At 36.6% G+C, this 259,290-nt stretch overlaps 1 protein-coding gene and 1 pseudogene across 3 annotated transcripts; one reads left to right on the top strand and one right to left on the bottom strand.

The window, feature by feature from the left end:
• Positions 1-27,474: 27,474 nt before the first annotated feature.
• HS3ST5 (heparan sulfate-glucosamine 3-sulfotransferase 5) lies at positions 27,475-209,789 on the bottom strand. Of its 3 annotated transcripts, none has more exons than XM_090136699.1 (4): positions 209,574-209,789; positions 115,821-116,024; positions 33,362-33,500; positions 27,475-29,128 (listed from the first exon to the last, which is right to left on the bottom strand). In XM_090136699.1, the coding sequence occupies exons 3-4, from the start codon at positions 33,466-33,468 to the stop codon at positions 28,198-28,200; spliced, it is 1,038 nt and encodes a 345-aa protein (XP_089992825.1). In that variant the 5' UTR covers positions 33,469-33,500; positions 115,821-116,024; positions 209,574-209,789; the 3' UTR covers positions 27,475-28,197. The 3 variants fall into 3 exon arrangements, with proteins under 3 accessions (XP_089992825.1, XP_031466960.1, XP_089992826.1); XM_031611100.2 differs by lacking the exon at positions 209,574-209,789 and adding an exon at positions 208,676-208,867; XM_090136700.1 differs by lacking the exon at positions 209,574-209,789 and adding an exon at positions 208,367-208,542.
• A 36,419-nt stretch (positions 209,790-246,208) lies between these two features.
• On the top strand, positions 246,209-246,596 carry LOC116240425 (mitochondrial import inner membrane translocase subunit TIM14 pseudogene; annotated as a pseudogene).
• Positions 246,597-259,290: the final 12,694 nt, after the last annotated feature.

Genomic DNA, 259,290 nt, shown 5'->3' with positions numbered 1-259,290 from the left:
TTAAATCACTTTTGTTAAGAAATAGTGAAAACTACAGAGGAAATTCCTGGTCAAAGTAGTGCTCTGAGAGCTAAAGGATGGAGTGTAAAATAGGTTAAAAATGATAGAGGGAGGTTTTGTCCACTGAAGCTCTTTTGTCCCCAGAATGTCCCTGGCCTGAATTCGGAAGATGAAGGAAATGAGAAATATCCTGAGTGTAGGACTCTTCGTTTACCTGGATGCTAGAACAGGAGATGAAATTCACTGAATTGAGATAATATATTAACCATATTTGTGCTGGTTTGACTAATTCTCATGTCCAACAGCCAGATTCTGAGTTCAGCCATGAAAAGGGCAGGGCTGCAACACTAAGCTGTAGGTCCACAGATCTAGCAGGACCCCCTGAACTGACTAATCAGGGGACTTTGAGTGTCAGGCGCTGGGTATCACTTGAAGCTATGGAAAAGCCAGGTTGCTGCACTGGGACCATGTGAAGTGCAAGCACTGCAGCTGCAGTGGGGATTTCATGGTGAAAATGAACAGCACAGCAATGAGCTCTGAGAAGTCATGGTGTCACAATAGCCATTATAGGATCATAGAATATTCTGAGTTAGAAGGGCTACAACCATCTCCATGCAGGACCACCCCAAAACAAAACACTATGTCTGAGATCATTGTCCAAACACTCCTTGAACTCCCTCAGCTTGGGGCTGTAACCACTACCGTGGGGAGCCTGTTCCATGCCTGACCGCTGTCTGGTGAAGAAGCTTTTGCTAAACTCCGTCCTGACTCTCCATGGGGTCAGGACAGAGCTTCATGCTTGGGCCCTGTTGCTGTCACCAGAGGGGAGAGCTCAGTCCTGCCCTTCACTCCCTGTGAGGAGCTGTAGGCTGCCGTGAGGCCTCTCAGTAGCCTCCCAGCCCAGTGTCTCTTGCATCTGCTGAGACCACTCCAGGATGGCTCAGACCAGCACAGACTGCAGTGAGAAAGTGTGCTGGTTCTCAATAGACCAATGGCCACTGGAGTGCTGTGATTGCTGCAATCACACTCCCTCAGTTCCCATTTCCTGCACCATGGACATAAAAATTCAGACTACCCCAGGCCTCTGAGTACCTGCTTGTAAAGTACACACTCAGACAAAAGCTCTTGGCCATTACTGTTATGTTCTCCTCTCTTTCCATTCTTATCCATTTCTGGTCTGACACACAAACCAAAGTCTGAGAACTCTTTCTGTATTGTTCACTTTTTGTTTCTTTCCTTTCTGACACTGCCCAGAATTCCAGTCTCTTTAAGTAGATGGACAGGAGTACACTGGCTCACTCAGGCTGCAAAGGCAATGAAAAAAAATGATTTTTATTACTAAAAAGAGGAACATGTTTCTCTTCACTAGCATTTTACATTGTTGTTGCACTCTAAACTACATACGGTTTTCTATACTTATTGTCTGTATTTAATTTCTTCTTTGCTGCGGCTCAGAAACACGAACACTTGCTGGAGAGATCATCATTTACTCAAGAAAATAATAAAATACTTTATCACATTTTATTTTGAAATAATTATGCTGAAGAAATGGTGCTTTAGTCTGGAGGTGATAGCAGATCATAAAGCATGAATTATTTTATGTACTAGTTAATGCAGGAAAATATTTATCTTTGAAGTTTCCAGAATGAATGAGGGATCATTTTCTGGTTTTATAATAGGATATCAATCAATGGGGGAGAAAAAAAAAATAATTGACAAGCAATTACTTAGTAGGTCTTTGACTAAAATGCAAAAAAGAATTCCTGGGTGAATGAGAAGAGGTAACACAGAATTTCTTTACCATAAAAGCTTATATTAATTAAAAAATTACAGGCAAGATAAAGCAGATTGGACTGGCATACACAAGATGCTAAGCTAGATCTTCCTATTGTGGGAATAGCAATCCTGGTCCAGGAAAACTAACCAGCAGTACTGAATTACATACTGAACAGGGCCAAAGGCTTTTTTAAGTACTGTGTATTTACTTCAACCACGAGTTGTTCAGGTGGAATTAAACAAAAGGACATTTATAGAAAAGCTTTGCTGATGTTACATATTCCTATACCTGCATACATTGCTCAATCTATAAACTTAGTTGGAATGAATCATTTCACAGTAATCAGTCACTCTCAACTGAGAATAAATCACTGGCTACGTATTTACTGCTACTGATATAGTTTATCTTGGATTGTAGATAATACAGGCACTCAGGTACAGTAATGCTTCCGCCTTGATAAAAGCAAGGACCTCTTCACTGCGTTCAATATTCACAAGAGCAAAGTCTTCCTTTTCTGGAAAATTCACTTGCAGTGTAGAAAAAGACTGATGGTTGCTCTCACTGCATGGCACTATCTTAAGTAGGGGGCAATCTCTGAAGCTAGGAGGAGATTGTTTTAAAAGCAATTTAAAAAAATTATACCAGATAGAAAAAAAAGTATTAGAGAAATGCTGATACATTAGAGAAAGGAGGGGGAAATAAGAGAAATTCCAATCAGAAAAATATTTCTCACAGTGGGAGTGGTTAAGTCCATGAATATGTTGCCTCCAGAAGTGGCATAATCTCCATCCTTGGAGATCTCCAAAGCTCAGTTAGACAAGAGCCCTGGAGCATGCCCAAAAAAAGGGCAATGGAGATGAGGAAGGTTGGGAGCACAGGTCTTATGGAGAGTGGCTAAGGGAACTGAGGTTGGTAGATCTGGATAAGAGGAGGCCCAGGGGAGATCTTGTAGATCTCTACAGCTCCCTGAAAGAAGATTGGAACAATGTGTTATTGGCCTCTTCTCCCAGGTAACTGCAACAGGACTAGTGAGAATGGCTTTAAGTTGCTCCAGGGGAGGTTCAGTTTAGATATTAGGAAAATTTATTCTCTGAGGAATGTGAGGCATTGGAACAGACTGTTCAGGGGGGTGCTGAAATCACCATTCTTGCAAGTATTCAAGAAAACCTATGTGGCACTGAGGGACATGGTTTAGTGGGAATGGTGGTGATGGGCTTATGGTTGGACTAGATGAACTTTAGGGTCAATTCCAAACTTAACAATTCTAAATAAAATAAAATTTTAAAATCTCTGTAAGTATATTTCAGCATACATTTATTAAGAAAATACTGAAAGCAAATGCTTTCAGTACGCTTTCAGGATGCTTGTAGCACAGGTCTTTTGGGAGTTGCTCCTTAAGGGCAAAAGGGTCCAAGAAGCCTGGACGCCCCTCAAGATGGAAATCTTAAAGGTGCAAGAACAGGCTGTCCCTGAATGCCATAAGGCGAGTCGTAGGGGAAGAAGGCCAGTGTGGATGAGCCAAGAACTATTGTAGAGACTCTGGAAGAAAAAGAGAGTGTATGTCCTCTGGAAGAAGGGACAAGCTACTTGCGGAAATTACAAGGAAGTTGCTAAGGTATGCAGGGAGGAAGTTAGGAGGGCAAAAGACCAACATGAACTCAAATTGGTCACTGTAGTAAAAGAAAATAAGAAATCCTTTTATAAATATATCAACAGTAAGAGAAAAACCAGGGAGAATTTCTATCCTTTACTTGATGCAGCAGGGAATGTGAGCACTGAGGATAAGGAGAAGGCTGAGGTCCTCAACGCCACCTTTACATCTGCCTTTAATAGGCAGATCAGTTATCCTCAGGGCAATTTACACCCTTATCTGGAAACCTGGAATGCTACTCAGAATTCCCGGTGATTCAAATGGAGACAGTTAGAGAGCTCCTCCTCCATCTGGACCATCACAAGTCCATGGGACCGGACAGGTTTCATCCTAGGGTGCTGAGGAAGCTGACGGGGGTGATTGCCTTCAGAGGGATCTAGATAAGCTGGATCACTGGGCTGAGGTGAATGGGATGAGGTTCAACAAGGCCAAGTGTCGGGTCCTGCACTTCGGCCACAGCAACCCCATGCAGCACTACAGGATTGGGGATGAGTGGCTGGATGACTGTGAAGAGGAGAGGGACCTGGGGGTATTGGTGACACCCAGCTGAACATGAGCCAACAGTGTGCCCAGGTGGCCAAGAGGGCCAACGGCATCCTGGCCTGCATTAGAAATAGTATGGCCAGCAGGAGCAGGGAGGTGATCATCCCCCTGTACTCAGCTCTGGTGAGGCCACACCTCGAGCTGGGATTGTTTAGTCTGGAGAAGAGGAGGCTCAGGGGAGACCTCATTGCACTCTACAACTTCCTGAAGGGAGCTTGTGATGAGGAGATGTTTGGCCTCTTCTCCCAGGCAACAAACAGGACCCGAGGAAATGGCCCCAAGTTGCACCAGAAGAGGTTTAGGTTAGACTTAAGGAAGAACTTTTTCTCTCAGAGAGTGGTCAGGCACTGGAATGGCTGTCCAGGGAGGTGGTGGAGTCACTGTCCCTGGAGATACTATCCCCTATAAGATATGGTTTAGTGGCTTGTGGTAGCAAAAATAATGGGAGGACAGTTGGACTAGATGATCTTGCAGGTCGTTTCCAACCTTGCAATTCTATGATTCTATGATTCTTATGAAACTTCTGTGTGAGTCAAGCTGAGAGCTATTCAGCAGGCCCCAAAGTGATCTTCCTAAGTGGTATTCTTTGTTAAGGTGGGATCTGAAGCCTGCCATTTTTAAGTGTTCTTTCATTCCCAGGTTCCTCTTAGATTGCAGTGGATACTGAAGTTTTCTAAGCTGTGAGAGCCTCCTGGAATTTCTTCTACACAATCACAGCAATTTAGAGCAGTCCCATCTGTCTATGACATAATGATTTGCGCATTATTTCTTATCGAAGTAGAAAGTCATCAGTCTGGGAATTTACAATCCCCCTTGGCCATCCACTATGCCAGACCCATGACAACAGCTTTCATTATTGTGCTCTAGTCTAAATGGATTATCCTTTTTATTGCTGGCTGCATTTGCAGTTCTCAGAAATAAACCAAAAATTATTCATTATATTAAAAAATTCTCCAGTCTTCATTAATGTTGGTCTCTTTAGTGTTATTTATTGAATGATTAAATTGCCATTAGCAGATGGTAACTGAAGTATATAAAATGCAAATGCCTGCAATATCAAGCAAGCATATTTTACTGACAAAATACAAGTGCACATAATGATTGCTCTTTTTTTGTGCACAGAGTGGAGGATAATGGAGATGTGTACCATGTCTCACTTAGATTAATTAATCTATTTGTTCAACAAATCAAGTTGATGCCAGTATTTTAGTTAACAATGTGGAAAGATAGGTAATGTTGGAACATATGTTCTGGAGTTAAAGTGAACTTTGTTGCTCTATAGTGGAACTTTTTCCTTGTACTTCTTAATTTTAATAATACACCATTGGAAGCTTAAGGCATATTAGAGAGCAAGGCTGTAAATTGTTTCTCAGTTTTATTCTGAAGTCTAGATAATCTTTTATAGAGGAGATTAAAAGCATTCAGATGTAGACTCTAACTACTTAATTTATACAGAGAATGTTCTTTTTCCTGTCACCAGGGTTTTCCACATTCCTTGTGCAGTTCACTTGATCTTGCTCCCCAAACTCCCATTGACTGCTGAGGGAATTAAACAAATCATATATATTTGAAGAGGTAGACTTTGCAGACTATAACATAAAGGCAGTGGAAGTAACACAGAACATCCCCACTGATTTGTTTCCTGGTTCAACAGGATTAACTCTTCCTTTGTGAATTTAATTCAGCAGGAGACATCTAAAGAGTCTTGAAAAATTAGGATAACCACACCATGGGGCCACCCCATGCACACATTCTTTCTTAATATACCTGGGACTCAGAAGGCATCTCTGATTACAAGAGACAAATGAGAAGTTCTCACTTCATTGGGTGTAGCAGTAGCGAAAACAATCACACTTCTGCATTTTTCCTTTCTTCTTTAGCCAGCCTGAGATATTAAAGCCTTTGCAAACAACAAAGCCAGTTTACTAGTGCACAGGGCACAGAATTATTCCTCCTTGCATGGGCAGAAATTTGTGATGCAGACTGGATGTTACAAGTTTGCATTTTCTTAGTTGTACATTGTTTGTGGCAAATCAAACAGAAGAGGCAGTAATGAGGAGAATGAATATATGTGAATATGTTAATATAACTGAACTATTTGCAAGGGCTCTTTATGGCATATCTATGAGAATAATGTTATAGGTAATTGAAAGATTTTAACTAATTAAAAAGAAGACAGCAAGAAGAAACAGCACATATTCTCTAGAAAGGCTATCTACATAACGTTGCTGTATATAGTATATTCCTACAGTCTTAAGGGAGGATGCAGGTCCCTTTAGTTCAGGGAACTCATTTACATTAAAAAACATCCTACTGTAATTGCACTGTTTGCAAAGTATGAAGAATGGCTTCATGTGGCTTGAGGTAGAAACTTGTCTGGCTGCTGAACATTCCCTCCAGCTATACTTACTTGTGTAGGTTGAAACAGTAGTACTTCTCAAGTCGTGTCCAAGAGGCTTGAGGAAAGCAGAGCAACTCTCAGAAAAGTGTGGGTGGGCAGAAAAAGTCTATCAGCCTTTGGAGAGGTATAGCTTCTGCTATCCCCTCAAAGGCTATTTGAATTTCAGCTGGAAGCCTGAGGGTCCATCCATACCACTGCAAGGAAGAACCGCTGAAGAACCAGGAAGGATAATCCTGGGTAGTGGTAGAAAAGAAGTAACTGAAAGAAGAGCTGAAAAACAGACTGAGACCTTGACTTCAGTGAAGAGTCATATTAAACATTAATTATTGGAGGAGTTGGGAAATATAACTAATTACTTTAAATTCTAAATAGTTTATTGTAGCAAGATAGAGCAATAGCTTTGTCTGTAGCAGCTGAACAATAATTTACTAAATTTGACATAATTAAGTCAATTACAGCCCTTCTGCCCATTTAAATGCAGCTTATTTCATTTTCAAACACTGGCTACTCAAGATTTTTTGAACTATAAAAAAGCAACTTGTCTGTCTCTGCAGAGCTCTACATTTGCATCATACTTACAGGTCCTCTCAGTTGCTTTAGTTAGAGAACATATAGAATTAGTTATAGAATAACTAAGCATAATTTAGAAAAATTAACTATCAGATCTAGGGGAATCCAGCTCTTGAATGACTGAACATTCACTCTGGCTGCTGAGAAAACAGAAGAGACAAAATCCTACAGTAGAGGTTCAGTATTTAGCAGTCAGGGTAGGAGGCTGACAGTTATCTCTCTCTGTGATTTGACTCTATGTCCAGTGTCTGCTTTAGGCTACAGCAAAACAGTGAGGGTCTGTACAATATGAAGTCTAATTATTGTGCAAAAAAAATAGAGGGGAGCTGAAGAGTTTAAAGGGTTTGTACTGGGGCTGATAACGTGGTGTTTTGCTTTCTGTCTGCTGAAGAACATTAAAAAAAAGTGATAGATACTGTGTCAAATTCAGTTTCGTGACTTTATCCATGTTCTGAAAGAAGTGTTGTTAAACACATTCTGGAACATCTGATCATTCCATGCTGAGCTGTACCACAGGGGGCTAAGGGTAGGACCAGGTCTCTGAAGAACCTGAAAAACTGTATTTCAAAAAAGTGTCATTGCATGCAGATAAAGCTCTAATGCCACCAAAACTATTATAGAGGCTATCTTGTTCAAATCTTAAGAGGTATTACATCTTCCCTTCTGTGAAGTCTTTATACAGGTATGTGGCTGGTCAGTGGTTTGTGAACTTATGACAAATCAAAATAAGGGCATGCTTGAGACACTGGAAGCACTGAGAAGGAAGTTAAGTCCTATTCCTGACGATCTTCTCCCCCATACTAATCTGTTTAGCGCTAAAGACACAGTAGCTGTTACTGGGTATTCATTCTTCTCTTCCTATGCTCTTTCTGTTCAGTTCTCGTCACACTGTATAGTGATGCTGCAGTCATGAATTCAGACAAGTGACTAACATTTTTTATATATGATTCATATACTTTCGCTACCATGAAAATATATGTGATGTAATTTGTTTGATTTATACTGTTATGTGTTGTTTTGATAGGATTTGAATTATTTTTCTATGTACACCACAAAATATCAGAGAAGTCAAGACTGAAGAAAGGGATTACAACTTAAGTCTGTAAGATTTATGAGGGCCCTTGTGACTTGAGATGTGTTCATTTCAAAGTTTTGGCTAAACATAGTAGATATTTCCACTATAGCCTAGGGCTCCCTGCCATAGTATGGTACCAGCTTTCTGTTGCTTTCATTTTTTTTCTAGTGGAAATGTTCTTCTTCTTCATTTTTTCCATATACTGACTCAGTGGACAGTGAACAGGGAGGCTACTGGAGTGATGTTTTGCCAAAGCTCAGTGCAGTGACGCACCTAGCAGGTGTCATTTAGGATTTGCTGAAGTGTGAGGGACAGGACAGAGCCCAAATATAGGCCTGTACTGGAGCAGAGTGTGGATATGAGCTTTTTTATGGTACAAGAATTTTACGATGCCAGTAGTGAAAGTAATGCCTCCAATTTTATTAAATTGATCTACAATATCAGAGGTGATGTTGGTGCTATGGTAGCAGAGGTCAAACCTTCCCTCCAACGTTCTGTTACATTTTGTTGCCCTGTGACAGATGGTAGCAGAGGGGCAGTCTGACAAAATGGTATCTGACATGGAAGAGTTTACGAATGGAAAATCCTCCATGTGGAAAAATTGGCACCCATTGACATTCATCAATGTTTACTGAATATTTATGGAGACCAAACAGTGGACATGAACACAGTGAGGTTCGGGGTGGTGCGTTTCAGCAGTGACAACATTGGGTCACCTCCACTAGTGCAGAATTCTACAAATGTGGTAGGCAGGCTTTTCTTCATCATTGACAAAAAAATGTGTAGCTAATGGTAGTGACTATGTTGAAAAAGAGTGTTTTGTAACTGAGAATAGTGTTATTGTTCTCTTTGTGTCTCTGGTGGTTTCCATGGAAATAAGTAGTAGGCATTACTTTCAGAGCAACATTTGTAGTTTGAGTAAAATCATACTTAAATCCCCATAATATCTTGGATCAGCGTTCTAATCTTTTCTTGTTTAGGTTTCTTTATATAAGAACGGTCTTGCTTCTACATTAAACTGCTCAGCAAACTGAATATTAGTGATAAGTTAATGAATGCCCTGAAGAAAATCTCTCAGAATTTGTAGATTAGAATATAAAGATTGTTTTAGTCAAAATGAGAAATCTGTCTGTTATTGCAAAACTAGTTCCCCACTGTATTCCTTGAGGGGGAGCTCCAGTTAATGAAAAGAAGATAGAATGAAAAACATGGAAGGAAAAAATCACAAAGTGAAGGAATACTTTCTGAAGTTGCTAATAAACCAACTGATGAAACGAATCTCTCACCCATATGTAACAAGCTTAATTTTCAAGCTGATACACTGCTTTTCCAGCTGTCCTCCTCCAGTTAGTACGCTGTAAAGTTCTGTAACATCAATTTCAATATCATCTTCAGGGGAGCACAGTCATGCAATCAGCTCCTGTTCTCTCAGCTTGGCTCTGTGTACACTGACTTTCTGAGACTCCCCCAATTCAGAGTGAATATATTATTTTTATGTTAGTTTCTGGCTTCCCTCCTGGGAATAAAAGTTTCCATGAATTTATATTAAAAAAGAAAAAAATGTATTATTTGATGACACAGAAAAATAAATCAGTTGAATCTTTCTTATTTTAAGGAATATTATTCTTTTTAGACTTCAAGAAAAAGATGCAAAATTGCCAGAGTACTAATCCAATTCTTTGTGAGGTAGTATTTTAAGCTGAAGATTCAGATGTTATCATAGCAAGGTAGACTCCTTGACTTTCTCTTTTACCAAGAGACATTTTTCTTTTGGTTCTGTGCATACTTGTCTTCTACTTGAAGGTTCATTTTAATGATACAGTAATTGCATTCTAGGAGTTAACTGCTACTGAATTCCCTGAAACCAAGATTTTTATTAAAAAACAAACAAAATTATTGCTTTAGGTTTTGTTTGTGTCTCAGTGAAGTGCTGAGGCTCAGGAACTGGAATAAAGAGCCTACGAACATTTCTGGCATTGAATAAATATAGCCTTACTGTAATTTAGACCAATTTTTAATCACAAGTTATCTCCACAAATAAAAAACTTTACATCCACTCTCAGTCTCTGAAATTGCTTCTTCAAGAAGCTCTGCCTTTTATTTTATGTTGAACTACTCTTAATTACAAAAAGGCTTCATGTGTTCCCTTTGGGCATGGCCAACACACTCTGGTGACTAGAGTGTGGGAGAAGGGTGACATCTCTCCACTTTGCTATTATGGAAAGTAAAGTGGTGAATTTCCACTTAGCAAATGTCAAGGGAAATAAAAGGCCAATGAGGAGTGTCTTTACTACTGTATGTGACATATGTCATAGAAAAACTAGAACAAGTTTAATTTCTTTGTGTCATAGCCTGGTATCACAGATTAGATATATATCAATAAATAAAATGTCTGGAGAGTGCTTGACACTTCAGGTTATTGCCTTGCCATGGAGAATGCTAGCAATATGGACAGTGGTGAAACAACACTTTAGATCAAGATTTGATCCACTTTAGGTTATTGATAGAGATGTAGTGATTCAAAGGTTGATTTCCTTTTGATAAATTCCTGATTCATCTGGTATTGTATCAACAAATCTGTTTAAATTAGGTATTTTAGTTTCCCAGTCTTATTTTTTTTTCAGGTATTTTGAAGAATGAAGTATAAATTTGTAGTGATTTATAATTTCCTTAAGTCTATTTAAAGTAGACTTAACTTTTTTTAAAGTGTAACTTTAAATAAAGTAACTTAACTGTATTTAAAGTGTATTTAAAATGTATTTACTATATTATTTTTTTCACCTTTTCCTATATGACTTTTTCTTACCTTTGTTTTTTACTATATACAGAGGAAGGATATTACCGATAAAGGAAGTGTCTTACTGCACTTACTTTTGCGAGCGTTTCCGGGCATCAACAGCCAACAACTCAGAAATGATAAATTGCTTGTCTAGCTTGCTCAGTAACTATAAACTTAAGTATGTGGTGTGACTTGTGACTCCACTCTTCATGCCTTTATTATCAATACCCTAAAACTCATGTTCCTCACGTATGAAGTTTTCTGAGACTTTTCATTTTCTTGTTAGGCTCTAAAAAATGGCAAATTAGTCTTCTCTTAAACTTCAAAATCTGGTGTCTTTTGTGTTGGTTACTGAAAAAAATAACATGAGCTCCTTTGAAAGTATTCAATTTTAATGACAGAACATGACAAGCATACCACTGCTGCAGTTATGCACGGAATACATTTTGTAGGCCTAGGAAATTTCATTCCACAACTGTAGGAGAACAGAAAAGATGCCTGACAATTCCCTACAAAAAAAAGCATAAAAAGTTTCTGTGATAACAACATTACAGTTCCTGCATTGTAAAGCCTGATCACTCATCCAACCCTTCTATGGTGGAAACTGGAGCACAGAGATGGTATTTTATACTGCCTAGATTGTCACATAGGAGTAGAGCCATCTGCAGCATTAAGAAATTTGTGGAATTTTATTCCAAGGGCACACATGCAGCAAAGCCAGGATTTCAGCTTCATATCTGTGATTCTGTGTAATTCCACCTTGATAATTCCACCTTTCAGCACCACCAGTCCAGGAGGACTAGGCATATGCAGGATCTGGCCCTAACTCTTTGATATTCCTCTTCAATGAAAAATGTCCCTGTGTGCAGTTCAAACTGTACAGTTAGTGAAACTGTGTAGACCATGAATTCTGACTTTCCTGATGTATGCAAAACCCAATAACAGCAGAAATCAATAAGCAATGAAACTACCAGCTGGATATCTAGCATCACTGACAAATAAACATAAATCAAACAGAAATAAAAGCAGCAAACATAGCTGAAGTGTTCCTTTGCAATTATAAAGTTCATTAGACATAGTGTACAAATTAGATTTAAATGTTCAAAAATGTAAAGCTTGGAGCATTCTTTTGCTTTTACTCACAGTGTAAACAAAGATTCCTCCTATGGATTACTACTATCCTCCTTGAAATAAGCACTGGTCATATTTCAAAAGACTTCTGAAAATATTTGAGCTATTTTTCCCTGTTATGATTGCTGCCAGTCTTTAGGTTTAGCTATTAGCACACTGTTAAAATATGAGCAGAAACATCTGTTAGCATAATGGCACACAGAATAGACTGAAACCATATAGTTTGGTTTACATAATAATTCTGGATATGTTGTAGTTCAGGTAGGGGATGTCAGTATATTCAAATAGGACAAATAGAATTAAAAAAAAACCCAAAACACTTGTTTTTCAGAACATACATGTAACGTGCTTGATAGCATACGTTAATCCTTCACAGGCTCATTTTGCAGAGACAGTTATAGCTCAAGCTAGAACACTTTCAATATAGATTTCTGTAGATATTGTTTGTTTTAATGAAGATCTGTTTGTTACAAAACCAGTTTTGATAAGTTCTGCTATTGGTCTCTATCAACATTTAACTTTGATATCATTTTTATAGAGACATTCTTAAATATATGCTTATATTTTCCACAGATTGGCCTAAAGAATGTTTTCCAGATATTTCCCTTGTGTCTCTCATTAAGAAAGGCACTGTAAGGACAGATCCCACAACAGTTAAAATGTTATTGCTAAAAATAGAGCAATATTTGCATTCTATATATTTTCCAGTGAATAATTATATTCTGTTCTTCAGATTTCCAATCATTCCTTTTATTGTTATTATTCATTTTATATTTTATTATACATACATATATATATACACACCCCACCCACCACTGGTTTGAATCAAGTTATCTGCTTTAAATAGTACAATGATGAAAAAATATTCTTTGTTTCGGAAGAACCACAGTGTGTTTGTATCCTAAAGAATTTTCAGGTTCTTAGTTGCAAACATGAAATATTTATATTCTCATTCATGTTCCTCAATTAGTGATGTGATGGTAGAGTTACTATACTCTAGCATAGTAAACGCTCTTGCATTTGCAATTACACACAGAAAAGGAACCTGGTAGGCAGGAGTCTCTGAAAAACCAGTGGATTCTCTCTAGACCCTGGTACTCTTCAAATCTGATTCTTTGAAAACATTGAACACTGTGACTACATTACTAAATTCTTAATGTAGAATCACCTGTCGTGGTGCCATTCCACTAATGTGGTTTATGGGTACTACCTTGAGGAACCAGATGTTTGATAGACAAATGATTAAAAAGTTGTCTGTAAAACCTACCGATAAGAGGGAAAGTTGAGATTAATACATGTCAGCAGGGGTATTTAGATCTTTAGCCAAAATAGAAAAGTGTTTCCATCTCCTTTCTTAAGTAGGATTTGTCCTGGTCAGTAATGCCCACTAATTAAATCAGTGCTATTGACTAAAGCCAATTGTAAGACGGGACCTGTAAGGGCAGAAAGCAGAAGGTATTTGGATTTTTATCTCAGTAATGGACAGTTATTGCCCTCTTATCCCTTTTGCAAAGTAGCAGAAATACTCCTGTGTATTTTTTATTGCAGTGACTTTCTGGCCTAATGTAACATTTTGGCCTTTCAACCATATGTCCATCTGACCTTATGAACTTTTCAGTTTATAATATTTCACCATCTGGCTCCAATCCATTTACATAAACATGAACTTTCCATTACCATTTTATCCACCGGTTTCTTTTTGGATGTCAGGGGGAAATTCTTTACAGAGAGAGTGGTGAGGTACTGGAACAGGCTGCCCAGAAAGGTTGTGGATGCCCCATCCCTGGAGGTGTTCAAGGCCAGGTTTGATGGGGCACTGGGCAGCCTGGTCTAGCATTAAATGAGGAGATTGGTGGCCCTGCATGTGGCAGAGGGGTTGGAGATTCATGATTCTTCCAGCCCTGGTCTCTTCCAGCCCTGGCCATTCTGTGATTCTGTGATTCTGTGATTCTGTGATTCTTTAAAAAAATGTACCTATGAATCTACAGATTCACACAGAAACATCTGCACATGCAGATACCTCACTGAAGAGGAATAATTAATTGTAAGTCCATTCAGTGTGCTCTCACCACCTCCGTAAGTAGATCAAAATCTGTATAGAGGTAATGGTTTGACTTTTAATGACTGTGTGTCCGGGTTGTCTTGCACGTAATTGTGCAATAATGGAGCAAAGGTGCAGAGCAAGTGCCTTCTCTTATGTAGCACCTACTACTTTATCAGGCTGAAGCTAAACTACTGGAACTTGAAGACATTCAAAGGTCCAGCAAACCTAAATGTCAAGGGAAAAAAAATCACACACCTTTTCTTTTTGTGAAGAATGTTTTTGTTTTCCTGTCATAGAAACACAGATTTTTGCAGCCTCTCATTTCTCCAATACATGTCTAATTCATTTGCTCCTTACTGTTGTGGATTCTCAGGCACAGATGCTACTGGATTTACCTGATATAACCTCTGCACAGTGCAGAAACATGATTCCCACTTTGTTGAGAAGAAACTGACACACAAGTGATCTGCTAAAGGTCACATGGGGAGAGTGAAACAGAGCCAGAAATTCAGTCCATACCTTAAGCATCTTCATGCAGTCTTAACAGTTGGTTGAGCCTTTTTATCAGATCATATATGTTTCTTATAGCCTAGATGGAATGCTTAAGGTTAGAAACATAAATCTATATTTGTTTGCATTTTCATAGATATCTTGCTTTTCATCTGCTTCTTCAGGCCAACTTACTGCTTTTTCTTAGATTTTGTTGTTGTTTGCTCTGAATTGTAACATACATTCTGTGTGTGGGAAAGGTATTTGTAAAACTTGTCTTTCTGTATTTTTATTTGCAGTTTAGAAACTGGCACTAATACTAATCCTGTGGAACAGTTTGTTTTCTATATTTAAACAGGCAAATGCATACAGATATTCTCAGAAATATCATTGTTGCAAAAAGCTTATACTGCATTAATTCCAGTCAAACTTGTTAATTTTTTCTCTCAACTCAAAGTCCTTTACAAACACTGTGAAACTTCTTTATGCTCTATCAAAATTTTAATTTGCTGCCTGTATCCTTTTGATCTGCTCAAGACTAATGGGACACAATTGCTTCTTACCACTTTTCTAAGTGAAACATGATCACACCCCTCTTCAAGAAGGCTGCCTACACTTAAATCAAGACAATTTCTTTTCTTTATTTAAAGGGCTCCCATCTGATTTCTAAAAAATGGTACCTAATCCTTCTAAAAAAGAAGTTAAACTAACTATGATCTCTGAAATACCTGTAGAATTTTGTCTCAATTATAACATTAAACTGGTCCATTTTCAGTATTCCCAGATTTCTGTTGAGCTTCTCCTCTATTCATTGGTCTTTTTTTTAAAAAAATTTCCCATTAACATCTTTGCCAGTTTACATCTACCGTTATCTTATGAAACATTGGCTATGACAGTTTATGTTCTTCTGCCAGGCTCACTTTACTGGAAAAAAGAGTGTTTGAGAATTTACTGTCTTAATATCTATGGACAGGGACACTGTCAGGCAAATCAACTTTAAAGCAAAAGGTTGAAATGCATGTGAAGGCTAGATTTGTCTCTCTCTCCTCTTGTCTTACCTTGTCCTGCTCCTATGGACAATTATAGAGAAATTCACATTACACTTGGCTATTTAGTAGCATTCACAGCAGCTTTTGGTCAGTGGCGTTATTAAACAAATCTCTGTCATGTGCTGTAGGGAATACATTCTGAGGCTTCCTAATGAAAAAAAAAAAAATATGAATATGCTGCTCTTCTAGAGTATATGTATTTCTTTAGCCTGGAAATATTAAACCAGTGCAAGCTATTTTGACCCAGTCATGATTTAAGGATCCTTGCCATAAGTTTGAGGTGTCTGGATGTCCAACATTAAGCATGTGACGTGGACCTGTTGTTTGTACTCTAAGTAAGCTTCCAAATGTTTGGAAATCCTAGCCTTGTCAGCATAACAGCTGCCCAACAGAGATATATCAAGTGCTGAAGACATTTGCAAAAGAACAGAAATACTGTAATCCCTAGACAGGTATGAAAATGTCATGCTTTTATGATTTATTTTTAGTGGTATATCACATCACAACATCACATTGTGCACCGGGAGTTAAAGAGTTAATGCTCCAGTTCTGTGGACCGTGGACAGCTCTGGGTACCTGGTTCTCAGAAGAGAAGAAGAACTACATACTACATTCCCCAGGGGACTTTGTGTTGTTCTGTTTCTGTTTTCAGAAACAGAGGGAAAGATAAAACTGTTCACAGATGGCTCTTTGGCCTCTGTTCTGGCTAGACATCTCGCCCTTAGCATTAGAGTAAGGCCTCTGGTTTTTGGACACTTTCTTTCATTGTATTTGATTTATTAGCTTTCATTCTGATTAAATTGTATTATATTGTATTCTCTTGTGTTATCTTGCATTCCTATATCTTTTTTAGCAAATTAGTTTTCCTTTGCAGATTGTTGCCACTGTTTTGTTTTTAGGTCCATCTCCCCTACTCTTTTCCCCCTTTTCCTGCTTCCTTATTCCTGGGGTGTGGGTCCGTGTGTACCTCTACCCCATTAGTCATGGAACTTGGCCAAACCAGCCTGTAAACAGTTGACAGAAAACTACCTTGCATCCTGATAACTGATTTGGCAGATAGCACAAAAGGGGGGTGTGCACGATCAGATAACAAAAATGGAAGGAGATCTTCTGATAGTGAAGGACACATAATGTAAATGATCTTGACACTGATGGATTAATTCTGAATAGAAACTGAGCTTGAATTTTTTTTAGGTTCAGTGAACCAGTGAAATATTTTTTGTCAAAATGACAATAGAGTACAATCATTCTGTATCAGTAACTGACCTTCTGATTACTTATTCTCTCACCAACTATTATTGTCTGTCAATGGATAATGAAAAAAAATTATGCTCTTCAATATTGGTAGAATATTAAATAGCTATTGAAATTCATGTTTTAATATATAATTATTAAATAATCGTGCATTTAAAATATCATATTAAAAAGATGCTCCAGTGAAGTTTCATTCAGTTTGATGATTTTTCCAGAAGAAATATCCTCACAGACCATCATTATCTTGATGCAGCTTCGTCTACCTACATTTTTTTTTGACATTTTTTTAAGGAGACATCCATTCAATTCTCTATGCTGATATGGTGCTTTGAAACAGTCAAATCAGTGCTTTATTACAGCTACTGTTCATATTGCTAACTTAAATTCTAACTTTCAAAACATTCAAGTTCATGCAATCCAGAATGATCTCAAGTTCTGTGATAGGTAATCATAAAAATAGGTAATTTTCTGTCTATCTTAAAGCATTACAGCACATTTCTGCAATGAAGTTTGAAGATAAGATCCTAGTTTGAAGTCTCAGTGGCTTTTATTTTTCAGTCTGTGTGTTATGCTCTCTCTCCTTAGCTTGTCCTTTTGTATAGGGATTTTCATCTTGCGCACCCAAGTGTGTGTTTCTTCAAGGTTAAGATTACTTGCCTTTGTAACAACCTAAAGTCACCTAATTATGAACAAATTTTGGCAGTTGCTTTATGGACAGAGAAATAAAAAGCAGCTGCTATGCCAAAGAGATTGGTGTGAAGCATTGCCACACTCACCTTCTTTACAAAACCCATATATTAAGAGTAGTAGACAGAGAATGAAACTTTAGATTCCACCAGCTGAGGAAATTCAAGCTTTCTGGAAGATGCCTTTCAGACCTTCTGCTAGAGAGGGGCAGGAAGTGCTGGGAGATTTCTGGAAGCAGAGGAGGAAGCCTGGCTCTTAAAGCTAAGCTGGAGTACTCAATTGAGCAGGTAGATCTCTAGAAATGTTTGGCTCATAGAATGAGAGAAGAAAAAATATCTAGTATCAAGCTGAACATTAATATTTTAGCTTAGAAATACTTAAAAGAATTCAGACTTAGTGACTAAATTCTTTTCTAGGCTTTTGTGCTCTTAACTGGAAAAGCAGGGTAGTTAATGCTCAGATCTGAGCCTCTGCCCTCATTCACACAAACCTGAGAATGCAGAATCAGCCATTGTCATCTGTCAGCAGAAACCTGACACAGCCAGGAATTATATAGGGCTGTATGACCCGCATTACAAAAACAGGTACTTGGAGAAAAAGAAGAAATCTGAAATTACAAACTATGAGTCTTTAGTTTACCTTAGCTCTTATTTTTTCTTGTTAAGTTTAATGTCCAAATCTTTCTTTGTAATTTTTCCTTTCAATGAGGAAAACGTCCTTGTTTATTTATCAGCTTATTTTCTGTTGTATTTTCTTTTTCCAGTATATTTCTAAAATCTGTTCTCAGTATTCTTAAATACTTTGAAAGGCATTAAAATATTTTGCTTATTTCTCTTACACATTGTCTTTACATTTGGTAACTGATTTATTATTTTTTCTTTTTTTCTTTTTTTTCTTTCAATATAATGTTTGTGATAATTAAATCAACAAGTTTTTGTATCTATTCCTTGTTAAATCATGTCTGTTCTTTCTCCTATGTAATTTTCCTTTCAAAAAAATGTAACTGACGTATTTTGCCTATCGTGTACTTTCTCACATTTTTCCTTTTGTTCCCCCTTCCGTTTTTGTGGCACATATTATGATATGCAGAAGATGTTTATCATTCCAAAATGTGAGCTGCAAGGTTATGGCAATGATTCATTTGGACAACTCAAGTTGGCTATCTTAGTGTATGAAATTTCTCATCCACAGATTTTACAGCCTAACAGATTTTTGCAGCCTAACATCCTTCAGCCTAGCAGAGCTCCCTGTCTTGGTGAAATAACATAATCCTTGCCTAAAAGCTGTTCACGAACTGTCCCTGAGTTAAAATTATGTGGGTTAGGAGTCATAGCTTTAGAACAGCTCAAAATAAGTACAGGCATCTCCCTTGTTTTGAAACATTAAGCTAGCAAATGGTATTAGCCCCTTTTCAATTCTCCTTTATTTCAAGATGCATTTCAAGATTACATCCCTTTATTGAGTGATGGGCCAAGGCACATACCTATTTTGAAGTGATGGGAAGGCAGGGCAGATTTGGGTTCTCACAGAAAAGCCAAGCATCTGCCCCATGTGGGTGAGGCCACTCATGAGCTCAGGAGCTTCTCTGTTTTCATCTCTTTCGTACATGTCTGCAAACACTCATGTGGGAGTCACTGGATTAGTCATTATTTTTGATTTGCATTTGTTTTTAATAGAGACCCTATATAGGATTCAGGGTGGAATGGTAATGGGGTTGGTAAGGCAAAGGAGGAAGAGAGTTAATTTATGCTTGCTCCTAGGGAAGCTGTGTCAGTCTCCTAGAGACCTTGCTAATAATTTCCTGACCATACTCGGGGCATAGAAGCATAGCACCAATGGTGTTGTCCCAGTCTGGATGCAAGCAGAAAACCTGTGGATACTTAGAAGAGCCAAAGCCCAAATGGAACTCAATTTGGCAAGTGTAGTAAAAGAAATGCTTTTGTAAATACATCAACATAAAAAGGGGAATTAGGAAGACTCTCCATTCTTAATTAGATGGCAGGGAGACTGGAACTAGATGATCTTTAAGGTGCCTTCTAACCAAAGCCATTCTATGTTTCTCATAGATGACCTCATCACTCTCTATTGCTATCTGAAAAGAGGTTACATTGAGAAAGGTTTAAGTTAGATTAGTTTTCTCAGATGACAAGTTTTAGGATGCAGGGAACGTTTAGACTGGACGTTAAGAAGACTTCATGGAGAGTGCTGTTAGGAATTGGAACAGGTTACTCAGGAAAGTGATGGAGTTGCTGTCTCTGGAGATATGGAGATGTATGCAGATATGGAGATGTATGGATGTGGTACTAGAGATATTTTTTAGTGGTGGGTCTCACAGACATATAGAATGGCTGATGTTGCAGAGGGCTTGTAGCGATGATCTGGTTCACCTCTCCACTCAAGAAGGGTTGTCTAGAGAACATTGCATGGCATTGTGTTAAGGAGGGTTTTGTATATCTCCAGAGGAGACTCCACAACATTTCTAGCCAACTTATTCTATTGCTCTGTCATCCTCAGAGTAAAGAAGTATTTTCTCACATTCAGATGTAATTTCCTGTGTTTCAACTTGCATCCATTATATCCTGTTACTGAGAACCATTGAAAAGAGTTGGCTCCATCCTCCCATAGGATATTTGTATACATTGGTAAGATTTCTTTTTGGCCTTCTCCACAGTCTTGGCCTGCTTTGAGAATACATTATTTTGAACAATGTATCCAACAGCTGAAGGCACCCTCTTGTTCACATCCAAATTTTACTTCTCTCTGCAGGGATATAAAATTAGGTTTCACAGAGCTATCTCCATCTGAATTTACTGTAGGTTGACAGGCAACATTCTTAAGTTAAAGACATTTGTATGTCATTCCTGTGGGCTCTGCTTGTATTTGACTTTTTTTTCTGAGGGAGAAAATGAGCTCCTTCTAGATTCTCTAAATGTATTTCCAAAAAGCTGCAACAGAATAACTGGAGTTAATTGAGCATAAAGTGCTATGGAAACTTCAGTTGATTACATGAAAATGAGCTCTAATTTTTTTTTATATATTTTTTTATTTTTTTTTCATAATTTGTTACTAGATTTGAAGATTTCTTGGTGGATAACAGAGCAGTTTTACATCTTGACCACTTGACCAAACTAGTCAGAGTACTTGGCTTCCCCGTAACATGTGTACACACATAATGCCAGCTCTATAGTTCATTAGTCAGAAATACAATATTGTAGAGTACCTGGTCTAATCTCTCTTCTGGAAATAGTGATAACATTGTGCTGACTGCTATTGCTTCAACAGTCCTTCTCGAACTGCTAACTTGCAGACTGAGGTCTTGGTTTTATAACAGGAAGTTTTTTTAGGTCAAGACTGTCATTGCAAGATGTTTGGGGTAACTGCAGTTCATTCTTACAACATCTGAGCTTTATGAACACCTTGTAGAATTTTTAAGCCAGAAGTATGTATTTGGGTTACCCTTGGCATATAAGATGGTTGTGTCTTCTAATGTTTTATCAACTAATATAGTCCACACAATAAATATTCTTGCAGCGTCTTACCTCTCCAAAACTTCCTGGCACCCATCAGTGAGGCTTACCTGAGGAGGCAGTACAAGACCAGGAAGCCTAGCAAACACTGATAGCATATAGGAGTGCTACACCAGCACTTCTGTTTACATTTGGCCAAATTCATGACTGCCATACATTCCTGAGTTTCTGTACCTGGGCAAAATTTGAATATTTGTCTCATATATTCACAGATTATCCTAACCATGGCACAAGTAGAGACAACCTCAGAACCTCAGTACACTCTTAGGATGAACAACAGCACTGTCAAGAAATGCCTTGCAGGCTAATTCTTAGGAGTAACGAGGAATAGAAGGTCTCCACCATTTTATCCTATTCCTGTGGTTATGTCTAATCTTTTACACAATATAAAAACATGCTTCTGCTTTTTTTATTTCTCAGATAACACAGCATTTTTTGTGATCTCTATCCTAATCCATAATACAGAAAGAAAGAAAGAAAGAAAGAAAGAAAGAAAGAAAGAAAGAAAGAAAGAAAGAAAGAAAGAAAGAAAGAAAGAAAGAAAAAAAGAGGAAGAAAGAAAGAAAGAAAGAGAGGTAACATTAGGAATCTAGACTATTTAGGTAGTTTCAAGACTTGATAAGGTGCTTGAATTGCTATATTCTAGATTTCTTGTAATACCTAGGAGTCAGAACTAGAAGTGAACATGGTAGCTGTGAAATATTTAACAGAAATTTGCAGCAGTTTAAAGTAGAGCCCTTATGGCAAAAGTAAAATTCACTGGATCTCAACTATAAAAGAATCTGTATGAGCTGTTGTACTTGTCCACTTTTTTAATCAACAAATTGGCAGGCCACCAGGACAGACCACACGCATGTGGGTGGCAGTTTTGGATTCCAGGATGAAATAGAGTTAGACTTATTTTCCCTAATCAGCACTAAGTGCAAGTTTTTCCTTCAGTTAATCCTGTGGGCCTTCAAAGCAAACTGATTTAAATGAGCCTGAAGGTGTAACACTAACTGCCCTGGTAACGGTACTGGATATGCATTGCTAATTGCTACTGATGACAATGATAATTACATGTAGCTACTTCTTAGAAGACTATCCTAACCAAAAAAAGACTATTATTTCCTTTATCTCACTGATGCAGGCTGGCCCTTTCAATGCATACCAAACATGTCACTTTTCCTTTTTCAAGACGGATGATGGTTTCACTTCATCAACCCTGTAGTCCAAGCTACTCTTTTACAAAGCACTATGATACATCACAGCCATGCAAAATTGCAAAATAATTTTTTTCTTTCTGTTTTTAAAACTTCATTACTAGCAGAGATACTCTGAGGAGCTTGGAACAGTTGGAGTGATATTTTTGAAGATGAAGTTAGTAATAGTGCTGCTGTTCATTCCACCTCTCATGAAAGGCCTATCACTTTTTTCATGTAGTAGGGAATTGTAAATTAATTCTTCTCTGTCTCCATGGGTTTGGAATAGAAACGATGCCTTCACAGTTCAACGAAGTGGAAAGTCTTTCATCATTAGAAAATCAGCCAAGGAATTGGATGGCAAAGGCCTCATACATTACAAAACAGTTGTTTGCAATTAAGGCCAGGAGTAAGATGTGCAGGAGTGTGTCATGCTTCTTTTTGTTTATTTAATCAGCCTGAGGCATAATATTAGATGATTTGAATTGGCATTGTTTCCTTATCACATCCTATGATTTGCTGTGCTTATTTGTACAGTGTATGTAACGTATCAAAGGATGGCAATCTGCTCAAAGTATAGACATTTTATATTTTGCTTGAATCTCGATCAATAACCAGGACATTTTCACAGAAGCATTAACCTTCTAAAGCACTGACCACTGCTGGTGGTAGAAGATTACTTTAAAAATTGCTAGAGGGAATCAGCTAAGCACAAAGCCATCAACAAGATGAAATGTTGCATGCCAGAGTCTTTCTCTGCAATCAGTAGCAAAGACTGTGCCTCTCTGTAACAACCTCTGCTGATGTTTCTTTTCTGTCTCACCAGACTTACATTTCAGTGAGAGCTGTGAATCATGCTTTGATGTAGCTGATACAGAAGTGAATAGAGACAAAGCTGAAAAGAAAGAAAGCGGAGTATAATCTAAAAAGAGTCAGGTAGCTTGGTCCACATCATCTCCTCAAGTCACATCACTGCTTGTTGTAATGGGGATCTCAGAACAGCAGGTAACCTTATATACCATATGTTGAGCAAGGTGCAGCAGATGGATGATAGTGTTCTAGTCTTTTCTGTGTTTTTTTTTTGCACTTGTCAATTCAAGCCTTAGGAAAAAGGCTGGTATCCAGATTGATAACACACGGATGTTCTCTAAGGGCTTGACTCTTTCATCAGTGCACTATTGCAGAAAGAAGTGTAATTTCTTTCTCTATAAATGTAAATTAAGATAGTGATAACTGGTAGTTCTGAATGTAGATTTATTTTGTCTATCATAAGGTTGTCAGAATGTAAATCAGGCTTTAAAGAGCAGATTAGCCAGAGCTGATCAGTTGGTAGAAGTGTGCTAAGAAATATTGCACACACAGCATCTTCACAGAGAAACTTGTAAGCAGAAGAAAAATCTACTCATAGATAGTGATTGTAGTTAGCCGAGGCACATCTCTTTTTCAGTAACATGTATAAGTCTAAAGTAACAAAATCAAGTCCTTATGGCAATCTGAGATTTATAGCTCTATGTTGCCAAGTTTTTTAAAACATTTTTTCTCCTCTGTGAAGTAAATCTTACATAGCAGATTCTAAATGGTGACACTGAAATGGAAGATTAACAGCACTTTAACCTGGTAGCCAGTTAGTTCCTTTGGAGTTGAAAAGTACAGTAAGAAAGGGGAAGGTCAGAGTGAGAGTTAGGGAAAGGTTCTTCACCAGAGGGTAGTCAGCATGGAACAGACTCCCTCAGGCAGTAGTTCTTACCTTCTCTAATTAGAGGGCTCCCAGTTTTGGGAGCATGGACTTCCAACATGAGTTAGGTCAATAGCAATTCCCCAGCTTGGGTTTGATCAATGATCGGACTGACCTTGTGATTTTGGGCTTGCACCTTTTCTGTGGTCTGTGTGACACTGATGCCTAAAGAACACTAACAGGGAAGGCAGACCTTGGACTACTCTCATGGAATATCTTGCTGTAAACCTTGTCTCTGTTGTATTCTTAGTCATCAGGAAAAAAAGAATGCCACTATAATGTGGCAAATACATTTTCATCTTGCTTTTTCTGCTTTCCTTAAGAAAGCACAGCATAATAGGTTAATGTTAAATGAATCACTGATCTCTAAATGCCAGTCCTTCAGCTATCTATATACTGATTTCTGAAAATACAATCTTAAATTTATCTTTCATTTTCTTTTATGCTGCAAATTGTTGTTCTATAGAGTTTAAATAGCAGCTGGGACAATCTGATAAAAATGCGCAGAAATATTACAAGTTTTAATCCAAACATTTATCAGAGCTATGAAGCCTGCAATTTTACAGTACAGAAAATACAAATGGTGCAATGTATTTAGAGAACTTGAATGACATATGTTAACAGCTGCAACTTCATATAACTGTGCATCACTGCAATCATACATTCAAGCTCTGAGCATTTTTCTCAGACTGAACACTCGTGATCTGTCTGAATAGAAATGATTCATACAGGATTTTGGAAGCAAAGCAAAGAGGCTGAAGTGAGTTATTCACAAATTGTTCCTGAAGAGGTAAATAACATGAGGTCAAAACTTTTCAAACCAGTTATGAATACCACAACAAAATGCCCATTAATCTACAAGTGTGCTTTGGGTGGTGTGTTGGATTGGTGTATTAAGAATCAGGTCTCAAATTTTCTTATTGCTAGGTAGTGTCAAAAAGACTCAAGGACACTGCACTGAAGTCTCAGTGAAAGTTAATCAGCATCCTACTCTTCTAGGCTTAACACATTGCAGTGCCTCTGATCTCTCTTTCTTCCCCTGCTATTCCTGAATATTTCTCTGTGCTTTTTTTTTTTTTTTTTTTTGCACCAGATCTGCCAAAGATATCGCCTACATTTCTTCATGTATCTCCAAGAATGCAAATGAGAAGCTAGAGATCAATCCAGCTGACTCTCATGAGTGATCTTTACCTTTTAAACCAGTTGCTGTGATTTTTTTTCTGGACTATGCAGGGAAATGTTCATTTCAGATGTGGATGTTAAGGTCTGAAATACTTTTGGCCTAACTCATCGCTTTCATTGCAAATATGTCTCAGCCCTTTACTGGAGCTTGTAGACAAGGCTACATTAAGCCAATAAGTATCACAAAAACCATCTGGAATCTGACTTTTCAACTGACAGTTGTGGAAATTTTAAAATATATAAAGTCTTCTCTTTGAGTGCTATTAAGCGAGTCAAGTTAAATGCCTCAGACTCTATGTATGGACGTGGGCATGATAAAAGGCTGTCGTGCAGGAAAACAGTGTGTAGTATTGTAGCTGCTGAGGAAAATTCCACATATGCTCTACCGTGTTGTGTTGGCAAGACTCTGAATCAGCATGAAGAAAGGGCACGTTGCTCACTGTGCAAGCACATATGATTAAAGAAACAGCAAGACAAGAAGCAATCTCTCACTGGAGATTTAAAAATCACTTATTTAGAAAACTGATGCTTCCAAACTGCTGAGCAAGTTAAACAGCCCACAGGGAAAACTTGATCTTATTATAATCTGTATTACTAACTACTCTGCTATTGTAGCTCATAATCTTCAGATATTCTGGATACCTTCCATAATTTGTGTCCCTACTGATAATTAGAGGCTGGTTTTCTTTTTCTCTCTCTTTTTTTCCTTCTTAATTTAAAAAGTATTTTATCCTGGTTTATCCTGGGCTCCATCAGAAGAGGGGTGGCCAGCAGGGACAGGGACCTGATCCAGGTCTATAAATATCTAAGGTGTGGGAGGCAGAGTGGCGAGGTCAGACTCTTTTCAGCAGTGTGTGGAGACAGGACAAGGAGAAACAGCCAGAAACTGCAGCATAGGAAGTTCCACACAAATGTGCACAAGAACTTCTTTACGGTGAGAGTGATGGAGCACTGGAACAGGCTGCCCAGGGAGGTTGTGGAGTCCCCTTCTCTGGAGATATTCAAGACCTGCCTGGATGCCTACTTGTGCAACCTGGTGTAGGGAACCTTTGGCAGGGGGTTGGACTCGATGATCTCTGGAGGTCCCTTCCAACCCCTATGATTCTGTGATTCTGTGATTGTCCCCCCTCTACTCTGCTCTTGTGAGGCCCCATCTGGAGTACTGTGTCCAGGTCTAGAGCCCTCAGTACAAGAAAGACAGAGAGCTGTTGGAGCGGGTCTAGAGGAGAGCCACAAAGATGATCAGGGGTCTGGAACACCTCCCTTATGAAGACAAGCTGAGGGAGCTGGGCTTGTTCAGCCTGGAGAAAAGAAGGCTGCGGAGTGACCTCATTGCAGCCTTTCAGTACCTAAAGGGAGCCTACAAACAGGAAGGGAATCAACTCTTTGAAAGGGTAGATAACTGCAGGACAAGGGGAAATGGTTTTAAGTTGAGGGAGGGAAGATTTAGGTTAGATGTCAGGGGGAAGTTCTTTACAGAGAGAGTGGTGAGTTGCTGGAAAAGGCTGCCCAGAGAGGTTGTGGATGCCCCATCCCTGGAAGTGTTCAAGGCCAGGTTCGATGGGGCCCTGGGCAGCCTGGTCTAGCATTAAATGTGAAGGCTGGTGGCCCTGCATGTGGCAGGGGGGGTTGGAGATTCATGGTCCTTGAGGTCCCTTCCAATCCTGGCCATTCTGTGATTCCATGATTCTGTGAAATATTCCTACTGTTTTTCACATTAATCCTTAAGAGTCATACAGTGCATAAAGCATTAAAACGCTCACTTTCTGTATCAATTTCTTGTCACTTACTGAATGAAAACATGAGCTAAGCTACATGTTTATGCCAATACTAACAATGGTGTGGTTGTTTCTGAGCAGATGCATGGGTTGTCAGTTAAAAGCACAGGTATCAAAACAGTTAAACAGTTTTCCCTGACTTCTGAAACATTACTGGCTTCCTATGATGAAATCTCTGTAGCTCTTCTAATCTACTTTGTCTGTCTGTTGTTTTGGTTTTAATGGCTGCTCTGCTTTTCTGATATACTTGGTTACAGTAATCTTTTAGAGTCGTTCTTTAGCCTCATGGATTACTGAAATGGAATTAATTATTGCAAAGTGCTGTAACAGAACAGCAGTAATGTTCTTTGAGCTGTGTATAACACCATATCCCCAGATGGTTGAGTTTTTTAATAAACTCATCTTCACCTCATATATCAGTTATCTCAGATGTTCATAAACCAAGTTTCCATATGCAACTCTTGCGCAAACATGATTTGTCCAGATTTGTCCAGTCTAAGGAACTGTGTTTATATACATCAAAGAAAGGTGAATAACGGTTGTGCATATAGGTAATTTTAATCCATTCCATTTTTAAATACCACAATAAATTTAATTTTCACAATAAATTAAATAGCCATATTCAGTTTACAAAATAGAATTACTTAGTGTGAAACCAGTATTTACAAACATTGTACACTATGTACATGATGTTTGTCTTTGTCAATATTCAATCAGAGAAGAAAAAGTTATTTGACTTTTTTTTGACACATGATTGACATGCTACAAGTGACACTATGGTCCATACAATAAAACAATAGTGCAAACTCACCACAGGAATCCCGAACCAATGTCGTTTAATGAAATATTAATTTCAAATAATAAGAAAATAGTACTATCCACTCTCATTGTAAAAATTCAGTATGGTATTTAAAGTGTCAGTATTCCTTCAGCAATACACATACCAAATATAGCCTGAATATTATGCTTTCTCACAGCTTCACAGACTTTTGACATGAATTTGTATGACATAAACTAACATTCTGCTTAGATCAATAAGTATGTCACATAAACACTTCAAGCAAGAGGAACACTGACCCTTTTAATGCTCTCTGACTTTATTTCCCTAAGTACCTCTTTGTCCTTTATTAGTATATCTCAAAAGATGCAACTATGCTGACGGTAAATTAATGTTACTATTCCGTAGAAAAAATTGATCCCACTGTATATTTGGTCACACACTGCATATGTACACGTATGCATGAAAAATGTTACTTTGATACTATGTCTGTGAAAAGTGCATATTTTAGCAGAGACATTACTACATGTCTCAGATGCATCCAAAAATGTTGTATGAAGTTTAGGTCAGGGCCAGTTAAATGTCCTCCCAGTGATCTGGTAAAATTTTTGATTAAAAGGATGAAAGAACTTGCGCAATTTGGTAATGACAGAGGTGTCCACCTCTGGATGAATGCGTCCCTTGCTACCTGCCAGGCACTTATTAAAGACAATGTTAAATCGCAAGCAATAAAACCCTCTGGTGGCATTGAAGTATAAATTGTACTGACTTATCCTTGGAGGAAGATTTAGGAACTTCTCAACCAGCTGGAGTTCCGGCAGTGGTTCTGTGATGAGCCGGTCTCCATCTACGATATGAAACTGCTCAATTGGGAAATATTTTAACCATCTCTCCAGGTGTTTTGTGTAGATGCTGGTTCTTACTGCCTTATACTTAGTGTTCACTTCACAGGTATTAGGATCAATAGCCAGCTTTTCAAATTTGTAGTAAGTTTTGTTCTTTCTTTCCTTGCCTTCCAGCACCTGAGTGTAATCAGAAATAGCTCTTGTGGTGGGTTCCCTGACAATGATCAATAATTTGATAGACGAGTTCATTTTGTAAATCCTTTCAGGTACTTCCTCAGTGATAAAATATGCGGGGCTTTTCTCAATTGTTATTTGATGAGGGTAAGAAAAAGGCATTTTTTTCCGGTACCACTCAATCCCCTTGGCATAGTTCTCATCATTGTCAAAGAAATGAATCTCTTGAGAAGCTTTGACCACTGCAGGGTGAAGATTCAGCATCTCTAACAGTGCACGCGTGCCTCCTTTCCGCACCCCAATGATGATGGCCTTGGGAAGCTGCTGAACCAGATTGTGCAGTCGTATTTGCTCCTTTGTGGCATTGCCCTTACGGAACTCGTGGAGTAGCCCTCGCTTGAACTGCAGAGCTCGCAGCGGGATTTCATCCTGGCTGCGGGGTCCAAATCGACCATCGATGGGGCAGAGGGGCTGCAGTCTGCAATCAATGGAAAAGATATTTGTAAACAGAGGGCAGCTCTTAAGGTAAGCTCACAGTGCTCACAGAAACCTTTTGCAACATGATGTCTTTTAACTTGTATTTTATTCTGTCAGATATTAGTAATTAATGTAAACTGTTAGTTTATTTATTCTGTTGTTTCACTGTGTTCTGGCTGAGTACCCCCTTCCTCTACTGTTCTGCTCAAAGGAACTCTTATTACAGTTCTTTGAGCTTCTTGAACCTTACCCCACCTTTCACATTACTGATTGCTTTGAGATTGCTTCAGCAGCTTTTAAAGCATTCTAAGATGAGTTTTATTTGGCCATTTTGATCTGAAAATCTAGTTCATCTAACTCCTATCTTTCCAACGCTTGCTCTATTCTCTCTTGAGTTATTTCCTGTTACTTCCCATTGTGTTGATTTTAGTAACTGCTGATCCAGGGTTAGCTCTTTTGGTGAAGAGGAGCAAAAAGGATTAAAAATAGTTTTTGAGGCATCACGCCTCAATATTTTCCTTCCTGTTTAGAGTATACCCAGTATAATTCCTGGGGCAGAATCAGAAGGACCAGGGTTCTGACACAGACATGATCAGCAGAGGCACAGAAAGGACAGTAAGACAAATGTTCAAAAATACATTTATTGCCTCATTACAGCTATAGTTTTCTTATCATCACTTGTATTTCTTCTCACTGAACCATTCTTTGTGCTTTAATCTGTTTTTATATTGCTCCTGCGATGCATGATTGCATTATTCTTTTGTATTCACCTTCAATTATTTCATATATTTTCTACTATTTCAATTCTTCCTTCGCATATTTCATGTCAGTGAATGTAAAAAGTGATTCAGTAAGAGAAGCGTTTAAATTTTGCTACAAGAGAGCCTTTAATAAGCCCTCACTTTCACTCCCAAACAGTTCTTTGGTCATTAAACAAGCCAGTGTTACTCTGAAGATGAAACAGGTATGTAGAGAGAGCTTCCAAAGCTCAACAGAAAAAAATATCAATAAATTTGCAGAGCCATGATCTCCAAAATTAAAGATATGTAAGAACAAAGGTTGCCTTGGCAATTTTAATATGAGCTTGCTGTGCATATATATTATGATACTGTTTTTAAATTACATGACCACATGCTATTATTTTTCACAGGACCCCTGCCTCAGCCGGCATACCAGATGGGCAATGCTCATTAATAGCTGTTTAGGTATTCAGTATTTATTCTGTTTCCTCAGTATGTGGCCCCTCATTCATTTACTGTATATTATTCAAACCTGCTTTCAGGACAGAATCATTTATTTCTTTTTGGCTCTTCCATCCATCACTGCCTGTTGGAGTCTCTAATTTGACACTGATGCTAGGACAATGGATAGCTGGGACCAAGTAAAAAGGTTAGCCCCGGGCTGACCCAATAACTGTTTCCTTCACTGTCTAAATGCTGGATACGCTGTATCCAGACAGATCTGAAGAAACATTTCACATGAGTTTACTGGGTTCAAATGAGCTTTATTTAAGTCCTACACACCTATGACAAAGTGTGAGGGGAAGTGAGTCCCTGTTGTCATTTCTTTTCTCTTTGCTTTTTGCTGTCTACCAAGCAAGAGTCTGATTTGGTCACAAAAATTGTATTATTGCAACATTGACTCAAACTTGGCAATAAAAAGAGAACCAAATCAACCAACCAACACAACAAACAAAACATCTGAAAACAGTATCTTAACTTGACAGTGGTACAACATAGTCAGGCTATGGTGGGACTGTTAAGAGTCATTCTGCAGTAAGGAGGTGACAGTTACAAGTATAAAAAACAGAAGCTACAATCCATCTCTCTGTTCTTCTCTTCCCTCTCCTTCTGTGTATTTGTGATTTGTTTTCAAGCAAAAATGTTCCACAACAGCAGTTCCAGACGCATCTCAACTAATTTTATCTTTTTTCCTCAAAAAGATAGCACTGCCTTCAGTATAACACAACAGCTTGTCAAACAGGGTTGTTTCCTTTAAAAGTAAACAAATACTCAAGATATCCTCTAGCCTAAGAGAAGGATTGGATGTTCTTAAAAGTCCTTCCTCAACACTTTACATTCCATTACCCTTTCCCCTTTCTTCTCCTCTCCAAACAATAAACGTGTCCTATAAAAGATCTTGACTGTCTTAAGATTAAACAGGCTGTCACATCTTGGTAGCTGAATCCTGAGATGCAGCTATTTACTATGTTAACATTTTCACTTTTCTGAGTCTTCTTCTTGAAAAAATCCAGTGTAGAGCAGTTCATCTCAGAAAAATATGTTTCTGCCAAGTAGCTAAACAGCTAAAAGAAGGCTGGGCAATCTTAACAGCAAGTCGTGATGCTGCATGCACTTTCTCTCCTGATCCAGAATAGATGCTAATTTGCTTCCAAAGCAGATGTCATAGATAAAATGTTACAAGCTGGTTCCAGGAGTTCAAAACATCAGAATTGGGTATGGAGGCTCCACATAATTCCAATGAGAATGTTAAATATCTTGAAGACTCACACAAATTTTCTCAGAATTTTTATGGACAAACTTAGGTTGAGCTTCTACACATGAAGTAGCTCTGTTCATTTGTGATCTGAAGGACAAGGGCCTTCTCTGGAGGGAGGTACTCAGCTTATCAGACTTTAAGACTCAGTGAATCAGATAAGCTATTGCTAATTTCCTAAGGGAACTCAATTCCTGAGACATCCCTGCAATGAGAAATTGCAGCTCTCTTTTTCAAGTTTAGCTTGGGTCATAGTGTGGCAGAATATTTCCAGTCAGTTCATCTGTCTCAGGCTTTCTATGCATTCTTTCTCTCTTTTTTTTCATAATGAGTCCAAATAAAGGGCTTCTTTTTGGCAGTGTGGTATTCTACACATTGGATAATGGAAGAAAATGAAACAGGGTTTTACTTCCAGTGGCAACATTATATATGAAAACAGTGCAATTCGGTGCCTCAGGAGGTCAATGAGTCAAATATTGTGGCAAGATAATTTTATGGCCATCAGTAAATTCTGAAGATGTGCAAGCATAGATAATAGCATAAGGTTAATTAGATTTTATGCCTCCATTTATAAAACATGCTGTTTCAGGGACTAATAAGGAATTCTGTGTCTATTTCCAGAATCTCTGTAGTCACAGTGAAGTTTTCACCTCTGAAGCATCTGAGATGCTTTGACCATTGGGGAAGAAAATTATAAATCTTGGGGCCTAATTTGCAATCCATTTAGTCCCAGTTGACAACGTGGTCTCCCTCTTCTTCTGAAATTGGGTTATACAATTGAAGAAGGCTGCCATTGACCTGAGATGTAGTACAGTGGATGCTAGATATTGTAGTGTCATAGTTTTGAACTCAACTAATATTTTCCAAAAGAAGACAACTAAAGCAACATTAGCACTCAAAAGCTATTTACCAGCTTCTGGAAATCCTGAGGTCTTCATTCATTCTTTCAAAACAATCTTTTCTATCCTGTCTTTATATAGTGCCTATTAGAACAGTCCTAGACCACTGTGATGGCAGAAAAAGCATGGTCATTATGAGTAGCACCACTGTCACACTGTCAATAACCAGTCAAAAAACAATCTTACCAAAAGTGCCAAATACTTTTTGATTTCCTCTCTTGTATTTTCTACTGCTCCCCAGGAAATCACTTGCAGAGACAACCTTTTTATTTGGCACTTTCAACTCCAGAAAATACCAGCTAATTAATGTAGTTAAAAAATTTTCAAGCCCTGAAGCAATCTTTCAAATGAAATAGTATTTAAAACTTGACGAGCTACTCTGCAGACTCATACTTAATTTTAACTGCCACTGTAGCACTTTAATTGCTTGCTCATAAATTTAGGAAGATGATGTATAAATATATCAAAACTGTTCTGCTGAAAGTAGAGGTCAACACACAGATGCGCAGAGACAAAAAAAAAAAAAAAAAAAAAAAAAAAGAGCTATTCTAATGATATTTTTACTGGATGTTTTTTTTTTATTTCTTCTCTGAAAATAAGTGTCAGTCTGCTTAGAATACAAATGGACAGACAGTACTTTGACAGGGATGACCTGCAACTTTGTTTTCCTATTCTGCAGAAGGAAGGAAATAATAATGAAAATCAGTAGTAGAGTGGTTGGTCTTTCATGAATACATGAATAGAAGCTAAAAAATGAAAAAAGAAATAGATCCTCTAAAGAAAAGCTTATACAATCTGCATTCATTTGCAATTAAGAGAGTGGCTAGTGAACAACTTACCTATCCAAGCTCCCAACTCTGGCAACTAGATATAGGAGACTTCCAATAGCAAGGCTGCCTAGCACAAAGAGCTTCTGTCTCAGCAACACCTGCTGTTTGAATAGCATGGCCCTCCATCAATCTTCAGGACTTCTTCAGTCTGCAGAGAGAAGAACATATAGAGCTCTCATCAATAAGCAATATGCAGTGTTTGCAATTTTCCATCAGTTGCAAATGGCTGAGTCACATTGCCAAAAATCTTTTCAAACTACAAAATTAGTAGTTAAAGCTTTGTTTACTACTCTTTCCCACATAGCAACACCAGACAGTGTATCTGGGCTAGAGAGATAATTCAGAAAGTGATGGTTCAGCTCCATACATTACGGCTGTCTAAAAGCTGCAATACAGGGCTTGGCTTTATAGACTTGTAATAGGATCAGACCTTGGGCTTGTAGGTCTTGTGCCCACAGTGTGTGGGACCTGCTCACTGTGTTTCTATTATATTATTAGGGAGTGAGCTGAACAGAAATCAGTTTATTTCCCAATCTGTGCCAGCAAGCTTCTGGTGGCAGATCTGTGAAGCGTGCAGCTGGGATGGACACAAGGACATTTTTTTAACAGTAGTACAAAGGTAAATGTAGGATGTGTCTTATCAGGTCTCTTTGTGTGTCAATTTAGGCTGTTCTGAGGCGAATTCCTTAAACACCACATCTCACTGACGCCAGCATTGGCTTTTACTTCAAGGCCTGATGCAAACTTGAGCTGAGCATACAAATTGCAGCAACAAGCATAGACTTACATTTCCTTTTATGATATGTGCCAGAGACCACTAAATCGATATGGTTTGCTTGAGAGAGTAAATTTTCTTCGTAATATCTCATAGAGTGATATGTTTTGAATTTTTGATGAAAACAATCGTGTTAATACACTGATGTTTTGACTGTTGCAGAGCATTGCTTACACTAAGGACTTTCCAGCTTCTTGTTACAGCAGAGAAACACCTCAGTATGAAGCTGCAGTCAGTTTCATTCCTGAAAAAGGGAGGCTATACCTTTTATAAACAAAAGACATGAATTTTTGAGTTGTGAGGAAGAGTTCAGATGGTGGGTCATGGTAGATCTGCAGCTCACCAATCTTTCCTTCCCAGCACTGATCTTTCCACATTAGAGTAGTTGTCATTATTCCCCACTGAATTTATATTTTCTCTTTCATCCCTAAACCTGCTATTTTCCCAGCCCTTTACCATGGTCAAGGCTGCCACCCCCCATCTCATGCTGTCCAGGGCCCTGTTAAACCTGGGCTTGAGTGCCTCCAGGGCTGGGGCACCACAGCTTCTCTTGGCAGACTGTGCCAGGGCCTTGCCACCCTCTGAGTAGAGTTTCTTCCTGAATACCAACCTAAATCGATCCTCTTTTTGTTTAAAGCCATTCCCCTTTGTCCCATCACCCGCTATCTGCTCATGTAGAAAAGTTGATCCTCCTTTTGTTTATATGCCACCTTCATGTACTAGAAGGTTGCAAAGAGGTCTCACTGGAACCTTCTCTTCTCCAAGATAAACAAGACCAACTCCCTCAGCCTTCCTAACAGAGATTCTCCAGCCCTCTGAGTGCCTCTGTGGCCCTCCTCTCCCACTCAAACAGCTCTACATCTTTAAAGGTGATATAAAGCCTCATGTCCTATCAGTCAGATTAATACCAAATTGATTTTCTTGATATATAAAACCATAATATACTCATTCATATTCTCACTGCCTGGACCAGGGAATATTTAATGTATTGTGAAGCAATTTATGTTGAAACTGTTTTTTGTTGTCTGTTTTAATTTAGTTTTGTTTTTCCTTCTGAATTTTAACGGTATTTGTTTTGAGTAATTTTTTTTTCTCTTTTTTTATGACAAGTCTCTAATGTTTTAATACTAGTAAAGCTCACTTTCTCTTTTTCCCCAAACCTGGGACTTACATCAAGTCGAAGAGATTATTACAAGCACACATCTGTATATAGAAGCAGGGTGGTTAGTATTCAGACAAGGTGTGACAGGTATGGTTGTCCAGTGATAAATAGAGCCTGCATATGTTTCTTTGCCCTGCCCATGCTGTTAAATTTTGGCCCAGGAAAATCTCACAAGACTCTACTATTTTTGGGAACCAGTGCAAACCCCAAACTGTACAGCCCCAGAAGTATACCGACAGTATACCTGCAGCCTTCCTGTCTTAGTGCTAGGTGAGATGAATGGTATGGATATAGGCCACTCCATAATGATTGTCATCAGGATGGTAGAACAGTCAGTCCTGAGCACATTTTATTTACTGCTACAGAGAAAGCCTTTGTAAGTCCAGCCCATCATCTCTACCTTGCAGCACTGAAGTCTTGAGTCTGGCTGAGTCTGTGACATTTCTGGTGTGCTAGTAGCAAAAGTAACTCTTTATATAGCCAGGTCATGGCCGTATACATACAGAACAATCTGCTTTTCACATAGATATACGAAGCGCTGTCATAAGAATTTTTAGATAAGATACTTATTGCAACAAGAATCATATAAAACAGAGTAAAAGGAATTTGCAATGTAAATATTAAGAAAGAATAAGTATCATACTTTAAAAATAAATGAATAAATGAATAACAAAGGCAGAGAGAGATTAAGTGATTTGTTCAAGGCCACAGAGAAAATCTACGGGACTAGTGGAATTCAATTTGAGATGTCTATCTTCCTGTCTAGTGCCCTAATTATGTGATAAACTTTTATCTTCTTTTTTTTTTTTTTTTTTTTTTGTATGTTTTTAGCTGAATCTTATTGCTTAAGAAAAATGCACATATACTGTTTCTCTGTGCTAACACACAACTGCTGTTTATTATCTTAATTAATTAATTAAAAAAGGTGGGAAAGAAAGCTTAATGACAATTCATAGTTTTCCAGGTTAAAATCCTTCAGTGCTGCTCTTTCTAAATAATAGTGTCATGTCAGTGTTACAATTATTGGTTCTGAACTTCCTTTCTCACAAAACATATACAGACCTCTCTACATGAAACTAAAGTGTTGGGAGCATGTCCTCCCTCATGCATACTCTCATAATCCTGTTAATTCCTGCCTGCAGGTCTCCTTGAAGCTGTGAAGGTCATCAGGCCACAAAGAAATCAAATTAAAGACAAAATCAAAGACAAACTATTTTAGAAAGTGGATTCCACAAGATCTTAGTCCATCCATCTTCAGGTGTGCAGTAAAATTCAGTGCAAGAAGAGAAAAAAATAGACAATTACGTTTGCACTGTGTATGTACTTGAGTGTATTTCCACATACTGAAAACTTTTTGACAGAATAATGGGTATCGAACACTCACTAGAAATGCATATGCAACATTATTTGTTTGCTTATGTAATTTTTGTTATCACTTTAGCATCTAATTTAAAGTCCATGGAGGAAATATTATTCTTGTGAGGTTCTAGCTAATATAACACTTTCCTCAGATTTTAGTTGTTTTCATAAAACTAAATTTAGAAAAAATTGTATTTCAGCTTCAGAAATGTCTACATCTTGCCATAGATGTACAGAGACAGAGGAGAGGACAGAACTGTTTAGGCCATGGGGTTAATGCAACCAGAATGTGATTAAGGTGAAGGCCCCAAAGGCAAAAATGTTGCTGAAGACTAACACATCAACACTTCAGGATGGAAGAAATGAAAATTCTGGGACACATTATAGGCTGCACAAAGTTTACCATAGGGAATATGCACTTTTAAACTTAATAAGAAGCTGGAAGGCAAGATAAAATGTAATCCAAAGTGACACGATTTTAGCAGTTATTTGAGGCAAATAAGGATTTTCGTTTTAGAATTTTACTCTCTGTTATGGACCATGACTGAACTGATGCACCAGCATTTGAGCAGCAGGACAAGGCATGGGGAAGCACCAGGCAGAACTGATGCTGAATGTGGAAACTTCTACCAAAGGAAATAACAGTATACTGCTGCACAGTCCAGTGGGCAGTGGACAAATACTTGTCTTGAGCAAGTTAATTAAACATGCAAATACAGGAGGAAAGTCACTTCCTGGATATTCAAGAGATAATCTACAATGAATAAGAACAGCATAATTCACAATGTAGAACTTGTAATTTCTAGAAATGCAACTGTATACAATATCATTTACAGAAAAGAATACGTAAGCTACTTTGTGAATTGCAGATTAACAGCTGATCTAACTTGTTAGATTAATATAGTTATCTTAAATAAATAAGCTTCATTTAGAGTATTGATATGAATTCTTCATCCAACCCCATTTGCCATGGAGAAATACAGGTGAGAAGAAGGTGTTAGTTGAATGAAATGAGAGCAAAATGAGTCTCATCACAACAGAAGCCAATTAGATTGTAGAAGATTAATGGCTTAAATGTGATTTTAAGAAGCAAAGATCCCATGTTACTTCTAAAAATGAAATCCAGTACCTTCAGAATTTTTTAAGTACCAAGACAGAAACTCAGTGGCAGTGAAAATGATGGACATCTGTGAGAAGGAAGCAATTATGCCCCTGTATGATACTACAACACATCATTGAACTAAATGAACTAAAATTTCAGCAATTAAATCAAAATCTTATTTCATTGGCTAAATTAAATGGGAGAAGATGGAAAAACAAACAAACAACAAACAAAAAACCAAGTAAAGTAATATAATTGATAATGATACCACCACTGGCAGAAGTTTGAATTTGATAACATAACAAATTTTCCAGAAGAACTGAATCCAGAAGCTGTTGCTATACTCACCTATCCCAAATAAACTGACAGGGAGACAGAAAAACCACCAGGATGTTGTTTGAAAATGATCAGAAGGAAATTTTTGGACACAGATAGCAAAGAAGAGAAGATCTTATTGATAAATGAATGAAGTGTGGCTGAGTATGGAGAGAAGTATAAGAAAGCAATATTTAAACCTTTGATAAACAGATTGTTGAGAGACAGTGCTGACGGAGTGATGTGGTAATCAAAGTGAAGTACAAATCATAGGAAACTATGGACAAAGAAGACTGAAGTAATAAGAAATGGCTTTTTTTTTTTTTTTAATTGACTTTATCAATGAGTTGACTTAGATTATTTTTGTTTTACACACCAGCAGGGGTCATCTGCTGAACAACAAATATTTGTTTTCATGCACTGCATAAATATTTTTCAATTTATGTGGGATTCAAATATAGTAAAATATAGTAAAATATAGAGAAAACAAGTCATCACTTGGCACTTTTCTGTTTCACTTACTTTTGTGTTATGTCTCTTAAATGTTAACTACAGTTTCTTGCATTTGTCACTGTGAGTAAAACTCACATAAATCAAGCATGCAGACTTCATCTGGGAAAGGAAAAAAAGGTGCTTGGGAAAGGAGGGAATATATCCCTCAAAATCTGTGCATTAGCTCATCAGCCTATGATTTTCATACTACAGCAAGAAAAGCACCATACTCCTGATCTTCCTTTAGCCTCCTCCAGCTTCTCCTTTCCCATGTGCTAGCTTGCCATTAAAAAGTGTCAAGAGGTAAGGATAAGATATACATCCTCTGCATTTTTTTCCTGGTACCTTCTCATACATTTTAATTCCAAAATAACTACCTTTATAGAGGGAGAGTATTAAAAAGTTGCAAAAATTGTGATAAAGCAGAATATGACTTTTTATTAAAGAGAGTATTTTTCATTCCCACAATCATTGAATAGCCTAAGAACTGGTAGAATTTATCCTCCTTTTTTTTTTTTGACCAAGCAATGTGAAATGGAGAATGGAAATCTTTGAATATACCAGTTTTAACTAGGAAGGACAAATGCTGAACCTGTAGAAAGGAAATTTCAATTTCAGCTTTTCAGAAATCTTCCTTATTGATTCATACTTTCAATAGCAAAAACAAATTTAATTCGGATGATTAATCATCACAGTGTTTCATTTTTTTTTTTCTCTCTAGCATAAGTAGTACTGAGTGAGATGGGATGAAATAGCATTAGAACACATTTCAAGGCCTGAAGGAAGAGAAGATAGAAACCCTTTCACTACAGGGAACAAGTTCACAGATTCACATAAATGCCTCCGCCTTCTAAGCATGTCCTTTTCTTCTTGTAACACATACTGACTGAAACAGTGGAGCAGAAAATGTCAGCAAAGATGACAAAAAAAAGTAGTGGTTACAGATAAACTCTAACATGAAGATTTCCTATAATCTTATGCCACTGCTGTGACAATAATTTAAAAATACCTTTTCCTATCTGCTATTGAAGAGTTTTGACATTTACAACTGCCTTTAAGCTGCCCTCAAAGCCAGTTCTCTGTATAATGAAGTGGTAATATATGCTTTCTCTAGAAAGGCTGCTTTATTCTGAGAGACCATGCACAGAATCAACACTTATATGCATAAATTAGATAAGGAAACACATGCTCCTTTGGCAAAAGTTAGCACACTGTCAGTGCTGAAGGAAAGCATTTGTGATTTGTATCCCAAGCCCCTTGGTTGACTTGGGTGTTACACCTGGATATCTGATCCCTATAGAGAATGGTAATGGCTGTTTGTTCAGTACACTATCATTTAACTCTAGGCATCTAAATACTCATCTACATATAGTTTTACTATACCTAGATAAACAGTGTGCCAGATGACAACAGTACAGAAGCCTGTAAAGAGCTCTTAATCTCCCTTATTTCTCAGTCTGTCCTTTTTTCTTTATTATTTTCATTTTTTAGTCTTAATGAAGGATATCAAGCTAAGTGGTGATAGGAGGAAAGAAACAAATCCAAAGCTGGCTATTGCCTTTGCACAGCCCTTTGCCAAACAGATTTGCTGCCAGATTGTCTGGGTAGTTAGGAATCTCAGACACTCTGATGCCCTTGAGGTCTCAGACACAGCTGCTTAGGAAAACTGCTTTATTGCATCTGAACTGGTGAGGCAGGCGGTTGCATTCTGCTGAATGATGACTAGGCTACCATGTTCCATGCTTAGCTACATTGCTCCAGGAACGCTTCCAAGAGCATAGATCTTAATAGGATTTCATTAGTTCAAAATACATGTGCCTGTCTTCTTGCCAGCTTTTTGACTATATTATCCTGCACTGCTCTTCATGGAGTACAAGATTAATCTGATAGGGTTAGCCCTTTTCTTCAAATTAATGGTGTTTCCCCAGCAACTCTCCTCTCTTTCTTCTGAAATGATAACCTTTCTTGTCTGCTTCATTTCTCAGGAATGTTGGAGCTGATGACAATGAGTTAGGAAACCTGTGGAATTGGATTGCTGACTGTGGACAGTTTATAATAGATACTAATTTTACACTCCTCAAAAGAGAACACCAGCCTCATCTCTTCCAGCTGGCATTATGGCAGCTGAAACCAAAAATAGCCATCAAAAGGAAAAATTACGCTTGAGGAGCAAAAGACAGTGAAATGGAAGAGAGAGGAGTAATGACTGCAAAAGTTGAGAAAGAAATCATAAAAGGAGGCCAATAGCACTGTCACAATAACAGTAAACAGTTTTTTGTTGTTGTCACTGCTTTTTGTTTGCTTGTTTGTTTTTTTTTAATTCTGCCTGGGAAAGAGTAAAGCAAGATTATGAGTCCTCAGTTAGAAAGTTCAAAAGGAAGGTATCCAGAGCTATCTTCTGACTTTCCTTTAGAGTACAACATTTGTCATGAACAGTTTTGGTGCACTGAATAGGATGTAAAAAGGCAGAGTGGTATTGCTTAGTATGACTCAGGGTGGAATAAAATTACAACTTTTCACACACTTGTATTCTTAAAAAGTTCTTTTCCACTACTTTGAGTCATGCTTGTGGTCTATTACACTTTTTTTCCCCCCACACTGGAAAAATTGCCCTTTCCCAAATAATTTTGAAATTAAACATGTAAAAGACTCTTTGAAGATTCTCTCATTAACTGCAACCTGGTAGAAAATTTTAGTTAACTCTCCTCTTAGCTAATACAGTAGCAAAATCCAGATGGTCTCCTGCAGCTCCACAGCAACATTTTCTGTGATTTTCCTTTAAAAAAGCAAAACTGAATTGCATGTAAAACATTACTAGGAATGAAAAGCATCGATGGGGAAACTAACAGCAAAAACTTATCCAAGCTGCAAATATATTTTGCTGGTACACTGCATTTTCAGTAAAAAAAAAAAAAAAACAAAAAAAACCCACCTATGTAGGGTTTTCCCTATAGCTTTTACTCGCCAGTGAAAATACAATTCCAGTGTATGAGGTAATACACACAGACATGCATGCATGTCTATAGGAACATGTTATCAAAAATGATTTATGCATTTCTTTGCAGCCTAATTTTTGTCCTTGCGTTCCATGGATAGATGCATTGGCCTAGCTACAGCATTGCCAATCCCCATGCTGTGTGCAGTGGATAATAACTATTGCATGCACATCAGTGTCTTGCTCTGGCTCCTATATTGAAGAAATCAGCAGTGAGGAAGGTCCTTTTTTTCTACAAGAGATGCAAATATCCAGGTGCAGTGAGATGTTACTGCAAAATACCACAGGCCAACTGAACTTAATTTTCTTTCCTTGTGGTCCTGTTCTTTCACTTCAGTGCTGCTGATAGCATTCCTACAGCCTTTTGTCTCTGGCTACACCTCTGTGATCATACTTTTATTCCTTTCCCTTTTCTCTCCATACATTTCTGTATATGTCTATGTCTTGGCATTCCATGGGATTTCTGTTAGGGAAACAGAATTTTGAATAATTGAACCCAAAGGTCATTAGGTTAATTTTCAAAATGTAAAATCAAAGCGCTTCTTCCCCTGTAAGTCTTGAGCATAACACTTTTCTAAGAAGTGCCACTTATTTTAATGAGGAAATCCAAGTGAAAATATCAATGCCAGTTTAACCAGGGACTTGTTATAACACCTCTGTGAGAAAGGGAGACCTATTAACAGTTTTCTCAGAAAATGAAAGAGCTGTGATTTTCTACTGTGCATGTGTTTTAAAGGCCAATAATACACTGCTACACTGCCCGAATGACAGCTTACAGCCTCTGTCTGGGAGGAAAAGAAAGGGGAAAAGGAGAGACAGCTCATATCTGTGCAACCAGGTGTAACAGAGCTGCTTGGTGCTGGAGAGCTTCTTATAAACAAGCTCTCTGCTCACTGAGCAGTCCTGCTTCCTACACACAGATCATTCATCTTCCTCCTGTTGGGCAGTGTGAGCTGCAGAAGTAACTGCTGTCTTGGGGTGGTATACATGTATCCAGCTTGGCTCCATGAATTTAAATATATACATATAAATATATATAGAAAGTCAACCAAAACCTCTTTGTGCATCCTTTATTGGTGGATCTCTGAGGCAAGAAAGATGTTGGCAGAAAGAGGTATATGTTTCTGATCTTCACCAATAGTCACTTGAAAAATTATAGACAGGCTGCTCCTTTGCTTGCATGAAACACCCTCTCTGCCCAAGACTAACTTGAACACTTTAGTGTATTTTCTTGGTCCTTCTCTTATCCTGATTTCACATTAAAGCAGCTGAATTGGCCTGTTAGACTTTATGTAACTATCCACTTCATGGAACAGAGAATCTAATCCTTTCTCCATGAGTGCTTTTGACTTAGCATTACTTTCTTAGAGAGGTATTTACTTATTTATTTTAATTTCTTTTTTTTTTTTTTTTTTATCCTGACCTGCACAGCGTTAGACATTACATGGACTATCTATATTTTTAGATGCTGACAAATTTTAGTTGCATGATAAGATATGCTAGAGAGGATACTACAATGAAGGGCCATCATTTGCATGCCAGATAAGTTAGCTGTGAATCAGTGAAAGAAAAGAGAGAAGCAATGGATTTAGCAAGATTTAAAGCTCTGATGATTTATCCAAGAACTTGAAATGAACATTGGCCTGAGCCACATCTTTCCTATACTACATCTTTAGTGGCCATTGTTCAAGGTATCTGTCTGGTTTAGCTGTGTTTGACCCTGACACTTATTTGCAGAACCTATATTATTTTGAGATCATGGGCTGGTTGCAGCCTCTGCACTGACTATTTCATACAGATGTAGAAAGCTGTTAAATAGTCTGTACAATTAAAAAAAAATATTGGTTGGCTGAGAATTAACTGTAAAATATCTCAATATTTTGTTTAATTGGCTTTGAGATGTAAAAAAACACATCCACATGTAAACTTGTATTCAAAAGCAAAAAGGATACAAGAAAGCTAAACTAATTCTGATTCCCTGTGAAAATATGGATTCTATTTACAATTTGTGTAGACATCTTAAAAATGCCTTAACAGAAGGAAGAGTTGGTCTAATGATGAAAAAAATATATTCAAAAATAATTTATTTGTCTATTGGTGGGAAAAAAGTAGAGTTAATAATTTATTTGGCCAATATTATTCAATCGTCAATAGAACTGATAGAATAATTTATAAATTTACTGATGAATAATTTATTCATCAGTTGATGGTAGGAGGAAATTGATGAAGTAAACAATATTCAAATAACACTCGATAGGCTCTCAGGCCTAGGTAGGGCAGACCTGGAAGGTTGGAAGGATTTCATTCTTCACCCTATGACAAGCTCTGCATCAGTGCAGTGCATTACTGAAGTGCAACTGTCCTGAAGCTGTTTCTGTAGCTTGCTGATAGCAATCATCCTCATGCTCTTCCACCTACAAGGCCAACAAATCTGCACATGTGCCCTCACAGCACTGGGCAGTTTCTCTGTGTGCCTTTGGTGACTGTGGGTAGCTGTTTGGAAATTCCTTGTGACTTTAATTATTGCTGCAGTCAGACTGTTTGCTTGCAACACATGGCAGCAAGGGCTGCAGGTGCCATTGCAGACATTCAGCAGGTTGAAACCTGTTACATAGCTGAGAAGTGTTCTGTGCCATGCTTGTGTACACAAAGTAGGAAGCTGAGAGCTTCTCGCAGAAAACCACGGGACACTGCCCTCTGTTTCCAGGCAGACTGAAAAAAAAAATAAAAAAAAAATTAAATCTCCAAGACAATCTTGGAAAAAAAAAACTTTTTCATTGAAAGGGAAATCACCAAACCCATGAGATCCACTGCAGACTCTAAAAAAGTCTGTATGTATAACTGCTGTGCATGAACTCAAACAACAAAGTGCTGACATGCAAATAGTTAAAAACAACTCCCTTGACACCTCATCTTTTCAAAATGTGATTTCACAGGCTTGGTACTATGATTGTTAAAATGATTTCAAAGCAAATCTTATTTGAAGGTAATTCTTAGATTTTTATGATTTAATAATTTCTTTCCAATATAGCTGTTTGAGGAGGAAGCATTGAGGTGTAGCATTTAGAAACATCCCATTGCCTTCAGACAGAATCCTCTGGTTTGTTCTGAGTCTGCCTTGTTGCCATTGAATGGATACATAACAAATCCAGTTTGAACATTAACTGTGAGCTGCAGCAGAATACCATTAATAAAAATTTCAAAATGGCTTCTGTAGTGTTATAAACTCACATTGTAATTGCTAACATAGAAACACAAATATAAACATGATTATGTGAGCAGGTTTTTTTTTTTCTGTTTTCAATGCACTGTGTTTAATGGCAGATATACGTGCAGTTTGGGATGAAAACAGATGCCCTTTATGAATAGACTACATGGAGGAATCAGCTGGCTTATATCCTCCTCTCAATTGCTAACAGGGTTTTTCCACTCTTTGTTCCTTTGTTAACAATAATCTGCAAGCCTGAAAAAAAAAAAAAAAAGAGTGAAAGTTTATGAATTATACACGGTCACAGAGTTTATTAGTGCTCCATGCTCAGACTCCTGGGAGTCACTGGAGGAAGAGCTTTGAGCAATATCCAAATTTTCAAATGGGTTCTCCATTTCTTTATCTCATTCAGCTTTTGATATCATGCATAAATTATTTAGCAGGCCTACCATTATTTCGTTAGCTTGCATTGTCCTCTGGCACCATGTCTACAGAATTACATTCATTTTGCATTTGCAATTGCTAGACTTAAAAGAAATCAGTCAATTCTTACTTTCTTCAGCCCTCTCATTTAGTTTAATGATATGTGATAAACTGGAATGGAAAAAAGAATTCCACTTTGGCCTTGAACTCTGAATATTCTTCTTGCTGCCATTTCACCATATGTAACTGAAGTTTATATGGGAAATTTTTCTATTATTTTCATTTTTATTCCCCAGGTCTTCTCCAAAAATAATGCTTCCTGTTTTACTAAGTTGGACCAAAATCTCAAATGTGTTAGAGGTTGAACTTTCCCACCAGTATTCCATTATGTTTTGCTGCCCTGTGACAGATGGCAGTAGAGGGACAGATTGACAAAATGGCATAGAATCATAGAATCGTATAACCATAGAATCCTAAGAGTTGGAAGACACATCTGAAGACCATCCAGTCCAGCTGCCCTGCAATGAACAGGGACACCGCAGCTAGATCAGATTGTTCAGGGTCTTATCCATCCTCATTTTGAAAGTCTCCAGGGGTGAGGCATCAACCACATCAGTAGGCAACCTGTTCCAGTTCTTCACCATCCTCACTGTAAAATATTTGTTCCTTATATCTAACTTAAATCTATCCTCCCCGAGTTTGGAGACATTTCTCCTTCTTCTATTGCCATAGAGTCTGTCCCCTTCTTTTCTGTAGCCCCCCTTTAGATACTAAAAGGCTGCTATCAGGTCACCTTGGAGCCTTCTCTTCTCCAGGCTGAACAACCCCAGATCTCTCAGTCTGTCCTCATAGGTGATGTGTTCCATTCCATGGATCATTTTTGTGGCCCTTCTCTGGATGCACTCCAACAGGTTTATGCCTCTCAAACAGACATCTGACATGGAAGTACAGATGAAGCAGAGGTGGGGAATTGAATTCCTCCATGTTGAAAGAATGGCATGCATTGAAAATCATTGGCATTTGCTGGATGTTTATGGAAACCAAACAGTGGATGTGAGCATAGTGAAGTGGTAGGTGATGTGTTTCAGCAGTGACAACAGCAGCAGTATGTCATCTTCCATTGATACAGATTTCTATGAGCAGATCATGCAGGCTCTTTTTCATCATTGTCAAAAATGCATAGATAATGGTGGTAATTATGTTGAAAAACAGCGTCTATCAAATGGTGTTACTGTGTTCTTTGCATCTGCAATAGTTTCCATGGAAATAAATAGGAGGCATTACTTTTGGAGTGACCAATATACATTTCTCCATATTATAGAAAATTTTACCATGAAAGCCTTTGTGAATTATGTGCTACACTGGTTAAGTTCAGAGAAGGAAACTCTTTTATGTACTTCAAGTTCCTAAAGTTTAATTTTGAAGTAGTTCATCTCTTAGCCTCTCTGCTGCAATTGAAGAAAGTAAAGGTGGCTCTAGTTTTTTTCCCCACCAGGACATGCAATTTCTTCTTAAACATTTGTTCTAATTGGCATCCTCTTGTTTTACACTGATAACATGCTCATGTCTCTTCTTTCCAACCCTTAGCCTGCTCTGCTGATGCCATTTTGAGGTAGTAAGCTACCAGGCAAATTTCAACATATATGGAAACCATATATGTTGATTACAACATATATATGGATAGTTTTGCACCTCAAGTAATGTGCTGGTGGACTGGAGCTGTATCACAGTTTAGCCTGGAGGAAGACTTTATCCTCATCTTTTTGGTGCAAGAGAAGACTCAGTTACGTTGATACAATATAATTTCCATTCTGCTGAAAACCACAAATGTAGGCCTTCTATTGCAAAGATCTGTTACATTTATATTTAACATTTTTACTTTCCTTTCTCTTTGCATTATTTGGTTATTATATTTTATTTTATTATTTTTTTGGCCCTGAAGTTTACAGGTTCAGAGCCCTTACCAGGTAAATATACCCACAGAAGAGATGTCACATTGGCCTCAGTAGATTTCTCAAACTACCCCATGCCAGAGGAACCACTCCATGTCTGAGACTCACATCTTTAGGGACTCCCAGAACAAAGCTTTTCCCCTGCAAACAGAAGCACACAGAGTTTCCCTGCTGTGAGGCCCCTGCTGCCCCTGCTCTCTCCTTCTCCCCAGCTTCCTGTTGATGGGAAGCCTCTGCCAGGAAAAAGCTGCTGAGCTCCTGTCCAACATGCCCACTCTCCCAGGTAGCTCAACTTCAGGCTTAGTTTACACTGCTATGTGGAGGGCAGGGATGATTAAAAAGAAACAAGCACTCCACATTCACTCTTGTTGTCTTAAACCTGCACAGCTTTATCAGTGTATGCCAGAGAAACCAGCCATAGAACTATGAACATGTTTGTTCACTTTGATGCACTAAGAAAGAAAGAAAAAAGAAATCTGCCTTTTATCTCCTAGAACACAAACAGCTTCATTCCATCTATGAAAATAACAAATACTTGCTTTGAAATGAAGTCTGCCAGCTGAATATTAATGGGAAGCACTTCTGCAGACTAGTATCTTGTATCTAATCTGCACCGTAAAAAAACAAAAAAGAAAGAAAGGCAGCCATCCAATTGTCTCCTGTCATAGACGGATTGCTCTGCACAGCACTGTGCAGCCTGCTACTTCCAAGTTTACTGAATGGGCTGGCCCTAATGCTTCCAGCATCCTTTGATATTGCGGCCTCTGTAAAGATATAAATGTTACACAACAGCAGCAGCTGCTAGGCTTATCCCTTGAACAAACAGTAGATAATATAATTGAGTTTGCTTTTGGCCAAGGAAGGTCTGTTCAGAAATGCATCTAATACTTCAGATAAAAATGTGGATCAGATTGTTTAGAACCAATTTAATACTTGGGATTCTACAGCAGTCTCTTGCTGCTGCATTGATGTCATCCCTTTACCTTTCCCAACTCTGTCCCAAACCTTGATGGCAGCATCACTGTGCTAAGGGGACAACACTTCCTGTCTACAGTTGTCCTTCAGGTTGCAGATTGGAAAACATTCTCTCATTCCACTGATTACTTCTTCCTCTGCTCAGGGTTACCATCTTTCCACCAGAGCCTTCCCTTGCTGGCTCATGGAAGTAATCGATCAGAGACCTCTGCTGTGACTGGCAGTGCATTAAGATGTACCAACCATCTGCCTTATAGGAAGAGAGAGCTCTTTGAAATTCCTGTAGAAGAACAATACTATTGTTGCTGATAATTAATAGTCAGCATGGATGCAAAACCATTCAAAATTGAATTAAGTCTCAATCAAAATAGTTGTGTGGTTTATAATTGATGTCATTTTAAATTCAATCAAGTTGTGTATCTTTTTTCACTAGATAACAGCTTAGTGATGTCTGTCTTTCCAAAGAGACTGAGACAGAAGTGGTTTTTTTTTGTTTTGTTTTGTTCTTGGGGGGAGGGGGAGGAAGGGGGAATGGAGATTTGATAGTTGTTTTCTTTCATTTTCTTTAAACGTAATCATTTTTTTAAAGGAAGATCTATTTTAATTAGAATTGTACAGAGAGTTCTGTCAAGCTTATGCTCCTCTGGAAGTTTATCATAAAGTTGTGCAGAATGAAAGATACTCTATGTGTTTACTTTTTCCCAAAGGTCCAAATGAAGTTAAAATGAGCCTTTGTGCCTGCTAGCACATACAGACCCCATGAGTCTCATAAATTCCTGCTCTGCAAAGGCTGCTGCATACTGAGAAAAGGAAATATCATTGCTTTTCTTCAGAACGGCAGATTAAGTTTTCCCTGGTTCCTCCTTTCTGAGGATCAGACTCTAACATAACATATATGGATGCTAAAAGCCCAGATGGCTGGTTCAGCTTTAAGTTAATAACATCAGCATTCTAGTTGGATAGGGAATGATACAGTTGTTAAGTCTGTTCATCCCTATCCTTTCTGTGTGTTGAACTAATAGTTTAATTTAGTGCTGCTGGTTTTCCTCTTGCTCAAGCTTTGGGAAACTGTTGAATAACAGTTGTATTAGAAGGAGGGACAATGTACACTGTGGCACTTAAGATCTTGGAAAATTGTAATAATATAACTAATGAGTTAACTCTTGATGCTACAGGGAAGACCTTAATAAAAAGTTTGAGTTTCCAACTGTCCGTGCTCTCTGTAGCTCATGACTGCATTACAAAGGGATATTACTTAAGAAAAAAACTCAGCATATGCTCTGTATTATGCAAGATGAAGGGAGGAAATAAGAATGAGCATGGATCACTGGAAATTGATGCAACAGGATTTGTAACAGTGATGCAGGAAATTCTGTAGCTCTGTAAGTGAATCCTTGGAAAAACAAATCAGTATTGTCTGTCACTCATTTAAGAATGACCACCAAAATGATGGGGTTTCAGCATCAGAATCTAAAAAGTGGCTAAAGAGATATTGTATTAACACATTAAAAAACAAATTACATTTCACTGTGTCTGAACAATCTAACTTCTGTCTTGGACAGAACCAACATTAAACCTTAGAGACTGACCTAAAGAAAAGAGTTACTTATACTTTTAACTACAGTAGCAGAGAGGTCTTCCTACTTCATACCTGGTGCCCTGGTCAGTTCTCCCTCTTTACAATAAAAATTACTTTTTTCTCCCACTGTTTCCTTATTTTCCTGAGTGGCAGTTAAAGTTGCCAGGGCACAAATATGTATCTTTTCCTTGCTATTTCCTTCAAAATATGAAGAAAGGCAAAAACTGGCTCTGATATGTATGTTCCAGTTTTCCCAACAAGGTGACATCTTTCTGTTGTGAGTTTAAAACTGTGATTCTGAAGGACAGTACTGTCACTTCAGCAGAGGTCCAGAGCATGCTGTTCCTCTCTGAAGAGGATTCCTGTCAGTCAATAACTGCACTTCTCAATCCCTTTGAAAAAAAGGTAGAAAACTCATTACATTCTTCTTGCACTGTTTTCCTGAACTGAATTATATTTGCCACTGTAAAAGACCTATTGATTAATTTATTAGATATTTTGTTCTTTCCACAGATTAGTATCTTACTTTTTTTTTTTTTTTTTAATCTTGCCTTCTTGTACAATTTTCAGTCTGTTTAAGTATTCTGAAAGCTTTGTAGCATTTTTTTTAAACTTTTCACTTTTTTTGTCCCTTATGTATCACCCTGAGCAGGGGTGAAATCACACAAGCACTCAGCAGCTGCCATCCACAAGTAAGTCCTTCCTCTGTAGGGCGATGTCTGGTGCAAAGATGACAAGTGTCAAAAGGATTTGTCACTCAGAAAGCTGATATCAGGAACAGTGGGCCAAAAGTTTACTCCAATCTTCAACAAGGCTGGGTTAGAATATATGTGATTTTTTTTTTTTTTTAATTTTTTTTTTTTTTTTTTATCTTTAGCAAAAAATATTCTGACAGTACTTCTTGATTCTCATCTCTTCTCTGGCTGGAGCCTTGGGAAGGCAGTCTGGGTGTGAAGCTGCAATAAATCCTGAGGATCACAACAGAGGCAACAAGAAGACAATTAATATACCAGTGTGATTATGTGGTGGGTAACATGATGGAGTAGAGGGAGCAGGATGCAATGTTCAATTATACAAATTCTCCTTGGTCAGTGCCCTAAATGTCAAAAGTCTAACCAGGTGATTTAATAGAGACAGCAATTGACTTCAGAGCCACATACTGAATAGTCACATTCCTGCGGATGGTAGTCTTAAATCACTATTTCAGACTTCACTGTTCACACTGCACTGAGCATCTAGGCTTTTTGCAATCTTTCCAACTGCGTGCAGCAGTTTTCTTGTCGATGTTTACATGATTGACATAATTCAACAATCAGGCTTATTAGTTTGTTTTGTAACTATGTAAAACTCTGACAATGATTATCCCAGTTGACTGAGAACACGCCTCCTGTGACACAATAAACAAATGTAGCAAAGGAGGCTCTTTCCAAGTGATTACTTCAATACTCTGATGCAAATGTAAACTTATTTCAGCAGCTCTGAGCTACATCAAAAGTCTTAATGAATCCTGAAGTCCTGAATCCCCGGCTCCATTCAGCATGGACTACAGTAGCTAGAATTTTATGGCTGTAGCCTTTTCTCCCATCTCCCATTATAAAGCATGTTGCATTATAATGAAAGCACTTATTAAACTGCCTGCTAAAGAAAAATATTCCTGAAATTTGGTTCCAAAACCTACGAAACTCCTTAGAAGAGTGCTTTTCTCAATAAATCAGTGGGAAGAATCTTTGTGGGAAAAATAGGTAACAAAGGTAAAAAAATAAATCAACTTGCTCATTAACCTGCTTGCAGAGTAAATTCACTGTGCTCTGTGAATCTAAGACTCTGTGATCTAAGACAGTTCCTCAAATCAAATGATTTTTCTTTATGAATGCCGTTGTCCTGTTCTCTTCTGTAAGCTATATTTGGGTAGTCTATGGACATATGTAGGGGATGTTTTTCGGTTGACCGCAAACATCAGCTCTGATTTATATGGAGAAAATAACACATGGTATTCCCTGGGGAAAATATCATTACCTTAGTTTTTGGAGCATCTAATTACGATAAGCCTCTATCACACTCACCATCTACACTAATTATCCAGGGAATTGGCAGTGTTTAACAATGAAGGAAAGAGAGCTCCAGTGTCCAATTAAGGTTTTCTTTGAGGATTAATAAATCATGTCTCATCAGCACCACTGACCCAGAGGTGTTAATCTTCACCTTATCATTCTAATCTTGAAGCAAAATTCTGCAGATCAAGAGCTGCAGAATTGTTGAGTTAATTGTTTCATTAGGTTGATGAAGTCTTTATTCCCATGTTCGATTATACACTATTCCCTGAGCATCTATCCATGCAGATAAACAGAGCAGAAAGCAAAATAATATGAAGAGTGCCATGGATATTTGTTGCAGGTGACTGGTGGCTTGGACTCTGCTCTGTATCTGGCTGTTTTGCCATAACTGCTGGTGCTAAATTTATGCACGGCAACAAAGCACTGTGATAGACGATAAACAGTCAAGAGAGGTTTTAGCACATCTAAATGCAGTTGCAAAAGGAAGTAAATCATGTAGTCAATAATGGAAAGAAGTCTTAACAGTTATCTGCCCTGTAAACAATATCCTTGATTAGAAGGCATAAACAATATTGTTTTACTTAATAGTAAGAATCCAGATATTTCACTGATAAGAGATTTTTTTTCATTTACAAGCCTACAGCAATCATGGAGAGCATGGTAAATTGAGTTAAAATATGTTCCTAACCACTACAATAAAGGAGAAATCAAATTTCAACTGCGTTCTCAGTGTATTTGCATTCTTTGTCTTTCTATGTAATCAGACACATTAGATTCTTTTGTCATGAACATTTGCAAAAAGTACTGAGCTCACAATGAAAAAAAAACATTTCATAAGCATTTATTTTCAAACAGTTCCTCTTCATCATTTGAGCTGAGCAGGAGAGGAAATAGAAATTAATACCTTTCAGGACATGGGTCACATAGCTGTGTCACTGAACAAAGAGAGAGGGCAAAAGACATGATTAAAGCCAGAATAATTTCATGGGGTGAGTACAGGAGAGAAAGGAGGTTGGGCTGGACTGGTGGAAGACTTTTGAATTTTTAATCTTTTTTCTTCTTAACTTCATTCTTCCTTCCCCTTGTTTGCCTCTTTTTCTTCTAAACAAAACACAAATCTCTGCTTTCCCTCTTGTCATTCAGTCACAGCTCCAAAGCAGAGGGAAAGTAAACTCTTCCCTCAATCAGGAGAGAGACACTAAAGATCCTGTGTTGAATTCGGTAGCACAGCAGCATGTGGTTGAAATAAAGCAAGAATTAAATGAAGGTTAAATTGTTAGATGAGACAAAAATGAGTAACATATTTTTTTCTGAAGCTCAGGTAAAGCCTCTTCTTTTACATACTGAATTCATTCCCAAATAACACCTGAACAAGAAAAGAAAATTAAACAGCACAACTGATAATACTGTTTTTCATAAAGATTTCTCAGAGAAAGTGCATCTCTGGGACAGTTCTCTCAAAAGATTTTTCTTTTTCTTTTTTTTTTCTTCGTCTTTTTATTTTTCTTGAAGACATTTTGAATAGATTCATTTTAGAGTAAAAACAGATAAGCTAAGTCTACTCTGTGTCCTTTGCTAAGAAATGGGATATACCATTATATTTACTTCAAATCACTGAGTTTGTGAAAAAAGACAAGCAACTTACAAATCAAAGCATGCATCTGATAGGTCACTTACATGGTTATTTTTACTGATAAATAAATAAATATAACTTTACTAACAAGTTTTGAGACTACTTGATGATTCTCTTTTCCCTTACTTATCATCTCCTTCAACAATTTAGTATTCAACAAAATGCTGCCAGGCATACAGTGTTCCCAAGGTCACTCTACCATCCTCCTTCAAGTCCCCATTAAAACTCTCTTGTAGTATAAGACTACTAATAAAACAAAATGAATCCTACCTTACCCTCCAGCCTAAGAGGATTCAAACTCACATATCTCACCTCCCAAGAGAATTAGACCTTCTTCAACTATAGGCTGCTGTTTTTATGTATGCACAAGCATATATGAATGCACAGAGACAGAGAAATGGACAGAGAACAGCACTGCTCCTAAGAAAGCTGTTTTATTTTACGTTAAATAGTTAAGGATTTCTTGGGCCACAGAGCAGGACAGAACATGATCACAGAGCAGCAATTAGGGCACTCAGTAGGGAAAGTGAAGACTAGGTTTTTGCTCTTTGCTTCCAAGATTGATTTAAACATGTAGCTGAGTTCTTTCCCCAGCCTGGTTGATGAAATGTGTGAGCCCTCATATTTCAGCTGACTGCTTGGGTGCAACAGGAGGGCTTCCAGGAAAAGAGGTCTTCCCTCACTTGCTGCACTGGAGCAGCTTCTGGTGCTGGATGTTCACTAGGGCATCATTTCATCAGGTCACTGCCTTGTTACTCCAAAATTCAAACAGTGTCTCTGACAGAGAATTCAGAATTCACTTACAGCTGTATTACTGCTGTAAAATCTATGCCTCTTATTTAATTCTTAAGAAGAATAGAAGAAACAGATCTTTCCAAATCTTTCCAAAATTGAATGAAATCTCATTAGTTTTTTATATTGTTCTTAGAAATAAAGAAGTGTGAAATAGCACTGGAAAGTGTGGCGTTAACAAAATAAAATCATTTATTATTTATTGTTATTTATTATTTAATGTCAGATTTTCCCCATCTGTACATTTTTAAAATAGATCCAATTCATTAAGTGTTTTGACTTTCATATTACTTGTAAATTTCTTTTATTGTAGAATTTCATTAAGTGATTATCTCTGCACATTTTGTACAGAACATCACAGAACATATTTTTTTAATCTTCTTTTATATCACTCTGCCTGAGTTTTCATAATAATAATAATGGTCATATCACCAATTGAAAGCAACCAAGGACGACGCAGGTACAATCTGAGCATCACTGTGTCACCATCCTTTCCTGATCAGTCATGAATTACATCAAGTTCGTACAAGAAGATATTACCCCCATTTCTTCTATTAAAAAGAAAGAAAGAAAGAGAGAGAGAGAGAGAGAAAGAAAATGGATTTTGCAATACTCATTTTGTTCAATGACAAAAAAAAAAAAAAAAAAAAGTGAATGCAAATAAAAGGGCCAAAAACCTTATGAAGTCATGGAAAATGAAATGGAAACCATGTGCGCATCTTTCATTCAGCTGCTTTAATTTGGCCCATATAACCAGGCATCCATTTTTACTCAGTTGAAGACTTTAATGGAAGGCCAAATTCAGTTTTCTGGAGTCATAAAAATGATTATTTTTAAATTTTAATGAGCTGATGCAGGAACCACATTAACTTGAAATCAATAGGATTATTTCCACAAACATAAATATGCTTGGGACTATGCTTACACTTTTGATTTGCCACAGTGTTTCCCTAATTTGGGGACACATTTTATCACTAGTGATTGAAAGACTGCCAAGCTTCTGCTTTGGTACTTGGTCTGGTTCCCTGTAGTTAGAATGTCATTTATTCTTCTATTCATTTTCAGTTAGTTCTTTTGTCACTCTGGGAAAATCAGAGCTGAAGTGAGGATTTCTTAGTGGCAGACATGGAGCCAAGAGAAATGTGTCCTTCAAGGAGACAGGCTGGCAGAGATGTGGAATGGACAGAGGGAAGGCACTACTGTAGGCAGAGAACTGTTTCTTCTGCAGCTGGCATCCAGGGTAGGCAAGACCTGCAGAGAGCCTGAGAGGGCAAGCTAGGAGCTGTCTTATTATCCAAAACCTTGAAGAAATTTCAGCAGAATAAAAAGTAACTCTCACAAGTTTTCCTCCACATTAAATAAAACACTTCCTTGTTGTCCTTTGTTAATTCTTACAATAGACTGTCTGCCACATCCTATTGCCATCTCCATGCAAGATATAAAAAATTAGATGACAATTTTGATAGCACAGGTTGCTATGAACTTATTTTTTTATGAGGTTAGGATCTTTGTCAAAGACCTGGAAGAGTATTTTTTGCTAAGAGGCAGCAATTTAGGAATTTTGCTCAAAAGAGCCCGATAGTAGTTTTTAATCCATCAGAAAAAGCTATAACATTCATTTTGAGAGTAGTGATAATTGTAGTTTGTATTTGATTCTGTAGGGAAAAAAAATAAAAAAATAAATGTAAGTACTAGCTGTATTTTCCTAAACTGGTTTTTATATCCCTAGCTGAAGGTAATGCAAACTCAACAAATATTATATTTCGACTACTTCTCAGGGATCACCCCTTTCTCTTCAGCTAGCCTTCACCCAACAGAGAGGTCCTTGTAGGGCCTCTTGTTGTAGCCTTCATCTTTCCAAAGAGAAATCTGTGTCATGTCTACTCCAGATAAGTGCATGTTTCCTTGGGGACTGCAGGATTCCCTTTCTGTCCTGTTCTTGTCCTTGGCTCTTGTTGACTGTAATTTATAACAGTACGTGCTTTTATTGCAACTAAAGATTTTTTTCTTTCTTTCTTTCTTTTTTCTTTTTTTTTTTTTTAATGAGTTTACTTTGCAAGTACTGGACTGCAAGCTCAGCCTGGCAAATTTGTCTTCTCTAAGATTTGATTTCTTCTCTTTGCCATTTATTTTTCTTCACCTAGCTATTTCCACAGAAAATAAATTTTGTCAACATAGCTGCTCTCAGCATGGTGTCCATACTACCTCAGTAAAAGAAAAAAAAATGATGTCTGGACATGTGTAGTCATGAGGAAAACAGTCCTATGTTACTCACTGTCAAGTCTAACAGTATAGCTAACAGTAATTCTGAGGGGTGGTGCCCTTTAGGAAATAAAAAGAAGGGAAAAAAAAAACAAACTAGAGAAGAAGAAGAAACAGAGAAAAAAAAATCAATATTGACTCTTGACACATTTTCATTTACATCCCTGCATGGCTTTCAGTCTGGTCACAAATCAATACGCAGCTTTTAACAATGCTCAACTAGTTTGTTCTTTGTAAAAGAAGAGAGATTTGCCTCAAGTGGCTTGTTTTTCCCTTTGGGCTCTGGGCAGACTCTCCACCATTAACACAGTGTGATTCTTTGAAATGAAGTTGAGTTTATTTGACTGCTCTTTCTGTGAATGATCAGAAGAGCCTGAACTGTAATATTAATCACACAACACTTTCTTCATCACCACTTACAGTCAATTGACTTTGTACTTAGTGAAAGCGTCTTAAGCAGCCAACTTTAATGCACCAGAGGGTAAGAAGTCAATAGGAGGAAGAAAGATTTATTTTCAAAACACAAGGTATACAGCCTGTGGAGCTGCTGCCTCAGAAGCTCTGAGCACTCTATCACACCACAGATGTGCTATTGCATGTTTGGTATTTACACGACGAAGGCATCTCCATCACCTCAGTTTTCTTGCAGAATCATACTCCTCAGTCAGCTGCAGCTTTTCCTTCAAGTTCATGTTTACAAAAACTATTTAGTTTCAATTCAAGTGTCTTCAGATTTCAACAGAGAACTTTACTGACTCATGAAGCAGATACCTTCTGTTTCAGCTAGACAGATGACTGCTACTCAAATGCCAGGCATATGTCATGCTAATAATAATACCCAGATGCTTAACAAATGCCAGTTTGCCTAGGATATTTTAATAGCCACTTGCTATTAAAAGTGGGCCTTCAAAAACATGCTTTATTATAGATTGAATTTTGAAGATCGATACCTACATGAGTACACATGACTAGTGATAACCACATTAACAGTGTTGGTTTTTTTGCCCCTGAAGTCTCAGCACACCAGTTTGGGATATTTCTAGCACATCAAGCCTCCACAGAATCCTCGCTGTTAAGGAAGTGCAAACAACACTTGCACTTCCTTAAAACAAGAGCCTAGAGGATACATTTATTAAATGCAATAACTTAGTAGTGTTCTTTGCTAGAAGCAGATTCTGTAAGAAAATACATCATGCCACAGAATGGGCATTCATGACCTTTTTTTTTATGGCATATTTTAAACGTGCTTGACCAGAGAATTCCCGCTTGTGTAAAAGAATACAGATTGCATTGCTTTCTTGGGGATTCTCCTTAAATAAAGAGAATTCCTCACTGGTGCAAAAGTAAATCCTAGAACAAGTTAACTCTCTGTGTCAAGATTTTTCTTTTTCTGTCTAATTATCTACTTACAGAGACACATAAACTAAAGTATGGCAAATTTATAAATGCTCATATGCTGAAAAAGTTACTGATCACCTTGTTAAGTAAAACTGTTTTGCTTCTGTTTTTCCTCTGAATGAACTGAAGTTGATTGAAGTGATAAAATAAGTGTCATTTGGATGAAACACACTGAGCATATTTTACTTGAAACAGATTTTGCTGGTTATGAATTTTTCAAAATTTCCATTGACTGGCCCAAATTATGTGAAGCAGCTGTCAGTCTCAGACCATGAAAATCAATTTTTATTTGACAGTCCAAGTTTTCTTGACATTTGTCTCTAAGGAGTTTCGAGTTACGGGACAACATGTGTTTTCCAGTGGAAAAGAACAGACTCAAAATAAGAATAAAGAAGGACTTTCAAGGACACTCAGAGAGAAATTAACAAAGACGTATTCTGTAAATCTGTATTCTTTTTTTCTTTTGGGGCTTAAAAACTTATTATATCAAATCAGGGAAGAAAAACAAGTAAAAATAATGATAAAATTAAAATATATCCAGATTTAATATGGAAATCGATTTTGCATATCATCGGTTTTGCACAGTACTTTAAACCTCAATTCCTAATGTAAATCCAACATGCACTTTTTCTCAACTTTGTCCCTTGACATTTACAAAATAGTAGGAAGAATTCAAATTAATTGCTTAATTAGGAAGCATAAAGTCATATTTCCTGTGGAGCGGATCTGTTTCAACACGACTTGTACACCATGTACTAGTACCAAACACATACATCTTGTACTGCTACTCACCAGAAAGTCCATTAAATGTCAAGTCCATAAGCACACTCCAGCTGTTTTACACTGCTCCACCAGAGGGGCTGAGGTAAAATACCCCTTTTTAGAGGGACTGGCTATCACACAACAGCTACAAGTGCAGACAGTGCACAATACAGCACAGAGCAACAGCAGTGGGAGAGTGTGAGCCAAGCACTGCTCAGCAGCCCAGCTCTACCCTATCGGGTGGCAAAAAGTGGGCACACAGCAAAGGTTGCAATGACTCTGCTCAGTGCACAGACACCCCTTTATGAAATTCTCCCTACTCCCTACTTAGACAAAAAAAAAAAAGTGAGAATCACCTTTATTCTGAATACATAACTGATATAAAATTTCATACCCATTATAATAACACTCACAGCTCTTCTGATTTCTTTTATACACCTTGTTCTTTAAAAATTCTTCCTGAATACCTATCATACAAAATAAGAAATGAGTATTATATCTGTTGGTAGAAGGAAATCTAAAATACAAGATCACCTGAGTAATTTTACATTTGTCAGTTAAATGGGCCTTCCTTATTACTGAGAAATAGAATAGCAATGTAGATCTTTCCCTGGGGCAGAAGATAATTGCTGTAGCCTCATCACTATGATTTCCCCATTTTACAGAGAAATAAGTGGAAAGAAGAGGGAGCTGAAGCATTTTTGAGTTTGCCCATCAGATCAATGACCAGGAGATTGTAGAGACACACATCATTTCCCGCTGGATCAGTGAGCAGATCCCATTAACTGCAGCTGCAATATCACAGGGAGAAGTGGGGAGAGGTAATGGGCACACGGAGCTGGATAGCTGGGTATGGAGGACAGGGAGAGACTGGTGTTGTCTTAAAGTTTGTAGCAATATTGAATTAAGCTCAGTGTAATGATCCTAATTCAGAGGTATAATGTAGCAGACATAACACTAGGCAGAGTTTTAGTGGCCTTGGGGTGAAGATAAATCATTCCAAGTCTCTGGAAACAGAGCCTAGCACTCTCTCTTGGAGACCACATCTCTGAAATGCAACATACGTTTAAGTGGACAGTCAGAGTTCAAACATATGCAGTCAGACTGGTATTTCACAAAGGACTCCATTTGGAATGAATAAGAACATGAGGATAAGGCCATGGGAGTCTTTCACCATCTGTGATAATCATTCAGAAAAATCCTGGCACACAATCTGCAAAAGAAAATTCTCTCTTGAGGTTATGATTCCAGGATTTATTTTGAGGTTTCAAATATTATATTTTTTATGCCTTATAATTGTTCTCAAAAACAGATGATTTTTTTGTGGCATAACTCTTGGAATGTGTTGCTATTCAATAGAAACCACTGCACAAAAAATACTCTGCTGACAGGCTCAAGGCAGCACTTAGGTCAATCAGATCAGTTGTTGTCTTCATTAACACTGAAATTCAACTGAGAAAATCATCCTATTTCAGCTAGTCTTATCCCAGTACAGAGGTGAATGTAGACTGAATGGAAACCACCTCCAGACCCGAACTTATCTGCCCCTGAGGGCATGCCATGGACAGTCTTGTAGATGATGCTGGTTTAGTTTTGTCTGAAGCTTAAAAACACAATAAACCCAGTCCTCAGACCTCAGAGTCCAAAGACAGTAAAGACACAGATAGAGGAAAAGTTTGAAAAGCATTCTCTTTTTCCTTTATTTACTATTGTTAAAGAATTCTTGACATTCAAAAATTTGCATTTAACTAATTACTTTTTATCAGCATTAGAAATAGGTTTATTTTGTGTGAAGTCTTGGGTGGTAGTTAGGATAGACAGTTACGCACTGGAAAGATGCAGAGAGAGAAGGCTTTGTGGAGGATTTTGATTTAAACTTGAATTTGAGTTGTAGGCAACCTTGGACTGTTGTATTATCCTGAGAATTAGGTGTCCACCACAGCCCCTCTCTGGACAGGCTGGAACATCACCTGTTCACAGTACTGGCACACCCCCTCCCTTGTTTTGTTGGCCCCATGTACCAGCTAGTGACCTGCCATGTGTGACATACAGAGTCCTGAGCAGGAAAGAATCTGCCATGTTTTTCTGCTCAGCAAGGTCTGTGTGCTCACAGGATCCCAGCAGCAAGGCTGCTCATCAGCAACATATCCCTTTCTGACCTGTCAGCAATATGATCTTCCTTTGATATGTTGCTTCCTTGTGCATAGAAAGGCAGACAGGAGAGATTTGTCTTCAAAAATCCAACAAATGCCTATCTATTTTTATAACCCTGGAACAGACTCATGATATGAGGCTGGTCTACATAAGTGTTATCAGTAGGCATGGAAATAGATAAGTAAATGCAAGGGTATAGACAGATGTTTCATTTTCTGTCCTTGCTGAGATAACTAAATCACTTTAGCCAAGTAAAACTTACAAAACAGAATAAGAATAGCAGACATGACTACTCATGCATAAGAGAAATGTATTAAGGTAATATTTTAACCTACTTTTATGCATTCAGAGTGTCTTTAAAAGACACACAATTAACTGAATTTTGGATTGGTTCAGAGCAATTGAAAATCTGGTGTTGTTAACAGCTCTCTGTAGAGTAGTGACAAAAATGTAATAACAATTCTACAGGGTCCAGGCACTAATAACAATGCCTTTCTTTCCCTTATGCTTCTCAGGAGTGAGAAATTAGGACAGCAATTCATACCAGAAGCAGTTCAAAAATTTGCGAGCAGAATATTACAACTTTATATTCAACAAAAACATTTTAAATATCCCCCTAGAGACATAAGTTTAGAGAGTTGGGCTGTACGCTATAAGGTGTGTATGCTTACTAGTCCTACTGTGAGCATTTATTCCACAAATATCCATAAAAGTTGCACACAAAACTACACGTGGTCAGATGCACAACTTCTTCAGGCTACGGGCAGGTATTGTATATTCTAGCAGACCTAACTATATTTATGTGGTACCAAAAGATGTTAAAATCATGAAGAACCCTTACCATTGTCATATCCATCGTTACATTTGAGATCATAATCTGTGGCCTTGGAAGCAATATGCACCCATATAGATAAATACTCTTTAAATAAGGGTGAACTTGTACATTTTCTTTGTTGGGAACAGCCTGAATGGTGCTGGCTTAGAGAGGACTAGTTGGCATATGCCCCAAGCAGGTATCAAAGAGCAGGATAGCAACTAATGAACAGCCACAGAACAGTGTTTGAGCTTGTAACCTGGCACTCTTAGTGCTATAGGTGCAGCCCATGGTACCTGTGTGTGCAAAACTACTCTGCTCCATACTCTGCTGCTCCTACTGGTGCTTGCCTGTTCCTGGTGATTTTGGATTTGTCCCCAAGGCTACCTTGTCGGGCTGGGATGCTGCAAATTTTTTTTTTCCCCAGACAAAAGCTTTCTTTTTTCTCCCCATAAAAGCTGGTCTTGGAGTGTGAACACTAGGAGTAAACCAGTCCCAGGGGAAGAGTAGAGAAGAAAAGGGCTATTCTAAGATAGGAAGGGCCTTATAATGAGATAAGCATTCCCATGATCATATGATGCTAACTATCTCTCAATGAGCAAAAACTTCCAGCAGTCAGTTCAAGTCCTTCACTGAGATCTTGGATCTTTAATGAAATCAGATAATATGCAGTCTGAGGCAGATGAGATGGAGAGAAGGAACTGGACTTTCCATCCATATTTTAACCTTTTCTTGCCTGAAGGAAATATATTACAAGTATCAAGTATAGTACTATCATCTTTTGGCACTGATTTAGTGAAAGATTCATATTTATTGCCTACCCCTAACTTTTACATAGCTAGTGGCTTGGGGAATAGGCATCTAGTATTTATATGCATCCGATAAGCATAAACATACATGAAACAGATTTTTTGGAAGAAATACGGTTATGATTGTGCAGTATCACTGTTCCACAAAATAAAAATTATCTTCTGTTTACCACGCCTAGAAACAAACAGATTGAGGACTGTCAAACCTGTTTTTATAGGAAATAAGTTTGTGAACGTCAGGGAATTATTTTGAGCTCAATTATCTAAAGGATAAGACTGAAATGGCATCTTCACTTCCTTATACTTTTCACACGTAGGCTTTCTCTTAAATCTTAATGAAGTGCCCAATCTAGTTTTGAATAGTTCTGGACAGAGATTTACTCCCCCCCTTTTTTTTTTTCTCTTTTTTTTTCTTCTTTTTTTTCAGAAGAAGGAATTTATTTATTTTTTGAATTAGGATTAGCTATCATAGAGTTGTATTAACATAACAAGATATAGTAGAGATATCTAAATGAGGCACCATCCCTTTCATACTGGTATTAAACCATGCAGAATGATCTAATTATCATGAATCTAGCAAACTAGCAGGTATGCGTGGAACAGAGTAGGGTACGTGGGGTTGTGAGGGTAGAATGCTGCAGAAGCTGCTAAATGGAGGCAGCTTGCACTGCCACACAGTACCACAAGAGCTGCAGATCCACCGTGCTGCTGACGCTATTACAGCAGCATCACTGCTCTCTACAGATTTATCGAGAGCAGAGCATGTGCTCTTGAGGCCAGTAGACGGAGCTCCACTGACAACACCCTGGGGGCTATGCTTTAATAACCAGCTTATCCCTTGGTACACAAGGATGCTGCGTCTTTTTGCTTCCTGCAAGGAAAACAACTCCAAACAGAATTACCATGCTGTTTCTTTACAATAGTCTTTTCCATTTCAGTTTCCCCCATCCCCTGAAATTGCAGCTGGAAGCATATTCTGGAAATGTACTGTAGATAATTCAGATATCCAGTCTGTAACATCCCTCTCCATATCTTATTAAGGTCCTGTCTCTCTCAGTGATTACAGATGCCTACCAGTCCCACTGCAGTTAACAACTCAGCAACTACTCCTGCAGTGCTTTCTTTGCAGCCCAACTTCAAGGCAACTGGAATAGAGAAACCCATATGTATGAGTGCAGAATGTAGTCCACAGATTGTAGTTTTCAGAAGACAGCTGTTTCCTAGCAAAAAAAATGTGAAAAACTTGTTTGTGGTGAAAGGGTGAGATTAGGGATTTGTAATGGTGCAAATTCCTAGAGTTTTTCCTCTGTGAAAAGTAGGAAAGTCTCCAAGGACTACATTTACTTACATATATATGCACGTAGGTGTAGTAATAAGGGACACAGTTTAGTAGGCAATATTGGTGGTAGGTGGACAGTTGGACTAGACGATTTTAGAGGTCTTTTCCAACCTTAATGATTCTACGGTTCTGTATAAAGATCTGTATATATTTAAAAATACCTGCCTTGAAAAATCATATCTGTATCTATTGAATTCTAAAAACATTTCATCCATACATCAGGACAAGATCCACTGCAGTGATATCACTTAATTTGGTAGTCAATAATATTTTTTGCTGGCAGCAGTACTGGGTACACAATAAAAGGTCTCCTACATTTACAGTGAATAGCTCTGCTGAAATGCTCTTCAAAGTTTCAACATGTGATATTTTTTTCTTTATCTCTTATGTCATTTAAATTGGTATGTCTTAAAAAATATGTACATCTTACCAGAAAATAATATAGTGGAGTGTTGATTTCTAATACAATGATGAGACAGATATTCTGGTTCTCTTTTCAGTCATGTTCCCACTGACTGTCCACCTTTTTTCTGCTGTCCCTTTGTAATTATTTTTCCTTGTACTTCCTGACATGATGTGCTTATACTAATTGGACACCTAAATCACAGTGAGCAATTTGCATGTGGTAGTCTGTAGCTTTAAAAAATGCCAAATGTTGCCAGCAGGAATGAAAAAAGGTGTTCAGACAAGGGAGAAAATGACGGTGTTTTAATAAGAGGACATGGAAACCTTGTTATGATCTGTTAGCATTTTAACCATTTGGAAAAAACAGATTAATGGCATTTGGATAAGACATAGATGGGAAGTAACGTCTTTTACAAATTCTGCAGTAAGAATGAGATATTCTTGAAGCTGAATTAAACGTGACATTTCCATTTGAACCACACCTGGTGCTCTTTCAAGGATAATGTTTCTTGTGTCCTCAATAAGGACTGTTTTTTCTTTCTCTTGTGCACTTAAAACTTGTTATGGTACAACTGATAATATTTAGTGAATTTAACTTTTTTTTTTTCTTTTTTCTCTGAAATCTCATTTCCTACATGCATGTGATTAAACAGGAGAAATAGAATAGAAGAATCCCACTCAAATTATCAGCAGCCTATCAACATGTTCTAATGGCCATGGAGAACAGCTTGTAAACATTATGGAAGTGTTCTCCAAAAGAGAAAAACTGCAAGGCTTAGAGCCATTGTTTTTTTCAATAGCTTTGAGCAACATTATGATTTTGGGGGGCTGTGATTGACCTCTCTGAATCCAAGTGAATTCTATGTCAGAAGGCAGTTCTTCAATGGACTATGACTGAAAGGCTTGGAGGGGCACTGTTTTGGGTAAAGGAGAACACTGTGACTCCTATTCCTCAGTTCTGGCACCAGAGGGTATCTTTTCAGTACCCGGCATCCCAGAGGGCAATGAGGTGTGGGAGATGGAACTGCCCACTGGGAGGGTTCCCATGAAAGAAAAATCTGTAGAGCTCTGGGGCCATAGAGATTCTGAGCAGCAGTTCTTATCACTTGTGTAATGCCAGTCCAGCTTGATGTCTGTGGCTTAGTAGTTATGTCTTCTGGAGATAATTCGGGCAAATATAAGTTCCTTTTTGGTCTTCTCTTGTCAGATCTGCAGTTTTAAATAAATAAATTGGTAATAACATCTGACATCATCAACTTGTTAATGGAAGTTTTATCCTCTGGCACCAATATTATCTTTTATGCACTATATACTCTGTCTCAAAAAAGAAACTACAACACCGTGTACAATAGGATTAAAAAAAAAAGGAATAGCAGAATATGATGGGCATTAGCAGGGAAGGATGGACATTGCATTTGAGATACTTCATTAAGGCTCAAGACATTCAAGTCCAGTTTCCCCTTTGCCTAATGATTACCAACTGATTGGGGAAGTGACTAAGCATATTTGTTCCTCAGCACTGTGTCCTACAATATTTCCTTTCTTCATCTCATCTAATTAGATTCAAACTATTCAGGTTAGGGACTTTCTCTAAAATGATTAACTTAAGGAGACCTTCTGTACCTAGTGCACTGGCTACATCTGCACTAGTAAATTAAATAATGACATCATACTTTAAATAATATCAATTGCAATAATTAAATGGTGACATCAAAATTAAAATAGTGACATCACACTTTCAATAATACTAGTTTCAATAGTACTAACAGAAGTCACCTATATCTTAAAATAATATTTCATATAATACCTCTAAATGACACACATATTAGAAATAATAACAATATTGTCATAATTGTATATAATATACTCAAAACATTTTTTTTTTTTTTTTTTTTTTTTTTTGGACAGCATATGATTGCACGCTATACACATTTAATAAATTGCATATGAAGTTAACAACATGAAATTTATCATCCCATGTGGAGCCAGTGATGTGTCCGTTCTAACTCCAAATATTCTATGATCCTATGATAAAAATTACATATTGTATCCTTTTTCACAACGATCTGTTTAGCCATAATACTTTTGACTTCATAAGACACTACTGCTTTCTTTCACTCTGGATAGTTAACTGCACATTATAAAAGTGTTATGTGTTGTTTTCATTTATATTGTTTGACTACTCCTGTATTCTCCCTTTTAACATTTGTTAATCTAGTGAAAAACAATTCCCATCACTAAGACACTGTTGGACAAAAAAGGAACACATTTCTCCTTTTAGTTGAATAACACTTTGAATTAGAAAAAATTTGCATGAATTCTCCCTCTGATGTAAATAAACCCACAGTAGTTCCAAGGAAGATATTACGGAGCTCCACATTTAATTTTGTGCTGACATTTGGGGAAAGAACTGTTCTGTAAAAGCATGTTCTGTCACTTCTAGGTATTCCTGGAAAAAACTGGGTAGTGGTATGGATTTGATTAGCTAATCTCTTTTCTTTTGACTCTGAGACAGGGAAAATAATGAATGACTAATCACTTCAGGTTACTGTTTTTACACTGATACTATTAGAGAACCAATTAAAAAAGTCAGACAGAAAGCTATAGAGATGTGATTATGTTACAGCGCTAATACAAGGAAATGTGTATAGATAATTATTCCTCAGTACAGTACAGATAATTCCAACAAAGGCTAATCAGAAGACATATCAAACACACAGAAATCACATTTCTGCTTGAGTTCCTTTTAAGTGGGATTTTTAAAACTGCACATTCATTATGACTTCTTAAACAATAGAAGCAAAAATTATCCATTACTCTTTCCCTTCCCTGCCTGGTATGACGTTGCTCTGCAGTTTACAGGAGCTCTGCTATGGAAATGAAAATGATCTTGGCAAGGGGCAAATAGGGCCATCCACTCTCTCCCATGAACTGAATGGAAAACAAGAATACCAGTATTTTTGGCATGGCTCCTGACTTTCTATAAAACAGCTGTCAATTTTTACAGTTTCTAGCTCTTAGAAGTTTTATGCACAGTTCTTATGCCTTGGTCATTTCTGGGGTGCAATTCAGAGCAGTTTGGACTTTCTTTATGTGCCACTGGCTGGTAATAGTATCCTGGAGACAACCAAACCACTGCAGCCTATGACAGCACTGCACAGGCATCAATCAGCTCAGTGGGCAAGAGGAGATTGCATCTCAGCATCAAGAGATGCTGAATTAGCCTCCAAGGCTGGCAATAACAAGGAGCTTCCAGCAGCCTAGGTACAGAAGGGAATGGGACAGGCATTTAATTGATATACTGCCATGTCACCCTCTGTGTTTTATTTCTAGGAGTGAGGAGAGTGCAGAAGCAAACTTGTTTATGTTGTTATTTTTAAATATATTCACCATTCTAATGGTACATTTTGAAATGCAGAAAAGTGCTCTTCTTTTGTGTATGCAACTCCACCTGACACACTGCACTGTATCTCCTTTTCCCCTTCCTTGTCACCTCTCTCTTGCCTTTGCCCTCTCTGAAGCGGCGCTCAAAATAGGGCCTGCCTCTCTTGCCAGAAACTCACATCTTATCTCAAAACATGACTCAGTACCTCGTTCTCCTTCTCTTTTCCGTTACTTATACCATGTGCCCCACACAAAACCATATTATTTAGTCTTGAAAATCCTGATGCAACTCCATTCACATCAAAGTAGCCTGTTTGTCAGCTTCTCCATCACCTAAAAAGCTCCATATTTACTGTTCAACCTCCGTGAGCAGATCTGCTAAACTCCAGCCTTCTGCCACTTACAAAAACAGTACTTCTGCCATGCCACTTGCAGGGAATTGACTGATTTGATGCATAAATTGTCTCTCATATTCCTTTTTTTCACTGCCTGCTGACTTTGTCTCTCTTCAGCATATTTGTTCCTCAGGGCAGAAGCACAGCTCAGAAGGCATTTAGCATGTGTAGAGCAGTGCTTGAGTAATAAATACCAGCTTCTTTGTGCACCTAAACGCAGAAGGCACCACTGATAGCTCCAGCTTTATTCCAAAATGTATTTTTATATCAGTGCTTTAAGTGTTCCGCAAACCAGCATTTTCCCCAGGAATGATGCCCTGTGTGTGAAACAAAACCCGTGAAGAACTGCTTGTTGAGATCCATTAATCAAACTACTTAAAACTTGAAAAGCTTCTCTGCACCTGCCAAGCCCCCATGAACTCAGCCACATTACCACAAGCACTTTCTTGAAGTGTACAACTCTAAATTCATTTCTGGATGAGCATGAACTGTAGACAGAACAGGCAGTAAAGGTGATCTGAGTTGAAAAATAAAGTACAGTAGCATCGTTATAAACTCTAGAAAATTGCAGTCTTATATCTTCCTAAGGTCACCTAAAAAGATAAATTCTAAATATAATTAGGCCTTGATATAACCTCTTCCATGGACTTTATCTTTTGCTAATTTTTTAAATCTTAATTAGTATTTAGCATTTATGCAAGTCTCTGTGATTTAAGATGCGGAATGATATATGAGTTCAGCAGAGTCCTCAGCTGAAGGACGAGTATTTTAGTGAATGTGAGACCTGACCCAAAGGCTATTTCCAGCAGTTTGTCATTTAGTACAGGGAAGGTTAGGTAGGTTACAGTGATATATGATCTTTCATGCTCTGAACCTAGCAACACAGTTGAATTGCTCCTATGACTTTCATTAACTGTATCCAGCTCTTTATATATATATATGTATACACATATATATTACATATATATATATTAAAAAAAACTGAAAATGTGACAGTGTCTTACCTGTGACTGAAAGAAAACTGAAATGCAAGGCATTGTGTTTGACCGGTCCATCCAAACTCCACGTTCATGTAAGCCTGAATGCAATTTTCTACTGAGTTTATTTTGCACTCATTTCTATACCGGAGGGGAGAGGGGTAAACCTTGGCGAGGGCTCTGTGCAGACTCCTGCCAGCACACTGCATCAGCGGTCATCGTGGTGCAGTGGCAGCCAGAGGACACCAGTGAAAAAGAGCACCTGCAGGTGTGTGCTGCAAATGGCACTGAGCTACGAAATGAGTAGAGAATGAATGTAAATGGGCAAAATGTGATGAAAAATGGCTAAAACCCACGAGGAAGAAAGACGTATGGGTAAGCTTTTCCGCTTAGGGCAACAAGTAGGTGGAACAATTCCTCTTTTCCTTTCATGGATACATAAGAATTAGAGCTGTTAAAATTTCAAACAGAAAGAAATAGGCTTTTTTTTTCCTAAACAAGTAGTGTTAAAAAAGTTTCTTTATACCTTGTTACCATTGTCCCCCCCGTCCTCCCTTCCCCCCCTCCCCCCATATTTTCCATCACAAGAATGATAAATATGTAGAAAAAATCTGGAAGTTACTTTCTTTTCCCTAGCTAACTAGACAGACACCAGCAACCACTAATAAGCAGTCATTTCAGTGGCAGTTCATAACTGATTAGATTATAGTCACTAACATTTTCACCAATAATGTCCCTATTTTTTACTGAAAATCTTTTCAGGTGAAAATATCTAACAAGCTGTAAGGGCAATATTAAGGACCTGATTCTGCCTATATGCTGGTGAAGCAATTTTGTTCAACTCAAGTTTCTTTGCAGAAAACTAAGAAGAGGTAAGAGCTAGAACTCTGCTGTGTGCTCCCATATCTGCTTAGAAGGTAGCATATGAAGTTTCCCAGTAGTGACATCCCTGCAAAAGCATCTCAGAATATCTAATCCAAATAACAGCTCAGGTATATGCAGATAAAATTGGAAAAAGAAGTGAACTTTTACTAAGCTTTCTTTTAAGGTCATTTTAGGTTTAGGTCCCACCAGGTAACAGCTGAAAAAACTGTGCAGTTTTCAATAAAAAAACAAACTCAGTCCTCTAGGCACTTCTGAGAGCTAGAAATTATAAAAATCAACTGTTGTTTTACAGAAAGCAGCTATGCCAAAAATACTTGTGTTCTTGATTTTCAGTCAGTCTATGGAGGGAGTGGGTGGCCTATTTGCCCCTTGCCAAGATCCTTTTCATTTCCATAGCAGTGCTTGGAGAAATTTAGAAGAACACAAGGCCATAAGAATTCTACTATCCATGCCTACAGTAATGTCCTCACCAAGGCAAGGTAGAGAATATTATTCCAGGACCGAGTAGCAAAAGATTCCATCCTCTCCTTTGTGAATGCACAGGCATAATTGAAAGTACCATCTCTGGTATACTATTGTGGTCTGGTGTTACCACCACCACCATAGGGGTAGAGGTCTGGAGGGCATCCACAAAATAGCACGGTTTGTTTCATTCAAGTTATCCTTAGCAGGGAAAGCAGGATGCCAGGCACACCACTGAGGAATATGCCCCAGTTTACAACCTCTTCCCATTGTATGACACTAATTTGATAATGAAAGTGTGGTTATAATTCCTTTAATCCTGAATAACCTTTTCCCATAGTGGTTTTCCTAAAGTGAATAAAATGATCTAGACTTGCTCCTCAATATCATCACACTGATCATCACTAATTCCATTTGACCTTGGTGCATGCAATCTCTCCTTTTTTCTAAGACTCCAACTGACTTCAAAGTATGAGATGAGTCAAGCACATTATTTCAAGTGACTTAACATATCCATCTTTGTAAAGCAACTATTCCACAGTGCCTTCCACCCCCTCACAACAGTCATCTGCATTTCTTCTATATATGGAGCAAGCAAACTCCTTTGAGGGAAGGAAGAGCCCAGTAAGCTGGTGAGCAGCTGCAGAAACTCATGCTGGAATGCTCCCCTTTCCGTGAATGATTCCTCCCCACATCTGCAGGGAGTCCTTGACTCATTGTGCCTTTCAAGAGACTGTGAGGAGACCACAGTGACTCTGATCATACCTCTTGTTTTCCAAGAAACTAGACAGCATGTTAACACTTGTAACCAGCAGTGGTCTGACGGGTATTGCCTTTCACTTGCCTTGCATAGAGGTAAAGGTTTTGCGTATGTTGTTTAACCTTAGCTTTAAAATTCATAAGACAGTAATATTTCTAAATGCCTCTGCAGTTATTGTTATTTGGAGTAAAAGTTGCTCTTCTTTCATGTAGGGCAAGCTTAGATCCTATGAGGACTTCATCATGAAACTTTCAATGAAAAAAAACCCTACATACCAGACCAAGCTCTTAGATGAGAAATACCACAGGAACAAACTTCAGCTGCAGTTATTTATACTGTTTCAGACAAGGTGCCATTTGGCATGGACACTGCCCTTCTACACTGTATGGTGCTGTGGGAACGTGCAAGAGCCCCCCCTCTGTTCCTGTGTTTTGAGGTGCACAAGGCTTTGCTATGGAAAAAGAATTACGCTTATGGAAATCTGCTGTATAAATTGGACGTTGCTTATTATATTTTATGCAAAAAGATGTGGGGTGTGAAAATATAAATGTCCGTGGCCTTAACATTCTGAGGAAGTTTTGAAAATTAACTCTTGCTTGACAAGACACTCCTTTAAAGATAATACACCATGGTACCCCAAACCATGGACATACACTTTTAAAGTCACTGGAAATCAAAATGTCTTTTGCTTTACAGCATCAGTTCTCCATACTGTTTTTAAGAATCCTCTGATTTTCCTCTATCAAGTTCTGGCACTTTTACTATTTGTATGAAATGCTTGCTATTTCTAAGCTAAATCTTCAAGACAGCTACACTGAGAAAATTCCAGCTAATAGAAATACATCTTGAAATGAGAAAGGCCTTAAGGAAATAACAAATCTACAAGGCTTTAAATAATGTATGAAACTTTCTTTCTAATTGCCTTTTACAGCTGAGTGATAAGGCAGACCATTTAGGGATTTGAAGAACTAAGCATAAAAAAATGTCAGCTACTGGAGAACACGCAAACCTAAAGCTTTCCCCAACCCCACTGTCAGTCTGACACTGAAGCTTGTGCTTACAAAGGCATTTCCAGTTCTCCAAGACAGCTTGTTTTATGGGCGTCAATCCTAGGGGACCTTTCTCTGCTCCAAGGAGTTAGACATCTTGCCTAAAGGGATTTTTCCTGTACTTCCTACCTCCTCCTGTACATCTTGTTTGCTAATGCTTGCTTATGCAAGGGACTGAGAATCATAAGCTCAATTTGAACTCAGCATAAATAAAAGCAATTCAGAATCACAAGCCTGAAATTATTTTGAGTGAAGTCCTGACACTACTCTCACAATAAAATCAATGAATTTTGCTTGGTCTTTTGTCCTCCTGAACACAGCCCTTCTCTTTAGTGATCTTCCCAGCTCCCTTGAGAAAAGAAAGATTAATAGAGGTAATTTAGTAAAAATTTCTTGATATCTCAGCACTAGACTGTGCTTTTTGTAGATTTTTGTAGACTCAAGTGCACTTGAGTTTTACATGTATAGTGTCTTTTTCAGCTGAATACTGGGTATGGAAAATTAATAGTCAACGATTCAGCTGTTGCAGAGAACAAGAAGAAAACCAGTGATGGAGAAAGCAGGGAAAGGACACAGTTATAGAAGCCAGGAAGAACAGTAAGAAAGTGAGTATGAAAGAAGTATGCACGGAGATAGAGACACTCATAAAATGACAATTATTGCATTGCCATTTTCAGGGTGTAGTGTATGACTACAAGATGAATATGGGAGTTATTTCACGTGGTCTTCTATCAAACTTATACAGCATGATTTGCACCTTCAGAGTGGTAGGCACTAAGGCATCATTGTCTCTTTGCTGACTCTTCCTGATTACATTCAAAAGAACATTAAAGAATTGCTACTTTTACTAGAAAAATATGTACTTGTTCTAAATCTATGCAATTTATCAAGTTTATCGAAGTGGGAATAATTAATTGCTTTTTGAATGCAATAATCATTAGAAGTGTATAAACCATTCACTTGGCTTCAGCATGACTTCAGATATCCTGGGGAAAAAAACAGACATGTACACCACAACAACCTCCAAACCATGAACTGATTTCTGTTATAAAGGTTTAAAAAACAGGGAAAACACATGGAAGTTTTGAAATTATCTTTTTAAAAATTGCTGAAGAAAAATCTCTTTTCTTCTGATTGAATAAGGGAAATGTACATCCTCCTGTCATTATATTCTCTCATATTTACAAAGTATTTTCTTTACTTTGTGATGTAGCATAATGTCCTTTCTCTTAGTATGGAGCAAACTCCTTTTTTTTAATCCCTTATGTCATTGAGCAAAGTCATCTCCATCAATGTAGGTTCTTTGAGAAAGGAAATTAGCTGAGTATTTACTTTCAAAGAAAAGCATTCTAAAAGAGTGAGGATCATCTGAAAGGATATCTGAAAGGATTGCTGTAAAGGGATTTGTAAAAGCACTTTTGAAAACAGAGCTTTTCTTGTTAATTATGATGTTGATATGCTCCATTGTATCAGACAGCAACAATGCATACCTATCATTAGAAGAAACTATTGTTCTTCACTCTTCATTATTTTTGACTTAGTTGGTGATCCTACAAGCCTAAAGTTCTTGCTTAACATGTACTGACAGAATTTTCAAGATGTATATCTTTTTTTCTATAGAAATTACCCATGGATACCTAATCAGGTTTCTAGAACTGTTAACATGATTGACTATTTCCTTTGCAACAAAGAATGTGCTCACGTTACTCTCCAAAGGGTAAGTCCTGTTGTGTGACAGAATACACAGCGCCAAATGAAATCAGAACTACCAACAAGAAATCAGAATTTACAGCATCTTGAAACCTCTACTTAGGTCAGTAGTAGATTGGGAGGTAGGGAAAGTATAAATTATTTGAAATAAAAGAGGCTAAAGAGAGGATCATAAAGATGTCACATCACATACAAGTCACTCAAAGGTGCATAGGAAATGAGAGGACTGTTTTAACTGGAAGCTGAAGACCTGAAGCTGAAGGCTTAACTTATTTGGGTAAGAAAGAAATACCAAGTGAGATGTGACCACAAGAAAAGCCATAAGTCTAGAGTCCTGACTAAAAAGGTAATCATGTTTGCCGTTGCTTTCAGTAGAAGCAATGATCCTGAGTGAGGACAGAAGCCAGGGCAGGAGCTCAGTATGAAAATGGCATAGAAGCCTATGGCAGGTGAAACATTCTATGTGTATGAAACATAAGAGCAGGACTTGCTGATGTTTTATAAGAATCATTTGGGCATAACGTGCCAATTTTTTTTTTCCCTCTTTAAATGTATCTCAGTAAACTGCCATGAAGGTCCTACTTCTGAAGTACAGGATCTCCGTTATCTAAACAAAATGAGTTCAGATTTCAGCCTCTTTCATTCTGAGAAGGTCTTTTCTACCTGATTGCTTATTTTCATAGGCAGTATCTTTTAACTTCTTTTGGGTTCAAGAGTTAATATGAAGTCTAGTAGCATGCCAGAGAAATACGGTAAATATAGGCATCACATGAAGTAAATCACATTTTCTTCAGGCAAAAAAATAAAAAGGTAAAAAATTTCATTAATCACACCGAGTTACTCATTTACCCTGGTATATTTGGTATGAGTTCTTGCACCGGAGACATATTTATATACGTATATAACATTTTATGTTCAAGAGTTTTCACCCTCCCAACTTTCACATGTATACATAAAATAAAAATAAAAATAATTAAAAAAAAAAAACCACAAATTTTGGAGTTTAGTCCATCCTTGGGAAAGAGATGTTTTCTCATCTTCTGGCAAGGCATATTTGTCACATTTCAGGCAAGAGCATCTGAGCATATTTTAGTTATCTATTTATTTGCTTGCCAGAAAGAACAGATGATGTTAATCACAGCAGTGATGGAAGAGAGCATCCAAAAGACCAACATGGCTTTAGATTAGAGCTTGTTAGATAGTATTTTAACTTCAAGGGGCTTGTTGTCACAGCTCCCTGTGAGGATGCACCTAATATATCTGTTTTTTTTAACTTAGTGGTGCATACTGTGTGCTAGCTCTCTTTTCGCTGGTCAAGATTTCTCCTTTTCTATTTAAATCCCTTGGTGATTTGGAATTTAGCATCTAAAGCTTATCCAATACTTTAAAATATTTTGGAAAGCACCCAAGTTGAGTTTGTCTACAGTTTATTTCACAGCTCTTTAACTCAGGAGATTCAGCTCCATAGTTGTTTATATACAGTAGAAAAAACCTTCAGGTAACAAGAATCACCCTCACCTGACCCTCTGACTACTATTCTTTGTACTGATGTATGCCATTTTCCTTTATGCACTTTTATTAGTGTCAGTTTCAGTGGGGTCTACATTAGGAGATCTTTGAGCAATTCTATAGATGCAGAAAAGTTGTTGTATCTTTTAGGTTATATCTTTTAGGTTATATCTTTTAGGACAGTATTCTTGTATAACCCAAGTTTTAAACTGAAACTACTACTTCTGTATATTAACACATATGAGCACTTGTAGATCAGATGCAGGAGAGGATTTTCTTTAAATACATTACTAGGAAACAGGAAGGGACTGAAGTTTCAGAAAAAGTTGTGGTCAACAGTTCAGTGTACAAATGGAGACTGGTAATGAGTGATGTTCCTCAGGGATCTGTGTTGGAACCAGCGTTATTTAACATCTTTGTAAGCAATGTGGGCATGGAATCAAGTGCACCCTCAGCAAGTTTGCAGATGACACCAAGCTGACATGCTAGAAGGAAGGGATGCTACCTAAAGGGACCTACGTAGGCATGAGAGATGGACCCATGCCAACCTCATCAAGTTTAATAAAGTCAATTCAAGGTCCTGCAGCTGGGTGGGGGGCAATCTCAAGCACAGATTCAGGTTGGGTGGAAAATGGCTTGAGAGCAGTCCTGAGAAGAAGGATTTGGGAGTGTCAGTTGATGATGGCCTGCCTGTGGAGGTGGTGGAGTTGCTGTCCCTGGCAGTGTTCAAGAGGTGCCTGGATGAGAAGCTACAAGATATTGTTTAGAGGCTTGTGAAAGCAGTGGTAGTGAGAGGACGGTTGGATAGATGATCTTGCAGGTCATTTCCAAGTTTGCAATTCTGTGATTCTATGAAAGATGCAACATGAGCCGGCAATGTGTGCTTGCAGCCCAGAAGGCCAACCGTATTCTGGGTTGCATCAAGAGAAGAGCAACCAGCAGGTCAAGGGAGGTGATTTTGCCCCTCTACTCTTGTGAGATTCACCTGGAGTACTGTGTCCAGTTCTAAAGGCCCCAGTACAAGAAAGACATGGAGTACTTGGAGCAGGTCCACAGGAAGGCCTTGATGATGATGATGCTGTAGCACCTCCCCTATGAGGACAGTCTGAGAGAGCTGGAGCTCTTCAGCCTGGAGAAGGCTCCAGGGAGATCTTATAGTGGCCTTTCAGTATCTGAAGGGGCCTACAGGAAAGGTGGGGAGGGACTTTTAATAAGACAACAAGACAAAGGAAAACAGTTTTAAACTGGAAGAGGGTAGATTTAGACTAGATTTTAGGAAGAAATTCTTTACTGTAATGATAGTGAGACACATGAGCATGTTGACTAGTGAGGTTGTGAATGCCCCTTTCCTGGAAGCATTCAAGGCCAGGCTGGATGGGGCTTTAAGAAACATGGTCTTGAGGAAGGTGTCCCTGCCTATAGCAGGGGGAGCTAGATGATCTTAAAGGTACCTTTCAACCCAAACCGTTCTATGATTCTATGATTCTATGATTCTATGAAAAGGGAGACTTGAGGATGTCACAGGGAAAGGATGGGTTGAGGAGGTGGGATTCATACAGAGACCCTTCTCAGAGGATACATTTACGCTAAAATGTGAGAAGTGGGGCACTGAAAATTCAGCTAAAGGAATCCACGAACATTTTAGGTTTTGTAATGAACAGCTTTAATCACTAATGAACAATAACTATCTCTTTGACCATACTTAGTTACTTACAATTACATACTTAAAATTACAAAGAATAGGTACAGAATATAAGTCAACACTTACAAATTCTTCAAAGAAGAACAATTAAGTTGGCCAATGACCTCCCTATGAGCAGCAACTAAATAAACTAGAACTCTTCATGTTGAAAAAGAATATTGGTAGCTGAAGAATGTGATTTACGTCTATAAAATTAAAAATTGCATGGAGGTACTAAACAAGAGACTGATATTATTGTTCAGCATGTAGGAATAAGGAAGAACGAAATGAGATTATCATTAGGAGATTTAAAATAAACAAAAGGAAGTACTTTTTCAAATAAGGCATAATTCAGTTGAGAAACTCATTGTGAATGTCAAAAGTGTAAGTGGATTCAAATGTATATTGAAGACTTTCAGTGAAAGATCCATCAAACACTATCAAACAGTGAAATGGCAATAACATACAGTTCTCAAAGACTCTGAAATGCAAAGTACTGGGAGTAGCAAAGGAACATGTTTAAGTATCATTCTCTATTTGTCCTGTTTCTTAAACTTCTCCCGAAAATTTATTTGCTCTTGTCAGAAATGGTTTGCTGGAGTGCATACACTCTGGGGCTGATCCTATACAGCTGTCCTACGTGTAGTACATAACTCTCATTTAAGCCAACAAAGTAATTTCACTGACTTTAATGGGAGCTGATTTAAGCCATCTGAGAAATGGAACTTAACAATATGATGATTTTCAAGATATGAATACCAGATTTACTAGATTAGCTATTGTGAATGTAAAAAAAAAAAAGAAAAAGAGAAAGTCTTCCAAGTTAAGGGTGTCTGTAATGTAGCTGCAAAGAAATCTCCCCCTATGGATTCACTTGAAAACCATATCCAAAACATACAGCTTTATGACTGATCTGTTGTTGAATTTAAGTACTTGGTCAGCTGACTGCTTTTTGTCTCTCAAGTGGTAGCTGATCTGGTTGCCTGTCACTTGGAGGTCAGTCTATAGTTTTAAGAAATTAAGTTGTTAATAGATATGTCCAAACTATGGAATACTTTTCCCAAACAATTTATCCTTATAGATGGAGAGTTGCTACTAAGTACAAAAGTAGATCAATACTATTTTATTTTCCTTCAGAAAAAGAAATATTTTAGGGAACAAGTCATATGTTTGCAAACAGAATATGTTCTTAAGAATACGTTCTTAAGAAAAAAACAAAACTAGACAAGAATAATTATTTTAAGAGAGTTAACCATAGACAATGTCTTAGTTCTACTACTGTGACTGAGCTTGTTACATAAGTCAAGCTAAATACCCATAAATATTAACTGGAATATGGGTACCATTGGCTGGCAAAAATTATTTATTTACATGATAGAACAAAAATCTGAAGAGAAATTAAAGTGCCTAGGCGTAGGTATTTAATGACAACTGACATTCTTGTGGTAATTCAAGATATATGGATAAGGCTAGCAGATATGCAAGACCTACAAAGGACTCACACTTTCCCAAAGCAGCAACTAGGGAAACAGTTGGGATTCTCCAGTGTACCTCAAAAGAGCAACAGGAACATGTATTTACATACTTGATTCATTTCCTAACTTTTAAATTTAAACATTTCTGGAGTCTGCCTTCACAGTCAATGGAGAAGAACAGGTAACTCCCAATAGCAATTCCTTTCTGCCTATTTTAAGATAGATAGTGTCTGTTACTTGTGGAATGTTATCATGCTCTACAGAGACATAATTTTAATGATTACCTAACTCAGACTCAATGCTTAGTTCTTCAGCCACTGTCAAGTGAAATAAAGCCCACTCAGTTATTGTAATGGGGAGCGATTCCACCCAATTATTAAAAATGCATAGAAGTTTATTTCCTCAGAGTTCAGAGCAGCATCTGAATTAGTTCATGTTAAGTGTTTTTCTTTGTTGAAGAGGGACTCAGACAAGAGCTTACCAGATTTCATTTGACAAACTATGAGCAGAACTCATGATGAAATCCTTGCTTTCGGATAGCTAAATACTGCATATGAGAGCTAGTTCATCCTAATAATGAATTGCTAATAACCTGGCTAGAAACAAAGGTGGAAATAATTAGATTTGTTTCATGTTTCATGGTGAGTCAAATATTAAATATAACTAATATAGGTGAACAAATTAATATGGCAAGAACATTAAGCTTCACAAGGATATTTATTGATAGGCAAATGTAGGAAATTGAATGGGAAATAAGAGCAGTAGATTTTCCCTTTCGTGTCTGGATTCACTGGGGAGGTGTGAATATGTATCACCTCAATCAAATATCACAGTGAAGACAGAACAAATCCAATACTGTCAGAGAGTAATATATTAAATTTACTACAGTTTTCCACTACTTAGTAGAACAGCTTGCTGGGGAGATATTACTGGGCTTCTGCATACTGGATACACCTTTGTCTATGTACAAAGGAGACAGAATTTTTTTTGAATGATATCCTGTTAAAAGGAAGGCTGGGAGCATGAGGGCTTATAGGTAAGAGAGAATAGTCTTTGCACTTTTCTCTGCTTAATAAAAATAATTTTTTTTTTTTTTTTAGTTTTACATTGATTAATGTTTTCTTTTTCTTAATTTTTTAACAATATGAATAGTATTGTAAAAAAAATATACATTAGCATCCTTTCTTTAGAACTAAAGAGGTAGAAGGATGTGTTGGAAAATGTGATTTTTTTTACAGTGGTTATACACACAATTTTCTGTCTGCTGCTAGAGAAACAAAATGACTTACTATGCACAGAAGTCTCAATATTCCTGGAGGTGATATGCATGTGACAAAAGTGTTAATACTTCCATCTGAAGTTCTAAGAGGTGTCAATATGTTATTTAAAAGGAATACATGCCATATTTTTTTTACCAATTTGATCACTAATTATAGGCCTGATGCTCCTGTGCATCAGTAGGTAAGTACTCAATTGGTAAGTGGATTGGTGCACAACATTCATTTTCCTATTTGTAATTTTTTTTTTTTAAATACAAGATAAATGTCAAACAATGGTATAAAAACAATTAAGGAGAAAGAAAACAAGATTAGAAGCTACTTGAATAATTTATTGTTGTTCACTGTTGCCAAGTTTTAAATAAGTACTTAATAGACCTTTATGTACGTCTCTTAGCAATACAGTAGTTCATTTAATGCACAGTTCATAAGTTTCTTAACATTAAACTGAAATAGACTATATAATACACACTGTGAGTCTTTTTGAAAACTCCTAAATTTGGACTATTCACCATTTATGAAAATCTTCATGCAAAGCTATATTTATTAATTCTATTCAATAATCTGATATACTAAATAGGTATTGACTTCTGTGGAAAGGAAAACCAAGATTTATTGACTAGAAAGATTAATTCTGGCCAATTTAAAGCCAAGGTCAATATTTATCTTCAGGAGAAATAAATCTTGATATTCAGAAAAACAAGAGGCTGCAGTGTAAATGTAGTTATTTATAATCTCAGTGTTTTTGTCAGAAATATCCAGAAATCTCTTCCCCGTGCATTTGAATTCAGGTATGTGGCCTTTTTTATTGAGATCGATACAATAAATTGGGAAAAAAATGTTTATAGAACCGGAAAAAATTGTCTTTCCTAACCCATCTTCACCAGCATTTCAATGGAATAGGATGAATACAGTCAGGAAGCATTTATTTTTAAGAATGATTAGATAGGTCAGCATAGCCACAGATATACTGCTGTGTGATCTAGCAAAAAAATAGGAACTTTGTGATGTACACATAGTTCAGCTATGTTCAGCAACAACATGTGAACATTCACAGTGACCGTATCTGAATCACGTGGAGGAACCCTGGGGTGTCCTGCAGAGGGGTCTAGGTAAGGCTGGTGTGTAAGACTCCTTGCGGGGCTCAGAGGCAGTCCAATTCCATGGTCTCACCATAGTCTTCTCATAGCTAAGCCAGGAACCGTGCCATTTTCCTGCAGTATAATGTGTTCTCATCCATAAAACAATTCTGCCTTTTATGAACTATGGCATAACCCAAAAGCAAAGATATGAAGGAGGAATTCAAGCATTGCATACTATAAACTGAAATTATTTCTGTACATACTAAAGATAAATTCATCCTGACCTTAACCTCCATGCTGATATGCAAATCAGCCTAATGAAATAGAGGATGCAATTCAGCAATATCTGTGAGGTGCTGAGTGTATGGTAGGTTGCCCTGCATACCCACAGAAGTATGGTTTCCAACAGTGAATGGCACTATCTAGTTTTGAGGAAAGATTATTTTCAATGCTATTATAATGCTATTCGAGCTGTAGGTGTCTTACACACCAAACATTTGGGCTGAATTGCAAATCTTTATCTATATTTGTGCTTGCTTGAAAAATAGTGTTGGATACCTATTAGCAATAACCTGCAACTTTAGAAACTGACACCATTTACCTAGGGGAAATTGTGTTTTTTTGAAACAGTGCTTCATACTAAACCATTCTGAGATAATTGTTCCAATTAAAAAATACATAGGGCATTGCTGTGCACCTCAGGATGAGAACTTTATTGTGCTGTGAAAGAAGTCAATGGGAGTTCATAGTACTCAGCCCCCTGCAGAACTGATGATTAAGAGCCGAAATTTTGGAATTCATGCTGGAAAAATGAACTATTCTGCACGTGGATACAGTGTCAGATCGGATGGGAATCTCAGAGTTGTTCTGTCTTCTTGCTCTCTGCTTGCTTCAGAAAAGAAAAAGAAAAAGAAATACTGAATTTATTCTGCCTTTGAGTCTTGCTGAGCTCTACATAAACAGGAATATACTCATCGTAGAGAAATGGTGAAATTCAGCTATTCCCATTAAAATGCTAATTCCTCTTCTTTTATATATCAGTTGGAGAAGATTTGGGGAACAAAAATAGCACCCAAAAATAGAGATTATCACAGAAAGAAAAAAAAAATCAATGAAAAACGTATTATTAATAATTTTTGCTTCTAAATTTAGAAGCCCTTTAATGTGAATCTATTTATTCTCCCTGTAGCTGCTCCATATATTATACTGATACTGAGAAGCCATGAATTGCTACGCTTCCAAGCACAGTTTGCAGTTTGGGCTACTGTACTTTTGTATGTTCTTTGTCCAGACCAACATATCATTGGCATCTTAAAAGAAAGTCCTTCCATCCTCACACAGAGAAATAAATAATGTGGAGCAACAACATTAAACAACATAATAATAAAATTACCTGTTATTAAAAACACAGTGCAATTTTTTAGAGGAAATATATTACTCAGCTGTAAAATAATATGTTTGCCATTCACTCTAATGCTTTAACATTATGATTCAATCTTCTAAAAAAGCTGACATGGAAAATAACGGCGTAATAAACCAATTCATCATAATGTGTAAAAGAAACTACTGGAATAAATTGTAATAACCTTTCAAAAACTAGCAGCTTTTAAAAGTATTAATTTCTACTCCAGATAATTGGAAAAGACACCTGGGCAGCCAGGCAATATTTTTTATGGGATTGCCCTGTCAGAGACTCAGATTGTCTTTAGAGTTGGGAGCAATCGTTTAACACTAAGTGACAGTGAATCTTGCAAATGGGTCTTCCTGGATGGTGTTTGCCATAAATTACCAAACTGAACTCTCTTTCAAGGTCAGCCATAAAACGTGGCCTTCATGGACATCCATACTAGGCTTCGGAATTCCCATAAGCAGCCACTAGTTGTGTTGGATTCTGTAAAATCAACTTAGTAGACAACCTAAATTGCTCTCAAATTCTGAAGATGTTATTGGGAGCTAAATAGCTGGATAGAGTAATTGGAATTTCTTGTTTTCAGGAAGAAGGACTAGTGTAGGCTTTTCTCTATTACACTGCAATATGTGATGATACTATATTGATAACATCAGAATTGAAGATATTAACGTGTTTCAGAGCGTACATAGAAACCAACTTAAAGAAAAGTAAGGCATCCAAATTCTGCTAACTTATTTTACTTTTTGTCTTTCACAAAATCCCTTGTTTTTTTTTTTTCCTCCAAATGAATATCAAGACCATCTGTTCTTACATAAACATTGCTAGTTCCAGTGCTTCTGCTTTGAAATCATAGTTCTGGATTAAAGAAGGTTTAGTCAAGGGCATCTGTAAGAGTAGTCTGCAGGAGCATAAATACATGCTAAAAATTGTTTTTGTTCTCTGAGAGATGAGAAATCATTATGAACAACTTGAAACCTGAAGTCTTGAAATGGCAGAAAGATCTTTACTTCCATTCATTTTTCTCCACTATGGAAGCTACATTGCTATGGTAACAAACATAAGTCCAATTACAAAAAAAAAAAAAGTAGTTGTTCTGGCCTGCTTTGTGGCATTGACACTTATGCAGATGTCACTTTCCTGTCACTTCCCATTGGAAGGACTATGGTTTCCTTCCCAAAGGAAGTGAAAGTGGGTCACCACAAGAAGGCTGAGCATCATAACACAGACTGCAGCCCCTGCAGGGATACAAGAGAATCCATGGGATTGTGGTGCTGGACGGACTGCAGAGGATGCTTCAGCCATCAGATCATATTGGGGAATGTCAAAATCCTATTGTAACCCCTCCTGCCCCCTTCCCACTGCACTGAAATGTACCCTCATGCAAATCAGCTTTTAAAGAATTCCATTATGAGGTATTGGCATGCAGCAGCCTATTGGAAATCTTTAAGGAGCTGCTACAATGCATAGAGTAAAGACTCAGCTAATACAAAGTGCTGACATTTTTCAGAAGTCTCTCAAAATGACATATTTCTCTTTGCATATATTATACTGTTTAGCCTTAAAGACACAAAAGATTTTATGTTGAAAATAAATCAACATAGAGGTTAGGAGATTTAAAATGTGAACTCCAACTTAACTGCAGCACCTCAGCCAAACAATGCCAAGAACAACCCTGTCATGACTGTTTTCTATTAGGTAGTATGAAATCAGGGCTTTTTTAAAACTAAATTTTGAATGTTAGTTTTACTATAGTTCAGCAATTCCATGTCAGAACAAAAGAATTTATTCTGCAAGACTTCGTGAAAGAACAGAAACATTACAGGACAAAGACAAAGCTTTTGAATTCCTGTGATTACACGTATGAATAAAATGACTTGCAAAGTTTCATACTGCGCATGTACCTTTCTTTGCTCTGCAGTGCTGCTTTCCTCTTCCCCTCCTAGTACGGTGAGCCAGGTTTTTTTTTGTGCTTTTGTGTATGTGATGACCTCTAGAACTGAATAGCTATTTCATTGCACAGTCACCCCACTCTTTCCCACTAGCTTCAACCTCAATTCTACAAAACAAAGAGAGATTCTCCTCACAGCCACTCTTCAGTTAGCTCAGATGTCTGAGCCACAGCCCAAACTAGGTCAAACAGCTTGTTTCCACATCACATATTGACCTCTTAACAATTTCACTTTATGATATTCCTAGTGGGTCTTAGCACAGATTTTTACAAGGAATGAGATGAATAAAATCCTCTCTAACACTTTCACTAATCTAAAAAAAAAGAAAAAAAAAAAAAGTGACATAGTTTGAAGTTCAGACTAAAGATGTGCTAATTATACAGGGAAAAATCTAATTAAGTGAATCAGGAAACCCATAGCAGCTATTGTCACATTCTTGTATGACAGAAGCATCAATCTGAAAGTCACTGGAGCATACGCTCAATAACTGACTGAACTCAGACCCTTTCTCATCAAGACCTGCAAAGTTAAAATGAGATACCAGCTATGACAACAGTTCAGCTTCACAGAGCATATTGCATGAAACAGCACTTCGCCTTTTTTCATCTATGAAATAAATAAATATATAAGAACCCCCTTCAAATAAAATACACATAGCACATTTTTGCACTGAAATTTTTGAAATGTTATGTTCCTTATTAGTGAGAGGAACCCGTTTTAATATAATGATAAACATATATATAATGTATATAATGAAATGAAATATATATATATATTTTTCTTTTTACCCCACTGAATATATTCCACTGAAAAAAATAAGAGAATTCCTAGTTTAAATAAATAAATAAATAAAATGAGAAATTAAGAGAATAAAATAGTACCAGAAAGACAAATTCTACTGCCAAAGAAGAGATGAAACCCTAAAACCACTAAAAATGACTACATCTACTGGAATTCAGCTGCCCCAGCACTCATTTCTCTGACTACAGAAAGAAGCTGAAATATAATGGCAATTTTTAAGGCCCTTCACTCTGCAAAAATATTCCTAAAAATAGGAAGGAAAATGTTAATCTCACAGTGAGAAAGACAACCAACCTGCAACAATGTGAAGATGTAGGACTTATTTAAGTAACATAGTGCATATCTTCTCAAAGCTTTACATTTACAAGATTCATCCAAATAAACTCTGGCATGACTAAATTACTGGTTAAAGATCAGGGGAATGTTTTAGGGAGTGTAAGTTCTCTGTTTTTAAGCCAACTGATTTAGCTAGTAGAAATAGATCAGCTTTCAGGCAGACAAGGAGGTCAATGCACTTAATATTATGAAAAAAAATGATATTGGATAGCACAATATTTGGGAGAAATCAAAGCTTTCTGCAAGGCTGATAAATGTGCTGTTGTTAACCTGAAAGGTGTAACATGTGCATAAAGAAGTGACTGACAATAAGACAATAAATTCTCGGAGTTGTTTCAGGTGGTCACTAAAAACAAAGTAGCAAGAGAGATCTCAGCCCAGACAATGGCAACATGCAGAAGGGAGAAAGAAGCAGCACTGAAATAAGGGTTGTTCTGTTGCAAGGAGCACGATAATGTCATACAAGATGTTGGGTAGGATGTGAGAAATGTGGATGAGGACTGGGCAGAATTTTGCAAATAAAAACAATAAAAAGAGACACTGACTAGCCAAGAATGTTCAGAATGGATGTGCCTGTAGAGGAAAAAATTCCCATTACACTAAGTTCTGATTGTGTAGCCACATTGTTCCATGGAAAATGACGTGCAATACATGCATCTTCTCATTAGCAAAATCATACTTATTTTCCAAAAGAGTCATCTACATTTTCTGTGAAGAAGCTAAATTGAGATATACTGGTTGCTCTTGTACAAGGCTTTACTCAAAGACAATTGCACATATGTAAGGATAAAAAACATCACAAGAGAGTAAATCAATTGCTGAGCATGCCTAGGTCATAAATTCATAGGTAATGTCAGGGATGGATTTCTGTTTTCTGCTTCCACTAGAACATAATAAGCAAAATAGCACAATAAAAGGACACAAATATGTATTTCATAGATAATGGCAGTTTTCTGGATAAGGTATTATCTATAAATCTAGGAGGTTCAATAGTACTTGCTGCACTTTAAATCTCTTGTGTATTACTCAGTTAGCTAAAAGATATTACAACTTAAAAAGTATTAGATGCAGTTATTTACAGATGATTTCATAGAACACTAAAGCAGAGAATGCAGCACTGTCTTGCTATTCTATCATTAAACAGATTTTATTTGGTCACCATGCAATACAGAAGCTGACCTGCAAAGAACAGCTTACAACATCTAGCATGTAGTTAACAGCTGCTCAGTATTTCAGTATTTTGGATATAGCAGCTGAGCAACCAGCTCAGATAAAAAAAGAATACAATATATTTTTTAATTGATAGCTACAGTTAATAACTGATAAAAGAGGATATGGTCACACCTGTTCTGACATAATGTAGATTCACCCCAATAAACATTTCTAAAGAAAGTGAACAAATCCTATCCTTACAAATGACTGGAGAATTGTATAAGAACATGTTGCTAATCCATGTACTGTGCTCCAGAGAAAGAAGTCAAACAAATGTAAATCCATTAGCATACTATGATGAAAATTAGGAAGTAGCAATTCCACATGAATTCATTTAAGTATAGTCATGAGACTCTTTATGCATGAGAGGAAGAGGGTTATTTGCATATTACTGCTTCTCAGGGACATCAAGACTTGAAAAAATTTTGCAAGGAGTACTTGAGTCTTAAGTATTTATAAGATGGAGGAAGGAGCTGAGAAGCCTTTCAGAACTTAGGCTTCTGGAAGTCAATCAGAAAGAAAAATATCGGTGGTGGTAGCAACAGTCACCAAGAATAGTTTTGTACCAGCAGAAATTTAAGACTGCAATAGCAAACATAAGGAGACAGTAACTTACATGTGCTGCTAGATAAAAAGACTGCTTGTCTGCCAAGATAAAATCTTTCTTTGTTAAAATGTCAAGGTCTCAGTTGTTCATGAGGAATAAGTACTTGTATCTGCCTTAATTTTAGAGTTGAAAGATATGTTACTCAAATAACAAGAATTGGATATTATAATATTCATCCCTTCCTTTGCTAATCTAGCTTGGTCTGGATGAAAAAATTGAAATGAGTCTAAGCTGTCAGTGTTGCTCACAGCATCCCCTGCTTGAGTTTGTCAAATCCACACTGCTATATAAAAAAGGCTAGCAGAAGTTTGTTAACACTACAAATGAACAAAACCCTCTGGCCTGTATTAGATTCTCTATAATGGAGGGTCTGAGAAGTATGAAGCCTTCACATAACAACTTTTAAGGCAAATACCGAACTTGCTGGTGGATCCCTGGTGTAGAGTGCTTACCACTCAGTACCAGAGACTCTACTTCTTGAGGAGACTTCCCATTAAGATTTACAGGATAATAGCTTGTGTTAATTACAATTAAATGAATTATTACTGAAGCAATTCCTTTAAAACAATGTCATCTGTATCAAAATGGAAAGCAACTTGAAGATACATGAAATCATCCCTAACCATATTAAAGAATCTTGCTTTTTTTTTTTTTTTGTTTACTTGTACCCTTCATATACGGATGATACAATCAACTATTTTATTAGTTATACTTCACTACCTGATTTCAATGTAGGTTATTCATAATCGTGGGCAGCTCTCTGAGTTATCATTCCAGTTATCACAGTTATCAGACATTCAGACATCAGACATAACATTCCAGTTATCCAGTTATCAGATTATAGGGAAAGTTTTATATCTAATCAGGTGGGCCAGTCCTCTACTACAGTGGTTAAAATAGAACATATACTGCAATATACGGGAAAAGAGAAGGCTGTGGAAAGACCGCATTGTGATCTTCCAGTATTTAAAGGGAATTTATAAACAGGAGGGAAATCAACTTTGTACAAGAGTAGAGTGATAAGACAAGGAGGAATCATTTTAAACTAAAGGAGGAGAGATTTAGATTAGATGTCAAGGAGAAGTTTTTTTTACTGAGAAAGTGATGGAGAGCTGGAACAGGCAGAGATGCTGTGGATGCCCCATCCCTGAAGGTGTTTAAGGACAAGTTGGATGGGGCCCTGAACTATCTGATCTAACAGTTGGCAGCCCTCCACGTGGCAGTGGAGTTGGAACTGGATTCTCGAGATCCCTTCCAACCCAAGCATTATATGATTCTATGATACTGCTGTCTTCAAGGCAACAAGTAAACTACTAAATCTGTAGGAGTTTAGAATTAAGTCTCAACCCTTAATCTCTCATAGAAGAGCTGATAGATTTCTCCTCTTATGTCTCCCATTGTACAAAATCTCTCAGGATAATTTTTTTTTTAACAAGGAGTTTTTTGTTTGTTTGTTTGTTTGTTTGTAATGCTGATTGAAAGCATTCAGTATGAAACCACAATATGAAAATTAATTGAGATTTTATTATATTTATTTATTTCCCAAGGATAATCTCTTTTGGAAGACATCAATATCAAGCAACCATATGCGTACTTGAATATAGCAGCAGCTGTTCTTTCAAAGGGGCTGAAAAGTCACTGGAAGACTGAAAGCAATGATCAACTGCAGTGATGCTTGTTTTCTTCTAACAGGCTGAAATTTTAAGGACGTAAGTTGCAATAGCTAAGTTGTCCATTAAAAGATGTTGCTTGTTAATGTTCTACTTAGCTTACATTACAAATGGCATTATTCACTCTTGTTTCATTGGTATCTTTTTGGAACAAATTTTAGCAAAAGTCCTCTAGAAAAAGATCTCTTCTTTGGGACAATTCATGGGACATTATAAATTTAATTTTGATTCTATCTATTCTACCTTGCACTGATGAACAAGATGATGGAAGGTACTGTGTCTCAGGGGGACAACATCTGTGAAGTTTTAAAAGCAATTTACACATCTAAGTAAAAGAAAGCAGGTGATAGCAGAAAAACAAAGCCTGTTCCTTATTTTCCCTGTTTTTACAAAAAGCTGTCAGCAAGGACCAGCTGCATTTTTTATTCTCCTGCCATCAGAAATTCCCGACATGCCCAAATTGTTAATGTGTGTAGTAGAAGTGATAGCACAGCCCTTTCCCTCAAAGGCCCACTTTCTGAGCATAACACCTTTTAAATGTTTATAGGTTACCTCAGGGTCTGTCCTGCATTGTCTCTCTTTTCAATTACTATTTACTAGTACACTGAAGACAGATTGGGTGTTGCATGCCAGTGGCTTTCCTTGAAAAATACATTTTAAATCCAGAAGTGTCATATATCAATCCAGAGCAAGAAGTTTGGGCCACACTGCAGACACCTCACAACATTCCTGGTGCTCAAGAGAAGTTTGTTTTAACAGCTGCTAGGAACATCAGTGTGAGTGCAAGGTGGGACAGTGCAAGACATCCCATGTTGTTATCAGAGCAGCACAAAGTTTCAGTGGCTGTACCACCAGCCACTTCCTGCCCTGGAAAAATATCATCAAAGCCCTATCATCTAATAGGGAATTTTTCTTCTGTTTTTTATTTAGAAGAATTAGATTCAATGTGAGTTTGAGGAAAAATTATCTACTGAGATCTCCTTTGGCTCAGAATGAGTATTACTATTACAAGTATCATATTAATAAATGCATAATCAAATTGAAACACCTACAACTCAGAGGACTTGTTTAAGACCACACTCCTGGAGTGGGCATATGAAAATCTTCAGAACTGTCTTGGCCCCAAGGAAACATGCCAGGGTTAATCAACACCTTTTTGCTCTGTTGCAACAAACACCTGAAAATTAAAACCTGTTTTCTGTAGCAGGTCTGCCAACATGTAAATAGGCTGCTAATTTGCAGATGGTTTTCTGATAACACTCATAAAGGGCACTTTCTAAATGTTAGAATGCATTTGACCTGCCTCACAGACCAGATGAGAAGGTACTGAGAAAGAAGCAATAAGAAACTCAAATGCAGCAGTGGAGAAGTCTCATATTGATTTGCTATATCTTTTGTGCTGTGCTCACTCATATATTTGTGAACAATATGTATAACGTAAGCCTTAGATTCAGGCATCTGGAGTGTACTGTTCATGATGACTGTGTCATGATGTCTTTAGATCAAAAATGTCTTCTATTCTGATAAAGAAGGCTGGCAAATATGTGATCTACATCTCAAGATAATTTTGTTTAGTGTAGCGCAGACATGAAGTAGTAAGAAAGTATCAGATGACAAAATAAAATTATATAGTGCAATCTCTAAGAGGAATCCTGAGTTTCTTTATTTTGCCTGCAAGGACTCAGAATGAATAGTAAATGTAAGGTCTGAGATGGCTTTTTACATGTTGAATTTGGATGAAAAATGCAGGCATTGAAATGGTGAATGTTAAGTAGGTAAGGTATATTATCCTAAAAGGGAAAAAAAAAAAAACTAGGAAAGGAACAATACTTGAACTATTAAAACAGAAGGCAAATGACAATGTATTTTAATTAAAGCTTAAATCAATTTCCTTACATAGTCCAAAGTTTACACATCAAAGTTGTTTCTTAATTTTCCTTTAGGAAATCCTATAAATGATTTGAGATAAAATCTGAATCAGCTGTGAAGAAAAAAAAAAGTCAGAGAATTTGTATTTTTAAATTTGGGAAGGAGGAACTTTCAGTCATATCCTAAGAGTGTGGATACTTCCCATGTTATCTAAAAAAAGGTAAAGTAATTGACATTGTCATTGAGCTGAAGGCATTAAATCAATATTATTAACCTGAGAGCTCCAATAATTCTTGCTTTTTTAGAGTTTAAATGACAGTGCTGAATATAAAGTGTGTAAAATGTAGATGATTTGAGTATTAATTTCTCATTAGTGTGGCAAGGATGATTAACTTTATTGAACCTTTTCCTGAATTTCTTTGGCACGGCATTGAAAATTTATCTTAATTTTCTTAAAAGTCCAGGCAAAAATAATATGAGCCACCTAGGTGTTCAAATGTAGATGTTGTTTATGTATAGAGTTTGTACAGGTAAGGATACTTACTTTGTCTTGTGGAATAATAAGGAATTCTATGTAATTTCACTGTGAATAGTTGGTATTATTGCTGCTAATAGACTCTCTTTAGTTTGTAGAAGACGGTATACTATTCAAGTAGGGCCATCAAAATATTTAAAACAGCATGTTTGATACAAAACAAGGAAAATAATTCTTTCTGCTTGCACGTATCCTTCTAAAGCTCTGCAATAGATCAGAATAATCCAGAGAAATAGTTATCTTTTATAGATGGCACTTTTATGTTTTTATGTTTTCTTGTTAACAGGAATAATTACAAATAAGATACAAGTGACCTGCAGCTGATAAATCTCCTCCTAGCTATTTCTTCATGTTTGATTTTTCAGGCTCTGTATTTAATAAATATAGCTGTTTTAAATATGCTTACTTATAATTTAAAAGTAATTATTAGAAAAATATGTAAGCCTTGATGTTACTGTCACAACCATTTCATATTCATTATTTATAAAACAGAATATAAAGCATATTAAGTCTTTGATCATCAGAAGGCCTAGATACAATCTGTCTTTTTTGTTGCTTTTGGCTGGTTATTCTCTACAGTAATCTGTTTATATTTGACACTATTACAGTGTTCTGAGATATACAGCAGTATTAGACAGCTACGATGGGTGTAGAATGGAAATTTCCATTTCTGGAAAATATTCATCAACTCTATGATGACAAAAACCATAATCACAGTAATTATGTTGTTCAGTATACAATGAATTTTGACTCATCATTCTTAGCTGGATTTACTCCAGCTCCTCCTACTCTAACTCAAATGTATTTTATATTTCTTTCTACAGCATTTTTAGTTGTTTCAGTGATTCTGTGACATGCTTTGGAAATAAGTGCTACTTATGTTCATGTAACTAGACATTCTCATAACAAAACTTCACTAATTCTTAATATCATTACAATTACTTCGCTACTATAATTTCAATATCCATGTAGCTATTGTCATAGTTTAGATGGACTAGAAAATATTTATTCTGGGTGTCTGATATGGCACCTAGAATTCCCTCTGGTAGTTATTTCATTGATATTAATAAGCTTTGGATCAGGATTTTTAGGCCATGAATTGGCTATTTTTAAGAAAAACATATGGATATCTGGATTGATTCATTAATGATGACCATGCTTTGGAAATATATCTATGGGGCAATGAGGAACAGGAATGGAAAGTACACTGCTGAGTTTATGTGAAAAAATTAGTTCTCAAACAACATAGTCCCAAGGTTACAGCAATAATAATTGTACAAGTAGTCAAGTAAAACTGAAATTCAGCAAGATAGTGGTAGGATGCAGCTGTGCACAAAGGAGGGCAGGCAGTGCACCCTGGGCAGCAGCAGCTCCTGGGCTCTTCTAACAGGTTTTGAAAAGTGTTTTTCTTTTTTTTTTTAAAAAAAAAAAGACAAAAGTTAACCTCCTTTGGATTAAAAGACCTAACAAACTCAGCTTAAATTTTAATTCTCTGCTTCATCTTCAGCACACTGAAATGCAGTTAACAGTAGCAAGTGTTCATAATAGATAAGGGAATTGTTGCTACTCATATAATTATGCTGTTTCTACAGCTGAGGCTGGCAGTGAGACAGAGCAAGACATAACATCACACTATTAGGACAGTTAGTGCCTTTGACAAGAATCCATTTTCCAGTGATCAGAGATGCAGTTTCTATTACTACTTCTGTGCAAGCTGAAACATCAATGAAACAAACATTTTCCAGAAGATGAGTTGCTTTAAATCCTTTTTTTTTTTTTTTTTTTTTGCAATGCTGATATTTTTAATGCATTTTTATAAAACTCCAACAAAGAAGTCAAGTGTGAAGATCAAGAAGAAGTGGATATAAATAACATCTTTAATCTGTTTCTGTTATAGGAACTGAACATTCTCAGTACTGTAGATGCATATTTTTTAATGATGCAGATAACTCCTTTCCTAGACACATTATTCAGTTTGGAGATTTTTTTTCTCCTGGAATAGCATCTTCAGAAATCCCCTTATTTAGACTAACATAAAGAAGTTCTGCATAGCGTGTCATCTGAGGTACTCAAAAAAGTTTTTTTTTAAGTCCTCCCCTCAAAAAACCTACTGCAATGGACTCATACATGCCATCTGCTGACCCTTTCTAAACCTGTTACAGGCAAATCACTCGTCCTCTCCCGTGTTTGCCTGGGTGAGATGAAGCACTCCCAGTATTTGCTCAGGTGCTCCTACAAGGAAGGATTGCCCCAGCTGGACACCAGCTCCTCGGCTACCCAAATGTAATAGACACTTTCTAAAAATGTCTTTGCCTGAATTTCTTTCTCTTTAAAGCAAATTTCAGAAGAATGCCAGCATAACCATTTTTTTTGCGTGTACTAGAAAACGTGTTTGAGAAATAAAGGTCAATATTTACATGTTCTTTCATGAAAAGTATTTTACTTTAGTGCCATACACACATGTATCTGTGTGGATAAACAATATTTTGGTATATGGAACATACCACACTTGGTGCCAGTGATTTATAAAATCCTATTACTGTAGAAAAAAAAAAGTTGAAAAAAAAAGTTGAAAAAAGCATGCTGACATAAGAGAGAACTGCATTTGCAGCCACTTTAATCATCATATGAAGTTAGATGTAGGTGTTGGTTTGTCTGTTTGTAAGGCAAGTAAACCAGCAATACTGGTTTAATACTGTACAGCAGCACTAGAACTTTTTTTCATTGTCAAGGTATGTGTATACAAACACACTTGTATAATATCCCTTCTATTTGTGTATCAGCAGGAGTAAGCAGCTGAGTCGTGTATAGCTGCATGCAAGTTGAATGCATACTCCATGTTTCGTACACACCCAACCAACACTCTTCAGGAAAAGGTGGAATCCTGCCTGGTATTCTGTTCTAAGGAAATCATGAAGAGGCTGAAGTGATAATTTAACAGAAGCACTGTGCAGTGAAGGAAAATACATCCTGGTAAAATAAAAAGGCTCCTTCATCTTCCTACTCAAGGAAGTCCTTGTCCTAGGAGAAGCTGAAATGAGAGCAAGGGCATGTTCTCTTAGCCCTTACACAAATATTCCAATCTGATATAAACCACTTGCTATGTGCTCATTTCTGGCTCATTGGAAATGATATCAAAATAATGGGATACAGGAAGGACTGACTCAGTTCAGACAACATCTGGAAGAGACTTAAAGCAGTATCTGTCTAGTCTTTAATGCGTTCTGTCACTGAAACGCCTTTCCTTTGGATCTGTTTTATGGACTGATTGAAGGAAGTAGGAACTGGTGAAGTTACCGATGCTAAGCAAGAGGAAAATAAAATAGGCAAACAAACACTCAAGAGTAATCCTATGTAAAGAAAACATTGCAGTACTCAAAGCAATGAAAGGAGATCCAGCTCATGTTTCTAGAAACTTAAGACATGACTTCATCTCAGAACTCTGGCTCTCAGCCTTCCAGTCCGCAAAACTTCAAAGCATAAATGATGGCTGATCCAGTTTAGAAAATGTATTAGTAATCAAGCAAAAGAAAAAAATCATTTAAAATTATTCTCTTAAAATGATAGCATACAAGAAATAAACAGTCAATAAATTATACAACATATAGTGAAGAGACAGAGGGAAAAGAATGTCTAATTTCTTCCCCTCACTCTTACACATTATTCTGACAATAAAATTCTTACATTTTGGATTTTCTTATACTATTTAAGTTATCTCTGAAATGGAAAAATAGCACACATTGAACTTTTACATTGGTTTCTGAGAATGAATATATTAAATGTTTTTAAAAACTGGTTTGATAATCTCATGAAAGTTTTAAGGCACTAACCCATTAATGTTAAGCCTCTTATTAAGACCAAATTTGGAAAAATGTCACTGTAACACATTTTGGGAATCATAATTAAGAAAAAAGAAACTGATAGAGAAGACATTATTCTTCATAGAGGAATAGGAGAAGTAATGTAAAATATTTTTAACGTTACTTCCATAAATCATTTGGTGCAATTATAACGGTGCTCAAGATTAATATTGGAATGTTAGAATGATAACATTTAAAATAATTACTTTTGTTCCTTTAATCGCCTAGCTTCATTGTTCTTTCATCCCCTGCCTAAATCTAAATGGCTGCGTTTGGAAACTTTTTAAAATACTTCAGCAGAAATGCTCATGGAGATGTATTATCACACTTTCATTTCTGTCCTGAGGCTATTGTGTTTGACAGTGACAAAAAATAGTTTCAAGGACAATATAATGACAGAGTTGGAATAAATTAAAGGAAAGTATAAACTACTTAGTTGCAGATATAATTTGCTCTTGTTTTCAAACCAGTGTGGAATAAATATTTTACAATGTAAAAATTGCCTTTAAAACACAAGTAGGCTTTTAAAAAGCTACTACAATTTATGTCACTAGTAACCATGTTTTGAGGGAACATTTCTAACTTTATTCAATCACCAGTTGCTCTCTAGACAATAAAATTTGAGTAAAATATCACGTATACTCTGGAAGTATTTAATTATACTACATCCTGTTAAACAAGTGTAAATATGAGGGATTTTTTAAAATATATGTTGTTTTCTCAGGGCTGAAATAGAGCAAATGATCCCCTAGTGGCTGCCTCTACAGAAGTTGAATCTGCTTTTGTGTGCCATGGTGAAGATGAGGGCAGCAGATTTTTGCCTAAATCATTTCTCACATCCTTTTCCTCTCCCTGCCATATCACATGCCATGTCCTTCCCCAGTGTCTTTTTGGGAGGCAGCTATGCCAGGAGGCATGGTGCTGAATGGAGAGAAGGATGCTGAGTAACAAGTGTGCCTTGGTGAGGGAGAAGCCAGTACTGCACCCATCAATGGTGTTCCCTGAAGCAAGCCCAGCTTAAAACACAAGGTCTGGTTATCAACCTGTGCATTTTCTGGGTGATGGAAACCTGTTCTGGCTGAAGGATATGGTGATGGCTGTGCCTACTTTCATGGGCAAGGACTTCTTTCAGTTAGAAATTTCAATATTGGGCACATAATTCTGTTGGAAATTTGGTTTGTGATCTGATATGTGTAATAAGACATAGAGATAGCATTCTGCTTCATGGATGGTAATGTGTGAAGCTCAGGAGAGTGCACAGGATCTCAATCTCTTAGTTGCTAAGTCCTTTATTGTTTCTAGCTGGAATGACTAAGCTGATTTAGCCCAGAGTGTTATCGTCCTTTAGCTCTTTTGAAAGTCTTAACCTAAATTAATATTTTGTATAATAACAGCAAATATGACTGTTTATTTCATTATAACAAATGTAAATATTTATGACATAATTTACCAAAATTGATTAATTATGTCAGATTATAAGTTTATACACTTCAAAAAACCTGATATTAAATGCTGATTTAATACTCAGTTGTTTCTTTCTATGCATATCAAATGGAGTACTTGCATTGTGAATTACTGACTGCTTTTCAAAATGTAAACTTATGTCTTTCAACTCACTGATTAACATACATAAAGGCAGTTTTTTCAGACTGGATATGCTTGCAATGCCTTAATTAAATCATTCTGAAAATGTTCTGAAGCAAAAAGACAATGAAAACAAAACAAACTCAGAACCTGGAAGAGTGCTTTAGAAACAGATGTATTAGGTTGTTTTATTTTTTTTTAATACATATAAATGTATCCTACTTTCAATAAAATTTAAAATAGAAAGCATAAAAAAATAAAGAATCTCAAACTTTCATGATGTAAGGGGTTTTTTGGGGCATAACCTGATAGAACTTTTAAGTACTGTAGAAATGCTGTGTTTGTAATAATTACATAAATGAATTCCACTTTATTTCATACAGTACTCCCACAATTCTTCGCTGCTTTCTGTGGTGTCATACCCTTTTTAGTTTTCTTAAAACTTTCCCAGTAATTGCTTACTAAAAGGCTTTTAAGTAACTTATGCAAGTCTTTTTCTCTCTCTTTTTTTTTTTTTTTAATTAATCATCTATAAAACTGAATATTCTCTAGATATTATGAGATGAGGACTCTCCTCGTTTTGCATAAACTGCTTTTTTTTTTTTTTTTTGTTATTATTACAAGGCTTATAAGACCAGGTCCTTGTTAATATGGTTCACAATGAAATTGAGTTTGTTCAGGTCACTCTACAGACTAACACTTGCCCAAAGATTTTCTGTGCTTATTTCCTTTTATTCCTGAGCAGTCCTCCTCACTGAGCAATAATGTTGTTAAATTTGCATTCAGATCAAATTGATCCAGGTTTGAAAAGAGAAGACATACCTAATATACTTCCTCCTTGCAGTTTAACATGGGACTTTTTGACTTTTTAATTTATTTTGACTGACATATTAGACAACAGTGGAGAAGTAAGAGGAAGCTTTTCTTCATCCATCCATCCATATGTCCATCCATCCGCTCACCCAATGGAATGTGACATTTTCATGCCCACCACCTTCAGGCTTTTTTCATTTTAAGTCTTCCTGTAATTTTGTTTATAATCATCATAGAAATTGAGCTGAAGTTGCTGGCAGGTGTCAGCATGGCGGAGGAATCCAAGAGCCTGGCGTTTCCTGCCTAAACATTGAGGTATCTCTCTGGCATGTTTTCACCATCACAAGAAAAATACAAAAACTAAAGAGTACAGACATTTCTCTACATGTAACTGCATATAAAAGCTTGCTTCCTAACTTGGTTTTCTCTCTCTGTTCAAAAAAAAAAAAAGGAGCTGCAACATTTGCAAAAAACAAACCTTTTGTTTTTTTCAAAATTAGTACTGTTTTCTGATCACTATCCCAGTTTAAACAGCTAACTTTTCTCAGTATATGGGTAAACTCTCATCTCTTTCTGAACCAATATGTACTACAAGAAGAAAGTACAGTAAAGTGAGAAAAAAAAATTGTTGCTCAAATAAGCAAGATATGTATATTCATATGTTCTCAAAGAAATTCAGCAAAGTTTTTGGAATAAGAGAGCTCTGGAGATTTTCCAGTTTTCTTTTGGCACCATCAGTGGGGGATATTTCAAACTGCTGTTTCCTTATCCCAGTCATAATAAAGCAGCACACAGGAAAATAACTGAGACAAGAGATTTGTTTCCTTCCCTATATTATGATCAGATCATAGGAATATTAGCAATTATAACATCTAATGATGATGTAAAGCAGCTTTCCAGAAAATAAATCAATCATGCATTTTACTACATTTTCACGTTTTAACTTAAATAGTATTGAGAAAATGAATTCTTTGACTGAAATGAACATACGAAATATAGCTTTTTAGTAACTATATCAATTTCCTGATTAACACTACTTAGTGTTGATAAAATAATAATAAACAATGCAAAAAACAGGGAACATAGAGAAAGGCACTCTATAATGTTACAAGGAAGCTTTCCCTGCTAGAACAAAAAGATTTAAAAAAAACGAACAAGGAAAAACAAAGAAAAGACAGACAACTCACTCTATATATCCTTTCACTCACATAACACAAGTGTGAAAAAGATACCCAAGCACCATTTGCCACAAGCTACAAAGGGCAACTTTAAAAAAAAAAGTCATTTTTTTTTTTTGTCACAGTCAGGAATTTTACAAGTATGAGAGAAAAAGCTGAAGTTGGACAATGGTACACAACAGATGGGATGCATTTCACTTTATACTTCTGATAGGAATGTCAGTTTTCTTAAATTAAGAATTTCCCTAATTAAATTCCTTAATACACAAAAAAACCCCACCAATAGATATACCTTAACTCCCACAAGACAGGGAACATGTAGAGTTTTTAAGACAAACTATCAAAAATATCAGCTTGACAATTTGACAGGATTAACCCCAGCTTCAGTCCACCAGCACCCTCAGAGAAGGGCACCATTTTACTTCAGCCGCATATGGGTTTTCTTTTTCATTGCTCCTGTCAATCACATCCTAAGCATTAGCCTCTTAGGAAGACACAGAAGAGAACTGTTAAACACAGTGGTCAGCGATGAAAACATACCTTTTTGTCACCTGCTGTCTATCATCAGGAAGCTTCTACCAGAAGAAGAGAGAAGCCAAAGGCAGAGATGTATGTCTTCTCATGGATAACCTTGAAGAACTTTGAGAAGTTTTGCTCTCCTTTACTGCAGCTACTTAGCTATGCTGTTTTAAAGCCCCCATTGAGGGTCTGAGTCTCTTTCTGTACAAAGTCATCAGGCTCCTTCTTAACAACCACCCATGAATGCAACTCAGCTGTGGAAGCTGTACAGAGAACAGAACTGAGATCAGAAGCAAGTAGTATATAATGGTGAACTAAAGAATGAACTATAATGCAGACTCTCAAGAGGAAAAAAATAGAGCTTCATTTGGCTGCACTAACCCCTGGGCACCTATGTTAGACACACGTTAGAAAAAAACCTGACATTTCTCCATGTACCCTGCCTTTTCTCGGCAGAGATCTTGGACTTATAGGCAGGCAGGATACCATAGTTTTTCCCGCTTCGGATGGGAATGTTAGGCACTGCATTGGAGTCCTCTCTGGGCCACCACAGCTGAGGAGCACACACACTACTTCCTCAAGTGGCCTTATATTCATGAACCTTTTCTCCTCACCCTAAAAGCATGCACTACTTTCTGGAGGCCCCTCTGCTGGAAAGGAAGCAACCATTTCACAAGGGAAACAAATGACTGAGCTACTAATACAGTACTTAAAAATACTGGGTTTAGTTCTTGCTTGTCATCCTTCCACTGGTGTACCATGCATTTGCCCTCAGCAAACCCTTGCTTCATTTGGTAGCAGTTCTCCCATTGGCTCTACTACTCCTGTGATTTATAAACCATCCTTTTCACTCCCCCCCTATGCCTATCAACTCCTGGAATTTATTTCCTGTAAAGTTTGTTTGTGTGCTCTCCCAAAATTCATGTCTGTTAGGAATGATTCTTCACAATCTATAGTGAATAATAGGAGGAGAAATGCCCTGCAAGCAAATATCCATTCTATTTATGCTTTCATATAATTCAATCACAGACCTTTTGTTCCTTGGAACTTGAAAAATCCACAATAATAACACATCTGTAGGGTTGAAGAAGTACATCTGAAAGTGCCAATTCACTTTTATTTACACACTCTACTGAAGAAGCAAAAGGCTGAAGGCAATAGAATGAGAAAGACAGAAAATTTGTTTGCAGCTGAGTCTGCCCTTGTCTTTTTGAAAGGCTAAAATTATCATTTTCCCACACAGTAACCCTACGGATTTGTTTCTGCCTTGAATTGTGAGCCACCCATTTATAGCTTTTCCAGAGTTTTGTCATTTGCCTTGCTTGCAGAGTTTGACTGCAAAAGCTGGAACGTGCTTCCTCTGTGGAGCAATTGCAAGAGTTGCTTAATATTATGAGCATGATCCTGCAACACATCTGGCAGCACACTACACTACATAAGTTTGTTACCCTTTTGTTCAGGGGAGGCCCTGAGGAAATCATCATAAAAGTACTGTAAGAATATCTACTGATGGCATCTGGAAAAAAAATCCTCTACTGTAAGTGGAAAAACTGAGAAACTTGCTGAATGGATGCAAAGGTTGTCATGCACTAAGTGATTTCAGCAGCTGAGGCATTGAGAAAAACATCAAATATCATGAGACTGAAGATAATGTTGTAGGTGTGGCAGAAGTGAGCTATGGAGGAGTTGGAATGACTCATGCATTTTGGAGTCTTGTTCTCTGTTGGTGGTGTACTTACTCGTGCAGAGTTTATCTTATGTATTCTTTGTTGCTTTCATTCATTTTAACCTGCAGGCTGTAAACACATTTATTATGAAAAGAATAAAATTGCAAAAACTCTGTGTGAAGCCCCTGAAATCTTGCTACAGGCCTATTTATCACCTTTCCATTCTCATCACAAAGGCACTGCACCATTTGTTAGTATTAGATAACATGAGAGAATGTGAGGAAAACTAAAAAAAAATAAGTGAAAGAAAATAAAGAATGAAGTTGGGAAAATGGAGAAAAGGAAGAAGAGACATTGCTGTAGTTGTGGTGCTGGAGAAAAAAGAAAAAAAAGGAGACAAACAGAAGAATGATGACATTCAATTCAACAACAAGATTCCATTTTTAAAATATATTTTCTCTTGCCTCACTACTTTTCTACTGTAATAAGGTTAGACTTTTGAGTAATTTTGAATAGTGCAGTGGCAGTGATTATCAGAACAGTCTCATGAGTACATTTAGGCAAATAGTCTTCAGAAGTTCCCGAGCCCATTTTGTCAATTCAATGGGAATTTTAATTGACTATTAAAATACAGCAATACACAATAAAGACATTACTGCACTGCTGCAGAAATGTTAGCAAATGTGTCATCAATAGAAAAGGCAATTCTCTTCTGTGGGTTTATCAGAATTGCTACAACAATGTAAATAGCCTGTAGCAGCTGTAATTGAGGGTATAGAAGGTCTTTCCAAATATGCTTCCCCCCCCCCAAACATAAAAAAACCAACAAAACAAACAAAAGACAGCCCAGAAGTCCAACAATTAAAGCTTTAGTTGAATCTTTCTCTTCCCGTTACTGCACATGTAATAGGTCCCATTTTACTGTGTGATATAGGATGGTGGCTGCACATCTATTCAACAATAGGAAAAAACTAAGTGAAACTGCCGTATGACAACACTGAACAGAAATCAGTTTCTTTGAGCATATTTTCTCTTCTTATGATTTCCAGAAAAATCATCTTCCAGAAAAATTTCCAGAAAAACCACACAGATCAAATTGCAGAGCTTTTTGCAGCTTCTGCTCTGCAAGCTCATAGGTTTGGTCTGAACCCCTCAGACAGAGCAAACTGTTCCTTACACAGAAAGTTCACTCCAAAGAACACCACAGGAAGGAATGGATCACATTCATTCTCTCATAAGCACAGCACAGAGATGCAGCACTGTGCCAATTCTCACATCAGCAACAGTCTACCAAAATCAGCTCATGCCTAGGGCCAGTTAGGTTTGCTGTGACTCTGCAACCACAGTCTGAACCACGCTTAGTTGTAAATAGACAACTCGCTTTTCGCAGAAATCATGTTCCCAGGAATGTGCCTATAACAAAAGCACATTAATCAGACAAATTTGTATTTCTGGAAATCACAGAAATGAGATAACAATTCTCTATGCTGTCTTTATACAGAAGATACATAGAGAAGCAGATAACTTTCCACTTAATAGGAGTTTGCTCATTAGACAATAAGCATTTAAAAAGAAAGCATGCCAATAAGCAACAGAAAAGCTGTGAATAGACCAAAGCAGGATTACACACTGCTGCTGGTCTCAAAGGGCTTTATTAAAAACAAAAGCATAAGAAGTAGTTCCTGAACAGGATGATTTTTAATTGTGTCCTCCTGAGAATACTGCACAAGGCAGACTTACTTGCTTCTCTTGTAGTCTACTGGGAACTAAGAAGCTCTCAAGAGATTCCCTTTGGTCTAAGACCAGTTATCACTGAGTTTCTGAACTCCAGTTAAATCTTAGTGACAAATTATGTTTATCTGGTTCTGAGCCAAATTCAACTTTATCAACATCTATTTTATACTAAAATAAATAGTTGAATGTATAATGGGTTCCTTGAGATCTAACTTCTTATTAGTTTAAGAGTGAGCATAGAGAATCAACAGTTATAAAGGCATGTAGAGACAGGACAAGGGGAAATGGTTCTAAACTGGAAGAGGGTAGATTTAGACTAGATATTTGGAAGAAGTTCTGTGAGGGTAATGAGAACAGTCTGCCCAGTGATGTTGTGGATGCCCCCTCCCTGGAAGCATTAAAGGCCAGGCAGGATGGCACTGAGCAACCTGGTCTAAAGGGAGGTGTCCCTGCCTATTGCAGGGGGGTTGGAACTAGATTATCTTAAGAGTCTCTTCCAATCCAAACCATTCTGTGATTCTAACAGTATAAAATTCACAAACAGTATCCATTAAAACAATGCTACCTTCAATATCTCTGACTGCAGTGGGACTGGTTACCAGTCTGCAATAACTTGTGACTTTCAGAAAGTTGAGGTACCTGTCTCCCTGGGACTCTGTAACAGTTCAAGGGTAATGGTGCCCTTAACATCCCTTAATTGTCTGTGCTCCACAGACAACACACAGGCAGCACAAGATGAAAGCTGGGAAGAAGAAAATCTGTAATTTATTCTAACAGATAAAAAGAAAAAAAAAACCACAACACAATCTACAATAAATAAAACAAAACAAAACAAAAACACAAAACTATGTTTCTGACTAAGCTAAACAATAGGAAGAACACATGGAGAGTAAGTGGCTTGAATTTTGATTCTGCCTCTCTGTAATTCTGGAATTTTTTGAGCTACCAAAGGGGGCTCCTATCCCTCTGAGATTTGCAAACTAACATTTGTAGCATCATTAATTATTTATTGCAAAAGACAACTATGAGAGAAAGAACAGTAATTTCCTCTATCATCCCTGGCTTATTTCATAGCTCTGTAGTTAATGTCAGACAAAAAAACACACACCAGACAAGCAAGGCTCTTTCTCTGATGATTAGGCACCCACTTAGAAAAAGGCAAACCATGTTCCTGTGACTATTTGGCTATAAACAGAACAAAGCCCTCCAGCAGGAGGACCTGGAAATCTTCAGCTGATGGTGCTCAAATCTTTATGACAAGAGACCTCAGCATTACCAGCTACATTCACTAGCATCTGGGGATCTCCACTCACAAACAACAGTTAAGGATCTGCCCTCCCAATTATTTATGTTTGTTGTGATATGGTAACAACATGGTACATTCCTCTACCATCCCACTGCCTTACACTGATCTCTCAGATGTTGGGAAAGATGATGAAAGTCACAAGATGAAAGAAAAAGGAAAAGCGCAAAACAAGCTTACATAAAATATTCATATCTGGTAGCAATTACAAACAGAAAATAGGAAATAAAAATTCCTCATAAGCAGCAGCAATTATGCAATGTCCAAATTATCTATATGCAATTCCCTCCAGGAATTTTTCTCTGTAGATTTCTGTTGCTGGAATCTAAAAGTGAGACAGTCCTTTTGCCTTATATCTTTGGTTAATTTTGTTACTAAATATACATGTAGCCTGGTATGATGAGTTACTAGCAAAAGTAAAGCTCTATGCTTTATTTCTGCTCTCCACTAGAACCCGTAACAAACTTAGTAAAGCAAGATCACACCTCAGCTGTGAAAAACTTATAGATTGCAATAGCTTAATTATTGTACCTGTCTCTTAAGATGTTAAATATGCTCTTTTGTGCATTCATAAAATGCACTGTCCTCATTTTTTATTGTTTTTTTTTTCATTCTTACAGAGTTATAATGTTCTTCTTGTGATAAATCAAGTGATGCTGGCTGGAAATTGTTAAGCTGAATCACCTAAGTCTTTACAGAAAGTACATGTTTAAAATGTTGCTGTTGAAGGATAGGATGAGAGCACAATAACAACTTTGTCTAACAGCTTCTTACAGGTGTAAAGATATGTATCCTTTTCAAATAAAAAAGTGATGATCATATTGTTTTTCTGGGAATCTCCTTTAACATAAAAACATGTTTATTCCATTCTATTTATGCTTCTATAGTAAAACCTGATGTTCCCTAACTGGTAATAAATACTAGTTCTCATATGAGGAATGGTGGTGTATGTCCTAGAACATTGTTGTGGATTAAGATATGCAGAACCACTGGATTTTAATTTTATGTCAGTGCTACAAAACAAGATGTTCAGTTAGTTGCAAGCTGGAAAAGTTTGTTGAACTTTAGTACTAGTTTTATGAAAATAATAGTTCTGCCAAATTACAGAAAATCACAATTAATTTGCCTTATTTCTACTTTCACTCATTTTGATGTTCCCATGAAGAAGCCTCCTCTGATATGAAACATCAGTCCATAGAAAAAAAACACAAAAAATATTACCGTGGTGAACTTGCCCACTTTTGCCATCTGAGCACTTCATTCAGTCTTGGAAATCACTGTAGACTTGTTATGTTTCTAAGGCACCTTAATTACGTATGTACATTTGATATTGAAGAATGTTTTAATTTAAGCTAGCACACAAATATTCAGAAAAATTATCTGCCAGGATCAAGACTAATTGAACTGATATCTTCTGGGTTTTATCTGCAGCTTTGCTGAACAATTTTTCTTTTTCTTTAGAATGCTTTAATACAAAGCAAAAACATGCCTAGAGTCCCACAGAGGTGTTTTGACATTAGGCTTAATAAAGCATGAAGAACTCATTAATAAATAATGTTCTGCTAAGTTAACAAATAAAGCTGGATACATTGGCAACACCCAGAAGAACAGCATGCATGCAGCCAAGTAACTTAGTAAAATGCAATTGTGCCATTTCTTCAGTGTGTTTGGCAAAGCCAATCACAACACTGTGCAAATAAAAGCACTGCAGCGTATATGCAGGGACTTTCAATTATAATTTTACCTGACAATTTTTGTTTGCACTCTGTGCACTTGAAGAGTTGGTAAACAAGCATTCATGACAGTGACAAAGAGACATTTATATTTTGTTCAGCTTTGAGAGAGATCGCTCCTGCCTGGAGTTTCAAAGGAAAAGACCTCTTGTATTCATTGACTTACGCATCATGCCATTCCTGTGTCAAAGCTACAAGCCTGATACATTTTACTGCAGACACATTTGAATTAGAGCATTCAAGGCTGTGTCAATATTTCCATCTATCCTTTCTTTCCAAGGTTAAACATGCCGGCAAATTTTAAATCAAGGTCTGAGCAGAGCTTCTAGCAGCCTAGGGTCAGTGGCACAACTCCCATCAGCTTCAGCTACAGTAGGATTTCATGTTGGAAACCAGACCAGAATTGTGGCAACTTGATGGTCAGGATTCATTCTCTGTCCTCCATCATGACACCCTTCTCAGTTAAATGCCTAAGTTGGGAGATGGAGTCACCCTAAACTCCCACTGTACTCAATCAAGAGATGGATGTTTCCAGAATGCGATTCAGATCTGGGCTTCAGCTTAAAATGAGCAAGTTCTCAATTTAGAGATTCTGCTACAAGATTATGCTTCTAGGCAAAAAAACTCCTTAGTCCCTCCAATGAGGCCAAGTAACAGATTGCACAATTCAAGTTTGGGCCTGTGAGATTTACGCAGTATGTCAGGAGAGAAAAAAAGTAGAGAGAGAGAGAAAGACAGAAGAAAACGTTTACTTATTTTATTTTTAGCTTGTACTGGAGTTATGGTCATATTCTGAATAAAGGATTCATGAGATTTAGAAACAGGGACAAAGAATACAAATGCAGGTCTTCAGTTCTCCACTCCTTTTTTTAAGTACAGAAATTCCACATTCCTCTATGTTCACTGTTCTAAGTAATACAATTATCTTGGAATGAATATTGATTTAAAAGGAAAATATTTTATGCTAAATACTTACTGAAGAAATACACTCCAGCATATTTAGAATGCTTAGAAAAATGAGTTTCTATTTTACACCTGACTGAGCTGCCAGGCTCCAAGACTTACTGTGAATTAGAGAATCACATGAAGATACAATATCTTCTGAAAATGACATAATATCTCTTATGCATGTGATGCTGCAACTATTTAGGTGGTGCAAACTCATCTTTCCAGTGACATAAAAGTCTCTCTCTCTTTTTTTTTTTTTAACACAGAATTCAAATCCATGTCATTTTTTCAACTGAGAAACATCAAATTAATAAGACATAAGTTTTGAATTTTACAAAAAAGTGCAAAAGTAGAAAAGTTTTTCTTTTTTTTTTTTAACATCCAAAGATTTAAGTTATTCAGGCATCCAAAATACTAAATAAGTGTCTATGCTATGGAAAAGTGAGCAGAGGTAGAGAAAGTTTATGGTCAATTTATTTTTCATATTTTTTTTCCATTTAACAGTGAACACCATTGCCATCCATCATAAAATAAGAATACAAATACATGGACGTCAGTTAGTGAAAAATTAAGCAGTGAAATGTTTTAATGATTAAGGCGTAAAAATTATCTATTTGTAATTCTCTGGCTTCACAAACTCTGCTGTGTTGGAAAGTAGACTTGGTGTTGGGCACCTCTGAAATTGAGGGACATGTAGATTGTAGAATCCAAACCCAGTTGCTTTTTATTGTTATATTTACTTGGCTAGCACCAAATTTTAAATTCAAAAGGAGTTATTAAAGAACAACAACAACAAAGCAAAAATGAAAAAATAATATGGGCAGAGAAAATCAGAAATTGTTTTTAAAATTTTTCACTGTTCTGTCACATCTATATGTATATGTGTATCTATTTGCAAGACTATATGGACAGACCTGGAAAGTCTCAAATAGATTTACTCATCTATTTTTGATATCAGTGTTCCAGCTTCAGTAAAGCCTGTTTATTGAGTAACTCACCCAGGACATTTGGCTTGAAGGTCTGAATGAAGAACTGACTCAAAGTCCCCTAAATACTCAAAGTAGGCAAAATTTGGCTATGTTCTCAAGTGAGCAGCACCAGACTATTAAGAAACCTTCAGGATTTGGTCAATACCCAACAAAAATTTTGGATGCTACTTGGATATGAGATATGAACTGCAGGTACAAAACAAGAGTCACTTGAATATTCAGCATTCCATGGTGCATCATCACAGGATTTGAAGTGAAAATATTTCTTGCAAACAAAGATGCCTGTGAATCCTGAAATAATAAGTGGACATTAGGTAGTCTGGGTTCTTTTTTTTCCCTTCTTCAATCCCCTTATTTTCCCTCCATAATTTCAGTGGTAGGTTTCTGTATCTAAATCTTGTATTTACTTTAGTCATATCCATTCCTCTAAGATCATATCAATAACCTATAAACATACCTAAAGACATTGTCTTTAGTTCTCAAGGGCATTATTTTCATTCTAGGATAAAAGTGTTACAAGACATTGGACAGTAAAATGACTTTGTAATATTGTTTTCATTGTACTTACACAGTTTTAGAAGACTACATATACAAGCTGCTAAAAAAATAATAAATTAAAGGCCAATTTTTTAATAGTAAACTATGAGAGGACACGGCTAACATTTTTGAAGAAGCCAAACCAGATATTCACATAGCAATATGTGCATATACCATGCGATAGAATCACACAGTACATACAGCTGTAGAAGAAATTGCTGTATAGAAAAAAAAGCATTATTGCTGTTTCATTTCCATGCATATTAATCTATAAGGTGAAAAAAAATAGATAATTATATTTGTGCCACAGAGTACATGTCAGAACAATCAAAAACAGTAAGAAAAATAAAGATTTTTTTCCTCTTAGTTTACTTACTTAAACTTACAATGAAATATTTGTAAACAATGTGAGCAGTTTTTGTTTACTTGAAATAGTATTTAACACACTAAAAATAGTATTTGAGGCACTATACAACAGCTGTCAAAGCAGGTTTTTCAGGCTCATTAAGATTGCAGTTTTCTTGATCTCAAGCAAGATATCAGCATACTAATAAATGAGAGAAAATGCCACTCCCTCCCAGAACAGCAAGAGAGGACACAGTAAGTTTTTGATATTCTATAACATGCAGATTTTATAGCTGAGTTGGTTGAAGGTGACCACAGCTTTTTTTTAGAAATGAAGGAAAACAATGAAGCAGCTCATTAAATAAAAATTCCCCATAGAAACCAGTACTGTAAGGAAATGATAGAATCACCTAGGCTGGAAAAGACCTCCAAGATCATCCAGCCCAACCATCCACCTACCACCAATATTTCCCCACTTAACCATGTCACTTAATACAACAGCTAAACATTTCTTGAACAGCTCAAAGCACAGTGACTCCACCACCTCCCTGAGCCCATTCCTGTGCTGATCACTCTAACAGGGAAGAATTTTTTGTTAATATTCAACCTGAACCTCCCCTGGTACAACTTAAAACTATTCCCTCTCATCTTATTGCTAGTTATGTGGGAGAAGAGGCCAACACCCACCTTGCCACAGCCTCCTTTCAAGGATCTGTAGAGAGTGATAAGATCTCCCCTGAACCTTCTCTTCTCCAGACTAAACAATCCCCGTTCCCTCAAGTGCTCCTCATAAGACTTGTGCTCCAGATCCCTTACCAGCTTCGTTGCCCTTCTCTGAATGCACTCCAGGGCCTTGATGACTTTCTCATTCTGAGGGGCCGAAAACTAATGTTTACTTAAATCTCCTAGCAGAACAAGGCAGCTCTCATGTATGTAGAGAGCAAAACATTCCCACCTCAGCCACTGTCTTTTGAAGACTCCTGGATGTTTTTTTTTGTTTGTTTGTTTGTTTGTTTTTGCCAGAGGCTGACCTGGACTCTTCTGAGATTCCCTGAGGCTGAGAGGAGACAGGTAGATTCAAAAGTGGGTGCACTGGCCCTTTATTAATCAGAGGACCTGGGTTACACAAAAGGTTGATGAAAAGAAATTGTCAGATTTCAGAAGGTGTCCCTGTTCCCTTTTAGCTGATCTGACTGCAGTCAGAATTTATCATTATCCCTTATGGTCCTCATACTGAAATGGAAGAAATTCTGCATTGTTTCCATGCCTCCTCTAACAAGCTCTGTCTGTTAAGTACACATCTAGTAATATAAACATAATTTAGAAAAACAAATGCTTTTTTCATGATAGTAACAAGCATGGCATGGTTATACAAATACAAATTTAATTGGTATGTGCAATTTTACATCTTTTATTTTATTTCTACCAATAACTACATGTTCCTACAAATGCCTCACAACTGTGCACTGAGTTTTCTACACAGCTTTTAATGGAGAATATGTAAAATTGTTTTTATAAAGTGAGTGAAGCTGTGATAAGCAGTACAGCTGTCAAGCTAGTGAAGAGACTGCAAGGAAAGATTACCAGAAGGAAAATGTTCTAGGAAAATATTTCATTACAAGGCCCAAGTACTAGCCAATTAAGTTAATGGAGCTGCTGTTCATATATGCAAAACATATAGGGAACAAACAGCATGACCAGAGTTCTTCCCAAAGACATCTTCAATTTGAGTTAGAACTTCTCTGGCATGTCTCTACCCAAAATTAGGCATGAAAAACAAAAAGCTAATGACTTCTTGTTCTGCCAGGGAAAAGGTGCAAGTTGTCAGTGAACATTAACAGTTTTTCAGTTATTTCTCCTCCATAAAGATGTTCATAACTTTTTACTGATGTTTGGGAACATATTCAGAGACTTGATGCATCCTGGAATCAGGGAAATTTGAGGCCACAAGCATCATATTAATAGTATTCAGCTGTAGACTTGTGTGGGAGATACTTTACTAACAGATTTCATGCATGTTTTCACCTCTACTGGCCAGTTACTCCTTTTGATAGACAATTACTACTGTGACTTGGGCACTTCAGACGTTAGGGATGTTCATATGACCTCCTAGTAATTAAATCACCTTTCACCATCCTCCTACAAAGTATAAAAGGCTTAATGTTAGCAGATATACAGAACTGAAGAAAAAAATAATTTTTGTTACAAAGACTCTATGGTGTTTGCAGACCCTTAAAGCTCACTGCATATAGAGATACATTATGACTCTCCCAGGAGCCTTCTTTGCTTAGAAGGTTTTATACTGTTTCTTCTGGAGCCTGTCCATTTATGGAATATGGAAAAATAATTATGGATATCAAGAGATCCAAAATGATGGTACCTTTGAGAACACAATGAACTAACGCTCAAAGGCATATATCTAGGAGTCTTCCTAAACTGGTTTAGTGGATCATTTCTGTCTTTCAATCAGTGTTGCCTGGATCTCACCCAAATTGAGTCTGAGCCACATGCTCTTCTCCAGGAGCCACTTTCCCCTAGGCAGTGCAATGTCTTTGTGATAACTCTGGTTGCATCTGTGGAAAATGAGATATACACTTGGGTGTCATCTATAGCGCCTGCACAGCTTAAATCCTGTCTAAACACTCTTCAGAAAGCATTGAAAAGGGATGTAGAGAAAGAATTTATGGTCCTGTGGTCAGACAACAGGTGCAGAATATTAGGAATTAAAAACAGTTTTACCACTGATGTTTTTGGGTATTAGTGGAATGAGGTTTTGTGTCTGCAAGGTATATAATACCGGGACATATTCACTTGCCATTTAAAGAAAGAAGAAAGATAAATCAAACACTTCTTCATCAAACTCTGAAATTAAAGTTTCCTTACATATTAATACAAATACAGGAGTCTGAATTATTAACACTAGGAGTAGAATCATAGAATCATAGAATTGCTCAGGTTGGAAAAGACCTTAAAGATTGTCAAGTTCAACCGCAACCTAACCATACTACCCTAACTCAAAAAACCCTTTGCTAAATCATGTCCCTGAGCACCACATCCAAATGGTTTTTAAACACATTCAGGATGGTGACTCAACCATCTCCCTGGGGAGCCTATTCCAGTGCTTAACAACCCTTTCTGTAAAGAAGTTTTTCCTGATATCCACTGTAAACTTACCCCGATGCAACTTGAAGCCATTTCCCGTCATCCTGTCACCTGTCACCAGTAAGAAAAGACCAAATTTGCTCTTGCTGTAATCACCTCTCAGATATTGGAAGAGAGCAATAATGTCTCCCTCCTCTCTTCCCCAGGCTAAAGAGCCCCAGTTCCTGAAGTTGTTCCTCATAGGACATATTCTTCAAGCTCTTCACAAGCCTTGTTGCCCTTCTTTGGACTGCCCCAGCACCTCAATGTTCTTTCTGTACTGAGGTGCCCAAAACTGAACACAGTACTTGAAGTGAGGCCTCACCAGTGCCAAAAACAGTGGCAGGATTATTTTCCTAGTCCTGTTCACCACACCATTCCTGAAACAAGCCAGGATGTTTTTGCCTTCTTGACCACATGCTGCACAATACAAAACAAATTAAAGAATACTGTTCCATACTGCAATATTTGGGACATTCTTTATTTAACATTTAATTTTATGGTACAGAAGACATTACTGACAGAACAGCTTTACTTGATAATTTTCTTGTTTAGTAGAGCTGATGTATTAAAAATGTTAATGTACTAAATCTACATTTTTCTTGACTCATTTTTTCTTATTCCTTTCTCTTCTCTCTTATTCTTAACCTCTTTAAAGAAGAAATGATACAAAACAGAACTTATTTTTGACAGTCAATCAGAAAAATTTACTTTCCCTGACAATTTTCATGCTCTACAAGTTCGCCATCATAAACCACTTTGCATATATTAAGAAGGAGTATTATATTAGATGAGGCAATTTAAGTGTATCCCATTTCACTTGGTGAAATTAAGCAGCTTTGCATTATAACTAAGTTGAGCTAATGAGAATATGCTTGAAGCGTGTGTTACCTGGAACTGAAGTTAGCTAGTAATTCAATACTGCAACCCATGAGTTTGCAGAATGATGGCAAGAACCCTGCTGTGAGGGAGATAGGAAAATTATTATAATATGCATTCCTAAATTGAATGAGTATTTTGCTCAGCAGAGGCCTCTTGACTGCAAATAGTCTGAAATTACATCCTGCTGTTTAAAATACTTTTTTTTAAACTGAGTAAAAATGCCCACATTTTCTTAAATCAAATAATTTTCAAATCATATGTAACTAAAATTACTGAGAAAACAAAACAATGTACCCTTCATTTCCACTAGTAAAAGCAATTTGATACTGAAATTCTTGATAGAATGTCTCTAGAATTCGTGGTTTGATACTTTAATCCTAATTATTTAATTATCTGGGAAATTTTATCATATTTCCGTGTTATCATTTCACAACTGAAGTAAATTTGTTTACAACTTCCTTATTTTGTACAAGGAAAATTTGAATATAAACATTTCATCAAAATCAGCTAATGGGTATAACACTCAACGCACTAGTAGGCTAAAATATGCATATGTACAAATTTACATTTATATGCTGGCAACCCTGTCTCTCCACCTCAAAACAAAGTGGTTCTATTCTTAGCTGCTTTCTGGAAGATGTCTCTACCTTTTACCACTCCCTGAAATCTACCCAAGCATTACATGGGACTGTGGAACAAAACCATACTAAGGAACATATGAGTGGATGGGATGGATCAGCAGGGGACAGGGCTCAGCATTATCTCCAAGCCCTGCTTTTCTGACACAAATATAGGTTTAGTTTTTCTGATGGAACATAATGGGCTAGGAGAAAATGTAATTACTCTTGTGTGAAAGAGAGCTCTCAGGAGAGTCAACAAGCAAGGCAAAGGTGATGACAAGGACAGAGACATGGCTTAAATACCACCCCTTTTCTGGAACTCTGAACATCTTACATTGAATTTAGTCATGTTGCTTTGGATTAACATTCAGAATGGCCAACTTCTGAAGTGGTGGATATATAACTTCTGTTTTTTCACTTAACTAAATATAGCTAATAGCAGACATCTTTATACCACTCATTAGGTTGATCTCCCAAGACATGAAAGTGCAAAATTTACCTTCCCTGTGTAAAGGGACTCTACTCTCAGCCTCCAGGAGGTTGTTATAGCCTCAAGACTTAATCTATATGCATTAAGGGTAAGTTTTAAATCTGGGGTTATGACAAACAGTCCCACCTCATAAGCCTTAGTATATGTGTGTGTGTGTTTCTTAGCGCACAAAGTTTCTTTTAACTTAATAACCTTGGTACTCATATCAGCATAACTGTCGTTTGTTCATTTACACCAGAATCTTTGTAGGTTGGTCTTGCATTCTTGCAAAAAGAAAAAGCTAGCTGGTAACAGAATGTAAAATGGAAAATTTAGACAGTTGAAACACTATTGGATTTGCAGACAGTTAGAGAATTTAGGTCATTTATTTTTATTTACACTGTTCAAATGGACATATACTTTGCCTATTGAAGAAAGTTTTCTCTCCAGCCCACCACATAACTTTTGTAATATTTGTGGTAGCATGAACTACACAATCAGTGAAACTGAAGAGTAAACAATGTTTTTGCATAATTTGCCATCCAAATTTATGTACTCATATTAATGATTGTGCACTTTAGTTACAATGCTGTAAGTTAAAATGCTTACAATATTTCAACATTGCCTATCCTAATATTGCATGGTTCTGTCTACAATTGCACTGAGCTCACAGAACATATAATTTTGTACATTTGATATATTTAATAGTTCACGGAAATGTATATTGCTCAAATTCTTCAGAGAGAAGTGCAAAATACTTAGATACTACAGTGAAAGCACCTTACAAAACTAACATAGCTCTTCTTTATATGGGAATATTTGGAAACTTTTAGAACTCAGTTAAGCTTCTGTTTTTTACTGTGGTCTGTATTTTTATAACCATGTTCTTGGTCCTACTGAACTCCATTACAAAAACTCTCAGTAACTTCAATGGATTAAACAAAACTACATTATTACAATTTTTCCCTATTCAATCAGGAGTAGCAAATTGGTGCTAATGGGGAAACAATTCCTTTTAATGAGAGATATTTTTGTCTTTTATTTACTTTATAGAAAGAGCAAACATTAAAATGCACACAGAAATTCTTGCTAGATTGGCAGACATAAAGAGATTGATTAGAAAGCTATTATTCAGATGATATCACTAGAACTCCTCCACAAAAATGAGAGAGCAGTATTTAATCTATGTAGTCCTAATTGCATAATATTTGAGTGCCACCTGTTTTGGCCAGTGGAATTCCTGAAAACATTTTAATTGGTTGTGAAGATGATTTGTAGGGAAAAGGTTATATTTGTAAAACTAATTATTTAAAAAAACATCAACTCAAATAAGAAGCTGGTAAGAGAGAAAAACTGAAAAGACTTTTACCCCCTGATTCCCATATAGTGCAAATCTTGAAGAATATTCTGAGAAAGATGGAAAACAGATGGCAATCATAGGTAAAGTCAAGGTTACATGACTGTTCACTTTTCTTCTCTACAGTACATAGTGTTACCCACATCATTATAAACATTGCCTTTTTTTTTTTCTCCCCATAATGTTATGGTGCTAAAAGTCCTGATGTATCTTTATGATCTTGCTACATTTCTTGTCAGTTATGTGTCTGAGACATCACTTGATACACACACACACACACACACACACACACACACTGCACCACCCTTCTGAGCACATATCTGTTTGCACAATGGTTTCTTCAGTATTTTCAGTCGTACAAAATCATGTCATTAAATTGTTCTATTTGAGGGTGATTTCCTGCGTTAGCAGAGAGATGATAGAATCATACCATAGAATATGTGATATTTTAACTGAAATGAACAAATAGACAATGCATTTTATTAGAATCTCACAACTTCCAGGAAGTAGATAGTTGATATGAGGAAGTGCTTTTATTCTTTTCTACATCTTCAACGTTCCTTTGACTCCCATGTGACATCTAGAGCAACTAAGCACACATTTGGACAGAAGTCTAAAGAAGGGCTGTCTTGTGAGCATAGGTAAACAGAATCTCTTCTTCTCAGCTTTTGTCAGTGATAAATCAGATGAAAGTGATTGCCATGAACTAAATCCAAACTTAGAAGAAATATTGCAGAAATTATTTATGGTAATAAAGCTTGGGAGCATGGATAGAGCTTGTTCTTGTCTTCCAGCAAGTCATGCAGAAGACTGTAAGCTGGTTAAGCTCTCTCCCTAAATTTATTCAGTAGTAAAGCACAGTCTCAGGCATATATGTGATGTCAACCACCATTTTTTTTTATCTGTAGCTTTGTATAAGCAACAAATTAAAATATAGGCTGCACTAGTAATGGTTAAGTGAATCAGTCTTGAAACTTTTAAGGAGTATACTAACCTTTGTGTCCTTATGCACATTCAGAAAGTCCAGTACATCCACTTCCAAAAAGAATATTCAAGAGGAATTTAATTCATCTGTTCCAGTGTTCAGTCTCAAGAAGTCTTTAATGGTTACTGAAAAGAGCGAAGGCATGAAGCAACTCCAGATATGCAGGTGGAAAGATCAGACATGTCTGCTGAGATGGCATACAACTCTCTGAGCCTGTACAAAAAGAGAAGATTGCTTGTTATACATTTGAAAAAAAGAAAAAAAATACAGCAATCTTTCAGACTGAAAAGAAATTTTGTGTAGCAAGTCCCCACAGGTAGCTCTTGCCACCTCAAGGTTTTGCAAGTACTGTCTCAATATCATGTAAACATTGGCAGATGGGAATCTAGACCACAGGTTAGGGAGGAAGGGGAATAGGAAGGAAAATCACAACAAATGTGTTTCATAAGAGTAAGACATTCGCCCCCCCCCCTCCCCCCAAAACAAACAAACAAACAAACAAACAAAAACAAAACAAAACAAAACAAAACCACATTCTCAAAGACAGAAAATTGTAAATTACATATATTCTTAAGCAGGCTACAACTTCACTCACAAGAGGTAATGTACTATACTCTGTACTAGTACTCTCTTGCCTTTCGCTCTTGATGTTGACCAGAAATTTGTTTTATAACCATTTTGTAAATCACTGGGAAAATTGCTTTTACACTGAGAACAATGTCAGACCCATCTGGGGAAAATGTTAGCAGTGTTTAGTGAGAATTGTTTGACTATTCTTGCCTTTTTCCTTTTTTCTATATAAACTGTAGATATTTATAGTCTAACTATACCTCCATATTGAAGAAATGTGACACAAACGCAAGTGTGAATATGATATTTAATAGAAATCTTCTCCCTCGTCATCATCCAGTTCCCAATTTTAGGAACAAATACATCCACATTTTCTGATACAGTTAAGCACTCAAAATCCTAGATGTCAGTGTAAATTGCCAAGACATAAACTATGTAACTATTTTATTAATCTGAAATAAAACACTTCCAAGTAGAGAAGGATAATTAAATGAAAACTTTTCTACATAAACAGTAGGAAGTCTGAGCCATCTGCGTTCCTTACAATATGGTTGGAGCCTAAAAAGTGTAGATGCTTTTGAACACTTGAAAATATTTTTTTTGCATGTTTGGTGCCCCAACTGAAGAATGTAGAAATATGCAATGTGTATTTATAGAAATGTACAATGTAGAACTTGTAGAATCCAGTATAAGTCTAGGAAAACATGGCTTTAGAGCAGTTTACTTCTGACCACAGTTGACTGTATGAAACATGGCTTGCAGTGCTTTAGTTTTTGTGTCAGAAAACATTTATTCATTAATAATTTATCTGATAAATGGTTTCTGATTGAGATGTTTTTAAAATATAAATAAATCAATGGACAAAAAGTACCAGTTTATTATAATGATACAGTTCTTTCAGCTCCTGCATTATACTAAACAGTTCCCCAAAGCTTTCTTTTGATAGATGTTTCATAGAGTTCAACAAAAATAACTAGCAAAATGCATCTCAATTACTGCTCTGTGAAATCTTACCAATTTCATGAACAGCGTCTTTGACAGCTGATAGGCTGTCTCCAGAAAACAAAAACAAACTAATAAACAAACCAAACAAAAAACAAAACCACCACTGAAAAAAAACTACTGAAAAAAAAAAAAAAAAGACTTGTAAGCAAAGTATACGAGTTCTCCCAGGAAATAAGCTTAACAATCACATGAAAAATAGAAATGTACTCCTTTCTCAGATGTTTGGAAATCAGAAGCACGTCACTGATACATTCAGCTATGAGTTGTAGCATTAGATGCAAACATTTACCATTGCATGTATGTGTGACACAGACAATGAGGGAAAGAAATGGGATAAAACTTTTAGGAGAGAGCTCTCAAGAGCTCTTGTTTTATCACAAGTAAGTCATGCTCTAAATTGAAGAATTTTCAGATAAATTGATCACAAGAAACATAAAATGCATTTTAAGGGTCGTGCCTTGGCAGTCTTGCTTATTCTGAGAATTTAGAGATTATGGAGGGGGATTTTAAAATACTTTTAGAGGAAATCTTCATATGGACATTTCCCTTCTTTCCTATAAGTGTGACATATGAAGAAAGTACCTTACAATTTTTCCAAGGCATCAGTCAATCACCCTAAGAATAACATTGCTGAAAGTCTTACTATTAAGACTTTTAATCTGTAAATACAGAATGGACTTTTTTTTCTGTTAGACTCAAGGAGACTAGTCAATAATGTGTTGACAGTACATAGACTTATTTATAAAATGGATACTGTTCATTTTAAATGAATACACATATTCTGCCAAGAATAGATTGTTTTCAGATTTAGTAATAGTATATCTTTTCTGTTATGTGATGAAATCTCATATTGATTATAAACAGTAAGTTTTGGGAATGACAGATCTACCAATAAAGGACACATTACAATCTGCAGAATGCATGCAAATATCAATATATGTAATTATACATAATCACAAATGTCATCAATTTATTTATTGTAAACAATTTAAATGAAGATATCTGAAGGTAAAAATCAAATTAAGCTGTGGAATATTATTACTGATGCTTTTATTTATTATTTTCAGTGAACCCTTTGTGTTAATGAGAATACTTATCTTCTTCTAGTGACTGCACATTTTCAATCCCATTGTACCTAAGACTAGATAATTTGGCTGTGTATCCTTTCAGATTCATGCTCATAATACAAAGACTTCTCTAACATTAGGCCAAAGGGACATGTACACCCAATTTCTGGGTTTTCCCCCATGGCAGTAGGATTCATTTCAGCAAACACTGGCATAATTAATAAGTAAGTTGTGTAACTGATCCGATACATAAGTCTTATAGCTGTTTGTCTTATAGGCTAGATACATCCAGATATATTCAGAGGCTTCTTCATTAGGATAATATTTTAGGGATCAAATTGATTTATGTGCTCAAGACCTCATTTATTGACTTGATTTATGAATCACTACTTGGTGTCAGTTCACTGACTGTTCCCACTACCTCACCTTTTGAAGGAATCCTGTTGTTTCAACCCTAAAGAAACTTGGGTGTGGCCTTTGCCATAGATCTCCTGAGCGTCACTACCTACAGGGGATAGGGACTAGACCTTGTCAGGCTTGACACCTCCTGTTCTACATAGTTGTTCAAGCACAATCCAGTCACCTGTGCTCCTCACACTCTTCCATATGCCCTAACAAAACACCTACTACTTTTCCTCTATTCATTTAGTTGAAAGACAGGACAGGAGATGAACTGAACCTGAAGAGATGATTGGTATAGGTATATAATTCCTCTTTATTAAGAGACAAAACAGTCACTCAGTGATTTCAAAGCATTCCAAAAGCTTGTTGAATGCAAAGTGTGAGATACTGTCTCATTAAAAACTGTTCAAGAGGAGTTGTTTGCACTGCATAGATTTTTGCACTTAGGTGTGCTCTAGGTTGAGCTATTTCCTGCATCACAAGTCAAAAAAAAAAGCCCCTAAAAGTAAACTATATATATATTATGGTAAAATATGCAGTAAATGTATTGAGGCATTAGTCTAAACTAAGAGAATGGTATTATAATAATGTTGGTTTAAGAAGAAAAAAAAAAGAATAAAACACAAATGGGCTGTTTGTCTCAAAATACCTTGCAAAAGTGGTTTGTGTAACAGACAAACTTCACTTATACCTAAGTACAGTTCAAAGCATGACACCTTGCACACTAGCTATGCAATTGGTTTTCAGTACAGATTGTTACTTGGGACAACAGCAGCTTCTCTGCTAAGGTAAACTCAGCACAGCAGCCCAACTGTACAGCCAGCTAGAGCAGCTGAAGAACTGACATATGGTCTACAGAAATGAGTTAGTTATGAAGAAATCACTAGTTCATGAAGGAAATAAATAGAAAATGTCCTCTTAGAGGAGATTCCATGGCAGAAACAAGAGCAATGTGGATTTGATGAGAGGAGAGTACTTTCTATGTGAGTCAAATAAAGGAGCAGACAATGCATCCATATCTGTGTGCAGAGAGATGGTTTTCTATCACATTAACACGAAAAACAGCGTAAAAAGACACAAGGATTAGGTGGATCTATGACATCTATCACGTCATAGCCCTGGCAGCAGTGCTACACCATGCTTGCTGGAAAGGCAAGTCTGCAACAGATATCGACCCTTGGCAGCTTTGTTTGACAATGAGAAGATGAAGAGGGCCAGTGGGACTCACACATGCTCATCAGCACACTACAAACAGACAAGCCACTCCAAAGATTTAATGACTGTAGTTTAGATGCCCATATTAAAAACTGAAGTATTTGTTTTGAAGATATTTGTCATAATTTGTACATTTCTAAGCATTCAGATACTTGTATTCATAACACTAATTCTTTCTGAGCAAGATGAAGAAAGCATAGTTTGCATATACTATCATAAGAGCTACTGAAACTTTTCTCTTCAAAACCTGAATGAAAAGGAGCTAAAGTTGCTCCACCTCTTCAACCTTGCTTAGTAGATATTGACACATACCAAACCTATCTGATTGAACCTGGAGGTGGGAAAGAGCGAAAAAAAAAAACAAAAAAAAAACCACAGCAAGGAATTCTTCATTGTTATAAGTACCATGTTTTTTGATCCATGAGCTCAAGGTCACAGGCTAATTCTTCATTATTCTACTGTTAGGTAGTTGTCTATGCAGTTCAGTCTGTGTTCTATTGTCTTAAGTTGAACTTCTAAATATTTCAGTTGTATGGGTTTTTTTGTTTTGTTTTGTTTTGTTTTGTTTTCTGTTTGTTTGTTTGTTTGTTTGTTTGTTTTTTTGTTTTGTTTTGTTTTGTCTTTTAAAGAGGCCAGAAAAAAGCATTAGAAGGCCCATTACTGGAGCATATTACATAGAAGGAGAAGATGAGAAGCCAGTGTTTATTCAGCGTTAATAAGGGAAAACTATGGGAAGACCTTACTGTAGATGTCAGTCATATAAGGAGAGGGTGTGGAGAAGATGTAACCAGACTATTCTAAAAGGTAGCAAAACATGTAGCACTTGTCATAATATTCAGCACAGGCATTCTTCCTCAATAAAAAAATCACCATGAAAGTGGTCAGATCCAGCAGGTTTCTTGAACAGGTTACAGAATCTTCATCCCTGGAATTATTCAAAGCTCAGCAGGACAAGCTTGACCACCCTGCTTTCCTTGGAAAGCTGGATAGGTGACTTTACTGAGCAGGACTGCTTGTTTCTCCGACAATACATACCATTGCAGAGTTTATTATCTAAGTGAACACACTGCAAATCTCAAACCAGATTATATACACATGACCCAAAGAGACTTGATGCCCTCAGCTATTCAAAGGAAGTGCAACTTAATTATTCCAACTTAATTATACTGGTTGCAGAATTGAGCTGACTTAAGAAGGTGTACAAATTTTAGAAAACTGTAAGTACATTCTCAGTGCAAATATCACCATGGCTTATATCTTCAGGGCCTTTTCACAATTTTTTTTTCTTTTTTTTTTTTTTTTTTTTTTTCCTCAGTTTAGGATAAAATTTGCCAAGCACAAGCAAATCATAAAAAGAGCTAAATTTTTATGACGAGCCCTATTGTGATCCTAAACATATATATGCTACACATATACAGTAAATATATTAGAACTGGAAGATATTAATTTATTTGAATGAGTGAGCTGCTTCTACCATCCATGTTTTCAACAGCTTCCCATCTCCTCAACATATCTGGTTGGGAATAACATTAGCATGTTTGCAGGCAGGCAGTGAAAACAATCTAATCCTGTACTGAACCTCCTGGGATCTGATTTAATCTCCCTTGCCCAAAGGCAGCGTCTTTTGATCTCAGCATCTTGCCTGCAGACCCCTCCTCTCTCCACCGCTGCAGCTAGCTCTGTGCCAGATCCACAGCTAATACAGGAGTTTTCCATGGGCATGCTGAAGGACGACTGCGTAAGATTGCATTGTGGGTTCATATGCACAGTGTATACACACAGTCCATTAAAGCAGCCCATTGTTAATCGGTCATTTGAAGACACAGTTGAAATGGCCACCTTTTTGGAAGTTGATTTTGCACTATGAGTGAAGACACTGTCAGCCATGAAGAATGCTGAAAAGTTGCCCGTACTTACAAAGTTATCCTGCTGTTTCCTGATTTCCTTAATAAACAAAGAAAGACAAAACTGCTCTATACCACATAACAGCTGTGTTTGAGACAACACAGCAGTCTTTATCACAGAATCACAGAACCACAGAATGGCCCGGGTTGGAAGGGATCTCAAGGATCATGAATCTCCAACTCCCCTGCCACATGCAGGGCCACCAACCTCCACATTTAATACTAGACCAGGTTGCCCAGGGCCCCATCCAACCTGGCCTTGAATACCTTTAGGGATGGGGCATCCACAACCTCTCTGGGCAGCCTGTTCCAGCATCTTACTGCTCTCATAGTAAAGAATTTCCCCCTTGCACCCAATCTAAATCTTCCCTCTCTCAACTTAAAACCATTTCCCATTTTCAAATGGCTTTTATGTCAGTTCCCATCCCTGCCCAAATTCTGCCAACCATTATCATATTAACAGACACTTGAAAAGTGTCTTTCCCTTCCAGACCAGAGATATTCAGTCCAGTATCAGATGACAAGGTTGAAATTTCACAGTGTTCTCCTGTCACATATTAGATTAATTAACTCAGCTCTGATTAATTAAAATTAGACATTTCTTTTATTCAACCATTTAAAATGCCAAATTCAACTGATTTCCTGCAGAGATACAAAGGAACAGCAATTCCCACTGCAATCTTTCATTATTCTTTACAGAGATACTGTGCCATATTCCATACTCCCACTAGAATTTTAATGATGTGGCTGTACTCATATTGGTAAAATTATTCTTGATTTACTTCAGCACTAAAGAGATCAGCATCAAGGCTATTGGGATATAATAGTTATTTCCCATAGTTATACTTTACTTAAGACTACAACCCAACCCCATCCTACCCCCACTCCCCAAAAGAAAAAACAAACAAACCAAACAAAAATTAACAAAAAAACTTCCTGCTCTTCTGTGGTCTCCCATTCTCTGTGGTTACTGGAGGATTGAGAGTGGTATCAATACAGGAAAATAATGAGTTAACTGTTTCATTTTTACATGTATATATGATTTTCTTTACCCAATGCTGTTTAAGAAGTAGACAGTTAGAAAACTTCAGTGACAAACTGGGAAAGAAAAAACAACAAAAAAACAAACAAAAAAAAAAACACATAAACTCCCCAACAATGTATTCTCATATCCCATGTTATTTCCATGCATGTGTTCTTACTCTGGTGAAGAACAACTGATCTAGAACAGGTTACCATCAGTTGCTATTTTTTACTTGTGATGTTTTATGAGCTGAAACTGTAGGAAAGCTGAGAAAATATATGAAAAAGAAGGAAATGATAAATGAAGATTGTCAGGGATGGGGAAGTGGATGACAATCTGCTTCACTGAGAAAGAAGATAAATACTTGAACAAGGGTGTTTTTTTTCCACTTTTATGAACACTTTCCTCTCTATTGCTTTTAAGTGTACCTAGATCAAGACTATTTGAAACACTTTGGTTTTTTTTTTGTTTGTTTGTTTATGTTTTTGTTTGTTTGTTTGTTTGTTTGTTCGTTTAGAAGTCAGTTAGTGTAGTGAGTAACCACATTACTTCTCATGCATGTCAGTTTTGTAATACAGATGTATTACCACACTGCGGTGGTAAGAACAACACAATAATTTGAAATGAGCAAAAACATAAAAGTATTCAATATCACCTGTGATAATGCTTTAATGTTGTGCAGAAGTATGATGGAGATTCTCTGGATGCCTTAGAGTTTTGGCCTCAAAACTTGGTCAGCAAGTCTGCTCTTTCAGATCTAGTTTTCAGACACAACATCTCCTGATTTATCTATGAAACTGAGTTACATGATGGAGTCATGAAAACTTACAAAAGGCAACTCTATGAGATCTTTCCCTGAAGAAGACTTTCCACTTACATTAATATGAATACTTCTAGATGGCATACAAGAAGTTATGCATAGACTCTGCTATTTCCTCATGGATCTAAATTAGATCTGCATGCGTACTATGAGCTCCTGTAGCCATGAGTCTTGAGGACACACAGAATACACTATTTTTTACCTATTTTTCTTAAAACAAGAGGGCAATTTTAATTTGTTTATTAATGAAGTTGATGTTCCTATGTGCTCACATGACTCTGGGCTTTACAGCTTTTAATAAAACCACAAAATATCACTGAGCTTATGATTAATTCAAGGACACTGACAACTGTGAAAAAAAATCATGAAACAAATACCCATCATAAAAACATCACCTTTCTAAAGCAAGTGTTTATGAAGAGAGGGCTCATGTTCTTGTTTGTTTGTTTTACAATTCTCCCTAAAGTTAATTTTTCATTACACACAAGCAGATTGTTTTAATCTGGCACTATGTGTCCCAAAGAACTTATCAATGGCCAGCTCTCACTCTGCGTCAAGTAGCAGAGAGCACAATAGATATCAGAATGTCAGAGAGAACTCAATGTCAGCAAATGTCAGCAAAAAACAGCTGTTGAGTCTATCAAAATGTTCTTGTTCTTTTAATCTCTTTCACTCATGCTAAAGTGACACAACTGAACTTCAGCAAATCTTCCATTTCTACCTCTAACTTTACTGAAACATAAGGGGAGAGGTAACTGGCAGAATTGAATTAAATACTGATCAACCATACACATATTTAAAGCCAAGTTCCCTATCCCAGCTCTGAACAGCTACATGACACTTAGCAACACTTGATATAATGTTGAAGCAATGACAATGGACTTCAAGAGCAAGCTTGGTTAATTATAATCATATACAGGTATGGCTTGACTGACAAGTGAAAAGCAAGTTTAGTCTAACAAGATTATAATATTTTGAAGGAACATTTTATTTATTAGAAGAAGCATTTTCAAGAGTATGCAGAAAACTATTTTTCAGCCAATGTTTGTAAATGTCTGTGTCCAAAAGCAGATTTTTTTTTCATTATTTCTGATAGAGACAGGTGGTTCAAAAGACCTAAATCTTATTTCTCCAGAACAGAAGGTTGTGCCCTTGGGCTTACTGTTGTCACAACAGGCAGATAACTTCCGCTCATGTTTTTCTGAAGCTCATCTTTCTCACCAGTTACAAACCCTGTGGTCATTTGTGTGGTCAATTAATGATTTGCTGTCAAATAAGATTTAAACTAGGGATAGTAAAAAAGGAAGATAACTTAGGAATAATATTTTCTTGCACTTTGGGGATCAAAATTTTGAAGATTTCATACCAGCTTTGCTGGAAAGACAGAAGAGTAAGCTTATTTGCAAATATATATATGCAAATGAATTGTCTCTCTCAAATGAGTATGTGAATACACAAATGTTCACATTCAAGAACTAAGGTGTAACAGATGTCGTTATTTAATTAAATTCCATATACATATTTCTGTTCAAACAGATTCATTTTCAAATGTGCAAAAGGGACAGAGATGCAAGAGTTCATATTATATTCAAACTAATTCCTGCTCAGCATTGTTATTTGGGAAATCCCAGCAGAACAAGTAATAGTGTATAAAATTACTGGAAGTCTGAAAAACAGCAAACTCTAAACCCTCCAAACAGAATGTCTTAAGAACTCCTTGTGCAAAAAATCTGTTCCATATGAAAGCATAGCAGCTCTTGTTCAAAGCCTCAACAAATGCAAATATCATCACTACATATAGACTCTGAACTGATGTAATTTGCCATAGCTCTATAGAGGTCAATGACGATACATTGATTTCCACTAATAAGGGTCTGACCTAAAAAAACGCTGCTTTCATTTACTAAATAAATGTTTCTTTTCTCCCACTTTCAAATTGTATTTAGCTTTTCTCCGGGGGAGAAGTAATATTGAATTAGCATGTAAGCACACTCAGCGCCGATACTTTGAGCCAGGCAGGATAAGAGCAAGGAGGACTAAGAGCAAGGAGGACACAAGAAATTTGCAATTGTTCCTCTTTGTACTATAGATTGAAACACTCAATGTCAGAGAGACCAAGAGAGAGCAACACAGAAAGTGTTTTGCAGAAAAAAATAAAAAAAGAGAATAAAATCCCAATTGTTGTAAAGAAAACTTGTGTCAGTAACTAGGACACAAGTTACAAATACAGTTACAAATAAAGTGATCTTCTCCTGTTACTAGCATTTTGAAATAAAGAGTAATAGCAAAGTGTTTACTTAGGATGGTAGAATCACAGAAACATAGTATATCCTGAGCTGGAAAGGGCCCATTATGACAGCGCAAGTTCATTACTGAGCAATGAGCCTTGATTTCATCTACACAAATTTCAACAAAGTCTTTGACACAGTCCCCTACAAGGTCTTTTTTTTTTTTTTTTTTTTTTTTTTTTCAGCCCTGCAGATAAGGACTTGGAGATAGATGGTAACCTGGACACAAGTCAGCAGTGTGCCTTCACAGCCCAGAAAGCCAATTCGTATCCCAAGCTTCATCAAAAGATGCAGCAGGTTGAGGAAGGTGATCCTGCCCCTCTACTCTGCACTGGTGAGACCTCATCTCAAGTATTGCATCCAGATGTAGAGTCCTCAGTTCAGAAGAGACACAGACCTGGTGGAATGCATTCAGATAAGGGACACAAAAATGATTTGAAGGATGGAATACCTTCCCTATGAAGCCAGGCTGGGAGATCTGGGACCATTCAGCCTGGAGAAGGCTCCAGGGAGACATAATAGTGGTCTTTCAATTATTAAAGATGTGGCTATAAGAAAAAAGGGGATAGATTCTTCAGCAGAGCCTGCTGGGATAGGCAAAATGGTTTCAAACCATAAGAAAAATAGATCAGATATAAGGAAGAGGGTATTTTATGTTAAAGGCAGTGAAGCACTGGAACAGGTTGCCCAGAGAGGTGGTAGAATCTCCATCCCACAATATCTAGCTATAGATGTCCTTGTTCATTGCAGGGGTGTCAGACTAGATGGTCTGTAAAGATCCAACTCAAACAAATCTGTGATTCTATTCTATGATTGCATTCAACTCCTGGCTCGACACAGGACCACCCAAAATTCAAACTCAATGTCTGAAAGCACTGTCCAAACATTTCATGAACTTCAGCATGTTAGTGCCATGACCATTGCCCTGCGGGCCTGTTTCCTGTGCCCAATCACCCTCTTGATGAAGAACCTTTTCCTAAAACCCATCTGACCCTCTTCTGATCAGTTCCATGCCATCCCCTAAGGTCTTGCCTGTTATCAGATAGATAAGAACAGTGTGTGCCCCTCCATTCTTCTCTGTAGGAGTTATGTAGACCTTTTGGCTCAATACACAAAAACTTTTTTTCAGAATTAACTTTCAAGGAAATAAATTTAATTATAATAATTAAAGTAATTCATAATATTGTCTGCTGTTTGAGTGAGATTCCTTTTGCTTCTATCAAAATACTATATTTTTGTGTTTTTCTGTAAGAAGCACAGTATACAACTTTTCTTAAGAAGAATGATAAATAACCCAGGGTCATTTTTGAGGTAGCATTCCTACAATTATCCTCTGGATTTTGCATTTACAATATTATCTTGACACTAGAAAAGAAGCTTTTCTGTAGTTTTCCCGAGGTAAACTTAGAACTCTATGCTTACGGAAAAAAACTAAGCTGATAAGAGAAAAGAAAAAGAGGCTTCATACAGGAGTTCCATAAAAAAGAACCCTTTTAAAGTTCTTATTTTCTCTCGCTATTGTAATTTCCTTTTGGGTTCCTTTTCCAAAACACAGCACTTGTTGAATGACTTACTTGACACTGCCACACAATTCAGAACACAAAAGCTACTCACAGGGAGGCTCCTTATGTTTGCAGAAGTTTTAAGTAGGACACATTCTCCTCACTGAAGTGAGTAAAGCCCCAGGCACCCAATGCACAAATGCCCACTTCTTGTCAAAGGTACTGAGTTTGTTTAGAAGCTAGAAATCTATCATAGCCAGTAATCATGATTATGTCTGTATGTAATTAAAATGCTTTTTTAAAATGTTTCTCTCCTTGGTCATATCCTTTCTCCTTGACTGAACTAGAACCTACAACATAGTCAGATCAAAGGACAGTTTTCATTTTAAAAAATGTTTCCCCATTGTCACATGTACACAAGTTTTATTATCCAAGAGAGCAACCTAGGAAAGTAATTGATGCAAAAAAAAATCCTAATCTGCTTGTCAAGGTAACAATAAGTAATACATGAAAATTTTACATGCTTTTCTTTATTGATCAATAATATAACGAAGATTCTTGTTTGAATTTGTCAGTAATCAAAATCTAGCTGGGGATGAGATTTGAATGAGATACTGGTTGTCAGGCCAGATAAACAAACTCAACCATATTTTAGAGTTTCAGAGGGTCTTCTTAAAATTCAATAACCTTTTTTTTTTTTTTTTTTTTTTTAAACAGGAATGTCAGATTCCAAAGCTTTTTTTATTTTTCCTCCTTTTAGGTGCCTAAATCATCCACTATGATTATTATGTAGGCACTGCAGGGCTTACTGCAGTGGTTGTAACCTACAGAAATTGACATTAAATATATATCACAAATAGCTTGATTTTAAGGCCAGAAGAAATTCTTATCCTTCACTTTTCCATGAAAATCAGATATATAAAGTTATTGTAAAAAATTCGTATTTTGAGATTTTTTACATAATTATAGTCATTTTTGTGACGTATTCAGGATATAAACACAGAAGACATGTAATTGTGATTTTCAGCAACAGATAACAACAACAGTGTTCTAAAATTAAACCTACTAAAATGATGTTATTACTTATGTTAGTATTGCCTGGAACATGAGATAATCCTAAAGCATTGTTGTTTCATAAAGTGCATCAAATAGAAACTTCAGAGTTCAAATGTTGAACATCCTGAGTGGTATAAGAAGGGGTTTGTATACTGTTAGTTGAACAAAGGAGTACAGAGCATTTGCACAAAGTGCTTTTGATATCAATTATCAATAGGATGAATCATAAGAAAATGCCTCTAACAGTTAATAGAAGATTTTCTAAGAAGTTTTGTAGTGAATCATGATCATTTTCTTTTTCTTAAAGCTATTTTATTTTGTTAACTTTTTTCTTCTACCAGAGTAATATCATTCTTATGTTTTAGTGTCCTATTGTATTTGTTCTAAAAGAACAAGAGTTGGGTTATTTTCCTATAAAGTTGCTAAACATCTTTGAGGAAATATTACATCCAAAAGAATGTCTCGCATTTCCCTCAATATTGTTGCTTTACTGATAGGATTTGAAGATTAGAATTCACTTAATTGTTACTATTTTTCTTTTTTTGTGATCACTTCAATAAGGTTGCTCTCATTTCATCTACCATTTTGTTATGCACTCTGAACAACTTTCATATCTTCTGAAGGCAAATAAAAACTAAGGAAACAATATTCAAGTTATTTTAGCTTTTCTCATCAGGAAGAAACTTACACTTGTGTGGAATGGGTAGAATCTAGAAAAACAATGTACCGTGCTTATGATTCTGAAACAATTTGTGCAGACAAATCAACTCAGGTCTGTTCTGTACCAATAGAATATCTTCTGCTTTGTCCACCACTTGGGTTGCAAGAAACACATAACTGTTTTATTCATATTATTAAAAAGGAAACAAGGTTCAAAAGAGGCTCAGTGGTATACAACATCTGCATCTAATCTAGCAGGTGCAACTCTAATTGCATTCTGGAGTGCTAGATTTTTTTTTTTCTTATTTTTTACATTGTCCAAAGGGAAACCTGAGTTCTGAGATCTGCTGATACAAACATGATAGAAAAATGCAGATCTGACTTCTCTAATATGATGCTTGCATACAGTAAAAAAGCAAATGATGAAACACAGTAATGAAAAATATTCACTATTAAATTTTCCTTGTTTTAATAAACTGGAATCTCTTTTCTTATGAAAATTGCAGAAGCTTTACCACCATAAATAATGTATAAGTCAAAATTTATTTCTTATTCATGGATGTACTGGGAGTTCCTGCATGATCAAGTTTAGCTTTATAAAGCAAGCAGTTAAACTGACTTCTGAAACCAGTTAGCAGACAGCTACTTCTTCTTCCTCTTGTCCTGGGATCACCTTATGAAAAATTCATAGAAAGGAATATATTACCTGATGATTTTAAAGACAGAAGATAACATTTTCATTTTCCAGTGCAATCTGAAAACATAATAAGATGAACTCTTCAAAAAATTTCAGTGCAGCTAGGAATATCAAAAACTGAAAAACTTAAAATCTGTGATAATAGTCAATAATTTGAAGTACGCCTTGTAAACAGGGCATCTCCCTGAACTGAACTGCTTTGTCATTCTTTAACCTTAGAGATCTAAGGACTTTTTTAATAAACAATGTGAGTGATGATGATGACACATATTTAAGGCCCCTAATGTCTTCTTATGTAATAATTGGCATGTGTTATTGCAAGTTTATAAAGCAATAAACACAGCATGAAATGCCAGCTGTGCTTATCTTGAAGTGTAGTTTAGGGGTGTTTACATCTCCAACCTATTCCTAGAGAAAAAGAAATCACTCAGCGTAACAATTTATATTTTTTCTGTTTAGCTATAAGTTTGTACCAAAATTGCTCTCTAACAGTTAATTACTAACTAGTAACTGTGTATGCTCCCAGAATGCTGGAGTCAGTGATATCCTTCTTCAGAATCTGTGTAATAGTCTTTCTATGCAAAGCATCAAAGACTAAATAAGGAGAACGGTACAGAAAGCAAGACTAGATCCTCAGTACTTCTCTCTCATGAAAGAAATGCTTAGCATCAGTTTTAACTATGTGAGTACAGTCTTGGGCCAAAATCCATACAAAGATGTTCCTGCACTTGGCACAGATATGTACAAAGCATAGTAATATAGGCAATAAATTACAATGAGCCTATGAGGGAAAGAATACAGAGGGAGAATGGGAAATGAATTCAATTAAGTGCAACCAAACTAAAAAGAGCCTGGAAAAACACACCGAGGTGGGAAAAACAAATCATTAAATGCAAACGGTATCTGCATATGTTGGAAAGCTGTTAGCTCCAGCATAATTCTGAACTGAAATTAACTTTGTTGCATTAGCTGTTATGACTTTTTTCTTGGCCTTTCTATCTGAAGATGCACTAGAATCCAGTATCTATGAAAATCATCTTTCCACCTTGTCCAGCTAAATTCCAGATATTGGTCTAAGCTAGTTTGGAAGTGACTGACACTGATACATAACTCCTTTCAGTACTGTAATTGCCCATGCAGAGTTGAATGTTCAGAGGAAGGGTCCCCTCTACACATCATGTAATCGACACTACATGGAATAAGTAGCTTTCAGTGATCACACAGCAGTCTTGAATAAGAAACCCCAGCCACCCAGGCATCTTCAAAGTGATCATGGACTTGTCTGAAATCTAAGATTTAAGAACATCACCAGAGGAGGGGGTGATAAATGTCCAAGAGGCCCTACTGTATAATAAGCTGCTAGAAAAATATGAAGCAATTTGCATTGTTCACTGTTGGTTCATGTTGTATTTTGGGAAAGCATTAGAGATGGAAGGCTGCTAGATGGACCTCTACAAGACAAGTTGAAGAAATTTATGAAGGAGAAGGTGGGGCCAATCTGCAGAAGTGAAGGCCATCCAACTGGCTTTTGGTATGGCTGAATGGGAAATAGTTTTAGGGAGGAGTCTACCAATTGTACCTGACAAAGCTTTCAACTGTAGAAGGGGATAAAGTCCCTGCAATGCACAAGAAAATATACTGGGGAAAACAGTTTGGCTTTTTCCTGCCTTGGGCAAAGGCAAATGAACTTTCTCAAGCATAGTGGTGGATCTACAGCTGGCCTCATCATGCAGTGGTTCAACAAACTCCATCCCTCTCACCCTGAAGGACTTTTATGACAGATGGATCCCAGCTATAAATTACACAAGCTTAACAGATGCTTCAGAGGAATGAATCATAGACTAAGAGAATGATATATCAAGGGGAGATCGTGCCTTAACGATCTGGTGGCCTTCTATGATGGAGTAATGGCATCAGTGGACAATGAAAGATAATTGATGTCATCTACTTGGATTCGTGCAAGGCCTTTGATGTGGTCCCACACCAGATTCTTATTTCTGCATTGGAGAGGTATGGATTTGAAGGCTGGAATAAAGAATTTGTTGAATGGTTGCAACCAGAGGGTTGTGATCCACATACAGTCTGGTGACAAGTGCTGTTGCTCAGGGGTCAGTCTTGGGATTAGTGACCTTCAACATCTTTATCAATTATGAAGATGGTGGGATAGAGTGTACTCTCAACAAGTTTGCTGATGACACTAAGCTAAGTGGTGCAGTTGAAAAAATAGAAGAAAGGAATGCTATATAGAGGGACTTGGACTGGCTCAATAAAGGTCACACTGGAACCGAGATACAACAAGATTCAACATCTCTTTTTTCATTCCCCTACTTTGATCATTCTCAGGCATCACTCTCACTTTTGTCCCAGTGTTCAGTCTACTCAAATACTGAGTGACATGACATCCAACTTCTCTGAAAGCTAAGATCTGAAGATTTGCTGATTAGCAAGTACTCTAACCTCATTAAATGCGATTACTCCTTCTGAATAGTTAACTACTTTTTAGTATGAGTGAAAACTAATTTCTGTATTAAAGTAGCATAATTTGGAATAAAAACTTCTTGAGTACTTCTGTTTAATAGAATTTCTTTGCCTGCAGCAGTTTATCTCACTACAATCTTCTCTCAAATAGAAACCCGATAAACGCTGTCTAAAGGTGTCTAAGTTTCAGTAGTAATTTCTATTGGATCTGACAAAAACAAGCAAACAAACCCCATATTCCTATAGAACAAGGTCTGATCTCTAAAGGCTTTGATACCAGGTGAAGTCCTGCAGGAAATCTTTAACCAGCAACACTGAAATACATCAAGTGAATAGAGAGGAGACATTTTTACACCAGTGCTGGTGTTTTTGGCTGTTGTGAAAAGCTACTGGTAGTATTCTGGAATCAGTTCACTGCATTAAGATGTTGACAGTGAGAGCTTAGATCTAGTTCATCTGGACACCTGCCTTTGGATGCCTAAATTTAGTTTGAAAGGTGATCTGAATCTTTAATCAAAGAACTATTATGAATGTCTAAACATGAAGTAGAACTTTCAGTCTAAAAAATATTTAAACTACACATTCTCTCAGAGCCATCAACTTTGTGTTAGAAATGAAAGTGGTAAGAAAGTCTTGAAACTTTGGACTTCCTAGTCTCCTCTCTCCCTATATTACTCTCCGTTTCTGAAATGTAAAACAATGTAAAAACTATCCAATGCATGAAGACCCACCAATTGGAGGAAGGAAGGATGAAATAATTTATAAAGGTATGATGGATAAGGCTAAAAAGATAGGGCTTTCTTCTTTTAAGTTCACATACTGAAAAGAAAAGCATACCTGGAAAACAGTGATACACTGAGGTGCCAGCACATCTCCACTTATCACGTCAAGAAGACTAGTTGAGACCAATCTTGACAAAATGCAAAATTACACCTTAAACTGCTTCTGCAATGGAGTACTTGTTTCACACCTATCTGGTTATTTTTTTCCTTGCACACATCAGACAATTCTATCCTAATGCTGCATAACTGACTTTTTGTGCAGCTTTTTCAGGGAAACTGCTGACACAGCTGTTCTGCTAGCAGATCAGCTCAAACTGCCAAAATGCAAATGCAGATGTATGTATTCCAAAACATTCCAACTCACCAAGAAATCTCTTTCTTGACAGTTAATGCTGAGCACACGAGAAGCTCTGTGACAGTGATTGCAATCCCTGATGATAACAGCAGGACTGTTATTTGCCCTCCAACAGCACTCTGCCAGCAGGAGCCTTTTTAAGCTTGTGAAACATGCAAGGTCACTAACTCTCATCACACTTTTGTTTATAAACTTCCCAGGGGACAAGAAAAAAAGGCTTCTTCTTTTCTGCAACAGTCTCCAAGTGTTTAAACTCAGTGATGAAACTTCTCTGGACAAAGGAACAATTTTTGCATTTTTAATTTTAGGCCATTAACTACGTACATGTCTTCTACTTTATCAACCAGTATTTATTAACTTGCAGTCTTGCATTAATCCATGTAGCATCCAACACAGGAGGCTACACAATTGTATATAGCACTCGACAGATATGTGTTGTCCATTATTACCATACTCAGAAAGCTTTTCTCCTTAGGGGCCTTCTAATGTGGTATTTAGCTTGAATCCTGACATGGCTAAACTCCATTAAAACTGTGCATGTGGACTCAAGGGCAACTGTAAATAATGCAAAAATAGATCAATACTAATCTTGAATTGTTTATGTACAATTCTCACAGAGCTGTTATTTATGACTCCATCCACATCCTGTGTTTTAGGTTCTGCTTTGCTTTGTTTTCCAAATGGTAGCAGTGACAGTGGGAACATGCACAGAGTAGCTTTAACACACTATGTAAGAAATATAAGGAAAAATTATACTCTCTGAATATAAGTACATAGAAGAATATACTCTCTAGAAAATATCTTCTCTAGAGAAGAATAAATTTAACAGTGGAAAATGAATAACTTCAGCACTGCTCATTCTTGTGGAGCTTAACTTGCTGATTCTATTAGGTGATTTTGTTTACTAGCCATCCTTCCAAGCATAACTACACTGGGAAAACAACTGTGCCTTATTCTAAATGTTTAAAGAAAACTTGTGAGTAAATTGTGCTTGTCTAGATTAGAAAAAAAAGTCAAACACATACAATTCTTTATTGAATATTTGAACCCAATTTGGGAATTCAAAAGTATAGTCCCATTAAGTAACAATAATTATTAAAGTGGCTTATAGCTTATGGCTAGATTCTCATGAACAAATCCTTTTAATATAAAAATCTCCTAAAGATTATTCAGATATCACTTTGAATCATAGAAACTGCTTGGACAACAAAAGGCCTTCCTTCTTTCCTCCTGACTCTGCCTCATTTTTTTATCTGTTGTGATTTTTCTAGCTTTGTTTTTCTCTTCACCAATCCCTTTTAGGTATACAAAACAAAACAAAACAAAAAAAATTGCATTTCAGATAAGAAAATAAAAAAGATTTTGAGGAAAACCGCTGCTTGCAGGGTTCTATCAGTGTATTTTCTCATTAAAAAGTAGCAGACGGGTTGCTGATGAAAATTCTAATAAGTAATGTTAAAGCATTAATACCATCAGCTCAGGGTTTTGTATAACACAGTGAACCGTATGCTGCAGAGCTGGGGATCTCTTTCCAGCTGTCAGCTGACAGTATCCCTGGGTTCCTACTAATTGGCGACACACCAAGGCAAACAAGTCAGCTAATTCCAGAACAGTGAACTGATTAACTTCTGGTATATATACATATTTATAAAGAGGATTTTTTTCTTTTTGTCTCAGTAACTAAAAAATATGTTCACTTCTTAATTGCAAAAGTTGTGGACTACAGAAGTATTAACAACATAAAAGAAACAGGACTGATATTTTCAAATGAATATTTCAAGACTCTATTAATGCTAAAAAGAGCAGTTCTACATGCATGCAGGAAGCTGAGAACAATCATATAATTCCTGTTAACCCACATAAACATTTCAATTACCTTTCCTCTATATCTGACAAAGAAAATGCAAAAATTTCATAAGATTATTTTGTACTGAAAATACATCACTAGAGAGTTAAAACATTGAAAATTGAATTAGTTTAATTTCATATACTTATCATAAAGTCATAAACTGATAAAATCTACTATTTTTAGATCAATAACACTATTTTAGATCAGTAAGTTATGAATTTTGATTTTATCCAGTGTAAGTATGAATGATTGTGCCAGTAGATACCCTTCACTTGCACATATACTGGGCAGTCCCTTGGTTTTAAAACTAAAGTCTGGATGGCTCAGAAACCTTCTTAGAATGTATGTGGTGAAGACAGATGGTGGCTATAGAAGTTTTTTATTTCATTTTTATCCCTTAACAAAAAGTGCAACTTTGGATGGACCCATGTAAAGTTCATTCTTTTTAATGACCGTGCTGAAAGCAACTATGGTATATTTTAATACAATTGTGTTGAATGAAAGAGAAATAACAAGTTGAGAGAGCAGAGGCAAGATCCCCATATACGGCTAGTATAAGCTGAGTGTCTTGAATTGTAAACCAGAAATAGTCACTTTTAATTGTTCTTCTAGGCTCATCACTTCCACATTCCTAGTTTTGGATCGCCACAGTGTCGAGTGAAAGTGAGAAGACACTCCCTGTCACAGAAAGTCCATTAGTCGGACAGTGCTGTCCTGGTGGGAGCAGCTGTGATTTTAAACCCTGGAGACAGGAATGGCCTTGAGATTTGGCCTCTTCCTAGCCCAAATCAATAGAACTTATCCACGGTTACAGCTACAATCACTGTGCTGCTCTGTGGTTTGCTACCATTAGCTTTTGGTTTCTGAGAAAAAAAAAAAAAAAAAGAAAGAAAAAAAGCTAAAATATATTATATATTCTCAGATCCTTTCTTCTCTGCTCAAGGTCGGACAATAGTACTTTAGTCTATAGTCTGCCTTGTGATCTACAGTCAGGATGTGTATACATGTAACACCAATAGAAAACTCACCAGCTTGCCCACAACTGATTCTCAATGTTCTCAGCTAATTGATCTGTTATGCTTCAACATTCTAGGACAATAAGTCTTTATTTTAGGTATACTTCTCCACCATCTCCTTTATAACTTAGAGCAACTTCACATTATCAGTTAAATTTAAACCAACTCCTTGCTACTGTCAACCACATTTCCTTCCAACAAATTCTCTAATTGATAACATGATAAGTCCAGAAACCATTTTTCAAATGTTTGGCTTCCCCCCCTCAAATCGTGTCTTAATTTTATATGAACACTACTCTCCCTAAAGATTATTATATTCCTTCTGAACACAGTGCACACTCAAAAAATTGAGCCATTCAATAGCAGAGAGTGGTGCTACAGCTGCAGTCAGGAGAAGGAATCCTAAAAAAAAGTAGTCAAATATTTGAAGACAATATGCAATATTTTCTAGTTTCTGAATAAGCAAACCAACATAGTAAAGACTTACGCTTATATAAAGTATTTCAGCTTGAGTGTGACAACATTAATTATCCACTGTAACATGCTAATTTATAATTATGAAATCAGTAATTTAATTGGCATCTAGTGCAGTGAAAACATCCCTGACAGTGTTATTATCTAAGTGCCGTTGCTTGATGCTTTCAAACTTAGTTAAGCTGTCAGAAAACATTACTCTGTTGAATCTTTATGCTTGCAAAATTGATAAGAGTTTGACAAAAGATGTTTCAAAAAGTCTCACTACATGGCTGCTGCAGACACAGTCTATGCATCTCAAATCAGCCTAGCTGATTTGACTGCTGGTCACCAAGCATATGTTACTACTGATAGAAATAATGAATATCCATACTCCTAACGAGTAGAAGCTGATTATCTATGTGAATTACTGACTAGGATAGCCTTACTTTCAGAGCTTTATTCATGGATTTGACAGTGTGTATTGGCATTAATGTGTTTGTATGAGTGTGATGTGGTAGTATGAACTCCAGGTTAACATTACACCAACAAAAAGATGAGAGCAGCAACTTGAAGTAGAGATGAGCAGCACAAGAACTGTGATTAGATCAGCCAGTTCACTGTACTGGAGGTACTCTATGTTAAAAAAAAAAGCCTGGGGACTAGTTTTATTCCTGCTATTGCTTTCAATCCTGAACTAGAGTTTGTAGCTGGAGCAGCAGGAAGTTCTTCAACCTCGTAGACTTGGGTGAAGGGCCTGATCTTCAGAGAGAGAATAACATAAAGTGAATATATCAGAATAACCTTAACAGGACAGTGATCTGCATGAGCGATGCTCTGTCAAAGGATGAATCCAACTTAAAAACTAGGTACAGCAGGTGGTGGAAGACACGGAAGAGAATAAAAACCCAATGCTGTAGTCAGTAAATCATCCTACATTGGTTTCTTAGCTCTGCTCTACATGACACACTTTGCCTGCGTAACTATATCAGTAAAGGAAGGTTTTCTTCCACTAAAATTGTTTTTACCTCTCCTGCTGTTAATGGAACTGAAATACCACCACTATAAGCAGTTCATTAAGCCCTATGGGAATAAGCCTGGATAAGCGAGATATAACTGATGACATAACAACATGAGCTGCTGAAATATTTAAGCATAATTTTCAGTTATTGCATAGAGACTTTTTTTGGCTTCCTAGCAGACCTGAAGTGCTACAACTGCTGCATGTGTACAAAATATGTAATTTTAATAATCAATAAAAGCATTCAACTAAAGCTGCTAAGTTGAATATAAGTATACCAACCAAAAATATATTATCAGTAACTTGGCCTATGTGTACTCATGAAGGCAGAATACAAAACTCCCACTAATATTGCATTACATTTTTGAACACTGATGGAAAACAAACAGTGGATGTGAGCACAGTAATGCAGTAGGTGGTGTGTTTCAGCAGTGGTGACAGGGGGTCACCTCCACTGGTACAGATTGTTCTGACTGCAGTATGCAGGCAAAAATGCAGAGTTAATGGTGGTACCTATGTTGAAAGACAGTGGTTCATAGTTGAAAATCTGCTTTATCAAATAGCATTATTGTGCTCTTCATATCTGTTGCAGTTTTCATGGAAATAAATAGAAAATATTACATTTGGAGTGACATGTACAATATCACTCCACATTATAAATATTATTCTGTCAGATAGTTACATGTGGAGTAGTATTCAGATTCCAGAAAATAAAGCTCAGCAACAAACGTCAGGTAAGTAATGGAAATTTCTCTACAGACAGAGGAGAAAGGTAGCAACCTGTAGGTTGCGCTTCCTGACTTAGTACTGTACAGCACCTTTGCAATTTCTAAAACTTAGAGCAGTTCTTGGCAGTTCTGCAGCTAGCCTTTTACTCAGAGCTCTACTCTCTCTTTTAAGTCCCATGACAGCAATTTTTTTCCAATGACTTCTTTTTATCCCATTATTATTCCTTTTTTTCTTGCATCTGCAAGCCCCAGTATTGTCAGTGGTGACTTGTTTTGGGAAATGATTGTCTTTCATTGTATCCCTACCCTCTTGTTACATACTGGACACAGTAATATGCATGCACACAGCTTAACCAGCAAGTAGCACCTATCCTTCAAAGGGTACTTCCATCAGCCCTAGCAGCATCCTGCCATTCAACAAGGTCTTTCTCCTGGGTCATAACAGCCCCAGGGGTAGGCCTGGGGAAAAGTGGTTGGAAACTTGACTGGCAGAAAAAAACCCTGGGGTTGCTGGTTAGCAGCTGGCTGAACAGAGCCAGCAGTGCACCCGGAGGCCGAGGAGGGCAATGGCATTCTGGCCTGCACCGGAAATAGTGTGGCCAGCAGGAGCAGGGAAGTGACTGGTGAAATTGTGCCCCAAGTACTATGTTCAGTTTTGGGCCCCTCACTACAAGAAGGATATCAAGAATTCACAAGGAGGAAGAAAGCTGGTGAATGGACTAGAAAACAAGATTTGTGAGGAGAGGCTGAGGGAATTGAGGTTGTTGAGATTTGTGAGGAAGAGGCTGAGGGGAGGTTTCCATCCATCTCCAGAACTACCCAAAGGGAAGTTGCAGCAAGGAGGGTGTTCTCTTTTCTCAGATGACCAGTCTCAAGTAACAACAGAGCAGATGGGACATTAGGAAGCACTTCTTCACAGAAAGAGTGGTTAGGCATTGGAAGAAGCTGCTCAGGGAAGCGGTCAAATCCTTAAAACTGGACCTAGCACTAAGGAATATGGTTTAGTGACTAGACTTGCTAGGGCAAAATGATGGTTGGACTTCGTGATCTTGAAAGTTTTACAATCTAGATGATTCTGATTCCGTAGTGAAAAACAACTGGTAGCTTAATCAGGTTTTTAACATAGTTAGTTATCAGAGATGCTTGTATATGTAGTGGGAACCACCTGTTTCTGATATGAATAGAGCCTGCGGCCATCAAATACTCAGATGTTGACCTTATCACTTCTCTAACCTGATACTCACTGGGGATAATATTCCCTTCCCCTTTTCTGTCTCTCTCTTCTGTTTTTATTTTTCCCCCAAAAAGCTATTAACTGTCAGTATATGATGCCAGCTAGACACTTACGAATCTGTCTCCTTTGTGCCACAATAGGTGATAGATATTTTTAGCCACCTAATTTTCTGACTGTTGGAGTTAGGTAAAACAAATCCCACCTTAAGTCAGTACTGAGATGGAGAGCTGGCAGTTCTTTGCTAACATCTGACTTCTAAGTGCTTAGCTGACGGGCACAGCTGAGTTCACAAGTTAACAAAGAGTAGCAGTACGGCTATAGCCTGTGCTAGTAGAATAGCTTAATATCTTATGTTCACTCTTTCTAGTACTTCCCACGTTTTCTGCTTCATTTGAAAGTAAGCCACAGTCTGACAAGCACTTTTAGGTCTATAGAAACATTAATATCTTTAAGATGATGGAAAGGGCACCAATGACAGCAGAGCAGCAAGATCCCAGGCAGCAGCAAGTAAGAATTTCCTCAAAAGTAACAACAGTGAGCACAGAAGTAAGAGAAAGAAGCTGCTTACCTTCAGAAGATATTAGTAATAGTATTTGTAGGAATAGTATTAGGAATAGGATTTGTAAGTAATAATCACAGAAGAATTGGAACTGTGAGAAGTATGTATGTTACCCCCAAAATAATGCCCCCTATGTATTTCCATGGATGTTACAACAGATATGAAGAGCACAATAACACTATTTGATAAAGCAAATTATCAGCTACAAAACACTGTTTTTCAGCCTAGGCACCACCATTAGCTCTGCATTTTCACCAGCAATGAACAAAAGCTTTCAGAACAGTCTGTACCAGTGGAGCTGCCACTGCTGAAGTGCACTACCCACTGTGTCACTATGTTCACAGCCACTCTTTAGTCACCATAAAACTTCAGCAAGCACTGATGGATGTCAGTGGGTGACATTTTTTCTGCATGAAGGAATTCAATGACACATCTTTGCTTCATCTGCTCTTACACATTAGATGCCATTGTGTCAGACTGCCCCTTTGCTGCCATTTGTCACGTGGCCACAGAATGTAATGGCATATTGGTGGGAAGGTTCAACCTCTACTGCCATATAACCAGCATCCTCCTCTGATGTCATGGGCCAACATAATAAAATAAGAGGCATGACTTTTGGAGCTGCCCTTGTAAATCCTCTAGCCTAGCGCTTCCAGATCAAGATTTTGATCACTATGAAACCAATTAACTACATCATGAAAGGGAAATAGATGTGAAAAAATGATATTGAAAAACTAAGCTATTATTTAGAAATTTGGAAAAAAAGAGTGTGATATACAAAATAAATTTTAATGTTTAATTCAATTTCTTTGTGTATTTTCATTACTGAAATTACTAAGAAGACTCACCATGCATAACATCATCCCAGCTTATAATCACTTTAAATACAGATCTATGAAGCATAATATAATTACCACTGTACTATAGGAATCATATGAAAATATCTATTTTTAAAGTAACATACCACAATACATAATGACCATGTTTTTATAAAACATTAACAGTTAGTACACTTCTGAGTACAGTGACTCCTTTTCTAATGAAAATGAAGCCAATTCAAAGCAGTCACTGCTGCAAAAACACCAACTTCAACATAGGCTATAGACTCGAATGAGAATCAGAACATCTTTAAAAGAATGGAAAAGAAACACGTATAACCAAAATTCTGAGATTAATTGTGCAAAATATGAAAAATTTCAGTTATGGCATTTGAGAGAGAGGCAGACCCACCAGCATCCCAAGCCTGGGAGACAGTAACTGAGACACCACAGAGCAAATTAGCAACTCAGACATAGTTATGCAGTTTCTGAACCAGAGCTGATTCATATACAGCTGAAGAGAAGCCTGGGGAAAATGCTAGCCTGGCAGAGGTAGTCTGCTAGAGGTGATCTGCTAAAACACTTGCTTACTCATTTTGCTAAAAGGTATAATCCATAATTCAGCATTAAGTAGTTTGTTAAAGATAACTCAGTGTTGAGAGCATCTGTAGCTTTTTGTGTATCTCCTGGTGAGCTTTTTAAAGAACTGGTTTCCAGAAGTTATGTTTGTTTAATTGCTAAGTTACAATTACTAAGGATGTTGTTAATCTGAGTATCTGTATTAAACTTGAAAATATTATCAGAGTATATAAAAACAGAAGGCAAATAAAACAAAATAAAATAATAATTGAAACAAACAAACAAATCCTGCAAGTGTTATTGTTTTGTTTTGCTTTATTTTTACAACAAGGTTTTTGAACAGTAAAACTTGAATGCATACTTACTACTTTTATAAACTTGAGGTAAATTCCTGTATTAACCAGAAGAGAACAGGAGTGAATAGGACTTAAGTAGGACTTATGTACTTAAAACTAAAGACATTCTCAAAGGCTTTGTAGAATTAGGGTTTAGTTTGCCTTTTGCACAAGCTAATTTAGATTCTATTTAGGTAGAACCATAGTTATATATTTTTCAAAATAATTACTGAATAAGTAGTAAAATAGAATTAAAAATGCTGCAATATAACATTTCTGTAAAAAAAAAAGTTTAAAAAGATATGAAAAATATGCTTCCATCTGTATTAGTTACTTCACATGAATAGAAAAAAATAGGTTAAAGCCCAGGAAAATTCTGTACCATGTTCAACAACATTAAAACTGACAAGACATGAATGAATGTCAAAAAACGGATGGGATCTGGCAATGTTAGGCAATATTAAATAGGCTGAGATTCTGTATAATATTTCACCATTTTTGACAGTTTATATGCTGCGTATTTAGAAAAAAGACTCATTAATAGTTATAAGCTGCAACATATTCAATTTTGTTCCGTGTTCTCTGAGGCACTTCAACAGCAATGAAAAGATTATTTGGACTCAAGGAAAAGCTTTTGTAAGAGCTGTCAACTTGACCAAATACTGTTTTGAGAAATCTGAACAAGAACTTTGACAGTGAACTTAATTCAATAGAAAATTAATAAAGGAAATCAAAGCAAAACTTTTTTTTGTTTGTTTAGAGGAGGAGGAAAAGAGAAAAAATTTAGTACTTCCACATTCTTTTAGGTTTTTTTCCTACCATGGACTTACAGCCATTCATTTAATGTACAAATTCCATTTGGGTGAATGGCTGCCTCCAGGCTGCCTGTGTCTGGGACAACAGTTTCTGAAATGAAAAAGTCTTAGATACTGAGTTATTCATTCAGGCTTATGTGGACACAGCATTTAAGAGTTTTTCTTTATCTATTTTTTATAAAATATGGTTTATTGTCACATTCTGCTTTAGCCAAATGGTTTCCAAAAACACTTTTGCTTCTTTATTCCACCATCCCTCTTCTTCACCTCACTAATTAATTTCTGTTCCCAAACTTCAGACCTGAAATCAATTCTTAAAATTCTTATTTTATTATTAAGACAAATATTCTTAGTGTTTATGGAAAATAATGATGTGTCTATTTGAAAAACATCCCTTGACTAACATAAAAAAGGATTAGACCTATAATGTCCAACATTTCTCCCCAACACTCCACTTTGCAGAGTAGAGAAGTTTTGGAAGATTTTAAGAAGATAAAATATTAACCATAGGAACTTTTATCCTTTAGCAACCCATAGATCAGAAAATGTTACTATATTGTCTCAAGCTGCATTTGTATTCCTAAATGTAAATTAACGAGAATAAACAAAATGTAAATGTACATATTAGAGCAACAAAAAAAGAAATATAAACCTATGAGGACATGCAGAACAATTGTTCCTGCTGCCAGTATCAGTGATTTTTCTTTTTTTTTTTCCACTCCCCACAAAATCACAAGGATTGGAAGGGACCTCTGGAGATTGTTTAGACCAACCTCCTGCTAAAGCATGATGCCTACACTGATTGCACAGAAAACTGTGCAAGCAAGTCTGGAATGTCTCCAGAGGAGGAGACTCCATAGCCTCTTTGGCAGCTTATTCCAGTGCTCTGTCACTCTCAGAGTAAAGTTTTTCTCATGTTCAGATAGAACTTCCTGTGTTCCAATTTGTGCCCCTGCCCCTCTTCCTCTTGCTGCGAACCATCACAAAGAACCTGGCCCCATCCACTTAACACTCACCCATTAGATATATGTAACAGTTGATAAGATCTCCCTCACTCTTCTCCTGGCTGAACAGCCCTGAGTCTCTTAGCCTTTGCTCATTAGGGAGATGCTCCAGGTCCTTGCTCATCTTTCTGGTCCTCTGCTGGATTCTCTCCAGTAGTCTCCTATATTTCTTGAACTGAGGAACTCAGAACTAGATATGGTACTCCAGATGTGGCCTCACCAAAGCAGAATAGAGGGGGAGAATCACCTCTAAAACAATTTGTACCACCAACAGATTACGGTTATGTAGTGAAAAAGAATGTTTCATGACCCAAAATTTACTTAGTCCAATTAAAAGATTTGTTCTTATCCACAAGACTACATTCTTCAGACTAAATGTCTTTTCTTTTCCAGTAATTTTTATATTACGCTTGTATAATCATTATTTCCAAATACTATAAAGTGGACACCAACAACTCTTAAGCAGAAAAAAGTCATCATCCCATCATATTAATAACAATACAATGCGAACAAACAAAAATTCAGCTGTCCAAGAGATAAAGAAAAAGGCACAGTGTACCTCACTCCAAAGAACAGCTATGAAGTGCTGTACTACTTCATTCAGTAGCTTGAACTAAGACCTACACTTCTGGACCAGAGGTATCCTAAATTAGGACACCTAAGTTAGTTTGCCCTGTGTCTCCATGTGCTACTCTGATGACCCTGAAACAGTAATGTCACTGCACAGAGCTATATATAGATGTCTGAGCACATCTGGGACTGGTGCATCTCAGTTGTGTTTGCTGAACAGGTAACACTGTCCACACTTCCACAGGTGGCTTTTTCCTTCCATTTGTGTCTATATAGTAAATTTAATCTAAATATGTTTATGCTAATATCTGTATTAACTGGCTGACAAATGAGGCTGTCTAAAATCTACAGAATTCCATTTGGTCTAGTATCTTCCAATGTTAGAGTAAGGACATACACTAAGCCACCCCAGAGTTGATATTTGCTTGTTCCACAGTTTCCTCTGTTTTCCTTCTAGGAGACTAGAACAGGCAAATGCTATCACAAGTCACCACAGTATCCACACCACAAAACTCTATAAAAATATTCCCCCAGAAAAGCTCTGAGTGCATACAGAGAGCTGCCAACATCACTTATTTCTGTTCAACAGAATGGCCTCTTTTACCCTAGAGATGATACCCTGAAATTGTAATGAATTTGGCAGACAGTTCTGAGATGTGGCAAGATCAAGTCTCTAAATAAACACAGCAGAGAAAAAGTCTCCATTATCTATCTCAGAAAAATGAAGAAGTGTTACGCAATATGTTCCAACAGGATGTGTCTGACATGCATCTGTTAAGTTATATAATGACAACCTTTAGTTATCTGATTCACATGCTACCTTGCAGCGATAGGTATGAATCAAAGCCACCTCTGGTCTGAATACATTATCCATTGCCAATGAAACCCCATCTGATGGAACAAGGATTATATAAATTCTCAGAGATGATATTTTAGGCAGTATGTTTCCCCTCAGATACAAAAAAAAAAGTCTTGAAAAGTTGAAAGTAGAATTAATTGTGAATTTACTTGTTCACGTAGAATAATTTGTCTTTAAAATAGCTCGGCATTACAATTGCCTCAAAGGCAGAAACATCTGCTGTAGAGGACAGGCGCATACATCCTGGCTAAAAACAGAAACCTGAGATTTTACTGTTGATCAATTCTGCCCTCACTTGTGCTTAACATTGCTGTCCAATTGCATTATGAACATTATAGAAGTTTAATGATTACTTTGAATGGCACCTAAAACACAATTTTCAAGCAGGACTACTATGCAGATTCAGAAAAGTGATGTCAAAATGCATTCACAGGAAATGACAGTCCTAAGAAACCTGCTTCTTCAGCACAAATAGCTCATACATATATAGCTCTCAAAAGGATTGTATTCAAGAAACAGATGGAAGTTTGCATATTTTTAAAAATGAAAAGTGAAGCAACGGGAATTAGCCTGCACAACACCAGACAATCCAGATAGCTCACCAGTAGCTCACCTCTCATGGAGGGGGAGCACAGGGAGGAAAAAAAACCCAGCAGTGTACAAAACCAGAATATCTTTTACTGTTTGACAATGAAATAACTTATTTTCCTTTACAACAGTATAGGAAAGATCGTTGCAATAGGCAGGAAACACTAGCTGGACATCTAAATACCTTTGTAATAATGACTAATCAGCTATAAGCATCCTGCAGCAGGGACCAAGTATGTCATGAAGCATCTTGTCCTGGAACAGCAGCGGTGCTTATTGTGAAGCTTCAGAACTTCAGCACAGTCCTTCATATGTGTATGAAAATGCATGGGAGCAGGTAAATATATGAAAATGCCATGTATGGCCATTCCTTATTACTTGGAGGTCAGTAAGCAACTGTGAATCCCCAAGCAGCTTTGCCCGTGTTCTAGCTGTTTTGTCTCCAGTGTGAATGGAGCAGTGGGATCATTCTCCTCATAAAAGCTTCTACTCTTCTACCCAGTCTGGATGTGGCTCTGGGCAGTCTGGTCTAGTAGCTGGCAACTCTTCACATAGCATGGGGGTTGAAACTAGATGATCATTATGGTCCTTTTCAACCCAGGCCATTCTATGTTTCTTAGCAAAATATTTCTTCCCTTCATTCAGTAATATGGAGTAAAAGGTAAATGTGTGTGTTGGCTCACTGGAAAATTATTTGTTTGCTTTTCTCACTTCCTCTAGGACTGATAAAAAAGCCTCTTACTGCTTTAAGCACACAACTGTGAAAGCCAGCTGATGATCTGAGATAATGAAGGGGCCCAGGCAATGCAAAAAGATGGATAACATTGTACAATATAATTATAAGAATATATAATTAAAAAGTAAGAAAACAACATGCTTGACTGCAGACAACAAATATGTGATACACAGAACTACCCCATCTATGATGCAGCTTGCAGGCCAGACCACTATTAATAAGCTTTTATTTTTTTCTAGTTTAAATTACTACCTTTCAGTCAAGATAGCATAACACGTCTATTTTGACAACTGTGAAGAACTGCAGCTATCCTTCTCTTTCACAGTATGTAATGAAGAAAAGAAGAGAAAATAAAAACGCTTTTACACAGGTGAATATCAGACCCTCCTTTTGCCTCTGATAACAAACAGGAAAATACGCAACAAGATAACTTGTTATTAGATTACATTTTCCCATGCACACATGCCAGGGATTTCAAGAAATAACAGCCATGTTTTCCAAAAGATGCAAACATATAAAACTTCAAGAAGCAAGGAAAGCCAAGATCTCAGAAAAGCAGAAGACAATTAAGCTCATATGAAGCATTTTATCCAGTGATCTAGGTCTGGTTTTGTTAACAGCTTTCTCAAACAAATCATAGGATATGCTATTGAGATTCTACTAGAGTCTTATTTTTTGCAAAACATACTATATAGAGGAAAAAAAGACTGAAATTATGATAAAATACTAAGGAAAATGCCAAAATTAGAACAAAGGAAAAAATTGTTCGCAGTTTTGCAGTATTTGCAGTACTATTGGACCACAGTTTTGATAATCTAAACATTATGTCTATCTATACACTGCAGGAACATGCAATGATGTACTGGCTGACTTCATATATACGTATGAATATTCCTTTCTTTCTATTACGTCTTCTTGACAAAGAAAGAGGAAAGCCCCAGCTGAGGAGTTCCCCTGTGACAGGGTTAGCTCAAGTGCTTTCCTCAAGTCCCACTGGCATAAAAGAACATATTGGCAGTGAAGGGACATGGTTATACTGTTCTGGCAACCTCCATCTGGCATATTTTTCCCAGGGGTTCTGCAGACAGCTGGCATTAGATTCAATAGGCAGACTCAAATCTTTTCCTGGATCAATGTGTACAAATCAAATCTGTAACTCTGGTGGTCACTGTGCTCTGCATAAGGCAGACTTTGTCACAGTTGGAGAACCAGGGTTTTATGTTATCAGTTTGCATTTGAACCTAAAATATTATACATGGTAACACCAGTTAGTCAGCATCATCTTCTAATATTCATTGTCCATCTAGAACAGAAAACTGAATATAAGTCTCTTCAAAATTAAATGATCTGTCCTCATCTGTTAAAAAAGGAAATAATTAAAAGCATACTTCTTACTTGCAACTTATTGGAACTCATATATCAGAAAGAGTAAGCCAGCTAAACTGAACCTGGTATTCCACAGAGAGTACTGAACAGCAGTCTGGATCAACCTTCACCTCAAGGCTCCCCATAAAAAATATACAGCTGAAATATGTAAAGAATCTGTAAGCTATCTTAAAAGTTTTAAGTATATTTTCAAAATAATAATAAAAACATTGTTACTTGCTTATTTGTTCCAGATACTCTGAATTCATATTTGTGGCAATAAATTTGATTGATACATCAAAAGAAGCATGGCCCACAGATTGAGGGAGGTGATCCTGCCCCTCTACTCTGTGCTGGCGAGGCCTCACCTGGAGTACTGTGTCCAGATGTGGAGTCCTCAGTACAGAAGAGACAGACCACAGAGAGTGTGTCCAGAGGAAGGCCACAAAAAGGGATGGAAAACCTCTCCTATGAGGACAGGCTGAGAGAGCTGAGGCTCTTCAGCCTGGAGAAGAGAAGGCTACAGGGAGACTTGATAGTGGCTTTTCAATGTCTAGAGAGGTGGCGATAAGAAAGAAGGGGACAGACTCTTTAGCGGGGTCTGTTGTGACAGAACAAGAGGAAATGCTTTCAAACTAAATGAGGGCAGGATTAGATTGGATATAATGAAGAAGTCCTTTTTTTTTTTTTTACAATTAGGGTGATGAGGCACTAGAATAAGTTGTCCTGAGAGGTAGTGGAAGCTCCATCTTTGGAGATATTCAAGGTCAGGATGGATGGGGCCCTGAACAACCTAATCTAGCTATAGGTGTCCCTGTTCACTTCAGCAAAGTTGGAGCAGATGACCTTTAGGGCCCCTTCCTACTCAAACACTTCTATGATTCTACAATATCCATTATCTATTATAGAGAATTTGTACTAGCAGCAAAAGTTCTAACAGCCAAGAGACTTATTTCACAATCCTTCATCAGAGGCTAATAAACTGTCACCTCAATGCTGCAAACATTAGTGCTTGAGGTAGCCCCACTGAAATTAAAAAGTTTCAAATGTTCTTTTCCATTATATTTAAAGAGGTCATATTTTAGGGAAAAAAAAAACAAAAACAAAAACACAACAACACGACAGCAAACAACTTCAAAGGCACTCTTATATCTAAACTGTTATTGCTCCCATGTGAGGTTCTTCTAACAGTGAAGGGAGTTGAAAAGCTTTTTTGGAAACTTAAAAATATGCCTTAATTTATAGAGTTTTTTTTTTTTTTTCCTAATAATATGAATAATTATGCAGAAAAAAATATTTTCTAAATAAATGTCCATTTTCCTTTTATGTTGTTTTACATGTCTATCATTTTCTTAGTAGTTATACATCGGAGTACCAGCTGTGCACAAATGTCAATTCTATCTCGTTCATGACTCAACAATTTTGTGTGAAATTAATGTCAAATGCTTATAATATAGTGAAAAATAAAACTCTGCCTGAGAAAGCTTCTTTGTGGTATCATATTCAGCTTTCATACAGTAGTCCTATCATTTAACACTTAAAAATATTATGATCAGAAGGGTGATTGATATTGAAAAAAGCAGAAAACTGAAATATTCCCTCTACTCCATCTTTCCTTCCCTAATGGCTACCTAGGGAGATATGCAAATTTGACTCATATGTTAAAAAAAGAAATAAATGAGATAGAAAGGTTTTTAGGACAACTCCCTGTAACAGAACAAGAAAAATATAGGCTTTTAATATTGAATTTCTTCCATTATCCATGTCTGGAACATGATGGCTTCTCTGACATAACTTTATTTTTTGCCTCTGTGAGACAGTTCAAGATGCTGAACTACCTCTCAGGTACAAATATATCATTTTGCTGATAAAAACACTGCAAAAAAAATGTGGCAATTAAAACTTCATTGAAATTTATCTTGAGATTTATTTATTTCATTATTGTCTATTAAAATCATTCCTATGCATACCCCAGAGCTCCTAAATATATACATATATGTATTTCCCCCAAATACGCTGTCATTTCAACAGAATTGAGGTAAGAACTGTAATGCAAGTAACTTGAATGTAATAGTTCTGATTAAAAGCGCCTTGCCTTTTCTGGGAACATTTTCATTGACCTTAATGAACTTCAATTAATCTCTAAAGAATACTGTTACGTTCTTTGATTCAAAATCTGACAAAAATACAGAAAATTGAGTCTTAGATAGGACAGGTTTGTAGCTATTGTAAATTTTCATAGCTCTTCAAGGATGCTTTCATAGTACATAGTAATAAATGATTTGCCTCAAAAATTCACAAACAACTTTGAGTCCGCCACTACTGCTCTCCCACTATTCACTGACCATATTTTGGACAGTAATTATGAACGCACAGTCAGTACTTTGACTTTTTCTTTTTATTATCAGCTATTAGGAGGTCAATAAGTTTTGTTCACATTGATTTTCCCCTGTTTTGTATGTGGAGATAACAAATCCATATCCCACCAAATGTACTCTAGAAAAAGATATACTCAGGACATTAAGGCAGATAATTAGGTCAAAGGTAGCCTGGATAGCTGACATATCTGAAATCTGGGATCTTACTGGGAAACAAACTGAATATAGCTTGTAGGCATTTTCACAGACAAGAGAAGATGCCTAAGTATTTCAATTTTTTTTGATATACACTTTAATAAATCTGTAGGTAGTAAAGAAAGCATTTGGGGGATTTTTTTGTTTTTTTTAAAGATGTAAAACTTTTGATTGTTGTGAGATATTGTGATAGGAAACAGAGGTATTTTGTAAGTTTACAGATAAGAGGCATTTGGGGTTTCTGGTAGAGTTAGATTAAAAATGATATTCAACTGAAAAGGATGTAACCTTATATCACAGAATTACAGAATCCCTCAGGAATGAAGGGAACTGTGGAAATTATCTGGTTCAACTCCCTGTTCAAAGTAAAACCACCTTTACACATAGATCTTGCTTTGAATTTAGATCTGGTTACTGAGGGTCATATACAATCAAGTTTTGAATATCTCCAAAGAGGTATATCATAGCTTCCCTGGGAAACCTGTGTGGGATGGAACACCTTTACTTTGAGAGATTAAAAAATGTTTTTCCCAATACATAACTGGAATACCACTCATTAAAAATTGTGTCCTTTAGTTTTAAACTTTGAGAAGAGACAGTCTTCTCTGTATTCTCTCATGTGACAGTTGAAGATATCCCTAAGGCCTCCCTTGCCTTCTTTTAGGACCCTTCTAAGATATGTAGAAGAAAAGGATTTTTGTTCAAAGACCTTTGAGATGTAGCTATGCCTTAATAGATGTGGTTAAACTTTAAGATAAACAGATTATTAATTCTACAACAAATTGCTTTTTTATTCATTTTATGGGGCATGAGATTTCTCTATAGGATAGAAAATAGAGAATGTATTCATTACAAAAGGCACAAACATTGGAACTTGGATGGCAGCTGATATCAATACCTGAAACAAAAAGATTGGATTTGCAGATTACACCATATCTGTATGTCATCATAAGGTTATGCAGATTCAAAATGGTTACAGTTTTTCAGATTTTTTATTTCTCTTAAGTGTTCTCATAGCAGATAAGTAACAGTGAATTCCTCCAACCTTGTATTGTGAGATGAAAATATTTCCTTCAGATAGGAACTTTCAGACAGGAATGCTGGTTCAGTTATCTGAGCCTCAATCATCTTGAGACAAAGCTGACAAAACATAGCCTGTGTGAAATCATGTATGCGTGTGATCGTTTGGAAGCTGAAGAAAGTTATCAATGCTATTTCCTGAATATCATGGGAAAAGTATTATTTTGACACAGATACAAAATTTTAAAAACTACATTTCTGCTCAGGAGATGCATTTATGAACATGTAGACATTTAGAGGTATATTTTTTAATTATTTTTATTTTTTATTTTTTTTTTAGAGAATATCCTCAGAATCTTTTTTCATGCAACTCTATCAGTTCTCTATCTTGTGTATTAGTGAAGTGTATACACTCTTCAACATGAAGCTCTATGCAGTACTATCAATAACCAATATTTTTCTCTGTTGTCTTTTGTGTATTCTTTGGAACTGTTTCACAGACTTCCACATTTCTGCTGAACATAAATTAAATACAATTTCTTTAGTGTGATTCAGGTTTTAGAAACTTGCTTTGAATGAAGAGCAAATTCTTGAACAGTATTTTTAAGACAACTATTTTTTGTGAGTCTTGAATCTCAGAAAATACTTTGTTCAAGGGATCTCAGATTTCCTTAAGAACTTCTATTTAAAGAACAAATATACAAACAGTGTGATTTTCATAACCTGACTAAAAGCTCATTGAACTTCTTATTCTGAATATCCAGTCATCCAGTTCAATGGGCTTTGTAATACCCCTTTAAAAGATGCTATTTAGGTATTTAAAAAAAAAAAAAAAAAAAAAAAAAAGCCAAGAAGGCAAACTCCAAACTTTACAAAGAATTATTTGTAAAAAGAAATAGAATATTTTAGAAATGTACTTTGTGCTTTTTTTTATTATACACATCCAAGCCCACTGAATTATATCTACAAAATCATTTTCTTGGAGCATAGAGTGTTACTATGTTCACTTTTGGTTCTCTGTGAAGAAAGGTCACTGTTGCTATAGAATCACAGGCCCCTTCTGACAACTCTCAGCAGGCAGGTGTTCAAAGGATGTGAAAAAGCATGGAAAGGAAAGCACTTTGACTCCAAAGAAGCAACTTTTTACATTTCTATGAATTAATAAAACTGAAGCTAGTTCTTGAGAACTGGAAGAATACAAGTGCATTTCTGGAAGTTCCCACTGCTTCACTCCCCAAAGAAGAAACAAGAGATAAAAATGAATTTCATTATCACTACCAGTGGAAATTTTTAATACCTTAGTCTTTACCTGGACAGGTGTCTTAGCAGCTTCTTACATAAAATCACATTGTAGAAAATTGTACAGAATTCAGATACTGTAGTTGCTTCCATAAAGCAATACAATCTTGGAAACTTTCTGATCTCCAAACCATGCTTCTGTATAATGTAGATAATTTTGAATAGATCAACCTACACTGTAAATTTTTCTTTTTTTTTTTCTTCTTTTTTTCCCTTCACTATGTGACCTCTGATTTATGCAAGCATAGCAGTTAAGAATTGACATTCTCCATTCTGTTTAGCTGACAAAAAAACAAAACAAAACAAAACAAAAAACAACAACACCTGGTTTACAATCCATAAACCCAATATCATCCCAACTCTCTTGCCTGAATGGAATCACAAGAATTCAAACTTTTTTTTTGCGGAAGCAGACAGACTGTTATCGATGGAAACAAGCAACTGTTGATTTGTCATTTATTCCAGGGAGAGTACACACAAACTTGACTGTATAGTTTCCTAACTCTGAAACACTGTTGAAGACTGTCTCAGATGTAATAATAATATGTTATTTCTAGAGTAGGGTATGGCTTCCTGTGATAATTTTGAGATGTACTGAGTTTTGGCTGAAGCATATGGGGATGGTCTTCTCTTTAACTTCAAATCAATAGTGTTGTTGTTTATTAACACTACATATATAGTGTTCTGTTCAATATCAGAAGAGTGAGTTATGAAGACAGGAGCTGATGAGTACAATACTAGACTGTACATATTATCTGTGTTATTCTAGACTTACCAACATTTGGGATCTTTGACCCTTTGCAAAATGTGTGGGTAACCAGATTCCTCAGCGGAGGATGAAGGCCTTGTTTTTTTCCACATTTTCTAATTAATTTTTGTAGCTTTGGAATTTTTTTAATACATGTGCTCTAATCATAGGCTAGCTCAAATCCAAAAATACAGAACTGCTTTTTTTAGTTTTTTTTCCAAGCTACTTTAAGTGTGGTTTTAAGTGAAATAAAAATCATTCTTTCTCCTGTTACAAACTGAGAAATAGGTCAACACAAGTATTATTTCACTTAATTTGTTGTATGATCCCTTAAGTTAGGGTTCTTGTCTTAGGCAGTTTTCTCTGTCTTCAAGGCATTCAGAGCTGTGAATTTTTTTGTACTTCCAACAGATATTCCAGCACATACAGATTCCATCTATCTAGAAAAAAAAAACACACTAGAAAATAATGTGTTTGGAATGTAGGATTTTACAGAATTTATGTAGAATGTAGCAGTCAGATTTAACTGTAGTCTGCTGATTATTTAATGCAGAAAACTTGGGAGGTTACTTTTCTCCTAATGTAGCTGAATAACCTCATTGCATTTTGTTTAAATATCAAGAGGGTAAAAGACCTCCTGTGCCTTGTGGAGGACAAGCGGCTTGTTTTCTAAGGAAATTTTAACAACTATGCAACTGTACCAAAATGGAAGACTTGAAAATACATTTGATTTCCACTTCTTCAATGATTAAGAAAAAATAAGAAAAAAAGATCAAAAGAGTATCAGACATTCCAGGCACAAAGCCGATATTTTCCAAGATAAATAGTTTATACAATACTTCCGGATAGCTATAACAATGACCTTCCTAAGAAAAAAATTATCTTTCCTCTTACGATCTCAACACTAAATACATCAGAGTAAAAAAAGATCTGTAACAGTAAAAACTTGAGACTGTTTAAGAATGAGAGGAATGGAATATGATTACTAGTCTCAACTGGATTGCTTTAGCAATTCAGTGGTTTGTGGAATTTGAAAAGCTGTTCAGTTGCTTCTATCCATGTGCTGGAAGTTGCAAGTATTGTTCTATAATTCTGTTAGATGAAGGCCTACTTCTAGTCATCTACTAAATTCATAGGAACATTTTTGCTCACATGTGGTGGTGCCTGAATCAAACAACTCACAGAATGATACTATTTGTTAAATTGCTATAGAATATGAGGCCTCTACTCTTCCCTTGTCTTTCAGAGAAAATACTTTTTAAGCTTTACTTCAGTGTATTTCACTTCTGTATAATTCAAGTATACTGTATCCTTATAGTGTCTGGTATATTACGATCATGCTGAGGCTTCTATTAATTTTCCTATTACAAATTTGTGGTTTAAATGTTATGACAGCTTCATATGACATGCTGGAACAGGGTGCCCAGAGAGGGTGCCCTGTCCCTGGAGGTGTTCAAGGTCTGGTTGGATGGGGCCCTGGGCAGCCTGATCTAGTATTAAATGTAGAGGTTGGCAGCCCTGTATGTGGCAGGGGGGTTGGAGCTTCATGATCCTTGAGGTCCCTTCCAACCCTGGCCATTCTATGATTCATATCTTTGTTCTGTATTGTGAATGCTGTTATCACCAATTGCAGTTCAGAGTCTTTGTAGAAACAAAGAACATAGAAACAGCCTCTGCAATGCTCCACTGGCTCAATTCTCCTTCACTGGAGGAAATACATGATTTCATACAGAATTACTGACTTCTTGATACTACTTACTTATCTGTTTCTTATTTTTTCTTTACTATAAATCTGGGATACTTACAGTTGCAAAATAACCCTTGTTTTGTATAATTTTTGCTATCTTACAGAAACTAAACTGTCAAAAATTTATTGCTTTTTTTTTTTTTTTTTTTTTTTTTTACTTAGAAAACTGAAATCTCAGCTGTAGACTAGATCTTGACTATACACTAGATTTTGAAAACAAGATTAAAAGATTAACATTCTTTTATGTATATTCATGTTAGAGGAGTTGAACACTAAGGAAGAAAGTAGACAGCATTCTTTCTATCGATATTTGCAAAAAATTAGATAACAGAAAAAAGACAGCAAAATATAGTTTACCCTCTAAGAAATTAAAATAAATGCTCGCTGTTTTAGGCTACAGGTAATGTAATTGAAGTCTCATTTGTGTATACCAAATTAAATATCTTGCAGTGAGTGAACAAGATGAACAAGGAAGTAAAACATTTTCATTAGTTTTATCTTACTGTTCTGTCCCACTTTTTTTCCTGTTATTCCTGCTGACGTATGTACAACGTAGAACAGTCTGCCTTTTACACATACTGCAATTCATCTGAGTATTTACTAAGAATATAATAAGTGAGTAACGGTAGAGTGAATTTTGTTTGTCCAAAAGTATCCAAGTGACAAAGACATAAAAAAAGCATGCACTATTATTATTATTATTATTATTATTATTATTATTATTTTAATTGCTTGTTTTGTGTTTTTTTGTTTTTTTGTTTTTTTTTTTTTTTTCTTTTTCCCAAGGACCACGGTCTTAAATACAAGGGGAAAAAAGAGAGGAAGGGAGATGAGGAGAGAGGAAAATGTATTTCTAATGAATCATTCCAAAAAGAGTTATATTTCAACTTATACAAGGAATATACTTCTGTGACCAAGTTATTATTTTGTCTTTCACTTCAGTCACATCAAACATGTCAGCATATCCCATAGAGGAAGTACACACAAACAATAGAAAATTTAATTCTGATAAATTCAGTGCAAAAGTTGTCTAGCTTAACTGATGAGAGCAGCTAGATTGTAAAGAATAGAGATTTCCAAGTGATCAGTGCAAGGTACTTTGGAAGACAATCAAATTCAGCTACATAGTTGAAAAAGCCATGGATGCATGGGGAAAAAAAAAAAAAAAAAAAAAAAAAAAAAGTCCTCAGTTTAAATTGAATAACTTCTACAATCACATAAATGCTGAACAAATTTTTCTAATCTAGCTATACAGTTTTCACCTAATCTCAGTTATAAATCAGGAAATAACTCCTTTTTTAATAATACGCTTGTAAAGTATTTATTTCACATTTTCAAAAAAAAAAAAAAATCAAATTGAAGTACCTAGACATGTTTCATAAAAATTTATAATGGCTTTATAGGGAAAAAAAGTCTCATTTTTGATACCATCATGGGGATCATGTCACAAACGTTACCACAATTTCCTTCTTACTGAGATAACATTTTCTGTAGATTATGAACTAATTAGAATAGTCTTTATAAATCTGTACTTAATTCTTCAGTCTTTCTCATATCAGCCTAGCATTTATAAATCAGTAGATTTATTTTTACATTTAGAATCTGAACATAAAATGGTGGCAGCTTTAATTTTGTTTGTTCAAATCCATTCTGTTTTTTTTGTTTGTTTGTTTTTTTGTTTTTTTTTAAGAAAGAGTTATACATCAATCTGCTTGATTCCCAGTTCCATACAAGTCTTCCACACATTTTCAAAGTTATAAGGTAAAAATTATAAAATTTTGTCACCTGGTTCTTTATTAGTTTGTGGCTGGCAAATTTAAAAATAATATGAAGATAACAAAATCTAGTTTACAGATACAATCTATAACCATATAATGTTTTATTTATGTCATATGAATTCAGAAAGATATCAGTTAAATCATTTTTTTTTCTAGTAGTGACATTTCAAGCTTTTGTTTTTTATCCTGTTTTTTTTTTTTTTTTTTTTTTTTTTTTTGACAAAATTAAGAAGCATAACAATATTGCATCTAGGTTTCTCAGTGAACTGATCCATTAACATCCTTCAGGTTAATACCAGGAACATTTTTCCTTGTTAATAATTTTTTTTTCTTTGTGTTGCTTTTTTTGCAGGTGGCTCCCATTTATCTTTGTGTTTTTGATCCTCAGACCTCTCAATCCTTTAATTTTAAAATTCTTTTCACTACCTCTTAAATGTTTTTCTTCTCTTTTCCATATTCATCCCTCTTTTCAAGGAATTTCATTGCAAATCACTCAAACTAAGTTCCTCCTGGTGGCACCCTCACTACAATTTATTTAATCAGAAGATCCAAAGTCAACTGAGTAGTTGTATCATTAAGAAGATAAAAGAGTGTTACTTGACTTGGTATTGAGTTTCTGAAGTACTATGAAGTTGTTCTGAAAAGAATACCTCCTATTTTACCATATCGGCCAACAAGGTCAGCAGCAGATGTCAGCTGTACAGCAGTAGATACTGAATACTGAATAACCGATATCAACATTCCATTACTTTTTGCTGTCTTGTGATAGATGGCAGCACAGGGGAATTCTGACAAAATGGCGTGTGACATGGAAGTGCAGAAGAAGCAAAGGTGTATCATTGAATTTTTCCATGTGGAAAAAAATTGCACCCATTGACATATGGAGATGAGACAGTGGATATAAGCATAATGAGTTGGTGAATGGTGTGTTTCAGCAGTGGCAACTGCGGGTCACCTCCACTCGTGCAGATTCTTACAAGGCTGTTCATCACTGGTGAAAATGCACAGCTAATGGTGGTGACTGTTGAAAAACAGTGTTTTGTAGCTCTATTACTGTTATTGTGTTGTTTGTATCCATTGTAGTTTCCATGGAAATAAGAGGCATTACTTTCAGAGTGACCTACTTTTTTTATATTTTAAATCTGACAGGTTCAATATAGTCACTATAAGTTATGACGAGAACTCTCAGAAAAATAGAGATTTGTGGTGACTTGTGTGCTTTATCCACAACCTAACAAGGTAGTAGCTACAATTGGTGTCACAATTTTTTAAAAAAGTTATAGATAAATTGTAAAGTCTTGTTTTTTAAGGAGATGCAAAATTGTCACCTGCGAGACAGTTCTATCAACTAAAATTTTCGGAGAAGCCAGAACTGAGAATTAAGTTTTAAGTTACTGTGAGTCTTTGGATTAGGTAACTTTTTCATTAACAGTCTGGATGATGGAGTGCACCCACTATGACATGAACTACCGGGAGTTGCTGATTCAGAAGTGTACAGCCATCCAGAAGGACCTGGACAGACTGGACAGGTGGGCTGAAAAGAATCTCATGAAATTCAGTAGGGAGAAGTGCAGAATACTGCAGCTGGGTAGGAACAACCCAGGCATGTGCTTGAAGTTCACCCAGACAAAAAGCAGCTTTGTCCTGTGTCACAGTGACACAGGAATTTGTCCCCTCTCTCCTTGGTCTGTGCTGCTTGCAAAGTGAGCAGCTGTCTGTGTTCTGCCTACTTGAACAACTTTCTCATGTGCACTGCAGGGATAATTATTTCAAAAGGCGATCTGTACAATTTGAATACAGAAGAAAAAGAGCAAGACTCTCTTAAAGATAAACCCTTACCCTCCCAAAGGCGTTCTTCCCTCAATCAGTATAGGAGTATAGCTGGAGACTTCATCAGAATATATAGAATTCATTTCTGTCTAAGCAGCAACAAGTGTGTTACACTGAATACAAGGAACTTAAGGTTAAAATGGACTACAAATGAATCTACAAATATTTTCTCCAGCTTTCAGCCCCTTTTCAACATTCCAACTTTATCTACCTCTGCTTCTATTTTTTTTCTATTCAGAACTGATCTTGGTTTTTTACTTTGAAGGAACAAGAATCAGCTAAATGACAGAGTTCTTGAAAGTTGTGTTCTTGAAAGTCTCTGCAGTGGAGCAAATTTTCAGTTCTCTCAGTTGTTAAGAAAATCCAGTAGGTAATTATGAAAGACACTTCCCTTTAACCTCTCTTCTCTTTTTCATACATGGGCATAAAGTCAACATGATGAGATAAATTATATACCAATTCTGTTCTGTAGTGGCTATTACATCTTCAGATTCAAATTAATTTGTATTCACAAAGCAGTCTGGACAGATGCATTAAACACTACACAAACCAGCTTTTAAAAGTGTTCACTGTACCAAAAAACAGTGAACACTGTATATCATGCTGCAGGCTTAAAAGGACAAATGCGTTAAGCTATTGTTCTATTTGTAGTCTCAGAATAATTATCACTTGATTAGACTTACAGAGTATTCAAGGATTTTTTCCAGATACAATTATGAAAATATCATTATAGGATGAGTGAATGACTAAATATTTTCCAAAAATTACACTTTTTGCCCTGAACTTTACATAAAACTGGACCTGCATTATTTTAGAAGAATCTAATCAGGTAAGACATCAAAGTAAAGAAAAATGTTTTAACCAACCTTTTATGCACTGATAGGCAGCCTTTAGGAAACCTGTTTATCAAGTGCTGTATATCAGTTCAATATTTTAAAAATGATTGTATGTTCATATAGTATGTATCACCCAATATACTACACTAGATTTTAATTTAAAATGCCAGTGTTCTATTTCTGTAGTTTTAGTAGGAATTCAGTTTTCTAAGTAACTGGAATGATTACAGTTTTCCTCTGTACTTTCTTTCAACAGCCCTGTAGGGACAACTAGGAAGAAGGAAATCTTGTTGATACCCTGCAACTGTGAAAGCAGCATCTCTCTTCAAAAACACTTGAAGAAGCAACAGTGATGCACACTTGTATCAAAGAGTAAACCTTGAAAATATACATAGCCATTATTAAAGAAAACAAAGTTATTTCTAGTAGGAACCTTCATATATAGGTCATTTAAATGTAATTAAACCAATGGAACAATTAATTGCTCTGTAAGCAGGCCATTTTAATTATAAAATTCAATCATTGAATTCAGTCAGAGTCGTATGACAATCCTAAGCAGGACTGAACTTTGATTCAGAAAGCTATAAACTGACAGATAGATACTAAATGAATCACTCATATACTACAAAAACTTTTTTCTGGTCCATTATAAACTATACTATGAGAATTTATATCTGGACTTGAAGCTGCTTATTTACTTTCCCTTTTTATTTTCTTATTATGCAACATAATATTGCAATAGAAAAACAGTGTCAGTTTTCTGTCAACTCAGCAAAAAAGATTGGCAGCCTCAAGATTTCAACAAGCTAGATATTTCCAAATCTTCTGGATGAAACGATCAGTCTTAGAGAAGGCAGCAACTCTGGTATTACTTCTAGCTCAACATACAAGCTACTTTTTGCAAAAACTTCAAAGAAGAGAAATAGTAAGTCAGTGACAATAGCTAAGCGTTACTTTTCATATCTACAGTCTACTTTGCAAAACAGAATTAGGGACAAATGCAAAGTATCAGCTAAATAAATAATGTTCATAACCTTTAGCTGTTGAGACTATCAGCACCTTTAAGCCAAACAATAAGAAAAAATATCACTTCATTTATCAATCATGCAAGGCCATACCTGATAGGAAGTTACACATCCTCTGATATTTACATCTGCTGCACATTGACTAAATTAATTCAATTTAAGCACTAGGACAAAGATTACTCTTCTAGATAATCAGGAATGTAGAAATACACCTTTAAAAAAAAAAAAAAACATACAGAAGGAAATAAAAAATAAGATAAAAATTGAAAAAAAAAAAGAAGGAGGGAGCTGAGGGAGAAGGATTTCAACTGGTCTCTACAGTATTATTTCTGTTTACAATTCAGTAGACAGCATAAAAGCTCCAGCACTGGAGTCCAATAGTACTCTATTAAAGCATTCTTATGGCAATGGTCTAGTCACAAAAATGAGAATGAGATGTGACTGACACTATAACAATCCCAGCAGTCATAACTTTGCAGTTCTTCAGGTTTTGTTGGTAAAGTCCCTACAGGTACAATAGCACCATTGACACAGGCTTACTTATTACAGGGAATCAATCATATCTTGGCATTGCTGATGGTATAAGGATGTTCAAGCTGATAGGGCAGCTGCATGCAGCTACGGCATAGCTTTCAAATCCCACTGCTGACTCACTGACTTCTGCTCCTCTGATGGTTTGCTGAATTAGTGCAGCTCATTAGCCCTGCAAGAAGTGCAAGTGATTTTCTGCCAGATTAGTGGGCTGAATGAGACTGCTGGAGGTGCACCAGAGTCTGTACAGAAGAGGTGGTAAGAAAAGGAGAAGCTGACAACGAGGCAGGAAAGAGGAACAGCAGAACAGTCAGAGAGTTTGGGAACCACCACCTTAATGATAGCAGTTACAATGATTCAGCTCCATCACCTGCCTGCACCACATTATGACTTTCTGTGTGAAAGGTCTGTAATTTTGCTTCTGATCAGGAACCCACTGGGAACTGAGAAGCTAGTGGCAGGCTGCATTATAATGAGAGTCCTGCATACTATGGTTTGACATTAACCATGCCATTTATAATAGACCAGATCCTATTCCCTTTCCCTGTTTTTAGCCACTAGTTTCAACACTCCGCTGGAGATTTCACTCCCCTCAGTTATGCTGATTCAGCTCTATGTGGCTGTGCACTCAAGTGGACTTGTGAAATAAAGTTCTGGAGGGGAAAACCTTGCCTTTAACTGAAAAAGCATTTACCAATCTGCTTTATAGTCAAGGCAAAGAACTGCTAACCTTGTGTAAGTAACCATCAAAGGAAGTCAAATGCATGGCCACTTGTGGAGAGTAGGGCACATCTTACGTGTGATATGCTACTGACAGAATAGGAGCATGAAGAAACTATAGGCTTAATTCAGGCATCAGTTTAGACTTGTGAAAAGTGTAGACAGGCAGCAGAACAGACAGCTTAGGGGGCTGTGAAGTCTTCTTCACTCAAACTTTTGAAGACTAGATTAGACATAAGCCTGTCAGAACATGCATAGCCGAGCTTGGAAATTGGGGTGCTATAGCCTTGTTTACTAGCAGTCAATAAACTAGCAGTCAGTAAAGCATACTGAAATATTTCCAGTATTTAATTACTTCTGTGCTTTCAAATTAAAGAAATATTTTATAGAATTATCTGAATTAGCAAAAATGTTCTCTAGAGTACCATTTTATTGATCCTGTATCTCCATGACGATTCATTTCAGCAAGGGGATACTAACGCCATAAAGTTACCCACACTTCATCTTAAAACCATAAGAATCTAGAACATTTTGAACATATTTATGCATACTTACATCAGTGCTGATGTTGATAGTGTATTCTTGCAGCCTGGAAGACCAACTGTGTTCTGGGCTGCATTAAAAAAGAGGTGGCCAGCAGGGAGAGGGAGGTGATTATCCCCCTCTATTCAGCTCTTGTGAGGCCCCATCTGGAATACTGCATCCAGGCCTGGGGCCCCCAGCACAGGAAGGATGTGGAGGTCTTGGAGTGGGTCCAGAGGGGGGCCACTAAGATGATCAGAGGGCTAGAGCACCTCTCCTATGCGGAAAGTTTGAGGGAACTGGGCTTACTTAGCTTGGAGAAGAGAAGACTCTAGCGAGACCTCATTGTGGCCTTCCAGTACTTGAAGGGAGCATATAAACAGCAGGGGAAACAGCTGTTTACAAGGGTAGATAGTGATAGGACAAGGGGGAATGCTTTTTGAACTGAGACAGGGGAGATTTAGATTAGATATTAGGAGGAATTTTTTTCACAAAAAAAAAAAAAAAAAAAAAAAAGAAGTTGGCTATTATTGATAAATGAAATGATGACCAAATAAACATTCTCTGGACTTCTCATGGTAGCAGCAACACTGCTTAGCATAACATGAGGTCCCTGTTATAGGAAGAAACAATGCAGCTTGATAAGGCTCAAACTATGAGTACATTGAGCTTGACCAGCTCATCAGCTGGTTAAGTTTTGTTCTTCATTCAGTTGAGCAAGAGTACTTATGAGGGAGAATGATCTTTAACTGTTAACTATTCAGTTTGTTCTCCTGGGCCCTACTTGATTTGACTGAATATAAATTTAGCAGTAGAGTAGGGAGATAGGTTATAACTACCTGCTGCCTCAGAAACAATTTGATATTCAGAAGTTGTTCAAACATTTTGCATCTCTAAATAGTTAGGTCTCTCTATAAATCCAAAAAAGCATTTTGTTCCAATTAAACATACCCTAAAAATGACTGTAATATACACGTAAGATTTGCTAAACCTCTATTTCTTTAGTCCTCCAGTCTCTATGCAGTATCTTCTGTTTTGCAATTCACAAAAACCTGTCATTGTTTTGAACAGGTTGTATTGCTACTATATTTTCACACATTCACTTTCAGTCATAACTAGGAGATACTGAGGACTCCAAAGGCTGATATTATAGGCAGTATGTTCAGATTTTTTTTCCCCCAAACAAATGTAGCCTGCCAAAATTCTTGCTATTAGTAGCATCTTGGCTTTTCACAAGATTAGTGTCACAGTGCCCTATAATTAAAGGGCATTTGTCTCTCCACACTGTCATTAGTGTAAAATTGATTTGTATGACCAAAAACCATGTTCAGCATTTGGTTGAGCCAAAATAGCTGAGGGAAAAAAATATACCATTAAGCTCTCTGAACTGTTCAACACATTCTGAGGAGATTAAGGGTTATATTTCACCTGTAACTGTGCTCACATAAAATATGCAACATTTAAATTCTATGGAACTTGAATTAAAAAGTCATAACATTTAATTCTCACCTAAGTTCGTAAGAAGCATGTATTTTCTTCTTGAATAGAAAGATTCTGAGAAGATCATGAAAATTGTGTTGTTTTATAGAAAGTATGTTTAATTTACTTTACCACCACTGCTTCCTCATGTCATTGATTTCGAACAATTTGAAACCAGAAAGAGCAATTGATCAACTAGTCTGATGTCTGAAATATCACAGCTCACTAAGTGTCATTCATTTGTCAATCTATAATCTAATGTTTTGACTTGATTAAGTTGTTTTTATCTGTAGGTAATTAACCCATTATGGGAAAAGCAAGAAACTAAGGTATCACAGTTACTTAGAATCCTAGCAATAGCTGGGAACAAGTGGAAAAAAAGTATGATATGCCTGGCTATTCCTGAAACAGGACTCATACCTCACAGTGTAGAGAAATCTAAATATACACATGAAAATATGTATTAACTTCTGTTGGGTAAACATTTCTTCTCGATTCCGTTAGAAGTTTTGGGATAGGTATGTGAACAAGACTGGATCATATAAAAGTGTTCTTTATTCCATTTCAGTTACCTCATCCATAATAGGCTGTAAATAGCATGCTAACTATTTCTAAAACCTCAAGAAGAATTGTCAAATCATCTCAAACATACATTGGCCAACTTTTCACTAGGGAAGTGTTCCATTTCATGCTGTAAGGTAAAACATATACAGAGTTAGTAAAACAAGCATGTTCTGTGTACAAATACATGGTTCAGTTAACAAGTAACTTCAGAGAGGAAAACCATGAATGATGATATAGTGAATCTCATGGAAAGTACTTAAGCTATATTACTGTAATTATTGTTAAGTTTGAAATGGTTAGGCACTAATATTTTTATTTGTTTTAAAACTATAGCCTTGAAGTCACTACCAATAAGTCAGTAGAACAGACATAAGTAAAGCTTCTGGTCTGCACATTTAGGCTCCTCTTTTAGCAAGATTGTTCCAGTTTAACATGCAAATTCCCACTGGGTTAGATGTTGAGATTCATTGTCCAATCTGTATTTTCTATAAGAATGCCACAAACAAAAGCATCAAAAGAAAATACAACAAACAAAAAATACCAACAAAACTAAGACCACCCACAGCAATATTTTAATCATAACAGTGACTAAAATTCATTGAATACATTATCCATTGTTGACAATGCACTTATTTTTCCCCACATTCTCCACACCTTCTTACTGGAGAAAATGCTACTTACTTAACACAAGAGTCAAGTGAATGTTTGTTTTTGTTTTTTTTAATAATCGAAAACTCTATGAATAGTACTAAAGAATATCAAAGTACAAATAGTTTGTGCTTTTCAAAGTGTTAAATTTTCCCTTGATGTAATCTTATCAGCATCATACGAAATACAGTAATTATAATTGACCAAAGATTCAAGAAATAGTAGTGGTCAAGCACAGTATTTTAAAGCATCTGCACTGAAAGAACAAGATGACTACTATCATTGGGTACTACTTATTTCCAAAAAATCCCCTAGCTGAACTTCTGATGGTATGCAGATTTATTTATTTATTTATTTTTAAATGTAAGCATCACTGTAAATGCCAGTATGTTTACAGGAGTAAAGTCCTTTCTCAGGTCTCGTCAAGATAAGATCTTATTCCAGTAAATATCAGGTTACAAATAGACTATGTTACACAGATGGGTAGACCACCAAGAACAGAACAGAGGGATGTAGTGCAACTATATAATGTGTATAATAAAATCCAGTCACAATTTGCAAGAAAAAAAAAATATTTGTTATACTTTTCAAATAGAATTTTGCATAAGTGCTGTAATTAGTACTTGAACTGTTAGTTACATTTTAAGTATACAGTTGGTATAAGCCCTAGTAAAACCACTTAAACAGTAAAATATTTTTAAGTTCAGGACTACTTTGTTCTGAAATACGATCAAAATACTCCTCTTGAAAAGCCATCTTAAATTAGATAAACTATACTCCAGACAGTATACTTTACTCCAGAACACCTTTGCTCCTTCTACAACAAGTTATCTTGAGAGCCTGGCTGCACTTAACAGCTTGGTGATAAAGGCTGCACTGATAGAATTACACCAGCCACTCCTTTGTAGTACAGTAATAGACGGTTTGGATGAAGTATCTTTCTTTGTAGGTAAAGATTAAGCCGCTCTTTTTACAGAATAAAAGAAAATACTATCAAAATATTTTTCTCCTGGGCTTTGAACTATTGTTTCTGCCTTCATATTGTTTAACTTAGGGGTATTAAATCTAGACTGATCAGGAATGTAACATCTTTGAATGTAGACTGCTGCTGGCAGAACCTTGATTTTCTTGGCTTAATTGATTCTTTGCATGCTTTTACTGCTATAGTTGTGTCAACCAGAGCACTCATCAGCCTTCTGGCTAATATAGCTCACTGGTAAAACCCTTAATATAAGTTTTCCCTAAGACTAGAGTAACTTTTATCCCCTTTCCATACAGGATTGATCTAATATGTGTTTACTTATACCAGGTGAGTGTTTGAATCATAGATCTCAGTAGTACAGTTTTCATTGTGTACTAGTGCACTAATCTTGATGTCCCCCCTGCTGGATAAAATTGCAGTATTTCACTTATATTGGATTACAATATAGCATAAAGCTTTAACACAAGAATGTAGTTGTTAATCAGCTGTTTTGATCTCTTACAAATAATCTTACCCTTTAGCATCCTCTGCACATGTCAAGATTACCTTCCTTATTGAAGGGTAACCTGAATCAAATACTTCACATTTATCATGAAGAAATGAAGCATGAAAAAATGTACAGTTATCATGGCATCACTGATGCCTTTAACATATCTGGTCACTTGCTAATATGTCAAAGCTGATAGTTATACTGTGATAGACACTTGCATAGACATAAAACAATATATCTAAGTATTTTCTATGAGTAGAGTATGCTGGTGTAATGCAAGTTTCATGTTGCAAGTATCAAAACAATTTAGAAGTGTTCTATATAATTTAAGCCTAGATCAGTGTCTTCATGTTTAAAACTGAGACACGGGAAGTTTAGGTTAGATATTAAGAGGAAGTTTTTCACCCAGAGGATGGTGATGGACTGGAACAGGTTGCCCAAGGAGGTTATGGATGCCCCACCCCTGGAGGCATTCGAGGCCAGGCTGGATATGGCTCTGGGCAGCCTGGTCTAGTGGTTGGTGACCCTGCACACAGCCAAGGGGGTTGAAAATAGGTGATCATTAGGTCCTTTTCAATCCAGGTCATTCTATGATTTTATGATTTTAAGTTGAACTAAAATTGCCTCAGCAGCTGCACAACAAACATAACTTTCCACCTTCAAGCATGTGAATACATTATTATTATTATTTTTTACAAGAGATATTCTCATTCTAAAGATGAGCTCCTTTGAGTCATGAAGCAGCTTTTTGAAGTGGTAGACATCCATATTGTTCCAATGGAGGGATAATATGAATTCTTTCTTTGCATGAAGTTACTGCAATTTGGTTTATTCTTTGACCTCTGTTCCTGTGTCCATATGTCCATAGCTTTGTGACAGTGCTAGGCTGATCTCATTCATAAATCTGGTCCCAGATGACCTATAAAATATACTATTAAAATGAAAATGGTGTCCACAGGCAGATTTTCACCTGTTTAGAAAGGTCAATTTAATTCATCTTTTTATATCTATCCAAATTCCTTGTGCAGCCGTGGCTAGAAAAGAAAGTGCAGGTAGTAGAATTTTTTTTCTTATTGCTGCATTCTCTTTTTGAGCAGATAAGTGGGAAGAAGGAATTTGCATTTTTATTTAAAGCAACAAAAGTGAATTTGCATTTTACTTAGAACTGCAGTTTTTTCCCCCCTCAATGCCTAATAAAATATTGATATTAACATAAACAAAGGCACTGAACAAAAAATTAATTAGTGCTGTTAAATGTTGAATTCAATTTTCTTTTTGTATTTAGAATGCTTTCTGATGCTGCCCACTGCTCATTTTGGATTCAGGAAAATTTTAGCTTTTAACTACTGCATATAAAACAGAGACAGAACCTAAGCAACTGGAAATGAAAAATAAATAAATTAGATCTGTACTACCACGAGCCAGAGCTGAAAAAGTCACATCTGAGCTCTAAAGAGTGCTTGGAAGGAATATCAACATGGAAAAGAAGGCTCAGTGGGAGAATGAGCAATAGACAGGAATGACTCTAAGACTCAGGAAAGTTTCTGGATGACAGAAGAGAAGACAATATCATCTTGTTCTCTCTCTAAATTGAAAGGTTGGTCTTGATTGAACATGGCTGTTTTTTTGCTTGATTCCTACTCTTTGTTTAACATTGATAAAGGAAGTGTAGCTTTTCTGCTCCTCCCTTTTTTTTAGGCTAAATCTACCAAGTGTTTCATTCTAATTCCTTGGCTTGTGTTTTAACAGAAATTTCACATTTCCTTTTTCAGTGCTGAATGAGCACCATCACACGTTACCCTCCAAAGCAGATAACTTATGGTCTGCAACACATCAAAACTAAGAAGCTTGATTTTAATTGAGCTTCTCTTGTAGGAAAATTAAGATTTCTCATTTCCAGATCAGAAAGAGCACACGGACCCCTTTTCTCCAGGAAAAGAAATGACTGCAATAGACAGGGCTTTAATTCACAGAGGACAGCAGAGAGCTTCAAGAAGTAGAGCAGTTTTAAATAATAAAATCTGCAACAGCTTCTGCTGGGATTCCAAAAGGACACTTGCAATGCACACATGGAAGAACTTCACCCTAAATTAATAAACATCATTATAAAGACAAGCAATTACATCAATAAATAAATTCATAAAGCAAGTATTTTTAAATGCATAGTACATGAATTTGATGTCCTGTTGGAGCATGAGCTGTACGTCTCATGTACTTCACTTACTGTACATGTGCAAGAAAAAAGGCAGCATCAGCATTAATGATAGTGGCGATTGTCTGTAGAAAGCTATTGAAGATTATAATATACTCAACGTTACAGAAATGTCTATTTTTCAAGGATGTTAAAGGCCAGGGCTAAGTTTCAGCTTTGGGCCACAAGTTAGAAACACTTGGGTTACATATTCCAACAAAGCAGAAAATGCATTCTCTTCTGCATTATAATAAAATCCAGCAATTTTAGACTGAGAATTACATCCATATGCAGGTTTTCAAACTAAAGCAATTTATGTACTTGAACTTTTCTGCACTAATTGACGCAATTGATTCTAGCAGGTCTATGTTTAGGACTTAACAAAAATTGAAACTTAAATGGATATTTTAAGCCTGACACGCAGAAGGCATTGGAGTTATTATTTACACATTATTTTTCCAGAAAGCTTTTGTCATCTTCTACAAGTAGTTTCAGCATTCTGAGTGTGAGGGGAAAAAAAAAAGGATACATAACATGTGCATTTAGGAAAACATTCTTTTGAATATTTAGTTAAGTTTTACTTTGTATTGACATATTCTTTTATTGTCAGCACCCTGTCCTCCAGAGCAGAATACTTGCCTACCTGCCTAAGAGGAATTAAATAACATGGCCAGTGTTACCTCTTTTCTCTATTGCAAATGCTGTGAACTTAGTAATGATTTGATGATGCAACAGAAAATATATTAACTACTAAGCCTACTATTTGTATAGTCACTGTACCTGTAAATATTTTCTCCAGTAAATTTGACACATGACCCTTGGCAGACAACCGCTTCTTTCGCTCACACTCTGAACATTTACAGATAAAACACTTGCTTTCTCTGTAATTATTTGCCTACCCAAAGCAATAGTTGGAGATCTAAAATTTAATAATACAGAGGCTATCAAGTATGACAGACAAACATGAGAGTATCATGTTATACAGCTTCAAAAATATTCCCGATAACTGAAGAGTAGGAAGGTAAAAGAAAAAAGATAAGAATACACTAGACAAAAAGCAACAGAACAACAAAACAACAGAAGGTAAGGCTAGGATAAACTCTTCTTTGATCCCTGTGAAAATTAGCTTCAAATGAAAAAATGCAGTGCAATTGTTTTCAATGTAAAAGATATTAAGTTTTTTTTTTTTACTTTCTGCTGCACTTTCTATTTTAAGTCTACTACATTTTTCTGTTTTATTTTCTGTGTACCTCTTGCAACTTATTTATGTCTTTCGTTGCTGTGTGCAAGGTCAATTACTGTCACAGCAGCCTTCCAGATACTCCAATTCGGTCCTTCACTGAACTATTAGAACACTCTATATCTAGAACACGATACCCCAATATCTTTGCCAAACAGGGAATTATGCAGAGAGCCATATAAGTTGGATAGAACTCTAAACTCCAGCAGTATGCTGAGAGTGCAAATGCATGATGATTTCGTAGTCAAGTTTTCTTCAGGCATCCTGTAAGTCAAACTCCAAAGCGAGACCAAACACATTATAATTTTGTAAAGTAAAAGGAGTTGCTGGTAAGAAGTTGGTAATCATTTAAAAATATTAAGAGACAAAGGCTTCTCCCACCGCCCTACTTTCTTTTAATTCTTTCCTCCAAATTAATTCTGTAGAAGAGAAATCCTTTTTTGCATGTAATCTTAATGCAAATTTAAGAAGGTCTCACTGGAAGGAAATAGACCCAGCCTGGGATGACACCTTAAAATTAAGTGTGACTGGACAATCAGAAAAGATTTCAGGACACAAGCAGTTGTTACTGTCATTAAGCTTAGTTACAGGCAACTAGGGGTGTTATTTCAACTCCCTGAACTTTATTTCCCTATTTATCTATTTATTTTTTAACAACCTGTTTATGGAGCCTGACCTCTAATTTTCACTAGAAATGTTACTGTGACTTCAGAATTGAAGGGAAACTGCTAATTCCAGCCTTCTAGGTTCACTAGGATTGTTTAAAAGTAAATCATCTACCATCTAGAATCTGTAGAAGAGCTAGTTGAAAAAGAAAGGAGATCATCTACTGCTTCATCCAAGCAGAAGGCCAGAGCTGGATTACTGTGGTTATGAAATGATGCTGACCTGGCAAAGCAAGGGAGCTTCAGCTAGTAGAGTGGTTATGTTCCCTTCCATACTGTTTTTCCAGTTCCTTTAACAGCAAGAATGCAACCAAGCCTAGCAGTGTTAAAATCAGCTTTGTCTCATGCTACAGTGGGAGCGCTCTCTTCTCAAATCTGATCTAGAAAGATGTTAAACAAGAGAACAGAAGTTCCCAAGAATTTCTCAAGAAATCCATTTTTGGCCAGTTTATGCTGTACATGCTGTCCCAATGTTAAGAGGACAAAATAAAACCTCTGTCACCCTTGGAATGTGATTTGACATTCACAGATGAATGATACTGTATGGGTTATAATATTTCTTCTGCAAAGACAAACTTATAAAAGTGATGTTATAGCCAGAAAAATACAGAAGGATAGAAGATGCAATTCCTTCCCCCAGTTCACTTGATCTATACTGTTTTCTTTTAAGACTTGTATCACCCATAGAAAGAAAAATTTGTAATGGGCAGAAAGACAACCAAAGCATTGTCTACCTTGTATTAAATTCTTGCTGCAGCTGTGCTGCTAGAAAAAAATGTATGAAACAGATGAAAACAGTATTTCCTCTGTGCCAGCAAGGCAAAACAAACAGAGCTACAATATCCATTTCTGAAACTTTAAGTTATTCAAAAGGACTGCATCGAATCCCTGCTAGCCATTTGAATTCATTAAAGGTAAGATTTTTCAGATACATTTTGGCATGCTTAAGCCAGCAGAACTTCAAAATATAGGCTGAATCTGCAGCAGTAGCTGGTTCCCACACTGTGCTGGCCTCATCAAGGTGTCTGGTTCACATGATCAAGAAATAAAGTTTTTGTACATCTTAACACCAATCAACATGTGCATCCCAGTTAAATATGAGGAAATTAACAGTTCTTCAGCAGTAAATAACCACTAATTTATGATGACATTGCTAGCTGATTTAAAGCCTGACATTTTCTTCCTTTTCCTCTGAAATAAGAGGAATTTTTGATATGCAACAGTACAGGATTGGGTCCATAGTATTCAGGAATAATTGAAATATTAAAAGGTTATTCCAGATGAGTAGTGCTCTTGACCGAAAAATTCTACACCCGGAAGTACTTGGAAAGCACTTTGATTGTAGCAGTTTTACTACTTGTAGCCAATGATTTATGTCCTAATGTGTTAAAAGGTCAGTAGCCTAAATTTACCTCAGTGTTTTTCAACAGGTTATGGTTTCTACAGTCTAATTACTTTTAGATGCTAATGATCAAAGACTCAAGTTTTCCAAGTTAATGGGAATTTATTTTGATACGAACTTTCCTTTCCCATTCCCTGTTCTAATGTGCACATAAAAATCAACTTGCAGCAAGATCATATATTCTTGGTTTTTTCCTTGTTTTTAACTGCTACTAACAGCTTTTAATTTGGAAAGACTATCTCTGAGTTTACTGCGCCTGACTGATTTCAGCTCAATTGTTTCTCTAGCCAACAGACCATTTCATTTCTTCTGAAGGTCACTGAGAGCTGCCAAGGCTTTGAAACACATCAGCTATTCATTCACACTGCAGTCTAACACTAGTATCATTAAGATAAATGGAAATATGTATGTGTGTATGTTTTTCTATTAACAATTGCCAATATATTATAATACAAAATAAGTTAGACCATCAGTGAAAGAGCAACTGATAACTCCCCCTCCCTTTGACTTCAACTCTTTCTTCAAGTTTCTAGAAACTAATTCTTTCATTACAGTGGTTTGACTGCTTAGTGATAACTATTTGTATAAATTACACCATCATGTCATCTGCTTGTAGAAATGGTTCTTCCAACTGTAGCATCTCTAGTAGCAATGCTGTCAGCTGCATGGAATCAAACTCCCCCATAAAATGAACACAGTGGCCATCTGTTGGAGGAGGACAGCTATTAACAGTTTTAAGGGTCTGGATATGGTCCAGTATTGTTCATTCTGCCACAAAATTGCAATGGCTATTCTAATCAACAATATACATTTTAAAACTGGGTCATCATATTGCTCCAAAACTTTGTTGCTTGGATCAATACATAACTGCTGACTCATTGCTAAGAGGTAAGCTACTTCAGTTTGTCACCAAGTTGAGCTGTTTTCAAGTTTGTATACCTTCAAGTAGTCAGAATTCACTTAATTTGAACAAATGCTTAAAAATTTAATTTTAATTAGAGTCTTAAAAATGTTAAAATAGACAGTCTGATGAAATAAACTTTTCTCGACAGCTCTATCAGACACTTCACAGAAGTTGTAAAATACTGCAGTTAAACATGATCATAAGAACAGAATCTATAGAAATCAGAAAGAATATCCTCACTAAAGAAAATAACTTCGATAGTACAGATGAAGTCTGGATTGTCTGACAGTTACTCTATTGCCTTAAAAAAAACACAGCAAGGCAGGAGTTTGTTCCCTGAACTGTACATTTCCAGTTGGAACTGGAAAAAGCTGTACTTCTGACTGCCTTTGGAGATTTTTAAGACATTCTTGGACCTCCTAAAAACTCACTGAGCAGAAAACTCACTAGCTAGATGTGGAAATAACAAGTAGGCAAAGCACTGTTTTTCCTTACAAAGGCCAAAAAGCATAAAATGTTTCTATCAACACCTTAGTGCTTCTACAACAGCTTCCTTGGGAACAAGTACTGCAAATTATGCCTGGTCTGTGATAGTCTTGTCATACAGATAAATGCTTACTACAATTGAAATCAATTAAGTTAATTTTATTCATTGTTTCTGTCAAAACTAAGTGAGAACCTCAAGCAGTGAATAACTAGCATCCTATCCAAAAACGGAAAAACTTCATCTGATAATCAGTAAGAGAAGATAAGAGGAATTTTACATTAGGAATAAATACTATCTAATTAAATACTAAATAAATATTAGAATAACTAAATATTGTTTGCCTTTAAATTTCTGAAACCTGAAACAAACTTACAAGTCTGAACAATGGTACTAATGCATTTCTGAAGTAAATAAATGCTTCTTATGGGGTTTCAGGCTATTAAATACCCATATTTCAGATGAGTGACGTGCTGTAAGAAGCTAGTTAGCTAGTTTACCAGTGGAATTGATCTGAATCACTGAATTGTAGATTCATAGAATACCTTGAGTTGGAAGGGAACCACAAGGATCATTGAGTTCAACTCCTGGTTGAACATATCTGGTCTTTATGCAACACTTAAGCCATCTTCCTCATCCAATTCAAGTCCAGAAATGTAAAAGGAAACTAACTGTGTGTAATCACTTTGGGTCAAATAATTCTCAAAACACAAATAAGACTTGCTCAAGCACCAAGCCAGAAAGAGCAACTCCATATAATCTTGTGTTTTCCACAGAGGATTTATTTTTTGATCAAGCACAATGTGGGGATGTGATGGTTTTTTTCTGTTGCCATTCTAATGGAGTAAGCAAAACCTGAAGTCATTGAACCTGCAAGAAAAGCTGAACTGTTTCTGATCTACCAACAGGGAAGCTTCCTGGCCAGTGACACTGAAATCCAGTCCAAAGGATGAAGGTTATATAAAGAGAGATTCTGAAGTCATGCTGCCTCAGGCAGAGAGACCTTCTGTATAGTCACAGATATATGTATAATAGGAAATAAATTATCTTAACAGTACTGTTTTACCCAACCTCAAAGACTAGGATGTATGCCATGGATACACAGCTAGAGTACTTGTAGGTTTCCTCACTCACTGTTGGGCTTGCCCTGATAGCTCTAGCTCGCATTTTATATAATTTGTAGCAGGGGTAGTGACTGAAAAATATAGTTCTAATGTAATTACATAGTATTACAGTATTTTACAAGGTCTTCTGCTATATTCTGGGTAACTTAAATTGCTGTACAACTATGTAATCTAGAAGTTGAAAGCAAATTGGCCTTTCTTTCCCTCAACAACTTCACTGGGGTATAAAAGGAATAAAGTAGAACAGAGATACACTGCTGATTTCACCAGCTATTTCAGCAATAGGTGAATAAGGCATTCATTTTGTGATATACAAGGATCTTCTCAAAAAAGAACTGAGCTATTTCTAAGTAATCTCATTGCAAACACTTTAATGTCACCATGGACATTTGATTGCCATCAAATAGAAGAGCAATTACTATAAAGGAAACAAGGACAGCACCAGTATAGTCTTAAATCCAACATAAGCAGTGTCTGATTGTTGCTGATAAGATAATTCAGCCCAGCTCCTTCTACAATCTTCTCTTTCAGAAACAGAGAAATATGAATAGGTATCTGATTCCTCAGAAATCCTAGCTAAGTGATTAACTAAGGCAGTGATTCATACCAGATGACTACTCTCCCACTTCCCATGACCACAGACAAACTTGCTTGTTCACTAAGACTAACCTTTTAAAATAATTCCCTAAATCATACGTAGGATGGATTCTCCATACATGTATTTTGGATGCATCACATTTACATAGTGCTAGACAAAGGAAACAGAAGTTTAGCCATGAAGTACACTGGAGAAAGAGTTACCTGTGGAGCTACCTGGACACCCTCTTTCTTTTTACTTATCTTTGACTAAACTGTTGCAGAGTTAGATTCACATAACTGCTTCCTCATCCACTGCTAGTGAAATCAGCTTAAACTGGACTAGCAGTGCAAGCTGTTTCAATAGCCTACATCACTGCTTTGGAAGCTAGCTAGAGACTTCTCTCATCGCAGCACTTGAAGGGACATTGGAAAGCATGGAGCAGCAAACATTGTAAAGTTTCCACTGGTGCAGGAAGAATATGGCTGTTCTTTTATTTCTCTGTGGTCTAAAGTTCATACATATTTTAGGGAAAAAACTTGAACTGCTATCTGAATTTTACCTCTTGCAATCCGTTATTTACCCCATTCTTGTTCAGAAAGAAGCATAAAGAAAAATCAGAAAACTCTACCCTGGAATTTGTTCTCACTGGTGTCCTGAGTAATTAAGGAGCCTCAAGTGCCAGATAAACATTGTTTGCAATAACTTGTTTTGGTTAGTTCCTTAGCTTTTCTAGCTAACAGCAACACAAAAGATACCTCTTCACATCACTGTTCTACAATATAACAAAATTAGGGATAATTAAACCTCTCAGTTGAATCAGTGTATGTATGCAGCATGCATATCTCTAGTTTCTTCCACTTTCATCACTGAAATAAATCTTGAATACATACACAAGCTTGTTCCAACCTCTTTAGATCCTGGTTTGTAGTAATAATACTTACAGTAACTATCGGACATAGCATTTAACAGTTTCTTATAAATTAACATGATAAGAGCTTAATAAATTTCTTCTGATATGCTGCTACATGTGGAAAAGTAGATTCAGAGAAGAACTATAAGGTGAAAGAATAGAGGCAGAAAGGTTTTAGGAATCTCCAGGATAAGCTATATTATCTTGGTTACACGTTGGAAACTCCCAAAGCAATTTGGCAATATTTGGTAATAGCAGCAAATGCCATTAAGAGCTTGGCAGAAAAGGAGATTTTCTACACACCTCTCACAAAAAAAAAAAAAAATCTATTTGACATAACTGCTTGTTTTAGTAAGAGTCACTGGAAATTATTTCAGCTTTGTTGTACTCAATTTTGTTTACAATATTTGAATTTGGATTTCAGGCAATTCTTACTACAATTCTTCGTCTGTCCTATCCTGTCACTCTTTTTCTCAATCTTTCCACAACAGTATGCTACCTCAGAAGATACTGATAATTTGTGGGGAAATATACAAAGTGCAATCATCAATATCGTATGAGAAAAAAATATATTCTCAAGTTAAGGATTAGATGATAAATATGACTTGTATGCCTGCACTGCAAAGAAGTGCAAATTTAATTAATTTGAATCACTAAATTGAGATTCTTAATTTGAATAAATACAAACACAGTAAGTGTACATTTGATCTGGTCCCTCTAGGCTCTTTGTAATTAATGGAGAGAAATAGTTACTTGTTTGTCATGTCTCTTCTATTCCTAAAGTAGACATTAGGAACAGGTCACATGAATCATACATTAAAAATATCTCTTTCTTTCTTTTGACTATAAAGGCCACCTGATCAAAATACTGTAGATGTTGAAAGCTAGGTGAGATGAATCTCAGATCTACTATGAGAGTTTCTCTGAAAGAAATGCCTCCTATGTTATTATGTTGGCTCATGATGTCAGGCATAGATTTAGTGGTATGGTAGTAGAGGATGAGCCTACCTGCCAATATTCTATTACAGGTTGTTGCCATGTGACAGGTGACAGCAGAGAGGCGGTCTGACTTGAAATAACGGCACCCACTGACATTCACTGATGCTTACTGAATGTTTATGGAGATAAAACAGTGGATGTTTGTGGGTTAAGAAATGGGTGGAGCATTTCTGCAGTAGCAACGGTGTCATCAAAGTCAAACCATGCTCCAGCTATGCACAGCTTTCACACCTCAAAACCTATGAGAAGTAAGCTTCAGTGGATAACCACAATTAACTACGAGAACTGAGAATTCTTTTCCTTTTTTTTTTTTTTTTTTTTAATTCAAAATACTTGCTAGTGCCTACCCATGAACTCAGTATTTCAGAAGGAATTCAGACAGCAAGTTTTACCTTTGTGCACTGACCAACCATGCTTATAAGGTCTTTGGTTCACTGACGCATTTCTTTGTTCATAACATACATTTAGCATACCTCATGCAATCAACATCCTAAATTCTGGATAGAACTAAAATGGCAGTAGTACATCAATTTTTCAGGGGAAGAGGAAATTAAAAGAAGAAAAAAATATATCACACATTAAATCCTTGCCTTCTACTTACCTAAAAAGCTAAACACCTCTATAGTTATGTGCAGATCAAAGAATAATATTGATAATGTAAATTAACATTTTGCAGCAAAACAATGCTCCTACCTCAGCTCTATCTGTTTTCCCAATAGATTTTTGCAGACTGAAACTCTAAATGAGGAGAAAATAAAATTGCAAAGGAAAGTGGAAAGGAGCTGCCAGATCCACAGAAAAGAGAACATTTGAACACATAGAAATAGCACATTCCAGAAAACGGAAAAAACAAGAGACCCAGAGTGATTGGAAGTGGGGATCAAAGCTTTAGGTGTGTGAGAAGTATAAAGATGAATCTCAACATGAGGAAAGGGGACAGCACAGATGTGCTGGTTAAAGAGTAGGAGTGAACATAAATACAGAAAAAATGGAATTAGGAGGAAAAGAGAGAACAGGGAGCATAGTGAATCACATCAAACTATAGAAAGTAAAGACCTGGTATTCAAATTAGTGAGAAGCAGAACGCAAACAGCATCTATGGGGAGAGATGATGAATGGACTGCAAGAAAAGAGAAGGGTGGTCGGTAAACAGAATTCCTACTGCTTAGGGACAGAAGTTGCTGGTGGAATTACTTTACAAATTAGTAGAGTTGGAGAAGTTTGTTTTTCTGTCTTGGCTCAGAGTTTCCAGAGGATACATTTATTGTAAGCCATTAGAGGGATTTCAAGATTTTATTTTATCATGTACATCTTTGCCAACTTTACTAAGCACTATGCAGTTAGGCAATACTTTTTTTTTTCAGAAGTCTGGTGACTATGCAAGCAATGGGACACTTTGTACTCAGGAGCCTTTTGTTTGTTTGTCTGAAGAGGACTATTAAAGTCCAACAGAATTCCTTCTAACTATCATCAGTGTTGATTGCAGCGTCCTCTGAGCAGATGAAGGCATTTCTTAGTTGGTGGTCCAATTAAGTGCATGAAGGAAAATATGGTAATTCAAACTCAGTAGAGTTCAGCTTCAGCTTTGGTGTAAGGGTTGATAACTTCCTCAGAAAAAATGAATTAATCTTTTTTTAGAAAAAAATGATCATCACAAGTTATTCATTGTGTATCTAATTATCAGTTGAGGTCTTACCACTAAGTCAAGTAAAGAAAGGGTAATGGTAGGCGCATTAAGCATTGTTTAATCTAATCTATCCCTTTAAGTATTTTATAATCACTTCACTAACACAAACTCTGCATCACTTGGTGTTTAACTGATGATACACTCTGAAAATCAATTTCTGAATAGATGCTCATATTTAGTATTTTTAAGGGACATCCAGTTCATCTGTTACTAGTTTACAAAGACATTGTTTGTTTTGGTTTTGTTTCTAAGTATCAGCCAAACAAAAACCCTGGCTGCTGAAAACCAAGCTGTGCTCTTTCCTTTTCACTCGTCGTCACCAGTAATAAAGATTCTGTAGACAAAATAAAACCCCAGATAATGCTGGGCAACCCCACTCTCTTTAGATTAGGATTGCAATGGAATTGCATAAATGTAATTGTCTGGAACTTTAGTAAATAATTCTGACAGGGATGAAAAAGTAGATTGACTTAGTTCACTCCTTATTACCTAAATTGATGTACAGTACTACCAGAATTAAGATAAACTTAGATTTTAATTTTTGTAAGTTTTCTTTAATTACTAAGGCTACTCTTTTGGACTATTACTGTTGAATTTAATTATGTAAAACAATGTTGAAATAATTACTATTAGAATTTCATTTTCCACACAAAAAATAAGTACATTCATATGTGCATGATCTATTACAAAATTGAATATCCATGGCAAATCTTGTGATGAAGAGAAATGAACATGCAATTTTAAGCAGTAAATTAAAAAGAATCTAAATTATTAATTCTTGATAAAGTGTCCACAAATAACAAAAAAAAGTCACTCTCTGCAAAACTCATTACAAGAAAAACAGTTAATTTGCAACTTATTGCATGCTGAGAGAGGAGAGAGAAGCATAGCTTTCTGGAATTCTATATAAAACACACAACAAATACAACTACACTACATACACTGCTAAATAAAATACTACAACAAACAAAACTATTGACAACTTCGGTGTGGAACAATATAAATAGTAGATTTTATCTCTTTCTCCCTCTTCCCTCACTCAAAAAGTCTGTGTTTCTGTCAGATTTTAGCCGTATAATCAATCCTGTAAGACATGCGGGAGGAACGTAGGTGCAATCCATAGTGCAAGATAAAATAGTAAGGAAGGCACAAAGCATCAGTAAACAAGAAACTATAATGTGTTTGACACACATGGCTTCTGCATGGCACTGGTAACGAGGACATGAAGAAAAGCAAGGATCCCTGCAGAGTTTATATAACCTCGCTTTCAAAGTCACTGAACCCATTCATCTCCCATTCATCTTAAGAAAGTTACTTCAAGTGTAGCCATAGGTCTAAGAGAACTTCTGTTTCCTTTCTTTTAAAACCTGTCTACTACTCAGTCCCTCTGTATCTCTCTCATAGAATCACAAAGTTGGAAAGGACCTACAAGACTATCTAGTCCAACTGTCCTCCCACTACCACAAGCTACTAAACCATATCTCGTAGCTCCTCATCCAGATGCCTCATGAACACTGCCAGGGATGGAGACTCCACCACCTTCCTAGGCAGACCATTCCAGTGCCTGTCCACTCTCTGAGAGAAAATATTTTTCCTTATGTCTAACCTACAACATTTCCTCGGGTCCTGTTTGTTGCCTGGGAGAAGAGGTCAAACCCCTCCTCACCACAACCTCCCTTCAGAAAGTTGTAGAGTGCAATGAGGTCTCCCCTGAGCCTCCTCCAGACTAAACAATCCCAGCTCCCTCAGCCTCTCCTCATAGTATCTGTGCTCCAGATCCCTCACCAGGTTTGTTGCCCTTGTCTGGAAACATTCTAGGGCTTCAATCTCTTTCTTGTAGTGAGGGGCCCCAAACTGAACACAGTACTTGAGGTGCAGCCTCACCAGTTCCTTACCCAAAGAAGATTATACCTGGCCAGGCCACAGAAGAATACTGTGAGAGACCGTGTCAAAGGCTTTGCTGAAGTCTATGTAGACTACATCAACAACCTTTCCCTTGTCTACCAGTCTGGTCACCCAGTCGTAGAAGGAGATGGGGTTGGTCAAGCATGATCTGCCTTTTATGAACCTGTGCTGGCTAGGCCTGATCCCCTGGATGCCACTCACATACTGTGTGATCTCACCCAAGATGATTTGCTCCATAACTTCCCCTGGTACCAAGGTTAGGCTGACAGGCCTGTAGTTCCCTGTATCTTCCTTATGGCCCTTCTGGAAGATGGGAGTCACATCAGCAAGCCTCTAATCCTCTGGTACCTCTTCCTCCATGTAAGTCTAGGTCATTTCCTACCAAATAAGCATTTTTTTTTAAGAAATCTAATTGTACAGTGTCACTGAAGTATAAGTTTAAAAAGCAAAATGTTGTAACCTATTGCTAAGGCAGTTGCACATTACTCTACACTTTAGCATTAGTTTGTTGCTGAGGATTTCAGTAAATACATGGGGTGCTAATTAAAGAAAGTGAAGAAGGGGGAGGATTACACAGATGTGTTCAATTCCACTTGGCTGCACAAAACAGAAGAGATTGAGAGTTGTTTTTGTTTCTCCTAACTAGACTCTTCAGTTTTGCGTTTCACACCTTACTGTAGCTCTTCTTAATAAGAAGCTTGTGTGTTCTCCAAAGTCATTAGGTAGTATTAAATGAACATATTATAGCATCCATTTCATAAAATGAAGCACTGAGTCAAGTTCAATTTATTCTACAGTAGTGGAGGAAACACTAATAATTTAATCCTTTAATAATTTTCTGCTTAATAATCAGAGGAATTTGATAATTTAAGTGAAAATATAGGTAGGCAAAAGAGGTGTATGACCATGCCGCTACAAATTGTGATGTCAGAAAGTATCATTTCAAAGCCACATATGTTCACAGTCAGTACCTCTAGACATGAAAGACACCCAACTGGAAAGACGTTCAAAAATATTTATTTATTTGCTTGTTTATTTTTATTTTAGATTTTATAGACAAGATGAAACTTTCCTGGTTTGATAACAGAAGTAATCACTTCTAACTTTTAGGCTGACACTTTGGTCACTAAAATGTTCTCTTTCTTAACATTTATTGTACCTGTTGATGGATATAGATTCACATGTCAAAGAACAACTTTATGCATTCAGGAAGAAAACTCTTTCCACTTACAAAATCCATATTTGGGTGGAGACATCACTGCATAGAAGTATTTTTACTATTTCTCTGGGGATTTTTGAGATGCTGGCCAGTAATGAAGAAGAAAACATGACAAAGGGAACAGGGGGGTGGTATTTCTTATGGGAGAGGGGTGAGTGTAAGAGGGTTTCTACAGGCATACAATCTGTTGCCTCACAGCAGAGTGACCTGAGAGAGGCAGCAGCTCCCAACCCCTGCTGAGTTCTTTAGTAGCAGGCAGCCTCACACTGTGACAAATTATCTCTCTATGAATAACATCATTAAACAAACTCAGAGGGAAAAAATAAATTGCCATTCAGGATGCAGCTATTTGCCTAAAAGAAGTGGTAGCATGGAGTACCTCATGACAGTTTCTGCATTCATTGGGAAAAAAATTCTTAAAAAAAAAATAAGGCATACCTACTTGAAATGTGGATGAAATGAGGCGATGTACTCAATTTGGTCCAATATCTTAGAATGGTTCCTAGGACACTCTGTCAAAGCTAAATCTGAAAAGGTACATTATAAGAGCATATACAATTGTGTTTGTTTCAGATTAAGTACTTTCATAACACATTTGAGAGCTGCATAAATGTCTCTTCCAGCTTTCAGTTATTCATTCTAATACACTATATTACACTACTGTTACTGAATACATAATGTGATACAATGAACACAGTTTTTATTAAAGCAGCTTGCGAAAGTCTTAGATTTGGCATCGCTCAAAAAAAAAAAAAAAGTGAATTACTTTCATGAAACTTTCAAAGCTGCAGTCAAATTTTGTTTTAGGTCTTCTTAAGACATTAACATTCTTTTTCATTCTTCATGATAACAAAGACATTTAACGTAGGGACTTGAGATATATGAAAATCTGATGCTTTTCCAGATCATTTACCTCATTTTTAATGAATAAGTTCTTCTTTTTCTTAATGAACAGTTATATACCTATAGGGATTTTAAGAACTGGGACAATTTTTTGGATGGCACAAGGCTGAAGCTAGCAAATGAAGTTCAAAGGAGAGATATTCTTCAGCGCTTATGTACAGATATTTCTGTTATTGTAAAGTTTAAAAAAGATTATTTTCCATGACTTGGCATTACAATGATATCAGCAAATACTTTTGCCACCTGAAAAATATTGACTGCCTGTCCTTTTTTGTTCCAGTCTGAAAAAGACTATCTGGTCCATAGTACAGTTATTCACTTACTATAATCTCTCTATCAGATATGATGTACCAGAAAGGGAAGAAAAAATGGTCAAAAACCCAAATAGATTCAAACACTATATATATATGTATATATATATAGGAAAAATCTAACTTTCTCAGTCAATTTCTGATATAAAGTGGTAACATATGATCCAAATAATTATATTGTCTCCAAAATAGAGGGTGGGTCAGATCTAGAACTGATCCTTTTGAAAGTTATACATTGTGACAGCCCTCCCCAAATTGTACAGCTGGCTTGAGACCCATCAGGGACTCTGCCAGAGTTGGCTTCCAGTAGTAGTCATGCTCTGACAGATTACTCCTCATGTCAGTCATGCAGACTCTGTGACCTGAATGAGAGGCCTCTTGTGGCCACTACACTGCCAAAAATGTGAGCTCTACAGTGAGATGCTACACAGTGTTCTGCAAGACAGTTGTGCATAATCTCAACAGCTCTGGACCAAACCCTTTGCAGTAATTATTGCTGCTCTGAGGCTGGAGTTTTTAGCAGACTCAGCTACATCATCAGAGGTTGATGGCATACAGTTCTTAAGTTTTCATTGAAAGAATATATTGTTCCCTATGTTGCTATCCTAACTTTGTGAGGTTAGAGTAAGATAAAGTTCTGTTACATTGGCAGTGAGTGAATGAATGATCCTTCTGAAAGACAATGTATAGTAGCAAGCAATTTTTTTGGCTATTCTGAGTCTGAGGACTGCTTTGGGAGTTTTCAGCTAGCACCTAAAGCCTATGAGTAGTAATGTAACATTTGAGTTTCTCAAATTCTTGATAGTTAAAAAATAAAGTTGATGTATCAGCAGAAAGTGTGACACCATAAAAACTTTCAGACAAGCACATAGGGGCAGGGATCTCTCTTTCCCTTGTAACCCCCCAGCTCACAGATAACTCTACTTTGCTGTTGATAGGACTGGAGTAGGCTAAGGCATGATGTAGCATTCATTTTTCATCCATCCATCCATCTTTGCCCTCCTGGAGGGGTAAAAAACCCTGTCCAGCCCAGAAATTGCAATGTTATATTTCTTCATGACATTACCTTCTTGCTTTCAGTCTCCAAAGTGCAAAGCAAATTTTCCAGTAGTGACCTAGGCTGCTCCACCATGTAATGGCCTCCTATCCTTCTTACTTTAGCCACTTTCTCTTATAACAAGACTGCCTTCAAACTTTTTCTCAGTGAAAAGCTGTTGTCAAATCACTACCTCGTCAGAGCCCTCTGTGAAGAAGAAGCAACAAATAAGGACTAAACTTTCCATCTGTCTATGCTAAAGCAGGTGTGGCACTGAGATTTCCCAGGATTACGCAATGATGATTTCACACCAACACTTGGCACTTAGAGGCTGACTCAGATAAAATGTGTGTGTTAGTAATTCTGAATGTTCAGGCACCAATGGGCTGGCAGCCCTAGTCTGCAGGAACATTTTTCAGATCTCTTCATGATAATTGATCCTTCTGGCTTCAGTTAGACCAGGAAAACTACAGCAGCCTGGCTAACTATAGCATGGTAACATGGCAGGATGCACAAATCAGATCTCCTGCAGAGACCAGCTGAAAGCTCCTGGCAAAGCCCTCACAGAATGTGGAAGAAGCCAAGAGCTCAGACTCTATTTTCATGGGTACTCTAGTTATTCTCTAGTTATTGATTTGCATGACTATTTAATTCACAGATATGCAGTATATTCACAAGTGAGCATGTCTGGTATTTTACAGTCCTGAGTACATATCAGAAGAACCTTCTGTCAAAACCAAATCACCAGAACCAAACCCAACTGAATCCATCTGTTCTTGACTCCCCAGATCATTCCACAAATTCCTTCTAACTACTCATATCACAGAAAAAGACCCATTAACTTTGAAAATAAGGATACCAAACTTAATCATCTCTTACATTTGGATTGGTGAGTATTTATATTTCATAAGATAAGAGACAGAGAACAAATTCACTGGGGACATACCTGTCCTTTGTTGTTTTCTGTAACACACAAAGAAACACATCTGTATAACTATATTTTTAATCCCAGTTATACTCATAAAATGATCTTGTTAGATTTTTAAACTGAGAATGTGATGTTTTAGATCGCGTCATGCAGTTTCTATGTTGCTCTGGGGTAATTCTCAGTTATAATATCCAAGTGGCAGGTGTGGAAATCCAGCAGAACACAGAGCTTTTGTGGTAAAGGGCTTGCAGCAGCAGAATTTCAGTGGAAGCAGCAGATGCTCTGATCTGCGCAGGCCAGCTGTGCTCTTCAATAGAAAGGAGAGACCATAATACTCTGTGTCCCTCTGAGTCAAGAGCACCACTTAACATACTTGGGCACATCTGTGCTCAAAGGCTCTGATTGCTCCTGTCCTCGTAACGGTCAGTAAGGTCACTGGAATCTTCAAGTACATTACAGTTTATCTTTATATGGTAACATTGCCATATTAGTGTACCATATGTACCACTCATCTCATTTAGATCTTGATCTTTTACATAAAGTTGAATTTACCATGAAAGGTCTGATATCCTGCAACAGGCAAATGTTATTCTGAACAGTCAACCTTAATTTCTTGTGACATACTAGTATTTCTACAATTACTGTTGCTCAAAGTTGAAAAGGCTTTAAAAAATTAAACTGCAATAAGAAATGCAGTTCTTTCTGGATGGCAGTGTACATCCATAGTATATTTTCTAGTAGTTTAAGTAAAGAATTTCGTTTAAAATTTTGGAGGAACTCTACGCAGACTATAAATTAATCAGCATGGAACATCCTTGCCCTCATAATAAAGTACCATAGCATATTTTTCCTGTGATATGAGAGGCTTAGGACCTCGAAGAGTAATTTAAATGAAAACAGAATGAAATCACACACTAAAGCTTTGCTTCATTAGTTTCTTATAAGAAAGCAAACAAATAATCAAAGCAAACAACAACAAAAAAAAAACACATACGCACAAAATCTACAAAGATATACAACTAGAAAAAAAATTGATCAAAAGATCTTGGATTTTTTTCAGTTCTCTAATTGCATCAAAATTGAATAGTAACTGAAAATCAATAATGTAATTCATAAAATAAAAGCCTTCTTTCCAGTCAACTACTGAGAGTGGAAAAGTTCTGTATAGTATCAATTTCTGATAAAATATATATAGAAGTAATTATAAAAAAATAATAATTGAAAACTTCATTATATGCATTTAGTATATTAATGAAATACATCTTTCAAATATGAAGAAAAAAGCCCGTGATTTAAAATCCAAGTATTTTTAAAAGATAGTAGATCATCAATACAGAATTTAGATAGTTATCTACATCTCTGGGAGATATTATTACAGTTCTTGGCAAGGACTTCTATGGACTTCAGTGCAACACGTAATTTCATAAATGAGTTGACCCATATTTAAAAAAATAGACTACTATCTTAATATTACAGTGTATTACCAAATCACATCATCATCTACTCATGAGTTTTCAGAATTTTTTACTGCTTCATTGGTTAGAGGTACCATTGCAGTGTACCAACGTAAACAGACTCCCAGAAATCCCTATTCCAAAATGCAGAGCTCTCACTCTGACACTAATTTTAAACATGTGAAATTTGCTAGAATGAGTCCTGTTCTAGTACTGAATGCTTGAACACCTAGACTACCCTTTCAGGAGCTTTATTGTTTTTTTATAGAGAGAAGAATCTAGTTGTCTTCGCTTCTTGTCTTTTTCCCTTTGAGTTCTTTATAGCTATATTGCAGAATTTCAAGTTGAACAGTAAGTTGGCATCCAGTTGAGTTTCTGAATGGTGAAAATAGAGTAATGATAGCCTGTTTCCTCTTCTAAGGTCTATGAGAATTAATAACTATAATGAATAATTTTTAGCAAGTTATAACAGTGGACATTGGAAAGCTAATCAGAATTTCTGCCTTCAAAATAAGGCTCTGACAGCATGAAGTAAAAGAAGCATGAGTATACTCAGCAAACAATAAAAAGAAAAAGGTATATTTAAATATTATTATTTATATTTTGTTCTAATCATTTTACCAAACGAGTCAAGATTCCTTCTGAAAAAGTACTATGTGCTCATGTAATTGAAGTCTCAATCATAATGCATCTACGTAAGAAGGCTGAAAACAAAGTATTTGCCCTTTGTTATACGGTTGCTTTCTTGTTTATAGCTTGGTTAAAAGATAAGTTGCTAATTGACATCATGATCTCTCATCTTTTTTTTTTTTTCTGGTTGGATGACTAAAAAGATTTTTCAAACTGCACAACTGAAAGCAGTGGCTATTTTTGAAATCTCTTTCCTTTTATACAGACAAGCTGTTAGTGCAATTGACAATTATATACATTCCCCATCATTTTAAAAAATTTGAATAGATAACAAAATACAAAAAGAATTATTGAGCCAAAATTAGTATAGTAATGATTCAATTTGACAGTTTCATTATGTATAAAGCAGATAAAACTGATAGAGAACTCCTTTTAAATTACTCCTGCCATGTTCTGAGCAAGACTGCTAAACCAGCCTAGAATGCACTAGTTTATATTCTTTTGTAATAAATTTATGATAATGGTGCATGTATAAGCAGACATATATTTTTCTCCTTCATACTAAGTGTTCAGGACGGTATTTTTATCTAATTATATTTCATCTAATTATAGTTTATCATAGTGAAAATATCAGATTTAATGTCACGGATTAACAGAATAATTTAATTTGTACACTGTTAATTAGAATGTATATTTTCACGATTATGGAAAGTTATACATGAATTAAAAAATTAATAGCGTTTGTTAGTAGAGAAATGTTTATGCCTATGTCTAAGAGAATCCATAGACAAATGAATTTAATAAGAAATCTATTTAGATATTTAAAATCAACTAATGGGTTTCATGAGGAATTGTGCTCTGCAACAGACATTTTAAAAGATAAAGATTAGTTGCTAAGAAATTAGTCATTCATGTGGGACAATCTCAACTATTAACTTGGAAGACACAAGGAATTCTCAGGCTAGTTGTGTCGCTAATCTGTCTCAGTTTGTACACATCTGGTGGCAATGAGGCATAGAATGTCCCCCATTCACAGGTTTCACACATGATGCAGTCAAACTTGCTTCCATATTGTGGTGCAAAACCACTTATGTCTCATTATACTGTTGGTTTGAAGGCGTGTGATAACCAGGAAGAACTTCACAACCAGATATTTCTAGGATTTTCTAGGGTAGACATGACAACAAGGCCCTTCCAGTCCAGAAGACATAGCTAAGATCTGTATAGAAATGTGCTACCCTGACCAGCTCTAGACCCACAGCAGATGAGTTTATGCTGTTTAGTTAGCTGCAAAAATTGAGCTGCTAGTGGTCACAGAGACAAGTGCTGCTCTGCATTCAGATCTGCCCTCAAATTCTGGCACAGATAAGATTTCCAATTCTAGCTTCTCAGCCAGAAAAATTATCAGATTTCCTAGTTCAAATGCAGAAAATATATATATTTTCCATATACCAGAAAGGCTGACTAAGTCAACAACAAAACTGTAACAGTCACTTTGCAGGCTGCAGAAAGTCATAGCGGCAGTGGCACTATGAGCTGTGCAGGAAAGGTACAAAATGCTGAAGAGAGACAGCATTTATCTGTACGGACAAGTCAGGATTTAATTCCTTCTTAGTGACATAACTATAAGCACTGTTTGCTGACATAGCACAGGAGGCAAGACACTGAGGTAGTTATTCCACTAAGTGAAGAAGATCAGTAAAAGAAAGAGGATATTTTTAGCTTTTCTATTTTTATTTTTTTCAAATGCATGGAAGGTTAAGCTTCTGAGGGAAATGGCATCTCGTTGTCATGTGAGAATTCCATACTATGTAAGTGAGTATGAGAAACACTGCTATTGAGGTAACTGTTTGATTTTGGATCATTATAGAATGCTTTAAAACCTCACAAAAGCAGTTTCCTTTTTTTTTTCCTACTTTTTACTTTTACCTTTGCAAATTCAAGTGCCAACATACTATGCAAATCTATGCACAGCCAGCATTTAGCAGGAATATAATTTGTGTGTGCACAATTGTAAAAGAGTTATAACTATGCAAATGGAATTGAAGTCAAAAGTTTTGCAAAGCAAAGAAATACTCAGATGACCTCTTGACTGCCATGGCCATCTTCTGAATTTAAGACCTCAGAAAATTTCATAGAAGCGTAACATAAATGACATCAAGAGAATGACACACATATTAACTTTCCAAGTCCTTTAATCTTCATCCCCCCTGTTTTTAAAAAATAAAAACAAAGAACAAAGAAGTATAGAAGAGTTCCCCTTCATGTTCAATGTCAGTAAAAATAAAAAGTCATTTCCATCATGCTGATATGCTTTTATTTCTTCTTCCAGTGCACTAGGCTACCCTCATTTCCTTCTGGAAGATTCAAGAAAAAGCAAAATGACAACTTAACACAGTTAAAAAAAATAAAAAATTGGAAGGTGACCCACTTTTGGTCACAATAGTATAAAATTGCAGTCCTTTAAGTAGTACCAGTTTAAACACTGTATCACTCTGAGAAAGCTTGGCACAATATTATATTTTCAGAAATTGTAGGCTGATAGAAAAACAGACCACAGGCAGAAAATATGTAAATAAGACTTTTCATCATCTAGTGACTGAAACGCATATGAAATAATGGATTGAGCTAATTAGCTCCTAAGGCAGCTGCTGAAGACTGGTCCTACTTGGGAATCTCAAAGGGAAGTCTGCACTGCAGCCATGCTGGGAGCACAGCTAGCATCACACCAGTTCACATACAGGAGAGAAACCACCACAGAGAGCATGTTGTGCTCCCATGGTCCCAGACAACATGAGGCTTGTCTCAGATCAGAGGCACTGGGTGGAACATGCAGAGGGAGTAATGTTTTCAAAGGAAGGTATAATTATCAGTATGTGGAGGTACGAGTTTTCAACTGGGTTTCCTGCTGGTTATACATCAACACTACTTCCCTGCTATGCTACAGTTCCTTCTGAGGTAGTGGTGAAAAACCTACAGCTAACGCTAAGAGATTGCAAGTATGATCCCTGTTCTTATGCTTTTCTTTTAATCCAGCCTCAAACAGTTCCTGGAAAATTAGTTAGCCACTCAGTAGTATTGGGCCACCTGGACACACATGCTAATTTTGAACCATAGGATTCACTGCATGTTCCTATGAGTTGATACTCTTCTGCTAGCTCCTTCTGTCATCCTCAAAGCATTTCCATTCTTTTACTCAAGCACATATGTTCCCACATAAGCGACAGTGAAAGGTGTCCACCGTGGGTCTTACTAATCAAACAATGATTGTGCTGATTCTCCTCTTTCAGGAGCAGCAAGAAATTAGTAAAGTTTTGTTTAAGGAGTGCTGTTGAAAAACGGCTGTCTGCAGATGGATATAATTTTTCTGTTTTCATCCTCAATGTTGGAGAACACAGGCCAACCTTACCACTAAGTATGCCTCACTTTTGGTCTTGTTCATCATTAATAAAAGTGATAACTGGCTCAGCATGATGGTACCTGCAGACACACTGGGTGTATTTTGGGTGTAAACTCTATCAGCTGCAACATTGTCAGCCTCATTGTTGCGGCTGGATCTTATCCCCTACTCTCCCCCCAGTGACCAGTCCTAGCACAGCCATTTCCCTCCTACTAGTTAGAAACAGTGGCTTTTTATTTATGGAGTATTTGAACACTTTCAGAACCATTAGGTATCTTATGTCTCCCTATAAATTATTTCAATAGCACATTTTGGAAATAGAAAATGTACATATATATAAGAAGGATGAAAATAATTTGAATAACTCAGCTAGATAAAAACCTAATTTGTTAAAATGTACATTCTGTAGAAATCTGCAAAGCAATGAGATTTAATAATAATAATAGAAAAGTCTAAAGATTTTATTCCAATTTATACGCTGGAAGCACTTACAGAGAACATTTCTTTAAAATTAGCATAAAATATTAAAGTAGCAGTAGTTAAACAGCTTCCCAAAACTCAATCCATATTGAAATGTAATATTTCCCTGAGTATTAATTAATTTGTGTATGTAAAGAAGGGAAAACACTAAGAAATATGGCTAAGAATTTAATGTCATGTAAGAATGCTGAAGATAGCAAGGCCCATTCTCAATGAAAAACAGAGATGTGAATATTTTCTGAGTCAATTAAAAACAAAGAGAAACTATTTTTATAAGCTCACAGTGACTTGCACATTGTACAGGTGCTATCTGGAAAGAATATCACCTTTTTCCGTGATCTGATTCTGTGACAAACATTACAATACTGTTTGGTAAACTGTAGAATATTTAAACTAAAATCAAAAGCTAATAATAATAATAATAATAAAAGAACAAGGGAAAATCAACCATAATGGATTCTGCAACCATTTTTAAAGTATTTTATGAATTTATTCCTTGTGTCTTTATCTGGAAAAAAAAAAAAAAAAAAAAAAGAATACTGTTTTAGGAATAACTCAAATATTATTTAGTCATATAACCTAGCTTCTGAAAATTCAGTGAATATGCTACAGGAATATCCTAGATCTGAAAGCAAGTAAAAAATTATACTGCATTTCATGCCAAGACTTATGAATTCCTATATCTTAGAAGATTATTTGAATGATGGAATACTGATTATCTTCTGAATCTCTGCTTATTTGAATTATCTTTATTCCGTGTTTCTTCAGAAAGTCTCCTATAACACAGAAATTCTTTTGTAATTAATTGGGAAAAAAAAAAAAAAAATCTGGAATGGCTTATTTCCGTAGTAGGATACAGGCTTCTAGAAATGGAATCAGAATTCTCACACATTACAAAGGCAAATTCAGGCTCAATGTAGATACAAAGAGCTTTGGAATGACTGTTCACACCTGAAATTAGACTACGTAGATTAGTAAAGTATAAGTGCCACTCACTGTCTCTGAAAAAAAAAAAAAAAAAAAAAAAAAAAGATGTAATCTTAACTCCTTTAAAAAACAAACAAACAAACACCTTTTTTTTAGTTTTCTTTGTCATTTATTTTTCCAAAAGGAAAGAGAGAGAAGCACTAGAGAAAAGCAATTGCCAGTTTTAAATAAAAAATAAAATGTGCTGACAGATTCTAAGGTCAGTAGGAAACAATATAATAATCTAGCCTGACCTTCCCAAAAGATAGGATACAGAAAATCAGGAGACGATACTTGAAATAAAAGTTATTTTAACTAAGTTTACTTTTTTTTCACAGAGACAGATGTAATTTTCTCACACTGAATGGACTTTTCGTAGGATTATTCAAAAGTTATCAGGTGACATTGTTCTAAAGGGAAATGTTAGAGGATAGTAACAAATGAAAAATAAAAGATTTCTAATTTTAAAATATGCTAACTCTGTCACTTAGCTGCCTGTTTCAGGTATGGACTACCCCATTTTCTGTAGGCTACCCATAGGATAGCATTCTTCTTCAAAGAAAAGCTGAAAATGCGCATTAGGCATCCTTCATGCTAAATACAGAGGACAAGAGATTCCTCTCAGTCCTTTGCATGTTCTGTATAATTCAAAAACGTATGGTACAAAACTACGAAACAGAACTAAGCTTATAAATAAGTTTAGAAAAAAATCTTGCAGTACATAGAATCACACACAGAAATCACACACAGAATCACTAAGGTTGGAAAAGACCTATAAGATCATCCAGTCCAACCATCCACCTGTCACCAATGGTTCTCATTAAACCATATCCCTCAACACAACATCCAAACGTTCTTTGAACACCTCCAGGGTCGGTGACTCCACCACCTCCCTGGGCAGCCCATTCCAGTGCCTGACATACTTTGTGAAAAGCTCTATCTCAGCCAAATGCCTACGGAATAACTAAATTTTTATATGAAAATTTTATTTGAGAACTAGCTTTGGATTTGTCCTTTTCAGCTTTCCAGCCCTAGAAATATCATTATTTACAGGCATTAAAAATATCCAAGTCTTCCGCATGTGGTTTTTTTTTTTTTTTTTTTTTTATGATTTATGTGACTACTGAATTATCCCTGTAAATAAAAAGAGAAACACTTTTCCATGAACTTTCCAGATATGTAGAGCAATAGGTCTAATCTGGAAATTTCAGTTAAGGGACATTTTCAGAATATTACAAAATATTCAAAATCAAGGTTAGACTCTCAAACACAACTGAGTTAGTGAGAGCCCCGCCAAATTTGTATTAAAAGGCAGGTGCCACTGAGTGGCTCTTTCTACCTAGGCTTTCCATTTGTTCTAACAGAGAATTTAGTTTAGGTTATGCAAGGTTCTATGTAAAGGAGGCAATGTTTTTTTCCGTCAGTTCTGTATGTGCAGGTAAGGACTTTATTAACTGTAGATGCACTTTCTATTGAAAAGCTGCCACATAAGAAACAGGCAGGATCTTTGGACTGTGTGTTCCAGAGACAGAACTGGGTGTTTTTTGACCTCTGCTTAAGACAAACATATATTCACACAGGAGCAAGCTACACATGAAAAAGATCTGGATTACCTGTTATTCTCTTATATTCATCTAAGGAAGCAGCTGTGAGACTCCAGATAGTTGTAACTCTTCATAAGCAACACTCATGTCAACATATATTCTCCCTGTCTGCGTACATGTGCAAGAGCTCAATACTTCATACCCAGTGACATGACATGTCATATAAATTTTGAGAGAAGTTCAGTTAATTAAAAAAAAGGCAGTCAGTGTGTGTTCAAATTTTAATGATATTTTCAGAGAAAAAATGCAAAATCTTTCTAAAAAATCCCAAGATCTCAGCATAAATAAATTCAGTTGATAATAGTTATTGGTCGAACAGTTGTACAATCTCATGAATATTTGCAAATTTCAATTACAGGGAGGGCATGACTATGTTAAGTAGTCATATTTTTTGTTATGATTGGAACAAACACCAATTTATTAATCCATCATCTAATTTTGAAAAAGATAATGGATCCAAGAAAATGGGATGCTTCTGAGAATGATATATGACAAAGTAGATTATTTTCGCATAGATATAATATTCTTTCCTTCCTGTGACATTGAATTTAATGTTAAACTCTGGAAGGGAGGAAAGGATAAGAAAGCATAGGTCATTCTTCATCTAAGTGAAGAATTGAGATAGATCACTTAACACGATAAAGGAAGTAACACACTATTTCATTATTCAACATCTGAATCTGTTGGATAACTTTCACGTTTGCAGTTCACGAAAGCTGTACGTGTAATTCCCAAGAGGGAGAGAAAGGCAATGAAATGACATTTTGATTTTTTTTTCCTTCAGCAAAGATATCCTTAAATGAGAAAATGGACAACTAATACAGAAGAATATTCTGACAGGAGAACTCTATCTATAGGGTATCACAGAGGACCATAACTCTCAAAAAGGCTGTCTAAATACCAAAAGACATGGAGTTTTCTAGATAAAACTTTACATCTTCAACTGCAGGCTTCTAGGTATTAACATCACATTTTACATACACATTTTTAAATAAGGGATTATTTATAGTTGTATAATCTTCTTTTTCCCCTGTTTTGTTTTGTTGATATGATAAACTTTATTATTATATTCATATTTTTAATATTTGGAGCCCACTTTCACCAAATGAACCCGTAAAGAATCAGGACTGTTATCTATCTCATATACCAATCAAAAACCACCCCAGTTCCTAAGGAGTCAATGATTTTTGACCAGGACAAGGATTAAAAAAAAAAACCCTCTGAAGCAAGTCTTGCCCTCATTCTAGTCAAAGAGCAGAACTGGTGTATTATGCATCACACATCTAGCGTAAAAGCAACCATTCAGTCACAGAAAAGAATAGCTTGCAGATGTCACTGCCTGGCACAGTTTGCTGTCAATCTAAAAATAAGACACACGACCTTAGAAGGAACCAAAGAAGCATCCTAGAAACTCTTTGCTAACTGGTAAACGGCTGGACACATTTCAAAATTTCTAAGACCTTTTTCCAACACAGAGTAGATGGACCTTCACCCCAGACCTTGTGGGAGCACTCCAACAAAACCTGTGATTTTATTTGAGAAGCCAGAGAATCTCTTTTTCTCACAGTCCAGGTACACAGCATGCTACTGGATTTCACTGCAGCAGCCATCCTAAACTTTTCCTTTGTTCTACTCTTGAAGTCACAACAGTGAAACACATCTGTTTTGGCATTCTTCATTAAATGTGATAAAGAAAGAGAGACTGAAACTACAGCCTCATCACCTATGATGGAAGTTGTCACTCTGTCTCATCAGAGTGTGCAGCATGAATAGATCCAGACTCATAGTTCCTTGGAGGGAAGATAAATACATTCTGTGGCAGCTGGTAGAACAAGGAATATATTGAGCTCATCCTTCCTTTCCCTCTGGCTCAAAAAACGCCCTCCCAGAGGAGAACCACTCCGGTCAAACTGAGTAAGATGTGCTGTGAGCTGGGAACTGTTTTTTCAGCTTTTCGAAATGTGATGTCAGCTTAGAGAAGATTCGGTCTATCATGCGTCTAAGGCTATCAACAAGAGAGATTTCAGAGAAACCAGAAAGGTACAGTTGCTCAAGGCCTTGCAAAAAACTGCCTCTGGGTAGCCTTTATCCCTAACGATCTGGCAGAACAGATGGCTAACGGGTTGCAGTCCCTGCCTGGAAGCAGTAGGGTTTATTTTGTGCCCCAAAGCTGGTCCCATTCCATGGCTAGATGCCCACTGCAATCTGTGGTTTGGAAAGAGTCTGAGGGCAAGGGAAGGTTCAGATAGGAGGAGGAGGGAGCGGACCAGAGTTTGAGATCAATGGGTTGAGGTGAATGGGCAGTGATAGTTTAGTTATAGTTCTTCAGTAGAATAGGTCATAGCAAAAGAAGCATCTGTAAAGCACAGGCTGGATTGTGTGAGGATCACTAGACGATAAGAATCAATAACAGGACAAAGTAAAGCACAGGAGAATGAAAAAGTACTGGAGAAACTGTATATAAAATACTTATAGAAATCAGAATTTACTTTCTCCCGACAAAGAGGGTGTTAATCATGTCTTTTTCTTCATAAACTCTTATGTGAAACAAAGAAAGGAATGCCATTGCTTGGAAAAAATGGAGTTATATCTTTCAACTTTTCCTCATTCTGCATTATAACAGGATCATTTTCCACATATAATTCAGAATAATTCTGCTTTTGAGAATGCAGTCAGCTACAAAACCAAAAACGCAAAACAGTTAACTCAGATGCAAATATTAGAATTATGGTAAAATAGGAGTCAAATAGTTAGCAGTCTATAGGCCAGATACTTAGATAATGAAAACTGAAATAACTGCTCTTATCTATAAATTCAGAGATTCTGACCCTACATTTTTATAAATTTTAGCCTGCATATCAATGTGCTATTAACTGAACAGAGCTCAAAATTCTTTGTGCAGACTAAAGGATAATTTTTGAAAAGCGTGGCCTTCTGAGGATAGTTATTTAAAATTCAGAAGGTTGCCCAGCATATCAGAGTAAGTCCAGCTTTAGTATAATTTTTCAACCTGACCCCAGAGGCCTACAGACTAAAATGCCAGCCGATTAAAGTGCCTTTTAAGAAACATACTACACTAAGTGCATGTGTGACAGAGTTATACTTTGAGTTACAAGCAGACAGGATCACTTCTGAGGTGGCAGCTGACACAGCTGGGTTAGGATAATTTTGTGAGAGGATGCCAAATAATTGCAGAATGAGGCTAAGAGGCAGGTCTCCATTATGATTACGGTAGCTTCAAGGTTAGTTTGCAAGGGTCAGAGCCAGGCCTACTGCACGCAGAGAGCAGCTGAGAGAAAGGAACTGTTTTGGCCAAAGTGACAGCTGCTTTTTCAGAAGGAACGTGCACTGTCTGATAGACTGTGGGAAGATGTTGGCATCAGTACCACATTGTCAACACGTGTGTCATGATCTTTCTCCCTGGATGTCTAAACCCAACATCTGTCCAAAATACCTTTATAATGTAGGCTGAAACATTTAATAGACACACTAATGCCACAACTGACAATGTTTTAAGATCAGTTCAGTTTGCAGAGAGATTTGCAGTGCTACGATATAATTTAGCAGCTCTTTTCAAACAACGAGCTGGATAAGAAGGCCTGCCTCATCTTTGATACATATACCTAAAAAAAATCAAAATGTGGTAAAATCTGGGTCTGCCCCCAGCTTGATATTATGAGTTCCTCTTATCCCGGATTGCATGACCTGTAGTCATTAGCTGGGAGCTGATGATCCTCCCTCATAGATCCCACTTGATGGGAGAAAGAAGAAAAAACAGGATACCAGGGGCCTTATGGCAAGATATCAGGGGTGCAATTCTCTTTAGAACATGAATTACTAGACAGGCCTCAGATACACACCGACAAAACTGCAGGCCAGCTGGGCAGCTATTTATTTGACTATTCATTTTAAAGTATCACTGATAAACAAGTTAATCTTTTTATAATACACTCTCTTTTTTTTCTCTATCATTAGATTCCATACTTGCTGATGAAATGCATTCATGTTTTGGTGTGAGTGTGTAAAATATGAATTTAAGAATAAACTTATCTATGGGTAACTCATACATAATCATGCAGTATCTTTTTTTAGACTTTTGCAAGGAATCTTACAGTGTCTTATCACTATGCTTTAATTTTTAAATATGTAAGTGGAATTGTATTACACATGATTTTTCAAGTACAAAAGATTTTAGGGAAGTCACTGATTACAATAGGAAGGAAAAGTACGTGATTTATATATATCATGCTGACTTCTAAACCAAAGCTCAGATTAAAATCTTAATACACTTTATTAAGTTTAAAGTTTTCTCAAAAAAATTGTCACTTCTTTGTGTGTCAAGCCTAATAGCATCTATTCTGAAAACTACAGCTGATATTTGACTATTGTCTGTTAGATTCTGATCCAGATTTTTGTAGGCTGATGTCATCAGATCCTCTGTTTATGTGCCGACATAGAGGTGAGTAAAGACTCCTCAAAACTCTCCAGAGAAACAACGTACTAAAAGCATGACTTAGAGAAAGAAATGACTAAAAGTTTTAGGTTCATTCCTTTTCCCAAGTCCAAATAACCAAAGGTATTAAATCAATGCAATTTCAGGAGCCCTAACAGAGAAGGCACTGAGATCTCATGACCATGACCCTGAGATTCTGTATTAGTACACACCTGGGATCATAATGGTTGGAGGCCTCTATTAAGGAACTTTTCCCCAAGAGCACTGTAATTTATATATGTAATCCATGTACCACAAAGATGGTACTGAAAGATTAACAGCGAGAAGCAGAATGTCTCCTGGGCTTCATGTATGACATTTTGATTTACCCACAACCAGATAGATTTCACTATTTTTGAGGTTGTGCAATACTGCATCTGTGAAACAGTCATAAAACTTTGCCAAAACTCAACAATAAAATATGAAGAAGTTGAGATTACTTATAGGTGCTTCAAAACATGCAAAAATGATGTTGAATACAAAGAAATTAAAACCTGGGATAGGAAGTAGTATAAATCCACATGTTTTTCCTCCAAAATTAACTAATGTATTATTTTTGTTATTCAGTGTCATGCATTTACTTATTATAAGTTTATCCAAGTGCCTCATGTAAGCTTAATTTTCACTGTTAACTGAGGGTGTTTGTATTTTAAAGCTTGAAAGAATCAGATTTCTGAAACTCTACACTAAAATGTCTGTTACGATTTTTTCTGTCACAAAGAATACTGAATATTCTACAAAACTAGGATATTTGTGCTCTGTATTCTCTGGTAAAAGTAAGAAATGAATAGTTGAGAAAACTTTGCTTGTACTCCTAATTTTCTAAAACAGATTTTCAATGTTTTACAAACTTGAAAACAAACATGCTGTAAATGGACAATAGCTTTCCTTTAGCAGTGATTTCTGTATAAACTGACCTCAGCCCTTAATGAAAAAATATAACTGTAAACAGAAACCATGTAGAAAACTAGTTATCATTTCTTAAATATTTTTAGAGCATTTAAATTTTCTGGTACTTTCAGAAATCTTTTGTATATACTATAGTTAATGTTTGTTTGCAAACAAATGCTAAGATTGTTTAATGCAATTTATGAGAACATCATGCTGTGATGTAGTATTATTTAAACCACTGGAGCTCATTCCAAAAAAGAAAAGTGAATAAACAGTGTGCATGTAAATGGAGCCATAGTACTGACCTAAAGACTATCAAGGGTACAACTATGCAAGTGAATTAAATACTGCTAGGGCATAAGTCCATGCCCTGGAACTACCTTTTTCTAAAATATAAAATTTTCAGAGTAGTCGCTGGCACTCATTTGATCTTGCCTGCTTGACCAGCCACTTCCCAAGGGCTTCCAGGTCATGGCCAGGGCATGAGCACAGCCCCAGGATGGCTCTCTAGGGGCAGGTTAACTGTAGCCTGTGCTCTGGAGGCTATGAGAGCTAACCATATGGAAGTGGCCATCCTCAGCTGGCATCAAGGCTAGAGTGATGCTTTGCATTATTCAGTTTGCTCATAAAAATATAGGCAAAGAGCAGAAATTCAGATGCAATAGGAAAAAAAAAAAAAAAAACACCACCACCAAAAATTGCACTTCTAATAAACAATGTACGGAGGCTAACTTTGCCAATTAAGGACTCATTATTACTGGAGTAAAAGAGACAAACCCTGACCAGTCTGCTCTCTTGTGTCCCTGAGGGATAAACAGAAATGAGTGGCCAGCTTCTGCTTACCACTGTGCTGGGGATTGTGCTGTGTCTCCATGCTGTGTGTTCCATATTGATTCAGCGCACTGGTGCTGATATACATCCCAGTCCAGAGGCAAACTGTCTTGTTCATGAGCAGGACTAACTGATAAGATGTCAACTCACATAAGCAACATATATTATACTGAAACTCTTGAAGCAGTAGGCGAGGAAAATTGGATTTCTTTCCAACTGGCCACTAAATGACTTTTAACATCTACATCCCAAGCATAAATACAGTCTGGTCAGAGCACATTCCCCTCTTAAAGTTCTTAGAAAGTCACACCGGATTTGCCACTCACAGTTTTTTTGTTTTGTTTTGTTTTGTTTTTTGTTTTTTTTTTTTAATTTATGGCAATAAATAAATAAATAAAATCAAGACAAACCAATAATTAAAAAAAATAACAACAGCAGCCTAACCACACAATTTCTTGCTTCACTCTTTCAGTTATCGCATCAAGTCTTCCTCAATACATGACCTAGTGTTGATCTAAGAAAGCATCTGGTTACCTTTTCAGCTCTTCCACGTGATGCATTAGACAAAAAAAATATTATCTACTCAACAGTGTTCTCTACATCTAGATAAGGAATATTTTGCTCACCAGAAAAACTATTTGGAGTCTTGGAAATTCTTCTCAGAAGTTATAAAAAGAAGCATAAAAAAGGTTTTGATTAGGGACAAATCAAGAGTCTGTTATTATTTCATTTGTTTGTGGATATTTTTTCAAGTTTTTTTTCTTATTTTTATAAAAAATATGTGTACAGCTGGAAAAAAAAAAAAAAACACACCTTTCTATTAATTTATTATTGCAGCACACAGAAAACATACAAAACCTCACCTTTTTTACAGACAGCTTTGATTTCAAGGAATTTATGCTTGAAAAAAGGTCATAAAGAAATTTTGACAGCTGACTAAAATATTTTCAAGATTTTTGCAAAAAAAAAAAAAAAAAAAAAGATTAAACTAATCTGAAGTGGCATATTTTTTAATTTAATACAGATTAGTTTCAAACCAATTATAGAATAAAGCAAGACTAAGAAGACATTTTTACTATATGTAAAAGAAGAAATTGTTTGGAAGCTTTAAAATTTTATATTCTTTTCTTTTAATTATTTTTCACTGAAATTCTTCCCTATCTCTCCACTAAGAAAAGCAGAAGAAAAAGGGAAAATGATAGACATGTCTTGAGGATATATATAGACTTCTTTGGTTCTGGAACAAACAAAACACAAAAGTACCTAGAAAGCTTTGTTGTCAAAGAAGAAAGTTAAGAAATCTGAACAAGAGAAAAATCTTTTAAAACTCATTTATTTAAAAGTAATTTATGTATAACAATAATGCTGGTAAGCAAGACTTGCGTCATCAAATTTACCCTTTGTTGTTTCTTGCCGTTAAGTTGTGTAAAGCAGAGGTGTTTGAAAATGTCTCTCCAAGCATCTGCACTGTAAATAGCCTCTTTGTTAGCCTCTGGGAGACAAGCCAATGCAGTTACAGCACCATAGGTCTGATACATAAGAAAGGAAATTGTTGCTAATTCATTTTTACTTGGGAGGTAGCTCCCTAGCAGTCATGAAGGAGCTGCTGGGAAAGCAACCATGGGAAGGAAGAAATGGCTCCGAGATCTTAGGCAGATCTCAGTTGCATTTCATTTTTTTTGCATACAGTTCACCTGCCGAAGCCCTAGTAGTTTGACTACATCTCAAGGAACCTTCTCACCAATGCTCCATTTCATGTTGTTGCCATGTGACAGATGGCAGTAGAGATGCAGTCTGACAAAATGGCATTTGACATGGAAGTGCATATGGAGCAAAGCTGTGTCAGTGAATTCCTCCATGCAGAAAAAAATGGCACTCATTGACATTCAGTGATGCCGAATGTTTATGGGGATCAAAGAGTGGATGTGAGCACTGTGAGATGGATGCAGACTTTACATCATTCAGGAATATAATTTTCCACCACAATACAAACAAAGGCAATTTGTTTGGCTCTAGAACAATAGACCTCTTATTGAAGATATACATCTGTTTTATTTTACATTGGAGGTTAATCTGATTAATCTGCTATCAAATAGTAGAGATTTGCTGCCACCTCTGCAGATTTGCAGCCATCTCTGCATTTAGACTTTATACAGCATATGCAAGGGTGAAAATATGCAGTGGCAAATTATGCTAAATAATTTCCCTCAAATCTTACCATTTACATCATGCCAAAGTTGGCTCCATTCAATCCAGTCAATTCTTTTCTCAGAATTATAAATTGATATTAAAATTGGTATCTCTGTTTCCTGTAATAAATAGAATACTGGTTTCAATACTCCTCTGCTCTACATGCAGTGATCATACTTACTTGTTCTTGAGCAGAGGATTATAGTCATTTTTTAAAGTCTTAACAAGAAGAAATTGACCATGATTTTACATGACACTAGCCCATAGCTGGCAAACTATCTTTCCATTTTATGGTGTTTAGGGTTTAGTGCAGCATTGACTTCAGACACCGAAGATTCATTGATTCATTTTGTTTTCTGCTTTTTCAGGATTCAGTTACTTTTTTTCTTTTTCTTTTTCTTTTTCTTTTTTTTTTTTTTTTGGCAGTGCCAGATATTATTTATAGCCAAGGGTTTAAAACATTCTGCAGGAGAACCATTGGACCCTGCTGTTTTACCTTCAGGAAACAGTTTAACCACTCTCAGCTATTTATTGTGCTGTCACATCTTCCTTCTTACCTTCATGGTCAGAAAGGAAGAACAATGAGCAAATCCCTGCTAAAGATGGTGAAATCAGACTGTAACAAAGCAGAGAATTACATCTATTTTGATTTTAATAGGAATAAAAAGGAATGTATAAATGTTTGTACTCAGACAAACGTGTATGAAGAGACATGTAAAATATGTTGGGGCCACCTGGATTTCCAAAGTGAGAAAAGGTTATTTTCTGGCTTTTGTCTTCTTCTGAAGCTTCCAACCTACCTGCTTCATTACTTTTCCAGTGGAAGGAACATGCTAGGTAGCTTTACTTTTGTAATCTTATTTTTAACCTTGGTTTGATATTTTGTTTATGTTTTACTTCTATCTAATGGATTTTTCATGAAAGAATATATTTTTCCTCTCTTAAAAACGAAACTAACTAAACAGAGACAAACAAACATAAATCCCACATCCTTATGTTTTTTTAACTACATTTTGCAATGTCTCCACTAATCCAACTTTGTTTCTACGTTCAGCTAGATCTTTACCAAACTTAGTTTTATCTGCATTTCTGGCAAAAACCATACATTCTGTAATAATATCTGCTAAGGAAATCAAACCTGTCTGCATAGAATCCAGGTTGCAGAGTAAATCTGTTTCCACTGATGTAAAATGACTCGCTTCCCATGGGATGCCAGTTTTCAAATGCTGTCATCATAGTAGCAATGCCAAGTTGCAAAGGGAGGTTTTGATGTAAGTTGAAAGTCAGCTCGTGTAGAAAGTTAACATGCTGCTGAGCAAGCTAAAGTAACTACTGCAAAGGACAAATCCCATATTTGTTGGCTCAGTTTCCACTTGATTTTACATACGATTAATCCACTAATATTAATATTTTCTTTGTACATTTAACGAAAAATTGCATTTATACATTGATTATAAATTAACACGTTGCCCTTCCACCAATCACTTTTGGTATCCACAGACATTTTTAAGCAATTTGTGCTTTATTGCAGGTTCCTGTCATCTCCTGGTAGATTCTGAATCTCCATCTGCTTTAATAACATCTAATGGTTTTATTTGTGAAAGTCCAGGAGACTCAAGATTTTTCAAGTCATTCTAATACGAGAAGAGTGATTTAAATGGATAAATATTTTTTCATCTCCAAAAAAGAAATGGGATGATAGACACTGTTCTGTGACATATCAGTGCAAAAGCACTACTTTAGTCTCCCAGGCAAAGAGCTGTATTTTCTCATGCAACATTGCTAAAAGCAAGATGCACAAGAACTAAAGGTGTCAGAGAATGAAAAGTAGCAGGATTTGCAGGGTTTTTTGTTTTTGTTTTTGTTTTTTTTTGTAGTATGAGACATTCTATGCCAACATAAGTGACTTTAAAACATTAAACATGTTTTTTTAAAATGATTTTAAAAATATTTTTAAAAATGAACAGCTTAAATGTGGGGCATTCTTTCAACATGCCTCCTTGAAAAATGGATAGATCTAATAAAATTGGCTAGTAAAGTAGCCCTGATGTAATATTGGGTTATTATATTTAGAGTTCAGTTCATGGTAGTCTTTCACTATGAACTTCATCCTTCACATCCAGTCTATAGAAGATCATTTGGATTAGAAACATCATCAAAGAGTATTCTTTTACATCTATTTACATCTATTTTTAAAACATTTAGTGGCTTGCAGCACCCATACAAAATGCAAAACAAAATTTTTAAAAAGGAGATATTTTTCAAGCTTTTCCCCTGCAAGTTAAAAAAGACAGCTGCATGACTCACTATATTTCATAGGCACGCACTTAAATACTTCTATAAGCTTTGAAGAACTATTACTTTTCATGGTCATTGATCAGGAAAGTATCTGTGTCCAGCAAAACTCTTTCCATGTGTGATTCAGTCCCTCTGAGGTCAGCAAATGCTTCAAGACTAATATTTATTTCATTGTTTTCATGATATGAATCCTTCTGCAATGATAATTTCATTTTATCATATTTACAATGCACAATACTTTGCTTAGGAAGAAACCTGTAAACAGTCTTATAATACTTGAGAGGGGGAAGATGTAGTGTTTCTGCAACAAGCCAGAAGTACTATTAAGTACTGTTACTGGACTGGGCAAATCAAATGCATAAATACGGAAGAACAGCACCCTGGTAGCAAACATTGTTTGGCTATTTTCGTTATTTTTCCTTCTGTTTTTGATGACTTTTTAAATTTGCATGCAGTATTGTTCTGAACCAAAACTAAACTAAATTAGTTTTCTTTCTGTTTTCATCTTTATTCATTTAGCCAGAAGCATATCATTTCAGCCTGAATTTTTCTAGGGAAGATCGTATTATGAAGTAAAGGTCCTGAATGAAGTAAGAGAAAATCAAACAAGTGGGCGCACGTACACACACACACACACACACACACAAATGAAGTGCAGTTGAGACTAGACATAGGCCAGTATCTGTTATTTTAAGTTACGTGTGACACTATTTCCTTGTTCTGCTGCACCACATTTAGATATTGTATGGCTTTCCAGACATGCTGTGCATAATTTTACATACCATCTGCTTTACATGCCAGGTTCCATATGTACAATGTATAACCTAAAACCAATATTTTGATTGATTTGTGCTGCAGAGGAGGCTTTTGTTCTTAATTGTAGAAGAATATAGTCCTAAATAAACTGTCTGGAGAATGTCTTCTAGCACTAAGAAACAGTGAAATTTATTTTGAAAAGTTTTTCAAGGGCATAAGAATCACAAGAGCAGCTTTCAGTAATCTCACTAAGATTGTTTCCATGAGAGCTGTAGACACTTGTGAACATTCACGTAATAAAGTGGTAGTACAATGCCATAAGCATGTGTCAGAGGCAGGGAAGGGACAGCAAATTTGCAGCAGCCTAGAAAGAGAAATATCTGAATTAAAATAAACAGCACTTATTTCTCAAAACAGAATGAGGTTTATAAAGATGAGTAATGGAGATCAGAATTATCTCCAGGAGGTTCTCTGATTTGCTTTAACCCTATTATGTACACTCAAATGTTGTGTGCTGTTCAGTTACAGGTAAGACTAAAAAGCCTAATGTGCAATTTTGGAGACACTGCCCATGAGAACATTGGGCTGTGTTCCCACATGCACATATAGGAGGAAGAACTGAAACATCAAAATGAAAAGAACACGGGATTTCACACCAATGGCTCTCAAGACAAAACTGAAGATTTATTCAAATATTTATCCTCATTTTGTGAACTACTGATTCTCCTTATCCAAACATGCAAATGAGATTAAGCATAGCTTTGGGTCTTAAACAAACAGACCAAAACTCTTACTATGGAAATAATCATATTCTTCACATTTGACTTGAAGTTGAATTATTATCAGAAGAAATAGATTGTGGCATTACAGTGTGTTAGTAAATAGCAGATAGAGACAAGAGGCTACAAAAATAATGTAAAATTTTTCTCCACATAATGTTCTGTAAAACATGTACACTTCACTTTCATACGTGATAGAAGACACATTTGCTTTCAGAGAAATTAGAAAATAATCGATAGCGTGACATTTAGCAAAGAAGTTTCTTCCCCGCTACATAATTCCAGAAGGAGAAAGAAATAGCCATGAAGTACTTGTCCATTCTAGAAGTGTTTTTGTTGTTCTTTATTTCCTTTGTAAAAATGAACATCTTAATCTGTTCACAATTTGGCATGTTAGCTTCATTTCAATGACAATTCTTCCAGACTTCTTTCTATCCTTGCCTATTAACACACACCTGTGCTTAGAAGGGAAATATTATTGGACCTCGACTAAGAAAGGAATTTTTTTCCTTATCAAACACTTGTTCATCATAATGTAATAGTCGCAGTATTCATGAGGTATTGGCATGATTCTGATCCTTGACAGTTGGAGACATGCAACATTTTGGGGGAACTTTCATCGCTCAGATTTGATAATAAAAAAATGAAAAAAAGTGTCTTTTGAAATTTCTTTTGAAAGACATTCCAACCAACTGGAAGTGGCTACTCAGGTTACAGGAATAAGGACAGCTTTGCCATTTGAATATCAATATTTTAATTTGGTGTTATACATCTGACTGCTCCCAATCTAAATGCTGCAGTGAACATAGGGTGTTCTGTGAACTAGAACTTCCATTTGCTAGTAGATTTTTTTTTTTCATAAAATGTTCTTTGTAGTCAATATGAATATGGGCATTTTAATTATTGATCAAAAGCATTATTTCTTATTTGTATCTGTGTTGTGAAAGATTTCTTAAAAACTGAATAGAAATTCATGTACATTTAGATTTTTCTCTTTTCTGGCTGTTCATGAGTTAAATGCTTATGCAATACCTTTCCTTACAAACTGCATTACATCTCTCCCATTACTTCTCTGTCAAATCTTTCTAGGCCTGATATGCGGGCCTTTGAAGTCAATAGGAGCCCATCCAACAGCCCCAGCAAGCTTTGGGTCCAGTCTCTCTCACTTCCAGTAAAAAAAAAAAAAAAAAAAAAAAAAAAAAAGCATAACGCCAAAAAGGTGTAAAATATGAATCAGGTAATATTCTGTAATGTATGTGGGTAAAACAATGGACTTTGGTCCACCTTTGTGACAAACGTCAAGAAATCAGCGTGATACCTGTTCACTGCAAAGTAGAGATGAAAATCCAGCAAATATTTTTGACAGATTGAAGCAAAATTTCTTGGTTAAAAGCCTGTCTTCCTGAAATGAAGTTTCTTTGTTACATCTCTCTCACTTTGCTGTCTCACAGCTTTCTGCCCAGTCCCTTTACCTTTGAAATGTGTTCTGCATTGGCAAAACCCTCTTCCTCTGAAGTCAATGGGAGCTTTACTATTGACTTGAATGGGACAATGATCATATCCAGGTTGCAAAACACAGTGAGAAAAAATATAATTGTCATAGTTGAAAGTATGAGAAACATTTACACGATTTGGCGATTCCACTGTAAAACCTCTGGCACTAACCAGCTTTTCCGTGTGTTTCCCACAACTCACGCCCGGCAGCGCAGGAGAACACAAAGCCCCGCGCCCCGGTGCCTCCAACACTCGGCAGAGGAGTTGAGCCCCAGCCTGCGAGGAGTTAGCACAGCCACGCGCTAATCCGACAGCAAACATTTTGCAAGCATCGACCCTTCCCTTAGGGACGAGCATTCTGCCTCCGGAGCCCAGGGAAGCGCACGGGAGGGCGCAGCCAGGACGGGCAGCGGGCACCTGGCCGGTCCGCTACTCAGGTGAGCGCCCGGTAAAGCCCCCTCTCCGCCCGCCTCTCCGAACCCCGGCAGTCCCCGGAGTACTCTCAAATCCGAGGGGGAAGAGCAGAGAACCGTCCCTTGTGCGCAGCAGCGCAGCGCAGAGCGGAGCCGCCCCCAAGGAGCCTAAACACGGGCGCGCACCCTCAGCCTCCTGCCCGTCCCCGGGGGACCCTGAGCGGCGAGGAGCCCCGTACTCACCACCGTGCCGCAGGCTGCACCCAGCAACGAAGGCGAGGAGCCCCCTCCCAGGTGCCCGCTGGGGTTCCCGGACCCCGTCCCTCGGCACCCACATCCAAGCCCCGGCCGCGCAGCTCGAAGTCCTTCTGAGGAGCACCCGGCCGCCCCCGACGCCTCCCGCCTCGGATCGCTGTCATCTCCCCTCCCCTCGCCACCCCCTGTTCTCCCCCCCCCCCCCGCCCCCCCCATCGGCGGGAGCAGCATTATAAAGCGGTCCCTAACCCGTGAGATCACGCACCGGCGGAGGTGCTGGTCTTCGCCGCAACTTACCGGGCATCCTCCGGAGCAGCGGGCGGGAGCTAGGGAGGAGGTGGGAAGGAGGGAGGGGGCTGCTGGTGGCGCTACTCGGCAGCCTGGGCAGAGTGCTGCGAGTCAGTGCGTGAGTGCCTCCGGACGTGTGTGCGGTGCGGTGCTGTGCCGGACGCTCAGGCACCGAGGGGCGGCGGGGAGAGGCGGCGGAGCGCGGGGGGCGCAGCGCGGCGCGGACAGGTGCGGCCCAGGGCGCCCCCAGCCCCGCGGCCCCCTGCGGCCCCCCGCGCCCCGCCGCCGCGGAGGGAGCTGCCGGGGAAGGGGCTGGGGGAGGCGCGCATCCTCCTCGGGTGGCACACGCACCGCAGTCGGGAGGAGCGGGGGAAGGGATTAAAAAGATTGATAATAAAAAAGGTCAGACACCAAAAAAAAAAAAAAAAAGAAAGAAAGAAAGAAAGAAAAAAGAAAAGAGCGAGCAGCGAAACTCTGCTCTACTTCCCGGCTGAGCTCCGAGCCCCAAAGCTGCGGTTCCGGGAGCCGCCACCGCCCGCGGTGCAGCACGGCAGCAGCTGCCGGTAGCGCCCAGCTGAGCGCCGGAGCCTCTCCCCGCGCACGGAGGAGCCTCCCTCCGTCTTTCCATCCCTCCCTTTCTCCCTCCCTCCCTCTTTTCCTCCTCCCTCACAGCCCGCCGAGGCAGGTGCAGGGCAGGGCCCTCCGCGCTCTGCGGGTAGCGGCCGGGCTCCTGGGGACGCTGCCGCCGCTGCGCCGCGGTTTGCGGGTGGGAGCTGCCGCGGGCCCCGTTCCCCATTCCGCAACTGCGGCGATACGAGTAAGCGGCGGCGAGGGCCCGCCTCAGCCGGGCAGCTGTGCGGTGCTCCCTGCTCACGCCTGCAAACGTTCCTTCCCCCGCTCGGCTCACCTCCTGGCGGAGAGCGGTGAGCTGCCGGGAGCGGAGCGAGGATGGTGCGGCGTTATCGCTTCTTGGGGGGAAGGCGGAGAGCCGGGGAGAAGGGAGGGAGGGCAGATTTCTAACAGTCGTATTGAAGAGGTTGGGGGGAAGGCATCACGCACCAAAAAAAGCCCGTTCTCAGGATAGAAATCAAAAATAGCCACAGCGGCAGTGAAAGTTGCTCGCTTTGTGATTTGCATCGTAACGCTGCCGCTGCTGCCTGCTGCTTCTTTCAGCGCACCCAAGAAGCATGCAAGATGGGAGAGGGGGAGCTATATACTTTTTATGTGCCTTTCGTTTCTGGCCATAGTTCTCTCCCTCAATCTCTCTCTGCCTCAAATAACAAACAAACAAACAATGTTTGTTGGGGGACAAAATGTCCCCCAATCTCCCACACCGCCTGCCTCCGTGCCCTGCTAGAGAGGTGGCTCCGGGCGGTGGTTTCTGAGTTGGCAAGCGAAATCTGGTGGGGGTGCGGACACTCGACTTATAGCTTGGGATGCCCGTGGAGGCCGCGCAGCCTCTGTCCCCTGAAGGCTGCAGTCTGCGCTGCCGCGGAGTGCAGCGGACCACGCAGCGCAGCGCCCTCCTTGCCCGTGTCCGGCTGTGCAGGGGCCCACCGAGCGCGGGAGGCCGCTGCTGCCTTCCCTCGCTCTTCCAGCTGTGAGAAGCGATGGTGTTTTCGGGAAAAGACTGGAGAAAATCTAACTTTTATTTACCAACAACTCACGCCCTGATTTATACAACAACGAAAACAAAAAAAAAAACAAAAAACAACAACAAAAAAGAACAACTACTGCCAAACCTCAGCCCTGATCACGCAGCTTAATGTATTGAGCCAGAGGTAGCGTGGCTGTTTGCCAGACCTGTGATCCATTAACCTCCTTAGCTCATTGTTGGCAGCAACAATACAACCAGATCAAATTCTTGTATCCTAAAGGCAAGTCATTTGGTTTTCACAGTAAACTCCGCTCTCCCCTGCTGCAATTAAAGAAGGGCCTTTCAATAGCAGAAGATGTAAGAATGAAATACACTGTTTTTCTACTACTCCATGCTTGTTTTCTGGATTAAAAACATCTGCCTACGCTCAAGGTAATATACACAAAGGGAGATAGTTTGTGTATATGACAAAGATGTAATACTTTGTAGCAAGCCTTCTGAATTTTACCTTCTCCATTTAATTACGTTCTTTAGACTGTGGATGATTTAAAGTTTTGGTTCCAGTTCTTTTGCAGAAGGAGACCAAGCAAAGCCCAGCAAATTACAATTAAAATATGAAAAAATGGAAAAAAATGGATGTATAGGGCTCTTGTTTTCCTTATTCTTTATATCTGAAATACATAAATGTATATACATATGTATGCTTTTTTATCCAAATACTTTTTCTGGAGTTATATATTTATACATAAAAGTGTGTACACATGCACATGTTGTGTATACATATACTTCATATAAAATAATGAACTTCAGAATCAGGTTAAAAAAAAATGTATAGAAAAGAAGTATATAAAAGGAACAGAGCTAAAAACAGAGCTCTCAGCTACCTGCTGAGAGCTATAAAAAAAAAAAAAAAAAAAAAAGTAGAGAAGTCATAGAATCACTGATACAGAAACAGTATGAAAGCTATACCTTGCCCTTCATTCTCTACACAAGAAACTTAGTTAACACAGCTACATTTGTGGGGGAAAAAAAAATGAAGTAGTTCTTTCTTTCTTTCTTCTTTTAAAGACATTCTGACATTAAGCTGTGGTCGTAATTGCCATGTGCAAAAAATATTTGTTTCAGAAAGTGTGCATTTAGAGAAGTTAAATCTGTCCTTGGTTAATGGAACTGTCTAGTCTGGGAATGGAAGATAATATGTGCAAAAATGAGTCTGATCACATGAGGATCTGGCACTGAAAGATGGGAAAGGTGCTGGGGAATAAGGCTAGGGTGAAGACATGAATACAAGAAGCTGGTGTATTACAGGGGAAACTGGGCCTGGAAATAAAATACCACATCATTTGGAGAAGGTGACAGCAATAAAAATGTTCGTGTTTTTTCTCGCAGATGGGATATTCTGTAAAACACTTCCCATTACTCATTAGTGGGTGAGGATTGTAAGGTAACACCTACATCCTCTCAGAAACCTCTATACATTATTTCTAAATTGCTACCTGTGGCATAGAAAAAGTCCTCCCAAAACAGTCCTGAAACTGGGAAATTCTAAAATTTCCACATCTGAGAGATTCACTTGCTTAGAGGATCTTAGGCTTCCCTGAGCAGGAAGATTTTAGGGATTTTAGGGTGTTTTAGTGTTGTTTTTGTTGTTTGTGTGTTTGTTTTGTTTTGTTTGCTTGTTTGCTTGTTTGGCACACAGATCAATGCCTCAGACATGGTCAGCTGACACTGTGCTGCCTTAGCCTAAAGAAAGAAAAGGGTCATAGACTTTTTGCTGTCTATTGCATGAGATACTCTGAGAAGAAGTCTTGATCCCATTTTCATTAATATCAATAACAAAATCAAGAAGTGACTGATACATCAGCAGAATGTTTTGACTGCAGCATAATCCCTGGCTTCAAGATCAGATGTTTGGGATGGGAGAGAGATGTAAATCTATGCTGTAAAAAAAGTGTTAAATTTAGGCTATATTTCAATCTGTTGTGGCAAGTGTAGTCATTAATAGATCAAAAATTAATGAAATGATATCACTCCTGAAGATAGTCTATTAAAAATCAGAGTGAGAGATAGTTTAGCTGGTTGCTTTTCACTGTGTATTTTTCACTAAGTCTGAAAGTGTTTTTTCTTCTTGAGTTGTCCATTGTCATATAGGAGATGTAAAGGGCATCAGATTGCGTATGTTGTGTGGGACTAACTGATTCAGATTCATAATGGTCTTTGGTAGCCATTATTTTAAGGAGCCATTACTTTAACTCAATAACAATTAAGCTCTCTGTTATTTATTATAATTTTCATGTATTCGTTTTTTTATTCTAAACGCTTTTCTACTTCTCTTCTTCCTATTTTTTTTCCTACTAGAGGCATTGTGTTTATTTTCACTACCATAACTTGAAGAACTACACACCACTTCTTACAAAAATGGTAATAAATATTTTAGCACATAATAAAATAAAGAGAACTTGACATTGTCTGAGAAAATGCAAAAACAACAGCAGTAGATCACAGAATCTGAGAATAAGAGAATCATGCAGAGAATCATTGAGTTGGAAGGGACCCATCCTCACTGCCATGGGCTGGGACCTCTCATGAGATCAGCTTACTCAAAATCCAATCCAACCTGACCTTGGATACCTCCACAGATGGGGCATCCACAGCTCCTCTCATCAGCCTGTGCCAATGCCTCACCACCCTCTCAATGAAGTATTTCTTCCTTATATCTCTAAGTCTACTTATCTTATTTTAAAACCATTACCCTTTGTTCTACCATTATACACCCTTGTAAAAACTCTCCATCTGTACCGGTCTCAGTTCCAATTATCATAGATAAGGCTGGTATAACTTAAAATCTTTGCATTTCTTAGAGATGGTTGATTTCATTGACCCCTTTAAAACAAGTGAGATTTTGACACTCCAAAAGTATGATTTCTAAGTGAAAAAATATGGAGAAAATTATACTGACTGGTATGTAATGGCTCCTCTTCTATATACAACAGAAAAGAACCAAGGTTGAAGCTTGAAATACTGGTGTTCTAACAAATCATAAAATTCTATTGCAATTCAATATTTGACCATCAAAATTCATGCTGTTTTCTCTTATGTAGATATATTCTCTAAATTGTTAAAAAATAATATAGCAAATGATAATAGGAATACATTCTGCCTGCATTTTCAGTTTTATATTCAATTTCCAGTAATAATTCTGGTAATTAGAAAATGGAGATATTTTACTTGTTAAACATCTGATCTATCACAAAGGTATGTGTTATCCCAGTATTTAAAATGGGTATTCTGTTACATTTGTTATATCTCATGAATCGATCTTTTATTAATATACAGGAGGTTGCTGAAAATTTATGACTTTATTTTATGAAAAAAAAAAAAAAGAATGTGCCCATCAAAAACTTAATAAAAAGTAGTACGCTTGAGGATCTTAGGGGATTATATAATTTTTAAAATATTACAAGAATAGATACAATTTTTCAGAATCCTAACCAGTATTCTTCTGTCAGGTTGGAACTTGCCATCATAACCCACTAAAAATATGCTTCGTTGAGTCAGTAAATACTGTATTTTTTGAACTGTCTGCATATTATTGACTTTTCTGGTTTCTGCAAACCATTATATCAGAATTCCCTTCCTCCCATTGTTTTTATACCAGAAAAAATCAATTCAAATCTTAGATATACAAAGCAACAAAGGTAATCTAACCTTGACACATTTCAGAATTTATACCACTTCCTTCTTTATTTTGTTGACGCTCTGCTTTGCAGGCTTATCTGCAATACCTGAGAGTTATTACAACTCTTTATAAATATACAGGAAAACATACTAAACCATAGTAGGTTGAGAGCCAGATTATTTAAAATCATAGTGAAGTGTGACTAGCATATTAAAAATCGATTTTCATCTTGTGGAAAAAAGCATCTCAAAATATGATGCTTAGAATGAAGTTCAGACTTCAGATGTTCATACGTGACACCTATTAGGAAGATAAATCTGATATGCAAAGAGCTAACATCAATTTTAATAGAAGATCAATGGATTAATGCATCTGGAGTTACTTGGTCATTGGCCACCCATGCTAGTTATCATTTTCACAAGTTTATGATGTTTTTACTGTTCTGTTTAGTCTAAACTAATGTATTTGTCCTACTGACCCATTTTCCATTCAAATAAGCACAAATAAAATAAATGCAAATATAAACATATCCTAAGATACATAAAGGAATAACTCAGCTGTATTACTCTAGTTTCCACATATATTTTGTTTGTTCTGTTTTCATTTACTTATTTGTTATTTTTATTTCATGAAACAATCTAGGTACATGAAGGTAGCACGAGAAGAGATAACAAATATGGCTATGTGGCTGTTAGATGGGAAAATTTTGTGTAGAGTTTGTAATTTTAGATATGTGATATGAAAAAAGAAGAAATCTTAACACTGAGGTCCATGGTTGACTAAAAGAAAAGAGTCATGTGAAAACAAGCCAGTGAAGATGTAAAGATGAGAATGAAGTCCCCAGAATGGGGAAAACAGAGTGAGAGAATTGGAATAAGACATGAAGGCAGTAAAAGAAACAGGAGAGTCAGTAATACTAGAACACACTCTCATGCAAAACTTGGAAATGAACCAACCATCACAAAGCTCCACATTTCTCTTTTATCAATAAATTTATTTGAAACTTATTGGAAAAATGTGTTCCTCACTCTCCTCTGGTTCTGCTCTACACAATGGACAAGCATCTTTTACTGTTGTCAATCCTGACATATCTACAGGCAGAAATATAACCTGTAGGTCTAACTTTCTTACTATAGGGAATTAATTTGTTGGAATCAGACCATTTTTTGGAACTTTTTTCGTTCTTCCTCAAAGAATAGATAAGTGATGAAAAATGGAAAAAAGGGAAAAAATAGAAAACCAAGAGAAAGAAAAGAAAGAAAATAAAGGGATCCTTTATGACACTAAATTTTGGCTGCCATGTATTAATCAGCATTAAAATTGAAGTTGTCTTTTCTAGCACTATACATTTTCGCAATTCCCTACTTGTGGATATACAGTATAACAGAGTCTATAGTTATGTGATTATGTACTATTTTTTCTCCCCATCAACTTTGGAAATCTATCACTGCAAAAGATGAGTCCTGCTCCACTAAGAAGCTGTGCAATGTTTTCTTTTATTTTCAATTGCCTTTGGGCAAATGAGATACTTTTTACCAAATTGTTCAAACAGCGCTAAGAAAAAAGTATTAGTTGCATCTTCTGAGGACTTTTTCTGATGCCAGACAATATGCCCTCTATATGCATCACAAAATAATATTATCTTATTACAACAACATTTCTGTTATTCCGGTGGTAGAGATGAGAATTGAGACATAGCAAGTTAGAGCAGCAGAATCTGTAGATTTTGAGTATAAAATACCTAGAATTTAAAAGATTATTGTGAGGGGTGAGGAGAGGTGAGCACTTCAACAGAATAGATCCACACTTTTAAATATTACACTCAAAAAGATAATACTCATAACTTGCAGGAAATACATGAATAATTATTTTTTTTGGTGAGTTTTCCAGCATTGAGAAATACAAGGGCACAGTATCCTGTCTTTCATATCACCATTCAAACAGCTTAGAAATGAAACATTCACTAAAATTCACCGTGAAAATAAAAGCAAAGATAAAATGAATGACAGCATTGTTTATGATACAACTCAGTTTATCCTTAGAGATGAGCTATCTGCACTGGTGTGGAAAGGTTCTCATCAAAATTTACCTTCATAATTTGTGTCTTAGCTACACTGGAAATGGCTTATGCTTTAAACTTATTACAACTATATATTAGTTTTTTCCGTCATCAGTAAAATCTACCTCCCAGAATAATCTGCTACTCAAAAGTTTGGTGGACATTTATTCTGGAGCTAAACTGGAGCTACTGTCTAGAAGCCCCTGGAAATTTTCCAGATTTGAACTTGACAGCTCACTTCACTTTTGGTGACATTGCATTATTTTGAGCATTTAAAATATTGTACTTACAGCAGGAGAAAAGATCCAAGCAGAACAATGGGAGATTGAATTGGAATTGCTGTGGGCTGGCAACCTTTGCTTCTTTCTCTGACTGGTCTAACAATAGAGATGCCAAAGTAACCTGTCTAGTTTTCTGGTTGAAAACACTGAAGAAATAGTGATTTGGGACAATTATTCCTTTAGTGACCTCACAGAAAAATTTCTTTTCTAAACTATGCCTTCAGAGAATTTCAGCAGGACAGAATATTTTCAAATTCATTTTCCACTGAACCTGAACATCAAAAACCTGAAGATTAACAATGACTGATTTGTATATAAGATATATCTCTGATAAAATCAACCACAGAGGATAAAAAATTGGTGGAACCTTTCTAAGAATCTCCAGCTGAACATTTCTGGTGTATTATTCTCTTTTTGGTTCAGAGTACTTTTTTTTGGTCAAGACTGACTAATCTGTAATATTCCCATAACAGCCTGGTTAAGATCAGACATGCTAAGCACTCTTTTTCTTCATCATTTCTGTAACCACCATCACTCTTCTTTATGGTAATTTTACCAGTTCTGGTACAACTATGCTGCCAGCACTTCTCTAAAGTGCTTCTCTAAACTTCGTCTGATCCACATGTCTATTTGCTTGTATAAATCCTGATCATAATGGAGAGATATTGCAAAGATGAACTCTCTGCTCTCCTCTATGGAAATCAGAAAATTTGTTATGCACTTTAAGTACATTAGCTTTGGTGATGTATTTTTCTCCTTGAATTGTCAATCCATAACAAGTTCTGGACAGCAGAAATAACTGAATTTCTTAAACTCACACTTTAAGTTTATGAAAAAGAAAAAAAAGAAAGAAAATATCTACAAGTACATATTGAATAATGTAATTCAAGAGCTGCTTGTTAATGTGATGGTTTGCATTGTTTACATTTATCTCTATATTTAACAGATTTTTATTTTTTTTTAACAAATCCAAACATTTGGCATGACATACATAGTTAAATTTGTATTTTATGATATATATAGCTGGCAGAAACTGAAAGAACTAAGCGGCACCTGCATGGTGCTGCACATCATCCTTCTGGTTGTTTCATTGTATTTTGCAGACAGTGTACAAGTCACTTTTTATCTTTCAAGTCCAGTTAGGGGAATCTAATATTTGATATTGCTCAACTTTCTCTTAGAGACACGCATCACTGAATCTCAATGCATTTATTTATTTCAGAACTACTTATTACTCTTCTAGAGTAATTTAGAAACACTGCTGCCCCTAGAGTCTACCTGTGAGAATGAAAGGAAATAGTGTAATGTATTCCTTTTCTCTTCTGGCTCAGGCTCATTTCAAACTATCATATTCATAATTGCATTAGATCTATCAGGATCTCTTTTAGCAGCTTTACTTCTATGTAATCTAACTGTAAAGCCACAGTAAAATTTCCTTGTGTGATGTCTAACAGACTTTTTTTATTTCCACCCAAATATCTTTGTCTTTCTAGTGTATTCTTTTGTTTCAGCATTGTTGTTTAATGAGGCTTTTCTTCTTTATTTCATCTATCCACTGAATCACTTATAGACTCCAATCACCTTTTGCTCTACTCTGCTCTTCTACACATATTTCTACCAAGAAAACTGTTTTGTGCTCATCTTGAAAACTGAGCTTCTTGATTTCTTCTATAGCCCTCTCTGCACTTGTTCTCAGTCAAGCTTACCTTTCCTGACCAGAAAACTCAATATTGTGTAGGCAAGGTTTAACCAGATCGAAGCATAATTATGTTAGTGCTTGTCCATCTCTCATGGATTAGTTTTTGCAATACATTTTCAGTTTGCATTTGTCACTTTTATGCTGTATCGTAGTCCGCAGCTCATTCATTCAGAGACTATCATATCCCATTCCTACAAAACATTTCCAGATTATATACCTCCAGCATATTAGAGGATCTTTTCTTATTAGCTCCACTGCATAACCTTGTACTTAAATCTAGATTTATTTCTATTAATCTCTATATTCTGATATTCTTTTCTAATCTCTTCTCTTCTAACTTCCACTTCATGGCACCAGCAAACTTTATAACTATACATCTTAAGCAGTGCCAGATCAGTAACCATACACAAGATGACTTTCTAGATCATATTTTGAGAACCTTTACTAGGAATCACCTTCTATCTTGATACTGTTTTCTGAAAAACCTGTATGTTCATATTTATAAAAATATATTTCCCAATTTTAGAATTTCTCAATTAATTCTACCTTTTTTTCCCCCACATTTACCAATAGTTTGACAATTACTACTACATCAGATATATCTATCTGATGCCTAGATAGAAAAATCTATGACATTGTTTAGTATAAAAATAGTTGTAAAAGAACAATCTGGATAAGGAATAGTCTCATGATAGTTCACAAGGAAAAAAGTTTTCTCATTGTTCTTATTATAATGAGAATGCTTTCTCAGTTGCATTAAAAAAATATTTGTGGCTGCTTACATATTCAAGCAAAACAGAAGTTATAATTTTGATGCTAGAACAGATAAATATATTCTGTGAGATGTGAGAATTCTACAAAATCAAGTCTATTCTATCTAGTTCTTTATCTCAGTAAGAGTAGCTGTCATAAAAAATTATCTTTTTAGCTGAAATTTTTAACGACTTATTTGAAGTCAAATTCCAAATATTATGGGTGACTCTTACTGATTTCTATGAAATTGAGATTAACTGGAAGAAGTAAATCATGAGCAATACATTTAACTTTTTGAAAAAGTGGTCATACCAGATCTTTGGTCACAATAGAGAAGAGTCAGGAAAAAAATATAAATTTCTCCAGCTGTTTAACAGAAAGCTCAATTTACACTTTTGTCTGTTTGTTCTTTTTTTCTTTTTTTTTTTGGAGTAAATATGTCATATAAGTAGGTCATTAGAGAATCATCTACAATATACAATAATTTGTGAATATTCTCTGAAGCCTTGTAGGTAAAACTGCTATGGCAAGCAGTGACTACACAACATTCCCATAAAATCTTTTTACCAAGTAATTATTCATCTCAGAACATTTCTTTTTCATAGAATGTAGAGTATATGTTACCTTCATTCACTATGTTTTCTGTCAACATAATTCACACATCTGTATTTATTTTGTGTCTGATCATATATATATTACATCGAGTTTGAAAAAGATTATTAAAATATTCATATAAGCTGTGTAATTTCTTATGTACACAGCACCACGGAATACCTGTGTTACCAAGTGTTGAAATTGGCTTTTTATTTTTTTCCATATCTCAGACCTTTTTATAACTTGATATACACATTTTTCACAAACAACTGTTCTTATATTAATCCCAAATAAGCATTTTAAGTATAAATCTTGCTTATTCTTTTCAGAGCGAAATAAGATATTAAGCCAATGCCAAACAGAATTTATAAGAATGTAGTTCAGACTTCAAAGTGCTCTTAAGTATTATTTTCCTGAAAAGGTCTCTAAACATACTTTCATGTCAGTGAAAGAGTTATAGAAGGCACGGTAGAAATATGGAGAAAATTTCATCCCTGTTAATTTATTATAGTGAATTTACATAATGAAGGTTGACAAATAGGTCTTTTTTGTTATTTTATCCACAAAACTCCTCTCATCAAAATGTGAATGTTTTCTGTATGACTGTCAGGAGTAACATATTTAATTACACAAAAACTACACGTCATGTGTTGTAAATGTTATACAAACTACAAAAGAAAACAACAGTCAAACTGCATATTGATGAGTAAAATGTTGAAGGGGAATTAGAGGTCTACACTTTAAGAATGGGCATACGCTCATTGAAAGAAAACTAAAAAACATACATATAAGTATACATATATATGTGTATGTATTTTAAAGGTAAGGGTAGGTGAAAAATATTGCATTGAGACTTTGTCCTTCTCTTTTATTCTGCCATGTAGGATTAAACTTGTTGCTGCCATTACAAATAAAAAATTAGTACACTGAAATAGTCATACCTAACAACAATATAACAATAGTGTATGATGATATATGCTCTGTTTACTCTGTAATATATCGTCATATATATTCTGCCTATAATTTATATAGGTTATTTATTGTTCTCTGTATATACATATAAAATATAGACATATTAGTAAATAAATAGTAAAATATTTTCATACATAATTCAAATCTATACTTTATTCAGTGAAAGTAAAATGGACATGAGTTTGACCTTGTTCATTTTGATAAACAATAAAACTTCAGAATTTACAATCAAATCTGTCTAAAAGAAAGTGATGGTTATGTGCATTACTGACTCAATAAGAACAGTAAAAACAGTTACATGCTAATAAATTATGGACAAAAAAGGCTTTTTTTTTTAATAGCGTATGCAGCCACAACTGTTTAATACCTATATTTTCTCCTCAAGCCCAATAGAAAAAGATTTGAAAATGCATGCAAAAAACCACAGTATGGTAAAATTAAGGATTTTTCAGTTTTGTTTTCTTGATCATCGAACAATTTTTATAATGATCAATCAAAAAGGAAGAAGAAATTACCATATATAATGAAATAAAACTAGCACTCATAACTTTTAAATTTATGTAGTATAAAAAAAAAAAACAAAAACAAAAAACAAAACAAGAAAAAAGCCCTACTACACTGATAAATTGAATCTAAGATTAGCTTTTGTAAGTTACTTTGAAGAAAGAAATTTTACCAGAAGGTGAGTACCATTGCTTACCTATTATTTTTACTCAAAATTTTTTACTGTTTCGTATTAGCATTAGCTGTTTGTTACCTTTTGTTGCCTCATGAGGAAAGAAAAAAGCTGCACCGCAATGACAAAAAAAAAAAAAAGAAAAAAAATATGAACACAACTTCCACTGTTTCCATTCATAGAATTATAGAATGTTTTGAACTGGAAGGGATCTAAAAAATGATATCGTACCAACTCTGCTGCCATGGGCAGGAAGAGACACCTTCCACTAGATCAGGTTTCTGAAAGCCTTATCCATCCTGGCCTTGAATGCTTAAAGAGATGGGGCATTCACAGTTTCTCTGTGCAACCTGTTCCGGTGTCTCATCAGGGTAATATTGAAGAATATCTCCCTAATATCTAATCTTTCTCCAACAGAGGAAAGGGGGAGAATCATTTCCTTCAACTCTTAGTCACGTCTCTCTTGATGCAGCTCAGGATATGGTTGGCATTTGGGGCTGCAAGAACATACTGCCAGGTCATGTCAAGCTTCTCATCAACCAAGTCCTTCTCCACAGGTCTGCAGCTGCTCTCAACCTATTCTCCATTCAGACTGTACCTGCTATTCTGATTGCCCCAGTCCAGGTGCAGAATGTTGCGCTTGGCCTTGATGAACTTCATGAAGCTTACATGGGCCCACATCTCAAGCCTTTCAAGGATTGCATTCTTTTTCTCTGGTGTGTTGTCAGCATTTAGTTGCAGGCCTTTGTATCTGAAGTCTGCTACTCTGGCATTTTTCTACTGCAAATCAAGTGTCAGTTAAAAACTTTTATTCCTTGTACATACAGGAGTGCAGTTAGTTTTAACTACTAGGGAACAGGATTTCCAAATACACAAACATTGGAAATGCTTTATTTTAAATAATAAATGAGCCTTATTTTAATGAGCCAAGCTGTTAGAAAGCTTTCTATCCATCTATATCAGATAGCACAGATGTTTATCAGTGTGGAATATTTTGCTGAAAGGAAAAAAAAAAAGAGAAAAAGCACAAAACACCCCAAACATAATAGGACTACAGTCTTTTTTTTTTTTTTTTTTTTTCCCCCAGTAATTATTGTTTTTTTTATTATGTTGTTCAGAATCTTTTATTTAAAGTGCATTGTCATATCTGCCTGGGTTATTCCATACCACATGACATCATGCAGAAATCTATAAAGCTGTGGGATAGTTGGCCAGGGTCTGGCTGCTGGATGTCAGAGTGGATGAGACATTGCATTGTGGATATGTATATACATACAGATACAATCACATTTCTGTTTCTGCTTTCCTTTCCTTTCATAGCAGATAGTTTTTATCTCAATGCAGGAGTTTTATTTTGTTTCCAGTTCTCTCCCTCATCCCACTTGGGGTGCACTGAGCAAGCAGCTGTGTGGTGCTCAGCTGCCTGCTGAGTTAAATCACAACAGCCTTCTACAAGACTCTATTTCAAGTGCTGACCCTTTGTAGTTCTCTGTAGGCTTTAAGAAGTAGTTTTCTTAGAAGTCATCAGTGCCTATATTCAGTGTATTTTGTTGTTGTTGTTTCTCTGTTTGTTTGTTTGTTTGCTTTCTGGATCTAAGTACATTTACTATTTGTACTACTACTTAATGGCAGGAGTCTATCTGAATGGATTTAGGACTCTTTCTCTAATTCAAGGATCAAGTTCATGCCAAAAAGCCAAAGAGAGCCTTTGAAGACTTGCTAGTGTCTGAAGGTCAGAGAAGTCAAAGTTACAAAAACAAAGAAAATAGGATGACCCAACCTATCTTCAGCAGCCAGGAGACAACACTTAGGAGGAAAGTAGTCAGTTAAGGATTACTGAATGAAGTTTACTCATAAAAGAGGCTCTTGATGACATCTCACTAGCCTTCACTAAGTGAAATAATCATGTCATTATCAGGAGTGTGATGCCCAGAGGCTTATGAGGCTTGTGAGGCTTAGAGGATAACTTGCTAGCAGGGTAAGGAGCTGAATGGCTGACCTGAAGCATCACACCAGCCAGGTTTGCTTTATGGCTCACCAAGGCACTGTTCAGCTGGGAAAGGCCTTCGGAGAACACCTAAGATAAATTTTGCATTTAGATCCGTAAAACAAAAGGGTGGGTTTATCCCCACTCTTTTTCAACAAGCTAACAGCTAATCACAAATGGCTTTATTTTGTGTAAATAACATAAATAATGAAGAGTTTTCACTCAGTGGCATATACCACTAAAGTAAGATATGCTAGGCTTAGGTAGAAATTCCAGAAAGTCACTGACACCCTTGAGTATCCAGCAACTACTTAAATCTGGGTATTGGTAAGTATGTGAACCACTAACGAGAAACTGGACAAATCAGAGACTTATCTCTTGCAGCCTGAAAAAAAGATTAGCAACAGTCTCTTAAAATTATCAGCTTCTTTCATTTTAGGAGTGCTAACTTTGTTTTGGAAATATTTCTTCATGATTGTTAAAAGGGTTGATCTACTATATACACTTTATGTCATAGAATACATTTTCATGTTTCTCCAACTTCATACCTGTTCACTCCTTCATTATTTAGTAATATAATAGTAGGGTGTTATAGGAATACAAAAATCATGGCAGAAAGTAAATTTTTGAAACATCGTGGCAGACATAATAAATACTTGTTTTTCATATTTAGACATATGTGTCTTCTTGAAATAATAATATTCAGAATTCAGGGAAGAATGTAATATGACACTGAAATAAGTCTACTACAGATTATTGCAAATGGTATTTTTGCAGCTTGTTTCCTTATGCTTTTGTCATTCTGCACTTGATTTAGAAAGAGATTCATGGAAAGTCATAATTATTTTAAGAAGGCAGCAGGGAAGAGTTCTTTCATCAGGTCTATAAATCTTCACTTACGCTCTGTAAAGAACCCTGCTCTCCATGTGTGCTTTAACAGTGTGAGAGGAGTATATCATAATGCCTTCAGTTGTCAGAGCTTCAGGTTTCTTTATAATATGAGTTCACAAGTGGAGACAATTTCATTGTAATAGTTCTGGCTAGAAAGAGAAAAAGATATCAATTCAGCTGGCACACAGACAGCATAGCAAGGGTATTTTCTTTCCTGCATTTAAAATATGCATTGGATTGGAATGTGTAAATATGGTTTTATATAACTATGTAGACATATAAAAGCATATATATGTCTATATAAATATACATATATGCATACGTACATATATAGGTACGGGTAACTAGGAAGAAAGTAAATCTAGGACTTAGGAAAAAGTATGACTGCTGAACATATGAACCATTTTTGAAAAAAATGTTACTAGAGGAAAGAACAATGGTCATTTCAGAAAGGTAAATAACTGCCTATCAGAAGAAGAAAATACAGTTTCCAGCACATAGCAGTTTGGACTATTGCTTTCACTCTCCTAAGCACAATTTTACAGAAGACAAATTTTCTTTTCTTTTCCTCTTTTGCAAGGCATTATCATATTTTAAGTCTTACAACTCATGAAATCAAAGGTGTAGTTCTGATGGTTAAGTCATAGAATCATAGAATGGTATGAGTTGGAAGGAACGCTTACGATCATCTAATTCCAACCCCCTGCTACAGGCAGGGACATCTCTCACTAGACCAGGTTGCTCAAAGCCCCATCTAGCCTGACCTTGAAAGCTTCCAGGGAGGGGACATTCTCAGCTTATCTGAACAACCTGTTCCAGTGTCTCACCACCCTCACAGTAAGGAAGTTCTTCCTAATATCTAATCTAAATCTACCCTCTTCCAGTTTAACACCATTTCCCCTTGTCTTGTCACTACATGTCCGTATAAAAAGTCCCTCCTCCTGGATGCAGGACCTTGCACTTGGCCTTGTTGATCTTGATGAGGTCAGCATGGGCCCACTTTGCAAGCCTATCTAGGTCCCTCTGGATGGCATCCCTTCCCTCTAGCATGTCAACTGCACCACTCAGCTTGGTGTCATTTGCAAGCTCACTGGGCACCCCTTCACTGCTCAGTCCCAGTGTCCACGTTGCCTACAAAGCAATGGTCTCTGCACTGATCCCTGAGAAACACCACTTGTCACTGGTCTCCATTTAGACACTGAGCCATTAATCACAACTCTCTAAGAGTGACTACCCAGACAATTCCTAATCCTGTGAGTAGTCCATCAATTAAATGCATTTTTTCTGCAGTTTGGTGACCTAGATGTTGCCTGGGACAGTGTCAAACGCTCTGCACAAGTCCAGTATAGATGTAGCTTTTTTGTGGATATTAGAGAAATGTTTTCTTTGGAATTTTGGAATGCAGTGTAGATAAATGATACTCAGAAATTTTGTATACATAGTTAATTGAGCTTTGGAAAACAGTTAAGCTAAAAGACTTTTTGACTCTTCCAACCTTTTACTTTTCCCCTTTTCTGTTTTCTTTTTCCTTTCCATTTCCCTTTCCCTTTCTCTTTTCCTCATTTTTTTTTTTTCTTTCCTTCTTCATGGGTTCTTGCTGGTAAGCAAAAATATCTGAAAGATTTCATCTGAAACATTTCATTTTTTACCATCTTTGTTTATGAGAGGTCTTCTTCTGGGCATTTGCACTGAGTTTCTTGCCCCAGAAATGAATGTCTTGAAGATCTGTCTACAGATTTATTGGCTGCTTTCACAGTATTGCACAGTAAATACTCTGTTCTGAGTGTGGATTGAGTGAGACCGAAATAAAATGAACATAAAACATTCAAGTGACTGGGATCTGACATTCAAACACTTAATTTTCATACTTTATTTTTAAAAATTGGAGAGCTAAATAAAAAAAAATATGCAGGAAGCTTGGAGAACTAAAAAATCTTTCAGTCAGGAAAAAAACAGCTAAAGTGCCAATATATGTTTGTTGAGTTGTAGTCAACAGTTTTCAGAAATGTGAAAAAATTTGAACAAGTTTTAGTAGCTCTGTAAAGAAATTTTTATCCATTGCTCTATCAGATATTTAAAATACAGTGTTCTCATTTTTTTTTTCCTTGCTTTGCTTTGCTTTATTGTGTTACTAACAAAAATTGCAGAGTTCTGTCTCATCTTTCTCTTACCAATTATCTTATCCTTTAGGTAGGAAAAACGTGGATAGAATAATTATCTATTTTTATTGAGTTAAAAGCTTGCAAGAAAACTTAATTAAAATCCAGTCAGTCACTATTGTTTATATTGGCATTCAACTTTAAAAAAATACACAACAGAGATTTATGTTTCAGCTTAAACCACTTACTGTTTTTGTTACCTCAATTAAATATAAACAAGTAAAAACTTTGCATATTTAACTTGGCAGTTTATGAAAGTATGCAATCTTTTGTTTATTACAGTGCTGTATATTTAGAATGATCAGTATTGTAACAATTCTTACAAATTTGATAAAAAATAATTGAAATATTTCTAACGATTTACTGTTGCAGGGTTTATAGATGCTGTGTATAGTACATGTATATTTAAATTAAAAGGCTGTTACAAACTGTCAAAGATATTAGGTGTGTAGACAGTCATGAAGTGGATTAATTTTGTTATTTTTCCTCTTACAGAATTCAGTAGATTTCAAAAGAAACAACTATTATGACTCTCCTTCATGAGTGTGATGCTTTGATGCATCAAAAACCAAGTTATATGGTATAAAATGTTAGAATATTACAATAATAGTTGGAAATGACCTAGAAGGATCATCAAACCTAACACATGGCTCTAGCCAAACATCAAACCTTGTGTTTTAGATTGTTGTCCTAGTGTTTCTTGACACCCTTGGGTCGTGCACATTGCCCTGGGAAGCCTGTGCCAGTGCACAACCACCTTCTGGAGAAGACTCTCTTCCTAATTCCCAACCTGACCCACCCCCAATGTAGTTCCATGCTGTTCCCTCAGGCCCTGGGGCTGTCACCAGAGAGTAGAGCTCAATTTTGCCCTGCCACTTCCTGTGAGGAGCCATGAAGCCTCGCCACAGCCTCCTCTGCCCTGAGATGAACAAACCAATGGACTTCAGCCTCTCTTCATACCTCTTGACCCCCCTTCACCATCTTCATAGTCCTCCTTTAGATGCTATCATCTAATAGTTTTATGTCCCTCTTATATTGTGTTGCACCAACTTGCACCCAGTTCATGTGGTATGACTGCACCAGTGCAGAGTGGGACAGTCACTTCCCTCGACAAATGAGCTACAATGAGCTTAATTAAAAAAAAATATTTTCACCCAACTAATACTTAATACGTCTTCCTGCATGACACTGAGTTTTTCATGCCTAGTGAGTGTCAGATAGGGAAAAGTAGAGAAAGAAAAAAGTGCTTTACGTCAGAATAGAGGAGAAATTTGTTCTGGTGAGAGCCCATTATTTTATGCAGTAGGATTTTGTTAAACAATCTTAATTGTTTCCAACAATAACTTGGTGCTACTGGTACTAGATTTACTAACATCTGGACAAACATATGATTACCCCAAATTTGGAGAGAGCTGCTTTCGTAAGACACTTGCTGTTACAGTTTGGCAACTCAGCATCACAAAGCTTTTTGTACAGTTCCCTCCTATCCCAGTGGAATGAAGGTGAGAACTGGGGGGAAAAAGGTAGAACTCACTCACGTATTTCATTTTATGATACTTCTAAACTGAAAATACATTTTTGCAGTAACTTTTTATGCTAGACTGCATGTACTTAAATATGTAAGTATGGATGGAAAATTCTCTGGAATTCATGACAATGCTTTATTGAAGTCACTGGTTAAATGTATAGTGCTATGAGAGTAATATCTCATATTTATTTCCATGGAAAATATAACTGATACAGAGAGCACAATACTGTCTCATAGAGCAAATTCTCGACTACAGTATATTCTTTTTCAACATTAGCTATGCATTTTCATCAGCAATGAACAGGAGCCTGCATGCTGCAATCATAAAAATCAGCACCAGTGGAGGTGACCCATCTTCATTGTCACCACTGCTGAAATGCACCACCCACTGTGACACTGTGATCACATCCACTATTTGGTCTCCATAAGCAGTCAGTGAGCACTGATGAGTGTCAATGGGTGCAATCTTTTTCTGTGTGAAGGAATTCAATGACACCCCTTTGCTTCACACTCAATTCCATGTCAGATGCTATTTTGCCTGATTGTCCCTCTGCTGTCCACCTGTTGCATGGCAACAAAATGTAATGGAATACTGGTAGGAAAATTCAATCTCAACTGCCATACCATCACCATTTGCCTCTGATAGCGTCAGCCATCATCATGAAATAGGAATTTGTGGTCCCCAATCTTAAGATAGAAAGAATATTATTTTTGAGATAGAAGTAATATCAGTCTTAGCACTGCTAAAAACAACTAGTAAAATCAAACTAACTCATTTGCAGGTTCTGCTATGGTGGCCATTCAGATCAGAACATAGATCTTCTCTTACTCCAGACAGATAGGGCAACAAATTAATTGTTTGTTATAGCTGAAAATCTTTACTGAAACAGATCATTTGACAAAGTCAACAGGAATTGCATTTATCTAAGGACTACATACCTGTCACTTGTGCAGAACTAAGATATCTCTTTAATATCTATATGAGGATTTTCTTAATTAAAAAAGTACAAACTGATTATATTTTGTATGTGTGGGTAGTAAATTACATAAATAGAAAAATCTTGTGTTTAGTCATAACAGGCTTTCAAAGCAATTTCAAAGAAACAAACATCGTATGTCATGCTTTTTTTCTTTCTTTTTTTTTTTTTTTTTCCTTCAGTAACATGCCAAGCTGTTCAAGTTTGGCTTTTCTTTCTTTTGGTAGTAAGATAGCTGCTACATTAGCTAGCTCTCCCATATAGATTATTTGGATAAGATTACAGTTTGGTCCTTTCAAAACAGAATGCAGTAACTGTTAAGAGAGAGGAAGAGTGGGTTTCTAATATGAAAAATTGTCTTCCTCCTCAAATGTTACCAGTCAAGTCATGTTACATTAGACAGAGTAATAGAACATTAGCTGTGTAATGAGACATGACTTCTAAAATTGTAAAGGAGAAAGCACATTCAGATTGGTTAGTCCTGATGAAACGGGTAGCTTGCATCTCATCTGAAAGATTTGTAGATATTATGCAAACCAGCTGTTTGCGAATTCAAGATCATTTGGAAATTGGAAGAAATGTCAAATACACTATCAACTTCTCAAAACGTTTCAGTGTCCCACTTTCGGTTTCTAGATAAAACAAAGGATTTTCTTAGAAATCACAAGCTATTTTCATTTAATGCTTGACAGTTTTACTTAGATTATTTGGGCCAGAAATTCAATTGAATTAAACGAGTTTTTGGTTTTATTGAAATCAACAGAGCGTCAGACATTTAAACAATTTTAAATGCAATCTATTTTACAGAAGTGCAACTATTCTAATGAAGCAAATGTATTAAACTTCATGTAGTAGTTAATGACATTGATGCAGAAGTAGTTTCTTTATTATGAGATGATGATTCATTGCAAATAAAATATTTCTATTTTCATATAAATATTATCAGGAAAGAGATTTTGATTTTTGAATATTTTAAACCATTCAAAGTAAAGTTTGGTTTGGAAGAGACCTTAAAGATTGTCTACTTTCAACCCTCCAGACATGGGCAGAGATATCTTACACAAGTCTAGTGTCTCACAGACCCTTACAACCTAGCTGTGAGTACTCTGAGGGTTGGGGCATCCACAACTTCTCTGGGCAGCATTTTCCATCTTTATAGGGCAGCCTCCCATCTTTATAGGAAAGAATTTCTTCTGAATATGTACTCTAAGTCTACGCAATTACTCAAACCAGTTTCATGTCTTTCATACATTGGCAGCCCCTGAGATAGGGAGTAGAATGGTTTGGGTTGGAAGGGACTCCTAAGATAATCTAGTTCCAACCCCCTTGCTATAGGCAGGGACACCTCCCACTAGACCTAGCCCCATCCAGACTGACCTTGAGTGCTTTCAGGGAGAGGGCATTCACAACTTCACTGGACAACCTGTTCCAGTGTCTCACAACCCTCACAGTAAAGAAGTTCTTTCTAATATTTCATCTAAATCTACCCTCTTTCAGTGTAAAGTTATTTCCGCTCATCCTGTTGCTACCTACCCTTATGAGAAGTCCCTCCCCAGCTTTTCTGTAGGCCCCCTTCAAGTACTGGAAGGCTGCAGTAATGTTTCGTCAGAGCCTTCTCTTCTCCAGGCTGAAGAGCCCCAGCTCTATCAGCCTGTCCTTGTAGGGACAGTCCTTCAGCTCTCTGATCATCATCGAGGCCTTCCTCTAGAGCTGCGTGAACAACTTCATATCCTTCTTGTCTTGGGGGCTCCAGATCTGGACACTGGTTTGAGTTCTGACCCTTCAACTTCAAGGTGTGTGGTCTGGTCTCTAACCAGTGAGTTGCCAAATATTTTGAGGCATGCCAGGTTCTCTCTTCTGTTTCCTAACCAATTTCAAAAGGCATTACTCTTCTTTCTTCTCTCAACCACTAGTAAACAAGGATAAAATTCAGATTGTTTTAGGTTTTTGTGTGCTATAACTTTGATTTTCAAAAATATCTTGTAGCAAATTAAACCAGATATTTCAAAATCTGAACATCTCTAGTATTTTGTCTCTGCAGAACTAGTAGCTGTCAAAGACATCCCTTCATTTTGCATGAAGCCTCTAGAATTATATCACACTTATAAATTGCATTTTATGTCTGGAAAGTGAGAACAAAATGGTTGGCATCTCATAATGGATCTTTAAAATTCAGGCACTATGCTTATGTTTTGTCTGTTTTAAATAGCACAGACAGAATAAATGATGAAAATGACTCCAGAAGTGGGAATGTGAGATTAATTTTCTCAGTAAAAAGAATGTTGAAAGAAGGAATGCTTACATGTATGGGAATGCACATGTAGAGAAAGCCAGGAGATGTAATCTTCTAATTTAATAAATCAATCTGCACATTCTGTCTCTTAATATTTAGAAAAGTGTTTCCACATTAAATTACTCCAGTTTATTCAGAATACTGCAATTTTATTAAGATATGTGTGTTAGGCAAAAATAAGTGACTTTGTTTGAAGTCACTAAGAATAGTCAGTCTCAAAAACAACAACTTACATTCAGAAGAGGGAAAAAAAAATAAAAAATATAAGATGATTGATTTTCCAGTGCTGATTAAAGTTGAATATTTGGAAGGAAAACTGAACAGACAGAATCTATGAACTGTTATGAATGTAGTTTTTGCGAAAGTTTATCATTTACTATTACTTTGCAATTACAATCTCATATTTTTATACCAACTACAATTTAACATCAGTGTAGATGAATTGCTAATACTTGGATTCCTCTGAACAGAAAATGCCAAATGGCTGAGCTGAATCATATTGTCTAGCAATGAAAAAGTTTTTATCCTTTTTGCCTATATTTGCATCTTGGGAATCACAATGCAGAATTCTCACATGGTATATTAAAAGGGCATCCCCTTATGACTATATTTTCTCCTAGATAAACTTTTTATATAAATTGAAGATATTTCTGCTTAACTTACATTTTTAAAAGCGATGAAGTCCTTTGGGTTCTTATTAGATGGAATCTAAGCACGAAATTCTCTCATTCACGCTACTGTATAGATGTTTCATTTGAAGAGTACAGAATCTTTTTTATATTTTTGGCGATGGTTTCAGACAAATATTCTGATGCCTTAAAACTGCCAAAATTTCCATGTTTTACACATGCAGCTGAAAGTAGAGCCAAAGAGGTAAAAAATGAGAGGAGAAATTCACATATAGCCTCTAGATTCTGGTGTAAAATTCTGCACCCACAGATCTACATACTTCTTTGCACTGATAAAATGGATCTCTGCCCAAATTCTAGTACTTTTCCTTTTTTACTTTTTTTTTTTTTTTTTTTTTTTTTTTTTTTTTTTTTTTTAGGGTTCCCCATACATTTGAACAGAAACTTGTGCTGGAAAGAGATCTAGAAGAAGGATTAGCCATCAGGCCATGTTTTTAACATAGATACTACAGTTGTAAGTAGAGTTTTATCTCCAAAAGATAATTACAGCAGATTACCTGCATGCTTGACCTTAGATCCAGCAAGATAATTTGTTGACTCCTCAATATGTATTTAATTATGGAAAACATTTATGTATACAAAAGCAGAATTTGGAATTCTGCCAGCTCATTATAGCCTAGAAGGAAACCCATTATAGACCCCGTTAGAAAGTTATCTTGCCTAGCTTACTGGCTTAATGATGCTAACCAGAAATTGGATAACTCTGTTGTCTAGATTAAGTGGGAGTTAGACAGAACTGTCACTGGTAGATAAATAATTAAATAAATATAGATAGATGATGGGGGGGAAAAACAAAACAAAACAAAAGAGCAAGAATTCCTAAGTTATTAAGCTATGTAGTTTCAAAATTTCTTTTCCATCTAAAATCATGTTGTTGTTGTTGTTACTATTATTATTATTATTATTATTATTTTGCTTTTGAAAAATACATAGATAAATGTATGCACATTTTAACTGCAGGGGATTCCGCCGTAGGATTGCTAATGAAATATACAGTGATTTTTGTGGAAATGTAATGTCTCACAAATCATTATGCGATCTACAGATAGAAAGTCTTTCTCACTGCAGGCAATAAAACAAAATAAAAACAAATATAAAAAAGTAGACTACATAATTGAAGTTCCTCTTCATTATTCCGACATTAGTTAGCCTCAGGCTTTAGAATCTGCTCAATTGTAATGAATTGTTAAGATTGCAGTTGGACCAAGGAGAAGATAACACCTCATTGTACTTCGTCTTTTTTAAGATTTTAACAAAATAACATCTGCTATCTTAGATTGTGGATGATTTAATTTTTAAACACTTGTTCCCAACCTTTAATTTTCTGCAAAACAACCACATAAATTATTAATTTCTCTATATTTCCTCAAGACAAGTTAGACTTAAGGCCCTTCATAAATATTTAAGATTTTTACTGCAAAATAAACAAAAACTTTCATTTCACTTTGAATTGCAAGTCCAAACAGCAACAACAGTATCATCCGTAACAGTAGAGAGAAATATTTTATGTAGATTTACTTTACATTGGAAGAACATTTTCATAAAAGGAGGTGATCTTTTAGCTTATGGAAATTCAATGTGCTATGCACCAAATTAACAAAAGACAAATATTTTATTTTATTTTATTTTATTTTGTTTTATTTTTTGTAAGAATGAATAAGAAAGTCCCATGATCATATCTAATCCCAACTTGACTTGAAAGGCTTTCTCCTGTTTCCCAGGAGCACAAAGTGCAGCATACCATTATACCTGTGCATATCCATCTCCAGGAAGACATCTATCAGCATTAATGCAGTATAATCTCCAGGACCATGTATGAGTTTGTTAACTCTGGCATGGGATCTGAGAAATGGAGGCTATCTCAAGCTTCAGTGCTAGCCCAACATAACCCCAGTTGCCACATCCTTCCTTTTTACCAATGGAATTGTTCTAATAACTATCACTGCAGATCATTGCAGATACTGTAACTCACCGCTCACCAGAACAATCCATGTCTTACAAATATAGCAGCTTTCTGTACTCTTTGGAGGTATAGAGATCACAAAAGCAAATTAAGTTCTTGGTCCTGTGAATGAAAACAACCTTAATTTACGTTTATTTATAAAGCATTTTCTCTTTGCAAATTGTGCTTTTCCATCAAATTTCAAAGAACTTTTTCCCTGTGTTACACTGAGAAAAATATTCTAGAATATATAATACATAAAAGATTTCATGTTTTAGTATTGATTTATGATTGACCTAGTAATTTGAAACTTGTTAAGTGAATTACATATTTAAGAAAAAAAATGTAATATTTAGAAATAGTTCGTGATTTTTTTAAGATAAAATCAAATAATTGATTTTGAGTGTTCGGGTCACACATTTCTCCATTTAAAGATGAATTTTATGGAGAGAGTAAGCAAAAGTTTCAGTCATTATTTTAAAGGAAGGAAAATTACAGGTTTTTTGCCATAAAATGCAAAAACTTTAGTGCCAGCTTCTTCAGTTTTCTTCTAGGAAGGTAGTAAAATTATTTCTCTAAAAATTAAAACTTAAGATTCACAGCTTACATAACAGTGGAGAAATCAAAATGTTCTTCACTGTTTAGAACAGCTCTAACTGTAATGAATTTTGCTCCTTGCTTTCTCTTTCAGTCCCACAGAGAGCATTTTTGTCATTGTTCCTCATACATGAACTTATTGGATCTGACTGCGCTTTCATCTTTCTAGTGCTATCCAGAAGTAATTCCAATGGAAGTACACAAAATACAGGGATGTGAGAGTAGTATAAGGGAGATTTAAATTAGGCCTCTGAAAGAATTTCTCCTGCCTTGCCATATGGATATTGATTTCTCTCCCTCAGGCGGAATATAATTGCCTGCTCTAATTTAGCATTGATCTACCCACCCAAGTTTCTTAAAGTACTACACAAGCATCAGTTAAATTATTCCTAGCACCACCTGTATGAAGTAGGATAGCTATTGTTACCCACTCTTAGAAAATGGTGAGAGGAGAAAAGCGATTTGTCTAAACCTATGCAGTGCAACAAGGCACGATTAAAGCAGAAGGCAAACATACTATTCCATGCGCCTTGTATCAAATCATCCTGGGGTTTTGTAATGGCAAAATATTTGCTCATCCAATATTTTGTGATTCCAATGAAGCACATTTGATTAGATACTAAGTGTACCAGGACTTCTGTTATTCTTATCAATACATACATTTTTTTCCTTCTTGAGACCTCTAGAGATCATTGAGTCCACCCCCCTGCAAATCAGGCCCCCTACAAAGGAATAACACCTCTTGCTGCTGAATTCAACAAATGTTGTCTTGCCACTATCTTTAAGTGTCATTTTATTTATTAGTTCAAGAGAAACCAGCCAAACTGATAATGAGGAGAAGCAAGTACAAAGAATTTTGCATACACACCCAACAGATCAGAAAAATTGTGGGTTCTAGCAACTGAGGGAGCCCAATATTAAGGCAACACAAGTTAGGTAATTCTTTGAATCAGATAACAGTGATAAAGTAGTACTGAGTATTTGGGCAACAAACTGAACTTAGTCAGGTCTTCTATGAAATATGTGACTTGAATTCAATGAGGAGAAACAAAAAGCCAACCAAACAAAATCCAACCTAGCACAGTATTACCAGGCTTGTAACTTACGTAACTGTAGGTAACTACAAATAAGTTCAAATGTAAGGTGGCTTTTATATGCTGATTCTAGATTTATTTGACAGAAAATGATATTGATATTGGAAAGATGTACAATATTCACAAAACCTGTTAACTATACTACATTGTGGTTCTTACACAGAGAAACCACAAGAAGGTCAATAGCATGGTTTTTATCTTTTGACCTTAGTTTGCTATATTGCTTGACTTGAACCATGTAAATTGTTTGCATTTTTGGCCAAGAATTTCCTGTTTTAGAGTCCCTTCTGGGCCCTGGATTGGCTATAAACAAATTTATAGTGTGAGCCAAGTTGCTTCAGACTTCACTGTTAACATTCAAAGAAACCAGGAATGTAAAATCTTCAGGCTGATTCTTCTGAAGCACACTTTTTAAAAGTATAGTACATGAAGGAGAGGATTATGGATTCACTCTTCCCAGTAGATGAACTGAGGTAATGAAAATGAAGAAGTTTCCAATGTTGTTTCTTTACAAACATGCTATAAATGAAAAAAAATAGGAATGTTTTGTAATTGACTTTTTTGTTTCTATGTTTGTTTTAGTAATAGGATCTAGCCTAGTAGTCTATGTAGTTTTACTCTGACAGACATCAGTTTGAAGAGCTGGCACTTTGTGTCTGGCTGAGGCCTTGCTGTGAAGATGATAGCATAAAATTATCCAAGAGATCCAGGGTAAAAGTTTTGACTCCCTCTATAATATACCTAAATCAATGCTGCTTGCATGTTTCTTATCTATATGATAATGTACTCTTATGTAAAAAGTTTGGATTCTGACCTTTCCAAGGGATGAGCCTTGAAGCAAACTCTTCTGCTTTACTCCCGTTAGTCTACCTGTACTGCTTGACAATACTGCATTTTGCCAGAAGTATCTTTGTGCTTATGCATTTAACCGATGTTAAAGAAGAGGGAATAATGTCTGCCACTAAAGTAGACAAAATATAAGCCTATCACTGCCTATGCTGCAATTTAAGCTCTCCTGGAAACACTCTAGAGATCTGAGCTTCAAAGTAACTATGAAGTTCCAGCATGAAGTAATTCATAATGATGCCATTTGCAGCAGCATGTTCTGGTTCTTCCTGGCTTCAGCATCACCTCAAATGACAAGAAAGTCTCTCCACTTCATTCTGACCTCCCTGACTATGCTGAGATTGTCCATTTCCTTCTCTAGGGATGTGGAAATAATACTGCTTTTTTACTGATGTTTCCATCCTACTGAAAACTATAGAGCAAGTAGCCTCTAAGGCAAGGGGAGTACAGAGTCAAGTTTCTGATCTGCTCTATGTTACAATACTGAACATGAATTTGCCATAGGAAAATATTCACTTCAGCTACCATTTCCTCCTTGAATAAAAGCATATTTGGGGAACATACATTAACAGTTCTCAAGAAACACATCTTGTTTATGTGCTGTTTAAAAAGAGCACTGCACCTTTAAGAGTAATTAAGCAAGTAATGAAAGTAATTGCAATTGTTAATTTTCCATTTTCGGAAGGAAAACTTTAATCTATATGTGTAGCCAAATACATAAGGAAGTATGGATAACTTATGGATAAAGTAAAGGATAAAATAAAGGAAGCATGGATAACTTATCAATAAATTATGTAGCCAAATACAAAAGGAAACATGAATAACTTAAATGTAGCAATAAGCAGTGAAAAATCTTCAGCTTTATGGTGTTTTCCAGGGGGCAAGAAAGATAATGTCTTCCTCTGATAAAAATTTCCTGGTCAAATAAAAGCATTTAACAGCAGCAATACCTGAAGCCCATACTGTGCAACTTTAAGCATCACCTGAGATGGGGAACAGCTGGACATATTCACAGGGGCTTTTTCATATCCCCAGGACATAATGTCTTCTCTGATCATTTACAAGAAATGGAAATGCTTTTCATATGCATGACTTAATATACATTTTAACTGGAAAAAGCAGGGTACTTATCAGGATAACACTGACAGGTGGCAGAGCAACTTGGACAGTAAAAGATAGATATTCTCAGCCAGCGGGTGGCAAGAGAAAATGGAATAATGCTGACTTGTGTATGCTGATCTGACTCCAATTACAGCAACCTGATTGTATGAAATAGGACAGTGGGACGACTATTGCCACAAGTTCTTGTTTGACCAATTGGAATTCCTTGATTTTTCTTACAGTGTCCTTTCAAATCTCAATATAGCCATGCTTTGTGCAGCAGCATTCATAATTGCTTTCAGGTGAAGGAGCTGAGAATAACACTTTTTCTTGCCTATGTGCAAAAGAACAATCATTGGACTGTGAATCATGTAGCTGCAACTAGCCTGTTCAGATGAAAACAGTATTTTTTTTTCAGTCATCTTGAGTCATCTTTTCTTTTTATACCATTTTCCCTTTGTCACTTTTTTTTTTTTCTCCTTATCCATAGCCTAAATAACCCCAAAATAGCTCAAAGATGATGTATCATCCTTACTATGTTAGCAGTTAAGTTTCATGTGAATTCTCTTTCTTACACTCTTTCACTCCCAAACAAAACAGGTACCCTGGTTAAACTTCAATCTGATTTTTTATAATCTCACTTTTTTTTTTTTTTTTTTTTTTTTTGGAGAGGTAGAAAGTATTTCATGGATGTGAATACATGGATCCTTCTCAATTTTCTTTCTTTTCATCATGCTAATTTGCAATAGAAACTTCTTAGTAAAACTGCTCACCAGCTTCACTAGCACAATTTGGACTATGTTTCTAAGTCAAAATAGTCAGAAATCCAAATCCACTTTGCCAGTTATTTTAAATGTATGATTCTTTTATGTTGGCATGGACTACAGCAACCCACAGCCACCTGTGTATATAGGTGAAGTTGATCCTTTATATTTTCTTTGTATCTTTAAATGTATCAGCAATACCTCAGTACTGTGCCAGTATCAGTTGCAACAAAATAGCTGAAGTCAAATTTAAAGTTGACTTCAACTTCATTCTTAAACATGTACATGCACACATGAACTGTAAATACACAGCCACGTCTTGAAAGATATACATGATTTCTAGCTTTAATCACCTCTCAATAAGCTAATTTAAAAACAAAAACAAAACAAAAAAACAAAACAAAACAAAAAAAACCCCTCTGTATTATCTGATAATGGATGGGTCTTGCTGCAGTTTGTATTAAGTGTGAGTTTCTATCTCACAAAATAATGTACCAGATCTCAAGGTTGGCTGTAGGACACACCATTTTAGCTAATATCACACAGGAGATCAGTTATTTCCCATTGTGATTCCCAATTGGCATCTTGCAGTGAGCTTGTTTACTGCTCCGCAGCAGAATGAATTGTCTGCTGTTAAGTACAGAAAAAAGCTGCATAAAAATAGTGTTAAGTCTCCGGCTTAAGCTGACAAATTCTAGGGAAGACTAAATTAAAGATAAAGTATCAGTACAGCACTTGTTAAGTGCAGCAATATTACCCTGAAATGGGAAAGGGAGTCAGGGCAGGTAATAGCTTTTGTCTTGCTATTACCATGACAGGTTTTTACTTGGATTCAGAATAGCAAAAGCTCTCTAAAAAGTCCTTCTTTCTTTATTTATTGTTTTCCTTTTCAGACATGAACAAAACAATGTAAATGGGTCAGTACTTTTAGGCCAGCTTATGACAATTATGATTTGAAATGGCTGAGTTGAAAGAATAGGATTTGTCATGGAGATGTTGACTGAGCAAACCAACAGTGCAATTATAATATTGACTCTGTGATAGAATCAGTACTTCAGGAGAACAGCAAGCCTTCTTGACTTGAGGGGCTCTGGATTAAGTGGTTTAAAAAGGCACTGGTCTGAAACAAGAATGCTACACAAGTAACATTAAGAAAAAACAGTGTAATAATACTTTTGCTTTCTCTGTGCCAACAAAATCCTGAAGGAAAGGACACCCAATGAGAGAAATATAATTTAGATACTAATCTGAAAAAAACAAAAACAAACAAACAAAAAACCCACAAAAACAAAACAAGGCATGCAAAACCAGAGAGTATGTTCTGCACTGTGGAGAATAAGAAAAGGGGCATGTCCTTGCTTCTGAGAGAAGATAGAAGAGTAATAATATATAAATAGATGGCAGAAGAAAAGTGCTCTTCAAGAAGAGTGGACCTGGAAGAGATGCCAAAGGAATGCTGATAAAGCTGTGAAACTAAATAGGAAGAAAGTGATTAGGAGAGTGCACTGGCTCTTTCTGGGGTGGAGGTCTGTCACCAAAACACTCATGATAACACAAAGATGTCAAAGTCTTCTCTGTTTCTCACTCTGCCCTACTAGCTAGTAAGCTGGAAGAGTGCAAGAATTTGGGAGAGGATGTGACTAAGCAGATGTCCCAAAGTAACCACAGAGATATAACATAATGTATGCAATGAAAAGGGAGAGGAGGGGGTTTGCGGAGGATATTCTTTTCCTTGGAAACTGGCTGGGCATCCATCCACCTGCTGGAGTGGTGACATAATGCCTTTGCATAGCTTTTTTTAAAAGATTATTCTTTCTCTCTTCTTTCATTTCTCCTTCTTATATTAGACATTACTTTTTAAATCTTGAACAAGTTTTCTTACTTATACTCTTTTTTTTTTCTTCTTTTCCCGTTGCACTGAGCATGGAGAGTGAGTGAATGGCTGTGTAGTGCTTAGCTGCTTACTGGAGTTAGTCCACAACAAGGAGAAAACAAAGAGTAGTCCTTGTTGGATAAACAACATATCTAGATATCTAGAACAACAACAATAATAACAACAAATAGTTACATCTGGCAATATTATTCATTTTTATAATCTCTTGGCAACAACAAATCTAGAATCAAGAATAAATCTAATTGCATTCATATTTTTCGTAACTTTCAGATCCAAGGAAGGGCTAGTGTAACAAAACTGTCCCTATATCACCAAGCATCTCTCCTCCCAGTGCTGCTTCCAGGCATACAGAATCTTGTGTGGGTCAGAAGACAAAATCCTGAGCAGCCTACATAAGGGAAAGAATAGTTGTAGTCTCATTCATTTGATAAAAATGGATCATCTTATACAAAGCTAAAGCACATATTGGTGGAAAAGAAAAAAAGATTTGCAGAAGAGGTATTTCTGCCAGCTACTATTCTAGGCTCAGATGCAAATCACCAGGCACAGAACTCTTAAATCAGGAAAGTCACTTAGATTGTGTATGGACAGTAGAAAAAATAGCACCTTCAGACCACTACTGTTCTAATTTACTTGGCAGCTATACTCCAAAAATAGACATAATCAGCAATATAAGGTGAAGGGATTTGAATATGTGTTCTAAATTTAGCTAATTGTCCTTGCTCTGTGTCACTGTGTTTATTTAGTGCTTCAATAATTGTAAGATTTTCACTATGCTGGGACTCTTCCCAGTAAAAATCTACCCCTGTGAAGCTACACAACTTCTGCACAGGCTCTGTATGGAACAGTTGCTATTTTTCAGTAAGAATGTGGGTTGCAGCTGTAGAGAACAAAGTTTGGCTTCTATTTTCAAAGCCTGAGGCTCTAGTCTGCAGTCAAAGACAACCTCTTGCTGCTTGAGTTGTGCAGTGTTTAAATAAAAGTAATCTCAGTGTTAAATTCAAGCTCTCTGTGCCATAGCAATGAAAATAACACACTGTGCTTGGGAATTGCTTGTAGGGCTGGAGCCATGCTGCTGCAAGCAGGTGTGTGCATACAAATAGTAAGCAAGGGGATAGAAGCCCCCAGAGAACACTGGACTTTTGGTGCATCCTGGAGATTAAGTGGCTCAGCAGTTCAGTCATTGTTGCAGCAGTGGGTGACTAGATGTATTCATCTGCTTCCACGAATATATCCTGGGATACCACTAAGAGAATTATTCTTCATATTTTCTGGCTAATTATGCATAAGATGCTTTCACACACAAAAGCTACTGTCACTGAATTAATTTCACCCAGTGTTACATGTACTTATCAACAGGTATTTCATGTTGCTCTTATTCAAATGAATAAACCAACAAATATTTAAAGTAATCGAAGAGTACAGGAAAAGGGGGAAAAAAGGGGGGAAAAAAGAATATATCTGTCAATACCCTGTGGTTACCCATATGCATTAATGTCCCTTATACACACTCTACCCTTGGGCCTGGGCACCCCATTTCAGCTCTGCCTGCAGTTGCTGCTGAGCTATGTTTCTTTGCCTTGTCCTCATTGCATGTTGATTGAATTTTCTGTGTTGGTGCAACCTTGGACTTGACTTACCATCTCACATTTGTCTCATCTTCTCTGGGCTGTTGATGGGATCTGCATCTATCACCTCCCTGATCTGTTTGCCATCTCCAGGTCATATGAGATGGTGAGGACATGGTCTGAGGGCACTCAGAAAAATTTAATCTTTATTTGGGATATTTGGGTCTTATTATTTTGATGGGAGAAATTATGTGGTAATATGTTATATCATGCTGTCAATATTATCTGATAAAGTTTGACTTGTACTACTGTAATTTCACAGTTTCTATTCGTTTTCAACATTCACTGTTTCATTCTTGTGAGGAAATATTCCACTCTATATTTCTTTCAAGATGATTCTAGCTGGTTTACAGTCTCATTTAACATGCAAGAAAACACTCTTCTAATCACTGATTCTACATCCCAAAATAAAACCAGGAATCCTTATGCTTACAGTTATGTTAATAAAAACTTAATTTAGAAGTTCAAAGTTTTGGTGTACTGAAATATACATCATTAGAACTCTAACATGCAACATCTGCTTACAACCTATAATGCCATCCTTTTGTAAGTGAACATTCAATCCTAACTCCTTATGCCTTTCCAAACAAGATGTAAGCCTGAAACCTAGGAAGGAGATTTGCTTCTGTTCACAGAGATTGATGCAATCTGTAATTAGAACCCCATACTCTTCCCAGCTGCTTCTGTTGGCACAGTCACATTTGAGAATGATGCAGTATATCTTCTATTGCTGCACTTCCTACTCTTTTCACTCTGAAGTACTAGCTTGAAACTCAGCAGTGCCTGTTTCTAGCCCTTAGTGTCTATATAACTGGGAAGAGATAAAAGGAACTAGAATTAGGTAATGGTGCAAAGTCAGCATCCTGTACAGAAATTCATTATTCAGTGTAGGTGAGGGTTAGCTGAAGATCAGTAGCAGATGTGTGAAGGGAATAGCAGTAGTATAAATTAGAAATGTATTTGCAGAGATCTGGATCATACATCTAAAACTGAGGAACTGTTAACATGATTGTTATTACAGAATGGAGGACTGCAACTCTAGAAATCAATAACAAAGTGGTTGTGGAAGGCAAGAAACTTTCCAGGGTGGTCACAGGACTGCTGGGGTTAGAAAGGACCTCTGGAGATCATGTAGTCTAAATCCATGCAAAAAGCAAGTTCCCTACAGCAGGTTACACAGGAAAGTATCCAGGTGGGTTTTGAATACCTCCAGAGAAGGAGACTCCACAACATCTTTGCATAACATGTTCCAATGCTATGTCATCCTGAAAGTAAACATTTTTTTTCTCATGTTCAGATGGAACTTGTCGTCTTCTAGTTTGTGCCTGTTGCACCTTGTCCTGTTGATAGGCATCATCACAAAGAACCTGACCCCGCCTTCGTGGCACCTGATCTTTAAACACACATGTGTTGTTAAGATCCTCTCTTAGTTTTCTCCAGGCTGAACAGCCCCAGGTTTCTCAGATTTTCTTCATGTGGGAGATGTTCCAGATCCCTAATTGTCTTTATAGTCCTCCACAGGATGCTCTCCAGTAATGTCCTGTCTTTCTTGAACTAGGGAGATCAGAACTGGACACAGTACTCCAAATGTGGCCTGGCCAGGACAGAGTAGATAGAGAGGATCACTTCTGGCCACCCACTTTTTAACACAGCCCAGGTTCCCATTGGCCTTCTTGGCCACAAGGACATACTACTGGCTCATGTCCAACTTATCGTCCACCAGAAAACCCTGGTCATTCTCTGCAGAGCTCCTTTCCAGCAGTACAATCTCTAACCCATACTGATGCATGCAGTTATTCCTCCTCAAATGTAGGACTCTACACTTGCCCTTGTTGAACCTCATCAGGTTCCTCTCTACCCAACTCTCCAGACTGTCCAGGTCTCACTGGATTGCAGCACAGCCTTCTGGTGTGTAAGCCATTTCTCTCAGCTTTTTTTCATCAGCAAACTTGTTGAGGGGTGCATTCTATCATTTTATCCAGGTAACTGATGAAGTTGATAAACAACATCAGACCCAGTACCAACTCCTGGGGAACACCACTATCTTTAGGCCTTCAACTAAACTCTGTACAACTGATCACAACTCTCTGAGCTCTGCTGTTCAGACAGTTCTCAATCTGTCTCACTGTCCACTTGTCTATCCCACACTTTCTAAGTTTACCTACAAGGATGTTATGGGAGACAGTGTAAAAAGCCTTGTTGAAGTCAAGGTAGACAACATTCACTGTTCTCCCTTCATTTACCAAATCAGACAATACATGATGCTATAATAAAAGGTCAAAACCAATTTTAAGATAATAAACAAGGAAATTACTTGTGTTTAGGAAATCTTTAGTTAACTCTACATCTGCATCAAAATGTTAACTAGAAACCACTCTTGTATTCTTGTTTATACATATTTGCTGAAAACTATAGAAGAACAAGAATGAGAAGATATTCCTTTTGGTATAGACAGATGATTTTAAACTAAACAAATTAATTATCTCATTCAAGGTAACTTGTAATTATCTAGAACTAGATAAATTTTTATTAAGTCAAACTTATCTGTTGTTTCTTAGAAGGAAACAAATTATTTGATTTCAATGAGTGAGTTTCTGAGAAGGGTGGAAAAAGGCTAACATTTCTCAATAATAGAAAGGACAACAGCCAACTTCTAGAAGTTGAAATTAAGCTAATTCAAATGATGAAAAAGCACAAGTTTGTAAATGTTAATTTGTCACTGATTTTAATCTGTGGAATGACATGTATGGAAGTGGCTGTTTAAGGTTCTAAAATGAGGGTTGGATGCCTTATTGTAAGGTATGCTTTAGCCAAAAACAAGTTAGTGAATTCACTAGTTAGATGAAACATAATATGAATGAGTTCATAATGGAAGATTTAGTGATCCCTTTTAGATGTAAAAGCCTGTGAAGCCAACTCAGAGACTCAGTTGACCTCAGCAGATTTTTTTCTGTGAAGATAACTAAGAACATAAGCCTTCTTACCTTACACACATTATTTAATTACTTCCATTTCTCAGTAAACTTTTCAGAAGGATCACATGCTATCAGGACTAAATACATCTACTTTTTATTGTTGAGATAACAGATTTCACACAAGACTATAGGAGATACAGAACTATATATGCTCAAGTGAATTACTGTGTCTGAGATCCAATCGATGTACCACCTTTGGAATATGTAAGTAGAAGTGACCTGATGGCCTTCAAGCATATGCAGTAAGTTAGAAATACGTCTGTATTCTATTAGAAAAAATATATATATTTTTTTGTTCAGGATGTGTTAGCAAAACGGTGTGATTGAATTTAATTATCGGTCCAGTATTTCTTGTGCAAACTGTTTTGAAAGCAGCCCTGCATAATGGCATATTTGTGAGGATGGTTTAATATTTTGTCCATTGAAAGTGCTGAGAAGGCAAAACCTTGAGTACTTTCCTTGTCAACTGATTTGAAGAACAAGAGTTAATGAAGTAGATTTTGAAATTGTTTCAGTAAATGACTTGCTAAGACAGGTTTCCTCCATTCTGCAATGTGAAAAACTGGAACAGAAGTAAGATTCTGTAATTATCTGAGAGTTTCTTTACTGGAATTCATATCTGTATATAGATATTTCCATTTCTGTTATTGTTACTGCAGAATATAAACTATGTGGATTGTTAGTGATAATAACATTTAAGAAAACAAGGGGACACAATACTTCAAATTCCCTCTTCCTTTTCGTCTCACCAAAAATATTCATGTTACATTAAATAACACAAATTGGTCTCTGCTCCCTCTTACATCTGTACAGCCCCCTTGCCATCTGTGAGATGGGCCACTTGGGCACTGCAGAATTTATTTACATGTACCTTGCAATTAATATAAGATGGTTATTTAAGCATGTGGTTCAATTTCTGTGGGGAAAAATATAACAAGACCAAAATTCTTTCAACTGTGCAGTATGGAAAATATTTGTAGTGAGATAAACTTAATGGTTATTTTATAAAAAAAGACACATTCAGATGGAAGAGGATGGCTCTCTTCTGACTGAAGGGTTCTATTCTTCAGTCTGTGAGTTTGTATTTCACAATAATGTTAATCACAGATATATATGAGTGCTGAGTGAAAATTAGATCACTAACCTTTCTATTATATTATTTGTAATATAGGGTGGTTGTTGGGTTGTTTTTGGTTTTTATTTATTTATTTATTTATTTTTTTTATAAGGCTCTATGTGTCTTCCATTCTTACTGGACTTAGACAAATATGTAAATATTTAGGAAGAGAAAAGCTGCCCTATGAGGCATTCGTTTACTGAAAGGGATGCTGACTGTAAGAATCAAAAGAACCAGAGTATAACCCTGACTCTTACAACAGAGTCTCTTTAACTCTGTTGATTAACAGATTTCTATATACAAAAGCAATTGTGCTGCCTTTTTAATAATGTAATAAACTTTTCTGCAAATCTTGAGAAAGCTAAGATATCTTTCCATATGAATAAAGTTGCAATTTAATTTTTTTAGATAAATGTTAAGCACATCATTCCAGGATTTCTACCAACATCTAGAAGGATCTAAATAAAAAAAAAATCTGTTTTATAGCTAACACATTCTGTACATGGACCTCTGAGCAACCTGAATAAGTACCACAATATTTTTTTCTATTACTGGTCTGATGCACAGAAAATGTTTTCCTGATAAAAAAACTCATATAAATACTAATTACAAATCTTGTTTAGATGTAATTCCAAACCGTCCTATTCATACTACTAATGAGAAGGGATATTAAAGTCATACAGTGTGCTGTGGCCTCAGACCTCTCTGCCTGACAACTGTCAGTGTGCAGGTCTGGGGACAGCAGTAGCTATGGCTGGGACCATGATTGCAGTCGGGCTACCATCGCAATGGTTGGGTTCGCAAGTCATTATGCACTGAGAGTCTTGAAGAAAGTAGACCCTTGAAGCAAGTGAAGCAAGTGCTGCAGATCCTGCCCAAACCGGGTTTTAGTAGCTGTTACAGAGGTGGATTTGAACACAAAATGACAAAACAAGAAGCAGACCTAATAGTAGGAGCGAGACCTAAAGCCAGTAGAAGTAAAAATTAGAGAAGCTTATAAGGATGGATTATGGTTCTGAATCATCCAGATAAAGGAGGTTCTCCATAAGTAGCAAACAAAATCAACAAAGCTAAACATTTACTGAAGATTATGCTGAAAAATGAATTGGTGATAAAATCAGAGTTTTTGCTTGTATAAATGATTTTTTTTTTTTTTTTTTTTTTTTTAATTAACAGCTTAAAGTAAGTATTTATGTCCATCACTGACTTGATACAAATGAGGCTTGGAAAATGAATAAGGTGAAATACTTCCCTCTGTGCTTGGTACTTAGTCACTTCTGGGGAAAAGTGCGAGGAAGTGAAGCTTAAAGCTTTTTCAGATCTGTTCTTTAGTAAGTGGTAAGAGCTGCCACTCAGAATTTTCAGTGTTAAGAGTGGTAAGTCTTCCTGTATGTTACCAGATGCTGGTATGCTGTTCTTAATTTTTGTCAAATTAGTTACATTTAAATTTTATACTGCTGTTCTCTCATGTGCCACAGTTAGCATGATGAAAGAGTCTGGGGAGGGGTTAGAAAATAAACAGAAATTACTTAGCAGAAAGAAATATGACAGATAAGTGTTCATTTCTGATTAAAGAAGTAAACTATAAGATATTGAACACACACAGTTGACCAACCTTGTGAAAAATGAGGTTTGTTAACCTTCTTAACTGTTACCGATGGATACGGATATCTTAGATTTTCTAATAGCTTTCAATTCTTAATGGATTTGATAGCAATAAATTACAAAACCATAGTTATAAAAAAAAGTAGTGTTCAAGAAACATTTAGAAGTTGTGCTAAGGGATGTGGTTTAGTAGGGAAATACTGGTTGTAGGCAGACAGTTGGGCTAGATGATCTTAGTGGTCTTTTCCAATCTTGATGCTTCTATGATTCTATGATTCGAAAGCCAGCACAAGTTTGTGGACATGGAGCAGTCATACCCTTGGATTCTGTCTGGGTTTATGTGCAAACAAGACATGAGAGAATTATGAGGCTGTTGGCAGTTTCTGACCAAGAGACATCCACAACAGCTGCTCGTAGGCAAAAAAAAAAAAAATGGAATCAGGATCAAGGGAGATCTATTTCTTGTAGATATAAAAGGACTAATTTACTATAATGTTATTTCAATTTTATGGTGACACGGCACCACTGAATAACTATCAATAGATCTTTTTTGTTGTTGTTGACAGACAGGCTTTCATGATGTTGTCTTTATCTATGTGGGATCAAGAATGTTTTATTTCTTCTTTACAGTTGATTTAAAGGTAATTAAAACCTATATTAAAACTAATTGAAACATACTCAAGACATTCTGTTTAGCTAATGGATGATGCAATAGAGAAACAACAGTTTTTGACCCAAGAGTATTGCCTCTCACATTAATTTTCTGAAATGGACTGTACATTTCTTTAAGAAAATACAATAACAGTGAATGTGTTGCTCAAGAACACCATCAGGCAGAATGCAGTACACGTATGCATAAGAGTGATGCCTGCTCTCGTTGTCTCCCTTTTCCTAGACAAGTTCTTAAGCCAGGAGAGGCAGAACATTAGAACAACTTCTGTTTGTAAAGTCTTGATTGCCTAAATAATCTACCTGTTATTAATGTCAGATAAATGTTTGCACTGTGCATTTACTTATTTCTTCACATAGTTCACATGGTCACTCATAGTTATATGATGGAAGCAATAACTCGAAGACAACTAAATTGGTGACTCAGAAACACTCACATGCCTGTGGCCTCTAAGTACAAATTCAGAAAGTTCCCCAAGAGATGGTGAATATGTATTGTTATGGTCTTTGCCCATAGCAGCTACCACCTCCTTCAACGTGGGCTGAGACATACAACCACGGTTGCATTTATTTGTGCCCCCGTAAAAATCCATTCAAATGCTGGTGTCCTGGATTTATCAAGTCACAGAATCATTAGGATCACTAGCGTCCAGTGCCAAGCTCCGTTCTTTTAAACTTCTCCCGCTCCCTCTCTCCTTGATGTCTTTTTATTTTTAAATTACTGGGGAAGTTGCACTATTCTGGGATTCTATCCCTCCTTGCAGAAAATGTTCCTTCTTCTGAGAGCTAATTGTAATGCATCACTTCAGAACTTGTTGCTTTTCAGAAATTTCTAGAATAGCAAATGTATATGGATTTAACATAATATGGCCTTATAATGTAAAATAGTCCCCCAGTATTTACTGCAATAAGGAATTATGTTGAAAATTTTCCAACTAGGGAGGTACAAATGGCTCCAGTTTCCCTATTCTACAAATTACTGAAAACTACTTTTCATTTATAAATGAGAGAGAAAAAGGAGACATGAGACAGTCAAAAAAATTACACAACTAAAAAAGGCCTACTGTTTTGAATCATAAAACTGCCAAAAAGGTAAATTGCAGGTCTGAAAATGAATTTATTAAAAGAAGATGGAAGACCTGTTTTTTTTTTCAAAACATCCAATAGAGGCACTAAATCAAATTCCAAATCTTCAGTAGCAGATATTAGACGTCAAGCTTACAGCTCCCACATTTATCTCCCAATACTCTGAGTATAGTTTGTTTGATGCTGGAAAGAAGAGGGTTGCTATAATTATGATGCAGAGACATTGTCTGTGTTCTTCTTCACACTATCTATATATTTAGTCCTTGAAAAGCCATCTGAGACTTAAAAATCTTCACTAGAGGAAAATAATATTCATTAAGGCAGAAGCTGATGATAACTGACAACTTTTTTTAGGAAATCACAGCATTTTGTCTTTACTCTTCAAAAAAATCTTTAAAAATATATTCTTTTTGAAAAAAATATTTTGCAGTGATTCATCATTTTGTCTCCTAGCTCCTGTAAAATCCATCTGAAAATGTTTCCTTTTAAGATTCAAACACAAAACTCACTGCTCTCTTGTCAGATACTGCTGTGTACGTTTCTGAAGAGTGATTTATAGGCCATATACTCTCTTACAAGTAAAACAATTCAAAATGAAAAAGGATCACAGCAAAATACAAAGCCAACCTAAAAGGGTCAAGTTCAGGTCTAAAACTTAGATTTGGTAGGTTCTTTCATGCAGTTTACAACTTGTTAGAACACAAGTGATTTGTCTTCAAAGAGGGAAATCTCTCAATTCAGGAGTCTGCATACACGATCGGAGAAGTAATTTTCTGAAATGAGTCTGCAAAAATGAAACCTCCATCTATGGTGTTCTGGTAACTACAAAACAAACAAAGCAGAAACAAACAAATCAAGAAGGGTCATGCAAATGATAGTCTTCTAAATTAATCAACAAATGACATTTACTCTAATGTGTTATGAGTCACTCCTGTACAGACTCTATAGACTCTTTAGCAGACTAACTTTGCAGAATGGCCAATAGTTTTAATGTGAAGATGCCATTTGGGGAGAGTAGCAGGAAATTTCAAGCAACCTAATTCTGCTGTAATATAAATAATTTATAAACAGATAATTATATCAGAAGATGCAACAAGTTTGCGAGTATCCTCAGTAGTTCTTCTAGGTATATACAATAATAATTAAATATAGATCTATCTTAGTTTTGTCTGGTCTTATTATTCTGTCTGATATTATCCTGTAAGTGGTACATATAGAATTACCCAGTTTTCAGATAGCAGACCCATGGAGGTGCTCAGCAAAAGACAAAGTAGATGAATGGGTCCAAGGGAGCCTAAATAAATCTTTAGAAGAAACATCCATTGAGGATCACTGAAGGACACTCTCTTGTTCAGGAAGTACTTCCAGATGAAAAATGTTGAAGGTTAGGGAAATTTTAAGGTGAGACAATGTTTACCGGTTCTTACTCTTCTCTTATTTTCTGGATTGGGTCAGAGATGGAGACAGCATACTGGTCTGGAGGACCTTCTGTTTTTCCATTTTCTCCTGGACATTACCAACCCAGGATACTTTCCAGAATATACTTGCCCCAACACTCATGTTAGATTTTGATTCACTTCAACCGTTGTTTCTAGTCATATAAACTACTAGCAACTGTTGATACATACTTTTCTTCCCAGCAACTGTTGTGAAGAAAACCACTTTTCAGAGTAATTACTGGATGGCATTTATGAAAGAATGTGTTTTCCCTTGCGGAATTTAGCATTTTTCTACTTGTGCTCTCATATTTCTTCTCTCTCTGTCTTTCTTTTCTTTCTTTCTTTCTTTCTTTTTTTTTCTTTTTTTCTTTTTTTCTTTTTTTTTTTTTTAATTTTTAATTTTTAATTTGCATAAAGGAATAGAGATTGAAACAGATTGAAGGAGTGACTCTCCTTCAGGAGACTAAGCTATTGCACATACTGTGTTGCAAAGAACAGGTTGGTCTAGGATTGAGAGAATATCAGTTTCTGAGATGTGAGTGGAGAGTGTAAAAAAATAATAAATAAAGATATAAAAGGTCAAGGGGTATCGACTTGATTATGGAGTTATAAGAAGAATATAGGAAGTTATTTAATGTCTTTAGAAAAATAGTTGGGAGCACTGTATGGTTCAGCTTATGATGATTTCTGACCAGAGTACAAAGCAGGATTGTGGTTTACAACTATCATCAAATTTATTTATAGTTTTTTACCTCGTAACAGAATTTTTGATATTTACTATGAACATAGCTGAAGCACTTTTTCATTTATTTTTTAGACATTGGTTTATATTTTTATTGAGTTTTAATCTGTTATTTCTTTTGCTCTTAACTTGTATGTCATTGTTCTTATTCTACATACGTTGCTCTTAAAGTAATGCCTCCTTTTTATTTCCATGGAAATGATAACTGATATAGACAGCACATTAACACTATTTGATAGAGCAACATCTCAGCTTCAAAACACTCTTTTTCAACATTCACCAGCATTAGCTGTGCATTTTCATGAGCAATGAACAAGTGCCTTCATGCTGTGTTCATTAAAGTCTGTAACAGTGGAGGTGACCAACAGCTTCACAGCTGCTGTGACAACATAATCACTGGGAAAACATTGTCAGTACATCCACACAGTCTATCTTTTGCTGTCCTAAAGAGATGGATGCCAGAAGCTGTCAAATCTGGAGTATAGAGTGAATGGTGTGGGACAGCGCAGCCAAGATTAGCAATGTACTCCATGGTCTTCAAACTGGCATGGGGCCTGGAGTTATGGTGATGCAAGAGAAAGGTTGTCTTCTTCTCTGGCCTGACTCTGGAAATCAGAACCTTCAGATTAGCCAGTGTTGCAGTGTAGGTCAGAGTTGATGGCTTGTCTGTGTTTCAGGAAATCCAGAAGGATCATCACTTTCCTACCTCAAAAGACCATGCACAATACTTTATTTGCTGAGGGCTGCATCTTGAACTTTTTCTTCAATGGGGAATTAACCTGTTGACACTACATGTACTGCCATTTTGCTTCCAGATTGTAGTGATGACAGCACATCTCATCACCAGTAGTGATGTAATCCAGGAGACAGTCACCTTCAGCCTTGTTTTGGTTCAATAGATTCTGACAGACTTGCATACATTGTTCCTGTGTGAGCATGATAAGAGCAATCTCAGCATATAGATGCTTATTTCTTTATGGAGACTATAAAGAAAATCGGACTTACATGTAAAAATCTGCTTTAGGTCAGATGAATCCCGTGCAGAGTATCTGACACAGCAGAACAATGAAGGATATTTTCCCCCTGATTTGCTGCAAGACTTCCTCTGAGCAATATTTAATGCTTGGGTTTTCTGCAGAAGAAAAAGTAATCACAATGTTTCACTGCCTAATTTTTTTTCCTAATATTCTTTAGTCTTTCTTTTATGTCCTTGCTATAAGTATATGTAATGTGGCTAATTTTAATTCCTTCATACTCAATTAAAATATTACTTAATCATGAAGAGATTTCAGCAAAATAATTCATTCACTTTTTCCATCACGGACTTCTTTGAAGAAAGTCTGAAGGTTTTTCTTCTGTGTTCTGAAAACAATGAGCTCTGAAGATATGTATCATATAGAATATGGAATATTCCTTATAAACATTCCTAAGTTGAAAACAGAGGAGCCTCTGGAGAGTTTGATTTTCTCAAAACAGGTAAAGTATTGAATGTACAGTCCCACTCCTGTGTGATTAATTGTATCCCAAGTTGCATGAGACAAGCATTCTGAGCTTGCAAAAATATGAAAACCAGCATTCAGCACAAATACACTCAAAAATATGTATGAAAAATAAATTGGCACCTCTCCAAATTTCATATGTTGGAGAGAGAAATGAAACTGTATACATTTACTTCCAAAAACTAAGATCATATGTGAAGCAACAAGATAGATGTGAACAATGCGTACTTGTTTCTTCTTGCATTTTATATGAGGTGCTGCATTGCTATGTGACCTGAAGGAGCAGCACAGAAGAATACCAACGCAGAATAATGCCAACACAGCAAACTATGTCTAATGTCTTATACAGGAACATAACGCTCTTTAAATGGTAATATCCATGCTAATTGCCATTGCTGTATTTGACAATTCACCCTGCCCCCACAGTCTCTAATTCTTTTGTGTCAAAAAGCATAAGAGAGCTGGTTTAAGCAAAGAAATAGAAGACCATTTGACCTCTTAATTTAGTAGAAATATTGCTCACAAGGAAGAGCTGTATTATACCTTTGCTTCTAGTAGCTCTGATGCTTGCTATTAAATAGTAAAAAGTTAAAATGATCCAAAAAACAAATGGCATTCATTTTTTTCATGCTTTTGGTATATCAGAAATCTATTTTTTTGGGTGCTTACATTGGTATCAGCAGAGAATTCATCCTTTCACAGTACCTGAAAAAATGTCTAAGCAGAAGGTGTTTCTCTGCTACTTCCCTATGCTTTCATAGTTCTTTAGTCAAGGAAATCTGCCCAAAAATATAATAATATATTTAGGATACCCTAAATTTCGATCCTGAACATTCTACTCACAGCCAGGAATCTGATCAAATTCTACAAAAGCTATTTCATATTTTCTACACCATCTATACATCTCCTCAGTCAAACACACTTTTCAAGAAAGGCCAAGAACTGGGAGCTGTAGCAAGTAGGTCAACTTTGTGCCATGTCAGCAAGATAAAGACTGGAAAAAAAGCCAAGAGTTCTGTCCTGACTATCTAATTGTGACCATGGCATTCTCTATCAGGAAGATACTCATAATTTCAGGTAATTAAATGACTAGAAAGTTCATTCTGTGCTTGGCAGCCAAAATTAAACATGTCAAATGAACAAAACCTGCTTAAGTGAGTGAAATACTGAAACTGTTATCGATTACAGTTAGTTAATTAGGTTTAGAGAATATTTTGATCAATGCTTTTGGCTCCTGAAAATGATGTTATAAATGCAAGCCCAACATCCTCTGATTATTTTCTTAATAGCTTGGCTGAGACTGGGTGAAAGGGTTAGTTTGTTTTTTCTTTTTTACCACAAGGACAAAATTCTGCTGTGTTGATTTTAGTTATTTCTGCTTCTAAAAAAAAAAAAAATCTATGAACAATTAGGAAAAAAAATCTTTATTTGGTACACAATTTTCAGCAAACTGTTATATTTTACATCTTCAAAATGTAGGTATATACTCTCTTAAATTAATTTTTACAACACATTTCAGACAGACATATCTGACTTAACATGCTTTTTACTTAATCAAAGAAAAGATTCTTCGCTTCTGCAGGTTCATGAAATAAAGCTCTTTAGACACTTAATATGCACATTTACCAGATCTATATTTAGAGTGGTAAGTTCCACATTCATACACACAATTATCTACATGTATGAAATTAAATATTGGCTAAAATCAGATTAATTCTTTTTTAACACAGTATTCATTGTCTGGCTTGTTATATTTCATGGAAGAAAATAAAGCAGCACAAAGAGTTTGGATTCTAAGCATACATTAAATTTCAGTTTTAATGAATACTGTGATGAAAATAAAAACATAAAAGAGATTGTCAGAAATACACATTTGCCTTTTATTCTTTTTTTTTTTTTTTTTTTTTTTTTTTTTTGCATTATCTGGAGTCTTCTTATAAATGAAACTTTACAGGAGAAGGAATTGAGACATGGAATATTGTGGTAGCTATTAGTAGCATAACTTCAAGAAAAGCAGTTTTAAAGTATTTCAAAACTTGAATAGATGGTCCAGAATTTACTGGAAATTTTTGGAGATTTAGTTTCTGATTATGGAGTGGGATAACGAACAAAGAGAGTGAGCAGGTTCTCAGTTTCCTTCTGGGGACAACATGTGCTCCTCTGAACCCTTCATGTGAGATGGCTTTTTATTTCCATCCAGTAACAAAAAAGTCTGATGGCTGTAGCCTACTTTTTAAATTATTTGAAATAGTAGAGAATTTTTACACAGCACATGAAAGTAGATAGAAAGTTTTTTGTGTAGCATCTATCCCCCACAACTGCAGAAGAGCTTAGGGAAAGTTTGAACCTTAATGTTTACATTTTCTTATCCAGACAACACTTGAGCACATATTAAAACTAGGTTCCACTACTGTGTGTTTTCAACCCAATGGGCTACTGAAACATGTAAGGCCATGACAGTTTTGGAATAGAGTGCTTTTAAATATACCTGCCAGCTGATTTCACACCTTTGCAAGTGTGCTTTGTTGAAAGCATGATGAAGTTCAGATGAGACTCTTTGACACAATGATGGAGATCAGTTGAGCTTCCTGACATGGATGCTCATAGAGAAGAGATTTTTAAAAATCATCTCAGCTAAATGAAAATACAGTATGTCCCCTGCAGAGCTGCCAAGGTCAGTGACAGTGCTGGTAATTTGTTGTATAAATGCCAGATGCACTAGGCATAGTGCCTCAAGGCATTTTTAGTTCACATTGTTTAAACTGGTAATCAAACACCAAACTTCGTTAGAGTAAGATTTTTAGCTTTTTTTCCTGCTTTGCTTTGGCATATATCTGAGTATAAATAAATGAAAAATAGTATAATTGTCTTGGAAGCACAACACCCCAGTGAACATTAAAGGAAACAGGAACTTTACACAATCTGATTTTTTTTTCTTCCAAAGATTAGACAACAGGATTTGCCCTTCCATGTAATGTTTTTTATTAGGAGGCAGTTTCATTAAACCACTTGGAGTTAGTTGCTTTTGTTTTACAAAGCATTTGTTTTCTAATTAATCCATCCAGTATACAATTTGACCCAGTAACCTGCAAATATAGGGATTTGTCTTCCCATGTTTTATGGCATGAAATGTTACAAAATCCAGCTGCAGCTGATTTTCTTTACTTGGTAAGATAGGAATGGGCACTTAACCTAGATTGGAAGCTCCTGGGTCTCATCTGCTGCAAGTGGTCATTCTTCATGATTGCTTTCAGAAGCTTTTTGACTGTGGGAGGTGAGTAGCCTACCTGAAAGATATTAAAGGATATCCTTCTTCTAATGACTATGAACATCCTTCCAATTTTTACACTAGAAAGAACTGTGACCAGTTTCTAAATATTTGTTCCTGTGTCAATGCAATCCTTTAGTTTACATAAATCCTTTCTTTCCCTTGTGTTTCCTTATCTGTGTATTTATGGATTATAATTCAATACCTTTTTACCCTCTGTTTTTATTAGATTACACAGAACAAATTCGGTTTTATTCTTCTTCTAGAACTCATTATTCTCTGATCACTTCAAGAAGCTTCTTCTTTACCTATTCTTTGCTGAGAGGTGTTAAACCTACAGCTCTCTAAAAGTGGTGCTGAAGTCCCATGCATAAGTCCATGGGAAAGGATGAGATCCATCCACAGGTTCTGAGGTAACTGGCAGATGAAGTTGCCAACCTGCTATATTTGAAAGGTCATGGTAGTCTGGTGAAGTTCCCACTGATTGGAAAAGGGGAAACTTAACTGCTGTTTTCAGGAAAGGAAAAAAAGAAGATCCAGGGAGCTACAGGCCTGTCAGTCTCATCATCATCCCTATGCTTGGCAAGATAATGGAGCAGATCACCCTGAAGACCCCACCAAACACATGGAAAATAAAGATGAGGTGATTGGTTGTAACCAACACTGCTTCACAAAAGGCAAGTCATGCCTGACAAACTTGATGGCCTTTTATGTTGGAGTTACAGCGGCAATGGATAAAGGAATAGTAACTGATGTTATCTTCCTGGACATTTGCAAAGCATTTGACATTGTCACACATGACATCCTGGTTGCCGAATGGGAGAAAAATTGATTTGATGGATGGATCCACTCTCTGGATGAGGAACTGGCTGGATGGTTGCACCCAGAGAGTTGTGGTACAGCGTCCAAGTGAATATTGATAACGAGTGGTGTTCTCAGGGATGGGTCCTGGGACCAGTGTTACTTAACATTCTTGTAGGTGACATGGGCAGTGGGATCAAGTGCACTCCAAGCTGAGTGGTACAGCTGACATGCTAGAGGGAAGGGATGACATCCAGAGGAACCTAGATAGGCTTGCGAGGTGTGCCCATGCTGACCTCATCAAGGTCAACAAGGCCAAGTGCAAGGTCCTGCATCCGGGTCTGGGCAATCCCAAGCACAGATACAGGTTGGGCAGATAATGGCTTGAGAGCAGCCCTGAGGAGAAGGATTTGGGAGTGTCAGTTGATGAAAGATTCAATATGAGCCAGCAATGTGTGCTTGCAGCAAGAAGGCCAACCATATCCTGGGTTGCACCAAGAGAAGCATGACCAGCAGGTTGAAAGAGGTTATTCTGCCCCTCTACTCTTGTGCGACCCTACCTGGAGTACTGAGTGCAGTTCTGGAGCCCCCAGCACAAGAAAGACATCAAGCTGTTACAGCAGGTTTGGAGTAGGGCCATGAAGATGATCAGAGGGCTGGAGCACCTCCCCCATGAGAACAGGTTGAGAGAGCTGGGGCTCTTCAGCCTGAAGAAGAGAAGGCTCCAAGGGGACATTATAGCAGCCTTCCTTGAAGGGACTGTACAGGAAAGCTGGGGAGGGAATTTTTATAAGAGCACATAGTGACAGGGACGAGGGGAAATGGCTTTAAACTGGAAAAGGGTAGATTTAGACTGGATATTAGGAAGAAATTCTTTACAGTGAGAGTGGTGAGACACTGGAACAGGTTGCCCACATAAGCTGAGAATGTCCCCTCCCTGGAAGCATTCAAGGCCAGGTTGGATGGGTCTTTGAGCAACCTGGTCTAGTGGAAAGTGTCCTTGCCTATAGCAGGGGGTTTGGAACTAGATGATCTTAAAGGTCCCTTCCAACTCAAACCATTCTATGATTCTATTATTCTGTGGAATCCCTTATACTTTCAAAGAAAATTACCCGATTAATTTATCATCATCTATTCTGCAAGGTTCTGCTACATCTAATAACATTTCATGCCATTAGATTTATTTGAAAGCCTTTAATCCCATTCTGAAAACTTTCTTGTTATTGAGATACAAGTAGGCCAATATACTCAGCTCTACTTTTTGAGTTTGTATTTTTTCCACGCCCTAAAATGTCAAATATGTGAAACATTATATCTGGACTATATGTCCAGACTAGATTTTCAGTTTGTGAACTATAGCTATCAGCAGTTTTCAGGTTTCAGTGTAAGATTTTTTCTTATAGTAACATTTCACTTTTAAAAGGCTCACTGGAATGTTAAAAACCTCATTACCTTTCTTAGCATAAAATCAGTAAATTCTCTTTTCTATACTTACAACTAGTACTACCTGCTCTTAGCACACTCCTCCTTCCTGCTGACTTTCCCATGTTCTGCTATTATATTTAACCCCAAAATCTCTGTATTGCAGTACACAATTAGGCTTCACTTAGTTTTCATTATGATTCAGGTAAAATGTACAAGAAATTAATGGGGAGATAAAAAGAAATTGTGAAATACATTTGTCAGAATCAGTTTTCCACAAAAATGTTTACTTTCTAAAAAAAAGGAGTAGGACAAGGTTTGATTTTCTTGCAAGTTGAAAAATCTGGAACATGCTGTGTAAATACTATGTAAATTTACAACTTGATGTTGTTTTAGATGGGACATTTTATCATTTGATTAAGGGAATAAATTAAATCAAAACTTATGATTTTTTTTTTAAAGAAAGCAGGTATAGATGGAACAGAAAAAAAAGAAAGAGAAAGGGCACTAATATTATTGGACCTAATGATTCAGTTCTACAGTAATTCAGGCAATTATTTTGATTGCCAACTGAAATAAAATTAACTTCATAATTTATGAATTCTTCAATTCCTTAGCCATTCGGAAGTTCATGTAAGTTTATATGATTTGTAAATGAACAGTACTAGAGCTGAAAAATTTCCAAAGCATTTAACATTGCTATCCCTTTCTTATCAAACATTGCCACTTCTTTAGCTCAAGAACTTCCTTGCTCATAGTGTGAGATGAGAAAAAAAAAAAACACAACACTTTACTGCCTTATTTCCTCCATGGTTGAGTTACAAGTTTGATGTTTACCAAGTGTTTAATGGTCTTGTAGTAAAATACAGGTTGTGTGAGGAAGTTTTTATTTATTACTGGCTGTGATCCAGGCTTAGTATGTATCCGTACACAAGAATGTTAAACTCTTAGATCCACAATTCATTTTGCAGCAAACTGGGGGAAAATGATACAGTGTAAATGTAGTGAGAGTAATTTCTGACACATATAGATGGAATTGAGTGCTCAAGAAAAGCAAATCTTACTACCTTTTAACTCTCTCTTTTCTATTAACCACCACTGGAGGTAGAATCAGGGGTCTTTCGACTTGCCAAGGAATGTATGCAAAAACTCAGTTGGAACATTTATCTAAATGTTCAACACAATTGAAAACTTTGTTAATGAATTATAAATGGACAAACATTCCTCCAGTCCCATAATTCAATTGCTCTTTTAATTATGATACCTGTGACCACTGAAAATAAATTTCAAACAGAAAATTA

The sequence above is a fragment of the Phasianus colchicus genome, chromosome 2 (assembly GCF_987193195.1).
Source record: "Phasianus colchicus chromosome 2, bPhaCol1.hap1.1, whole genome shotgun sequence".
Lineage (NCBI taxonomy): Eukaryota > Metazoa > Chordata > Aves > Galliformes > Phasianidae > Phasianus > Phasianus colchicus.
Note: the sequence above shows the minus strand (reverse complement) of the source record. Positions and strands in the feature narration are given on the sequence as shown.

Bases quoted from the DNA above. Each gene is read 5' to 3' on its own strand.
- HS3ST5 (XM_090136699.1), bottom strand. From the start codon at position 33,468: ATGCTATTCAAACAGCAGGTGTTGCTGAGACAGAAGCTCTTTGTGCTA. The intron at 29,129-33,361 runs GTAAGTTGTTCA...CATTGATTGCAG, and splicing joins AGAGTTGGGAGCTTGGATAG to ACTGCAGCCCCTCTGCCCCA.